This window comes from Schistocerca piceifrons, chromosome 6 (genome assembly GCF_021461385.2).
Source record: "Schistocerca piceifrons isolate TAMUIC-IGC-003096 chromosome 6, iqSchPice1.1, whole genome shotgun sequence".
Classification (NCBI taxonomy): domain Eukaryota; kingdom Metazoa; phylum Arthropoda; class Insecta; order Orthoptera; family Acrididae; genus Schistocerca; species Schistocerca piceifrons.
The window spans coordinates 589,490,064-589,778,421 of record NC_060143.1 but is presented as its reverse complement, the minus strand read 5'-3'; the positions used below and the strand labels follow the sequence as shown (position 1 = coordinate 589,778,421).

General features: G+C 41.8%; 2 protein-coding genes across 2 annotated transcripts; one reads left to right on the top strand and one right to left on the bottom strand.

Moving 5' to 3' along the window:
- The first annotated feature begins 73,631 nt into the window (after positions 1–73,631).
- Positions 73,632–184,212, top strand: LOC124802817 (TNF receptor-associated factor 6-like). Its single transcript, XM_047263822.1, has 3 exons — positions 73,632–73,768; positions 127,222–127,342; positions 182,949–184,212. Exons 2-3 carry the CDS (start codon positions 127,275–127,277, stop codon positions 183,529–183,531), a joined length of 651 nt encoding a protein of 216 aa, XP_047119778.1. The 5' UTR covers positions 73,632–73,768; positions 127,222–127,274; the 3' UTR covers positions 183,532–184,212.
- LOC124802816 (cyclin-dependent kinase 1-like) lies at positions 182,650–261,397 on the bottom strand. The gene is made up of 7 exons (XM_047263821.1): positions 261,249–261,397; positions 248,997–249,153; positions 248,777–248,915; positions 219,569–219,724; positions 210,321–210,484; positions 208,623–208,764; positions 182,650–184,095 (listed from the first exon to the last, which is right to left on the bottom strand). Exons 1-7 carry the CDS (start codon positions 261,283–261,285, stop codon positions 183,988–183,990), a joined length of 903 nt encoding a protein of 300 aa, XP_047119777.1. The 5' UTR covers positions 261,286–261,397; the 3' UTR covers positions 182,650–183,987.
- Between the last annotated feature and the right edge of the window lie 26,961 nt (positions 261,398–288,358).

Genomic DNA, 288,358 nt, shown 5'->3' with positions numbered 1-288,358 from the left:
GTTTGCTCTCTGTCCCAGTGCATCCTTTAGAGTGCACTATTAAAAATCCTCACGTTCTTATCATTAAAAAATCTTCTCTGCACGTATCTTTAGTGTCTGTACTTTTATTACTGTTCCCATTCATTATCATCATTTTGAACCCATATGATCGGAAAATACAGTATCTGTTACTTGGATATTATAGTCACAGCCTTGTTCAGTGGTTGTTTTGGACCAATCCCCACATCTGGTAATTTCCTGCACAGTTACTTGCATTAGCTAACCAAATTTAAGGGTACAGGGTACTTTTCTAGCTCAATATTATGTAAAAATCAACACCTATTTCTTTCAGACACTGTTTACAGTGTATATGTTTTACAGATTTTTGTTGATATCAGATAATGCAGTACACTTTCTAAACAAATTAGAAGTATTTTGAATATTTTTGAACTTGCTTAGGGATATTAAAAAATTACAAAGTAATTGATGCAATTTTTTTTCCAAAATGCTTCCTCAAATTCAGGTACCATATAATCTGTTATACATTTGAAGGAGGCCAAATTTTTACCAGATATGCGTGACATGGTGGCTGAGATACTAGACCTGTTTAATTCCACCTATTATGTATATTACAAGGATAAAAAATATCACATCTTACATCTTAATTTTTGTAATTTTTTCCTAATAAAAATGTTATTTTTTCTATAATTTAGTTGATTCTGCAATAAAGCTTAGGCCTACTAAATAAGTATGGACTATTGAAAGTTACAGAAACAAATTAGAGCAATGCATTATAAATTTAGGAAATATTTGTGCCTGAATTCTGAAAAATACAATTTGTGGGAAATTGCGAATGAAGATATGAGTCCAATTAAACTGTGTCTCAGAACATTCCTGAAGCATAGTCTTCATCCTGCAACATTTCTTCATCTTCAAGCTTCTTCTTGGCATTCATATTAGCACTTCTTGCTCCTTTGGTAACTTGAAGAGCGAATCTTTCAGCTTCATGCACCTGTTGTCTGTCACATGCAAGCACTTGATCTTCCATATTAGAGCCACATTTTATGCTTAAATTTCTCAGGACTTCCAACCTTCCTATCACTCCATCATTGAAACATATCACTACATCTAGTACACCAACTTTTTTAATGGGTTTAATCTTACATAAACATTCTTCGGTAATCTTTCTCATATGCAATGGTTGAAACTTTCATTTGTAATCTGAGTGCCCCCATGAAGACATTTACTATGCAAAACAGGGTCACTCAGGTCTCTAAAAATTGGTTTTATTTCATTCACAACAGGCTCAGGAAGACAATGCTTATGATGGGGTATTTGAACACTTTCCTTTGCTTTTTGGTAACCACACCAAGAATCTGCTCCTTTAGGGCAAAGTCTGTGAACAGTGTGGTCATCTGTTGACAACTTATGAAAGTAGGTGGCCCATACAGCTTTTCTCATTGCTGTAACATCATTCTAAGGTGCAGTTCGTCTAATGGCCAGTCCGTAATAACTCTGAAGAAGGTCTATTTTAGTTTCTGTCAATCTGCCTCGGCCAGACAGAGATTTTCCATCAGATAAGATCTTTCCTTTTATTTATCTGCGTAGCTTCCTCAATCTAGTACAAGTCCACAACACTCCAGTTTTGTTACCAAGGTATCACCATAAACATTGAACTCGTTAATTTTACTGAAAGCTTTAGAGTCCCCATCACCTAGGCACTTTGTATATCTGACGTTATAAATGTTCACCGATCTCTAAAATATTTTTAGAGCTCCATCACACTCCACACTTCCACTGTAACCATCATAATTCTTAGAACACTAATGTTCAATATGTCCTTCGGTGTTACCATGGCATATGTGGCAGTGCTTAGATAAGAACTCAGCATCAACTACTTTTCCATGCTCCAGAGAAGTAGCACTTACAACACCATTTAAGGAACGATATCATCAACGTTGCCATGTCCCATCAAGTTCAACAGCAATGTCCCTGGTTCCACTAATATTTACGTTTTCTTCTACTGCACATTTCATTGATGCTTTAGACACAACCGTCAAGGCACCTACAAGTATTTTTATGTACTTGCTGAACCTACTAAGAGTTCATCAAACCACAAAACTTTTGAGCACCCTTTTTTGCCTTTTCCTATTGCACACATTGCATACACTAACTTCAAATTCACATCGTATGAATTATGCACAATTTTCGAAGTTATTATCAAGGTAGATTTATTTCTGTATCTACTCGTACACAGAACAACTAACTTTGATTCTAAACCCTTCATGCTACTTTGTTGTTCAGTTATTTCCATACAGCCTACACCATCATATTGCTTACATTTCGCTGCTTCCTTTATCAAACAAGATAAGATGCCCCCATCAACAACAAAAAATCAACTACAAACAGCGTCATTGTTAATACAAAAACTTGAATCATCAGGGGGTGTGCCATGTGGGAGATTCTTCCCTGAATAACTGATACACAGGCTACTTTCAACAGTGTGGCTTGCTTTCTATGTGAACTGGTTACCACGGAATTTCCTTTTATTGAATTTCTTGATGCGTGGCATAGTTTGTACTTATTGCACACTAAAGGATATGTACTTCCACAAATATATGTAGCACTTGGACAACGAACATTCAGTAACACGTGAACAAACTGCTTCAGCGAAACAAAAGTAAAGACTATACGAAGGTAATCATTTACAGGCACTAGAAACCTGCACTGTAACCAACATGTACAATGTATCATACGTATAATCGCTAGAAGCAAAAAGTTCACAGGCCTTTTCGAAATAATACTGGTTTCTGTAACAGAAATAAAAGGGACGTGGTGACATACATGACTGTAACTTTAAAATTTGGTATATATATAAGTCATTTTTCATTTGAAACCCTACGAAGTATATATACCATTGTAATCAGGAAAGATTATAGAATTTAATAAAGTCACAAAAAATTCGATTTTTCCACCATCTATAAGTACCCTGTATCCTCAACAATTGCACCTTTTTCTATTATTTTCATTAAAACTGGTGTTAATGTCACCCAGCACTACTATGCTTTTTGATATACTTCATAATTCATTTAGAGGATCGTCTATGTAATGAAAGAATAAAGTAAAATCATCTGATGGGGACCTGCAGGTGCAATCTGTCAGTTCACATGCACGATGTTCAAAATTTGTTTCTAAACATTTTATCTTGTTAACTTTTATCTCTCTAGATTTAATGCTATTCCTAATATGGATGTATACCCCTCCACATTTATAAGTTTCCTGCAAAAGCTATTTATCAGGTCAAAGTCTAGTATTTCTGCTACACAGATCTGTGTGACTCATAGTTAGTGCTCATTAACACACAACGCAGAAACCTTCTTGATATTACGATTTAAAATATTTCCAGCTCGCACAGTTTGTTACCTAGTCCTTGCTCGTTTTGATGTAGTATTGTTTAAGGGATTGACACCTAGACTTGGTGAGCTGTGTAATGAAACCCATGTACTGGGGAGTAATCAGTTAGATTAAGGCTTTGTGATATGGAATGTAAGTGTTTGTCTGGCTGACGTAGGCCAAGGCAAGACATGATGGTTGGAGTTTTGATAGTGGGCTGGGTGCACCAACAAGGGAGCAGTCAGTGGTAGATAATATGCAGGTTTTTCCTAAGAAACAGAACCAGCCAGTATGGTCGGAGGTGTATGTCTGACACAATGGCGGCTTTTGCAACACAAAGGAAGATGATGATATTTAAATACTTTTTAATTCTGTAATAATTTGGTGTTTTATCATAGTGCAAATCCAGTCATATCAGCACACTCAAGCACTCTGAGGTGCATCTAATGGGACACTAATACAATAAATATCACAAAACCTACAGAAGTTAGGTGATGACAGTAAATCAAGATCTAATCATTAAAAATGCAATCTTAATAAACAAAATATTGTATCTTAGAATAGGACTTAGGACCCTAACTATCATTCTAGGAAACCACACATTTGTACACAATTTATTTATTGAGTTATTATGTTTTCATATCTTTTTGTTATGTAAGTGTGTTAGATCATCATATACATCACAGTTACACTGTAAATGAAAGCAGCATGGCAGCTCTCAGGTCTCACCAGATGTTGCTATATTAAATTTATCTAAATTGTTAACTGTTTCTGACTTAATTAACTAAACATTAAGTTGGCCTGTATAAAAAAATTTGTAGCTTGAAAATGGCTAATTATTCATAAGATTTAACCCTTTATTTCCTAATGTTGGTCTCAGGCAACATGTTCTTTCTTATTGTCTTATGGACAGCAGTCACAAATACAGGCAACTTCTTGTCAGTGTTCTGACTGTTAACGCTCTCTGAACACAATTCAGCACATTGTTGTTCTATTTGTTGACAGAGAGGCACACAATCGCTAGCCTGGATGTGATAAGATGCACGAGTTGAGCAGGCTAAGCTTATATTTTCGCATGTTTTAGTGTGTATTCTTTATTATTTGCTACAAGCACGCATATGCTAGATCTGTGTTTCATTATGTCCCAACTTTTATATGTGGAATATTGTGTTTGGTCTCTATAGAACAAGGAGAAAACGATCATTCATTAAGCCAGATGTCTAATGTATGACAGTACCAATATTCAAATGACGATCCATTTTCTATATTTTAAGTAGTGGAGAAACATAACTTTTCATTGGCGCAAACGGATAGGTGTTCGATCATTCTGAGAGCAAGGAGGATTTCAGACATTTTGTGTTCAGCTGGCAGAGGATTCAGAAGTTAAGTTTGGTTCAGAGAGTCTTCAGTAACATATTGTGGACTTGACAGTGCAGTAAAGTATTCGTTTCTGGGTAGCTAGTGGCCACATGAATACTTTAACATTTTTTGACACTTATAATTTTTCACAGTCATGTGATCTTTAGGTTCTGAGAACTGGTTGGAATTTTAACATTTTGTGTGCTGTGCAAGATTCAACTTTAACTTACTTCAGTTGCACTTATGGAATTCTTACTGAATAAACTACAAGACCTCCCCCCATGTACCATGGACCTTGCCGTTGGTGGGGAGGCTTGCGTGCCTCAACGATACATACCGTAGGTGCAACAACAACGGAGGGGTATCTGTTGAGAGGCCAGACAAACGTGTGGTTCCTGAAGAGGGGCAGCAGCCTTTTCAGTAGTTGCAGGGCAACAGTCTGGATGATTGACTGATCTGGCCCTGTAACAATAACCAAAACGGCCTTGCTGTGCTGGTACTGCGAACGGCTGAAAGCAAGGGGTAACTACAGCCGTAATTTTTCCTGAGGGCATGCAGCTTTACTGTATGGTTAAATGATGATAGCGTCCTCTTGGGTAAAATATTCCGGAGGTAAAATAGTTCCCCATTCGGATCTCCGGGAGGGGACTATTCAAGAGGATGTCGTTATCAGGAGAAAGAAAACCGGCATTCTACGGATCGGAGCGTGGAATGTCAGATTCCTTAATCGGGCAGGTAGGTTAGAAAATTTAAAAAGGGCAATGGATAGGTTACAGTTAGTTATAGTGGGAATTAGTGAAGTTCGGTGGCAGGAGGAACAAGACTTCTGGTCAGATGAATACAGGGTTATAAATACAAAATCAAATAGGGGTAATGCAGGAGTAGGTTTAATAATGAATAAAAAATAGGAGTGTGGGTAAGCTACTACAAACAGCATAGTGAACGTATTATAGTGGCCAAGATAGACACGAAGCCCATGCCTACGACAGTAGTACAAGTTTATATGCCAACTAGCTCTGCAGACGACGAAGAAATTGAAGAAATGTTTGATGAGATAAAATAAATTATTCAGGTAGTGAAGGGAGACGAAAATTTAATAGTCATGGGTGACTGGAATTCGACAGTAGGAAAAGGGAGAGAAGGAAACACAGTAGGTGAATATGGATTGGGGCTAAGAAATGAAAGAGGAAGTCGTCTGGTAGAATTTTGCACAGAGCATAACTTGATCATAGCTAACACTTGGTTCAAGAATCATAAAAGAAGGTTGTATACATGGAAGAATCCTGGAGATACTAAAAGGGATCAGTTAGATTATATAATGGTAAGACAGAGATTTAGGAACCAGGTTTTAAATTGTAGGACATTTCCAGGGGCAGATGTGGACCCTGACCGCAATCTATTGGTTATGAACTGTAGATTAAAACTGAAGAAATTGCAAAAAGGTGGGAATTTAAGGAGATGGGACCTGGATAAACTGACTAAACCAGAGGTTGCACAGAGTTTCAGGGACAGCATAAGGGAACAATTGACAGGAATGGGGGAAAGAAATACAGTAGAAGACGAATGGGTAGCTCTGTGGGATGATGTAGTGAAGGCAGCAGAGGATCTAGTAGGTAAAATGACGAGGGCTAGTAGAAATCCTTGGGTAACAGAAGAAATAATGAATTTAATTGATGAAAGGAGTAAATATAAAAATGCAGTAAATGAAGCAGGCAAAAAGGAATACAAACGTCTCAAAAATGAGATCGACAGGAAGTGCAAAACGGCTAAGAAGGCATGGCTAGAGGACAAATGTGAGGATGTAGAGGGTTATCTCACTAGGGATAAGATTGATACAGCCTACAGGAAAATTAAAGAGACCTTTGGAGAAAAGTGATCCACTTGTACGAATATCATGGGCTCAGATGGAAACCCAGTTCTAAGCAAAGAGGGGAAAGCAGAAAGGTGGAAGGAGTATATAGAGGGTTTATACAAGGGTGATGTACTTGAGGACAATATTATGGAAATGGAAGAGGGTGTAGATGAAGATGAAATGGGAGATAGGATACTGCGTGAAAAGTTTGACAGAGCACTGAAAGACCTGAGTCGAAACAGGGCCCCGGGAGTAGACAACATTCCATTAGAACTACTGACGGCCTTGGGAGAGCCAGTCCTGAGAAAACTCTACCATCTGGTGAGCAAGATGTACGAGACAGGCGAAATACCCTCAGACTTCAAGAAGAATATAATAATTCCAATCCCAAAGAAAGCAGGTGTTGACAGATGTGAAAATTACCGAACTATCAGCTTAATAAGCCACAGCTGCGAAATACTAACGCGAATTATTTACAGACGAATGGAAAAACTAGTAGAAGCCGACCTCGGGGAAGATCAGTTTGGATTCTGTAGAAATGTTGGAACACGTGAGGCAATACACACCTTACGACTTATCTTAGAAGAAAGATTAAGGAAAGGCAAACCTACGTTTCTAGCATTTGTAGACTTAGAGAAAGCTTTTGACAATGTTGACTGGAATACTCTCTTTCAAATTCTGAAGGTGGCAGGGGTAAAATACAGGGAGCGAAAGGCTATTTACAATTTGTACAGAAACCAGATGGCAGTTATAAGAGTCGACGGGCATGAAAGGGAAGCAGTGGTTGGGAAGGAGTGAGACAGGGTTGTAGCCTCTCCCCGATGTTATTCAATCTGTATATTGAGCAAGCAGTAAAGGAAACAAAAGGAAAATTTGGAGTAGGTATTAAAACCCAGGGAGAAGAAATAAAAGCTTTGAGGTTCACCGATGACATTGTAATTCTGTCAGAGACAGCATAGGACTTGGAATTGCAGCTGAACGGAATGGACAGTGTCTTGAAAGGATGATATAAGATGAACATCAACAAAAGTAAAACGAGGATAATGGAATGTAGTCGAATTAAGTCGGGTGATGCTGAGGGAATTATATTAGGAAATGAGACACTTAAAGTAGTAAAGGACTTTTGCTATTTGGGGAGCAAAATAACTGATGATGGTCGAAGTAGAAAGGATATAAAATGTAGACTGGCAATGGCAAGGAAAGCGTTTCTGAAGAACAGAAATATGTTAACATCGAGTATAGATTTAAGTGTCAGGAAGTCTTTTCCGAAAGTATTTGTATCGAGTGTAGCCATGTATGCAAGTGAAACATGGACAATAAATAGTTTGGACAAGAAGAGAATAGAAGCTTTCGAAATATGGTTCTACAGAAAAATGTTGAAGATTAGGTGGGTAGATCACGTAACTAATGAGGAGGTATTGAATAGGATTGGGGAGAAGAGGAGTTTGTGGCACAACTTGACTAGAAGAAGGGATCGGTTGGTAGGACATGTCCTGAGGCATCAAGGGATCACAAATTTAGAATTGGAGGGCAGCGTGGAGGGTAAAAATCGTAGAGGGAGACCAAGAGATGAATACACTGAGCAGATTCAGAAGGATGTAGGTTGCAGTAGGTACTGGGAGATGAAGGAGGTTGCACAGGATAGATTAGCATGGAGAGCTGCATCAAACCAGTCTCAGGACTGAAGACCACAACAACAGAAGACTACAAGAAACTGCTAATGAATTTGGTGAGCCACTAAGGGCTGCTCAGTACTTAGATATCTTAAATATCTTTGTGACTAATGCCCTTTTGTCATATTTATTATTTTATAAATCACATTTAAGTACTGCCAGTCTTTTACGATGACTCTGTACTTATACCCTATCATATGTTTTTAGTCATAATTCTGTGACCATGTTATAGAATATAGACCATTCTTTGATTCAAATTCTGAGGAAGACACTCCTAGCAGTGTTGAAACCAGGTTAATTTGTTAAAAATAGTGACCGAGGGCTGTTTTCCTTTGAATTGTAACTATGCAAAGAGGTAGAGTGCCGGCCATGTGAAAATTCGGTACATTTAGATTATTTCCTGGTAGATGTCTGGAAGGGGACCTTTCCGGGACTAGTTTCTAAAAATTTGCATAATGGAGACACATACTATGTTTCAAGAGTTGTTCCTTCTTTGCTATTGGTGTCAGTAACAAGCGGATACGATGGGAGTGAGTCGCAGCGAAACAATAAATATGTACAAGATCAACTCAGAGATATATCGCACGCAGAGGGGCACGCTCAAAAACTCCATAATATTGTATATTGTTTTTTGAGCAACATACAATCATGAATTTTTGAACATCATTAAATTTTAATTATTACTGTTGGACCTAAGCATCATTTACAAATTATTTTTCATTATTCTACTGTTGTAAACATATACGCCCAACTACTGTTCCAAATGTTTGGTAGTAAGATAGCGTCTTCGATGACTCTTTATAAGCAGGAAAGGACCGTTCTACATCAACTGAGGTAACTGGGCAGTACTTGAATTTGGGTGCTATGTTGGCACTTATTGTTTCTGATAAAAGTTCACCTGTTCCATTAATAAAACTATCAATTTGGCAGAAGAATTCAAAACTTGGATTATTGTTTAAAATGTTTTCAGACTTTTCTTTAAGTTTTCTTGGGAATACCTCCGGCAATTAGGAGTTCACTAGAACAATTTTATTCATTAGCAGAATAGATTCACTTAAAGCCAAACCTTGAGTTTCAAGCTTTTTAATACTTGCATGTATATGGGTAAAATGAGTGCTAATCACAGCAATGTCTTTTTTAATACCGGAATCATTAAAAGCTTTGTTGCACTGGCAAACTGCCAAAGTCTCTGCACTATCGAAGTCGTTTACTAACTCTCTAATGGCCTCGAAATGTTCAGTGTAAAACAACACAGCGTCGACCAACGGCCCCCAACGAGTTACCACTGGTTCGGGAGGTAAAGGCACATCTGGTGGTTTTCCTTGGCAGATCTTGATGTGAGCAGGAGCCTTTAGAATGGCATTCTTTGTGGATGAAATCAGTTTATTTACATTCGCAAAAGTGGAACGTACTTCTTCAGCAAAGCGATGTACTCCATGAGCATAAAATACTCGGAGAGCTTTCCCTGCTTTGATCATATAGGAAGCAGCATCTGATATAAACACAAACGCCTTTTCATCTGCAGAAGATTCTGGAAATATTTTTCTAATACCCTCATTCACAAGCATGGCGATCGTAGAGTGGTTTACTTTTTCAAGTACTTTGCAGGCCGCTAAATAAGAAGAAGGAGGCTCTTCTTTTACAGCACCAACAATTAAATTTGCAATGTAACGGCCAGAAGTGTCTATAGTTTCGTCAACTGAAATCCAGATAATGCTGTACTTGAGTTCATAGTGTATTTCTTCCAGAACATTTACGTAAATTGTCGGTATGTAGTTTTTACGCAGTGTTGATTCATCCAGCCCTTGACTCACGAGGTGTGGCCTCTCAGACCGCGCGAAAACTTCCCAACTCGCTCTCCAAGGCTAGTTGTGTTGGAATGCTTCTATACTCCCCCTGCCCTCATTAAATTGCCAAGCCCACGATGTTCTGGAGGTCGGTCGCGTTATCGCCTTCTGTGTTTCTTGTTGACGTCTGTTGTTGATAGGTAGGTGTTGAGAGTCCCCTAAACCGCGCCTCGTGAACTGCGTGCCTGTTTTCTTCAGTGTGGTACCGTAAAGCTCAAAACGTATTGGCACGAATGCGTCATTTTTAACTTTCCCGAATTTGATGAAATTGTTAGTCGGTCTATGGAAGAAGGTGTTAGTGACATAGATCAAGAAATAAACGAAAGAGACGACAGTTCTGCTATCGAACAAGAGTGTCATTCAGAGGAAGAACTTCAGGCAAGTTGTGATGGGGATCTGTCTGTCCGTTAAAATCGAATGTGTTCCGAGTGGTGATAAGAAAAATGTAGCCCCCAGCAATGAATGTCAATTTGAAAGACTTTCTTTTTGTACCTATCGGGTGGAATTTTTATACGCAAATTTAAGCCCTGTAATATAGTTTTATTTGGAAATTGATTTGCTACAGAGATTGTATAATTTTTCTGAATGTAAAATTCAGTAGTCTGTCTATTTATGTGTACTATTTAAAAGAACCACACAACATCATGTGTTTTTGTGTGATAAATAGTAAAATGCTGCAGGCTTTTTTTAGTGCAATAAAGTAAACTAGAAGCATTTAAACAACACTTAAATAATTGTAAAAGTAAATTATATATAGGATAAATGAAAAATTTCAAATGATTTTTGGCGTAAATCTCGGTTTAAACATAGGGGTCCTAATCGGATGTGCGGGCGCAGGAGCACTGACCCAGCCTGCCCGTTCGTGTTCCCCTTCTGTAATGATTTCGCTAGGCAGTGACCCCTCGCTTAGCGATTGCACGCAGTTCCAGGTCGCGGTCAATATGTGAGACATCAAAACTTGATCGAGCTGGAGACCGCCATCTAATTTTTTTTTAAATATTTTAAAAATAGAGCGAAAATATGCATGGTCACTGGTTTTTAGTTAAAATATGCAAAAACCGGTGAAAAGGAGCCAAATATGCAAAGGCATATGCAACATGCAAATGCAAATAATCCGGTCTCTATTTATGAAAATGAAACCCTTTTTATTGTCTGTTTGTAACACCGAAAATGCAGATAAAATACTTTCTACGCCATCCAAAATTTTTTGCCGTTTAATATCCGTCAATAACTTGTACTGTACTTCCGATTGTGAACATGTAAGCTTTATTACAGCAACGTCCGCCCCCGGTAGCTGAGTGGTGGCGGCACGGTAGCTGAGCATGTTCGGTCAGAGGGTTGGCTGCCCTCTGTAGCAAAAACTTTGTGAATGGATCAACGAAGAACCTAAATGGGTGTCATCGGTCGTCCGCCCAGAGCAAATTCAACGAACAATAGAGAACAATATTAGATTTAAAAAAAAAAAAAAAAAAAGTGGTCAGCGTGACAGAATGTCAATCCTAAGGGCCCGGGCTCCATTCCCGGCTGGGTTGGAGATTTTTCTCCGCTCAGGGATTGGGTGTCGTGTTGTCCTCATCATCATCATCATTTCATCCCCATCGACGTGCAAGTCACCGAAGTGCGTCAGATCGAAAGACTTGCACCGGGCGAACGGTCTACCCGACGGGAGGCCCTAGTCACACGCCATTTTATTTATTACAGAAACTATTACTGACCACTTGCCCCTCCAAATCCGTATCCAGTGACGCCTAGGGGCTGAGGTTGACACAGCGGCCGGTCAGCACCGTTGGGCCTTCTTGGCCTGTTTGGGAGGAGTTTAGTTTAGTTTTATATTTAATATGTAATAGATGGAATAGTGTATTTCTGAACGTATATAATTGATTGTAATTATGATGTAAATTGCTGGGTAATAGCCCAGGGAACTTTATTTTAATGTACCGATAGCAACGACGAAGTGGCAGTAGCTGTGCCGTCGTTTACCCTTGCGGCGTATGGAGAGTCTGTCGAACTGGGAGCAGAGAGGGAGCAGAGCAGCTCGAGTGGCGAGAATGCGGAAGTGTTCGCTGGGCGCCCCCGCAGACACAGCTGCAGTCAGGATCGCGCCAGTGTAGGCGCACCTATAGTGCTAAAGTTAGTTGCGGCTTCAGACAGCCAAGTACGGAGCGGATGGATGAAAACATAGTTGCCGCCAGTGTGTGCTGAATGCGTCAGCGGGCGACGGTAACACCGAGACTTCTCGGCGCTTACACTCTCAGCCGCGCAAGTTGGCCGATCTGCAATCTTTCTCAAACGATTTTACAGAAAGTATACGGTAAAAAACTCTGAGTCTTGCACATCTTATAGCTTCACTCGTCACCTTCATGGTGAATTGCCTATCATTTCGTTAACGGTCATAGTTATTGTGATATTTCAGTATTATCTCAACTACTGCAAGAAATTCTTAAAATCTGCAGTGAAAAATAGGGGTCACTATGAATTCATGTCAGGTGTGTATTAGGTCATATGTTGCTGCACATGAAATTTAGATAACATATTAAATCGTAAGCCTCGAAGGATATCACTGTCTGTCTCCAGTGTCGAGCATAATGTTAAGGGCTCTGTAACGAACGCACTCACCAGTGGAAAGGCCAGAATGAAATATTCATCAATTCCTCGTACCTCACGCATCTTCCACATCCACCTCGATATTCGAGCAACTACAGATTTTTTAAACTAAAATAATGCAATTTTTAAGGACCGTCAGTAGCCTGTGAAACGAGGATTCCTATGGATTTTGCAGCAATATAAGTGAAAGCTACACATTTACTTTTATATTGAGAGTGGGCCTTCTCATAACTATTGAAATGTCTCGCCCTCAGTTGCTAGTTTAATAATGCACTGGTTTAGTATTCTGCCACAGCCGGCAGGGGTGACCGAGCGGTTCTAGGCGCTACAATCTGGAACCGCGCGACCGCAACGGCCGCAGGTTCGAATCCTGCCTCGGGCATGGATGTGTGTGACGTCCTTAGGTTAGTTAGGTTTAAATAGTTCTAAGTTCTAGGGGACTGATGACCTCAGAAGTTAAGTCCCATAGTGCTCAGCGCCATTTGAACCATTCTGCCACAATTTCAACTGCATTAGAACGTAAGCTCTGCTGTGTTTAGGCAAAAGAAGCAGATGTTAACACAGCAACAAGGGACGTAAGTATTACTCGAAGCTCAACACTCTCTTCATCTACATTCTTGGTATCGCTGACAACCTGAGACCAGTCCTGTGATGTAACATTTGCGATGACTTCTTTTGTCAGCATTTCAACTGCACTCAGAGTAAATTTCTTGATGTTTTGCCACATTACTTTTCACGTACGCCCATATATTCTCAGTCGGATTTAAATGAGCATGATAAGAGGAAGCCTGACCAAACTATGCTCTTTAGCGTTAGGCCGTTCGTCGACTTGGTAGGGACGAGATTTTGGCTTGCAGAGTACTACAAGTTCCATTGACTTCGACTTACACAAGCTAGGTTCAACGTTATCCAATCTAACATTTCTTTCTACACAGAGAATAATAGCCGTTTTCCTCCGTTGCATTGATGGAGCTTTTTGTGGTATTGCATATTGTCCATTATTATTCTCGAATTCGGAGGAATATTTTGCATAAAAACGTTGACTTCAAACCGGTGAACGTGTTCTTGGACGGCTATTTTTATTGCGAATCTCGTGTTCACATGTGCTCCACTCTCATTATTAATGCAGCAGTAACACGAAACACTCGTTCTCAGTACCCAGAAAATATCACTTTATAACGTGAGCTAATGAACGTAGGTGCCTCTAATGTGGTGCTGTTTGCCCACGGCGTGGCAACAGGGGCGCTTTACCAGCCGAACTGCTGGCGGCGTGGTAGGGAAAACCGGCTCGCCATTGGTGTTACCTGGGCAACGGCGTCAAGTCTCCTCCGGTGAGCCAAAAGTGAAAAGTCGCAACTAATTTTAAACGCACTATAACTCATTAACCGATGAGTATTGAGAACACGGTAGCAATGGCGAGGGGGAGGAAGCAGCAACTCTAATTATTGCCTGCCCCATAGTTATCCGTGGTGCTGGAGACAACTCGACGTTCTCAACCAGCAGCAGCAGCAACAGCAGCAGCTCAGCATTCTTCGTCCTCCGCACACCTACAACATCGTAATACCGTAAAGTGACAAAGTATAAGTGGTCTTGTAGAGACTTTCACAAAGTATGGATAACCGACTAATAACCTGCAATAGTTAGAACTTATAGGGTATGTGTGTTGTCATTGCTCTCAGACGTTATTACCAAGCAGAGTCCCTTCCCTTTCCGTGCAAACAATATGAAAATTGATTAATTATTTACTGCCAGTTTTGTTTGTTTGCTAATGACCAGTTTCTATCTAAATTTTATGCATCACTAACTGTTCATTCTTGTATTGCATAACAGTAACAAATTTGCCGTTTTGAGTATTAACTTCACTGGCAAAACTAGTAACTAAAGATACAGCACAAATTAAGAGGGCGCATTTTCATTTATTCTGTATTTAGCTTAGCGAGTGATTTCTGCTGGCTCGGTATATATATTTTTATTGTTGTTATATTAAAAGTAAAATCAGTTGCTCATTTGCTTAAAGAGGATTCCATCTTTCAACGATCAAAAGTAAATTGCTTGCCTTTTTCTAAATTTTGTTCTATGTTACATTGCGGTTTCTGAAAGTCATTTTTCACATAACGAAGTTTTAGTTTCCTCCAGTTATTTATTTAACCTGTAACTTCTTTTAACTTTACTTCAAACTTTATTATCTCAGAATAAGTCACTGCATACTTAGTGGTTTCTGATTCATTTATTTTCACGTGAGCTACTGTGATGTGGAACAGTGTGACAACCGCCTGTTGCCATGCCAGTGACTATTTGCTTAAATTTCTTTGCCGTTGCCTTCCTTAGGGTTCTGGAGATACATTGCCCTAGAGGGCTGGCGAAATTTAATTATCCCTTTTTAGCTAATCAGTGTTGTCTTTGTGTTATCAGCATTTTTTGTACTAAATATTGCGTGGTACCCTTTTTCCCTCCTTGTGTGGTTCGTTAGCGATTGCACTATTTTCTACCAATTGCAAAATTATCATCAGTGTTTAGATTAGGTGTAGAATAGATTCTTACTTCAGAAGGGTCTGTTGTGCACTTTCCTCCTGCTAACCGATGTTATTTTCCTTCAGTAGCGATATCCTTACTCACTGTAAAATTTCATTAGGCATACGCGATCACAGTCAGTTATATCGCAGTTCAGTAGGTCGATTATGAAGGGAAAGGTTACATATTATTATCATTCAATTTTATTGCAACTTGTCTGACTTAATTATTCGCATTACACACAAATGCTTAGACAATTAGACTACAGGATCACTAATTTTGCAGTGAGTTTAGCTACTAGGCATGAAAACAGGTATGTATGGCTCGACTATATGGCTATATTGAGCCACAATAATTCTGAATAGAGCTTTGCGTTACCCAAGTACAACACATGAAGGGACGTCGTAAATACTTTTCTCCTCCAGGATTTAGAACGGAATGCAATCCCTATCGACGTTGCAATGGCTCCCCTTGGTATCCCCTTCAGGCTGCTTGACAGAAAAAATTTTTTTTAAGTGGAATGGCCATGTCACTGTTCTTCTGACTGACAATTAATTAACTGCTTGTGATGGATGCCTGTTAACGCTGGACTGGATGCTGCTTCTGCAGCTGACGATGATAGCTCTGCTGATGATGGTGATTCTGGTGCTGCGTGTTCTCTGTTTTCATGCCTAGTAGCTAAACTCACTGCAAAATTAGTGATCCTGTAGTCTAATTATCTAAGCATTTGTGTGTAATGCGAATAATTAAGTCAGACAAGTTGCAATAAAATTGAATAATAATAATAATAATAATAATAATAATACGTAACCTTTCCCTTCCTGCTGACGACAGAGTCTCTGCTGCTACTGCTGGCAGTTTTTGTTGATAATGACAAAGCCTCCATTGCTATAAGTGGTTGTTGTTCTGTTGCCAACTACGACGGTGCCTCTGCTGTTGGTGGTTATTGTTGCTCTGCTGCGTTTGCTATTAATAACGATGACTCCGATGCTGCCACTGATAATGATTCTGGTGTCGCAGACGACTCTTGTTTTGGTGGAATGGTGAATGGAATCTCTTGCACTATAAAGGACTCATCATGAATTTAAATATTTCGGCACTCATTGTCCTTTTTCCTTTTGCGTTCGTGTGGAAACCACATCTTGTAATGTGTTCCCTTTCCCACTGTTCGTTTCTGTAAATTGTTTTCTGGCAAGCTCTATAGATTTTCGCGAAGATTCTGTTTGCTGTAAAAATCTCAACACTAAAGCAGTGGCAGTTCATACTAAGGTGCGACAATAAGCCATAAGTTAACGACAGAATTAAATCACTTCCATTTAGACCATAGACTACTTCACACTACTGGTGTTATTTTGTAACACTCACTCAGAATCACATGGAAGTCATGAAAAAATGACGTATCATCCGATGCAACAGATGCTGTATTTATTTTGGCGTATTTTGCTGTTTTGTATTCTAGCTTGCAGCATGCTGTTCCAAGACAAGGAAACATTCAAGGTTTATCACTAATACATCACCCTTATAATTAAATGTCAGTTAATGGTGCATCAGTGATACAAGCCTTCAAGGCATGCTACGTATAACCAACATGGTTTAGGAACAGCATAGTGGATAAGGATGTGGATTACAGAGTCAAAGAAAGTAGGTTCACATCCTGCTACATCCTCATTTTTGACGTCTTAGCGTTTTTCACATTCAGGGACTCATGAATGTATTACAGGTATTTTCCCCAATATTCGATGTTATTTACACATTGATAAGCGTCCTCTAAGGAAAATAGTTTCTTCAATTTACGATTTCCGCCTGATTACAAAACGAATGATGAAATAAATATTTTGATGTTTATTTCCGAATATGCGAGCGTTTCCAAACGTTTGGTTAGTCTAGGACCTAAGAGGACAGCTTCAGTTGTTGCGAGTGAAACAAATAGCAATAAAATTCGCATTCTTCCTTGTCACGAATATTTGGCTGTTTATTTCCAAATATGTGGCGATTTCCGAGTGTGTGTTTAGGCTGGAACCTAAGAGGACAATTTAAATTTCTGCGAGTGGATAGAGCAGCAATACAATTCACATTCTTCCTTCTCACAAATATTTGTAAGAGAAACAACAACAAAAAAGAAATTACAGTTACACTGTCTTTGTAATGTACTTAATATCACAGATTTTCCGCATGGAGTAGGTCTATCTCTGGAGTGAGCATTGCATTTGGCGCATGTTATCAACAATAAGCTGGAGTGATCTCTGGACGACGATGTTTATTTAAGTGCAATTAACATTGGCCGTCACGTCTTTCGCGTCACATCTATTCTCGTCATGTCAAAATTTTTCACAATTCGTTTCAGATAGGCCGTCATATCACACCAGAAAGGCCACAATGTATGTGAATAAGAACGTGAGTTAATGAGCAATTTCTATTAAATGGCGTTTTAAGTGAAAATATCAGCTTTGATGAAGGAGAAAAATACAATTGTTTATGACGTTATTGGTTATGTAAGAAAGAAAACATAATGGACAAGGTAAACAGGCTCCATTTATTCATTTGTAGCTGTTGTCTGAGATGTTCGCATGTATGTAGTTTCCCGAGCAAATAAATGTCGACGTTTTGAAATGTTTTTTACACTTCTCAGCGTGTTCATAAACAAAATTAGTAGAAAACATACGTTATGAAGTTTGGTTTGGGCATAAATAAACTTTCTCGTTGTTAGTTCCTCAGTTCCGATACGTAACCCCACTTTCACCGTTTGGTACTGGGCTAAGTGAATTGACATGACGTTACGTGATGGGCAGTGTAAACGCATGCTGTCTTGATGGTGCCGTGATGTGAGGCCTATTCACATTGGTCTTCGAAGCTAAAATCCCACTTTATTCGATATATCAAATGCAAATTTTTTCAGTATCTACACGACGCTTATGCCAAATCCACAGCACCTACGAAGGGAATGTGTCTATACTAGCGCTGTAATGACATTCAAAATTTATAAGACGCCTTACAGACAAACCTGAGCTGTCCTGAGAACACACGATCATGGTAACAAGACATGTTGACAAAATCAAATCAATTCTGTGGATCTGAACGCTCATTACAGAGGCGTTTCTACTTAATGATTTTCCGTGAAAAAAAATTGTCTGTAAACATATAAGAATCACAGGAGAAAACCGTCAAACATACAGGGTGATTACAATTAAAGTTTAACTTTCAAAACGCTGTAAGAATATAACCCTGGTCAGAATGAAGTCAGTCAGAATGAAGTCAAATTGCAACGGAATGGCTCAAATGGCTCTGAGCACTATGGGACTTAACATCTGAGGTCATCAGTCCCCTAAAGTGCAGCGGAATGTTATCGGAGAAGGGGAAAACGTATGGCAGAAAAAAATAGTGTGAAAATTCATCAACAGATGGCACTGTATATGACAGACTATGTGAATAAAAACATCTGTCATGCTCACGACCTATTGAAGTTGGTATAAACACGCCGGGTACACGGCGACGCTCGCCGTGACTGTCTCAATGCAGATCGCTTCTGCGTGTAAAACAGTATCACATGAATGATGACTGTACACACGTCGCTCTGCAGAAGTTCCGGATACTGAAGGGTTTGAAGAAAGAGGTTGGTCCGATGACTGCCGTGGGTCTGGAGGAATGATTCGGAAATTCGAAAAGACGGGTTCTTTTGGTGTGCAACCTGATAGAGGGAGGAAACGAATTGATTCGACGTCAGTGGAAGCAGTGGCCACAGGATGCAGGAGGAGACGAGTGGTGGTGTGCAGACGTGTAGTGCACGGAGAATCGCCCGAACGTTGGACATACCAGACATACATTGCTTAAAATCCTACGAAACATCCTTCTTTGCTATTCATTCAGAATAATCCATGTGCACGAGTTGCTTCCTGTTGACCTGCCAGCAAGAGAGACCTTTGCTTTAGAATTGCTTGCACGCATGGAAGTGGACAATGACTGGCCGTGGAAGATTTTGTGGACAGACGAAGCCCACTTCCATCTGACAGTATATGTCAATATAAAGAATTGTCGAATATGGACAATGGAAAATCCACACGCAAATCAACCAGTACTACTACATCCTGAAAAGGTCACTTTGTGGTGTCGGTTTACGACGTTATTTATCATAGGACCATATTTTTTCGAAGAGACAGGTGCTTCCGGTCCTGTTACCTGTACTGTCGCTGGTAAGCGCTATGAGTGTCTTTTGCGCAGTCACGTCATTCCACCTATCCAACAGCGTGGATGTGTGGATGGGATCATTTTCATGCAAGATGGCGCACCTTCGCACATTGCAAATCCACTTAAGCAGCTGCTGAGGCAATTTCGGAAATGCTATAATTATCAGCCGCCATTTCCCTACAGTATGGCCGTGCCGATCACCTGACCTTAATCCGTTTGACATCTGGCTGTGGGGCTATCTGGAAGATGTGTTCAGTGTTCCAAATGCAAACTTAGCTGTGTTGAAGGTACGCATTACACATCCTATTCTGAACGTGACTCTGGAAACACTTCGATCACTTGTGGAACATACTGTTTCCCGATTTCAATTTGTTGCAGAAAACGGTGGACAGCATATTGAACATGTTTTGCGCCAGTCACACGGAAATTAATAATCCGATTTGATTTTTAATGATGCTTTTTATGCGGTTTTTGGCCTCAGGACAGTTAAAAACAGATGTGATTTGTGCTTTTTATGCGGTTTTTGGCATCAGGACAATGAAAAACAGATTTTCTCCATCCAGTGTGACATGACCTTGCCGTGATGGCTGGGCTGATGTAACTAACAGCATAACACCTATACACCCACACACACACACACACACTGAGTAGTACAGTCTGTTTAAAATCAAATGTACACCTTAGGCATTGTTGTATGATTCATTTCCCATTTGTAGTTGACCACCATTAAATTATGATGTTTACAGCGCCATCTATTGCTACATTTTGTAACTGTTTATTTTTCTTCTGCCACACGTTTTCCCCCTTCTCCGATAATATTCCGTTGCAATGTGACGTCATTCTGATCAGTGGCGTTATTTCTACAGTGGTTTGAAAGTTTAATTATAACCATCCTGTACATAAGAGCTACATAAATGCTATATAAAATCTATTATAGACGTTACCAGTGATAGATGATAAAAGAGATGCTTCGGGACGCAGTATGTAACGTCTGTCGTAACGTGTGACACATAAAACAAGTAATTACTGACATATATGTAGGGCATAAAATTCTATATTATACTACAGATATAAGCAACATTCTTTTATCGTACATTTGTACAAAAAATTGTACTGTCATTGCAGTCTGAACTGACAATGATAAAAACGCCGAAATGAACTCGTTGTGACTGAAACACAACAAATTACTAAAGTGTCAATTATGGTACAGTTTTACGAAAAATTGTACCATCATTGCGGGCTAAACTGACAATGGCAAAAATGCCAAACTGAGCTCGTCGTGAATGACCTATCACGAATTAATAAAGTGTCAATAAAAAAAGGGCCAAAAATGTGGAACAATTTTAAACTTAAAACTATCCATTCTCCTGCCTCTGTGACTAATTATTGTTTACTAAGATTTATGAACCTCATCGCTGATGTCTGCAGTCTGTTTGAAACCGGCGGTCAGCTTTTATGTTCTCAGCTCTGCCTGTGCCCAAGATCCGTGCTGCACCCTCCAAAGACAGCATTCCAGCGCTGACTACGCACAGAATAGGGCGGGAGCAGGATGTTTTTCCCATTCTGAGCATTGGAGCAACGCTCCAGCATGTGCCCGCCCAGAGCTTCCACTTACCTTCTTGCTGCTGAACCTCGCCAAAGTATGCTTTCTTTACCTCCCCAGTCCTTTCGCCAATATGAAAAATAACCAGCATGCTCTGAATCTAATTCATCTCTATGCTATTCTGTAACATTTTATCATCTGTTGTGTCATTGATCCCTGTGAGCAGTTACATTTCTGAAATTGCAGAGTTTAACAAACAAGGACAGGCAGGAGTATTCTCTTGTTTGTTACAGTCAAGTCACCAATGTTGTGACCACCTTTTAAAGTTGGTAATGAGTGAGGATGTGATATGCAGTTGCGAGTTTGAAGTAGTGAGTTCCCGTGTCTGCAGTGTCTAAAGTGTGAAGTTAATATGTGCAATAGTTCAGTGCTGTGGCTTAGGGAAAGTACTTTCTCTTCCGTGTCACTTGAAGATAAGCTCTGTAACAACAACCTAGGAAGACTCAAGGCAGATATAAGGTTTGTCGAGAAAAATAATAATAAAAGTTAAAAACTTGTAAGAATTTTCAGACCAGACATTTACAGGAAAGTAGATTGGATATGTTGTGACTTTACAAACAAATTTTGCTGTTTTCCGTGTTTGTTGTTTGCAAAAGAAAACACTGGATATGAAGTGACTTGGACGCAAGAGGTGTTACAGGTTTTGGACATTTATCACAGAGGGTAAAGAAATACGATCAGCCTAAATCACGTATGATGATTACCTGACACTGGCCACTGCATTGGAGGCGATCTCGGAACCTGAACATGGTTGTTCTTCTCTAAAAAAAATTTCTGTACAGATGATGTGAGGATGGCGATTTAATTTCGCTGAAACTAATTTTCTTTGTATATTTTTATGCGATATGGGCGAATAAACTTCTGTAATAAAAAGAACAACTGTTCAAACCACATATGGTACACAGCAAAAGTGCAGTCTTTTAAGGAGCACCCGTGTGAGACTCGCCACATCACATCAGGCATGGTCCAGAGGAATGCAGAGTAGCACAGAAGTGGGCAGAATGGAGCAGAGTGTTCATAGGCATGCAGTGTGACCCCACTATGCGCACTTAACTGTCAGTAAAAATGGAAGGTGAAACATTGAAAACTGCAAGTGTTGCTTTCACAGTTGTTTACCATCATGAGATATGGCAGTGGTATGTCCATCCGTTGTGCATATTCATTCCACTCTTTGTCAATAAATTAAAATTAATGAAGGAGAGAAGTAATCAGGTTTAATCGTAGCTAGATGTATGGCTAATTTTATTAGAATAAGTTTGGTGAAAACAGCGTTGTGATCCAAGTAAAGAGTCACGAAATACTTGGATTGTAATTCGACTTATTCACCTAAATTCACGAGCGCCAGAGGTGACCAGGTTCCACCATTATCGAGTAACAAGACTTTAGATGAAGTTAGGCAACACTTATGCACTGCACGAGACCCTCCCTACAATTCGTGTCGGTAAGTTTGATGTTTTGATTATTCCAATGTTAACTGCCTCAGTATTGCGATTTTATCGGAGCTGATGACCTCGTTTGCTACAGGGAAATTAGTAGTAATTTTGGTTTTAGGAGAATATTAGATTATTCAGTACCAGCAACTCCTAAACTGTCCTGACAGTGTGTTAGAAAGCCCCACTTGGCAGGCAGTAACAGGTGTGGCAGCAAAGTCTCACAGAGCTGAGGCAGCACGGCAGTGCAAATTCGAGCGTGAGTAACTTTTCCCTGAGAAGTAGTATCGCTGGGCTGACAGTAAGAAATTATGGTCGCTTGGGCTGCACTAATTCTGATCAAAGCATACGGCAGAGAATTAATAATCAATTAGGTAATTTGTAGAAGGTTCTTCAGGACTAATAGAGTTGAGTAGGGAAACACAACGAGTGGTCCCGGGCAGCCGAAGCAAGGCAGGGTGGCACCACAGGAGACGCAGCGCCGAACGCATCCGAAGCTAAGCTGTCATAATCAGCCCAAGGACGTGCTGGTAGCCTAGTGGACGGAAAGGCCGATAATGATACAAGGGTGAAATTGAAGGAATTATTGATATGCATGGAATTAGGAGATAGTCAAACACTGCAGAGTGTTTCAGTCCTAATATGCACTCACAAGAGTTTCGTATGAGGAGGAAACAGGCTTAGAATCTACGATCATACACACTGGAAAGTAATCTGAGCGATTCGGTACCTGAAGGCACTGATGACACTCAAGAAATGGCGGATGAAGGAGAGGAGCGGCTGGCTCCAGAGGCAAAGTCGGATGGGTAAAATGTTTTACTATTGCCACTAATTGAAACGTTCTCAAGACGGAATAAACAGCAGAAATGCCTAAAATAAATTCTAGCCTGCACGCTGCAATAAATAAAGGGAATTCCAATGTGCGAGATGTCAGTTCTCATGTGCCCATGGAAATGACTAAGTTAAAATCGAAAGTAAAGCGTGACAGGAAAAACAGTTGGCACAATACTGAGCAAAATTAGAGCAGTAGATGTAATGCTACCTACCTATTGCATTACGTTGCCAATAAGAAGGGGAAAAAAATTTAATCAAAGATTAAAAAGAAAGTGTGAATTCCTTTTCTCTCTTTTTGTTACATAAGAAGCTCTGTAAAATATCTTTTCTTTTATCGAGTTAAATGGTAAACACAGATGCAGATGTCGTCGTTCATAAGCGACAAGACTGGTGTAGCAAAACCGTGTTACTGTTAACTTTCCGCCGGCCGCGGTGGTCTAGCGGTTCTAGGCGCTTCAGTCCGGAACCGCGCGACTGCTACGGTCGCAGGTTCGAATCCTGCCTCTGGCATGGATGTGTGTGATGTCCTTAGGTTAGTTAGGTCTAAGTAGTTCTAAGTTCTAGGGGACTGATGACCACAGTAGTTAAGTCCCATAGTGCTCGGAGCCATTTGAACCATTTGTTAACTTTCCGGCGGGGTCAGAGATTTTCTCTGCATCGTGATGACTGGGTGTTGTGTGATGTCCTTAGGTTAGATAGGTTTAAGTAGCTCTAAGTTCTAGGGGACTGATGACCATACATGTTAAGTCCCATAGTGCTCAGAGCCATTTTTTGTTAACTTCCAGTTCTAAGAAATGATATGCATAACAACAACAACAATAATAATAATAATAAGGAACATAGATTGCAGGCTCGACTTACAGATGCTGAAATACGAAAACGATAACCCGCATATGATACACTATGTGATAAAAAGTTTCCAGACACCACCAAAAACAATTGTTTCATATTAGGTGTATTGTGCTGCCACCTACTGCCAGGTACTCCATATCAGCGACCTCAGTAGTCATTAGACATCGTGAGAGAGCAGAATGGGCCGCTCCGCGGAACTCACCGACTTCGAACGTGGTCAGGTGACTGGGTGTCACTTGTGTCATACGTCTGTACTCAAGGTTTCCACACTCCTAAACACCCCCAGGTCCACTGTTTCCGATGTGATAGTGAAGTGGAAACGTGAAGGGACGCGTACAGCACGAAAGCATATAGGTCAATCTCGTCTGTTGACTGACAGAGACCGCCGACAGTTGAAAAGGGTCGTAATGTGTAACAGAGAGACATCTGTCCAGACCATCACACAGGAATTCCTAACTGCATCGGGATCCACTGCAAGTACTATGACAGTTGGGCGGGAGGTGAAAAAACTTAGAGTTCATAGTCGAGCAGCTGTTCATAAGCCACACATCATGCCGGTAAATGCCAAACGACGGCTCGCTTGGTGCAAGGAGCGTAAACATTGGACGATGGAACAGTGAAAAAATGTTGTGTGGTGTGACGAATCACGGTACACAATGTGGCGATCCGATGGCAGGGTGCGGGTACGGCGAATGCCGGGTGAACGTCATCTGCCAGCGTGTGTAGTGCCAACACTAAAATTCGGAGGCAGTGGTGTTATGGTGTGGCCGTGTTTTTCATGGAGGGTACTTGCACCCCTTGTTGTTTTGTGTGGCACTATCACAGCACAGGCCTACATTGATGCTTTAAGCACTTTCTTGCTTCTCATTGTTGAAGAGCAATGCGGGGATGGTGTTTGCATCTTTCAACACGATCGAGCACCTGTTCATAGTGCGCGGCCTGTGTCGGAGTGGTTACACGACAATAACATCTCTGTAATGGACTGGCCTGCGCAGAGTCCTGAACTGAATCGTATAGAACACCTTTGGGATGTTTTGGAACGCCGAATCGTGCCAGGCATCGATACCTCTCCTCAGTGCGGCGCTCCCTGAAGGATGGGCTGTCATTCACCAAGAAACCTTCCGGCACCTGACTGAACGCATTCCTGCGAGAGTGGAAGCTGTTATCAAGGTTAATGGTGGGCCAACACCACACTGAATTCCAGCATTACCGATGGAGGGCGCCACGAACTTGTAAGTTATTTTCAGCCAGGTGTCCATATACCTTTGATCACATATTGTACGTGATTGTTGCTTCACCAAACCATCCACTTCCAAACATTTTTAAAACGCTGAAAAATATACAAAAATCTTCATTGTTAGTGGAGAAAATGTATGAACTCAGTAGTACTCTATAAAGATATAAAGCAGCACTACTCAAGAAAGACGTAAATAAATTAAATAAAAGTTATTATATTACAATATCATTTGCAGGCTAGAAAATTTACAACCTTTTGTAGCAAGGCTCGAGGAAGAAGAAGGAAAAAAGGACAGCTATACACTTTTCGTATTTTAATAGCACAATATCGGCGACAATGACAGAGATAATTAAGGTATTAATAATATTTTAGCATTCTACGACGTACAACTTCATTTACATAGCTGAACGCAAAGATTTGGTTTAAAGGATGAAGCAAATCTGAAAAAGGTGGTTTCAAACGTAAACTGAGATCTTAGTAAGATGGACAAAAAAAGCAATGCACGAGCTAGGGAATCTGTAGGGAAGATAATGAAAAGATCTAAAGTTAACGAAACTCTCTAGGGCACTTTCACTAAGGAAATTGAGCAAAAGTTTAGAACACGAGCATTTGGTAGTCCAAGAATTAGGTAATATCCATGATAAGATGTTACTTGATCTCAAGGATCATGTAGCACAGATGGAGGCACCAAGTGAACATCACGCGTTTCATTTCAGAGAAGCCATCGCGTAATAAGACTATTAACAAACAACTGATTTAAACTGAGAATGAAGTTTCAAAGTTGTCACGAACTGTGTTATAGCATTCACCTGTTACTTCAGTGGAAGCTGCCTTTAATCGTTGTCGAATATTTACTTATTTCGATCCGCAAAGAAATGTGCATTCGAAACTATTCATACAGGAATTTGTGGACGTATTATAACTTCAATGGAAGCTGCCTTTATTTGCTGTCGAAAATTTAATTATTTCGATCCGCACAGGCATGTGCATTCGAAATGATTGCTGCAGGAATTTATGGATGTATTACCGTTCTCCTGGTCTGCTCAAGGATAGGTTTCTTTTTTGCAGGATATTTGAGGGGTGACGCCGTTAGATGAGCGAATGGTGTCGCTAAAGATGTTGACATGAGTTGAAAGACAAATTTTTAAAAGAGTACTGGTCTGTAGAAATTCAACGAGAACTCCTCACAGGTTTCTTGAATGGTAATAAGTATGAAGCAGATCATGGTACAATGAAAGGATTCTGCGAATGCTGGCGGAAATGAATTAAGCATCTTGACATGGGCATAGCTATAGAATTGTTTGGTGGGGATATAGAGCGGAGATTAGCATTTTGTATTCAGCGAGAACTGGTTGCAGCACCATGTGATAATCATGAGAATTATGTTCGTTTCATCGAAAGAGTTGAACGGATACATAGTATTATGGCAGACCACGTAACGCGCAGCTGAGGCCGCAGAAAGGTGTAAGGCAAGTGCCTGTTATGCACTGATGGCAGCGCGCGCTGAATGCACGTATGTACGTAGCAGTTGACACAGCAGCAGTTTTGATGTGGATCGGCCAGAGATCCGAGGTCCGTGGCCCCTAGAAAACTGGCAGAAAAGGTCCAAGTAAGGAATACCAGCGAAGTGTGGACAGCAGTCGCCACAGGTGACCTTGGTGCTGTGAAGAAGCATTTAGTGGGTGAAGTTGCTTCGCCGACTAGCTTGACAGCGCGGCTGTTGGGGTGTTGTACTAACTTTCGTAGTAGGGTTAGTTGGTTTAAGGGGTGGGGGGGGGCGAGGGGGGGTGGACCAAACTGTTTGGCCATCGGTCGTTTGTTCCTATAAACAAGTTCACGAGGGAAAGAATAAAACAAACGAGATTTACTGCTCAAAACTGGGATAAAAGAAAAAGCGCAAGAATGACAGAACGGCAATAAACACTACAATGGGCAAAGTAGGACCAGAAAACCACAGAGAGACGCAAGGAACAGGTAGAAGGGATTAAAACACAGTAAAACCTACAGCCTAAAAGAGCTAGGTTGAGAACACAGAGTGACAAAGGACATGCGCTAAAACTTAGAATGATAAACCCCTCCTACCCCTCACGTATAAAATGTAAAACTAAATCAGCTGATGAGGTGCTGTCAGCTGAAATTAACGTTAACGAGACCAGTAACTGAAGGTTATGTCGCTGGGCAGCCAAAGTAGGACAGCGCAACAGAATGTGGTCCACCATCAACCGACCGCGCCACCGATACTGAGGTGGGTCTTCACGGCGCTGGAGATATCCACGGGTCACCCAGGCATGGCCGATACGGAGCCGGCAGAGGACCACAGAGTGCCTGCGAGAGGCCCGCATGGAGGACTTCCACACAATCGTATGAGGCTGGTTTGAAAAGTTCTCGGAACGGAATAGAAAAAAAGTACTTACATCTCTGAAACTTTTCTTTATCTTTCAATGTAGTCTCCTTGTAAATTAATGCACTTGGTTCAACGATGTTCCAGTGCCTTGATCCCATCTCGAAAATGAATTTCCTTCAGGCCTGCAAAATAATTATCAATGCCAGTTTCAATTCTTTGTTTGAAGTGAATCTTCGTCCACCAAGAAAAATTTTGAGTTTTGGGAAGAGGTGGAAGTCTGACAGAGCCATGTCAAGTGAATAAGGAGGAAGTGGCAACAATTCATACCTTAGTTTGTGTAATTTTGCCATGGCGATGGCACGTGTTTGTGGGCGCGCAATGTCTTGATGGAAGATGGCTTTCTTCCTTGCTAAACCTGGCCTTTCTCGCGCATCTTTTGTTGCAATTTGTCCAGCAGGTTGGCATAGTATTCTCCAGTAATTGTTTGCCCAGTGGGGAGATGATCTACAAACAGAATCCCCTTCGCATCCCAGAATACTGACGCCATGACGTTTCCCGCTGAAGGAATTGTCTTTGCTTTCTTTGGTGGCGGAGAATCAGCATGTTTCCACGGCTTTGACTGTTGTTTTGTCTGTGGGGTATAGCAGTGCACCCAGGTTTCATCTGTGGTCACAACCCGGCGAAAAAAATCTTGTTTGTTTCTCCTAAAACAGGCCAAACTGTCTCGTTATGTTCTTTTTTGATCCAGCATCAAGAGTTGCGGCACCCATCTTGCAGATAATTTTTTCATTTCTAATCTTCACTTAAAATGTGATATACCCTTTCAGATGACATCTGGCAAGTGTGAAAAATTTCATGCACTTCCAACGGACGATCCCTCATGATCATTTTCTGCACTTTTGCAATGATTTCTAGAGTAGTGACACGTCTTGGCCGACCACTGCACGGATCATCTAAGCTCTCCCGACCAAATTTAAATTCATTTGTCCACTTTGCGACAGTTGAATATGAAGGAACAGAGTCGCCCAGTGTATTCTGGAAATCGGCATATGTCGTTTGCTTTCATATCCTTCTTTATGAAGTACTTAATCACTTCTCGGATCTCGATTTTTTCCATCTTCGCAAATCACAATGTGGGAACAGCAACAAAGCCACGTCACAGCCACAGTGTAAGAGGTCCGAGCAGATGTAATTTTATGTAAGAGGTCCGAGCAGATGTAATGCAGATGTAATTTTGTGTAAGAGGTCCGAGCAGATGTAATGCAGATGTAATTTTATGTAAGAGGTCCGAGCAGATGTAATGCAGATGTATTGCTCATGCGCTGCCTGCGATATGCAAGGTATAAGAGAATCGCTGACCAGAGAGCATTGATGACTGCAGTAGGAACTGTGTAGCTGTAGCAGTAAGTTGTTGCTAGTCTGCGCTAGTCTGCGCTTGTGTGGGGTCTGCTATGGTCTGGTATAGTGTATCATGTTGGCTGGGCCGGTCGCGGTGCAGCGATGCCGGAGCCTGAGTATTATTGTATAAGGTAAAAAGCAGCCTCGCGCATATCTAGTAATGTTATGTGAACTCCCATATAAATCTTTTAAAAATGTCCTAATAATAATCTTTGTCATATAAAGTAATTTCTAACAAGCATTCATTTCCATTTAAAGAATTTACTAATTTCTCCAATCCATGATCATTCCGATTGTTGCAAAAGAAAAATCAGTTGCTTCCTTTTATAAATGACAAATCTATCGGCCAGCATTGCACAGAGCTGTGCCGGAAAAAGTTATTGTAAGAGCAGACAGTTGGCGACTTTATTGAGGTAAGAATTTTTGCTTTTTTATTCAGAACGATCTTACAGGGCCATGACGCAGCGCTGCTGTCGTTCAAAATCTACCAGGTTACTGAATTTATTTTTTATTACGAGGTTTAAGAATTTTTCTGTTTCGAGCTTACATTAAATGAGAAAAGAATTTCGGAGGTTACGGAATTTTATTCTGTTTTGGGGTTACGCTACATGTGAATGAATTTTGAGCTTAGATTAAATCAGAAAGAATTTTGTAGGCAGGTCACAAAAGGGAAAGAATTTTGTGGGGAGGTTACACTTGGCGACAACCGGCCAGGATCGTATTTCTTTGTGAATCTCTGAAAAGTAGTCATGTATCTGCTCTTTCTTACTTAAATGTAGTTTGCATTTGGCGCAACGCATTTACTAATTTGTCACTTTTTCTTTCACAGATCATCGGCAATTTATTGCTTTTTGTTGTAATTGTCTGTTCCATTTCGCTTTGTCTTTGTTTCATTTTGTGCTTAATTTTGATTTGTGAAAAATGCCGCGAAAAACTGTTAACAGTACATCGCGATGTGCAATCAGTGAAATAGCGGACTCGAATAATTTGACCGATAATACTAGCGACACTCAGTGCAATAGTGATAATCGTCTAATTACAGATAATCAGTGCCTGCCGATCACTAGTAATGACTTTAATCCTAATGATGAGCAAACAAATTCAATTGTTCAAAAAAAATGGTTCAAATGGCTCTGAGCACTATGGGACTTAAACATCTGAGGTCATCAGTCCCCTAGAACTTAGAACTACTTAATCTAACTAAGCTAAGGACATCACCCATGCCCGAGGCAGGATTCGAACCTGCGACCGTAGCGGTCACGCGGTTCGAGACTGAAGCGCCTAGAACCGCACGGCCACACCGGCCGGCTAATTCAATTGTGTCCACTGTTAATTTAACGACAATTGATGACGCGACACGTTCCGTTACAATGAACGCTGCCCAGCTTGACACACCCGATTTGCAAAATTTACGTAACGAACAAATAATTGTTTCTAACGAAAATGAACAGTGTAGTCAAAATATGTCAGATTTATTTGATTCCGAGGTAGTGACTAACAGTGCACATCCAATTGGCGAACCTTTTCAAGAATCAGAAAATGACCAAATGGTTACACAAAACGCGACAAATGCAGATACATCATCAAACAGCACAGAGAATAGAGTAGGTAATATTGGCATGGATCAAGTTATGACATTATTGCTACAACTTAATGAAAATTTCAAACAGTCGAAGAAAGAACAAGACAACAATCCCAAACAACTTAGTGAAAATCTCAAACAACAAATTGATGAAATTAATGAAAAACAAGATAACAATTCCAAACAGTTGAATGAAAATCTCAAACAGTTGAATGAAAAACACGACAACCCAAATGAACAGAACAAACAACTTAGTGAACAGATTACAGATGTTGCTGTGCAATGTCACGATACTAAAGAACAATTACGTGAGGAAATTAAGGCTTGTGCTAGGAGCAGTAGTGAAGAAATTAGATCTGTGGCTCAAGAATTAAGGAATACGCAAGCAGCTACAACGAAATTACTTAGAGATGAAATTAGTGCAGTCGCTAAACAATGCTCTGAAAACGCAACACAGTTACGCGACGAGTTTAAATTAATGTCAGCAGAACTTTCACGTACACTGGATGCGAAAGTAGACGCGAAATTTGACCAACAGAACAGCCAAATTGACGAACGTTTTAATCACCACCTACAAAACAGTGAAACGCGTTACCGTAAATTTATACAGGAACAGAATAAAGTAAAGCAACAAGTCATGGAAACAATTACTGCACAGAGACAGGAAGATAAGCGTAAATTGTTTACGAAAGCAAAAACGTACGTAGTCAACAATATTGCTACAGTATCAGACGAAATTAATACTATCAAACAGTTGAATACCGAATTATATGATGAAATCTTTGATCTTAAAACAAAAATAGACACACACACACACACACAGTAGACTTTCAGACAGTGACCGACAGAATTGAAATGGTTCAAATGGCTCTGAGCATTATGGGACTTAACATTTTAGGTCATCAGTCCCCTAGAACTTAGAACTACTTAAACCTAACTAACCTAAGGACATCACACACATCCATGCCCGAGGCAGGATTCGAACCTGCGACCGTAGCAGTCCCGCGGTTCCGGACTGCAGCGCCTAGAACCGCTCGGCCACCGCGGCCGGCACAGAATTGAACAATTAGAAGTAATACAGGATCCCGATGCCATCAAAGCAGACGTTAAAAAATTGAACAAAATCACACGTGAAATACAAAAACAAATTAATGCTTATGATACTAAAAACGATGATCAGGTAAAAGCACTGACTGAAAAATATGATGAATTGGCCAGTCGTGTTGACGTTATCGAAAGTAATAAGGACACCAAATCAGACGATACGTCACCAGTTTCGTTTAATCAAACACCCGAATTCCAAAATTTACAGCAGACGATCAGTGAGATAGGTTCGTCCAATAATACATTATGTAGAAAATTGTCATCTTTACAGCAAAAGGTGATGGAGATGAAAAATATTTCAGCCTTTAACACATCACAGCATACGCCACTTTGCGAACATTTGTCAGACTCACACAGCCAGTATAATTTAGGTAATTTACAGAGAGTACGTGAGTTAGATTCTGAACAGTCACAAACAAACAGATTATCATACAATCCTGAACCTGTTCAGACATACAGAGACGATAATTTTGATTACAAGCACTTTCTATCCGCGAGAAAATTTAAAGTATTTGAAAATGACAGAACACAGATTCACCCCTTGGATTGGATACAACAATTTAGCTTTGCCTTTCCACCAACTTGGCCAGTCACACGCAAACTTGAATTTATTTGCAGTTTTTTGGAAGGCGAACCGGCAACTTGTATGAGACCGATCGCGAGACAATGCTATTCGGTAGAAGAATTTCAGAATGCTTTTCTGTCAGCGTATTGGTCGAAGACGACACAGCGCGGAATCAAGGATCAACTAATTAGTTTGCCGAATTATGAGAACTCAAATTTTCCCACTGTCACGCAATTTTTTGAACACATGGTCCAACAAAACCAGTACTTAAGTGAGCCATACAGTGAATCTGCACTTATCCTGTTGTGACTTAGCAAGACAGCCAAGTCACGAGAGGAAGCCGAAAGGCACGCGTTAAGCTCACGCAGATTGGCGTGAGGTCTGGAACAGTTAACAGGAAATGAGAACTTAGAAAATGGACGCAGTTGCTGTAATACTTAACTTTAATTCACATTTGTAGAACATCGCTCTTGATGATACATGCTTCATATAATAAATATCAATTGAATACGGCGCCTTGCTAGGTCGTAGCAAATGTAGCTGAAGGCTATGCTAACTATCGTCTCGGCAAATGAGAGCGTATTTATCAGTGAACCATTGCTATGAACGTTGGCTGTAAAACTGGGGCGAGTGCGAGGACGTCTCTCTAGACCTGCCGTGTGGTGGCGCTCGGTCTGCAATTACTGACAGTGGCGACACGCGGGTCCGGCGTATACTAATGGACCGCGGCCGATTTAAAGGCTACCACCTAGCAAGTGTGGTGTCTGGCGGTGACACCACATATCCAATTGTGTATTTCTAAATTACCACGGTCATTAAGAGAATCACTTTTGACGGGTCAGCAGAAAGAAAATATTTCGGCAGTTAGAGATCTGTGACAGCTTTTGGAAGTTCAGCAATCAGATTATTCCTTCATAAAAAAAAAATTTTCACATAATAACCAAGGCCAACCAACATACAGTAATTACGATCAGCCACGCTATTTCAATAGCAAAGGTAATAGACGCTCGAGGAACGACAACCACCAGAACTTGAATAACAGACAAAATTTTAATTATCAATATGGTCAAAATTATGAGCAACAGGAACCACAGTTTTGTAACAATAGAGGTTTTTCCCAACAACAGCAACAAAACCAGCCGGTTAGCATACCTAACCAACAATGTAATGTGCAAGGTCAACCAAGCTTTAATGTTTCGCCGCCAGCACGTATAGCATCGGCTCCGCCAAATAGTAACGCACAGCAGCAAGGAAATAACTACGTACAGAAAACACATCATTTCAACTCATATCGCAATGCGCCGTATAGAAATGACTATCATGACAGACGTAAAAATAATGAGTACAGTTTTCAGCGTACGTTTAATAACAGTCGGTCTTACCAGCAGCAAAATCATCCGCAACAACAGATTATCATGAATGAACCAGACAGTCGGTATCATCCCGAACCTAATGCATCAAGACGAAATAACAGAACAGTACAAATAGTCGAAATCCACAGCATCCTCCCGCAAATAATAGCCCGTCGGATAGAATTTGACTAGATACAGTACAGGTTGCATCTTCCAGCAACGCAAGCAATACTTTTGACACGCGGAATCTTGTTCACGAAAATGTTATTACTTTTGACGACATCCGAGACACTCTTTTGCAGGAAAGACCAGTTATTCAAAAAACCATTTACCACCCTGTGATTGAAGTAAAGATCGGATCATCCAAATTTTCAGCAGTAATCGATTCTGGATCACCTATGTCAGTTATAAATGAGGAAACTTTCAACGAATGTAACAAAGAGAATACCTATCCTACGTTACCATTAGGCAAAACTAAAGTAAAAGGAGCAGTATCTGGTAAAGGAGTAGATGTAAAATTACACACACTCAAATTTTTGGATTGTTCCCTTATTGACAACAGACGCTATCTTAGGTACGAATTTTCTGGTACAACACGACGCAATTATTGACTTTCAAAATTCCTATTTAATGTTAAAGAATGAAAATGTACAACTAGCATTAGAATTTCAGCACTCTTTATCTGCAGAAGAACAAACAATTAATCGTACACAGGTCATTTCCGCATCACGTAACATAGACTGTCATTCCACATTGTTCACAGATACGTACGTACACAACTATAATACTCCAGACGAAGCCGACTATGACGTTATGCAAATGATTTCTGATAAAGTTAAACAGAGCAGTGCAAATACAGACGACGAACGCACGCAACTACGCAAAATTCTTTTACAGCAAGCTCCAGTTTTTGACAACGTCCCTGGTACTATGTCCGGTTTTATGTATGAATTTCAAATTAAACAGCACGACACGTTTAAAGCCAAACATTATCCCATTCCGTATATTCACAGAGAACAAGTTAAGAAAGAATTGCAAGCTATGCTTGACCAAGGAATTATTGAACCTGCAGTTAGTCCGTACATAAACCCACTCCATATTGTTAAGAAAAAGGATGGTTCACTTCGTCTCGTACTTGATTCGCGTCACATCAACGACATTATTATTAATGAAACAGATCGCCCACAGACATTAGAAGAACTTCTACAGAAATTTCATGGTACTGCTATTTATTCCACATTAGATTTGAAATCGGGATTTTGGCAAATTCAGCTCCATCCGGACTGCAGAAAGTACACGGCTTTTCTCTGTTTTGGTGACTGTTATCAATTTTGTAAATTACCGTTCGGTTTAACTATTTCTTCAGCAGCATTTATTCGCGGTTTGAATAGTATACTTCCGACAGAACTTAAAGACAGAATCACAACGTATGTAGACGACATTCTTATTGCAGAAGCTAACTGGTCTGAACACAATCTGATTCTTGAACAACTGTTACGAACTTTTCGTGCACAAGGACAGTAAATCGCACTTTGGCAAGACTTCTATAAAATTTCTTGGACATGTCATTTCAGCAGAAGGCATTGCGCCTGACCCGGAAAAACGTCAAGCTTTACGTGACATTACTATTCCTACGACGAAGAAACAACTACGCAGCTTTCTGGGATTAATTAACTTTTTCCGTAAATTTATTCATTACTCTGCTTTAGACACCCCTAGATTATGTCAATTGACGGGTAAAAACACTATTTGGTCCTGGGATAGCCAAGCACATTCTGAATTTGTCAATCTAAAACAAGCTTTGTTGAATGCACCACTTTTATCACATCCATATCTTACTAGAAATTTTTCCATTGCCACCGACAGTTCTAACACCGCTTTAGGCGTACACATTTTTCAGGAAATTAAAGAAGATGGTTGTACAGTAATTAAAAACATCGCCTTTGCGAGTCGCGTTCTGTCACCTGCTGAACGCAATTATTCTGTTACAGAACTTGAAACATTATGTGCTGTATGGGCATTTACGAGATTTAGGCATTTTCTTTATGGAAGACACACTACCGTTTACACAGATCATAGTGCTATACAGTTTTTACTTTCCGCAAAATTTACACACGACAGGTTAAGCAGATGGAAACTTTATTTACAGGAATTTAATTTTACGATTGTTCACATTCCCGGTACACAAAATATTGTAGCAGACGCACTATCCCGTTCTCTCAGCAACAATCAGCAAGACATCGCAACCAACTTCTGCAAAGCAAATTTCAGCGTCATGTATATTCAACAAGTTGCATTTGAAAATTTCATTTCGTCGTCAGTACGAGACATAGCACAAGAGCAGACTAAAGACAACGTATGGAAAGAAATTAAACACCTTTGGCAAGATAGGAATAATGTTACCATCAGAAACCATTACACTGTACGCAATAACATTCTGTTTCGCCGCTCTCACCCTGACAGCAACAACTGGTTACTATGCATTCCTGACGAGCTTGTTAACAAATTAATTTGGTATACTCATTTAAGTTACGCACATTACGGAGCCAGAAATGTTTCCTTATACTGAGACAGAACTGTTATTTTGCCAATATGGAGAAACGTATTCGACGAGTTTTAGCGTCATGTAAAATCTGCCAGAAAGCTAAGTCAGATACGACTTCACATATTCCTCCATTACATCCCATTGTACCCGTTAAATTGAGACACATGGCCGCTGTAGACATTTTTGGTCCGATTCCCAGAACTAATAGAGGTTTTTGCTACATCTTTGTCGCAGTTGAGCTCACTTCCAAATTTGTTACCTTCACTCCATTACGCAAAGCTACTGCTAAATCTGTTTCGAAAGCATTTGTAAAACATTTTCTATTTCATGTAGGACATGTATTGAAAGTAACTACCGACAATGGTTCACAGTTTCGATCTGCTATATGGACACGTATGTTACGAACAAGAAACATTTCTCCGATTTATACATCCAAGTATCACGCTTCTTCGAACCCTTGTGAACGACTAATGAAAGAAATTGGTAAACTGTGTAGAATATACTGCCATAAAAGACATATTGATTGGGACACACACATACTCTCATTCCAGGATGTAATTAATTCCATACCAAATGAATCTACTATGCTATCTCCGACTGTTATACTGAAAAATGTTGAACCACCTAACAAAATTAAAGAATTAGTATCCTTCCCTACATCTCGTCGACTGCAGCACCATGAAATAATTGACATTGCGCTGAACAACATCAAACGTGCCGCAGAGCGCCGGAGAAGACAGCAAAAACAGGTGTGTACGCGCGTGACTTTCACATTGGACAGAAGATATTAGTACGTACACACTATCTATTCAACAGAGGAAAGAGTAGATGTAGTAAATTTGAGCTTCTATACGCAGGTCCATATCGAATTCGCAGCATTCCTCACCCCAATGTAGTACACGTCGAAACTCTGAAAACCAGAAAAAGTAAAGGCAATCACCATGTCTCCAATATTAAACCCTTTATTGAATGAACATACTTTATGATTTATCACACTGTAATGCCATTTCCTGATTTTTATATGACCAATGATGCAATTACATTTATGTGACTACTTACTGATGATTATCATATTTTTTCTTGGCAAGTGCCCAGCAAGGTCAGGTTAGCAAGTCGCTTTTCTTGTCGTTACGCATAAGACCGTGCACATTTTTCCAGATAAACTTACATATTTTATGACCAATTATGCAATTCTATCTAGTGACATATTAATTTTATCAAATTCTTTCTCCATTAAAGTCTTCAACTCTCGCCTCTATCAACTACACAACATACAAGTTGAACACAAAGAAAGTCATTTCTTGTCGTTATATATCAGACCATGCACATTTTCCATTATTCATGTATGTATGATTGTTTTCCTGTTTTGTTTGTATGCACTACGAAATCTTTAAGATATAACAAACACCGGTTGACTTTGACATTTTTCCTTATGATATCTCAACATCGTGACTATTTTAATTTTTTTTTTTTTTTTTTTTTTTTTTTTTTTTTTTTTTTTTTTTTTTTGCTACTGCATTATGAGACTGTGTGTACATTTTTGCACCTGAAAACTGTCTATGTTTTGGACATAATACGTTTTCTGTCATGCTATGCTGTATGCTTAATTATATCACTAGAAACCAGTTTTTATTTAATGGGTATATGATTTAAATGCAAGATATTAATCCTCATTCATCATTTTCAGAAAGCAATAACTTTTAAAAGAAATAAATTAAACAAACCACAGTGGATTACTATGAAATGGGAATTTCACCTTCGGAATGAACGAAAAAAGATGCAATACCTCGTCATGAAGAGTAAATGGATCAGAATTAACCAGCATTAACAAGAATATACTATACACATCATATGATAGCAGTCTTAACTAATTTTTTCTTTCAGAATACGAGGCGATTAATGCAGGCTGTCAGACAGAACTACACATCTTAGTCTTAGTGGTGAAATATGCTAGGAATAAGAAACTCTTTACTATGAATAGTTGTATGAAGTAAATGGTAATATGAATAATGAAGTGTCTTTTTTGCAGATGATAATGAATGATGATGAATAGTTATATGAAGAATATGCTAATATGAATAATGAAGTTTTTCTTTGCAGGTGATGATAGTAATGAACTTATGGTAATATGAATAATGAAGTTTTTCTTTGCAGATGAGAATAATGATGAAGTTTATATATTTACTGTTAGTTAAGAAATGCTATGTAGTTATTTAAGTATTTGTTGCAGTTCGTTTTGACAGTATGTCATATGTCGCATGGTATAATGACTGAATGTTTTGGAAAGGACAGCTAGAGTACATACATATTGAGTACACGTTTCATTACCTGTTAATTCGAAATTCACTACTTTTCAGCATAATATGCGTTTCTTCTTTCAGCTTAATAATCCATTTTGTATTTTTTTTTTCTAGGAGAAGCTATTCATGAAATTAATGTGCTATAAGCAGTTAGTTATTAAACCTGTTCTAGTACTTGCATTTTTTTTACCCATTTGTGTGTGCCATTCACGAATGTGATCACATATACTCTACTTGTTTCATAACCTTGCTACAGCTGACTCATGACGAATGACGTTACTAATCGTTATTTACAGCAATAAGTCAAAAGCAAATATCTTCATGCCCCAGCAATTAATTATCGATCTCAACGAAATGCATTGCTAGCACAAAAAAATGTATTACCAGTCCCAAATAATGTTACCAGTTTAAGAGAGTTCTGGGTAATACTGAATGATGTTTTGTATCAATGTATAAATGCTATGCCAATAATTTCTGTAAATAATATTTTTGTTATACTCTATAAATGCTATGCCAATAATTAACTCTCATTTTGAATGATGACTTCTGAATAATACTGAATAATGCTTTATAAAACTATATGAATACTTTGTAACTGGCCAATGAGTGCCAATAATTACCGCAATCAGATGAGTGATGAAAAATGTTTTGTAATATTCAATACTTGCTATATGTTTAGTAACTGGCCAATGAATGCCACTGTTTCTTGTATTTTAAATTTGTCTTATGTCACTTACATGCTATTATATATGAATACCAGTAGCTTGATGCTACACTCCTTAGCTCCTGTTTTGAATGATGACTTCTGATGGTTTGTAACTGGCCAATGAGTTCCAATAATTACCACAATCAGATGAGTTATGAATAGTGTTTTGTAATATTCAATACTTGCTACACGTTTAGTAATTGGCCAATGAATGCCAATGATTACTATAACTAGATGAATTATGTAAATGGTATGCCATTAATTAACTCTTGCTTTGAATGATCACTTTTGAATAATGCATAAAAATGGTTTGTAACTGGCCAATGAGTGCCAATGTTCACTGTAATCAGATGACTTATGAATATTATTCTGTAATACTTCATACATAGTACAGAAATGTTTAGTAACTAGGCAATGAGTGCCAATGTTCACTGTAATCAGATGACTTATGAATATTATTCTGTAATACTTCATACATAGTACAGAAATGTTTAGTAACTAGGCAATGAGTGCCACCAATTACTCAGATCGGTTGATAGACTAGTGTAATTCTCAATTATGACTAGCATAAGACTTCATGTCCTTCACCTTCTGACCTAATTACCAGAAATTACTGCAATATCCGTTCGTCCTGTCCATCCTTATGATCATGGAGCACCATATTTGGTTTTTGCACTAATTCTACGTTGGTGAAAGAGTGTGGTGTTGACACATCATGCTGTCCACCACCTTCAACAATGGAGATGTTATTATGGTCCCACTGTTTGGTGTACCTAATGTATTACCAAAATGATAACATTAAATATTAATACGACATTTCAGTGTCTTGGCTACACTGATTAATACTTCAGGGAAGAGAACTTCAGATTGTCTCACTTGGTGTTGTGCTTCTGTAGAAAGATATGGACTTTCAGTGCAGCTACGTGCAACCTACTGTGCTACAACCATGATGCAATCCTTCCCTTTCCTATCCTAGTTCTTGTAAAATGGTAAAAAAATACTACAGTGCGTATGCACTTTATGTCATTTGTTAATATGTTTTGTACTCATAGCGTATACATTTTGTCATTGCTAGATATGTTCTGTACTACAGTACATATGCACTTTATGTCATTTATTAATATGTTTTGCACTCATTGCGTATACATTTTGTCATTGCTAGATATGTTCTGTACTACAGTGCATGTGCACTTTATGTCATTTGTTAATATGTTTTGTACCCATTGCGTATACTAGTTCTTGTAACATGGTAAAAATATATACAGTGCGTGTGCACTTTATGTCATTTGTTAATACGTTTTGTACTCATTCCATATACATTTTGTCATTTCTTGATATGTTCTGTACTCAGTGCATGTGCACTCTATTTCATTTCATGTTCTGCACTTATATATAGAAAAATTTGTTGCTCATGGCAAGTCCAATTGACTCACCATCGCTGCCAAATTTTTGCACCCCCCCCCCCCCCCCCGCCAGTGCAGATGTAATTTTATGTAAGAGGTCCGAGCAGATGTAGTAATGCAGATGTATTGCTCATGCGCTGCCTGTGATATGCAAGGTATAAGAGAATCGCTGACCAGAGAGCAGTGATGACTGCAGTAGGAATTGTGTAGCTGTTGCAGTAAGTTGTTGCTAGTCTGCGCTAGTCTGCGCTTGTGTGGGGTCTGCTCTGGTCTGGTATAGTGTATCATGTTGGCTGGGCTGGTCGCAGTGCAGCGATGCTGGAGCCTGAGTATTATTGTATAAGGTAAAAAGCAGCCTCGCGCATATCTAGTAATGTTATGTGAACTCCCATATAAATCTTTTAAAAATGTCCTAATAATAATCTTTGTCATATAAAGTAATTTCTAACAAGCATTCATTTCAATTTAAAGAATTTACTAATTTCTCCAATCCATGATCATTCCGATTGTTGCAAAAGAAAAATCAGTTGCTTCCTTTCATAAATGACAAATCTATCGGCCAGCATTGCATAGAGCTGTGCCGGAAAAAGTTATTGTAAGAGCAGACAGTTGGCGACTTTATTGAGGTAAGAATTTTTGCTTTTTTATTCAGAATGATCTTACGGGGCCATGACGCAGCACTGCTGTCGTCCAAAATCCACCAGGTTGCTGAATTTATTTTTTATTACGAGGTTTAGGATTTTTTCTTTTTCGAGCTTACATTAAATGAGAAAAGAATTTTGTGGGTACATTAAATGGGAACCAATTTTGTTCTGAGGTTACACAAAAATTAGAATCATTAACCAAATAATATTTATTTAAATTTTGTGGGGAGGTTACAACATCTCTCTTCCAAGAGCACTGACGTGGCACTTGTTTACAGCCGACAGTCCAATGAATATCACGTGAACAACGCGTTGCACTAGTGCTGACCTCTCGTGGTGATTCCGAGAACTTTTCAAATCACCCTCGTAGTTTCAGAACTGGACGATACTGCAATATAACACACTTTCGAGACTGGTGTGTTGCGGAGGGACTTTGTATTTCGGGCTGTCTGCCCGTTTGTGCGCTACAAATTTTGCAACTGGTTTTAAATTAACTTCCCGATAAGGTAAAGACTTGAAACTTTCAACTTAGGTCAGAACTGGACGACAATGTAATATACTTGGTGTAGTAGTACTTGGTGTAGCACTGCTGTTTCCCTGTTTTCTCGTTCCAGTCGCGAATGTTTCGTAGTTAAGAACGATTGCTGCTAAGTTTGCCTGTGACCTCGACTCTCTCTCATTTTTACATTCTCGGCCATTTCTCGAGATATGCTTCGGAGGAAGCAGTAAATTGGTCGACTCAGAAACTGAAATAAACCTGAAGTTTACCACATGTCTCTGTTGTAATATCATCGAAATGTTTGAAATCAACTGAAAAATTTCACACACATACTATTTAAAAAGAAAACTTTTTAATATAACAAGGTTTTAAAACAGACTAATACAAGTAAATATTAAATAATCTCTCCTAGCCCACACGAATCCTAACGTCGCACAGACACTCCTGAACATTTGTGCCTGCGAATTTTTAATAGCTGTCACATTACATGCAAAACTCAGAACTTGGGCCGTGCCTATGTAGTAGGTGATGCAATTTTCTGTACAAAACATGTACCTTCCATACAAACAAATGGCTGAATATTCATACGATTTTGCATGTGTTGACATCATCAAATATTGCTTGTAAGACAGAATGGAAACTGTCATTAAAACGAGGCAAGGTTCCTTTCATCGTCATATATCCTTAAAGGAACTATTACGCTTACCTTTGCACCCCCAACTAGGGTTGCAATACTTCCGGATTTTCCGAGTTTGGTCATAGTTGTGAGGGCGTCCAGAGCCGTACTGGAGGTACTTTTATACAACTGTCCAGGGTAAATGCGGACCTTTTTCGTACTTGTGGAAATTCGTGGAAATAAATAGATTGTAACGAACCTTAGCTAAAATTTATTAAATAAGAACTGAACCGTAGAAAGTTTCTTCACTTTAGTCTGTTAGAACTTAGCGGCAAGCACGCTTAGAGGCTCTCCTATACACTTACAGTATGTTCCAAAATGATCTTTACAACTCTGGTCACGTATATTTTAGAAACGGAATATGTAAAAAGGTGCAGTTTGAGGCATGATGTTCACACAAACACACACTAAATCTATTTTTTGCTTTTTTGTCACAGTGCATGGAATGATTGGTAACAGCCCAGATCTGCCATCCAGGCCCTGCAGAACCCCATTACTTTTTTTTTTTTTTTTTTTTTTTTTTTTTTTTTTTTTTTTTTTTTTTTTTTTTTTGCCGGACTTGCACGAAGTGTGAGCCCACATCAGAGCAGCAACAGCACACGTTAATGAGGACATACTGGGCCTGACATGGAACTGGAACATCGCTTGGACATACTGTATGCCAGGGCGCAAACATATAACGGGACCATCTGTCCCACTTTTTTCGTGACAGTCACAATTTTTCTAGCTCTGTTCCAAATTTTTTCAAAAGTAGTTCGGGACATCTATTTGTCCCGAATTTAGCACTAATGAAACGATTTACCACGAATTAGATGTTTATTTTACCTGTGTCGGTATGCTGCTACTGAAAGGATATTTTCTCAAATCAGTAATGTATGGAGCAGCGCCAAAACAGAGTTTCTTGTAGAAACTATGAAAACAATGTTAGTGACTAGAGTGAATTATGACGAAACTTGAGCTGAATGTTTTCATATACTGTTGAAGAATATAGCATGCTGAAGAAAATTTACAGCACTGATAAATACTGTATGTCTGCACGAACTCCGTTCAGAGGGTACTAGAACCTTAGGTGTGTACAAACATTGTGCCGCAGTTTTCTGTCTTTCTCCATTTCTGAGATATATGTGATCAAAGTTGTAAAGACAATTTTGGAACATGCTTTATTTTCCATACTACTTATTGAGACAATGAGAAGCTGACGAGAATAGGCGATCGCATACACCACGAGACAACTGAATATCTTACATGTCATTTGTGTTCTACTCAGTGAACCGTATAAAATTGACTTCATTTACATGAGTACTCCTTACTGCAAATTAGTACTACTTCCGAACATGAACCTCTCTATAACGCGGTTTCACAAGTCCTTGTTAGTGTCACGTGCCAGACGGGTGGAGGCGTGCCCCCACTGACATTGTTTGCACTGAAACGCAAGCGAGGAAACGTTCCCCCTCCCATGTCCCCGCTCCCCGCGGAACATCGTGGCCATTGGCCATCTTGTACAGGCTGTTTGTGTCCGGGAAAGTATTTCGATTTGACCCAGATGTGCGGAATTTTCGAAGTTTTTGTCTGGGGTTGGCAATTTAAGTGGTGGCAAGCCTACACCAGTGATACGTCAGCTTAATTAGTTACGTAGTAATGGCACCTGGAACACTTTAATCCACAACAATATATTAACGAGTTTGAAACAAGGAAAAGAAAAATTACTCCTTTCAGTACATAATTAATCAACATGTATACTGCCTAGTTTAACTGTGGCATACCCCTGAGACAAGTCTTTGCTTACCCCTGTCGTATAATGTGGCACTGTTTCAATTCAACTAAATAAAGGATTGCAGGCTGAATTCACTTAGGAGCATCAAGGGATAATTCACTCAGCTAGAACACTAAAGAATGGTTCAACTGACAAAAAAACTACTGATTGTTTTCACTTGAAAAGAAAGAAAGGATAATTCAGTCGATATGCAAAATTGGAACGGTGTTGAATTTTTTCATTCTATTGCTCCCACCGACTTCGTTCACTCGAAGAAAATCAATGAATAATAATCCAACCGACAGGTGAAACTACAACCGACTGACACAACTGATTTCATTCTGTTGCTCCCACATACTGTTTTCATTCAAAAGAATGAATGAGTAGTCCGACCAACTGAACGACTGGTTTCGATCGATTGCTCCCACAAACTCGTGTCACTCAAAACAATGAATCGATTGTTCTCATTCGGTTGTTCGACTGACTAGGGAAGTCACGTCTGCAGCGACGTATGTGCTTGTAGGGCTTGTAGGGCAACCTGTGTGTCACCCCAAGTACCGGTATCCAAGATGGTGGCATCACCCTAAGGAGAGCGTCACCCCAAGTACCGTTATCCAGAATGGCGGCCGTGACGAAAGTACGTGACGTCAGCTGATGACACGATTGACGTCATTCAAGATGGCGGGAAGTTTGAATTTTTGGAGGGAAGATAGTTCAATTGGGCTACCTCTACTAACGTAAGAAAATGGCGGGAAAGAAAGGGCACTTGGGCTACCTCCACTAACCCGACCACCACCTATTCCTAAGACCTGGCGGGAAGTTTGAATTTTGGTGGGAAAGAAAGGGCACTTGGGCTACCGCCACTAACCTAAGAAAATTGCGGGAAAGAAAGGTCAGTTGGGCTATCTCCACTGACCTTAGTCACCTCTTCCTAGGAACTGGACATAAGTCTTTATTTAAATAATTAGAACCAGCAGCACCGTCAAATGTGTTCGCCATGCTCTTGGAAAATGGGGGTGAATTTTGCTCTAAGAGTTTACTCATGCAGCTGAGGCGAATTAGTATGGTGTCGCCCCCACTGGAGGCTGCTCATTCAATTCGAATATAATTTTTGTAAATTTGTTTAAAATTGCTTAAATTTCTATAAATTTGTTTAAATTTGTTATCTACCTACAGCAATATCGACTTAGTTCGACGTTGCTACAAGAGGCTGAGATATCAGAGCTTATTGAGCTGTCGATGTTCATATAGGTAAGAAAAGGGGTTCGCTACGCTTTCAAATACTTAGTTTCAACTAGTTTTCAAGGTCATCCAACCACATTTCCTACATACGTCGAGGGGCAGATGTTATTTATTACGCTGATAAAAACACTCACACTGCCAACGGTCTGGAGGGGGGAAAATTGGTGTGAGAAAGGAATCAGCCTGTTCTGGGCTGCTGGAGAGAGGAAGGAGTGTACTTTATTTATTTTTTGAAGAATTTATTTAGCCACAGTTTTCACCTAATTTATTTATTTGTTATGCTGATGCAAAACACACACCCTGATGTGCTTGTAGTCACAATATACAGTTTACAGACCTGGAAACTACTCGTAAATAGTGCATTACGCTGGTGTGCAGAGACGCAAACAACTCGTAACTTACTTAAATAATGCAGTACACACCATGCAGACGTGCAAACTACTCGTAGATCACCGAAATAATGCATTCAAACACGCTCACAACACTTAACCCCCGAAAATAATTCAATCCACAAACACTCAGTGCAAGTAAAAAAACGCAATTTATCAGCCGCTCGAACTGTGATGCTACTGGATCGAAAGCCGAAGTCCACCTCCTAACACATGAAAACTGTCCACATGCGGTAGAGGAAGGTTAAGTTAGTGTATTTTATTTATTTTGCTTGGGAAACTGACTCAATTATACACCCTAATTACTTAATTAATCACAAAGATCGGTCCTAATTTCACAACTATATACATGGCACTGCACAAGAATGGCTTAAAATCGCAAAAACTAACTATACCATACAACAACTAGTCTTATCCTGCCGGGAAAAAAATTATACCACTCGAAAACAGCGACAGAGACGCTCAAACTCTACCCTAAGCCTACAAGCGATGGGGAAAGACGTTCAACCGACTAAACCCTGGTGTTGGACAGAGATTAATTTAAAAGAAAGTGTATTACCTGCAAGCATATAGATCCCTCTCAACTAAATAAAGAAGTCAAATGCAAAGAAGCAGTCAACTGAGCAATTTACATGATAGGGGAATAATGGCCCAGCACAAACACATGTCCATATTCCAGTTGTGTACATGATCACTGTTCTAGTGTTCAGTATTGCCAGAAGGTGCTGTTCACAGCATGCCCATGCCAACAGAAAAAAAGAGGTACTCTTATTTCATTGGTGAAAAAAAAATATGGAGGGCATCGCAGCACATGGAAACAGGAAGAGTCTGCAGCATTGAGGAATGCTTCCAAACAACTGTCTGTGGGTGAAGACCGCTACATTTTATCCCATTCTCCACAGTGACAAGTAACAGATGTCCAGCGTTCCGCCAAGGCTCTCTCTGTCTCAAAGAAGCGGTGTCAGTCAATCATTATGTGGTAATCGACAGCATACCAATGGATGGATGGGAGGGAAAAGGCACCGTTGATATGGGACGATGTACTGTAATAAGCACAGCAATTCATAGTGTGATCAATTTTGGCAATTTTACCAGTTCTTCCGTAACTTCAATGCCAGCCAATGACACAGCAGAATGCTTCCCAGTTTGTGTATCATCGCTAAACCACCCCTGCACAACTTGGCAAGTAGCATATACTAAATTGCGAATGCAGAGAGATGGATATGCAGGATGTCCATTTGGTCGTATACACCAAAGTATACTAGACAGCGTCCTATACAGATACAGTTAAGTTATCTACATATTTCTAGCATATCGATCATACTGCAGAATTTACGATTACGACTGACCATCGTTCCCCGTGTGGATGGGAGTCTCAGAGTATTCTCACATTCATAGGAATAAGTCAGAGATTGGCAGATCACTGTGCACTGTCCTTGACCAAACCTTCCTGCAACATGGTCGCCAATTTAATCTGCAACTGACCGGAAGTGGTTGAGCGCTATACCCACTACGTTCCACATCTTGTCAAGGAACAGAGTGAGCTGCATCTGTAACTGCTATCCAGCGAAGACTCTTCCACACCAATCTTTCCCATGGCACCCATCCAAGTGCACAAGATGTCTGCAGATGCATGCACGTCGAGGAGGTTGGCACCTCTTATTGGTGTATAGTAGACATGGGAGTGTTGGGGTGATATTACAGATGGTTAAGAAGAAGTGATGGAGCTCCAGATGGATGGAGTTCGGAACATATTAGCAAATCAACTGTGCTAACAATTCTGGAGTATTTTTTCAGTGTCTGGAGTCAGTACCAAGAAGGTACCAGCATGAGAGAAATTATCATAGAACACACACACACACACCTATGGTTATACAGCTCTGCACCTAAAAAGGCCGTAAAGCCATATGGTTTCCAAAGTATTAGTTGTACAGAATACAACACTCTTAATACTCTAGTGCAGGCCATTCGTGTTCATCAGCCATACAACCCCCAACTACGATGACAAAGTTTAAGATGACAAAACTACATCATTCTACACTATTCAGGTGTCCTAGAAAGTCCGCAGCTCGTGGTCGTGCGGTAGCGTTCTCGCTTCCCGCGCCCGGGTTACCGGGTTCGATTGCCGGCGGGGTCAGGGATTTTCTCTACCTCGTGATGACTGGGTGTCGTGTGATGTCCTTAGGTTAGTTAGGTTTAAATAGTTCTAAGTTCTAGGGGACTGATGACCTCAGATGTTAAGTCCCATAGTGCTCAGAGCCATTTGAACCATTTTTTGTTTTTTTTGTTTTGAGCTGCTTTTAAACCAATCAGAACGAAATCAGTAGGCTGCTGTTCTATTCCTTACGAAACTGATGGAATTTATACATCTCTTTAGGTCAGAAACATACGTACCCCCAGTCACACTTGCTGTGTCAGCCGTGCTTATTGTTAGTAGTAGCAGCTTTGACAGATGCGGCTGTGCCTCACTAGCATACAGAGCGAGGAGAAAACGACGTGAATATTTCCGACAGTTGATACATTGCGCTACCACTGACCTCCTGCTGCACGAAAATGCACACGAAGACGCAGCACTTTCTAACAAGGGAGTAAGCACCATGAGCATTAGCCAAAGGAGATGCAACAGTCTCATTGCTGTTAACAGCAGCATCACCACGAAGTTAGTTGCTTCCTCTTACACACAGATGTTGATTCTTCTACTTAATACTTAATAGCATTGCTTGTGAGAACTAGCCATAATTCGTTAATATCTATATTCGACTGCATGAGTGAGAACACAGTTCTGGATTTGGATACATCCGTTTCACCTGCTTTAATATAGCACCTCTGGTAATACTTACATCCCCTTTGTTGAAGTATGTGTTAGGAAAAGACACGTAGTTTACAGGCGAAAGGGAAGGTTAAAAAACAGAATGCAGACAGAGCGTAATTTTTAAACTCTTCTCGGTCTTGAGTCTCCGGGTCCCATCCCACCTCAATTCCCCGCATTTCATGGTGCTTTTTCTCTAATTTTGTTCATTTCCATTCAATTTATGTAATTTTTCGATTTTACATATTTCGTCGTATTTCTCTCAATTTTACGTATTTCCCATCAATTTGCCGTAATTATACCAGTTTTTCTCGATTTTTACCGATTTTATGTCATTTTTCATATTTTTGTCGGTAGTTTTCCGTACGTATATGGTTATATTGCTGGTATACCCATGTGTTGCTTGATTTTATATGAGGATATTTGCGTGCCCTATACACCAGCCTACCAAAAAATCCTAAGAATTCCCCTCTTCCCAATGATCTACATGCATGCATTTTGGATAAGAAGATCATGAAAAGTATAGTAACATTCACCTTATACCTAGATAAGGCGGATTCGAAACTCAAAATCTGGAAACAATTCTGTGTACTGTTATGACACATCAGAGAGCTAGTATGCGGACTGTCGTAGTGATGCAGTTGATGGAAACTCAAACTCTGGCGCAATTCTACATGTTCATTTGACTTCCACTTTACCATGTACAGATGTGCAGTAGGGAGTTGACATATGTACAGAGTTGATTTCTGCTGCTGCTCTGACATTTTTTACGTAAGTATATACTCTTACTGCCTACCAGATGAGTTTCCCATTTCTTTTTATAACTTCCAAGCTTGATACGTTCCCACAACCCTGTCAGAACATTGTGGATCGCTTCAATAAACCTGACCCAGTCCTGTCGCTGGTGTATCCACCTTTGGAACCTATCCCAGATGTACTGCATTGCGCATCATCCTCTAGACACCTTTGCAGATATAATGCACGGTGCATCCATCTTCAAACCCTGTCCCGGATGTAGTGCATTGTGGGTCGAAATCTAGCCACTGTTCTAAATACGATGCGGAGTGGATCCACATTCGAACTCTTAACTCAGGCCTAGTCTCCGTCACGGTTATTGTGAATTTTTTTTCCAGGAGGATATCACCAACTGGATGTCATCGTCAATTTTTGATCTGTATTGCGATTTTAGGCGCTTCTTGTGTAGCCCTATGCATATTGTTGTGTAATTAGGATGGATATTTATGATTAATCATGTAATTAGTACCGATCATTACTTCATTTGACCAATCAAAATAAATATAATACACTAAGCTAACCGCCCTCTCCTGCGTCTGAACAGTTTCCCTGGGTTTGGGGGTGAGGGGGGTGGACTTGGTCTTTCCGTCCAGGAGGGCGGGGGTTTGAGCCCCAGAAAGGGCATTCACCATTTTTAATTTACCGCCAATTTCTGTGGGAGGGGGTGGGATGGCACGTCAGCACAGCCTAGGACAAAAAATTGGCGTCAAAGTTCGAAATTCCAGTCAATATGGTAGGCGGACGAGTGGGAGAGGGAGGGGTGGGGATGGGGAGGGGGCGACGACTCGTGTGTTGATGGGGAAACCCCGTGATGTCATCAGGAGTGGAGGTGGGGGTGGGGGTAATGTTTTGAGCAATTTAATTAATTTGCATTTCAATTTGATATCAAAAGTGTCCTCGTACTGCTCTTATTTCACTATTGACAGTTTTATAGTACGTATGAACAAGATTATAGCCATCTCCATCCAGCAGACTACACAGCTAAAACAGTTCGTAGAAAGTTCCAACTAAATCTATCGCCATTTCCGATTTAGCCAAAGATATAACACGCAATAATTCAACACTATATTCTCGTGGGTTGGTAGTTTCTTTCGCCGACGCCTTTAATTCATCGCACAGAAATCAATGAGGTGCAGCACCATTCGATCTGTTTCGTAAAGTGTCTGCCCATACATTGACATTGAAGTGATCCTCATGACTGCTCGAGGGTTAACATCTACCCATACGTGCGTGTTGTGGTGATTTGCTACGCCATCTCTAGTGATTTTGCCTCATCTGTAAATAACATACAGAGTGGTACAGAAGCGACCGGCAAAACTGTAAATGGGTGTTGTGGTCTGTTGCTCGAAGAACTTGCACGTTTCACAGCCCGACGTGGTTCGCAATGCACTCGCTTAGAAGCTCACGCTGAGATCGGAGGCGACGCAGGATTTGAAATCGTCAGTCTCTCGGTATACGAGCGGCTGCGTACGGGGGGGAGGCGGCGATTGGGTCAATTTGAGATATTTCAGGTCTCTATGGTCGGAGGCAGTAAAGAATGACTTGGATGTTACGCCAAGGAGGTAGATATGGTGATGATAAGAAACTGAGACTCTGGGTTGGCTTACTGGTTTACATTTTATTGCTGCTTCAAGTGTTTGCATTCAACATGCAGAAGAACAAAAACAACCACAGAAATCAGTGTGGAACGTACAACGAACGAATCCGTTAGGACAGTGCAGGCGAAATTTGTCGTTACTAGGTTACAGCAGCAGACGACCGCCGAGCGTGCCTCTGCTAATAGCACACCGCCTTCAGCGTCTGGCCCGGGTTCGTGACCATATTGGTTGGACCCTAAGCTATTGGAAAACCGTGGCCTCATCAGATGAGTTTCGATTTCAGTTGGTAAAAGCTGACGGTAGAGTTCGAGTGTGGCATACCCCACGAAGTCATGGACCCAAGTTCTTCAAAAATGGTTCAAATGGCTCTGAACACTATGGGACTGAAGTTCTGAGGTCGTCAGTCCTCTAGAACTTAGAACTACTTAAACCTAACTAACCTAAGGACATCACACACATCCGTGCGCGAGCCAGGATTCGAACCTGCAACCGTAGCGGTCGCGCGGTTCCAGACTGTAGCGCCTAGAACCGCTCGGCCACCCCGGCCGGCACCAAAGTTGTCAACAAGGCGCTGTGCAAGCTGGTGGTGGCCCTGCAACGGTGTGAGCTGCGTTCACATGGAATTGACTGGGTTCTCTGGTCAAATTGAATCGATCATTGACGAAGTGGTTAGATTTGGCCACTTGGTGACCACTTGCAGCCATTCGTGGACGTCATATTCCTAAACAAAGATGGAATTTTTATGGATGACAATGTGCTATACCAGAACATTCTAGGCAATTCGAGCAAATAATTTGACCACCAAGATCGCCCGACATGAATCTCATCGAATATTTATGGGACATAACCGAGAGGTCAGTTTGTGCACAAAATCCTACACTGGCAACGCTTTTGCAATTGTGGACGGCTGTAGGCGCAGCGTGGCTCAGTACTTCTGTGGGGGACTTGCAGCGACTTGTTAAGTCTATGCGACGTCGAGTTACTGCACTGCGCCGGGCAAAAGGAAGTCTGAAGCGATATTAGGATGTATCCCGTGACTTTTGTCATCTCAGTTGACAACTTCAGTAAGTGTAAAACACAGATGAGACTTATTAGATTCTCCAGTGAATTAGCAAAACAAACAGCCACCCCAGGATTCGGGTATACAGAGTAACGTATGGTACTACAGACCACGAACCACGAATGCCAGATTCTATTGCTCTAATCGAACCTTCGGCTCAAATACTCGTCACAATGGAAGTGACTTACAGACATAGATACATGTAGTCAAATGTACGATGGAAGTCAATAACCCTAGCCAGGGGTACATAGGCTAACAGGCAAGGTTTTGCTAGTCCTTCCTAGTGCATAAGCTTAATTGAGTAGAATGCTCACTCACATAGTATCAGATGTAGGATAGTAGTCATCCAAGACTTCTGGCTGGAACTCTCCTCGATATGGAACTTCGCCTTGCTCAGGACCTCTGCATATGGCCTTTAGGGCTGTTGCTTACAAATGTACGTGGCTGCGTCACTTTTTGCCTGTAACTCGAAATCAGTGAGCGAGAAATCAGCGGTTTCTCAATGCATATGAGCGATTACTGTAATGATGGTAGCAGCCTGCACTGCACGTCCCTACCTAAGTAACAAGCCTTACTGTTAATAATCGTAACTAGATGATCTTCCTATATATATTTTTTTTTTAGCAAGTCTTCATGAATCGCTCTGCACACATACGACAAAGATAAACCAACTGTTTGTGTAGAACTGAAGTCACAGCTAGACGTCCTCTATCCATATCTCAACAGGTGTTGATTCTTGGACATATAAATATAGAAACTATTCTCCTAGTTTTGATCACTACTACACGGACGGAAAAAGTCGCAACACCAAGAAGGAGTTGTGCAACAACTTGGTAGGTGTGTTTTTATGTCTGAAAGATGGTTTCTACTCAGATCTGGCGTCAGTCACCTAAGAGTGGCGCCACGATGAGGATGCAAATCACATTTGTTTTAAACACATGCTGTAACGCTCGTGAGGGTTAGATACCTTTGAATCGGACGTGGGGAGTTGATGTTACTCAGGAATGCCTTTAAGGCGACAAAGCCGCCATTATCGACACCTCAGTGAGTTTGAGCGAGGTGGTGTAACAGGGCTACGAGAAACTGGATGTTCCTTCTGCGTTATGGTAGAAAGACTTGGCAGAAATGTGGCCACTGTACGTGATTGCTGGCAGCGCCGGTCACTGCAACGTACGGCCGCGAGAAGACCGGACTGGCACGTGGTACTATAGAGTGGCAAGACCGTCATGTTGAGCATGTGGCTCCGGTGCACTGTACTGCATCTGCAGCAGCAGTAGGCACCGCTGTGACACAACAGACTGTCACAAATCGTTTACTTCGAGGACAGCTACGAGCCAAACGCCCTATTGCGTGCATTCCACTGACCCCAAACCAACACCATTTGCGGCTTCATTGATGTCAAGCGAGGGTTCATTGGACGGCAGAGTGGAGGTGAGTTGTATTTTCTGACGCAAGCTGGTGCTGCCTTAACGCCAGTGATAGCCGTCTGTTGATCACAGGGAGGCCAGTTTAGGGCCTATAACTAACCTGTCTGCGTGCTAGACACGCTGGACCTATCCCCGGAGGTACGGTCTGGGGTACAATTTCTTATAACACCAGGAGCTCTCTCGTGGTTATCCCACACACGCTGACTGCAAATTTGTACGCCAGTCTGCTTGTTTGACCTGTTATTAGCACATCGTGAACAGCATTCCAGGGGCTGTTTTTCAACAGAATAACAATCGCCCACATACTGATGTAGCAACACAACGTGTTCTATAGAGTGACAACATGTTCTCTTGGCCTGCTCGATGACAGATCTATCTTTAGTCGAGCACATATGGGACAACATCGGACAGCGCCATCCACAACCAGCATTACCGCCCCTGTATTTACCGACAGCGACCAAGTGCAACAGCTGCGGAACTCCATCCCACAAACTGATACCTGGCACCTGTACAACACAATGTATGCACTTTCCATGCTTGCATTCAACAGCCCGGCGGTTACACCAGTTATAAATTTACCAACATTTCATATTTGCAGTGGCTTAGTTCGCGCTTACACTAATCAGTGATTTTGCAATGTTAATCACTTAAATACACTGAAGAGCCAAATAAACTGATACATCTGCTCAATATCGTGTAGGGCTCCCGCGAAAATGCAGACGTGCCGCAACACGACGTGGAATGGACTCGACTGATGTCTGAAGTAGTGCTGATGGGAATTGACACCATGAATCCTGTAGGGCCGTTCATAAATCCATATCAGTACGACGGGTTGGAGATCTGTTCTGAACAGCACGTTGCAAGGCAACCCAGAAATGCTCAATAATGTTCATGTCTGGGGAGTTCGGTGGACAGCGAAAGTGTTAAAACACAGAAGAGTGTTCCTGGAGTCACTCTGTAGCAATTCTGGACGTGAGTTGTAGCATTGTCCTGCTGGAATTTTCCAACTTCGTCGGATTGGACAATGAATATGAATGGATGCAGATGATCAGACAGGATGCTTACGTACGTTTCACCTGTCAGAGTCGTATCTAGAAGCTTTGTGTCGTGCAGTCATCAAGGGTACACGAGTGGGCCTTCGACTCCAACAGCCCATTTCGATGATGTTTCGTTGAATGGTTCGCATGCTGACACTTGTTGATGGCCCAGCATTGAAATCTGCAGCAATTTGTGGGAGGGTTTCACTTCTGTCACGTTGAACGATTCTCTTGAGTCGTCGTTGGTCCCGTTCTTGCAGGATCTTTTTCCGCCTCAGCGATGTCGGAGATTTTATGTTTTCCCGAATTCCTGATATTCGCGGTACACTTGTAAAATGGTCACATGGGGAAATCACCACTTCATCGCTACCTCGGGGATGCTGTGTCCCATTGTTCGTCCGCCGACTATAACAACACGTTCAGACTCACTCAAATCTTGATAATCTGCCATTGTAGCAGCAGTAACCGATTTAACAACTGCGCCAGGCATTTGTCTTATATAGGCGTTGCCAACCGCAGCATCGTATTCTGCGTGTTTACATATCTCTGTATTTGAATACGCATGCCTATACCAGTTTCTTTAGGGCTTCAGTGTATATTACCTAGATAAATGTATTCTCCAAATTTCATTATTCTACGTTAATTAATTTTTGGTGTTGTCTTTTTTTCCGTCAATGTATATTACAGTTTTTTTAAATAGTCTGTGTTTTCTCGAACAAATGAATGTAGGTGTTTTGAAACTTATGGACGACACTTTTCCAATTCTTTCAGTTGTCAGGAGTTTGGAAAACTTATCATACGACCTTCGTCAAGAAAATTTGACAATGAATTTTGCTTTGGTCATCAATAACGTATGTTATCATTGCTTACATTCTGTTACTATATAAAAAAAATGTTCAACTGTGTGTGAAATCTTATGGGACTTAACTGCTAAGGTCATCAGTCCGTAAGCTTACACACTACTTAACCTAAATTATCGTAAGGAGAAACACACACACGCATGCACGAGGGAGGACGCGAACCTCCGCCGGGACCAGCCGCACAGTCCATGACTGCAGCGCCTGAGACCGCTCGGCTAATCCCGCGCAGCTCTGTTACTATATGTCGATTTCTTATAGAAGAGTGTGGTCCTTCGTAATCTCCGTGCAGCTCTCACACTGCACAGTGGATATCTGTCACAACAAACGCAGTACGTGTAAAATGAAGTCGATCACTTGCGACTGGAACAAACGCCAAAGCCGTTGCAGTAGCCTCAGCTGCCATGAGCAGTCATTTGAGACAAGACTTTCGGCCGTGTAAAAAGGGCTTAAATGTGTAAGGCAAGTTGAAGAAGCGTGATGCCTCGAAACACGTCGCTGCATAAAGTAAAAGCTACCGGTATCATAAAGAGTGGGTGATTGCCACGGTTCTTCATGTATTCCGACGACAACTCTCGCGTGACATTTCCATCCTTGACGCAGCTCTGTTCCCTTATACAGTCACAACTACAGAAACGTCTCTTTAATAGCCGAGGTCGCTAACCTGGTTCGAATCCTGGTGGCGGGCGAAATTTTTGTTACCAGTGTGAGGCGAGAGAGGAGAGCGAGGTGGCAGCGAGCCGCTGTGTGTTTACGTATCGCTTGAGGTTCGTGATTTCGCGTGTGCCGTAGCAACGTTCGCAAAGTAACACGTATAACTTAAATAGAACAGATCGTATCCAGTGCATCTCCATCTTACTGCTCTAGACATTCGCAAATGGGTACGCGAGGAACTCAAGTTTGCTCATGAAGATATTATGGGGTTTCAGCTGGATTTCATATTCAGATCTCTCTTTGTAAGACTGAAAACTTCGGAGTTTTGTGAAAATATTATAAATTTCACTGGAGGGAACCGAAAATTTAGACATTTTGCTGGCTCTATTAGTGACGTAGAAATTGCACGCGATGTCTATGGGATCTGTAATGTCCGCATATTAAGTCTGCCGTTCGCATTTACGAGTGACGATACGTCAAGATAGCTACGTCCTTATGGAACCGTCCTTAGCGTGACTAATGAAAAGTGGTCGTCTGCTTACATCCGCCAAATTGACAGCGGTGTTGGGAATGTTCGAATTGACTTGAAGAGACATATACCCTCGCATGTGTCCGTTGGTGGCATACGGACATTCCTATCGTACAGTGGAGAGTCCCCCCACCTGCCCTTTTTCCGGGTCGACTTCCCCGCGGAGCGAACCAGCCACTGCCTCAGCCAGGCTGCGACGCCCTCGCGCAGTGCTTTGGCTGAGGCGGCGAACCCCACCGCTGTCGCTCGGCAGCCTGAGCTCCGTCCCATAAACTGACACCCGCTTACCGGGGACCGCATTCGCGAATCGGAGGAAGCTGTTGCGGCGGGGGAGGCGACTTCATACGACGTGGAAGGTGCGGTTGACGCCCCGTGACATACTGCGGGCACCCTCCATGTCGAAACATCTGCCACTCATTCGGGCGTTGATATTCCGGCGAAACAGTCAGTGTAATTCCAGTTGGAAGAAATGATGGTGCCGTCCCTCCCTCAGGCCCCACTCAGAGTTCTGACAACGAACTGCAACCCAAATAGCGACGTAACGAGAGCACGAATGGCAAAAGGAACGGAGACACTTCACATCTGTCACCCTGAAAAGAAAAAAAAAATTGCGTCGCGCATTTCGGGGCACAGGAGAAAGCTGAACAACTAAAGCCTACTCTATTGAAATCGGTCGCACCCACGGCGGAATCTACAGCTAGTGGCACTGCGGCCGCTACAGCCGTGGAAGAAGACCCACCAGCAACGTCCGACACGTCGTCCTGGTTGGCGGAAGCAGAGACGGGAACGACACCACGTCAGGCCGCAATGCAGCTACAACCTCCCGATGCAACTCCAAAGTTACACTGAAACAAAAAAGAAAATGGTATAGTCACGCGTTCTCAAATGCAGAGATACGTAAACACGCAGAATACGGCGCTACAGTCGGCAAAACCTATACAAGACAAGTGTCTGGGGCAATTCTTAGATCGGTTGCTGCTGCTACAATGGCAGGCTATCAAGATTTAAGTGAGTTTGAACGTGTTGTTGTAGTCGGCGCACGAGCGATGGGACACAGCAACTCCGAGGTAGCGATGAAGTGGTGATTTTCCCAGACGACTATTTTACAAGTGTACCGTGAATATCAGGAATTCCGAAAAACATGAAATCTCCGCTGCTGGAAAAAGATCCTGCACGAATGGGACGAACGACGACTGAAGAGGATCGTTCAACGTGAGACAAGTGCAACCGTTCTGCAAATTGCTGCAGATTTCAGTGTTGGGCCATTCAACAAAACATCATCGACATGGGTTTTCGGAGCCGAAGGCCTGCTCGTGTGCTCCTGATGACTGCACGACACGAAGCCTTACGCCTCGCCTGGGACCATGGTGTTAGCAATGACATTGGACTGTTGATGACTGGAAACATGTTGCCTGGTCAGACGAGTCTCGTTTCAGATTGTATCGAGCGGATGGACGTGTACGGGTATGGAGACTATCTCATGAATCCATTTACCCTACATGTTAGTATCTGGTGGAGGCTCTGTAATGGTGTGGGGCGTATGTTGTTGGAGTGATATGGGACCCCTGATACGTGTAGATACGACTCGGACAGTTGACAGTGTAATGGTACTTGAATTACGTAACCATTACGGCACCTCACCTCAACCTCTCGATACCAGTAATATTCTACTGTGTTTCTGTAAAATAGTTAACATATTTCTGTGACAACATTCAGATTTGATTTCATTAACGTAGAGGTACTTCGATACATCGATATGTACATATTGCAATGATATTATTCTTACGTGTATTCTTTCTTTTGTCACTATGATCATTGACGTACTTGTACCTCTGATTTTTGGGCGCGTAAGCGGTTATTAGAGAGTCAAGCTTTGGTCGTCATGTTAAAAAGACGCAAATTGTAGTCAGTTTATGAAATGTGAAATTTAACAGTGAGGAAGATATTTTCAAGTATGTTTTATATTGTGAAGTGATGTTTTGGAACGAGTTAGGTGATATTGCAACAAAAGTAATAAAAAAAAGAAGTGTGACTTAAATTCGGAGTGCTGATTACTTTTTTATATCACCATTGTCCTAACTTGCAAAAGTTTCATCTTCAAGAATGGTTTATGAAACACATCTATAAAACTTTTGAATATCGCAGAATAACACCTAGGCCTCTTAGCTTGGAATCATCACTACCTAGATTTTCGACGATTGAGCCGTGAGTTCACAACGAGACCAGCGTGGGAAACACGAAAAGATGAGTGCCTAGTTTATCCATTATTTCAAGAAATGACTTTATTAACTGTGCTCTAATGACACCTGCCACAAAATATAACTTTGTTGTTGCCCGAAAATGAAATGTTTAGCAGCGTGAGCAACATTACAATCATAATTAATTTTTGACCTTTGTTGAGGTAGGGTTGTTAGAACACGCACATAAGCATCCTGTCTGATCATCTGCATCCATTCATGTCCACAGTCCATTCCGACGGACTGGGCAAGTCCAGCAGGACAATGCGACACCCCAGACGTCCAGAATTGCTACAGAGCGGCTCCAGGAACACTCTTCTGAGTTCAAACACTTCATCTGGCCATCAAACTCCCCAGACATGAATATTATTGAGCCTACCTGGGATGCCTTCCAACGTGCAGTTCAGAACAGATCTCCACCTCCTTGCACTCTTACGGACTTGTGGACAGCCTTACAGGATTCATGGTGTCAGTTCCCTCCAGCACTAACTCAGACATTAGCCGAGTGCATGCCCCATCGTGTTGCGGCACTTGTGCGCGCTCACGGCGGACCTACGCAGTGTTAGGCAGGTGCGTCAGTTTCTTTGGCTCTTCACTGTATAATGTCACTACAGCTACTACTCGTATTAGCCGGATTACGTGTCGCCGTAAAATCCAGGCTCTTGCAGACTTCCTATAAGGCACTGCGGTCGATAATGTTCTTTTTCAGGAAGTTACCACTACCAATACAGTTGTTCTGTCATTTTTAAGAAATGGTTCGAATGGCTCTGAGCGCTATAGGACTCAACATCTGAGGTCATCAGTCCCCTAGACTTGGAACTACTTGAACCTAACTAACCTAAGGACATCACACACATCCATGCCCGAGGCAGGATTCGAACCTGCGACCGTAGCAGTCGCGCGGTTCAAGACTGAAGCGCCTAGAACCGCTCGGCCACAGCGGCCGGCTTGTCATTTTGCACGTGAGTGGTGAAGTTCTACTGGAAGTGCAATCGTGATGAGTGACGACATTCCTTTCACAAATGACAAGCGTCTTCTGAACAGTCGAGGCTTCTCATGTAACGCAAACGGAACACAGATAATAAATCTCTATGCTCCATCAGTCTCAACTAGAGGACACGAACGCCCCCTTTTCAAAGAAGAGCTACCAGGTCTTATCGGCACCAACGGTGGTCCGCTATTCATTGCTGGAGGCTGCAACTGCATCCTCCACGCCAAGGCTCAGTCGCCCACCTTCAAACACCATGTACTACACGGCCCAAGTGCTTCCGCTCCCTGCAGATTTGGCGGCGAATATTAGGTGGGCATTCAGCTGGTTTCTTCTGCTTGGCAACATTTTTAAAACACAGTTCGCGGCAATCACCCTGACTGTCTGACGGGGCGGCCTCGGGATAGTCAGCGGCCGACACAGATGTGCAACACTCCTCACCAACTGAACAGGAAAAGAAAGGCAGCGTCAGGGCGCGCGACTCCGCCACTCCCCTCGCCAGCACGACACCCACAGGCCTCGCGCCACCCACACGTCTAGCGACGATCCCTCCGCAATACCGACATATCCAGGAATACTTCCTCGAATTCATTTACGTGTGTCCCAGCGCCCCGAGCACCTCACAGCTCCTCAACAAGACAATATTCACAGCCACAACACAAAGACCGCACAACCGCGCGAGAAAGCCCCATTGAAGAAAAGGAACCGCAGGTGAATTGCATAGTACTGTGACGAAACATTCACCAGCCGTTCCTGCCTTCACGGATTTGCTCACGGCGGTATCTGACTGTCAACGAGCAAGTCCCTACGACCGACAAAATGCACCAAATACACACTGGAGCGGCAAAGAAACTGGTATAGGCGTGCGTACTCTAATACAGAGATATATACACATGCAGAATACAGCGATGCCGTTGGCAACGCATATATAAGACAAAAAGTGTCTGGCGTAGTTGCTAGAGCGGTTACTGCTGTTACAATGTTAGCTTATCAAGATGTAAGTGAGTTTGAACGTGGAGTTATAGTCGGCGCACGAGCCATGGGACACAGCATCCCCGAGGTAGCGATGAAGTGGCGATTTTCCCGCACGACCCTTTCACTAGTGTACCGTGAATATCAGGAATCTGGTAAAACGTCAAATCTCCGACATCGCTACGGTCGGAAAAACATCCTGCGAGAACGGGATCAACGACGACTGAAGAGAATCGTTCTACGTGGCACAAGTGCAACCGTTCCGCAAATTGCTGCAGATTTCACAGTTGGGCCATCAACAAATGTCAGCATGCGAACCATTCGACGAAACGTCATCGATATGGGCTTTCGGAGCCGAAGGCCCACTCATGTACCCTTGATGACTGCACGGTACAAAGCTTTACGCCTCGCCACGGTCCGTCAACACCGAAATTGCACTGTTGATGACTGGAAACACGTTGTCTGCTGGGACGAGTCTCGTTTCAAATTGTATCGAGCAGATGGACTTGCATGGAGACGACGTCATGTATCCATGAACCCTGCGTGTCAGCAAGGGGCTGTTCAAGCTGGTGGAGGCTCTGTAATGGTGTGGGGCGTGTGCAATTGGAGTGACATGGTACCCTTGATATGTCTAGATACGACTCTGATAGGTGGCACATATGTGAGCATCCTGTCTGATCACCTGCATCCATTTATGTCCATTGTGCATTCAGATGGGCTCGGGAAATTCCAGCAGGAGAGCGTGACACCTCACACGTCCAGAACTGCCACAGAGTGGCTCCAGGAACACCCTTCTGAGTTTAAACACTTCCGCTGGGCACCAGACTCCCCAGATATGAACATTATTGAGCATATCTGGGATGCTTTGCAACGTGCTGATCAGAAGAGATCTCCACTCCCTCGTACTCTTACGGATTTATGGACAGCCCTGCAGGATTCATGGTGTAAATTCCCTCCAGCAGTACTTCATACATTAGTCGAGTCAATGGTACGTCGTGTTGCGGCACTTCTGCGTGCCCGCGGGTGCCCTACACGACATTAGGCAGGTGTACCAGTTTCTGTGGCGCAAATACAAATGCTCCAGTAGGAATCCGCCGTGGTCAGAATCTGAAAAAAGTATTGTGCGTTGTCTGATGCAGGAGTTGTCAATTAAATAGACGGGAAACCACGTCTAAGACACACAAAAGCCCCAGCGGGTTGTTGCCCTTGTCGGATGTTGTGTTTAACACCATATGCTGCCAGCCAGTCTCAATATGCCTCCAATAAAGCGAAACACGTCATTGGAGGATAAATGAAATGAAAATGCAGTCTTGCAATCAAGACTGTTTGTCCCTTCATATTGTTACCACTGGTTGCTATACGAAACCGCTTAGAAAAAGTTCTACAATTCAATGGGTATGAGCAATATACAAATTCATTTGTCGCTTTTGATGGTTAGCCTTCCTTTGTGTCCAGATTTGTTTCATCCTTTCAAAATTAAGTCTCTTTCTTTCATAAGACGACGGTGTTCCAGTCCGTTTCCTAATTTCCCTCTGACCAACTTTCCATTATCACATATCTTTGGCCTGAAAGTTTTTCTATCTGTAACGTCTACCTGTGTTATACCGGCTAAATTAAGATCCATCTTAATCACAGCGGTCCATTTAACTGGCTCAGTTTTGGCCTTACTTTTGTTTTCTCAGAATTCTACTATTTGTTTTGTCAACCTAGTGGGTGCCATTCTTTTAATGTGTCCGTAAAAATTTAAATCTTTGTTTGCTCATGTCACCATGTATGTCTGCGTATTCTTCTATTTCCTTACTACTTCTCAGTCTATAAGTTTCTCCATCAGTAATTTTAGGTAGTAATATTTTCCTAATAATCTATCTTTCTTTATTTTTATTTTCTTCAATAGCCTTCTTTCTATTTAAAATTAAAGTTTCTGCTCCGTAAAATGTTCAGGTTCGATTGTAGTACTGTAATGCCTAAGTTTACTGAATTTAGAAAGTAATTTTTTATTATAAATATTTTGTGTTAACCTGAATGCAGTTGCTATTTTTACAACGAACTTCGTCTGCAGCTTTTTCCAGACTGTTTTCTTGTATGATTTCCCCCAAGTATTTAAACTGAGAAACCCTTTATTTTTCCGTATTTCGTGTTCAAAGACTTTAGTACTTATTGGTTGCATGTCATATATTCCGTTTGATCGAATATTTCTAGTCCTACTTTTTCCGCAACTTCACTACGAATTTAAATTTGTTTTTGAGCTGTGTTAATATGCATAGTTAAAACTGCCAGATCATCTTCAATCTACTCTAATATTACTTCTACCTAACTTGATTGACTGTCTCGATTTTTGCTCTCGCCGTTCTACAACTACCTTTTCCAAAACACATTTAAACAGTAATGGGAGAAAACTTCCTGGCAGATTAAAACTGTGTGCAGGACCGAGACTCGAACTCGGGACCTGGCAGAGGTACCAGTTCGAGTCACGGTCCGGCACTCAGTTTTAATCTGCCAGGAAGTTTCATATCAGCGCACACTCTGCAGCAGAGTGAAAATCTCATTTCGGAAACATCCCCCAAGCTGTGGCTAAGCCATGTCTCCGCAATATCCTTTCTTTCAGGAGTGCTAGTTCTGGAAGGTTCGCAGGAGAGCTTCTGTAGGAAGTTTGGAAGATCGGAGACGAGGTACTGGCAAAAGTAAAGCTGTGAGGACGGAGCGTTAGTCGCGTCTGGGTAGCTCAGTTGGTAGAGCACTTGCACGCGAACGGCAAAGGTCCCGAGTTCGAGTCTCGGTCCGGCACACAGTCTTAATCTGTCAGGAAGTTTCATAACAGCGCACACTCCGCTGCAGAGTGAAAATCTCATTTAGTAATGGGAGAGCCAGTGTCGGTTAGCATTTCCTTAATCAGTTTAGAGTTTTATTATGTAGCCCTCATTCCTTTAAAATGTGGAGAAGAGATTCACGATCAACTGAGTTGTAAGCCTTTTTAAAATCCACAAATGTACAAACAATAGTCTTACAAGAAATCATTTGGTACCTAAGGATTATTTTTAAACTATGAATTTGTTCCTGACAGGATCTGTTTTGTCTAAAGCCTGCTTCGTATTCATCAATTTTAAGTTGTAACTGTTCTTGGTATCGATTAAGTAAAAATTGCAAGAGAATTTTCTATGTGACCGGGAGAAGAGAGATTCCTCAGTAATTATTAACATCGGTTCTATCCCCTTTTTTGTGCAATGGATAAATTTGGGCAATTTTTCAGTCCTCAGCTATGTTCTCAGTTTGCCAGATATGTCCAATTAGTCGAGTGATCTCTTTTATAGTGTTAGGGTCAGCCGATTTTTGTAGTTCTGCAATTATACCATCTTCTCCTGATGCTTTATTGTTTTTCAGGCTCTTAATTTGTTCGGTTATTTCGAGTTTGTTAGGTTTTTTAGAGTTAGTTTTGTTGCTGTTAGCATGCTGTGGTTGGAATTTATTCACTGGTTCTGGACAGTTTAACAGTTTTCCAAAATAATTAGGAAGTACCTTACAATTTTCCTGGTTGTTAGGAGCCAAACTGCCATTTTCATTTTTGAAGCGAAGACTTTGAGGGTGGTAACCGGTTAGTTTTGTTTTGAATGTTTTACGAAAGTGTCTTGTATTGTTGATTTGGAAGTCATTTCCGAGTTCTAAAAGGTTGGCATTATCTTTGTTTCTTTTAGTCTGTCTGATTGATTTCGATGTTTCTTTTCCTATAGTTAAAAAGGTGTTGTACGTATTTTCAGATTTGGTACTATTCCAATTTTTGAATGCCTCATGCATAGACTTGACTGCTATTTCACCATCCGCACCTCCCCCCCCCCTCCCCCCGAGGGTGTTTTTGTTTCTTTTGAAGCGGAATTAAATCTTGTGCTGTTTCGACAAACTTTTCTTTTAGGCTTTGCCAATTGTTGAATTGTTTTCGTCAAGTTCGCTTGTTCGCAGGGTCAAATTTATGGATAACATTTTTTGTTTTGAAGAATTTTTGAGGATGCCATGCTGTGCCTGCGTCGGCCACCGCGCCACCTCCTCACGACGGATGCCGCCCTGGCCCCGGCAGCAGCCGGAGCAGGCGAAATCAGAGACCGACCGATTGGAGGAAACGACACTACATGAAATCGGTCGTTAGGACATTCGGCTGTCCGTTCCATCACTACAACGAATATGAAACGCTCTTCTCATGGAATTTCCAATCACCAACTTTCTCCTCAAGGTGTGGGAATATTTTTTTGGCGCCTACCTAGGCACTTACAGGTGACAATTGTTGAACATGAAAAAAAAAAAAAACGTAAATTAGTTACAAACTACAGCGTGCACAGCATGTAAACGTCACTACAGATATTCGGATTTAGGTTATGACACTTTCGATATGTCTGCCATCATCGATGATGTTATGGCGCAGACGAATACCGAAATTCCGCATGATCCGCTAAGTGTTGGATCATCGATGCTGTCGATGACCTCCTGAATGGCTGTTTTCAGATCAGCAATTGTTTTGCGGTTATTCAAAAATTGTTCAAATGGCTCTGAGCACTATGGGACTTAACTTCTGAGGTCATCAGTCCCCTAGAACTTAAAACTACTTAATCCTAACTAACCTAAGGACATCACACACATCCATGCCCGAGGCAGGATTCGAACCTACGACCGTAGCGGTCGCGCGGTTCCAGACTGTAGCGCCTATAACCGCTCGTCCACCCCGGCCGGCTTTGCGGTTATTGGTGTACACCTTGTCTTTACTATAGCACCACAAAAAGGAGTCGGATGTGTTCAGATCCACAGAAAATGGCGGCCAATCGAGACTTATGTCAGTGGCCTCTGGGCACTAGAGATGGGCAAACTCGTTCACCCTTGGAAACTAATTCACTGGTGATCGCTCCTTTTCGCGAACCGTTCGTTTTTGCAAGTTCGCCGTTCATTTGTGCTTGGTATATGGTTCTTATGAAAAATTGAAAATTGGTAGCATAGGTGACAAGATGGAAGGCGGCAAGAGGGAGCACTTGGAGTACAGAGTTTTTATTCATAACAGAATTCTCACACACTTGTAATTTTCCTGATTCTGCAAAATCTCTTGTTTAGCCAACTGTTGTGTTATGTGGCTAATCGCAGTGAAATAATAATATAAGGTGGCGCATGAAAAACCGACCCCGAGTAGAGCTGCTAGCCAGTTACGCACGATTTGTTGACCGCTACGAGCAGAATAGATAAACATGTAATAATTACGCAGTGAAGAAATTGTAAGCTACCGCTTCTGTTTTACTCTTTTCTGCTGATCGGTAAGCCTGTGAACCGAACGTATAAGTGAAAGATTTTGCACAACGGATTTTATAACGCTAATTTGTCGCCCTGACACTTACACGCTCTCCAGAAGGGTAAGCTTATCCTTTGCTCAATATGTGACATCAACTAGTCGTATGCAAATCTGGTTGGTCCCTAACCATATCCTCAGTATACGCTAGAATGTTAAGATGTGCTGACCCACAAAACACTGCCTCCACCAGGTGGTTGCAAACATGAAATACACAAATAAGTAGATAATAAAATGACCAAGGAAAGTACTTGCTACGAAATGATACACTCAGTAGTGTTAAATTCTTTACTCTTCTGCAATTTACTCTATACCAGATTACACAGTACGAGCAACATTTTAGTTCTGCCTATTCACATTTGGTAATCGCTCTGTCTGGCACTGTCCTGTGATATATACGCGGTCGTTAATTCGAGCGCGGAATACTGACATCAGCTATGGCAATTGCAATTATATTTAGAACTACACTCGCGACTAGCAACGTGAAGCCTCAGCATAGAACGAAAAAGATACGTGATCGGCAATTTACTTTACTTCCCTAACCGCCGTTGCGAATGCACGACCACTACAGTGATCTAACGCTTATCGCTGCAAAGGTTCTCTCCTCAGCGAGATAACATAAATTCTACCTCATCAAGTGCTTCCGTGGGCACCTCCACGGCTGCCGTGGAACACCAGACGAACCTCAGGCTCTCGCTACAAGCACTCTGTCCCAGTAACGAGGTCGCACACCTCGCCAGGACCAACCTCTCTCCTCGACACCCCAGGAATTAGTGTTTCTCAGTCGCTACGCTTTTTCGTAGCTCCTGTTCTTTTTTTCTTCCCCCCTTTAATGTGCGTGGCCAACCATGTTGCTGGAAGGCGTTCGTTTCCGAGCGCCGACCAATCTCAGTTTTGCAACAGACCGAAGCTTCTAGAAGCTTGCAGACTGTTCCAGAAGCTTCCGCTCCGGCCGTTGGGAAAACCCCCTACACGCCGCCACGCGTTTTGTGAGCGCGCCCCTGTGTCTTCTCCTTGTCCTCGGCCACGTGGCTGCCGCTAAGCCGCGGTCCACCCGCCTGGGGTTTCCAGGAGCTTACGGGCGCTGTTGTCTTCAGCTCTCAGGCCTGCCTGCCACGCTTGTGTATTTCCCGTTCCCCTGCCAGCCTCCCGTCTCCGTCCGCTTCATTATCGCCCAACGTGCAGATATTCTGCTACAAATTAAGATCCCAAGCCGATGTCAGTATCGTTAATGGTTCCCTGTCTCGATGTTTATACTATTAAACGGTCTTCTTTCCGGAGTGGTAGTTGTAATGTGGCTCAAAATGATGCCACCTTACAAAATAACAAATAAGCTAATGCAAACAACAGCTTCGAAACTATAGATGATTGGCGGGCGACAATGAGCAGTCTAGTACTCGGGGCCGATTTTTCGTGCGCCACCCAGTACCACTGAAATGATATTGTAGAAGTTATCATATTCTCTTTACAAAACGTGACACCAGACACTCGATTATGCAGCGTGGGCTTCATACGACTGTAAGTCGGTCTGCCTTCCATAGCAATGATAATGTTCTTTTCAAATAGCTCTGAGCACTGTGGGACTTAACTTCTGAGGTCATCAGTCCCCTAGAACTTAGAACTACTTAAACCTAACTAACCTAAGGACATCACACACATCCATGCCCGAGGCAGGATTCGAGCCTGCGTCCGTAGCGGCAGCGCGGTTCCAGGCTGTGGCGCCTAGAACCGCTCGGCCACACCGGCCGGCCATGCTCTTTTACCTTGGATCAAAAAAAGACGGAAAATGGCCTACTTCCACTGCATGTGTAATAACAAAGAAATCTTGCCTTTTTACAAGTATTTCGTCTGCTATTTATCGAAATAGTGAAGTAAGATGATATGCCTTTTTTTACATACCACGTAATTTTTATGTAATTTACGTAATTATAAAATAAATTTTAATTACTGGTCATGGACGCTGAATAGAACACGAAAAGAACCAGAAGTTCAGAGTTCAAAAAAGGTTTGAAACCGATCTAGAATGGGGGTGCGCAGTGAACGAAATGAATAACAATTCGATACTGGGCTAACTATGAGCAGTCGGCAGTGGAACTGCGACGAGTGGCCACGCGAAGAAGGACGAGTCCGGCCGAGCGAGACCGAGACAAACAGGAACGGGACCGAGGCTGGAACGAGACCGACCGTATCCCGTTCCCGGGAACTATAGGTAGAAAGCCGCGACCGAAGTGAACTGTGAAAGACCGTTCCTTAGAATTCGTTCCTCGCTCGTTCCGTTCATCTTAACGAACGGTTCCTTTGGGCCCGTTAGTTCGCGAACGACCCATCACTACTGGGTACCTCAGAGCCAGAATGCTATCCCCCAAAGTGCTTCTCCAGGATATCAAACACTCTCCTACTTCGAAGGGTCAAGCTCCATCTTGCATGAACCACATCTTGTCGAAATCAAGGTCACTTTGGATAATGGGGATGAAATCATCTTCCAAAACCTTCACGTACCGTTCGGTAGTCGCCGTGCTGCTGAGGAAATCACACCAATCGTTCCGTGACTGGACGTTGCACACCACACAGTCACCCCTAGAGGGCGAAGCGACTTCTCAATCGCGAAATGCGGATCCTCAGTCCCCTAAAGGCGCCAGTTTTGCTTACTAACGAACTCATCCAAATGAAACCAAACCATATTCAAATCATACTAATTCCCACTATGCCCCGCGGCCAACAGTACAGAACGTCGTAACGCAAACCGTTCAGAAGTTATGATGTTTTTATTTCATATAGTTCAATACTTGTCACCCCGTACATCGGGAGGCATGATCATCACAATAAAATAAGAGAAGAAGATTTAGTGTTGGTTTTTCCTGCGCACTGTTAGAGAGTGGAACAGTAGAGAAATAGCTTGAAAGTGATTCGATGAATCCTGTGCCGAGCACTTAATTGTGAATTGCAGAGTAATCGTGTGGACATCGATATAGAAAGAATGTAGTATAAGCGGAGGAAGATCATCTTTTCCGACAGGTTGTTGAACCAACCCCGCGGGATATGACTGCAAACAATGCCACACAACATTTACAGTTGCTGTTAACAAAGTGTTCGGGAATTTTCTGGGCTGCCGTTACTTTAACAGTGACGAATGATTAATTTTAACACAAATTTCACATCTAAATTACTTACAGTGGGAACCCGCCATAGATAACACACTCTCTGCTGCAGTAAAAAATTAGCATGGTGTAAGAAGGGTGAAAATAAAGTCATCTATCTTGGCTTAAGTTCCAACACTCAGTAGTTTTCCAGAAACTGACGTCGACTTTTCGACCCGACTTTATCAGTGCTCGCCAGCAACATAAAACCAGTTGAGAGAGAGAGAAGATTAGCTTTTAGCGTGCCATCGACAACGAGGTCATTACAGACGGGGCACAACCTCCGATTATGGAAGGATGGGGAAGAAAATCGTCCGTGCCCTTTCAAAGGAACCATAACGGCACTTGTCAGAAGCCATTCAGAGAAATCACAGAAAACCTAAATCAGACCGGCCGGACACGGGTTTGAACCGTGGTGCTCCCGGATGCGAGTCCAGTGCGCCAACAACTGCGCCACCTCGCTCGGCGTGAGACCAGTTAAGTTGGTAGCGCAGTGGCTAAGACTTTTTCCGATTTCGCGTCCCTTGAGCAAATCCAGTCTCATGTTTTGTCTTATTTTGTTGCAGCGGAAGTACGTCTAGTCAATAATTTTTGCGAGTCCCAAAATAAAATGTAATTATTAACAAAAGATATAAACGTTTCACATCTTCTTAAAAATAGTTTGTATCATCAGAAATGTTATGTAGCCATACATAATTAACAGTGACTGAAAATTCAAAACATGAAAATTCTAGTATTTCAATTTCTGTTGTGCATTTATCTTTTATTTTTCTGCTTCATGCGTTCGTACAAACTTCCAAAGCATAAAAATGCGTAGCACCAAGGGCAACATGCAGAGGCATATGTACCACAATCGCATTTTTGTACTTGAACATCGGTAGGGAAAAGATCCGACGATCTCGAAAGCTGGAGCTTGCAAGTGAAATAAAATGTGCTCGTGGTTAGGGCCTCTCGTCAGGCAGACCGGCCGCCTGGGGCAAGCTGTTCAGTTGACGCTTCTTGGATGACTTACGTGTCGATGAGGATGAAACGATGATGAGGACTACACGGCAGCCGGTCCCCGTGTGGACGAAGTACATCCAACCTCGCTGGGAAGCGAACCCGGGTCCCTCGCAAGGCATTCGGCTGCGCAGACCTGTGGTGGCGGACAGGAGGCAGTTGATAATGGATCGAGGTGTGTACTGCATCTCTCCTACTTGTGATTTCCCTTAGCACTATGAGACTTAACATCTGAGGTCATCAGTCCCCTAGAACTTAGAATTACTTAAACCTAACTAACCTAAGGATATCACGTACATCCATGCCCGAGGCAGGATTCGAACCTGCCACCGTAGCAGTCGCGCGGTTCCGGACTGAAGCGCCTAGAACCGCTCGGCCACAGCGGCCGGCAATGGATTTTTTACCTGTCAGTAAAAGCACACGTCGCAGTGTTTACACAATGGCGTACACTCTGGCGGAATTACTTTTAATGAACATGTCGGTGTTCCGATTTCATCGCCAAACATCCCACTGTATAAAGAGGGCTCGTTTTCCCTCCCTACGAGTCAATAATGACCAGAAACAGCTCCATTTTTGCATAATGCTGCAAAATTTTGCCCAGAAACTGATGATAGGTTTCTTTTGTGAGTTTTCCGGATTTTGTGGCTATTGCGTACGCAATCTTGTGTCGTTCCATTAATGGACTCGAGGACCAAAGTTGCCACTAACTTGTTGGAGACAAACGAAGAGGCCGGACGTTGCGGCCGAGCGGTTCTAGGCGCTTCAATCTGGAACCGCGCTACCGCTGGTTCGAATCCTGCCTCGGGTATGGACGTGTGTGATGTCCTTAGGTTAGTTAGGTTTAAGTAGTTCTAAGTTCTAGGGGACTCATGACCTCAGATGTTACATCCCATAGGCTCAGAGCCATTTTGAACAAACGAAAACTGTTGGTAGCAGTTCTCCGTGTCAACTGCGATGATAAAATCGATTTTTAATAAGATCTGAAATTTTTACTTCTTCTGCATTTAATTACATTGTATTTCACGATCTCGTACAAAATAGTTCCGTGATAACAAAAGAAAAAAACATAAGATTGGATATGAACACGAGGGGCAAAATTTTCGAACTTTGCTCTTAGCCACTGTGCTACTATCTGCATCTACGTGATTATTCTCCAATTCACAATTAAGTGCGTTGCAGAAGGTTCATCGAACCACCTTAAACTGTAAGCTACTTCTCTACCGTTCCGCTCTCGAACACCGTGTGAGAAAAACAAACACTTAAATTTTTCCGTGCGAATTCTGATTTCACTTATTTTATTATGATGATCATTTCTTCCTATGTAGGTGAGCGCAAACAAAATATTTTCGCACTCCGAGGAGGAAGCTGATGACTGAAATTTCGTGAGATGATCCCGCCGCAACGAGAAACGCGTCGTCTGTTTTGATGATTTCCACCCCAAATCCTGTATCACGTCTGTGTCGCTCTCTCCCCCATTTCTCGATAATGCAAAACGTGCTGCCCTTCTTTGAACTTTCTCGACGTACTCCGTCGTCTAATCTGGTAGGGACTTCACAGCGTGCAGCAGTACTGGAAAAGACGACGTACAAGAGTAGTGTTGGCAGTCTCTTTAGTAGATCTGTTACATCGTCTAGATGTTCTACCAACAAAACGCCGTCTTTGGTTCACCTTCCCCACAACATTTTCTAAGTGTTCTTTCCAATTTAAGTTGCTCGCAGCCGTAATTGCTAGGAATTTAGTTGAATTTACAGCCTATAGATTAAGGTGATTTGTCATGTAGCTGAAATTTAGCCGATTCTTTTTAGTGCTGATGAGGATGACGTCACACTTTTCATGATTTTAGAGTCAACTGCCACTTCTTGCATCATATAGATATCTTCTCTAAATCATTTTGCACTTGGTTTTGACCATCTGGTGACTTACATGACGGTAAATCAGAGCATCATCTCCAAACAATCTAAAAGCATCTCCTAAATCGCTTCTATAGATCAGGGACAACAGGGAGCCAATAAAACTTCGTTGGGGAATGCCAGATATTACTTGTTTTTTAGTCGATGGCTTTCCATCAGTTGCTACGAGCTGTGACGTGTTCTGACGGGACATCACGAATCCAATGACACAACTGTGACGATACTTCATAGGCACTAAATTTGATTAGAAGACGCTTGTGAGAAACGGATTCGAAAGCCGTGGGTAAATCTAAAAATATGGAATCAATTTGACATCCCCTGTCGATAGTACTCATTGCTTCGTGAGAATAAAGAGCTATTTGTGTTTCAGAAGAACGATATATTCTGAATCGGTGTTGGCTGTGTCTGAATAAATCATTTAGTTCGATATGATTCATAATATATAAGAAACTATGAGCCTATCAGGCTGATAGTTTTTTATATATTAGATTATCGCGATTGCTGACTGGACTGCAATGTTGAAGGTACTAAAATAATTCATAATGTTCGAGCTCAGTATATGTTCCAAAATCTTACTGCAAATCGACGTTAGTGATACGGGTCTTTAATTCATCGGATTACTCCTGTTTACTTTTTTGGGTACTGGTGTGACTTGTGCAACATTCCAGCCTTTGGGTACAGATCTTTGTACGAGCGGGAAGTTGTATACGATTGCTATGTACGGAGCTATTGTATGAGCGTACTCTGAAAGGAACCTGACTGGTACGCAATCTGCGATGGAAGTGTTGTCTTTCTTAAGTGTTTCAAGCTGTTTCACTACACCGAGGGTATCTACTTCTAAATTACTCGTGTCGGTAGTCGCTCTCGATTCGAGTACTGGAGTATTTGCTTCGTCTTCTACTGTGAAGGAATTTCGGAAAAGAGTGTTTAGTAATTCTGCTTTAGTGGCGCTGCCGTCAACAACAGCACCGTCGTTGTCGCGCAGTGAAGGTACGGATCGGGTTTAACGCTGCGCGAGTATCCCGATGAAGTCGCATAGAAATGTCGAAAGTTATCCGTGTTGACACCTGAGCCGACTCTTCGTTGTCACGCTTTTATCGTCGTGCCCAGTTTGGACTGTGTCAGAGAGCGGCCTCAGGCAGGTGTCCCTCTGTTAGACTTGGCGTCGGCTTGGCGGCGCCGAGACGCACTGGCGGGGGACGCTGACTGGGCTGCCTGCACGAGCCTCGGCTGGCGTGCTTGTGTGTGTGTGTGTGTGTGTGTGTGTGTGTCGGGTGAGCAGCTGGCGGCCGCGGTGCCAGAATTAGCCCCTGGAGAGGCGCGCCGCGCTGCCGGAAGTCCGCTCCGTTTATTTGGGGCCCGGCGTGGCTGGAGCAGAGCAGAGCCGGTAGTCGGCGATGGCCGCGGGCCGGCTGCTGGTGGTGGCGAGCGCGCTGGCCGCGGCGGCGGCTGTGGTGGGCGGCGCGCCCGCCCCGGGGCCGGCAGGCACGGAGACGCAGCACGCCATCTGCGTGGTGACCAGCGAGGGCGCCGTCGCCACGGCCAGGGCCACTATCACGCGCGCCATCAACACCTCCTGCAGCGCCGGTGAGTGCTGCGCGGCGCGCGAGAAACCGGCGGGGTTCCACAAGGCGACTCCGCGGAAACCGCGAGGCGTACACAGACACCGGTGAACAGACCAGTTCCGAGAGTTTCGATTCGCGAGGCAATTTCTCTGAGCCCTTTACAAACGATTACTACGCGTGCTCCACCTTCTCTAGTGACGATTCGATCCGCCCCCTTCCTTTGCGCCGGTCTCTCGGAATGTGTCGTAGCACTCGTGGCTTCTTTTCTCCATTGCAGCTTTTACCCGGTACTCGGTAGAAAATCGCCGAACTGGCTCAGTGGATTCACATTTAGTAAATTCGAAGACACGCGTTCTGTTCCGCTGTGCGCTACATTCCGGTACATTCCGGTACATCTGTCACGTAGTGCTCCGCGCGTGTGCCGCGGTGCGTTTACGAATCGAAACTTGCCGACTATCTACTGACCTGTGTCATTTTTCTTTGTCTCGTAGTTTTCGTGCAGCGGTCTTCTGAAACTCTGTAGGTGCTCCACATAACCCTGCACGTCAGTAGGAATAAAAAAGAGGTGACACTTGCAGTCTTCGAAGAGTTTGCGGCTGGAGGTACCGTGGACTCGTGACGGTATTTTCTAGGAGAGGCATTTGAGTGCTGATGGGAATGAAGAGGATGTGATGAGAGAAACGACGGGTCACAAGTACTGGGAATGGTCGAGAGGCGGGGTGTAGATCCTAGGGCCGCAGTTATAGAGGAAAAGGGTGGGCTGCAGCCTTTATTTGGAACAGAAAAAATAGGGTAGGCCATAGTTGGGAGGACAGCCGGACATCACACAGTCTGGGACAGGAAAGTGTGTCTGTGTGAAAATCTTATAGGACCTAACTGCTAAGGTCATCAATCCCTAGGCTTACACACTACTTAACCTAAATTATCCTAAGGACAAACACACCCACCCATGCCCGAGGAAGGACTCGAACCTCCGCCGGGACCAGCCGCACAGTCCATGACTGCAGCGCCTGAGACCGCTCGGCTAATCCCGCGCGGCTCAGGAAAGTGGTGAGAATTACTCCAGGAAGGACACAGGGTGTACAGAGACATAAAAGAGGGCAGGACACGGTGACGGAGGCTCGGTGCCAGTTCCCGAGTGTAGGGGACACGGTGGAGCGTTGTGAGTCTACTTTGCGCGATACGCCAGGTAGGGAAAGGTACACTGGGTGTTTCGGAACGTCTGCGAACTTTTATTGGCTGGTACAGGAGTAGGGAGGGGAAGAGCACACTGACGCAGAAAGTCAGATGGAGTGCGTGGTATTCCAGTATTAGTGGGGAGTGTTTAACTCGAGAGGGGTGGAGGTCTGTGCAACATCTGCGTATGTGCGGGCAGTGCAGGTCCCGGTCTCACAGCTGTGGATGATTGTTGAGCGAGAAACGAGTCGATATTATATCATTTCTAAGTTTACAGTGGAATTGCTCAGCACGTCATATCGTATTTGGGGCGATATGAAGTGAGAAAATCGTGTAAAATTAACATTAAGACTTCAGATTTGTTGGAAGGGCTGTGGGTAAATTCAAAAGATCTGTAAAGGAATCCACATGCAAATGGCTAATGTGATCAATCCTAGAGTATTAATCTAATGTTCACGGCCCTTATCAAATAGTCGCAACAGATATAGAACACATTCAAAGACACGCTGTTATGACTGTAACAACTTAGCAAGTTCCATAACAAACGGTAACAGAAATGCTCTAGAAACTTAAACGGGAATCCTGAGAAGAAAGACTAAGTAGTTATCTCAAAATCCTGTTTGAATAAATTCAGAGAATCTGTGTTCGGGAAAGACCGTGGGACCAAAATGCTACCTTCGATGTTTGAGGGGGTGCTGAAGGAAAGACCGTGGGACCAAAATGCTGCCTTCGGTGTTTGAGGGCGTGCTGAAAACTAATGCCTCCGAATTTTTTATTCTGTTCTCAATATCAGTGGAAGTATTATATGTCATGCGTATCTCTTGACCAACTTTGCCGCTTCGCTGACCCAGGTTGCAACCTTCTGCTGCTGGGGTCTCCGAACTGTGGTGCATAACATGGCAGTGTGTAACGGAACTGTGATGGTGCGTGAGAAAGAGCGTGCTGTGTTCGAGTTTCGAACCACAGAAACTGTGCCTCCAATTGAAAGCCATAGAAGAGCAAAAGCTGCGTACGGTGATGCGTGCATCGACATCAGCAACGTGCGAAACTGGGCTGTTCGTGTTCGTAATGATGGTAAAGCTGGTGCTGACCTCAAAGCATTTAACAGAGCTCGGAGTGGACGACCACATACACTATGTGACCAAAAGTATCCGGACACCAACAAAAACACACGTTTTTTATATTAGGTGCATTGTGCTGCCACCTACTGCCAGACACTCCATATCAGCAACCTCAGTAGTCATCAGACATCGTGAGAGAGCAGAATGGGGCACTCTGCGGAACTCACGGACTTCGAATGTGGTCGGGTGTCACTTGTGTCATATGTCCTTATGTGAGATTTCCGCACTCCTAAACATCCCTAGGTCCACTGTTTCCGCTGTGATAGTGAAGTGACACGTACAGCACAAAAGCATACAGGCCGAACTCGTCTGTTGACTGACAGAGACCACCGACAATTGAAAAGGGTCGTAATGTGTAATAGGCAGACATCTATCCAGACCATCACACAGGAATTCCAAACTGCATCAGGATCCACTGCAAGTACTAGGACAGTTAGGCGGGAGGTGAGAAAACTTTCATTTCATGGTCAAGGGGCTGCTCATAAGCCACACACCACACTAGTAAATACCAAACAACGGCTCATTTGATGTAAGGAGCGTAAACATTGGACGATAGAACAGTGGAAAAACGTTGTGTGGAGTGACGAATCACGGTACACAATCTGGTTATACGGTGGCAGGGCGTGGGAATGACGAATGACCGGTGAACGTCATCTGCCAGCGTGTGTAGTGCCAACACTAAAATTCGGAGGCGGCAGTGTTATGGAGCGGCCGTGCTTTTCATGGAGGGAGCTTGCACCCCTTGTTGTTTTGCGCCGCACTATCACAGCACATGCCTACATTGGTTTTTTAAGCACTTTCTTGCTTCCCACTGTTGAAAAGCAATTTGGGGATGGCGAGTTCATCTTTCAACGCAATCGAGCACCTGTTCATAGTGCACGGGCTGTGGTGGAGTGGTTACACGACAATAACATCCCTGTAATGGTCTGCACAGAGTCCTCACCTGAACACCTTTGGTCCTTTTTGGAACGCCGACTTCGTGCCAGGCCTCACAGACTGCCATCGATACCTCTCCTCAGTGCAGCACTCCGTGAAGAATGGGCTGCCATTCCCCAAGAAACCTTCCAGCACCTGACTGAACGTATGCCTGCGAGAGTGGAAGCTGCCATCAAGGCTAAGGGTGGGCCAACACCACGTTGAATTCCAGCATTACCGATGGAGGGCACCACGAACTTGTAAGTCATTTTCAGCCAGGTGTCCCGCTACTTTTGATCACATAGTGTATGTCAACCAACGAGGTTCATTGGAACAGAGAAAAACATTTGATGACACGGACCCAGCTCTCAGTTAAGTGTGGCATTTCATGAGAGCATGTACAGGCCACCATTTCAGAAATCTGGCACGGAAAACTGGGTGCAATGTGAGTGCCTCGAATGCTCACTCCTGATGTGAAACGGAGGAGGTTGGACATCTGTCAGCAATTTCTTTTGAATTTTGAACATGGTGGTGATGGATCCATAAACAATATTGTGAAAGGATCACCGACGCCAAAAAAGTTCAATACCATGTCATCAGCACACAAACCCATGCCCACAGTGTTATGTGATGTTCAAGATGTGGTACATCTGGAATTACTGCCTAAAGGCACAAGACTCAACCATAAACTCTACAAGGTACTGCGAGACCTTCAGAAAACTGTAAGCATGAACTGTAAGAGTTCATCCACTCATGGGGCACCTTCTCCTTCAGAATAACAGTGCCAGACCACACACAAGCACAGCGTCATCTGTAACTAACTGACGCCTCGGGTTCACTATCATCGATCATCTTCCACACAGTCCTGACCTGGCCCCATCTGATTTTTATCTGTTTCCAAAACTCAAAAGAACACTGCCGAGCACTTCACTTAGATAGCGATGAAGTTGTGGAAGAGGAGAAGAGGTTGTGGCTCTGTCAACAAAGTCAGACGTTCTACAGTGACAGTATCAACAAACTGGTCTCTCGTCGGGAGAAATGTGTTGGTCGTCAGGTTGGCTCCACTGAGAAATGGTGTGAAGAGTAATGACGCAGGTTGTTAATAAAGTTTGTTTTATTTAAAAAAGCTTTAAGAGTTTTCTCATTAAAAATATGGAGATATTACTTTTCAGCATGTCTTCATATATCTCGCATGGGGAAGTTATTTTTCCCTCGTTCGATATGCATGTAGAATAGAAAAGGAAATCGATAGTTTTGTACAAAGTACCCTGTGACACGTACTCGTGCCTTGTGGAGTATGTATGTAGATGTAATCCCCATACTTGTCTAGTTTATAGTTTCTCTTTTGCATAGTTAGTACCAGTAAAGCACAACCAATCCTGATTCTTTAATGAATTGAACTCCTATGTATAAAACAACATCGAATGTTTGAGTACTTTATAAAAGAACTGATTCGTCAAAAATTTGGCGTTAAAATGCACAACTTCCACGGTTAAAGATGAAAGACCCTAATCAAGTGTGAAACACCGAGAAGAAGTGGGTGTATGTCAGTGTCACTTTGTACACATACATATATACCGTCAGTGGTTATGTAAATGATCAGAGCTGCAATTCCCTGTAACATGTAGAACGGCGCCACATTGCATTAGTTGTGTTACCGAGCCTGGTAAGGTGTGTCATGGCCGTCGATAGTGTCAGATGTTGAGTGATCAGTGTGAAGAAAGCAGGGGTCAATTAAGGCTTTTTCAGACTCTCTAAGGAGCTGATAACGCCATCCGACACTATTACGCAGCATCTCTGTGTTCGGGATTACGAAAGCGTCCGATTCCACCCGTCTGCTTTGACCCATTCCGTCACCAATATGGCGGGAACGACCATTCTCAACGTCTCCAATTTGGCGCCTATGACGTCATTACATAAACATGACAATAAAAACGAAAATACATATAAAACCAACAAACACATCTCCCCCCAAAAATATAATCAAACTAACAGGACCAGCGCGGGAAATTGGGGTTTTTTGGGTGGAGACAAACTAAATACAAACACATACAGACACACACCACGATCCCAAACCACACAAAATGACGACATAAAAACACCACAAAATCCCAAAATTCCGCTACGCTTACAATATCAACAGGAGTCGGCCACTTCCCTTCACCTATGTAGCTCAACCGAAATTATCGGTACCACAAAATAAAAACCAACTCACCAAAAATTATAATCACACCGCAACTATCGACACCATAAAACCAACACCTAAAACAACAAAAATTGGAATCGGACACATCCCTTGACCTATATAGGTCAACAGCAACTCACGATACCAAAACACATAGCTACGACGACAAATTGGAATAGCTCACCTATATAGCACAAATACAACTGATGCTACAAAAAAAAAAATTGAAATATTAAAGACACATAAATGAACCACAAGTGCCAATAACAAAACATCAACCACCAACACAAGCAGTAAATAGCACCGACCCAACAACACATGAAAACCCCACCGAACATCACAACGCGCGAAAAACAGATCCAAAAAAACGACTACTCATCACATAAAAGTTCCAATGCTACACACTAGGTCAGCCACCCCAATCACACACACACACACACAAACACACACAAACAAAAAACAAAAAAACAAAAAACACAACCAAAACAAACCCCCAACTCACATATTCTGCTTGCATGCGCCGCATTTCACTGTCTCCGCCACAAGCCCAAAAAGTTGCAGAAACTTAATGATGGACAACATGTCATCTCCCATTTCAGCCTGCAGACACGCACTATTAAACTTAGAAGTCATATCCATACCTAACAAAAGAAGCCACGAATTGAATTAAACGACTTTCCCTGCGACAAACGGCAAACCAATAACCTCAAACGACACCACAGTAACATAAACAAAGTTGAAACTTAATTCTTAACTCACTGAAACTAATTTCCGTTCTTCTATAACAGTCACAACTGAAAAATGCACACTGCAAGCACCGACATCCAAATGAATCCAGTACACTGCATAACACGTGGACCATTCACACACCACCAGAGGACACTACCAACCGCAACAAGATGACATCTAAAAACACAACACACTCACAAACTAAGCTCCGTGCTGTCGTGACGTCGTACACCACAACACCCTTACGTCACGGGTCAAAGCTGACGGGTGGGATTGAAAGCCTCCGTTGACGCCTTCATTGTGGGCCTCCATTTGGATGGCTGCTCTAATTTCTGTGTGACATTCAACTGTGACAGTGGCTCAGTGTCGTAGCACACGGGAGCGTGATGGCATGCCTACTTGCCGTCAAGTTCCAGTTGACCACACCTGAACACCACAAAAGGGATCACCGTATCGTGCATCGAGCACATTGTAACCCCTTCACGTCAGCACTTGCTTTCCAAGAACAAATAATGGGCTCTCTGCAGCACTCTGTGACATTCCTCACCATTGGTCGGAGACTAGCAGTAACTGGATTAAGAAATTACCATTCCATACTGTTAGCACCGCAAGACAAATGTCTGCTTTTGGACTGGCACCATGACTGGGAATTGTGGACAGCACACGAATGGTCTCATGTTGTTTTCAACAATGAATCCCAGTTTTGCATTGCCCCGAATGACCCAGTTCAGCTAGTATTGCGGCAACCTGTGGAGAGATCCCATTCTCCCAATGTTTCGGAAAGGCGCAGTGGTGTGTCTCCTGACATTGTGGTGTGGGGAGCCTTCTGGTATGATTTCAGGTCACTAGTATTGACTGAGTGAGCTCTGATGTCACAACGGTACACCACAGACACCTTGCATCCTCAAGTGTTACCTTTGATGTGACAGTACCATTTTTCGACAGGACAATGCTAGTCTACACGCGGCATGTGTCTCTACGAACTGTATGACTTATGTTGAGGTAATCCTGTAGCCAGCAAGATCACCAATAGAACATGCTGTGGTGACACATATCAACCCAGTAGAGTGATGTGTAACAGCACATCTCTCTAGCTGGTGAATGATCATCACGATGGGTGAAACCTTTTTTTGGTAAAGTTGTTCCCAAACTTTCTGAGTTAGTAGCCATGGGTACAATTAGATATTATCTAGTACCCCCGGCCCCCTCCCCTCCGCCCATGGTCACCAAAATTTGCATCTAACTAAACTTTAGAATAAAAGAGATTTTTATTTGAACACTTCCATTTTTAAAATAATGAAAGATACATGACATTTAGTTCTTGTAGGTAGTTTTTTTTTTAATCAAGAGCTAATGATTCAATGGATGATTGGTACCGCTTATTTCCAGTAACATTTTTTCATAGAATGATGAGGCAGTTCTCAGTGGACCACGATGCTAGATACAACTGCTTTCCCGGGAAGAAAACTGACTGTCCACACTTGTTCCAAAACACACTCCCTCTGCACCACTTCTCTCTCTAATGACACTCACTTCACATGACACATACAGCACCCCCATTTAAAATCGATCAAATTAAAATGTGTGCACTATACTTAGGTCTGCTTTTTGTAAATTACTTGATTGTTGGACTCCATGCTTCTGAACTGGCAGAAATTGGAGGACTTCAGCTGCTTTATGTCTGACCACTGCCACTACTACTACCTCTACTACTACTACTACTACAGATACTGCTACTGCTACTAATAATAATAATAATAATAATAACACAGTGTAGGCCCTACAGCTGTGTAGCAGAGCGGGTATGAGCACAGGTAAACATCAGCTAACAAATCATTTCTGGTGAGCAAGCTTCCTAAAACACCGTGACAGGAATCAAGAGATGCTGCAGGATCTTGGTAGCCCTCATTTGTGTTATCAGTATGGGCTTGTGATATGACAATGCCATAACCATTTACTGTTTAACAATAGCATAGCTATGAGCATTCAGTTCAACCAACCTCCCATATGTGTTAGGCAAATGGACTAGATCATGACATAACTTGATTCTGATCACGTCACATAAAATTGGTGGGAGACTCAGCCAATGGGAGTGTAGTAACATGGTAGGAAACCCAATGGACCAATAAGATTCAATATCCTCCTCCTCCCTCTTATCATCCTACAGAACTAGCTAGGCTGTGTATAAGCCTCTTCCTTCAATGTCTGAGCATCATGCGGAGAGATTTGGTTTGTTGTAAACAACAGTTATCTAATGAAAGGGTTTGGAAATAAAAACAGTGATATTACAGATTAACTTTATGGTTTACTACAAATAATTTTGTTTCTGCAATGTATTTTTATAATTATTTGTTGCTGTTTGTCAACAATTTTTAACAATTATTGACAATGCTATTTGTTATACACACAGTTTTTTATACAATAATTGTATATCTTTATGACTAAAGGGTACAAGATCATAAGAACTATGTATCCCATTATCTGTCTATTTACATTTTTCATTCTTATTCCTTTCTTCACTTAATATAGACAGTATTTACATTTTCTCTCAATATCTAGAATATTTACATTTACGCAATCGTTTCTGTTCATTTCTTTTCTTATACAGAATATATACATGCAACTATGACACTCGGCCATCCACCTATTCTACACATACTCATACTCACATGTAGACATCAACTATTTACAAATAAATACACAGCCACAAACTTAATCACCTCAATGAATAGTGGGAGCACTGGACAATGCCGATCCCATCCCCATAGATGAACCATTTTTCACAAAGGGACAGCCCCGCTTTCTGCGGTAGTGCACTATGTACCTCATGGCCTCTTCATGGGAAGATTATCTAGCACAATACATGTGGAGCTGCACCAACACCCTCAAGGAGTCACACCTTGCACATTTCAAATGTGAGAGCTTGTGAACTCACACGATCCACGTCCTGCACATATGTGGCACGTGTAAATCACCACAATCTGCGAACCGTTCACCTCATCTTTCATCATGTTGATAGCCTTCCCGTTTTCAGGTGTTACGCCAAAAGGATTGTCGGCTATGTACCCAGATGTGTTGAATGTTTCCAGATTGTACCTAATTACTTTATATGGATCACAGCATTTCACCCAGAAGATGAAACTGTTTGCATCCATAAAAAGTAACTTAAGAACGGAGAAGTTTGGTTTCGCAAACTCGTAGTAAAAGCAATACATGTAGAGTTTGGGGAGGTTCACGACATGCACTGGTGTCCAAAATTAAAACAACAAACCATTATTTCCCTGTCCTGTACCTAATTCATGATATATATAAAAACAAAGATGAGGTGACTTACCGAACGAAAGTGCTGGCAGGTCGATAGACACACAAACAAACACAAACATACACACAAAATTCAAGCTTTCGCAACAAACTGTTGCCTCATCAGGAAAGAGGGAAGGGGAGGGGAAGACGAAAGGAAGTGGGTTTTAAGGGAGAGGGTAAGGAGTCATTCCAATCCCGGGAGCGGAAAGACTTACCTTAGGGGGAAAAAAGGACAGGTATACACTCGCACACACGCACATATCCATCCACACATACAGACACAAGCAGACATATATTATATGACGAAAGGAAGTGGGTTTTAAGGGAGAGGGTAAGGAGTCATTCCAATCCCGGGAGCGGAAAGACTTACCTTAGGGGGAAAAAAGGACAGGTATACACTCGCACACACGCACATATCCATCCACACATACAGACACAAGCAGACATATATTATATGACGAAAGGAAGTGGGTTTTAAGGGAGAGGGTAAGGAGTCATTCCAATCCCGGGAGCGGAAAGACTTACCTTAGGGGGAAAAAAGGACAGGTATACACTCGCACACACGCACATATCCATCCACACATACAGACACAAGCAGACATATATTATATGTCTGCTTGTGTCTGTATGTGTGGATGAATATGTGCGTGTGTGCGAGTGTATACCTGTCCTTTTTTCCCCCTAAGGTAAGTCTTTCCGCTCCCGGGATTGGAATGACTCCTTACCCTCTCCCTTAAAACCCACTTCCTTTCGTCTTCCCCTCCCCTTCCCTCTTTCCTGATGAGGCAACAGTTTGTTGCGAAAGCTTGAATTTTGTGTGTATGTTTGTGTTTGTTTGTGTGTCTATCGACCTGCCAGCGCTTTCGTTCGGTAAGTCACCTCATCTTTGTTTTTATATATAATTTTTCCCACGTGGAATGTTTCCTTCTATTATACTAATTCATGATATAATCACACAAACCACCAGAAGCCCATGCGATCTTGTTCTGCATGGAAGATGGCATTCCGGTCAACAGATAACCGTGCCAGTGATGACATCAGAGCTCCTATGAAACAAGGTAGTGTTTGCTGGGTAGTCCCACAACAATCGCCATGTACACAGTCACAGAAGGTGCAGTATGGCACAGAGAAAATGCCTACCAGACTCTCTGTGGTAGAGTGCCTTAGAAAGAACGGAAGCAGGACAGTCGCAACAAACTGATGGGGCCCGATGGCTTAGTGTGAATTGTTCTGTTGTTTCTCAGATGCGGCAACAGTTTATAGAGACCAAAACTGTATACTGAAAACTAGGCCAGGGCCTACCACATGTGACTTCAGAAGAGAGGACTGTAATTTGGCCGTAAGGGTACAACAGTACCACCTTAGTGCCATGTGCCATGTGAGCTCGCAGCATCCACTGGACATGTTATATTGATACAAATGGTGTGCAGAAGGCTTCGGCAGAGTGGCCTTTATTGTCAGAGATCTGCTGTATGTCTGCTGCCTCTGATGCATCTTCATAGAAGGGAACACCCAGAGTGGAATCATCAACATGACACGTGGGCAGTCAAACAGTGGACCAATGTTGTTTTCACAGACAAGTCCCAATTAAGTCTGGAGATTGATTCTTGACGGATTCACATCTGGAGGGAATGTGGAACATGATTTCGGGAACCAAGCATTGTGAAAAGAGACTGATATTGAGGAGGATCCGTAATAGTGTCGGCAGGGATTATATTTACCTGGAACATTGCTGGAGGTTTCTGTGGTGTAGAATATAACACGGTTTGATCCCCAGCATTATCAACAGCTTAGGAACGGAATCATTTCGTGGAACTAGATGCTACACACATAGTGTCAAATTGCTGTGCGTGTAATGCAAGTTGGTGGGATTCATGAAACTGTACAGGTAAATTAGCAGGGTTTAACTGCTGTCAGGTATCATGACGAGATCTCAGGACCTCATCTGCAGTTGTTGTGAGGTGCTGTGGGCCCAAACATCGTATTGATGGCTGATAATGTTTGACCTTATAGTGCACAGGTGGTTGATGTCTTCTTGGAAATTGAAGACATTACATGCATGACGTGGCCTGCTCACTCTTCCGATTTGAATCCCGTAGAACATGTTCGGGATGCATTAGGCGGATAGCTTGCATCTTGGCACTATCTACTGACCACTCTCCAAGACTGTGGGCAGCGCTGCAGAAAGAATGGGCGTTATTGCTTCGACATGAAACGGATGACGTCATTCACAGGACACCCCTTCATTGTGGGGCCTGTATTGCTGCCAGAGGGGGCCACATTCCGTATTCAGCATATTAACCAGTTGTTAGAATGTGTGTGCAAATCCGTTAAGTTAGAAAGAGAAGAACATTTCTGTCTACTGTTATGCATGTTGCAGTTGTTTACATTCTGAATTCTCTGCATTGTTTCTACTTTGCTATCAGCGGTTTACACTGTTTTGTGGCAAAACCAAAACAACATTGCCAAATTTCTGTTTGTTGCTTTAATTTTGGACACCAGTGTACATACCGACACAGGCAGGTTTCATGAACTGTACTGACATATTGGCCATCTTCGCAGTGACTAGACCTTCATTGAAGATTGTGGACCATTTGAAACTAGGCGTGATGATGTAATCTCTTGCAGCATAATGCCCATCCTACTGGTAAACTAAATGAGTTTCACAGCTGTCTCTAAATTATTCCATGATTTTTCCGGAAACTGAATTGTTCATTAATTTGTAAACTTTTTTTTCAAAATCACACATTGTGTGAGCCTTACTTTAGTGTTTAAATCAATGTACTCCTTCAAGCAGCAATGCTCCTTAAAGAAGATGCCACAGGTGTTACTAAGAGGTTCCATCACCAACTTGGGACATTGCTGGAGGTTTCCGTAGTGTAGAATATAATGCAGTTTGATCCCCAGCGTTATCAACAGCTTAGGAATGGAATCATTTCATGGAACTAGATGCTACACACATAGCGGCAAAGTGCCGTGCGTGTAATGCAAGTGGGTGGGGTGTTCCAGCTCTACCTCCAGGACATATCCTTCACTAGCATCTGCAACCACACCATGGATCTTGATTTTGCCTTTGGCCATCCATCAGAACCCTCTATATGGTAGACTTTGTTGCATGGCTGGTGGGTAGATGTTGTTGACATCCAAGTAAAGGATATAATTTAAATCCTCAGGTGACCTGTACTTACACTCAATCACACACAGATTTTTGCTTTAGCATACCTCTACACACACTGGCAAAGTTCATCACAAATACTGCATTTGAAGAACAGACTGTCAACATTGGTACCAGTTCCATGCTGACTAAGGTGACCATATTTTCTATACTCAAATTTGGGACTTAACATATTTCCTAGGCCCAAATCCGGGACACATTAAAAATTTTGCACAATAGGCTGTATTTATTTATTTATTTATTATATGGGAAGAAGGTTTCAATTAAATGTAATAAATACAAAATATCAATCAAATTTGTTACAAAGAAAAGCACATTTACATTTTATTAATACCTTCTAAGATGAATGAGTGTGATCAGGGCAGGGACAATTTGTCGTACCCTATTGTCAAACAACTAAAACTAATAATAAAATATACCGATACAGGTGAAATGAATGACAAATTGGGTCATGATTGTTAATTTTGGGACAAACAGGCATCCCAAATTACCTTTGAAAAAATTTGGGACAGACACACAAAAATCGGGACTGTCGCGAAAAAAACGGGACGGATCGTCACCTTAATGCTGACACACATTTTTCTTAACATTTTGTCCTACAAAATCCCTGTCATAGTGTAACATAAAGCAGATCCAGATAGCATGTGCCCATATATATTCTCCAGAACCTCTCAAAATTGTCTGCGAGGTGTACAGCTGTGTTCGTGAGTAAACTTGCATGTTACCCTAAACCAGGGATGCCAAACGCAAAGATTCCCCGCATGCCTATACTCTGCATCCGTAATGGCAGTGCCTGTTAGTGTACTGGAGAATGCAGTTATGTTCGGCAATGTGATTTTGTGATCCCTCTACTGAATTCAGGTATTCCTACAGGAAGATTCCCTTCTTTGTCACAAGCTGAAACATTGCATGGATTAGATATGTAGCTCTTGATGACATACATGTCCTTCTGACACATCATCTCAGCAAGTTTCTGAAGAAATACATGCACAGGCAGGATGCAGAGAGTTACTTTTGGCATGAATTTCTTAGAAAAAGAAGCATAATTTTCAATAGCATCAGGAATGACACTAATTTTATCATCCTTCAGACTGAAGTCACCAAGCACTGAACGACAAAGTGGTAATCAAATTGTAAAAGAAAATGGGTGTCTGCCATGCCAGTTGCTATTTTACACAAATTGCATGTGATGAGAGGTGCACTGTTGAAATTCTCTGTTAGATGACAGTGGTCTCTACACAGAGTTTAAAATTCTTTGTATAATGGCAGCCCAAAAATATAATACACAACTGCTTCTCATACAAGGCATCATTCTCCTGTGAGTTGGTCATGGGGATGTTGTTGCGATACAGCCCACTAATTTCTAATGTAGGTTTTTCAAGCTCAGTGAAAACCATCTTGCAGAGCTACCCAGATGTATGACTCAAATTTCTTGAGATATGAATCATACAAGCATACAACCTGATACAATGCTGCATATGGTATGTGCCGTTCTCTGGGGATTGTATGGAAGGCAGAGAGGTCACTTTCACTATGCACCACATGAGTTACGAAGCGCTTGCAGTCTGCATAAACAATGAAGGAACACCACTGCTGGTGATAGACATTCTTAAACTGTATGGTATTTTTATCCTCAGTGAGATTTCCGGTTCCTGGCTCAAGTAAATTATGAAATGTCTTTCTAGATACAATTCCTGATAAATGAGATGAGACATTTATGAAAAAAATACCTTGGACATTGTTTTATACTCAATTGTCCCCAAAAGAGCCAGTACCCTCAGATTAGACCAATGTTGTTATGGGACTTACTTTGTGATCTACAACAAAGTAGGCAGGGGTTGTGCTGCTGTTGCTAGGTGCAAATAGATGTAAAAGCAACATCTGATGCCATGTAGGTTCATGTCAATTGTGAGACAGTACAGGGTGCAGCTGGGTTGCCACATTGATGTTGGTACCAGAGCCAGCAGTGGCGGTGTCTGTGGTCAAAGGAAACACATCGCTGGCGAACCAGGTGGGGAGGTGCAGCTCCTGGTGCAGGCCCTGCCCACACAAAGCTTACATCTCATTTGAAGAACAAGAAAAATCACTAAGTATCACGCCAATTCTTTACAAAAAATATATGTATGCAGGCATATATAGTATTTTACTTAGTTTCTAAATTAACAGCATCCGAATAAGTCACATCATATTTGCAGCGATGTCTTATAATATTACAGGGTGGTGCAGGGAAACGGGAAATTTTGAAATAACGTCATTTCTATGAATAAATTCATAAAACTAGTAATTTATTAACGAAAGTGAATGCATTCAGTATGCCATTATTCAGTATGTCTTTATAATCAAAATGTCCAAAAGTGTCTCTTTACTTTTTAAAGATGACATTGGAAGGATGTGCTCTCATTCGGCATTCACACTCTAACAGCCTGTTATGAAAACTCTGGAATGCGCGGTGTAGCAAATCTTGGGGAATGGCAGTGATTTCATTATCAATGTTCTCCTTCAGTTCATGGATTGTTGCAGGACGTGTACGGTACACCTTGCCTTTAAGATATCCCCACAGGAAGAAGTCGCACACACTAAGATCAGGGGATCTCGCAGGCCATGCAATGTCACCATTACGTGAAATAATGCATCTTCCAAACAATTGACGAACTGCTGCCATTGATTGTCGAACAGTGTGTGACGCGGCTCCGTCCTGCTGAAACCACGTGTTTTCGACGTTAAGATTAAGCTCGTACAGTCTCGGTCTAAAGAATGTTTGAAGCATTTCAACATATTGAGCGGGTGTTACTGTCACTGCACTACCATCCTCACATTCAAAAAAATAAGGGCCGATAACACCATGACATGATACAGCACACCATATTGTGACCTTGGCGCTATGTAGTGGTCACTGGTGAAACTCACAAGGATTGTCCTGTGCCCAATAACAAAAACTCTGTTTGTTCACGAATCCATTCAGGTGGAAATGGGCTTCGTCTGATATCCATAAGTTGCCAAGGAAATTCGCGTCCTCGTTGATTTTAGCCAATATCTGGCTACTAAACTCCATACGTGATGCTGGGTCTCGTTCATGTAAGTGTTGCACAATCTGCAACTTATGGGCACGGAAGTCTAATTCGTGCAGCATTCTTTGTAAGCTTCGTCGCTTAATCCCTAGCAAAGATGCATGCTGTCGAACGGAGCAGCGAGGACTTGTCTCGATTGCAGCTCTAGCAGCTGCAATGTTCTCTGGGGTACGTACCATTGGAATGCCACCTGGAGGTTTCTTTTTCAAGGCAGATCCTGTTTCTTCAAAATTATGCACCCACATTGTAATTGCATGTGCAGATGGGACACGTCCATCACGTCCAAGCTGGTAATGCTGTCGAAATGTTCTCTGCGCATCAGTCGCACTATCACCATTTTTGTAAAACGCTCTCACAGCTACTGCACGTTCCGCACCAGTCCAATTCTCCATGATTACTAAATGGCAATGCGTTCACATCAATTGTGCAAAGTTTCGAACATCTGCCGGTGCTACAGTGCTGCCAACTGTAACGTTCAAAATTTCCCATTCCCCTGCACCACCCTGTATATCCTACGAATTCATCGCAATATTATCGTTGAGTGGGTCGAGAAACAAAGGTCCATGTTAAACCTGAGATGATCCAGGGCACAGCTGCATTGGCAAATGAGCTGGTATCATCAGCCCATACCATGCTGATGATGTTGGCAAACCAGACTGTGGTAGTATTTGTAGGTGCAGCGAATACATTGTAGACAAACTGGCCTGGGGCCATGAATGCAACATCACCTTGTCAGGTTGTGGAGTAGTTGTCGCACGCGGATCTTCAAGTGTGCTCACATCCATCATGTCTGAAACAAGAGAAGAAGAAGACAAAGAAGAAATTAATCATCAGAATGCAGCTATAGCAAATACACACCTGCAAAGAAAAAAAAATTAAATACATGCCTACTGGAGTCAAATCAAAGTCCTATTGGTGCTGTTGATGTTTCTACTAGCAAGTCTCAGGCAGGAATGACTTCTTGCACATTCCTTTGCTTATTTCAACCACTGGGAAATGAGTATTCATGTCTTTGGTCACATGGTTTTAGGCATTGCTTGCTGCTGTGTGTAGGCACCAGTATCTCACACTTCTCCTGCCAATGTTTTTAAATATAATATTATACTTCAGCACAAGTATATGTGCTAGCATATCACATGGGCTTCACTCTCACCATTCAAAGAGTAAGAAGAATTTGCTGATGCTTTGAGACACTGTGCAGACCACTACCAACACATTGGACACCACAGTCGAAGAAAAACATACACATTTTAGTTGTGCCCCTTTTTCAGGCATATGCCAGTGTGGATGCCATTGCTCAGAATCTGCCATGCACCTCTTCTACAATAATACAGAATTAATAGCAGTAATGGAAAGTAGTGAAAATAATTTTGTACTCTGCCATTCGTGGTTCATGAGAGTCTTGCAGACCATCCAGTAACACAGGGGGAGGGGGGTGTATCACACAGAGCCCACCTACAGCCTGGCAGACATTACCTTAAAATAGAGGAGCAAGGCTATATCGAGATGTTACTAGTCTCTGACATGTATTTTTTAAAATTATGATAAAAATGTGAATGTCTTCTGTAAATAGTATGGTGTGAGAAGAGTTTATAAATCATTCTGTGCTATTTTATATAAGCATGACATTACACAATCGATTTCCACATTTAATACTTAAAATTATAGATGGATGGGTAATACTGTGCATTAGAGTCTCGCACATCACTCCCCGTTTTCCTGATTGCCCATAATGGTAGTAACAATATAAGAGTAAGGACTCCAGCTGACAGTATTTTTGGTCATAACCTATAACTGTGGGTGTAATTACACTATTTGTGCGTGTGCATGTGTATGTGTGTGTGGCACTGTCTTTTCCATATTTTGATATTTTTTCATATTTACCGTATTTTTCCATATTGCATATGGAAATGTACAAATGTATATATGCTCTTATTACTTATATACATGGGTTGTTGTAGGGGGTAAATGTGTTGATGTTACTCTGTTGTAAACACACACATATAGCTCAGTTACACTATTTCATGTGCCGGCTTCCCCTACGGCTTCCCCAGTCCCTCCCCCAACTGAGCTGGATGCAGTAGTGGGGCAGGAGGTGGGCAGCACCAGTAGTGCCAGACCTACTGTGGGTGGATCCATTTCTGCACACTACCCCAGATCATATGAGAGTGGATCAATACCAAACATTGTTCAGGAATTACTGCTCAAATGGATCTATGCCAACTGTTATTCTTGAGTCTGTGCAGGTGGGTCCACCCTGGACAATAGACCTGGACTTTGACCAGATGGATTCACTTTTTGGACACTGCTCCGTATCATACAGGTATGTGGGTGGATCCACACCGAACAATATCCAACAATCATTTACGTAGATGGGTCAATTCGTACCATTGGCCCTGAGTTTGCGCAGGTGGATCCACCTCAAACATTAGCCCAGGATGTAGTGCATGGTGGATCCACACCTCATAATATTCCTGTATATAACGCACAGTGGATCCACCATTAGCAATATCTCACACCTAATACATTTGTGTCCACCTTTCGGATGTAATTCTGGACCCACTGCAGGATGTGGCTGCCACTGAAGACCTCCCACCACCATTGTGGAATGGCGGTATTGCTGCTTGATTATAAACCACATTCTCATATCGCAAACATTGTAAATCAAAAGTTATGTAAATTCAAGTGGGAGACACTTGAGCTCCCACCTTATAGTCCTGATCTATCCTCATGTGATTATTATGTCCTCAGTCCCTTAACAAAGGTCTTGAAAGGTCTACAATTCCTGTCAGACAAGGATGTCCAGGAGGCAGTTGCCGACTTTTACGTGCAGCAGGACATGGAGTTTTACCAAACAGGCATTGTCAACCTGGTGTGTCAGTGGATTAATTGACTCAATGCTCATGGTCATTTTGACTGACTAGCATAGTGTTTCTGGACTGTAGAGCCTTCAAACAGAAACTTCTTGATCACCCCTTATACGAGGGCGGTTCAGAAAGTAACCTCCGATTGGTCACAGTGCGGGTTGTGGGGGGAGTAGTGACACCATCTGTGCGTTCACGCACTCAACAGGTCAGTCGGCATCAAGCCGTGGTCGAGTGAACGTCGTACCTGCGCTAGTTTAGTTTTTGTGGCAGTTTGAAATGTGTGCTGCAATAGAAAACCCCGCCAAATGTGAAGTGCGTGCTGTCATAAGGTTTTTTACAGCCAAAGGATATTCTGCAGCAGCTATGCATCGTGAGCTTTGTGCCGTGTACGGACCAAGAGTTATGAGTGAAGGAGTTGTCCGTGAATGGGTACGTTTATTTAAAAGAGGACGAGAAAACGTTCATGATGAAGAGAGGAGTGGTAGACCATCATTGGTGACTGACGAACTCGTTCAGACAGTTGATGCAAAAGTTCGGGAAAATCGACGTTTCTCAATGTCGGAGTTGTCTACTGGTTTTCCACAGATTTCTAAGACTCTCTTGTATGAGATAGTGACAGCAAGATTGGGTTACCGTAAGTTCTGTGCACGATGGGTGCCCAAAATTCTTACCGACCACCACAAAACTCAAAGAATGGCCTCTGCATTAGACTTTCTGTCACTTTATGAGGACGAAGGAGAACCATTGTTAAACAGAATCGTGACCGGTGATGAAACCTGGATTAAGTACGTGAACCCTGAGACAAAAGAACAATCAAAGATGTGGGCACATTCAAATTCGCCTACCAAACCAAGAAAAGCCTCGCAAGATTTTTCTGCCAGAAAACTGATGGCTACGGTGTTTTGGGATGCCAAAGGGGTGTTGTTGGTTGAATTCATGGAACGTGGTACGACCATTAATCAAGACGTGTACTGTGAAACAATAAAAAAGTTACGACGGGCTATACAGAACAAACGCCGTGGTATGCTGACTTCCGGTATTGTTTTTTTGCACGATAACGCCCGTCCTCACTCTGCTCGCAGAACAACGGCCCTTCTTGAGTCCTTCAAGTGGGACGTTATGAACCATCCACCTTACAGCCCAGACCTGGCGTCAAGTGATTATCACCTCTTCATGCATTTGAAGAAATGGCTCGGGTCACAGCGGTTTGATGACCACGAAGAGCTCAAAGATGCGGTCACAGGCTGGCTCCAGGCACAAGCGGGTGACTTTTATGCAGAAGGAATTTCAAAGCTTGTGAAGAGATACGATAAGTGCCTCAATCGCTATGGAGACTATGTAGAAAAATAGTGCAAAGTTGTAGTTGTAAGATGTATATATTAAAATATTTTTATTTAACTTGGTGTATTTTTTTAAATCAACCGGAGGTTACTTTCTGAACGGCCCTCGTATTATTGTGGAAACTGAGAAGGCAGACACTGATTGATGCCTGATGCTTACATTGATAGCTCCCACACCATAAAATGGCTGCAAGAGGTCTGTTACTAAAATATGTGTCAGAGTCTATTCAATGCGTTCATCAGTGAATTCTTCTTAGTCTTTAAACAGTGGAAGTGAGGCCCATGTGGTAGGCCAGTGCATGCACATTTAATAACACTTAATAACACTGGAGAAGCAATGTGAAATATCGCTGCCTACGCAAAGACTCAAGCAGGCACTATCATGCCTAAAACCACGTGATGAGAGATATGAATACTAGTTTCCCACTGGTTAAAATAAGCAAGGGAAGTGGTTTTCAGTTATAATTGTGAGCTACTTCCAGTCTGAGAGTTTCTAGCAGAAACATCAACAGTGCTGACAGAATTAGCAGTGTTGAAAGACCATAATGGAAATGATGGTTCACCAGGGCCCAATAAGCTACCTCAATTTTACTCCAGTAATCCTATGGGTATGTATTTAAAATGATTTTTTTCCATGTTTGAATGGGCTTGTTATGGCTGCATCCTCATGATTAATTTATTTTTCTTCTTCTTCTTCAGTTGCAGTTGTGATGGATGTGTGTGCACTTGGAGATGTACCGACAACAGCAGGTACTCTACAATCTGTCAAGATGGTGAGGTATTCATCACTCTAGGCTGGCTCACCTATGAAGTATTTGCCACACCTACGAAAACCACTACAGTCCAGTTCACCATCATCATCATCAACAAAGTATGGGCTGATGACATCAGCTCATTTCCAGTGCAGCTGTACTGTTGAGCATCTCACAGTCAACAAGGACCTTCCTTTCTAGACTCACTCGATGATCAAATTGTGATGGATCAGCAGGGTATGATATTACAATACATTTCTGCAAATAATGATGTGATGAGAGGCTCATGGACTTATTCAAATGCCACTGATTTAGGAGCTGAGTAAACTACTATAAATGCTTGCATATGTCTTTTTTGTTTCAATTATGCATGATATTTAGATTTTTTTCTTTCTTTGCAGATGAGATGGAGGCCATAAGCAGGCATGGGTTTGCGGCTGTATCTACTACTCCATAACCTGAACCAACTATGATGCACTCATGGCCTCAGCTGATTCAATGACAATGTATTTGCTGCCCCCACAGATTCCACTACCATCTGGCCCAAAAATTAAAAAAAAAAAATTGTCATCAACATGGTATGTGCAGTCGACATCAGCTCATTTCCGGACTTAGCCATGCCCTGGATTGTCTCACTATCTTCATGGTATCGGACATTGCTTCAGCACTGCTCTGACCTGGCAGCAGCAGCAGCAGCAGTACCCACCCCTGCCTACTCTGTTACTGATCATCAAGTAAGTCCCAGAGCCACATTGGACTACGCTCTGGTTGCTGCCTCTTTGGGGACAGGATGTCAAAAGCTCGCATTGATAACTTGAATGCGGACTAGCGACGTCCTGCAAGTCTGCTCGATTCCTGCCAAGGCAATTTGGAAAGTATGCTATCTTAAATTGTCAGTGACCCATGGCATCCTACTATCCAGTGCAACACAGCTCTATACTGTGAGCTCATTCTCCCTCTGAAAAAGAGCAGTTGTACTGGCTATGAGGAGAGCATAATACAAATTTGGGAGAGAACTGGTGTGATATTGTGGGGCTATTCAATTGCAGAGTGGTTCAGAGCTTTTGTCAAGAGTGTCATTCTCAGTCATTTCTCCAGCATTCAGGAAAGAGGATCAGGTAAGGCACTCAGTCATGTACTCCATCTTGATATACACTCACATGACTATGATCCACTTAATGGCGCCTAATTTCTTCCTTCTTCCATAAGATATTGCCACTAAACAATCATACATTAATGTCCAGAATCTTGATGTAAGGGATGTATATTGCTTCGCATGGTTGCTTCTGCCTAACGATAGAAATTACCTGAAAGATACCCAGTGCAGAAGTAAATATGAAACATCTGATGCCCATGAGCATTATAATTTATGAAACATCTGATGACCACAAGCATTATAATTTCAAAGGCATCTCATTCGTCCTAAAACTCCAGGACCTACCAATATTGAAGAGCCAAAACCCTGATTATTCAGTTTGTGTATACACACTGAATGTTAATAAGCCAAAATATGAAGACCATAAGTATACTATAGAACCAAAGAAGTTGAACATAAAGTAGTTGGGCCCCTCTAATTTTCAAAATTAGCCAGTCAGTGCTCCAAACATGTAGACTTGTTCCTATTCTCTGAGAGTAAGATGCAACACCGTGTGTGTATTAAATGCATGTACTCATACTTTTTGCCCAATGAGCAAGTAAAAATGTGCAAGGTATTTTTGTTATAGATGTCTAAACTCAATTACCAAGAGTGAGTGGCTAGGAAGGCACCTCATTGATTACTTGAGCCAGGAGTCAGTACATTTGGAAATGCTTACTGAGGATAACATCTTAAAATTTAGGAATGCTCACCACCAGGAGTGGTGTTCCTTCATTGTGTATGCAGACATCAAGTGCTTCATAACTCCTGTGGTGCACAGAGAAGGTGACTCCTCTGACTCCCATACTACCTTCACACAGTGGCGTGTACCGTATGCATCACTGTCTCAGAATCGACATGGACTACATGGACCGACACAGCATCGGATACCGCTTCGACATCACTCTGGACCTATCACCAGCAGCAGTAACTCTGCCCACTCTGTCATAGATCACCAAGTAAGTCCCACGGCCACACTGGAATAATCTGTTGTTACTAGCTCCTTGGGGGAAAGTTTGGGACAACTGAGTATAAAACAATGTCTGAGGTATTTTTGCCATAATGTCTCATCTCATTTAGCAAACGAAACTTTGTATTGAAACATGGCAAAAAATCCAAAGAGATTCTGGTCATATGTAAAGTATGCTAGCAGAAAGACACAATCAATGCCTTCTCTGTGCGAAAGCAATGGAAAGACTATCGATGACAGTGCTGCCAAAGCAGAGTTACTAAACACACCCTTCTGAAATTACTTTAGCACAGAAGACAAAGTAAATGTTCCAGAATTCGAATCAAGAACAATTGCCAATATGAGGAACTTAGAAGTAGATACCCTTGGAGCAGTGAAGCAACTTAAATCACTTAACAAAAGCAAGTCTTCAAGTCCAGACTGTATACCAATTACATTCCTTTCAGAGTATGCTGATGCAATAGCTCCATACTTAACAGCCATGTACAACTGCTTGCTCTAGAAAGATTTGTACCAAAAGACTGGAAAGATGCACAGTTTACACCAATATTCAAAAAAGGTAGTAGGAGTAACCCACTAAATTACAGGCCCATATCATTAACTTCAATATGTGGCAGGATTTTGGGACATATATTGTGCTCAATCATTATAAATTACCTAGAAGAGGACAGTCAATTGGCACACAGTCAACATGGTTTTAGGAAACATCATTCTTGTGAAACACAGTTAGCTCTTTACTCACATAAAATGTTGAATGCTATCAACAAGGGATTTCAAATTGATTCCGCATTTCTGGATTTCCAGAAGACTTTTGACACTGTACCTCACTAGTGGCTTGTAATCAGATTACACGCTTACAAAATATAGTCTGTTATATAACTGGATTCATTATTTCCTGTCAGAAGGTCACAGTTCATAGTAATTTATGGAAAGTCATCGAGGAAAACAGAAGTGAGTTCCAGTGTTCCCCAAGGTAGTGTTACAGCCCTTCTGGTGTTCCTTACTTTTATAAACGATTTACGACACAATCTGAACAGCCATCTTAGGTTGTTGCAGATGATGCTGTCATTTATCATCTAGTAAAGTCATCCAAAGATCAAAACCAATTACAGAATGATTTAGATAGGAAATCTATATGGTGCAAAAATTGGTAATTGACCCTAAATAATGACAAGTGTAAGGCCATCCATGTGAGTTTGTAAGGGAATCTATATGGTTCGAAAATTGGTAATTGACCCTAAATAATGACTAGTGTAAGGCCATCCATGTGAGTTTTTAAGGTAATCCATTAAACTTCAGTTAGATGATAAATCAATCAAAATTAAAGTTCATAAAATCAACTAAATATCTGGGAATTGAACTTAAATTAGAAAAGCACACAGAAAATATTTTGGGGAAGCAAACCAAAGACTGCGATTTATTGGCAGAACACTTAGAAGATACAACAGGTTTACTAAAGAGACTGCCTACGCTTGTTTGCTCCCTTTTGGAGTACCATTGCATGATGTGGGAGCCTTTCCAGATAGAATTAGCAGAGTACATCGAGAAAGTTCGAAGAAGAGCAGCACATTTTGTATTATTGAGGAGTAGGAGAGAGAATTTCATGAACATGATACAGGATTTGGGGTGGACATCATTAAAGCTGTTTCTTGTTGCGGCAGGATCTTCTCACAAAATTTCAAACAGCAGCTTTCTCCTTCGAATGTGAAATTATTTTGTTGCTGCTGACCTACATAGGGAGAAACGATCATTGTAATAAAATAAGCAAAGTTAGGGCTTGCATGGGAAGATATGTGTCTTCGTTTTTTCCGTACACTGTTGGACGTGGAATAACATTATTGTCATGGTCTTTGCTGAACCCTCTGCCAGGTACTTAAGTTTTTTTGCAGAGTATCTATGTAGATGTAGATGAATGCCTATCACCAGGATCGATGTCCCTTCAATATACATGCAGACTTCAAGTGCTTCCTAACTTATGTGGTGCATGTTGAAGGTGACTCCTCTGCCTCCCACACAACCCCCATAAAATGGCACGTACCACATGCGCCATTGTATCCAGTTGTATGCTCATATACACTCACATCACAAGAAATTCGAGTCATATGTCGGGATATTTCCGTGAGATAGTTGCTCGCTGAGCTTGAAAACATTGCATTCGAAATTAGTGAGATATATCGCAACAATCGAGTCACAGGAGACTGATGTCTTGTACAAGCAAGCAGTTTAGTACTATATTTGTGGGCTGCCATTGGACAGAGAAGTGGAAACTCTATGTAGAGACCACTGTCATCTGATGGAGAAGTTCAACAGCACAGGTCTTACCATGTGCAACTTAAAGTAGCAACTGTCGTGGCACACACCCATTTTCTTTTACAATTTGAGTGAGTACAATGGCCACTTCCTCCTTCAGTACTTGGGTGTATTCGATTTGAAGGATGATAAATTAGTATCCTTCCTCATACCGTTGAAAAGTACATTTCTTTTTTGCAGAGACTCACGCCAAAAATAACTCCCTGCCTCCTGGATTTGCTTCAATTCACGCATGTTTCTCTTCAGAAAATTGCTGAGATGATACATTAAGAGGACATGCACATCACCAGAGCCGCATATCTAAACCGTGCAAAGTTTCAGCTTGTGATGAACATTTCCAGACAAATATCTGAATTCATGGAGAGGCTCCACGAAATCACACTGCCCAACAGAACCGCATTCTCCAATACACTAGCAGACGCTGCCATTACAGATGTGGTGTATAGGCATGCGATGAATGTCAGGTGGGTGTTCGGCATCCCTGGTTTAGGACAATGTGCAAGATTGTATGCGAACACAGATGTACATCTCGCATACATTTTCGAGAGCTTCTGGAGTGTATGTATGAGCAAATACTATGTGGATCTGCTTTCTATTACACCATGCCAGGGCTTTTGTGGGACACGATGTTAAGAAAAGCACATGTCACAAGCAAACTGATGAACAATGTCAATATGCTGCTCTTCTTCAAATGCAGTATTCACACTGCACTTTGCCAGTGCTGGCACAAGTACACTGAGGTGCATAATATGCAGATGAGTGAGGATGAGTACAGGCCATCTGAGGATTTAAGTTAAATCCTTTACTTGCATGTAAACAACAGCTACTGGTAAGCCATGCAACAAAGTCTACCATTTGGAGAGTTCTGATGGATGTGCAAAGATGAAATCATCAAACTAAAGGAAAATATCCTCAGTGTGGCTGCAAATGCTAATGAGGAGTACATCCTGGAGGTAGAACTGTTATATCCCATCCATTTGCATTACACTGACAGTGATTTGCTGCTATGTGTGGCGCACTTAGTCCCACAAAATGGCTCTGTCCCAAAGTTGTTGACAATGCCGTGGCGCGAACTGCATTGTATTTCCACAACAGAAACCAGCATCAGTACCTCAGTTTGGGGATGGAACTTGTTAGTATCATCTGTGGCATCTTCTTCATGTACTATTGTTGGCCGAAGGAGTACATTGATTTAAACACTGAAGCAAAGGCTCTTGTAATGTCTGGTTCTGAAAAAGATTTGTGCAAGTTAATGAACAATTAAGATTTCACTGATCCCAAGTTACTTTGTATGGATGCAGACAGTTTCATCTGCTGGGTGAAAGGCTGTTATCCACATCTGACACATTTGGACATGCGACTGATAATCCTTTTGGAGTAACTCGAGCAAGAAGGCTATCATCTTGATGAAAGATGAGGTGAATGTTTCACAGATTGTGGAATTTGTGCAGCTCACAACAAAGATGTACACACACTGTATAGGTGCAGGTACGACCCATTTTCAACCTAAGAGTGTGTATTCTGTGGCCTCACAGTTTCTCACAATTGGAGACTGCAAGAAGTGCCTCCTTGAGGGCTTTGGCACAGGTCCACAAATGGCGCACAAGGTAATCTTTCAATCAAGAGGCCATGAAGTACATAGTTCAATACAGCTGGAAGTAGGACTGTCCCATCATGTTGACAAATGGTTCATCTGTGGGGATGGGATTCGCACTCTCCTGTATTCATTGGAGTGATGGAAGTGTGTGGCTTTTTGTGTGTGTGTGTGTGTGTGTGTGTGTGTGTGTGTGCGCGCGCGCTGCGCGCGCCGCGCGCAGCGCGCGTGCGTGTGCGCGCGCGCGCGTGCGTGTGCACGTGTGTGGTGTGTGGTATGTGTGAGTGTGTTAGCTTTTTCTTCACCTGATGCTGCTAGTCCCTGTGTATACAGAAAAAGAAACATTCCGAAATGACTGATTAAATGTAAATACTCTATATACTGAAACAATATGTAGATGCTGTTTATATTAAATGATGAAAGCAATCAGAAAGAAAAATGTACATAGACAGATAATGGGAAACATAATATTTAAGTTTTTGTAGCTCTTAGCATGTCTTCAGAAAAAATTTGTTTGTAAACCACACCAATGTATATGTATATAAGAACAAATTGCTGTGTAAACACCAGATGTGTGAGAAAAGTAACAAAAGTGATTTTTTAACTACCAAAGTTTTTATTTTTTCAAACAACAATACTATTTCCTTCCTAGTAGTTCACTTCAGCTGCTATACACCAGCAGAGTCATTGTTCCCTGTCCTGGTAGCAGTGATGAAAAGCCTCAACTGAAAAGGCCTTTTTTGACTTGTCCGCCACGTTATTTTTAATGTTCTCTTGAGTCCCAAATTGACTCCGTTCAAGACAGTTTTCAATTTTGGGGAAACAAACAAGATACAAGGACTCACATCAGGCGAACAGGGGGCTGTGGAAAAACAATAATGCCTTTTGAGATCAAATATTCTGTGAGCGAAGTGGTCATGTGACATGGGGCGTTATCATAATGCAGCATCCACTTGTCTGCAATATCCAGCCTCACTCAATTCACCCTTTTCCTGAGTCTTTCAAGGATCTCTTTGCAAAAAACTTGGGTGACGGTTTGCTCTGGAGAATCAAATTCTATATGCACTATACCCCTTCTATCAAAAAAGCAAATCAGCATGGTCTTGATTTACTCATTCAAGCTTTTTTTGGCTGGAGAGATGTCTCAGTGTGTCCCTCCTCACTTTACCTTTTCATCTGAGGATTGTACTCAAAAATCCAGGATTCATAAACCGTAATCATGTGACTGAACCATCTGTGGTCATTGGCAATCCTATCAAGATCAATGCACACGTTTCTTTGATTGTCACCCTGCTCAGTTGTAGGGTTTTTTCAGTACCATTTTGGTATAAGCCTTTAGGATGACAAAACTTTGGCCAAAATTTGATGTACAGTGAAAGCATTTAAGTTTAACAGGTCAACTATCATCCTCATTGTTAAATGTAAGTCTGATCTCACAAGAGCGTGTGCACATTTGATGCTTTCACTGATTTTTGAAGTTGAGGGTCTTCCTGAGAGAGGTTCATCTTCAACGTGCCTTCCAAAAATGGTTTGTGCCATCGAAAAACTTGTACTCTTGGTAAGGAATATTTCCTATAGGCTTCTTTCAGTTTTTCAAAGGTCTCACTCGAGGATTCCCCAAATTCAATTTCATTGATGGCACTTTCGAAAATCATGTGATGGCTGTTCAGAGCTGAAACTTGGACTGAGAATATGGAAGGGATGAACACAATGGTCTACACAAGAAGAAAAACACAGCCTTGTAGATCACTGGCTGTGTTGCCAGTCTCGTTACTTTTCACACACATCTTGTACATCTGCATAAAAATTATAAATTATTGTACATAAGAAAAAAAGCTTTTTACAAAAACCACTATGTTAATAACAAATAGTGCTGTCAATAAAAAATTTTTAATAAACAATGAATGATTGTAAAAAGTTGCTGAAACAGAAATTATTCATAATAAGCTACTAGTTAATTTGTTATATTGCTGTTATTATTTCCAAACCCTGCCACTATATAGAATTATTGTTTATTACAAATGTGAGTCTCTTCCCACGGTTCTCAGATCTTGTATGAAGAGGCCTACACACAGCTGAGCTGGGGCGTGAGGGTATCTCGAATCTTATCGGTCCATTGGGTTTCCTAAATGTTATTGCCCTCACATTTGCTGAGAGAGAAAGGGAGGTGGGAGGGGTTTCCCACCAATTTTATATCAAGTGACCAGTATCAAGTTGCATCATGACCTAGTCCACTTGGCTAAGATGTTTGAAGGGGGGGGCGGGGTTCCGTGGGCGATCTTGATCAAATTTTAGTGGTTCACTGGGGGACGGGAGTGGGAGGTGGCCTCGAATGTAAGTCGTCCAAGTGGGTAACCTGACTCCAGAAGTGATAAGATCGTTATCTGAGCTTAAACATCCATAGCTATCCGTTCAAAAATGATCTTTTCAACTTTGCTTGCATACATTTCAGAAATGAGGATGGGTAGGAAGGTGCAGTTTGTGGCATAAGGTTCACACACAGAGGTCAGTGAATGTGCCACCTGTATCATGCAGTATATCTATACGATATGCCAGATCCTTGCATGTTGGGGCTGACATGTGCAATTGCACTTTGATGTGGACTCGCATTTCCTGCAGGGTCCACATCAGTGGTAGACAGCATCCTTCACGAAACTCCAAAGCGATGTGGGGGGCCAGGAAATGGGGTCCTCCTGCACAAATCCAGTGGCCTGGCCATTGTGTCATCCAAAGCAACTCTAATGACCGAGGTCCAGTGAGGATGGACATCATCCTGTCGCAGCAGGTGGTCGGTCTGCTGTTCTTTGACTGGTGGAAATGCAAACTGTTGCGAAGCACCCAGGTAAACAATCGAGGTTATTGACACTTCTGCAAAGAAAAATGGTACCAAAACACAGTTGTTCAGCAGACCACAACACATGCTTACCTTTGGACTGTTGTGTGCAATTTCCGTGCTAAAAGTGTGGTTCTCAGAGTCTCAGATCCTGACATTGTATCAGTTTACCTTTCTGGATAAATGTACACATGAAAGCAAGCTTCAATCGTGAACACCACTTTTTTCAGACAGTCTGGATCATTGACAATGTGACTCAGAATCTCAACCACAAAAGCTTTGCAGTTTTGCCTATCATCAGATTGGAACATATGCAGAACTACACCTTGTAGCAGGAAGCTTCAATCCTTGTGGTTCATAGTAACTGCAACTTTCAAGATGCTTGAGGGATTCATTTGACTGAGCCCACCTGGCACCTGTTCCACATCTGCATCACTCGCACTTGGATGCCCAGAACTCAACCTATTAATCACACTTTCCAATTCCTTGAACCTCATGTATCACTGTCTGATGGTCAGATGTAATGGTGATCTGCTTCTGTAACATGCCCAAAAGTTCTGCTGGAGGCGAGTGGCATCTACTTTCTCTCAACCCACACACTGCACCACTAGCTCCCCCCCCCCCCCTCTCTTATTTTTTTTAAAAAAAAAAAAAAAAAAAAAAAAAAAAAAAGTGTGTGAACATTACACTGGAAACCATATCTTTCTACCTATCCCCATTCCTGCAATATACATGATCACAGCTGTAAAAATCCTTTTGGAACACAATGTATAGTTACTGTTCTGTTGAATTATGTTATCAGTTAGTTCATTTATTGTTGCAAAGTGAACTTTCTACTCTGTCATGAGAACTACTAAAATTTTGGAGGAGGCATTTTCGTGAGATATTTAAGCATATGTTGTTTTATGACATCTCAGTTTTGTCATAGATTAACAGTATAAATTGTATGTGTAATGAGTGGACTATGTGAGGAAGATGATGTTCATACATTCATTTCAGAAGCTGTATCCTCCACCACAATGAATCATATGCTAATGCTAATATTTGAAACAATATACTTGTGTAACTATGTGTTCCGTATCATAGTCTTAGGAAACAGTGATAATAGTAGGCTAATGATATTTTAAAAATAATTTTGTTTCATAACTGAAACATAATTGAATTCTTTTGTTATTACCCTTTAGAAAATTACATTTTACTCCTTACATTATCCCCCAAGATTAGGAACTACTATATTAGTTGATTAGCGAAGAGCAGAAAACTATTTGGAGGTTTTTGACACTTGTTTTTGCATGTGAAGTGATACAGGTTGACATCGCATGTCTCCAAAGTGAGACAGTGACTGCAGTATTACCACAAGTTCCAGTGCCTGCACGGCAATGCGGTTGGTCAGCTCCGTCGAAATACCAATGTCAAAGATCAATTACAACAGCTCAACAGCTGAAAGCCAACTTGTCACAAGAGAGAATACAACGTCTTCATGCCGCCCTTCCCAACAAAATTAGTGCTTATATCTAGTCCAGAGGGGATGCAACATCATGTTGATAAATGGCCTCATACTTCCAAGTACTTAGTAAATATATCTAAAAACAAAGATGATGTGACTTACCAAACGAAAGTGCTGGCAGGTTGATAGACACACAAACAAACACAAACATACACAAAAAATTCAAGCTTTCGCAACAAACGGCTGTTTCATCAGGGAAGAGGGAAGGAGAGGGAAAGACGAAAGGATGTGGGTTTTAAGGGAGAGGGTAAGGAGTCATTCCAATCCCGGGAGCGGAAAGACTTACCTTAGGGGGAAAAAGGACAGACATTTGTAAAGGCAAAGAGTTTGGGCAGAGATGTCAGTCGAGGCGGAAGTACAGAGGCAAAGATGTTGTTGAAAGACAGGTGAGGTATGAGCGGCGGCAAATTGAAATTAGCGGAGATTGAGCCCTGGCGGATAACGAGAGGAGAGGATATACTGAAGGGCAAGTTCCCATCTCCGGAGTTCTGACAGGTTGGTGTTAGTGGGAAGTATCCAGATAACCCGGACGGTGTAACACTGTGCCAAGATGTGCTGGCCGTGCTCCAAGGCATGTTTAGCCACAGGGTGATCCTCATTACCAACAAACACTGTCTGCCTGTGTCCATTCATGCAAATGGACAGTTTGTTGCTGGTCATTCCCACATAGAAAGCTTCACAGTGTAGGCAGGTCAGTTGGCAAATCACTTGGGTGCTTTCACACGTGGCTCTGCCTTTGATCGTGTACACCTTCCGGGTTGCAGGACTGGTGGTGGGAGGGTGCATGGGACAGGTTTTACACCGGGGGCAGTTACAAGGGTAGGAGCCAGAGGGTAGGGAAGGTGGTTTGGGGATTTCATAGGGATGACCTAAGAGGTTACGAAGGTTAGGTGGATGGCGGAAAGATACTCTTGGTGGAGTGGGAAGGATTTCATAAAGGATGGATCTCATTTCAGGGCAGGATTTGAGGAAGTCGTATCCCTGCTGAAGAGCCACATTCAGAGTCTGATCTAGTCCCGGAAAGTATCCTGTCACAAGTGGGGGCACTTTTGAGGTTCTTCTGTGGGAGGTTCTGGGTTTGAGGAGATGGGGAAGTGGCTCTGGTTATTTGCTTCTGTACCAGGTCGGGAGGGTAGTTGCGGAATGCGAAAGCTGTTTTCAGGTTGTTGGTGTAATGGTTCAGGGATTCCGGACTGGAGCAGATTCGTTTGCCACGAAGGCCTAGGCTGTAGGAAAGGGACCGTTTGATGTGGAATGGGTGGCAGCTGTCATAATGGAGGTACTGTTGCTTGTTGGTGGGTTTGATGTGGACGGACGTGTGAAGCCGGCCATTGGACAGGTGGAGGTCAATGTCAAGGAAAGTGGCACGGGATTTGGAGTAGGACCAGGTGAATCTGATGGAACCAAAGGAGTTGAGGTTGGAGAGGAAATTCTGGAGTTCTTCTTCACTGTGAGTCCAGATCATGAAGATGTCATCAATAAATCTGTACCAAACTTTGGGTTGGCAGGCCTGGGTAACCAAGAAGGCTTTCTCTAAGCGACCCATTAATAGGTTGGCGTACGAACGGGCCATCCTGGTACCCATGGCTGTTCCCTTTAATTGTTGGTATGTCTGGCCTTCGAAAGTGAAGAAGTTGTGGGTCAGGATGAAGCTGGCTAAGGTAATGAGGAAAGAGGTTTTAGGTAGGGTGGCAGGTGATTGGCGTGAAAGGAAGTGCTCCATCGCAGCGAGGCCCTGGACATGTGGAATATTTGTGTACAAGGAAGTGGCATCAATGGTTACAAGGATGGTTTCCGGGGGTAAAAGACTGGGTAAGGATTCCAGGCGATCGAGAAAGTGGTTGGTGTCTTTGATGAAGGATGGGAGACTGCATGTAATGGGTTGAAGATGTTGATCTACGTAGGCAGAGATATGTTATGTGGGGGCTTGGTAACCAGCTACAATGGGATGGCCGGGATGACTGGGTTTGTGAATTTTAGGAAGAAGGTAGGGGTGAGGGGTGTTGGTGGTGTCAGGAGGTTGATGGAGTCAGGTGAAAGGTTTTGTAGGGGGCCTAAGGTTCTGAGGATTCCTTGAAGCTCCGCCTGGACAACAGGAATGGGATTACCTTGGCAAACTTTGTATGTAATGTTGTCTGAAAGCTGACGCAGTCCCTTAGTAACTTTGACATGATTTAGTAATCATTGGAATACTATTACATACCCTCTCAACCTGTGGAATTTCATTGTGTTTCCTCCTCCCCTTCTGGGTGCTTCACACTCTTTGTCAGGCAGTGTAGTCTGGGATTATTTGCCCTAGACTAATGAAAAACGTAAAACCAAAACAGGCAATAAATTAAAACTTCATACTTAATGGTGTACAGTGTGTTAACTTTTAATTGGCAGACCGCTCCTTAGACTTGAATTGGTGCAAGTGGTAAACATCGGAAGCTCTTGTTTCTTGGCTGCAGCCAACATTAGGAGCTGATAGTATTGTTTGAAATAGACCTTGTCACCTGATTTGTTATGGTTTCACACTTCACTGTTCTGATGGTTTTTATTGCACGATACATCATTGAAATGAGTGATGAGGCAGTTCCTCATCCATCCTGGGACCTACCTACAACTCCTTCTGATAGAAGGAGAGCAGTGTTATGTAGTGATGCTTGCAAAATTATATTGCATGTGGTTGAATACTATGAAAAAGACAATGAGCAATAGGAGTTGCTCCATCCAATACGCAAATCTTCAGTGACAGCTGTTACGTACACAGGACAAAGCATGTGTAGCATTGGGAGGTTCAAACAGTTTTGCTAGAATCATCCTGGCGGATCACCGAAAACTCCTGGTGAGGAACAGGAAGTTTCCATTCCAGACATTTTGTTTGAGATCACACTGAAGGTGCCCTCTTTTCATCTGATTTACTTTATATTGTGCATTTCATTACTGCCATATTGCTTAGTACAAAAACACAGCCAGTGATTCTATTGTTTCGAAACACATTTATATTACATTGCAGTCTGACACTGTAACAAATATATGCAGTGAAAATGCATTTTCTTACATATCCTTATCTCCCTCTTAATGTAGGGAAAGGAGAGGAGGGAGAGCAAAGTAATGCTTGATGATTTCAACCAACATGTAATGCGGGACACTGTGCACTGGTGACCTCATTTTCTGGTGCAGATAAAGAATATTAGAGAAGCTGTTAGAGACATATTTTATCTTGGTGAGCCATAGATAGATGACAGCCTAACGCGCTAGCAGAGCATGGCGAAGGGGAGTATATCGAGAAGATTGTGAATGTCAGACCCAGGTATGGGTTCATCATGGAAGTGCAGCTTATGTTCTGGGCAAAGCCGACAAAGGGTGATTATCAGAGGCAGATGAATTTGGTGAACTTTGAAAAGTGGTTCAAAGAGAAACTACTGCCAAATTTTCCACCTGATTCAAATATTGCTATGGATAAAGCACCTTACCATAACAGGCAGACTGAAAGAATGCCTATGATGTTTGATACCAAAGTGCATATGCTTGAATGGATGCAACTCAAAAATATCCCCTGTAATGAGAGAATGAGGAAAGATTACCCATACACAAAAGTATGTGCAAATAAACCAGCCAAGAAGTTGAATGCTGTGGACTTGTTGGCTGTAGCAAAGGCCACATGGCTGTCCGCTCGCCACCTTTCAATTGCGATTTGAACACAATAGAGTTAGCATGGGCAAAGATAAAAAGGCAACATATTGGGGAACTAGTCTGCAACAAATATACTGAATCTTGTGGACACTTCCTGCCAGTCAGTTTTGGCTGAGGATTAGGAAGGGCATTACAGGAAAGTTAAAGAGATACAAGATGATTACTGGACCTGTGACAGTATTATCGAAATCATCCCCAGGCCAAAGCTATATAACGGTGCTCCCAGCAATGACCCCCCCCCCCCCCTCCCGGAGAGTTTGAGTTATTTAAAAAAAGTTGATATTTCAAAAATATGTTCATTTTGCAGCACATTATTTTTGAAGAGTTTGATATATAAAACATATATGGCTGAGGAAATGTAAGACATGTTATTTGACCTTAAGTGTGCCAAAGTGTGTTCACACAGCATTAGTCTGTCACAAGTCACTGTACTTCACTCTGTGGAATTCAAATATGTATATTTTTTAATGGAAGCCATCAAACCTATATTCAGGACAGTGGAAGTTAAAATGCCCTGTAATGCCTCTCCTGCTCCCAGCCGGCCTGTTTGACATCCTACCCCCTTAAAAAACTCACAGTTAATACTGGATAGGATTATTTGTACCTGGGAGAATAAGAACTCTTCAGAAAATTTGCACTCTTTACTGCCTATCAGCTAATAATTTTCTCTTTCGTGTGAAATAAAGTTAAATACAGGAAACATAAAACCAGTAAAGACAAGAGGCAAGCAATACAGTACATACTTCTTCTATCCTTAGGTCCCAGCATTTTTTTTTCTCTCTAATTTGCTACAGCTTTACACAGCATGCTTTCTTTTCTGAGAAAAAATCTATTACCTCATCAAAGTTAGTCAAAGATTTTGATACTGAAAAATCACAATGTTGCTGTTAATGCTGAAAAAGCTGTTAACACAAATAGTACCCATGACTGGAGTAGGTTCTTGATTTGATTATGTCTATTTTGTCACTGTCTGCTAAATAAAACAAAACAGGCTTTAAAATATTGCATCAATTGTGACACATGCCCAACAGTCAAGACTGTTTTGGCACAAATGGTCATATTTCTCTACTTCATTTCCTTAAATAACATGAAAGAATATAATTCGCCAAGTACTAATATCAAATGTCTATTAGGCCTGTTACAAGCAAAAAGTTTTATGTCAGTAAATAATTTCACATTTCACTCATATGCTCCAGTTTCTCAAGCATTAGATCAAAAATTAGCAGTTGTACGAAACTTTTATATATAATTTCAAATATCATATTCTTCAATATAATTTCTGTGATTCCCCATTTCTTCTCCTTCCTCATTCTAACAAACAATCTTGTCGTTACTAATTCTATAACTTATCCTGCCATTGTCACAACTTATTCTTCAGTTAACTTCACTAATCCTGCCAGAATCACCAGTTTAGTTATCCTGCGATAATTCTCCAGTTAAGTGTTATTACATGTTCGTACAACATGTTTTCCACGCTATTTCAAGAACAGAAGTAAGCGGTTCCTAACCAGGGACTGTACCACTGGCCTTTAGTAGTGTAGCAAGCTGGCAAAAGTTACCTATCAAAATTTCATTTTCTTGGATACACTGAAGATTAATATGTAATCTTTCTTACCTGTTAGTCATTTATTTCCACTCTAGTAGTCTGAATTCAGGGCGAGTGGGGGGGGAAGGGGGGGGTGATAGAAGCTTATCATTCACACACACAATCAACCATGTAAACAAATAGTGACTGGTATTCACCTGTTCGGGTTTATTCAGCTCAGCCCGTATAGCCCCATTGCCTTTCAATTGTGGGAAAGTATTTTATTTCTACACTACTGGCCATTAAAATTGCTACACCAAGAAGAAATGCAGATGATAAATGGGTATTCACTGAACAAATATATTATACTAGAACTGACATGTGATTACATTTTCACGCAATCTGGGCGCATAGATCCTGAGAAATCAGTACAGAACAACCACCTCTGGCCATGATAATGGCCTTGATACACCTTGGCATTGAGTCAAACAGAGGTTGGATGGCTTGTACAGGTACAGCTGCCCATGCAGCTTCAACATGATACCACAGTTAATCAAGAGTAGTGACTGGTGTATTGTGACGAGCCAGTTGCTCGGCCACCACTGACCAGACCTTTTCAGTTGGTGAGAGATCTGGAGAATGTGCTGGCCAGGGCAGCAGTCGAACATTTTCTGTATCCAGAAAGGCCAGTGCAGGACCTGCAACATGTGTCCGTGCATTATCCTGCTGAAATATAGGGTTTCGCAGGGATTGAATGAAGGGTAGAGCCATGGGTTATAACACATCTGAAATGTAATGTCCACTGTTCAAAGTGCCATCAATGCGAACAAGAGGTGACCGAGACGTGTAACCAATGGCACACCATACCATCACGCTGGGTGATACACCAGTATGGCACTGACAAATACACCCCTCCAATGTGCGTTCACCACGATGTCGCCAAACATGGATGTGACCATCATGATGCTGTAAACAGAACCTGGATTCATCTGAAAAAATGACGTTTTGCCATCCGTGCACCCAAGTTTGTCATAGAGTACACCATCGCAGGCACTCCTGTCTGTGATGCAGCATCAAGGATAACCGCGGCCATGGTCTCCGAGCTGATAGTCCATGCTGCTGCAAACGTCATCGAACTGTTCGTGCAGATGGTTGTCGTCTTGCAAATGTCTCCATCTGTTGACTCAGGGACCGAGATGTGGCTGCATGATCCGTTACAGCCATGTGGATAAGATGCCTGTCATCTCGACTGCTAGTGATACGAGGCCATTGGGATCCAGCACGGCATTCCATATTACCTTTCGGAACCCAGCAATTCCATATTCTGTTAGCAGTCATTGGATCTCAACCAACGTGAGCAGCAATGTCGCGTTACGATAAACCGCAATCACGATAGGCTACAATCCGACCTTTATCAAAGTCAGATATGTGATGGTACGCATTTTTCCTCCTTACATGAGGCATCACAACAGCGTTTCACCAGGCAACGCCTGTCAACTGTTCTTTGTGTATGAGAAATCGGTTGGAAACTTTCCTCATGTCAGCACGTTGTAGGTGTCACCACCGGTGCCAACCTTGTGTGAATGCTCTGAAAAGCTAATCATTTGTATCTCACAGCATCTTCTCCCTGTCGGTTAAATTTCGCTAGGGGCAGATACCCCAGTTTACCCCCTCCCCCCCCCCCCCCCCCCCCCTCTAGATCCAGACTTGGTCGAAACTGCTATCGATGAAATCATCATTAATACAGCAACATCAGATGGAAGTGAGGAAGAATGGGACACACAAAAAAGGACAATAATGACATTGAAAGAGAATGAACACTGGTTTGAAATGCTTTTATAAAAGTAAAACAGCTTGAATAATTGCCAAAATCAGTCTGCCATTCACTGTGTCATAAAATCTGTTTCTGTTTCATAGTGTTACCTTTCCTTGTGATAAGTGTACTTAATTACTGTAGTTGGGATTAATTAACCATGTTAATGCATAAGACAATTTCAGGTTTGTATACAAATAACATTTAATGTGAATTTTACTTATGTGCATGACTTGTGCTTTGACAAAGCATGACACAGTTTGTGGTGGCAGCACTGCAGGAAGCAGGCGTGCTCTTCTCTCCTGTCCCCGCAGCATCCATTGGTGGGTGCAGGCTTGCTTCTATCACCCCCCACTCACTCTGAATTCCACTCTGTCATCTTTTACAGTTAATACACAGTGCTTTTACGAGCGATAAACTGTTTTCTGTTCATTGTTTTGATGGGCTGTAAGCAAGAACAAGTTTAAAAAAAGGTTTGAAATTATGTATAAAGTTTATTGGAAGTCGCTAAGTGCTTTCATTCTTAAATACTGGACGAATATAGTGTGGGTAATTTGTGTGCTGCCTGAATAGATAGGCACAGGTTCTAACATTAATGTTGTGTTACACCTTTAAGGAAAGATTATACCTCTTAATGAGTATATATAAATTCGAATGGCAGCAAGGTCAAATGGTATTGAAATACTGGTACCATGAATTATACACTTTATTAAATTTGTACATGTAATGTAATCAGAATACACATTACAGCATTGGGAGTAAAGGTAAGAGAAAGTCTACTGGCAGTGTGAGGCATTCTCCGTATAAAACCTCTGTGAGGGGGGACAAAGTCGTTCTTGTATGCAGTGAGGATACCCAGCAATACTCATGGCAACATGTCAGTCAGTTGTACATTGTAGCACAAAAAAGTGGCCTTGAGGATGTGGTGCCATATTTCCATTAATACTTTGCTTTGTGGGTGGTCAGCAGCTATGTGAAAGTTTTGCACGCCACAGAATTTTCCTAGCCCTTCAAAAAGTAGCAACTTGAATTGTCATTCGTGGTCATCCAAGGTGAGTTATTCACATGTCTATGAACACCTGTGCCATAGATCCTGGCATTATATCCTATAATGCAGCAGCCTTTACCCAACAAGTTGTACGGTTGATAGCCGATAGGATGTATTTATAGCTGTTGGATTCTGGCAAAGGTCCAACCAAATCCAAGTGAGCGTGATGGAAACGTCCTGGTCTCACAGTGGGAATACGTGGTGTCCTATTGTACTGTGCAGATATGGGATGCACGTGCACAACCATTTCCTGTAGTCTGCCGTAATTCCTAGCCAGGCAAAGTGTTCTGTAATCTGGTTCACAATAGGCCTCATAACTATTCATATTGTTCTTGTGCCCCAGCCAAACCACCGGAAGCAGTGTGTGCTGGGGGCATTAATTCAAGACATATAGTTTTCCCTACCATTTATGTTTGATATCAGTTGAAAATTGAGCAATAAAATCGAGATATTGGAAGCAGTGGGGGAAAATGTTCCTGTTAGGGTTGCACATGGCACAGGCCAAAAGACAGCAATCCGTGAAAATTGTGAGAGGCTGGCTCTAGATGTCTTCCCTGATGCATTTTACCACACTGTAAAGTGTTATAAACATGTTGTCGTAGACTGGTCACAACTGTTGGGATCTTTTTAACTTGCAGGGGAAAGAACAGAGTGGTTGCTGGATACCATTCACTGATTGTTGCAAAACTGCACCGATGGTGGGTTCCCTAGTGTCAGCAGTGATTGACAAGTGGGCCATGGGAGAGGGATGAGCCAACATTACTGTTTGCAGTAATGACCATTTAATTCAAAAGCTCATAACAAGTTAGCTGAATTAATTCAGTCCTTTCCTCCACTGGCCTGATCACCTATGACGAAATGCAATGACCTAGAAACTTTATTTCCTGTTGTCATAAGTGGCATTTTTTGGTGTCAACTGTTATGCCCAACTGTTTTGTGATGTTAAAAACCTGTTCACGGTGATCTTCATGCTCGTGTGGAAGAAGAAGAAATTAGTACACTGTCCGTGTCTGGAAAGCAAAGTTTGTGCAGTGTGGAATTGATAAATCTCTGCCACATTTTTCAGTTGGAACATCGTGTACTAAAATTCGAGTAACCCAAAGGGGGATAATAATAGTAGTTTTAGGAATGTTCTCTGTTGCCATTGATATTTGCAAGTATGACATCTTGTCACCCGTGACAATGAAAACAGAGGCAACCAAATAGGAAATGTGTTGGATGTTTGCTACCAGATGTCAGTCAGGAATGGTTCTGGCATTGAGGGCCCTATAGTTCCTGGACATAAGAATGTGCCATCCCTTTTGTCGGCCAACTGAATCAGTGAAGCCCGAGAGCTATTCGAGCAGCAGATTTCATACCAATTTATCTACAACTGCTTTAGCGGTCAGTAACTTGTCTGGGAGAAGGCACAGTGCCTTATATAAGACAGGAGGTCCCTCTGTGGTTTCAATTAAGTGGACCGTGCTACCTCTAACACCATGGTGGATTAAGAGTTGAGACGCATTAAATGAATATGTGGAGGTGTCACAGTCATTGGTTGGACTGTCAGAAATTGCACAGCCATGAATCTGTATATGTGATTTGTAGGTGCAGAATGGAGGTTTTTGCAGTGGGTCAGCAGAGTAGACTGCAAGGATTCTAACAGCTTTATGCATTGCTGAATGATGTTCACAGGATGTTTCAGGAAGCAGCACATCTTCACATTATTAGAAGTGTCTGTCGAATCCAAATTCAATATAGCCTGGGTTAAAAATTCATCGAGGCGAGCATACTCGTTGTCACCCCCAGGGATGTGAAAAAGTTCTGTATTCTGATCTGCAGGTCCTCTATGTTACGTTGAACGTCTGTGATGGTTTAGTCCTCTGTCCGTGTCCTCCATGTTCATGGCAGGTGGAGGTAACAATTATAGGAGCTGACATTTGGTGTCTGCTAGATGAGTTCATCGCTCAGATAGTGATGCTTATAATGATGAATTTGCTTCTTGTAATGCAAGAACCTTCTTCTCTGGGGGGACAGTGCAATTTGTTTTTTTGTCTCTAGTTGCTCTTTGAGTGACGAGTGTAACTGCTGAAGCGTCAGTGGAAGGTATTAGTGAGCCTTGGGATAGCCTGAGTAGAGGTCCCTCCATCACGACCAGGATGCAAACACCAGACATTCCACAAAAGTGTACTGTTTTTCACAAATCCGGTCACAGATAAAAATGGCGAAGAAAGTCTACTCCTAACAGTGGTTTGCTCATGTTCACCTGTATGAAGGTCCACTTAAGAGTCTGACTGTGGCTAAAATCAGTGTTACATATGGTACTACCATACTGTATGTTGTAATCTTTAATCTGTTTGCCACTTCGAGGTGAGATGAAATGTATGCAGTTGGTTGAATAGTAGAGGGGCCTGGAATAGTGCTGAGTTCAGAGCCAGAGCCTATCAGGAAATTCTGGCTCATATGCCGTCATGTAGATAGTCGGCCACTGCCAATGGCAGAGTGTGGGACCAGACTCATTTGGTTCACAATGATGGTTCTACGGCACACTTTAGCAGTGTCGCAACCTGTGAGAACTAGTGTAAGTCACAAGCGGCAGTTGAGTGTTCACAAGGAGGAATGCCCTTGTGTGTGGCGGTGCTGAAGCGTGCATAGAACTAACAGCTGTGTGCAGTTGTACTCTTAGAGTTGGGCAGTGACCAGCAGCTCATTGTCAGATGGGCGCGGTGTACCTCGACCACCAGAGAGTGATGACTCATATCGGTAATGTCAAGTGTTCCCGATACTTCTCGGGAAACACCTGGTGCAGGGAAGGATGAGATGGCTGCTGCTGCTCCATGTGTCGCGTGTCAGCACGCATCTTAAGTGAATGTGTGTTCTCTGTAGCTGTTAGCCACATCAGTGCTCAAGATGGCTGCCATGAGTAAGTACTGTTGGTGGACACTAGGTATTGAGTGCAACCATTTTGTAACATGAAAACACAGTCTGCTAATCATAGCTTAATTTCCTGTAAGAGTCCTTCACTGCATGTAAAAAATGTATCAGTTTCGTGCGACAATTTACTTGTTGTTGTTGCCCACAGTGTAAGGTCAGGCATTAAAACAGGCATCGACAATGTTCGTAAGTGGTGCCAAAGCTGTTAGGGTGTCCTACTGTTCAGCTGTTCAGAGTAGATAGGTTGTTGGATTTGCTGTTTAGGTAATTTATCAAGTCTTTGAAGCAATGCAGCTTCAAACTTGTTGCAAGGCGATGGTGAGAGAGTGACATCACTAATGGCAGCTGCATGCTCACAATAAAGTGGTGCAGGTGTAGTATGAAACATCATTCAAAACGTTGTTTGTAGCGAGCACTGATTTGACAATTATAAATTGAACACGTGGCCTACGGAAGCTTTGGAGGAGTGTGCTGTACAGAGCAATGGTTGGAAAGTGTCTGTAAGGCACCAACAATGTTGATACTGGGGTATCAGTGAACAGAGCCCCACCAATCAGCTGTAATGTGATAGCAACCCTAGAAATCAACTGGCACGACTCTGCCAGCTCACCTCCATCGACGGTTCATAACTAATTCATCAGCTGAGCATCCGGCACAGGAGCACACGTCACAATGGAATAAGTAAGGCGTTGCAGTCACAATTGTGTACTGGTATTGAGCTCAGGTTCTGTAACACCTTAGCTGTAGTTCCATCAAAGAAAATTTAATCAAGTCTGTGAAAGGTTTCACTGAATGTTGCCACATGTCATCAGCCTGTGCAAGAATAGACATGAGAAGCAGTTGATAGTCAATTACACTCGCATTTTCAGGCTTAAGTGATTCCATAGGGTTTGATGCACTATGCAGAGCTTGGAACACACCATTCAAAGGCCCCAGTAGATTCAGATGCACTTTGATATTCGTCGCCTCAGCAATAAGCCAGGTGTCATGTTCACTGAGTTTGCACAAAAGAAACTGTTGTTGCGGATCACCAATGTAGGAATTCGGTTGGCGATGAGTATGAATGATATTCAGGTGCTGAAGCCATGAACTGTTCACTTTAACACTTTATTACACTCAGTTCCACAAGAAAGTGTATGCCATTATCTGTATGAGATAAAAGAGACTATTACAAATATATTTTTACATGAAAATACATGTTATTACTAATTGCAAAATTAGCTAATAGTCAATCCAATTGCCGCCATTATCAATTATAACTTGGCACCTTTTAGCATGCTTTTCATGAGATTTTCTCCATATTCTCTTGGTATCGTTTTCCATATCATCCTGACTTTATATGACAGCTGCTTCAAAGCATATACTGGCTTTCCTTTAAGCTTCATCTTAACCAACACCTAAACATTTTTGATAAGATTTGTATCTGGAGACACTGCAGGCCAGTCCATTATGGACATGCCATTGCCTTGATTCCACACTGTACAGAGATGGCTGCAATGTTTCCAGTCATTATCCTCTTGAAGCATCCAGTTTGCCTCGTTTCAAGCAAATAGCTTCTTAACAGACCTCAGAAGATATTTTGATAAATACTGCACATTTTTCAGCATTTAAATTGGCCATAAAGAAGTGCAAATATCCAGAACTGCTACTGACAAACTGAAACATTCAACTCTCACAATGTTTATCTATACACTGTGCAAAAGCGTGTTGAGTGCAGATTCAAGACCACTACAGATGGTGCAATTGCTACACTTAACATTATGGCATACACTTTCTTGTAGAACTGACTATAACTCTTGTACACCTAATATAATCAGAGTACACTTTACACCGTAGCTCGAGACACGAGAACAATAGCGCACAGGGCAACAATGACAATCACTTCCAAAACGGCACACATTTTCATTGTTTTTTGTGTCGATACTGGCAGTTGCTGTCAATGTCAGATAGGAGATGGTGACAGCATTTTAAATCTTTAAATTTGGTGAACAATTATTTGCAGAGCTGAAAATCAAATTTTTGCAGTAAAATTCCAGATACAAAATCTGAAAAATGAAAACAGAATTGGCAGCTTGAATTTGACTCTGTATTTTTCTCTTCCACTTGCTCTTCAAACAGTACTTTGTTTTTCTCTCCTCCAAACATCACAAGTTCAAAATCATTGATCTGTACTCTTTTAATCATCATTATTTTCAAGTCCACCTTCTCCCCATCTGACTACCAAAAACTTGAAGCAATATAACTTTTCTTGCAACCTTGCATGTATGTTGTTCAATTTTTTTTTTTTTTTTTCAAGTTTAATTTTCCTTACACTATCTCTTCAATTTTCCCTCTCTTTTAAATGTTTCCAGTTCAGTTCAGTTTTTTAGTTAATATTGATGATTTTTCCCTTTTTCTTTTCCCATCCTTACTTGTGGTGCTGCCTTTGGGAATAGTCAGACATTTATATCTTCAGGTTCTTAAAATCCATCCCCCTAACCAAAAGTTCAGGGTGCTGTCTTCCACTGAAGACGAGGCTGAGCCCCTGAGCCTCACTTCACCTGTCTCTGTGCCAAGGAGAGGCAAAACAATAGGGTAGAGGTTTATTAACCATCAGCAATTCAGACATACAGCAAATGCCAGCAAGGGATGGGAAGGAACACCATATGAATTCAGTGTGTATGCCTGAGCTACTCATTCAACATGCTGAACAGACTGTTCCAGCAGCCATTGAGGGAACAAGATGGTACCAACTACAGACGGCAGTGCACAGTGGGACAAATGATGCCCGTTATCTGGGCTCTGAGGTCACACTTGGACCACCCCAACAACTGGCGGAGAAGGTTGAAAACATTGGCCTTGTTCACAGAGTTTCAACAAAACTCGAAGCCCGCAGCATTTTCCCCAGAACAAATCGTGGTACCCTGGTTCTGAGCTGAACGGAAGGTTTCAACCAGAGACTGTGATGGATTCTGTGACAACTTGTGCTGTGTCTACCTAGACTCGTGCCAATGAGTTGAGAATTGTAGGATCCCCAAAATGGCCAGATGTGCATTACATATCAGAGGCTGCTAACCAGGAAGCTAACTGTGTGTGAGGTACACACAAGGGGAATTTGGATTGGGTAACTCTCCATCCAGTCCAAACAATGACACCTGTTGGAGACCTGTAAGTATCAGACTGAGATCCAAAGAAATGTCATCCGCAGGCATGAGCTTTAAAATCCTAGTCGTTAACTGCCGAAGTCACAGGGTTTGAAGTACTCCTAAAATGCAGTGCAGCTCACATAGTGCTAGGTATGGAATGCAGATTAAAACCTGAAGTTGACAGCAGTGAGAGTTTTGGGCAAAATTGAAACATATATTCAAAGGACAGGTTAATGGGAAATGGAGGTGGTGTATTTGTTGCAATAGATAAGAAACGCAAATCTGCTTAGATAGAAATTGAAGTTTCATGCGAGATTGTTAGAGTAAGACTCACTATCAGAGATGGCCATAAAACTGTAACTGGCTCCTTCTATCAACCACAAAACTGACTTCCTATTGTAACTGAAAAATTTGAGGAAAAACTCAGTTCACTTGTACATAAGTTCCATAATCACACTGTAATCATCAGAGGCTAGTTTAATCATCCAAAAATCGGATGGGATAATTGCAGTTTTCTGAATAGTGGGCTTGACAAGACATCCTGTGAAACATTAAAACTTGGCTTCTCTGAAAACTACCACGAGCAGATAGTTTGGAATCCTCTGATTATAAAAATATCATCAGTTCTAACAACAAACAGATGTGACCTTTATGAGACTGTCCACAAAAAACTATCTGTGACTGAAATAATTATAGCAACAATGGTTACCAATGTACAAAGGGTTTCTAAAATAGGTTCAGTAAACTAGACAAAAAAGCAGTCTCAGTGGAGGACATGGACTTTAGGCACAGTACAAGAGCATGCAGAGGAACTATGGTTCAAGGTTAAAAAAAAATTGACCTTGCACTGGACAGATATATAAACAGTACAACAGTTCATGATGGGAGGTACTCTCCATGATATATAGTCACTGTATGAAATCTTCTAAAGAAACAGTGACAACTGCTTGAGAGGTTTAAAACGAAGCACAGGCCTTTATATAGACAGATGCTGAGTGAAATGTATTTGACTGTCAAGAGAGCAATGTGTGACATCTTCAGTGACAACTGTAACAGAATATTGTTGAATGATCTTTCACAAAACACAAAGAAATTCTGGTCATATGTAAAGGCAGTTAGTGACACCAAAGTTAATGTCCAGTCACCAACGGATGAGGTAGGAACTGAAATCTATGGCAACAAAGCAAAATGAATTGCTTAACTTGATTTTTAAATATTCCTTTGCAAATGAAACCCCAGGAGAATTTCACTAATTTAATCCTTGTACCACAGAAAAGATAAGTGAAATAAGTACTACTGTCAGTGGCATTGAGAAGCAGCTGAAATAATTAAAACTGAATAAAGCTCCAGAGCATGATTCTACACAATCTGATTCTACACTAATCTCATGGCTCGGTTAGGTCTTGTTTCAACTATAATCTGTCGGACCCACAAACAAAAAAGTGCATCCAGTAGTTGGAAGAAAGCACAGGTCACACCCATCTACAAAAAGAATAATAGAAGAGAGAAACAAAACTATTATCCAGTATCACTGATATAAATTCATTCTATACTCTTAGAATATATTCTGAGCGCAAACATAATGAGGTACCTCAAACAGAATGACTCCCTCCTTGTCAACCAAAATTGATTTTGAAAACATTGATCATGCGAATTCCAACTTGCATTTTTCTCACAACACACTGAAAGGTTTGGAACAAAGCAGCCAAGTGGATGCAGTATTTTTTTTTTATTTCCAAAAAACATTTGACACAGTACCACATCTACGCTTATTATCAGAAGCATGATTTGATGGGGTATCAAATGAAATTTGTGACTGGATTGAAGATTTTTGGTAGGGGCGCTGCAACAAGTTGACTTGGATGGAGAGTCACTAGCAGATGAAGAAATAACTTTGGGTATGCTCCAAGGAAGTATGTTGGGACCCTTTCTGTTTATGCTGTATATTCATGACACTGCGAATGACATTAATAGTAACCTCAGACTTTTTGGAAATGCTGCACTTATCTAAATGAAGTATTATCCAAAAAACCTGCACAGATACTCAATCAGATCTTGACAAGATTTCAAAGTGGTGCAAAGATTGGCAACTTGTTTTAACTGTTCAAAAATATAAAATTGTTCGTTTCACAAAACCGAACAAGTAGTATCCTATCACCGTAATATCAATGTCACTGCCGGAATCAATCAACTCATTCAAGTATGTTGATGTAACACTTTGTAGGGATATAAAACAGAATGGTCACATGAGTAAAGCAGGTGGCAGACTTCAGTTTATTCCTAGAACACAAGAAAATGCAATTAATCTACAAAGAAGATTGCTTGCAAGTGGCAGGCTTCAGTTTATTCCTAGAACACAAGGGAAATGCAACCAGTCCACATAGGAGATAGCTTACAATTAGCTCATGCAATTCATCCTAGAATATTGCTCAAGTGTGTGGGACCTGTACTAAATAGGGCTAACAGTAGTATTGAATTACAGGTTTGTTTGAGCTATGGGAGAGTGTCACAGAGCTGCTGGAGAAACTGACCTGGTAGTCTCTTGAAGATAGATGTAAACTACCCTGGAAAAGCCTATGTACAAAGGTTCAAGAAGCGTCTATAAAAGAGCACTCTTGCAATATGCTACAACACCCAATGCATCACTCTCTTAGGCACTCTGAGGCCCAGATTAGATTAATTACAGTACTTATGGGGGCATTTGAACAATTGTTCTTTTCGCACGCCATACGCGAATGGAAGAGGAAAAACTGGTGTAATGAGACATAGCCTCTACCATGCCATTCAGAGTGGTTTGCAAGGTATAAATGAAAATGTAGATGCAGGTGTCCTTTACTTGTGCTTGCTTACAGTTCTTTGATTTTCCTGCAGTAGGCTTAGGACTACACCTCAAAACAGGAGGATTTTATTCGATTTTTCTAGGTTCATATTCAATTGTAGAATTCACCTTACCATGCAAAGAACCAACTGCAATATCTTCAGTACAATTTTCATGTTTACTTAGGGCGAGCTGTTGATACAATTTGATGAAATCCTTGATCCGACAAATAACAGCTACTTTGTTTACTTCCTAATTACTTTGTATGCTTCAACACAGCTATTTTGCATATTCATAAGTAAGAAGTCATGTTTGTTTTCAATTCAGTCCACAGTTCACTTTTAATAATGTAATCATAAAGTTTGCATTCTTCATCTCATTTCACTTGTACACTTTGAGTGTTAACAGTTTGGTGATGTTGGTGTCAGAGTAAAATCACTTAACTTAATATCCATAGCATTACTCCCTCTTAGTTTGTCAAATAAAGTAAAATAGTATATCTCATATAGAATTGCAGTGGTTCTAAGAGACATGCTGTCTATTATTGCTTTTATGGCTATATACTAATAATACATAATTGTTGTTGTTGTTGTTGTTGTTGTTGTTGTGGTCTTCAGTCCAGAGACTGGTTTGATGCAGCTCTCAATGCTACTCTATCCCGTGCAAGCTTCTTCATCTCCCAGTACCTACTGCAACCTACATCCTTCTGAATCCGCTTAGTGTATTCATCTCTTGGTCTACCTCTACGATTTTTACCCTCCACGCTGCCCTCCAATACTAAACTGGTGATCCCTCGATGCCTCAGAACATGTCCTACCAACCGATCCCTTCTTCTAGTCAGGCTGTGCCGCAAACTTCTCTTCTCCCCAATCCTATTCAATACTTCCTCATTAGTTATGTGATCTACCCATCTAATCTTCAGCATCCTTCTGTAGCACCACATTTCAAAAGCTTCTATTCTCTTCTTGTCCAAACTAGTTATCGTCCATGTTTCACTTTCATACATGGCTACACTCCATACAAATACTTTCAGAAACGACTTCCTGACACTTAAATCTATACTCGATGTTAACAAATTTCCCTTCTTCAGAAACGCTTTCCTTGCCATTGCCAGTCTACATTTTATATCCTCTCTACTTCGAAAATCATCAGCTATTTTGCTTCCCAAATAGCAAAACTCCTTTACTACTTTAAGTGTCTCATTTCCTAATCTAATTCCCTCAGCATCACCCGACTTAATTCGACTACATTCCACTATGCTCGTTTTGCTTTTGTTGATGTTCATCTTATATCCTCCTTTCAAGACATTGTCCATTCCGTTCAACTGCTCTTCCAAGTCCTTTGCTGTCTCTGACAGAATTACAATGTCACTGGCGAACCTCAAAGTTTTTATTTCTTCTCCATGGATTTTAATACCTACTCCGAATTTTTCTTTTGTTTCCGTTATTGCTTGCTCAATATACAGATTGAATAACATCGGGGAGAGGCTTCAACCGTGTCTCACTCCCTTCCCAACCACTGCTTCCCTTTCATGCCCTTTGACTCTTATAACTGCCATCTGGTTTCTGTACAAATTGTAAATAACTTTTCGCTCCCTGTATTTTACCCCTGCCACCTTCAGAATTTGAAAGAGAGTATTCCAGTCAACATTGTCAAAAGCTTTCTCTAAGTCTACAAATGCTAGAAACGTAGGTTTGCCTTTCCTTAATCTAGCTTCTAAGATAAGTCTTAGGGTCAGTATTGCCTCATATGTTCCGATATTTCTACGGAATCCAAACTGATCTTCCCCGAGGTCGGCTTCTACTAGTTTTTCCATTCATCTGTAAAGAATTTGTGTTAGTATTCTGCAGCTATGACTTATTAAACTGATAGTTCGGTAATTTTCACATCTGTCAACACCTGCTTTCTTTGGGATTGGAATTATTATATTCTTCTTGAAGTCTGAGGGTATTTCGCCTGTCTCATACATTTTGCTCACCAGATGGTAGAATTTTGTCAGGACTGGCTCTCCCAAGGCTGTCAGTAGTTCTAATGGAATGTTGTCTACTCCCAGGGCTTTGTTTCGACTCAGGTCTTTCAGTGCTTTGTCAAACTCTTCACGCAGTATCATATCTCCCATTTCATCTTCATCTACATCCTCTTCCATTTCCAAAATATTGTCCTCAAGTACATCGCCCTTGTAAAGACCCTCTATATACTCCTTTCACCTTTCTGCTTTCCCTTCTTTGCTTAGAACTGGGTTTCCATCTGAGCTCTTAATATTCATACAAGTGGTTCTCTTTTCTCCAATGTTGTTGTTGTGGTCTTCAGTCCTGAGACCGGTTTGATGCAACTCTCCATGCTACCCTATCCTGTGCAAGTTACTTCATCTCCCAGTACCTACTGCAACCTACGTCCTTCTGAATCTGCTTCGTGTATTCATCTCTTCCTGTCAATCTCGTTTTTGAGACGTTTGTATTCCTTTTTGCCTGCTTCATTTACTGCGTTTTTATGTTTCCTCCTTTCATCAATTAAATTCAATATTTCTTCCGTTACCCAAGGATTTCTACTAGCCCTCATCTTTTTACCTACTTGATCCTCTGCTGCCTTCACTACTTCATCCCTCAGAGCTACCCATTCTTCTTCTACTGTACTTCTTTCCCCCACTGCTGTCAATTGTTCCCTTATGCTCTCCCTAAAACTATGTACAACCTCTGGCTTAGTCAGTTTATCCAGGTCCCATCTCCTTAAATTCCCACCTTTTTGCAGTTTCTTCAATTTTAATCTGCAGTTCATAACCAATAGATTGTGGTCAGAGTCCACATCTGCCCCTGGAAATGCCTTACAATTTAAAACCTGGTTCCTAAACCTCTTTTTTACCATTATATAATCTATCTGAAACCTTTTAATATCTCCAGGGTTCTTCCATGTCTACAACCTTCTTTCATGATTCTTGAACCAAGTGTTAGCTATGATTAAGTCATGCTCTGTGCAAAATTTTAACAGACAGCTTCCTCTTTCATTTCTTACCCCCAATCAATATTCACCTACTATGTTTCCTTCTCTCTCTTTTCCTACACTCAAATTCCAGTCACCCATGACTATTAAATTTTCATCTCCCTTCACTATCTGAATAATTTCTTTTATCTCATCACGCATTTCATCAATTTCTTCATCATCTGCAGAGCTAGTTGGCATATAAACTTGTACTACTGTAGTAGGTGTGGGCTTCGTGTCTATCTTGGCCACAATAATGCGTTCACTATGCTGTTTGTAGTAGCTTACCCGCACTCCTATTTTTTTTTATTCATTATTAATCCTACTCCTGCATTACCCCTATTTGATTTTGTATTTATAACCCTGCATTCACCTGACCAAAAGTCTTGTTCCTCCTGCCACCGAACTTCACTAATTCCCACTATATCTAACTTTAACCTATCCATTTCCCTTTTTAATCTTTCTAACCTACCTGTTTGATTGAGGGATCTGACATTCCACGCTCCGATCCGTAAAACGCCAGTTTTCTTTCTCCTGATAACAACGTCCTCTTGAGTAGTCCCCGCCCGGAGATCCGATTGGGGGACTATCTTACCTCCGGAATATTTTACCCAAGAGGTTGCCATCATCATTTAACCATACAGTAAAGCTGCATGCCCTCGTGAAAAATTACGGCTGTAGTTTCCCCTTGCTTTCAGCCGTTCGCAGTACCAGCACAGCAAGGCCGTTTTGGTTATTGTTACAAGGCCAGATCATTCAATCATCCAGACTGTTTCCCCTGCAACTACTGAAAAGGCTGCTGCCCCTCTTCAGGAACCACACATTTGTCTGGCCTCTCAACAGATACCCCTCCGTTGAGGTTGCACCTACGGTACGGCCATCTGTATCACTGAGGCACGTAAGCCTCCCCACCAGTGGCAATGCCCATGGTTCATGGGGAGGCTTTTCTCCAAAGGTCTCTTTAATTTTCCTTTAGGCAGTATCTATCTTACCCCTAGTGAGATAAGCCTCTACATTCTTACATTTGTCCTCTAGCCATCCCTGCTTAGCCATTTTGCACTTCCTGTCGATCTCATTTTTGAGACGTTTGTATTCCTTTTTGCCTGCTTCATTTACTGCATTTTTATATTTTCTCCTTTCATCAATTAAATTCAGTATTTCTTCTGTTACCCTAGGATTTCTTCTAGCCCTCGTCTTTTTACCTTGTTCATCCTGTGCTGCCTTCACTACATCATCCCTCAATGCTACCCATTCTTCTTTCCCCCATTCTTGTCAATTGTTCCCTTATGCTCTCCCTGAAACTCTCTACAACCTCTGGTTCTTTCAGCTTATCCAGGTCCCATCTCCCTAAATTCCCACCTTTTTGCAATTTCTTCAGTTTTAATCTACTGTTCATAACCAATAGATTGTGGTCAGAGTGCACATCTGCCCCTGGAAATGTCTTACAATTTAAAACTTGATTTTCAAATCTCTGTCTTACCATTATATAATCTATCTGAAACATGTCAGTATCTCCAGGATTTTTCCATGTATACAACCTTCTTTTATGATTCTTGAACCAAGTGTTAGCTATGATTAAGTTGTGCTCTGTGCAAAATTCTACCAGGCGGCTTCCTCTTTTGTTTCTTACCTCCAATCCATATTCACCTACTATGTTTCCTTCTCTCCCTTTTCCTGCTGACGAATTCCAGTCACCCATGACTATTAAATTTTCGTCTCCCTTTACTATCTGAATAATTTCTTTTATTTCATCATACATTTCTTCAATTTCTTCATCATCTGCAGAGCTAGTTGGGATATAAACTTGTACTACTGTGGTAGGCGTGGGCTTCGTATCTATCTTGGCCACAATAATGCGTTCACTATGCTGTTTGTAGTAGCTTACCCGCATTCCTATTTTCCTATTCATTATTAAACCTACTCCTGCATTACCCCTATTTGATTTTGTGTTTATAACCCTGTACGTTATTGTAGTAGTAACATATTATTGCTGAAACAAATTACATAGGATAGGCTAGAGGTACATGTGACCAGTGTGGCAATCAACCACAAAGAATTTGTGGAAATCTGTCCCATGTGGAGCCAATAAGGTTAAAGAACTTTTAATTATAGAAAATATGTTTGAAGTGGTTTATAGTATATTTGAGTACACTGGATGAATAAATTTCATTTGGCTCAATTAATATTCAGTAACAAAAATGTTCTACTAGGAACAAAACTGAAGCTGTATTGTACATACCAAGGAACATCATTACTGAATAGCAATCTTTTTACAGATAGTAATTTAGAGGAATCCATTGCCAGTTACTGTCCTGTTGTGAAACTTTATTTATTTTTTTTTTTTGCCTGTTGACCATGGTGAGAAATGAAATTTTTGAGTGGTGGCCTTAGTTGAAATGTGCCCCTTCACTCCTAGTCACTGAAATTTGTGGCCAACTATTCCAGTATGTTATCATTTCTGTCATAACTATTATCTGCTAACTAAATTCATTCACCTCACAGTTATCCAACTGTGTCTTGTTAAACAATGCTCCAAACGCTTTTTTCCCTTTGTTTTTGTATAGCTGAATGTAAAAAATATTACTATCTTTCCTTACAGGGAACATAGAACACTTCAGTAAATTGGAAAAGGATATTGCAGACCAAAATCACATGATTAGATATTTGATTCATTTAATGGAGATGCATTATAGTCAAAACCATGATAAGATGTACTTAAGGTAAGTCACAGATAAATTTATTAAATATACTACCTCTTTTTTGCCTGCATTTCTTCATCATGTTCCAAAAGTATTAAACAGCTTCACATGAAGATATATACTATCTGACTGCATAATGGTTATTCTAACAAACCCCAACACCTAGTCAGTGAGTGCATTTTTTATTGATACAACATATAGTCAGTTTTGTGGTAATGAATTTTGTTTCATCTTTTATCTACAGTACTATTGTATTTACTATGCTTTGGCCTTCTAAAGTCTCCATTGCCATATTTTCTGTGGCTACAATGCTATGATAGAAAAATTTCATACTGCATAATAACATTCATAGGGAACTGGTAAACAATTTGAAAAAGATACTTAGTAAGGAAGTGAACAAGTAATAAAGGAGTGAGAAACTGACAGATTTCTTCTGAGCACTAACATAACACTTGGAAAGGAAAACTTAACTCACTTGACACACTGATGTATAACAAGAATGACACCATATCAACACTGGTACTTCATTTGCTTGATAATATTTTAATCATTTTTTCTCTGAATAGCTAGAAATTGAAATTTTCTATTCAATACAAGTTATGAAATCTATAAACTATATTTTATATTTACAATACCTTTTTTTTATTTGTAGAATAAGTAATTTCCTCTCAGGAAGGTAAGTACTGGTCAGTGTGGTGCACGGATCATACCATAACAGAGACAACACATTGATATGACAGTATTGCTTTATCACTCACAACCAAACATACAAAACACCACACGGTACAAGGTTCTAAAGTGAACTGACTTCCTTGGAGTCCACCCAACCCTGCACTCAGATGCACGAGTTCACTGCTGAGAAGCATTGTTCATGCTAGTGTCTTCACAATATTCTATATTGATGGAGAAGGGTAAATGAGAAATATGTACAGCAAATAATTATTTTACACTAGGTGGGTAGGGGTGGGGTGGGAGGGAGTAGTTGTCAGCGTGCATTGTTGAACAGGTGGGCCGAGTCCAAATGTACTCGACCAGCTGTATCTCGGTCAGCTGCCAAGCAGGACATGGCTGGACCATTTTTCGGTATCAGTCCAACTTGATGAAAGTTTCCAACCAAGCTGTGGCCAGATATAAAGAAAGAGACAAGATTCACTCAAAGCAGGTAGCAACGGAGGCTGGAACAGCTAGGATAGTGCGTTGGTAAGAAGGATATGAAGCTGTCTGTGACATGGAGCGTGGTAGCTGTTGTGATTCCCTCAGGACTGCAATAGTGAGTACGCCATCTGCTGATAAATGTGAAGATATAGCGATATAATTGATGTTCATAGGTAACTGATATGTATGTGTGCGTGTGAGTTGTTCAGCTCACATGACTGTCACGTGACTGTCATCCACTATCAAATCACTGTCTACAAGTTTTGCCCAGATATTCTCTGGATTAAAGTATCACATGTCAAGTTCAACGACAAATGTCTCCTCAAAGTATGAATTAGCCATCTCCATTGTACCAGGTGTGTGTGTGGAGTGAGGGTTATGTAGATGAGGTGCAGAGTAACACTTTGATATGTTTATTAAAACCAAGCTATTTGAAATGTACATTCCATTACCAATCTCAGCTAACATTACATACTCTCTTTCTTGATCAAAGGTTGTTAATTTACCAAAACAACTTTTGAAAAATGATTAAACCTTTTACCATTAAATCTAACTCAATTGCTCCACAAAAGAACTCATTTAAATATGTATCCACAATCAACATGGATGCATATGATGGAAACACAGTGGGTGAATAACAGCTGGTGCAGTTTAACACCCTCAGTTCTTTAGCACTAAAGAATGTACCGTAAAACTCAGTTGTAGATTCAGATGTAATACCACTCCTGTTCTCGGAGTTTCAGCTGAAGAATTCAGCTAGTAGCTGTTTCCCATTTTGTCCATATTAACAGGAACAAGCCAATGCCCATCCAACAAAGTTCTGCCCCCAAACACCAATACTGTAGCCCGCACCAAACGTACTGCCTTCCATTACCCAGCCAGCACCAGACACATCTTGTGCCAAGCAAACCTTGCAGTCTACGCTTCCTGCTCAGTTAAATACTTCTGCATTGCAACCATGTTTAAAATGAACTCTGCACTTTGGTCCATTGATAGTAACCAGGCCAAATATCTCACAAAATAAGCATCAAACGAAAAAACTACAAAATACGAAACTCGTCTAGCTTGAAAGGGGAAACCAGATGGCACTATGGCTGGCCCGCTATATGGCGCTGTCACAGGTCAAACGGACATCAACTGCATTTTTTTAAATAGGAACCCCCATTTTTTACTACATATTCGCGTAGTACATAAAGAAATATTAATGTTTTACTTTATACAGCATATTTCATGACATGTGGATTGGTCATCAAAGCCTGCACATTCACCGGATCTGACGTCCCCGGATTTCTTCCTGTGGGGAAAGTTGAAGGATATTTGCTATCGTGATCCACCGACAACATGGGTCAGCACATTGTCAATGCATGTGCGAACATTATGGAAGGCGAACTACTCGCTGTTGAGAGGAATGTCATTACACGTATTGCCAAATGCATTGAGGTTGACGGACATCATTTTGAGCATTTATTGAGTTAATGTGGTATTTACAGATAATCACCCTGTAACAGCACGCATTCTCAGAAATGATAAGTTCACAAAGGTACATGTATCACATTGGAACAACCGAAATAAAATGTTCAAACGTACCTATGTTCTGTATTTTAATTTAAAAAAGCCTACCTGTTACCAACTGTTCGTCTAAAATTGTGAGCCATATGTTTGTGACTATTACAACGCCATCTATCACAAAGCAAAAAATATGGTCCAACTAAAACAGTCATATTTCTTTACGTGCTAAACAAATTTGTAATAAAAAAATGGGGGTTCCTATTTTTAAAAAACGCAGTTTATATCCGTTTGACCTATGGCAGCGACATCTAGCGGGCCAACCACAGTGCCATCTGGTTTCACCCTTCAAACTAGACAAGTTTCGTTCTTTGTAGTTTTTTTGTTTGACGCTTATTTCATGAGATATTTGGCCTGGTCACAAACAATGGACCACCCTGTATAACAGAGCTGCGAACACAGTTTGAAACGATGAGATGTCCATCCATCACTTCCAGCAGTTCATCCATGCAACATTACAGGCACCACTGCTTATGCCCACCCAACCACAAATGTGGTTCATGGTATTGAAGAATATATTTCACCAGCAACAAGTCATCAACAACCATGAACAACTCACCTTGGTGATAAGCAATTTGGACCAACAAACCAAAACATTGGTCTGCACACGCCACCAGACAGAGCTTACAACAAACTGAAAAATGACCTAATGTCCTGCCATACAAACCATCAATCTCAGTGACAAGCAAGAACTATATAAGGAGAAACATGATGACAAAAACTCATCATAGTTCTGCTACACCTATGTAATTTAATGAACAGTTTCTCAGTGTCCAGTGATTTGTTACTACACATTTGACATCAATAGCTACTGACCTAAGTATGTATGGCATTGGCAGTACATGACAATAAGTCACCCAAAAAATTACTGCAGATCACTGATAGAGTTTACAAAATGTTTGAGTCACCCACAACAGGGCCAGCGCAAGCTCAAGTGCTGCCTTGGGTGAGCTGCTAAATTGCGCCCCCCCCCCCCCCCCCATCTTTTTTTTTTTTTTTTAACCCAACATTTGTGGAATTTTATTTAAACAAATCTGTAGGAAATGTCAGCAATCAATTGCAATTTTTGTTTTTACTTTTCAGATCTACGTAGGTTTCAGCCACTGAGTGGCCGGTCTCAAAGTTTTTAATATGTGCTTACATTTAAACCGTCATGTTGACAGTTATGTTCAGCATGACGGTATAGATGAAAACATAACTCAAAGCATTGAGAATAGCCACACTGTCCCGAAATCTATGTAGATCTGGAAATAAAAACAAAAATTGCGACTGATTGGTGACATTCTCTACAGATTGGTACAAAACAGTCGCTGAGCACCAGCCCAAAAATGGAGTCAAACCTGATTGAAGAAATCTAGCTAATTTTAATAAGCCTTGTGAATTTGCAAAAATGTTCAAATGTGTGTGAAATCTTATGGGACTTAACTGCTAAGGTCATCAGCCCCTAAGCTTACACACTACTTAACCGAAATTATCCTAAGGACAAAGACACACACCCATGTCCAAGGGAGGACTCGAACCTCCGCCAGGATCAGCCACACAGTCGGCTTGGCTAATCCCGCACAGCATGAACTTACAGTTAACGTAAATAAACATTTTTCAATGGTTGTGAACAGATAATGTATTCAACGGAAAACAAAATATATTTACAATTTAATGATAATTTGGTTTGAACAATAATATTTACAGTAACTATTTAATGTTGAACAAAATAAGAAACAACACAGTAAATAACCAAGACATTGATTATTATACAAAAATTTAAAGAAATACTAGACAAACCGAACCTTTCTGGCTTTTGCTTGTGCAAACTCTTTCACACAATCTGTGTAATTTAAGTTCTCTGCAAGCTCGTGCTCAATCGATATTGTTGCAAGATCATTCAAACGAGTTTGGCTCATCGTTGATTGGAAGTATGTCTTTATCAATTTCCAGTTTGAAGAAACTCCTCTCTCGACTCGCAACTGTCACTGGGAGTGTTTAAGGAGAATTCTCAGAGCAATGATAACATTAGGGCAAAAACTATGTCTTCCTATAAACTTCAGAGTCTCTTTTGGACCTATTCCTGGTTTCAACAATGTTGAAAGCACTTTTAGTTCTTCCCTCAATTCCAGAGCATCAATGTCGCTTGACTCATGATCTTGCAAAATCGCTGCGAGGTTTCTACACTTTGTGTCCAGGCTGTCAGGAGGTGCATTCTTCAGGTCACCAATGTTGTAGAGAATATCAAAATAATCACAATGGGATTTCAGTTGATTGAATTTCTCATCCAAATATGCGGTTACTATATCTAGAAGATAATAGTAGAATTCAATCTTGTAACGTTTTGTTGGGTCATCTATTGTCTCATCCCTTCCTTCATAGGTAAGTGTATTGGCTTCTTACTTCGTCGCTGGGAAACGCTTATCCGTGGTAACGTTAGATCTTCTAGGTCTAATTCTGTAGCCAGTTCTTTGGAATCCATCAAGAAAGACACAAACTTTTCTTCTGTTCTGCAGGTCTCAAAATATGCTTTCGTTTTTTCAAGCATTTCCACTGCCTCAGAAACATTTATGTCAATGGTCTGGAGGGTCTTACTGACTACACTGATGTGAAGCAGAACGTCGTACCAGATTACCAGAGAAGTGAAAAATATGTAATTTTTTTATTTGATTCACAAGTGACGTTGCTTCATGAGCGGTCATGCCATCGAATTCTTCTGATATCTGAACCAGTGCATCATAAACGCCTCCAATTTGAAACCTCGGGGGAGTAAGTGCATCGATGTGACTTTCCCATCTTGTATCGTTTAATGGCTTCAGCAACAGGTTAGGCAGATACTTCTTCAAGACATCCCAACATCGTACGGAGGACGAGAAGAAGTCATACAAGCTTGTCGAAAACATGGAAACAGCATATTTAGAAGACATAGCAGCATCGTTTACAACAAGATTCAATGAGTGACTGCTACATGGTATATAAAATGCTCTCTTGTTCATATCTGAAATTCTTTTCTGGGGACCAGACTTCTTTCCTTTCATGTTAGCTCCATTGTCGTATCCTTGCACTCTCATATTACAGAATAGGATTTTTTTATCTTCCAAGAACTTGAGTACGACCTGCGTCAAAGTGGAGCTTGAAGAATCGGGCACTGGAAGAAATCCCAGGAAATGCTTCCAAATTCGGACATCGTACACCCCGTCGAGTCTTGTCTCCTGGACGAAATGTACCACAACTGTCATCTGCTTCACTTTTGAAATATCTGGTGTGCAGTCCAGAATTATACTGTAATATTTTGCAGATTTCGTCATTAATAGAATGTTGTTGGTTATAGATGATCCAATAACATGAATTATTTCATTCTGTGTTTCTTTTCCAAGATAATGATGACCCTTGTTCTCACCTTGCTTTGTTCTGTGCAGGTGCTCCATCATCACAGTGTTGAACTTTCTGAATAATTCAATGAGTTTCAAGAAGTTTTCATTGTCAGGCTGAAAGAGTGTATTTGTACTTCCTCTCAAAGGCAGACATTGCAGACCCAGGAAATGAATTATTGCTATTAAGTGCTCAAGAACATTTTACCAATGTTCGCTTTCAGTATTCAGAAGCCTTTGATGATCGGCGTTGACAGTTTGTGACTTTTTCAGTCCCTCGGAAAACACGATCCTCTTTTTATGTGAATTCAAATGCTTGGTAGAGTTCCCGTGACTTTCGGGATACAAAGCAATCTGCTTCCAGTTGCTTATACTGTTCTTTACAATTTTTACTGTAGGTGATGAAAAAAGTTTGCAAAAAAAGCAGAACACAACATCCTTGATCTTTGATTACACCAACCAATGTCTTTCTGCTCCTTCTAAATTCTTCAGAGAATAGCTGTAGTGCACAGGGCTGAAACGCCGGTTGTCCGCGTTTTTAGGACATTCTTCAGCTTCCTTAACGCACTCGGGAGGACCTCGCATGACCAAAGTCGTTCGAATGCAGTCGGTAATAATTTCCGGCCATCTTCCGGAATCTGAGTCAATTGTGTCTTCCAGTTTAGGCTCGCCTTCAATCACTTCTCCGGTGGTGAGTACTTCGGCTGATGCTCCTCCGGTATTTTCAGAATCGGGTTGCCTAATTTCAGTTCTGCCTGATGTTTCAATCTCGAAGCTGTCATCACAAAGCAGGTCTTGAGTCCAGACGAGGTCTGTTGAACATGTTGTAGATGGGCCACCGTCAGCATTGCTGCTATATGCGGTTTAACATGTAACCACAGTATTGAACATTGCATTCAAATTTCCAAATTAGATTTCGTCTTCCGCAAAATCAGTTGTGAGTAAACTCACAGCGCGTAACAGGCTGGCAGCGCTCCACTCATAGGAATACTGGCGTGTACACCAGACTGCTTACCCCTCTCTGTTCCTCCAGCATAAACACGACGGTGCTGCCAAAGTGGAAAGGAAGAAATTAGCCCTCCTCCCTCCCCTTGTTCAACAGGGGCGGCCGGCAGTTACTAGAGGCGCCATGCCACAGTTCCCGAAGCCGCTCCCTCCGAGGTTTGGTTCTGAATCCCCTCTTGGGCATGAATGTTAAGAAAAAAAGGGGGGCGGCAGATTTGCCGCCCCTCGGAAAGTGTCGCCCCATGCGGCTGCACATTTCGCACGTGCCTTGCGCCGGCCCTGATCCACAACAATTGCCATGACATTGGTGGACCACTTCTGACTGAGCTCACCAGAGACGACAACTCTGGACTGTGCAGCCGTCATGTTATGATACCCGTTGAACATTCCAATTACATTTGAAGCTCAGAACCACAGTGGGAGCACTGGCAATATAGATGCACACACATTAGCAATTATAAGGTGCTAATAGTCGAACTCAGGAAGAGCTCCCATGGGGTATGATGGTGTGACAAACATTTTCGCCAACACACTGTGAAATGTAGCTCACTCTGATGGCAAGACAGTCCACAGTAGCAGTGCAGTGTCTACACACCATAAGCAGCAGCCACGTCCTTACATACACTCAACTGCATCAAAGGGACTGTCTGTGTCAGACAGTCTTGTAGACTCTGGTTCCAACATCACCACGCTGCCTGTCGGCCACACACTGGACGACAAAAAGGATGTTCTAGTGTCGTTGATGGCAATCATCAACTCTATGATCAATACTTACAGAGATAAAGTTCAATGTTGGTTCCTCCAGACAATTCACAGGGTCATTTGTAGTCACTGATGTCTCTGAATCTGTTGACAATGTATACGCCTCTAATAAACACAGCACAACTACAACACAGAAACCTTCGGAGGACCATGGAATTCAACCATCAAGTGAACCGCACATCACAACAGCATCAAACACAATACAGCACACCACATCCAAACTACTTGTCCCAATATGTGCATGCAAAATTGCACCCAACCGTTTAACAGAGACGAACACAATTTTTGAAAAATTGTTGTAGACTGGAATCATTAGCCAATCTGACAGCCCACAGTCTTTGCCTCTACATCTTGTCCACAAGAAAGACAGCTCGTATAGGATGTGTGGCTATTACTGGGCCTTAAATGTACGGTTGATACCAGAAGGGTAACCGGTCCCCAACATACAGGACTTCATGTGCGCACTAGCTGGTGTACAGGTTTTTAGCATCCTCAGTTGTAAAAAAGCATACAACCAAACACCAGTATCGACTAGTGACATTCTGAAGACTGCAGTGATCATGCCATTTGGTTTATTCGAATTTTTATTCATGTCTTTTGGACTCAAAAAGACCGCTCAGTCACAGCAACATTCCGCAGATGAGGTACTCAAAGGACTTTTATTTTGTTTCACTTACTTAGGTAACATCTCGGTGTTCTCCCTCGAGCTAAAGGTCATGAATAATATTTTTACAAAGTACATCAACAGCTGTTTAACTATGGAACAGTGGTAAATGCAAACAAATGCATTATTGGGAAGACTCGATCCATCTTCCTGGACCACACAGTTTTGGCCAAAAGCAATTGCCCATTGGCAGAGAGATTACAGTGCTACAATCTCTACCAAAGACAGCTGATTACCATCAACTGATACGGTTCCTGGGTACCATAAATTTTTATTGTCATCACCTCCCAGCAACAGCAGCTATACTGACAACACGCACAGACGTACTCGTGGACTGTGACATCACTGGATGCACATATCTCTTGAGTGGACACTCAAAATTGAAGCATTTCGCAACTTCCAGCTTAAGTTGAGCAGTGTTACTCACTCATCCAGTATCTCACACATACACCAGGCTGCAGAAGTCAAGGCAAGTCTGTCGGCAATTAGAATTGCAGTTGATCAATGAGCAGATCCACACTGGCAGCCACTCAAGTTTTTCTCTAAAAAGTTGCAGCCAGTCCAGCAGAAGTGGAGTGCATATGACAGAGAACTGTTAAGAAACTATGAGGCAGTCAGATACATCTGGCCTCAAACAGAAGCTCAACCACAGACTATTTTTACAAATCACAAACCCATTACTTCTGTGTTCAAGAACTTCACTAGAGACACTTGCTCACATACGCAGTTTCGGCATCTTGAGTTCATAAACCAGTTTACGAGAGACATTTGACAATTAAGCGGTGCTGAAAATTTAGCAGTTGGCTACTTTTCTGGTGGTAATTACAGACAAGAGAACTCGCTGTAGAGCAGGCCAAGGATCCACAGTCGCTACCGCTGTCAAGTGACTGGTCTGCAGGACTACATATTTATCAGATTCTGGCGTCCAACTCTTATGTTGAAACTGTGGAATGAAATCTCTCGGAACAAACTACGCCCATGCATTTCGCAGAGGTTCCACCAGATAACCTTCGGTAGCGTCCAAGGCTTACCTCTTCTTGGGACCAATGCTACGGTCAGACTACTTACAGACCACTTCGTGTGACCTTTCTCAAAGAAAGACGCACACACGTCGGCATGTTCTTGCATCCTGTGCTGACAGAGTAAAGTGGCTCATCACATGCTTGCAATTTTGGTAACTTCCGAGGCACACTCGATAGATAGGCACACATTCACATCGACCTCCTCTCACCACTCTATAGCCACACATTCACAGCTGTAGACAGATGTACACAGTGGGTGAAGACTATCCCAATTGCTGCCATCTGAGCCGAAACTATGGGAAAAACATTTATGCGGATTGCACAGTTTGGGTGCCTTCTCTACATTACGACCGATCGAGGCCACCAGTTTCAATCCACGCTGTTCGAGGAACTAGCCACACTGTGCAGCTTTCAGCAATGCCACACAACCAGCTACCACCCGACTAATAATGGTATGATAGAACGGTGGCACAGAATCTTAAATCCATCACTTCTGTGACACTGAGAAGAAAGGACAAAGGCAAACCTGATAACAGTGCATCTCTGGCCGAAATGATTTATAGTGAGCCTCTACACATTCCAGTGCCAGCACCTCTACCTGACACAGCAGAACTTCCACGGTTAGTGCACTGCACCAATCTCTGCTGCCCGCCTGCTCCTCGCCATCTGGTATTTGTGCACAGACACTTATACAGCTGTTTGCATGTGATACTGTGCACACACTTATTCTGATTGCCATTACAGCCATCGTACACTGATCCTTTCCCTCTGTCGAGTAGAGGGGATCACACCGTGGACATTCTATACGACAGCGCAGCCTTGGAAGTATCCCTTGAATGTGTCAAACTGGCGTGGATTTTACCTCCGACGGTTGTGGATACCTCACCAACATGTCACACCACGACCACTTGAGGGACATCAGATAACCTGAGCTCCCACTGCAGCTGACAGTATTTCTGCCACAGCTACAATCGAACTACATGAGAGCCAGTCTGTGAGTCAAGTATAAGTACCAGGACATTCTGGGTGCTTCACATTACAGGGCTCTGTGGCAATGATACATTTTTGTACACATGTGTCGTGAGAATATCGAGACCTAACCATGAACACTCTGACATGCTTAGTTTTGAGAGCTTTTCTTTAGTAATTTAATGTTCAGTGAGTTAAATTTCAGTTTCTTTTATCAAATGTTCTTGTGTGCGTCCCTGAGAACAAAAATAAAGCTATGTGAAATTATTTATATGGGTAACCTAAGAGGCTACAGCTCTTCAAGTTTTCACCTTTTTCATATTTATGAAAATGCTTTTGTTGGTTGATATGTTCAACATAATACAAATAAACGTAATTAACACAATGTTTACACAGTCCTCAATGTGTTAAATTCGTACTAATACTATTAAATAGGAAAGAAACACTATCTGTTATTTTTTCACGACTAAACTGGTTAGCTGATTTCGATGAAATTCGGTATGGGGATAGTTTGAACGCTGAGGAAGAACTTAGCCTACTTTAGAAAGTATTATTATTATTATTATTATTATTATTATTATTATTATTATTATTATTATTAGTAATAGTATAAGTAATAATAATTATAAAAATAATAATAATAATAAGAAGAAGAAGAAGAAGAAGAAGAAGAACAACAACAACAGACCCATAGGAAGTGAAGTAGGAAATTGAATATTTTTTTGTGTCAGTGAACATAAACCCTATTAAAAAGTTGTTAAATTTGTTGCATAATGTATAGCTACTTCAACAGCCCCTCCCCCCCCCCCCCCCCCCCCCCATGAACCATGGACCTTGCCGTTGGTGGGGAGGCTTGCATGCCTCAGCGATACAGATAGCCGTACCGTAGGTGCAACCACAATGGAGGGCTATCTGTTGAGAGGCCAGACAACCGCGTGGTTCCTGAAGAGGTGCAGCAGCCATTTCAGTAGTTGCAGGGACAACAGTCTGGATGATTGACTGATCTGGCCTTGTAACATTAACCAAAACAGCCTTGCTGTGCTGGTACTGCGAACGGTTGAAAGCAAGGGGAAACTACAGCCGTAATTTTTCCCGAGGGCATGCAGCTTTACTGTATGGTTAATGATTATGGCGTGCTCTTGGGTAAAATATTCCGGAGGTAAAATAGTCCCCCATTCGGATCTCCGGGCGGGGACTACTCAGGAGGACGTCGTTATCAGTAGAAAGAAAACACGTTCTACGGATCGGAGCGTGGAATGTCAGATCCCTTAATCGGGCAGGTAGGTTAGAAAATTTAAAAAGGGAAATGGATAGGTTAAAGTTAGATATAGTGGGAATTAGTGAAGTTCGGTGGCAGGAGGAACAAGACTTTTGGTCAGGCGAATACAGGGTTATAAATATAAAGTCAAATATGGGTGTTGCAGGAGTAGGTTTAATAATGAATAAAAAAATAGGAATGCAGGTAAGCTACAACAAACAGCATAGTGAACGCATTATTGTGGCCAAGATAGATACGAAGCCCACGCCTACTACAGACGAACAAGTTTATATGCCAACTAGCTCTGCAGATGACGAAGAAATTGAACAAATGTATGACAAAATAAAAGAAATTATTCAGATAGTGAAGGGAGGGGAAAATTTAATAGTCATGGGTGACTGGAATTCGAGAGTAGGAAAAGGGAGAGAAGGAAACGTAGTACGTGAATATGGATTGGGGATAAGAAATGAAAGAGGAAGCCGCCTGGTAGAATTTTGCACAGAGCATGACTTAATCATAGCTAACACTTGGTTCAAGAATCATGAAAGAAGGTTGTAGACATGGAAGAACCCTGGAGATATTAAAAGGTTTCAGATAGATTATATAATGGTAAAAAAGAGGTTTAGGAACCAGGTTTTAAATTGTAAGACATTTCTAGGGGCAGATGTGGACTCTGACCACAATCAATTGGTTATGAACTGTACATTAAAACTGAAGAAACTGCAAAAAGGTGGGAATTTAAGGAGATGGGACCTGGATAAACTGAAAGAACCAGAGGTTGAACAGAGTTTCAGGGAGAGCGTAAGGGAACAAATGGCAGGCATGGGGGAAAGAAATACAGTAGAAGAAGAATGGGTAGCTTTGAGGGATGAAGTAGTGAAGGCAGCAGAGGATAAAGTAGGTAAAAATACGAGGGCTAGTAGAAATCCTTGGGTAACAGAAGAAATATTGAATTTAATTGATGAAAGGAGAAAATATAAAAATGCAGTAAATGAAGCAGGCAAAAAGGAATACAAACGTCTCAAAAATGAGATCGACAGGAAGTGCAAAATGGCTAAGCAGGGATGGCTAGAGGATAAATGTAAGGATGTAGAGGCTTATCTCACTAGGGGTAGGATAGACACTGCCTACAGGAAAATTAAAGAGACCTTTGGAGAAAAGAGAACCACTTGTATGAATATTAAGAGCTCAGATGGAAACCCAGTTCTAAGCAAAGAGGGGAAAGCAGAAAGGTGGAAGGAGTATATACAGGGTCTATACAAGGGCGATGTACTTGAGGACAATATTATGGAAATGGAAGAGGATGTAGATGAAGATGAAATGGGAGATCTGATACTGCGTGAAGAGTTTGACAAAGCACTGAAAGACCTGAGTCAAAACAAGGCCCCTGGAGTAGACAACATTCCATTGGAACTACTGACGACCTTGGGAGAGCCAGTCCTGACAAAACTCTACCATCTGGTGAGCAAGATCTATGAAACAGGCGAAATACCCTCAGACTTCAAGAAGAATATAATAATTCCAATCCCAAAGAAAGCAGGTGTTGACAGACGTGAAAATTACTGAACTATCAGTTTAATAAGTCACGGTTGCAAAATACTAACTCGAATTCCTTACAGACAAATGGAAAAACTAGTAGAAGCCGACCTAGGGGAAGATCAGTTTGGAATCCGTGGAAATATGGGAACACGTGAGGCAGTACTGACCCTACGACTTATCTTAGAAGCTAGATTAAGGAAAGGCAAACCTACGTTTCTAGCATTTGTAGACTTGGAGAAAGCTTTTGACAATGTTGACTGGAATACTCTCTTTCAAATTCTGAAGGTGGCAGGGGTAAAATACAGGGAGCGAAAGGCTATTCACAATTTGTATAGAAACCAAATGGCAGTTATAAGAGTTCAGGGGCATGAAAGGGAAGCAGTGGTTGGGAAGGGAGTGAGACAGGGTTGTAGCCTCTCCCCAATGTTATTCAATCTGTTTATTGAGGAAGCAGTGAAGGAAACAAAAGAAAAATTCGGAGTAGGTATTAAAATCCATGGAGAAGTAATAAAAACTTTGAGGTTCGCCGATGACATTGTAATTCTGTCAGAGGCAGCAAAGGACTTGGAAGAGCAGTTGAACAGAATGGATAGTGTCTTGAAAGGAGGGTATAAGATGAACATCAACAAAAGCAAAATGAGGATAATGGAATGTAGTCGAATTAAGTCGGGTGATGCTGAGGGAATCAGATTAGGAAATGAGACACTTAAAGTAGTAAAGGAGTTTTGCTATTTGGGGAGCAAAATAACTGATAATGGTCGAAGTAGGGAGGATATAAAATGTAGACTGGCAATGGGAAGGAAAGCGTTTCTGAAGAAGAGAAATTTGTTAACATCGAGTATAGATTTAAGTGTCAGGAAGTCGTTTCTGAAAGTATTTGTATAGAGTGTAGCCATGTATGGAAGTGAAACATGGACAATAAATAGTTTGGACAAGAAGGGAATAGAAGCTTTCGAAATGTGGTGCTACAGAAGAATGCTGAAGATTAGATGGGTAGATCATATAACTAATGAGGAGGTGTTGAATAGGATTGGGGAGAAGAGAAGTTTGTGGCACAACTTGACCAGAAGAAGGGATCAGTTGGTAGGACATGTTCTGAGGCATCAAGGGATCACCAATTTAGTATTGGAGGGCAGTGTGGAGGGTAAAAATCGTAGAGGGAGACCAAGAGATGAATACACCAAGCAGATTCAGAAGGATGTAGGTTGCAGTAGGTACTGGGAGATGAAGAAGCTTGCACAGGTTAGAGTAGCATGGAGAGCTGCATCAAACCAGTCTCAGGACTGAAGACCACAACAACAACAAACTTCAACAGCACAAAGTAAAGATGAGCACTCCAGCCCACGCCCCTTCACATACTAAGTGATGCTTGGCGTCATTGTGCCCTGCATTGGAGCAGTTAGGTGGGGCAGGGAAGGGTTAGGCCGGGGGAGGGAGGGGGGGGGGGGGTTGCATGTTTTCAGCTACGTTTACCCAAGCAGGCAGAAACGTGAGGGCAGCTGACATTATTGCTCATACATTTGCTTACTTACCAACAAAACTACTGATACACAAGCACAGCCACGGGTAACAGGTAGTAATAAGAATATAACAAATCTTTGCCTTTGTGGTGGTTGCAGCACCCCACACATCCACACCAGAAAAGTTGTGATATTGGTGCAGTGGCTTACCAGGTACTGGGAGTGATCACCAGCAATACAAACACTCGGCTACATTAAGCAGATGACCTGGCCGGACGGAAATTGGAGTGCTACCCTGTACATGTTGTTGTGGTCATTAGTCTGAAGATTGATCTGACGCAGTTCCCCTGTAGTCTATCTCGAGCAAGCCTGTTCATCTGAAAATCTTCTTGCGTTATTCATGCCTTGGTCTAGCTTAACAATATTTTTATGCTGCTTCCTTGATGCCTCATGCTCTATCCTATCCACCTATCACTTCTTTTAGTCAAATAGTGTCACAAATTTCTTTTTTTCCCAATTAGCTTTGGTATGGTGTACATGGTTGGGAAGGGAGTAAGACAGGGTTGTAGCCTCTCCCCGATGTTGTTCAATCTGTATATTGAGCAAGCAGTAAAGGAAACAAAAGAAAAATTCGGAGTAGGTATTAAAATTCATGGAGAAGAAATAAAAACTTTGAGGTTCGCCAATGACATTGTAATTCTGTCAGAGACAGCAAAGGACTTGGAAGAGCAGTTGAATGGAATGGACAGTGTCTTGAAAGGAGGATATAAGATGAACATCAACAAAAGCAAAACAAGGATAATGGAATGTAGTCTAATTAATTCGGGTGATGCTGAGGGAATTAGATTAGGAAATGAGGCACTTAAAGTAGTAAAGGAGTTTTGCTATTTGGGGAGCAAAATAACTGATGATGGTCGAAGTAGAGAGGATATAAAATGTAGGCTGGCAATGGCAAGGAAAGCGTTTCTGAAGAAGAGAAATTTGTTAACATCCAGTATAGATTTAAGTGTCAGGAAGTCATTTCTGAAAGTATTCGTATGGAGTGTAGCCATGTATGGAAGTGAAACATGGACGATAAATAGTTTGGGCAAGAAGAGAATAGAAGCTTTCGAAATGTGGTGCTACAGAAGAATGCTGAAGATTAGATGGGTAGATCACATAACTAATGAGGAAGTATTGAATAGGATTGGGGAGAAGAGGAGTTTGTGGCACAACTTGACCAGAAGAAGGGATCGGTTAGTAGGACATGTTCTGAGACATCAAGGGATCACCAATTTAGTATTGGAGGGCAGCGTGGAGGGTAAAAATCGTAGAGGGAGACCAAGAGATGAATACACCAAGCAGATTCAGAAGGATGTAGGTTGCAGTAGGTACTGGAAGATGAAAAAGCTTGCACAGGATAGAGTAGCATGGAGAGCTTCATCAAACCAGTCTCAGGACTGAAGACCACAACAACAACAACATGGTGTCAATAGCCATTTGATCTGCACATCCGCTTACAGCATTAATCTACAGCAGCATATTTCAAAAGCCTCTATTCTCTCACTGTCTTAACTGCTTATTGTCCATGTTTCACTTCCATGGAAGATTACAAACCAGAAAATTACACTCCTGATGAATATGTTCACAAAAGAATTCCTAATATTTAAATTAATATTAGAGGTTAACAAATTCCTCTTTTTGAAAATGATTTCTTTGCTATTGGGTCTGCATTTTATGTCCTCACTACTTTGGCCATTATCGGTTATTTTGCTTCGCAAAAAGCAAAACTGATCTATTACTTTCATTTTCTCATTTCCTAATCTAATTCCTTCAACATCACCTGATTTAATTTGACTACATTCTATTACCCTGGTTTCACTTTTGATATCCATCTAATAATCTCTTTTTGAGATGCTATTGATTCACTTAAACTGCACTTCCAAGTCCTTTGTTGTCTCTGACAGAACTACAGTGTCACTGATAAACCTCAAAATTTTTATTGCTTTTCCCCGAATTTTAATTCACTTCTTAAAATTCACTTTGGTTTCATTTACTGCTTGCTCAGTGTATAGGCTGTCATGCTGGTAACAGGGTGCAATCTTGCCTCACAGCCTTCCCTTTCGTGTCCTGTTTTTACCTGCAGGCTAGTTTCCGTATAAGCCGTAAGTAACCTTCATTTCATGTATTTTATCCCTGCTGCCTTCAGAACTTCAAAGATTGTAGTCCTGTCAACAATGTCAAATACTTTCTCCAAATCTACAAATGCTATAAACGTAGGTTTCCTTTCCTTCAACCTAACTTTCAAGACAAGATGAAGGCTCAATATAGCCTTGCATGTTCCTAAATTTCTCCAGAACCCAAACTGATCTTTCTTGAGGTTTCGCATTCTTCTGCAATTTGTGTCAGTATTTTGCAACTATGATATATTCAACTGATGGTTCAGTAGTATTCATACTTGTCAACATTTGCATTCTTTGAAATCGGAATTATTATATTCTATTATTTATGTAATGATATGAATTAATAGAGGGAAACATTCCACATGGGAAAAATATATCTACAAACAAAGATGATGTGACTTACCAAATGAAAGCGCTGGCACGTCGATAGACACACAAACAAACACAAACATACACACAAAATTCAAGCTTCCGCAACAAACTGTTGCCTCATCAGGAAAGAGGGAAGGAGAGGGAAAGACGAAAGGAAGTGGGTTTTAAGGGAGAGGGTAAGGAGTCATTCCAATCCCAGGAGCGGAAAGACTTATCTTGGGGGAAAAAAGGACGGGTATACACTCGCGCACACACACACACACACACACACACACACACACACACACACACACACACACACACACATATCCATCCACACATATACAGACACAAGCAGAGCAGCAGTAGTGTTGAAAGCGGAAAAAAATTTTTTGGTTATAGTTTGGAAGTGGGTGACGTATTATTGAGTATATATAGGTGGGATAAAATTGTCCCGCCTATATATACTCAATAATACGTCACCCACTTCCAAACCATAACCAAAAAATTTTTTTCCGCTTTCAACACTACCGCTGCTCTGCTTGTGTCTGTATATGTGTGGATGGATGTGTGTGTGTGTGTGTGTGTGTGTGTGTGTGTGTGTGAGTGTATACCCGTCCTTTTTTCCCCCTAAGGTAAGTCTTTCTGCTCCCGGGATTGGAATGACTCCTTACCCTCTCCCTTAAAACCCACTTCCTTTCGTCTTTCCCTCTCCTTCCCTCTTTCCTGATGAGGCAACAGTTTGTTGCGAAAGCTTGAATTTTGTGTGTATGTTTATGTTTGTTTGTGTGTCTATCAACGTGCCAGCGCTTTCGTTTGGTAAGTCACATCATCTTTTATTTATTTATTTACATGTCAAGTTCTGTGGGACCAAATTGAGGAGCAAAACTCCACGGTCATGGAATGTGTCACTACATGAAATTACAACATAAAAGTAACAACAGATAAAAATAAATGTTCATGAATCCGAAAAAAGTCAGTCCATAAGTTTAAGTAAACACAATCAACACCGCAACAAGAATCAGCTTAATTTTTCAAGGAACTCCTCGACAGAATAGAAGGAGTGATCCATGAGGAAACTTTTCAGTTTAGATTTAAAAGCTCGTGGATTACTGCTAAGGTTTTTACATATTGAGTGGCCAATGTCAAAATACCCAGACTCGTGAACAGGGGTTCACAAGAGGTTTGTGAACTTACACAACTTATTGCCTGACCCGCCCGTTTCTGAGCCAAAAATATCCTTTTAGAATGGGAAGAGTTACCCCAAAATATAATACCATATGACATAAGCAAATGAAAATAAGCAAAGTAGACTAATTTTTGTGTTGAATGATCACTCACTTCAGATACTGTTTGAATAGTAGAAATGGCATTATTAAGTCTTTGAACAAGATCCTGAATACGGGCTTTCCACGACAGCTTACTATCTATCTGAACACCTAGAAGTTTGAATTGTTCCGTTTCACTAATTATATGCCCATTCAGTGAAATTAAAACGTCAGGTTTTGTTGAATTGTGTGTTAGAAACTGCAAAAATTTAGTCTTACTGTGATTTAGTGTTAGTTTATTTTCTACAAGCCATGAGCTTAGGTCACGAACTGCACTATTTGAAACTGAGCCAATGTTGCACGCAACATCCTTTACTACCAAGCTAGTGTTATCTGCAAACAGAAATATTTTGGACTTACCCATAATACTAGAGGGCATATCATTTATATAAAGAGGAACAGGAGTGGCCCCAACACTGATCCCTGGGGTACCCCTCCACTTGACCATACTCCACTCAGACCCCACATCACAGCCATTCTCAACGTTGTGAATAATGACCCTTTGCTGTCTGTTGCTAAAGTAAGAGGTGAACCAATTGTGAGCTACTCCCCATATTCCGTAATGGTCCAACTTCTGGAGAAATATTTTGTGATCAACAAAATCAAATGCCTTAGTTAAATCAAAAAATATGCCAAGCGTTTGAAACCTTTTGTTTAACCCATCCAGTACCTCACAGAGAAAAGAGAATATAGCACTTTCAGTTGTTAAACTGACTTCTAAAGCCGAACTGTACATTTCATAGCAAATCGTGTGATATAAAATGATCAATTATCCGTACATACATAACCTTGCAGTTGAGGGTACTTTAACCTCACTCATACATCTTGCACAGCAGGCTCAATTCATGGAAAGTAACCCAATGATCTCAGTAATTGTGAGGGACTCTGTCTCCTCAAGGGACATTGTTTTGACTTGGGTCTTTCAGTGCTCTGTCAAATTATTGTTGCACTGTCAAATCCCTCATCTCACGTCCTCCTTTCCTTTCTTTTAAAGATGTTATTTTCTTCTGCATAGTTATGAAAATAAACCTGAGTGCTACCAAATTGTCTAATAATAACTATAATTGCATCCACAAGCAGTGACTCTGACAGGAGTATACAGTGCAAGTACCAAAAATCCACAAGGTGCAAGTGGTGGCAACCACAAGGCATGAACGTTGACAGCCAACGTTCTCTCTCTCTCTCTCTCTCTCTCTCTCTCTCTCTCTCTCTCTCTCTCTCTCTCACACACACACACACACACACACACACACACACACACACTTTTAGAGCAGCTGATGGCACAGCTACAGCAGCTATGTCAGTGCCAGTCGCAGATTTACCAGCTACGATAACTTGGTCACAATATGATACAAGGCATGTCCAGAAAGTAAGTACAAAAGCAATTTTTCAAACCAAAATTTATTTTTACAAGAAAGATCATTTCTTAAACTATTTTCTACATAGTTGCTGCCACTGCTCAGACATTTATCATAGTGGGAAACCAACTTTACTGTGTCCTCTTCATAAAAATATGCCACCAGTGAAGACAGCCACTGCCAAACACGGTTTATTGTATCATCAACACCATCAAAGTGCCTTCCCCCAAAATAACATTTCAAGTCAGAACAAGTGATACAAGGTGTGAGATCGTGGCTGTACAGTGGGTGATCTAATTGCTCTCGACTGAACTGCTAAATAAGGTTTTGAGTGACGCTGGCAGACTGTGGATGCACATGCCTCGAATGAGCATTACATGCCTTTTGTTTTGAACTGTGCACTGAAGTTTTCTCAATATTTCACAGCATCGTACCTTTTTGATGGTTTCACCTCTGGTAAAGAACTTGACAAGCACAAAACAATGCAAAAAACACCTTATTCAGCAGTGGCTGTCTGCACCGGTGGCATTTTTTCAATGAAGAGGGTATAGATATGTTTAATGTAATTTAATAAATGCTCTTTTTCATAAAAATAAATTTTGGTTTGAAAAGAATGTTTTTTCGAGCTTTCTTCCAAAACTGTGCTTGTATGTGCAGCTGACGGACTTTGAGCGAGGGCGTATAGTGGGCATGCGGAAGGCCGGGTGGACGTACCGCCGAATTGCTCAACACGTGGGGCGTGAGGTCTCCACAGTACATCGATGTTGTCGCCAGTGGTCGGCCTGGGACCGGACCGCAGCGACGCACGGATGCACGCCAAGACCGTAGGATCCTACGCAGTGCCGTAGGGGACCGCACCGCCACTTCCCAGCAAATTAGGGACACTGTTGCTCCTGGGGTATCGGCGAGGACCATTCGCAACCGTCTCCATAAAACTGGGCTACGGTCCCGCACACCGTTAGGCCGTCTTCCGCTCACGCCCCAACATCGTGCAGCCCGCCTCCAGTGGTGTCGCGACAGGCGTGAATGGAGGGACGAATGGAGACGTGTCGTCTTCAGCGATGAGAGTCGCTTCTGCCTTGGTGCCAATGATGGTCGTATGCGTGTTTGGCGCCGTGCAGGTGAGCGCCACAATCAGGACTGCATACGACCGAGGCACACAGGGCCAACACCCGGCATCATGGTGTGGGGAGCGATCTCCTACACTGGCCGTACACCACTGGTGATCATCGAGGGGACACTGAATAGTGCACGGTACATCCAAACCGTCATCGAATCCATCGTTCTACCATTCCTAGACCGGCAAGGGAACTTGCTGTTCCAACAGTACAATGCTCGTCCGCATGTATCCTGTGCCACCCAACGTGCTCTAGAAGGTGTAAGTCAACTACCCTGGCCAGCAAGATCTCCGGATCTGTCCCCCATTGAGCATGTTTGGGACTGGATGAAGCGTCGTCTCACGCGGTCTGCACGTCCAGCACGAACGCTGGTCCAACTGAGGCGCCAGGTGGAAATGGCATGGCAAGCCGTTCCACAGGACTACATCCAGCATCTCTACGATCGTCTCCATGGGAGAATAGCAGCCTGCATTGCTGCGAAAGGTGGATATACACTGTACTAGTGCCGACATTGTGCATGCTCTGTTGCCTGTGTCTATGTGCCTGTGGTTCTGTCAGTGTGATCATGTGATATATCTGACCCCAGGAATGTGTCAATAAAGTTTCCCCTTCCTGGGACAATGAATTCACGGTGTTCTTATTTCAATTTCCAGGAGTGTATTTGTGTAGGGTCCTTTCCCTCCCAACTTAACTTTATTTCAAATACTCAGTTGCCAACATCCTCTGTCTGGTTTGAACATGAAAATGGTGTCTCTCAAAATAGAGCAACATTCTTTTCCTTCACAGCTATTAATACCACAACACTCATAATGAGAAATTGTGTCCAGTGTCAATTGTTTGTGGATGAGTTCTCTGTCTTTTGTTCCTTTTCCAGCTTTGCAACAGCAATCCTCCTGTTGCTGTTGGCAACTGGGTGACAGAGGAATGGCATAGAAGAAAAACTTTAGTTTTCCTTTGTCATGTCTGTGCGTGTCCTTTTTAACTGTGATCAATTATTTTTTAACTTTTGTGGGCTGAATTTGAAGGATAGTGTTGTTAATTTTTGAAAAAAGTCATATTTCTGGGCTGCACATGTGATACTGAGTTTACTTTAGGTGCCTCGCCTTAGAGACCTGCAAGTGAGGATTCTGAAAGAACACTATGTAGAATTCGTGGAAAGCAAACCAAACCCAGTTTTACAGAGCTTCATATTTAAAAATGTTGGCTGTGGTTGACCATGAGATGTTTACTCCTATTTCAAAACTCTGTGCTGAATCATTACGTAAAATCTGCCACCAGTGCTTCACAGTGCAGGAATCCTTGCACACACCAGACACCTGTCCACCAACAGAACAACTTTTCAGCCACCAACTACGACGATGAATCATTTTGAGAACTGTGTGAAGGATTGCCTTTCATAGATAGGCATAACTGATTTTAATGTCTTATTTCAAGATTGAAACAGATCTCCACAGTGGCTCCTGAAGAGACCAAGAATTATTGTAGATTCAATACACTTTAAGCAGTGCTGTAGTGCCTCAAGAATTTCGGTGTAAATTCTAGAAACATTCAGCCTTCCACCATCTCGAACACCCGACATGTTAGGTACGAGCGCGGGAGAGTGAGAACATTTCTACCGATCCACCTGTTTCTATGTGCAGGTCAGAAGTTTGTTATTCGAAGATTGTAAGAAGGGCAAGTCATTGACGACAACAGGTGTTAGCCACCACTTATGTGAAAAAGACTAAATGTTGCTTTGAGTTGAGAGATGAAAATATACCAAGAATGAACTGAAAGTGTTCCACGAGTACACAAATTATTTCAAGATCGACGTAGCTGATTACCTAGAGAAGAGAATCGGCTACACACAATACGTAAGACAACTGCGAGAGATGTGTGAGTCTTGCACGCCAGTACCACAGTCTCGTGTCGTCAGAAAAAACGTTAGAGTGCACCATTAAAGCCCTTATTTTATAACCTTTAAAATAAGTGTCATTATTTTAATTTAGTACCAAAAACATGTCTCCAGGATTTGCCTTCCCAATCAGAAAGTGCATTTGGCAAATAACTGCACGTGTTCTTGAATGTACTGCACCTGATTATGCTCCATTAAAGCAAAAAGTTTCTCATCTACTTCCATTCCCTAGGTACTCTCCAAGCATTGAAGCAAATGTATCCAACAGAGTAAATGATAGAAATAATAGAGAAGAAACTACTCATTCAACACAAGGGAAGCATATATCCTGCTGGGTACCAAGGCACATGGGAATCTGGTGAAAGGGGGAGACCAATTAGACAGCCAAGGAGCACGATGAGTCGTTCCATTGTGGGCTGCAATCCTGCTGAGCCACAGACCTGTGGGAGCAGAAGTGGCTGGCACTGAGGGACAATTAGCAGCAGCTGCTGGAGCCAACTATCCAACCGCGGTGCACCTCATACTGATCATTCACTCTCGATGGGATGAAGTCATCCTGCCTGCATCCAGATAAGAGACAAACTAACAATCCATGACTTCATCCTCTTGTCAGAGGGAACCCCACACACTCACAATCAGTGACACTTACAGCATACAAATCATTATTTTAATTTAGTATACACTGCTGGTAAGAAGCAAGGTGACTCATTTGGCTGTTCAATCATTTTGTGCAAACATATGCTACTTTTAACTGAGTGCTTTTTATATCTTTAAGGAATGGTAGCTTTTCAGTTGCTCTGTAGTCTAAATGCCGAATTACAAATCTGAAGGTCAGGTGTTCAATCCTAGTTAAGTCCTAGGTTTTTGATCTGTCACTTATCACTTCTGGCAATACTCGTCAATGTGAAATATGACGACTTGCGCCGTGGTTCAGACACCACGTTAAACAGCCGCCCTGCAATGGCTGGTTGAATCAGGTCAAAGGCAAGCAATGACTTACAACCTCCTATCTGATTGTGTCTAGTAAAGCAATGTAGTACTATATGTGATCTTATAGTTGATGACATCCTTACTCATCAGAGGGTAAAAATAAATTTATTCTATTTTAGCTGACAACTAGATGGTGTGCCAACACTTAAAATTTGGTGTAGTGTCTGGACTGTGGTTTAGCTTGTAGGGTGGAGGTCAGTTCTTATTGAATTTATGCTGGCCTTTTTATCTTCAACATCACTTGTGTTATCAGTCTCAGAAACTGACATATGGCCGGGAGAGCGGTGTGCTGACCACATGCCCCTCCATATCCCCATCCAGTGATGCCTATGAGCTGAGGATGACACGGTGGCTGGTCAGTACCATTGGGCCTTCATGGCCTGCTCAGGAGGAGTTTAGTTTTATCACTTGTGTTAACATCAATAAATTGAGAGACAGGAGTGATGGGCAGTTCTTACCTTCATGAGCATTATGTGTAGTACTGCCGACGCACACCTATAAAAGTAAGTGTGACACACTATCTAGTTTCTTCCTTAGGGAGGAAAGAGGGAATTTGGGGAAAGTTAAAAAGAAAGGGCAGGTCATTCACACTGACCTGTGATAAAAATGAGGGTAGACACAAAGGTCTACGTATTCCAGTAACAATGAAACACCAAACAACAAAACAGGGAAAATTGGTCATTTCATTTTAGCTGTCACTTGTCTGCTGTGAGTAGGAAAGAGCTGTATGAAATGCTATACTTTTAGTGTGCACTGATGACAATACAAAGGAAATCCTGGATAATAATGGATGTTCCAGAAAATAAAGTGCAATGTCAAATGTGCTCTCTGTGTATTAATTTTGAAAGCTGAAATACAATGGTCATGATTTGTCATTTGAAGAACCATACATATTTCAAGGTAATCGGGCATGTAGTAGCCCTTCTTTATACATTCCTAGCACAGGCATGACTAATAATGACAGTATCATAGACACCCGCTAGGTAAAAATTTTTGCAGATGCTCATGGACACTACGTTAGTCATTTTGTGAGGCAAATGTTTTTTTTACATCCGTTACAGGTACATCTGTTTGTACCCATGGTCTAGGGATAGCGCCTTTGATTCATAATCAAAACATCTTCGGTCCCACATTCGAATCCCGCCGCTACTTAAATTTTGATTAATAATCAGCACTGGTGGCCGGAGACTTCCTGCATAAGAAGTCACCCTTATTCTGCCAACGACCTTGTCAAAGAGGGCAGAGGAGCAGACACAGGTTCAGGGCACTCTCTTGTCCTAGGAGTGGGAAACTGCCCCTAAAGACAGAAGAATCAGCAATGATCAATGACATGAGGATGCAGAAGGCAATGGAAACCACTGCATTAAACACACGGAACAAGTGTCCACAGGACATGTGGCCTGTAATTGAAGAAACGTCATGATGATCTCTCCATTGGCAAAAGATTCCAGAATAGTCCCCAATTTGGATATCCGGGAGGGGACTGATCAACAAAAGGATAACGTTCTATGAGGCAGGGTGTGGAATGTCAGAACCCTGAACGTGGTAGTGAAACAAGAAAATCTGAAAAGGGAAATTCAAAGGCTCAATCAAGATATAGTAGGGGTCAGTGAAGTGAAGTGGAAAGAAGACAAGGATTTCTGGTCAGATGAGTATAGGGTAATAACAACACCGCAGAAAATGGTATAACGGGAGTAGGATTCATTATGAACAGGAAGGTAGGGCAGAGTGTGTGTTACTGTGAACAATTCAGTGACAGGGCTGTTCTTATCAGAATCAACAGCAAACCAACACAGACAATGATAGTTCAGGCATACATGTCGACGTCGCAAGCCAAAGATGAAGAGACAGAGCAAGCATACGAGGGTATTGAAAGGGTAATACAGTACGTAAAGGAGAATGAAAATCTAATAGTCATGGAGGACTGGAATGCGGTTGTAGGGGAAGAAGTAGAAGAAAAGGTTACAGGAGAATATGGGCTTGGCACAAGGAATGAGAGAGGAGAAAGACTAATTGAGTTCTGTAACAAGTTTCAGCTAGTAATAGCATACTCTGTTCAATAATCACAAGAGGAGGAGGAATAATTGGAAAAGGCCAGGTGATATGGGAAGCTTTAAAGATTACATCATGGTCAGAGAGAGATTCCGAAATCAGATATTGGATTGTAAGGTGTACCCAGGTACCCAGGAGCAGATATAGACTCAGATCACAATATAGTAGTGATGAAGAGTAAGTTGAAGTTTAAGACATTAGTCAGAAAGAATCAATACGCAAAGAAGTGGGATACGGAAGTACTAATGAATGATGAGATATCCTTGAAATTCTCTAAGGCTACAGATACAGCAATAAGGAGTAGCTCAATGGGCAGTACAGTTGAAAAGGAATGGACATCTCTAAAAAGGGTCATCACAGAAGTTGAGAAGGAAAACATAGGTACAAAGAAGGTAACTGCGAAGAAATCATGGGTAACAGAAGAAATACTTCAATTGATCGATGAAAGGAGGAAGTAGAAAAATGTTCCGGGAAACTCAGGAATAGAGAAATACACATCGCTGAGGAATGAAATAAATAGGGAGTGCAGGGAAGCTAAGATGAAATGTCTGCAGGAAAAATGTGAAGGCATCGAAAAAGAATTGATTGTCGGAAGGACAGAGTCAGCATACAGGAAAGTCAAAACAACCTTCGGTGACATTAAAAGCAGGGATGATAACATTAAGAGTGCAATGGGAATTCCAGTGTTAAATGCAAAGGAAAGAGTGGATAGGTGGAAAGAATACATTGAAAGCCTCTATGTGGGAGAGGATTTGTCATATGTGATAGAAGAAGAAACAGGGGTCAATTTAGAAGAGATAGGGTCCCCCCCCCCCATGAACCATGGACCTTGCCGTTGGTGGGGAGGCTTGCGTGCCTCAGCGATACAGATAGCCGTACCGTAGGTGCAACCACAACAGAGGGGTATCTGTTGAGAGGCCAGACAAACGTGTGGTTCCTGAAGAGGGGCAGCAGCCTTTTCAGTAGTTGCAAGGGCAACAGTCTGGATGATTGACTGATCTGGCCTTGTAACAATAACCAAAACGGCCTTGCTGTGCTGGCACTGCGAACGGCTGAAAGCAAGGGGAAACTACAGCCGTAATTTTTCCCGAGGGCATGCAGCTTTACTGTATGATTACATGATGATGGCGTCCTCTTGGTTAAAATATTCCGGAGGTAAAATAGTCCCCCATTCGGATCTCCGGGCGGGGACTACTCAAGAGGATGTCGTTATCAGGAGAAAGAAAACTGGCGTTCTACGGATCGGAGCGTGGAATGTCAGATCCCTTAATCGGGCAGGTAGGTTAGAAAATTTAAAAAGGGAAATGGATAGGTTGAAGTTAGATATAGTGGGAATTAGTGAAGTTCGGTGGCAGGAGGAACAAGACTTCTGGTCAGGCGACTACAGGGTTATAAACACAAAATCAAATAGGGGTAATGCAGGAGTAGGTTTAATAATGAATAGGAAAATAGGAATGCGGGTAAGCTACTACAAACAGCATAGTGAACGCATTATTGTGGCCAAGATAGATACGAAGCCCACGCCTACTACAGTAGTACAAGTTTATATGCCAACTAGCTCTGCAGATGACAAAGAAATTGAAGAAATGTATGATGAAATAAAAGAAATTATTCAGATTGTGAAGGGAGACGAAAATTTAATAGTCATGGGTGACTGGAATTCGAGTGTAGGAAAAGGGAGAGAAGGAAACATAGTAGGTGAATATGGATTGGGGGACAGAAATGAAAGAGGAAGCCGCCTGGCAGAATTTTGCACAGAGCACAACATAATCATAACTAACACTTGGTTTAAGAATCATGAAAGAAGGTTGTATACATGGAAGAACCCTGGAGATACTAAAAGGTATCAGATAGATTATATAATGGTAAGACAGAGATTTAGGAACCAGGTTTTAAATTGTAAGACATTTCCAGGGGCAGATGTGGACTCTGACCACAATCTATTGGTTATGACCTGTAGATTAAAACTGAAGAAACTGCAAAAAGGTGGGAATTTAAGGAGATGGGACCTGGATAACTAAAAGAACCAGAGGTTGTACAGAGATTCAGGGAGAGCATAAGGGAGCAATTGACAGGAATGGGGAAAATAAATACAGTAGAAGAAGAATGGGTAGCTTTGAGGGATGAAGTAGTGAAGGCAGCAGAGGATCAAGTAGGTAAAAAGACGAGGGCTAGTAGAAATCCTTGGGTAACAGAAGAAATATTGAATTTAATTGATGAAAGGAGAAAATATAAAAATGCAGTAAGTGAAACAGGCAAAAAGGAATACAAACGTCTCAAAAATGAGATCGACAGGAAGTGACGGAAAAGGATGTGATTCAGTTTGATGGAAGTGCCAATTAGACATGCACTGCAGGTTAGAGAAATGTGGGTGGATTAGAAATTAATTGTATTTCAGTTTCTAACATACAATTACAGGAGAGAAACAGATACAAGTTGTTTTAACAGATGTAACGAGGGGAGAGGGTACCAGGTCTTTTAATAATGAATTGAGTGATTTTAGCGATGCTGATTTATTTGACATGAGCCGTGGTGACCTAAATGAACAGGAGACAAGAGGGGTAGATGCCAGACTTGATATGCTGCAAGTAAAGCAAACTGAACAGGAAAGTGTAGAGCAGATGTTAGTAGTATTAATGCTTAAGATCAAATAAAAATATTAACAGGAAAACTGATTTATTATTAGTAGATAAACAGTGATATTATTAATGATTTAGCTAGTGATCTAGTTCTAAGTTGAAATTGATACTGAGTTAAAAAACCAGGCTTCTGATCTACAGGAAATGTGGCGAAAGAAATTGAAAGCTTTTGATGAAAAGGTCGAAGTTAAAGTTTCTCAAGTTGAGGAAATTTGTAAGAAATCCTCAGATGGTGTAAGAAAGGAATTCACAGAGACTGTACAAAGGGTATCGAATGAAAGCAAGCAAAGGGTGGGTCAGATCCAAGGAAATGTTCAGAAAGTAGAGTATAAAATAGCTACAGTGTTAGGGGCACGTGAAAGTGAGCATACAGTTTCGAATAGTAAAATCAATGAAGAAATTGAGAGTTGTTTAAAAGCTCTAAAAGCTGTGTCTGACCATGTGGAAGAAGTAGAAACTGACATGGATCATTTGCCTAGTCAGTTGAGGGTGGCAACAAATGAACAACAACAGACTAACTATGTTGTTGTGATCTTCAGTCCAGAGACTGGTTTGATGCAGCTCTCCATGCCACACTATCCTGTGCAAGGTTCTTCATCTCCCAGTACCTACTGCACCTACATCCTTCTGAATATGTTTAGTGTATTCATCTCTTGGTCTCCCTCTATGATTTTTACCCTCCAATACTCAATTGCTGATCCCTTGATGCCTCAGAATATGCCCTACCAACCGATCCCTTCTTCTAGTCAAGTTGTGCCAAAAATTTCTCTTCTCTCCAATACTGTTCGATACCTCCTCATTAGTTACATGATCTACCCATCTAATCTTCAGCATTCTTCTGTAGCACCACATTTCGAAAGCTGCTATCCTCTTCTTGTCTAAACTATTTATCGTCCATGTTTCACTTCCATACATGGCTACACTTCATACAAATACTTTCAGAAACGACTTCCTGACACTTAAATCTAAAACTAACTAAAGTAGAACATAATATACAAGTTAGTACTAACACTGTGGGTGGTCGTCTGATAATCGAGTTCGCTGAAGCAGCTTACAGTACTAACAGACAGTTCTTAGGTTTTGATCTGGCTGGACATGTACATCCAAAGGAATTTTCGAATGATTTTGAAAATGTGTTGCCAAGACTGTGGACCGATAGGCAAAAGATCAGTTTTATTTTGTCAAAATTTATGGGGGGAGCTAGGACATGGAGTGTGAATGCTACTGAACGATACTTTGGAAAAGTTTAGAGATGCAGTTTCACACAATATTGGGGTAAGCAACAGCAGATGGAATTGCAAAACAATTTCTGGGCTCAGAAAAAGTTTAATTCCACAAATGAGAGTGTGAAAAGGTATGCTTTAAAGTGGATTGCTAATTTATTGTATATCACTAACAAATTAGAGCCAGAACAGATTATAATGGATTCAGATGGAAGCACTTATGAACTGGTGCAACAAAGTAATAGCTGCTCCCAGGGCCAATGTTAATAAATTTATTAATTATCTGAAACAAGTAGAGAAACTAAGGTAGGAGGAGAATTTGGTTTTGTTTTGCTTTAGAGCACAAAAGAAACTGGGGTGATAGACACCCAAGTCAAAACTATGGAACACAAAGAAAGAGAGGAGTTAAAAAACGACTATACATAAGTCCGAATTGACATAACAGAAGACAGCTAAAAACAGGCACGTGGAATAAAGGCTAAAAAAGACACCATACAGAACGGAGGTCAGAAATTAAAAATTAAATAGCCTTCACCATTTTGCTTTGGCGGATAAAAAGTAAGACACGGTCGACAGCCCACGCTTCATTTGCTAAAACGGCCGAAAACTCAGACGGCAAACCCAAATGGGAATCTACAAGGTTAAAAATGGACATTCCGTCAGGAATGTGGCAGACAGTTAAAACTTGAATGCAACGCGTACAAAGTGGTGGGGTAGCGACACTTAGCAAATGACGATGGCTAAAAAGGCAGCCGAGTTAAAACAACCTCCTCTCAGCGGGAAGGCCGAGAGGAGGTCGTTCAAGCCGCTGGGAGAGACTTAATAAGCCAGAGCTTATTCCCGTGAAGGAAGGACCATTGGCGATGTCAAAGGAACACCATCTCCTGACAGACGGCAACACAGAGATCATCGGATGGAATATAGGTACTTGCAGGCTGAGGTACGAGAACTGCAGCTTTCGTAGCACCGTTGGCAGCCTCGTTTTCTGGCAGACCGACATGAACAGGAACCCACAGAAACATCACACTGGCTCCACCAAGAGTGAGCAGTTGCCAGTTTTCCTGGACCCGCTGCACTGAGGGATGGGCAGTGTACAGTGCACGTAGACTTTGAAGGGCACCGAGTGAGTCTGAGCAGAGGACACAATTGAAAAGGCTGTGTTGCCAGATGTACTTTGTGGCCTGATACAAGACAAAGAGCTTGGCTGTAAATACTGAGGAGTGAACCAGAAGCAGATAATGAAAGACATGAGTGCTAATGACGAAGGCACACTTGACCCCACGGTCAGTCCAAAAGCCATTATAGTGCATATACAAAGGAACTAGCACCAAGTTCCATGCGAAGGTCGTGAAACTGAAGGTGATAGACCAAGGCTGGAGTAGTGTTTACGGAAAGCAAATGATGGCCAAGGTTAACATGGCCCACTTCACAAAGCCAAGGTCGAGAAGGGTTCACATCCACCAGGAAGGTGCAGGTGGTGTGAAGTTAAGCCACTGTAGCAAGTGCCAAAAGCGGACTCCAGAATGTAACAGAAAAGGAGGACATGCCCTATACTGACAGTCAGAGGAATCATCAAAGAAGAAGGCATAGGATGGGTGGCCACGCATGGCAGACAAACGGCATGCATACCTGCTGAGAATAAAGTCACAGAAGTAAGACAGGGGTAGTTCGGCAGCTTCAGCATACAGACTCTCAACCGGGCTGGTGTAAACAGCACCTGTGGCCAAACGGATGCCACAGTGGTGGTTAGTGTTGAGACAGCATAAGAGGGATGGGTGTGCAGCCACATAAACAAAGCACCCATAGTCGAGTTTCGAACAGACAAGAGACCGGTACAAACAGAGGCGGGTGGTTTGTTCGGCACCCCATGAAGTACCATTGAGAACACAGAGGTCATTGAGGAACTGAGTACAGCAGGCTGCCAGGTATGACACATGGCAGGACCAAGAAAGTTTCCTGTCAAGCATGAGCCCCAGAAATTTCGTAGTTTCAATGAACGGAAGGGCAACAGGCCCAATATGTAAAGATGGTGGAAGAAACCAATTGTGTCGACAGAAATTCATACAGATGGTTTTGTCAGTGGAAAACCGAAAGCCATTGTCGATGCTCCAGGAGTAAAGATGATCAAGATGTCGCTGAACATGCTGCTCAGTGAGACAGGTCCGTGGAGAACTGCAATAGATGGCAAAATTGTCAACAAAAAGGGAGCCAGAGATGCCCGGCGAGAGAGAGGCCATTATAGGTTTAATGGCATTAGCAAAGAGGACAACGCTCAGGACGGAACCCTGAGGCAAGCCATTTTCCTAGATGAAGGTGTCTGACAAGGCAGAACCCACACGCACCTTGAAAATTCTGTCTTTTAAAAATGCCTGAAGGAAACACGGCAGGCGGCCACAGAAGCCCCACGTGTAAAGGGTACAGAGGATACCAGTTCTCGAGCAGGTGTCATAGGCCTTCTCCAAATCGAAAAACGTGGCCACAGTCTGGGATTACAGCAGAAAACCATTCATGACATGTGTGGACAAAGCAACGAGATGGTCAACAGAACACCGCACTTGAAATCCACACTGAGCATTCATCAGTAAAATGTTCCATCATCATGTAAATGCAGCTGGTAAGAAAGATGGGGCGGCAGCTAGAAGGAAGGTTTTTGTCCTTAGCAGGCTTAGGTAAGGGTATGATGGCGACTTCACACCAGCGTCCGGAAACTGTGCCCTCTGCCCAGATGCGATTGCACACGTTAAGCAGAAAGTGCTTGTCTGTTAAGCAGAAAGTGCTTGTCTGTTAAGCAGAAAGTGCTTACCACAAGAGAAAGGTGCTGCAACATCTGAATGTGGATGGCATCCAGCCCTGGAGCAGACGATCGGGATGAACTGAGAGTATGATCGAGCTCCCACATAGTAAAGGCAGCACTGCAGCACTCACGATTCGGAGAAGAGAAGCGTATCGCCCAAGCCCCTTCCACTTGTTTCCGACGGAAGAAGGCAGGGTGATTGTGGGAAGAACTCGAAACTTCCCAAGGTGTTGGAGATAGCACTAGAGTCCACGATAGCATCATCTGCTACTGTGAGGCCAGAAATGGGAAATGGATCTTGGTCTTAAGAGAGCCGTCAGAGGTTGGCCCACGACAGAGAAGGGGTGGAACTGTTAAAAGAACTAATGAATGAAATCCAGCTAGCTCTTTTGCTGGATGACACTTTGGACACATCTGTTTATAAGGAATGCAGTTTGTCATTGTAGGATGACTTAAAAACATGGAGAGCACGTCTCCGTGCGCAAGTTGCATCACAGCATAACTCAGTCCACCAAGGGACTGGGACACGACGTGGTAAACACGAAGTGTGAGGAATGTAAAGTTCTGCAGCAGTAACGATAGCGTTGATGAGACAGTTCACCTGGTCGCTGCAACTGGGGATATCTTGTTCTTCGAATGTCACCAGGGAGGAGTAAGGCTGACAGTCAGCCTTAATAAGCTGTCATTTGGGTGTGCACAGGGATGGGATAGGAGTCAGCAAACTGAGAGCACACGGGAAATGATTGCTTGAGTAGGTGTCAAAAAAGAACGGACCACTCAAGACGATGGGCAAGCTGGGCAGTGCAAAAGGATAGGTGCAAATGGGAATAGGTGTGGGAGGAGTCAGAAAGGAAAGTTGGTGCTCCAGTGTTCAGGCAGAACAGGTTAAGTTGGTCAGCCAAGAGGGCATCTCTGAGACAGGTCCTGGGAGAACCTCAAAGGGAATGATATGCATTAAAGTCACTGAGTAGCAAAAATGGTGGAGGTAGCTGCCCAACAAGCTGAAGGAAGTGTGCTCTGGTGACACTGAATGACGGAGGTAAATAAAAGGCACATAGGGAAAGAGTCAGGCGGGGGAAGGGAAAGGCGAACTTCAACATCTTGAACATGGGTAGTCGGGGAATGTGTTGACCATGAATGTCATCCTGTATGAGCAGCATGGCGCCCACATGAGATGGAATGCCGACATCAGGGGGAAGGTCAAAACGAATCATTAAGTAATGTGAAAGCTCGAAGCGGCCATGAGGGTGCAATTTCGTTTCTTGAAGGCAGAGTACAAGGGGATGCTGCAATGCTAAAAGCAGCCGTAAATCCTCTTTGTGGGACTGAAGGCCATGAACGTTCCTTTGGAGTATAGTCATGAGGAGGAAGAGACGTAGGGGTGTCAACTCGGCAGCCACTGAGTGAGAGGCGGTGTAGAGTCACTACTACAGAGCAGCAGGATCCTGCTCCGTGGGGTCCACAGAAGCATTAGCTTGCTCCTGCAGTCGGTCCGTGGAGTCCAACGCTGAAAAACCATTGGTAGTGTGCACTGGCGAGACAGAGGCCGGTCGGGCTGAGGTAACACCATCGATCAGGAACTTCGAGTTGGCAAAGGAGAAGACCTTTGGTGGACTTTTTTGAGCCTTTACGGTTAGAACACGACTCAGATGTTGTCTGGCTGGAGGAAGTCTTCACAGGAGTACTCCTCCTATCCTTTCCTGCCTACTGGCCGTGTAGCTGGCGGCTTCGCCACTTAAGGCGAGAGTTTAGAGTTTGACAGTTTGTTGCACAGCTGGATGGTGAGCGGGGTTGGGAGGGGGGGGGGGGGGGTAGCGATGCTACCTTGACCCTTGACAATGGGCAATTTCACAACCTGAGAGCTGAATTTGATGTTGCATGTCTGCGTGGCCATGTTCTTCATGGAGAGGGGTAACAAGAACAGGTGCCAGACGGGAACACAGGGTTTGCGACTAGCCAGTAACTTGCGAGCTACTGGGTAAGGCACTTTTGTATTTATCTGAATCTCTTGGACAGCCCACTCATCACGATACATGGAAAAATCCCGAGAGGGGGGAGCATGGCCGCCATTGCAGTTGATACAGCGGGGAGGTTACACATTTGGCTGGGTGTTGACAAGACATTCTAGTGTGGTTGAAATGACGACACTGGTAGCAGGGAATCTGGTTCAAAATGTATGGCCGAAGTGTGATAATTTTATAGAATGCTTTGATCTTGGACGGCAGCACCACTCTATCAAAGGTGAGGAAAAGAGTGCGGGTGGGCACTAAGGAGGAATCTACCTTTTTCATTACACAATGGATGGCAATGACACCCTGATCAGAGAAGTAAGATTGAATTCCAGCCCCAGTTTTACCGTCAAGCAGGATGGTGTAAATTCCACCACGGGACGAATTGAAAGTTCTATGGGCCTCGACACGAACGGGGTAGCCATGGAGAAGTGAGGCAGTAACAGTTTTTGTGCTTGAGAATCAGAATCAGTCTCCAAAAGCAAAGTGCCACGCCGTGAACGAGAGCAGGATTTCACAGGGCTAGCAAGTGCATCAACACCTTTCTGAATAATAAATGGATTTACCGTGGCAAAGGACTGACAGTCTTCAGTACGTGAGACCACGAGCAACTGTGGTGCAGCTGGAAGGGCCTTCGAATCATTAGCCTCATTACATTTATGTTTCGTATATGTCGATTGGGAACACAATTGACTCGTAGCGAGAAAATCCCCCATGATTGCCAGCGTCTCTGATGGCAAACTCCTTCCAACTGGGGGCGCTCTTCACAAGGGAGTGCATCCGCCTTCAGTGATTGTTCATGGCTCAGGTCACACCTCCGTAACATCTGACAGAGGGACCAATTGGCAATTTGGGAAGGTTGCAGCTCAGGCAATGACCCCTCCCTGGGTTTGGCCTGTACCAAGGAGTAAGTGCGAACCCCACCTGTCGACCCGGGGCTGGGAATTACACGTTATTCAGTCACCTGTTACATGTCGGACGAGTGGGCCAACCTTCAGGAGCGCACATTGAGGAAGAAGAAAAAAGAGGTACCTCAAACCCCGAAGCGAAGGAACGAGAGGAGAAGGGAAACAAAGAAAGGAAAAGGGAGGGAAAAATAAGGGTGAGACTGTTCTTACATTAGCGATGGACAATGCAGAACATTCCCAATAACAACGTAGACATGTTCCCCAAGGGAGGGGAAAAAGAATAGCAAGAGGATAGACATGCAGCACGGAAGGGAAAAAAACGCTGCGAAGGCTGGGGCCCCACGGCAGCCAAGCACAAACCCACCAAAGAGTGGTGAGCACCCTTGGAGGGAGGGCGGCAGAGAAGGAATGAGCTAAAATGAACTTTCAGTGTCTGAATAATGCAGAACCTAGACAGAATGTAAATGTAACTGAGTGCATATGTCTAGTGTAATGGTAAAGAGTCACAAGAGGCTGGCACCATGCTACGATAGATAGACAAACTAACTTCTACCAAGGACGTGCTAAGAGCTCGCTATCTCCGGTATATGACGACAGTGATGTCCGAAACAGACAACAGAGGGGAGTGCGAGCACGTAATCACAGAGTATGGGAAACTAGATCCCGTCCATTTAGATGCTAGCATTTGCATGACAAGAAATGGTAGTTTAAAACCGCTACCAACTCCTTTTGTGATGTGTAATGAAAAAGTGATTGAATTAGGAGGTAATGATGTGAGCAGTAGAAATGAGGCAAATAACATCAAAATATGTGTACTTAATGGTGGCTTAGGTGACTTTGAATTGGAACAGGCGAAATAAACACTACAGTAATGAGGATTTGATGTGTGTGTGTACAGATGACACAGATTCAAACCAACGGAGAAATGTGTGCAATGTAACAGATGAGGAATCTTTTCACAAAGAAGGCCTGAGCAGAGATAGTAAAGAACTGTAGGATTTAGATGAGAGAAATATTGTGGAGATGATTAACGAAAATTTGTTTGTAGTAACAGCAGGAGGTACTGATGATGACCATAGTGAGGGTCAGTCAAGTAATGGATTGGAGGAGGTTCAGGAAGAAAAATGTGATGTGTAAAGGCGTTTTGATTTGTCGTTAGTGGACAGATTGAGTGCTACTGAGAGGATAAATAGTGAAAATAATCATTTAAATATCTGTGTAACCTCTGGGCATGAGGAAGGTTTTGAGAGAAGGGAAGTTGTGCACGATTTGCTAGATGTATCTGAAGTCAGTAATAGTGGGGAGAAGACAGGACAACCTGTAGTTAAGTTAGTGGTACACAGGGAAGTACAGTATTAGCTGACAGTGGCAGTCATCTTTGTGCTATTAGTCAGAAGTGGTTAGATGCTTTGTGATACAAGGAGGAATTAGTAATAATGCCCATTATGGGTATTCAAATAATTGTAGGCACAAGAAAGGTTAAAAAAACCTGTTAAACACAAAGCATTGCTGCCTCTTAAAATAAATGATCTACAGTTGTATCATAACTTCCTGATAATTCACAGATTAAGTGTGGACAAGGGAAGCTAGATTTCAACGGGGATTCTATGATGTCGGAAATACAGGTAAGAGATATTATTATGTCATTTTCTAGGGGGTGGGGCAAAGAGTCTAACTACTGAAGAGAGAGAGAGAGAGAGAGAGAGAGAGAGAGAGAGAGTTTTCCCATTAGGTGCTGCAGAAAAAAAGGACTAAATGGAAGAGTATAATGAATATGGTATTGAGGAAATGGGTTGATCCAGGAAACTTGCTGGTTGTAAGAGACACTTGCAGTAACAAGAGACAGAGGGTCTTCAGACTTTGGTAGGCTCGCCACTTGGCGAGTGGTGCCTTCCATAGCTGGGTGTGTCCTTTCTTATTTTCTGGTGCACTCTATCCTAACTCTTTCCTGTCCAGTTTGTGTTTTACTGTATTTTATTTGGGGTCTGTCCTATTTGATGTGGCAACAACTTCGGTGGATTAGGGGGTTTGAAAAAGAAATATATGCCACAGTTGTACATTTGAAGCATCTGCCATTTTGTGCATTAAAAATTCTTGGATACTAGAGCAAGAAATAATTTTTCTTGTAGCATAATTTTATATTCTGAGGGTTTAATGTCCTGTATGGAACAATGGGTAACAGCATTGAAAGAAGTAAAGCTGAGAATGTTTAAGGGAAAGTCAGTGGTTACTGAGTACAGGCAGTAGTGCCTGAAGCTGATGTTTCTGTAGGTAGTAATGCACAAAAAAGGGGTGCTTACTCCAATGAAGAGGTGAAAGTTTAGACTGAAGAGGCAGTGGTTCCTGTGTAATGTGTTATAGTTGAAATGTTAATGCACTAAAGGAGAAATTGGCCCTTGAATGTTGTGAGTTTAGTAATGTCGAAGGTGTGAGGCACATAAAAGGAGTTGGGGTAAATACCTTATAGGACATTGCATTCTTCGCTTCGCTTGGTAACTGACGACTACCAGGCACTCGAGTTACTGACAATACTACTTCAATGTTGTCAATCTCCCTCTTCTATCATTCTGAACTTAGGTCTATTGCAGTGGTTCTTGTCTTCTTCGTTTCTTCTTCTGTTGTCCTCAGTGCCGACGTACTGTGTTGCTACACTGGCTGAAAGAGGGGGGTTTGTAATTCCAACATTGACTACTGTAAATAACACACACATATCCATCCACACATATACAGTTTGTATATGTGTGGATGGATATGTGTGTGTGTGCGCGCGAGTGTATACCTGTCCTTTTTTCCCCCTAAGGTAAGTCTTTCCGCTCCCGGGATTGGAATGACTCCTTACCCTCTCCCTTAAAACCCACATCCTTTCGTCTTTCCCTCTCCTTCCCTCTTTCCTGATGAGGCAACAGTTTGTTGCGAAAGCTTGAATTTTGTGTGTATGTCGACCTGCCAGCACTTTCATTTGCTAAGTCACATCATCTTTGTTTTTATATATATATATATATATATATATATATAAAAACAAAGATGATGTGACTTACCAAACGAAAGCGCTGGCAGGTTGATAGACACACACAAACATACACACAAAATTCAAGCTTTCGCAACCAACGGTTGCTTCATCAGGAAAGAGGAAGACGAAAGGATGTGGGTTTTAAGTGAGAGGGTAAGGAGTCATAGCGCGCGCGCGCGCGCGCGCGCGCGCGCGCGCGCGCGCGCGCGCGCGCGCACGCACACACACACACACACACACACACACACACACACACACACACACACACACCCGCACCCGCACCCGCACGCGCGCACGCGCACGCGCACGCGCACGCGCACGCGCACGCGCACACGCACACGCACACGCACACACACACACACTTCTAAAGGCAAAGAGTTTGGGCGCATACATATATATATATATATATATATATATATATATGCAAACCTCCACATACTGCTACAATAGTTTACTATTTAACATATACGAGCAGTAAAAACCTAACCACCAAGTTCACAGTTCTTGAAGAATAGAAAGGTGCATATGGAGCAGACACTGTCACTGTTTTCACATACAGCCTAATTGTTTAACACTTATTCCAAAGTGAAGCGGAAGCATTGTTGTTGATCTAACCAACACGGGTTTCTTGTCTGAAACTCAGCTGTTGACTGACTGTCTTCTAACCAAAAGTTGGGCACTTATACATCCTCACAATAATAGGTGCCAAAACTACACATTGTTCAAAGTTAAATTTACAGAAATTACAATTAAAACTTAACTTATTAAATTAACTGAATACATTGGAAAATTCAGTCTTTTTAACAGTTTCTTCTACTGCAAGGATTAAGCCGAATTATTTTTTTAAATCATGAAATTAACAAATATAGTTAAGCAAACAATACTTTTGACAAAACTGTTAATTACTCTGCAATTAATGAAGGACTGGCTTTGCTAACATGTTTCCATATAGAGCCAAACAGATACTTTAAGATTACTATTATTTCGTCTTTCAAATGTTTATAATTTATATTTGTTTATACATCAACAATAGAATTTAAGTTAAAAACAATTACTGATTTCACCTTATAAGAAAAGATACTACCTAGGAATAGTCAAACTAAATCAGAAAATCAGTTACATACATAAAACTAAGCACAAAATTAGATTTGATGTTATATTCTTTGTAAATGAGGGCCAACCTGTCTCTTTTATGAAAATGTAGATTATATTCATGTACGTTAATGGTGTATAGTTAAAAGTAACAAAATTAATTTAAGGAGGCAGATGGCAAAACAAGGGGGAATTAAAATTATCCCAGCTTGTTTTGTCACACTATCATCTTTAATTTTTTTCATTTCTGTAGTTAAGTAAAAGTAGCAGACAGTATTATCTTGTTGAAGGTTATAAACAGAGAGAAATGTTTAACTGAGGAAGGAAGAATTAATGTAATTTGAAATTATTACAGGACATGGTTAATGAGAAAAGATAATTTAACTTTATGTACAGAAGATGTGTTATTGTGTTGAAAAATAGACAATGGAAATCGACCGAGAGGTGTAAAGACTGATAAAAGTAAATGATACCTGATGTGGTTTATCAGGGAACTAACGAGTATGTAAACTAAGAAGTTATGGAATGAAATGCTCACTGTAGAAGAGATTATTATTATGATGAAAGGCAATTAATAGGATTTGGAATATTGACGAAAATCTTTCCGGATATAACTAACTGAAATTAACTGAGTAGTATAAAGTAGGTTTTCACTGGGAATAGTGAGTAGTTATTCTAATATGACTAAAGCCGAGAGAGAGAGAGAGAGAAAGACTGAAGGTAAGTAATATGGACTATTTTGTAAATAATTTCATGATTTCTGACTGATTGATTGATTGAGGGGGATTATGGGACTAAACGGCAAGGTCATCATTCCCTATGATTCTGGATGTAACTTCTTTCTGTATTAGGTCAAATAATTTTTTTTTTTTTGAGGATTTTGAGAGGTATTCTGGCCTACCTAAAATACATGTAACTATATATAAACTGCAGCCAGGAATTGGTATAAGCAATGGTAACTTTTATTTTATATTGTAAATATTGTCAAAGAATAATTTGTAGTAGATGTAAGACAATTTTGAAAGATCTTGAATCTACTTAACGTAATTATTTCATGTAGCTACGTAAATAAACAAAGCACTACTGTAGTTTACTGAAGTTTTGAAATTATTTAGATTTATTACAAATGTGAGAAACGAGTGTAAAAAATGGTGATGATATCGAAGCGCCAAGATTAAGGTAGGAGAGAATTAATTGATTTAAGGTAAAGAAACGCCATCCATAGTGAGAAAGGAAAATTTTATAAAAAGTGTAAAATTCGCAAGGAATAAAAGTTTCATTTTTGGGTGAAGAAACTAATTTTATATGAAAAACTAACTTTAAGTATTTGAAAGCAATAAAATTTTCTCAAATCATAGGCTAAATTAAGTTTAGAACTACCACATCTGAAGTAGGAGAAATGTAATTTACTGTATTTGGGTTTAAGAATTGGACCAATGTTTCAGTCTTTTTTTCCCAAATAAAAAACACTTTTCATAGTTATACATATTTGGATGCGACATTACAGCAATGATCAGATGTGCAGTACAAGTCACACACAGGACAGGTGGCGTCAGATTGCTCAAGCATGTGTAGGTTCTATGTGATCTGGTAGAGGTCACTAACTGGCAGACACTGAGCTGCAGTCAAAATAGTGTAAATTTTATTTACAGTTCTGCTTATTTAATTTTCTAATTGTTTATTAATTACTAGTATAAGTGTGCTTAGTTGTCAGACTGAATGAAGGTGCGAATGTGAAATACAGCTTTACATAAAGTTTTTATGCTATACATTGAAGTAATTGATCACGTAAGGAGTGTTCAAGAATGATGTGCATGATGTCATTCGTACCAGATTATTTATTACAAACTATTTCATCAATTTATGTTACTGGGGAAATGAGATTATGATCTCTGTAAGGTAGTTTTGTTAAGAGGGAATTAATTTTATCTTTGTGGGTCTTCAAAAATTATTTGTGTTAAATTACTTTCTGACTGACAAATTTTGATTGGTTCTTTATACATGCATAGGACAGCAGATTTGATGCTGCTTTCTGATTGGCTGTGATGTTTCTCTTCCAATCAGAAATTAGCATGTTCACGTATACTGTGGAAACTAGAAACTACTACCATGTAGAGAGTAGAGTAGAGTTGGGGCTCTGATCACATTGGCATCAGACTTATTATACATGTTCTGTTGAAAATTATTAATATTGTGATATTTCGGAACCACAATGTTTTAGAAGTGCCATAAAGTGTAGAAGGGAGTTCGATTTAAAGTACAGTGTGAAATTCAGAACTTTTCGTGACATTTAAAATAACTAAATTTCGCACGGCATGTCGCTTACTCACGAACGTGAACAGTGTTACGCGAGACTGATTATAGAAACATTTAAGCGACCTGTTCTAAAAGAAACAATCCATTTGTAAACTTTCGGCGACAGAAAATTTATAATTACCATAGCTTACCATAATAGAGTGAAATTTTATGGACAAATACTTTCTTTTAGCTATTCTTTCCACTGACAAAACAATTTTAGTGCAACTTGTGGTTAGGAAGTTTACAGCTGTCTTTCTATAGCATTTCCAGCTGAGAATTGCTATTTGGTAACTTAAGGAGGTGCGCATGTAAGAAGAAATTCACCACCAGGTGAATGGATCTTTGTAACACACTGTGCCGTTGCACCCTAGCTGTTACATCAGAAGAAATTGCTGTTTGAATTTATTCTTCCTTGTAATATTTAGCTTGTTTTTTGTGATAGATATGCGCTCTGATATTAGAAACTGTTTCTCAGTTGACACAGACTTTTCACAAGCATTACAAAACAGAAATGATTGTTGCTTATCCTTCAGCATTTTTATGTACATATAAAAAACTACATGCACACAGACTGCATATGTAACTCTTATACTTGAAAGTACAAACATGCATAATTAACAAAACAACGCATAGCGGCAAACCTCATCGTTATTGACAGACATGGACGTGAAATCATACATACAGCTAGCGTGCTACTTGTGGAGGTTGTGATGACGTTCCCTGCTTTACTTCTTTATTGATCGTACTCGGTGTTGACATACTGCGTTGCTACATTGGCTGAAAAATGGGTTGTGGAAGTAACACTGACACTTACTCACTCTCTCTCTCATATATAATGGCCAGTGCACTATTGTTTTAACTTTTGATAAGCCTCATTAATAGTTTTCAGATGAACATTCACATGCTGCTACAATAGTTTATTATTGAACATCTATGAGCAGTAAAAACCTAACCATAAAGTTCACAGTTCTTGAAGAATAGAAATTTATGTATGGATCAAACACAGCCTAATTGTGTAACACTTATTTCACAGTTAAGTTGAAGCATTGTTGTTCTAACCAGCACAGGTTTCTCATCTGAAACTCAGCCGTGGACTGACTATCTCAGGACCAAAAATCAGGCCCTTATATATCTTCACAATAATAGGGGCCGAAACTACACATTGTTCAATGTTTTATTTACAGAAATTACAATTAAAACTTAACTCGTTAAATTAACTGACTACATCGAAAAATTGGTTCTTCTGAACAGTTTCTTCTACTGCAAGGGTTAAGCCAAATTATTTGTTTAAATCATGAAATTAACATATACAGTAAGGCAAACCATTCTTTTGATGAAACTGTTAATTACTTTGAAATTAATTAAGGACTGGCTTTGTTAACATTTTTTCGAATAGAGCCAAATAAATCTTTTACAAGACGAGAAGTGAAATTATCCCAGCTTGCTTGATCACAAGGTGTGCGTCAGACATTGCGCATTGACAAAAACACTAGAGTATAACAATGAGGAAATGTTTAATGCTGCAGTCTTATTGTTCACGTCACTGGGATGAACTAGCCTGCTCGACTGTAAGGCCCAGTTGTTTTACATTCCATGCAAATGACAATCAAATGACGAAATAGACAACAGAGTAACAGAAATCGTGTAACATTCGTTTTTTGGGACTGCAACTCTTGTATTTTTTCCATGTCTGCAGTTACAATTATTGAGTGCTCATTCCATTTTGCAAAGTGGAAAGGCATTTGTAAAACCAAAATAACACAAAGGATGTGTGTGTGTGTGTGTGTGTGTGTGTGTGTGTGTGTGTGTGTGTGTGCGCCACAACAAAACATGACAAGCTATCAGTGCTGGACATCACAAGGATGGTGCTGAAAAAACCGTATAATGTAAAAACATGTTTTCAATAAACAAAATCCACTGATGATGGCAATGAGGTACCAAAGCATGTTTGGGAAACAAGAGAAAAACTGTTTTAGCATAAAAGGCAGAATAATCATGTAACATATCTACGACAAGGACGGTATACAAAGTATTCTCTAAACTTCTTAGTGAGCCTTTGCACACTAGTTTCCACTGGTAGATTTCATGGACATCTAGGTTGACCTTTGCCATTGAAAGAAATTGCGTTTCCCCAGCCTCAATTTAATACCGTGTTCACTACTACAAACAAGTGCCACATCTGATAATAGTGTGTTTATAAATGTGCTTCCCGAAAGCTTGTAACTTTGGTGAGACATTCTCACTACAGAATGTAACTGGTATGGAAGGGTATGTTAACAGTAGTGCACAACATTTCAAAACCTGCTCTCCCTCTCAACCACTCCGAAAACATCGTTTCGATGCTTCACCCCCTGGAAGAGATTTTGCTTCTTTCCCTCTCCCCATAATCCCTGGGAAGCAACACTCAAGACTTGCAGGCTATCTGAAAGACTACGCTGCTTCAGATGGTGCAATCTATGTTTTCTGCTCATCCATTCTGAGGCTTTCAAATTTTTTAATGCTGTTACACTTTAAAAAGATCAGTTTTACATAACGTAGCATTCAAAATATGGATTCATGCAGCTTTTATATATAAATATGGACTAAACTTTGAAATACAGAAAAAATAAAATTATATTTTCAGACTCCAAATGTCACGATTTATGTAGAAAACTACAAAAAGAATGAAAATTACTCAAAATGAAAATATGTATTTACATATTAATCCAAGCCCTACTAAATGACCCACTGGAAGCATTAAACAGTGCAGCTGCATCAGATTCCTGTTAAAAGCCTATTTCGTTCCTAGATAACTGTCTCAGTATGTGATTGTGTTGCTACTTTGGAATCTGCATTTTTTTTTTCACAGATTGTAAATTTTTTTCTCACTTAGCTCACTTTTTATTCTATGTTAATGCTACTCAGTTGGACATATGACAATGCAACTTATCACTGTGTTAACTGAAGTGACAATGAAGGAATAGACGTCTGCTTGAAATTGTGGTACAAAGCATACTGTGCACTTTATACAAAAGCACGCTCGATCAGGGGTTAAGCACCATTACTCTGTGCAGTCCCAGAGTTCCTGCTCAAAATATTTTTACAATATACTGGCTGATCCCCATATTAATCTGTTACACTGTTACAGGGATATCTTTCAGTTTCATGATTTTTGTCCTCCAATTTTACCATTTTTAACATTTGAAATTTGTAGTACAGGGTGTATACATGGACAAGAAAAAAAAAATTCCCGGGTTTCCCGGTTAAAAACACAATTTCTCCCGGATGAAATTACGTATAATGCAGGTGAAAATACATCCGTGTTAAGCAACAGTGTACTTTCCCTCGGAGCTGTAAAACCTATCAGTCCTTTGAATCTTAAAGGTCTTATGCCGGCGGAGGACGTCCCAGCACTTTAGGAAACGAAACACAGGAAAAACAATGAGTTTGGAAAGATGTTTGATGTGTGAGAATATGCACACAGTTTATTTTCATATTGCGGAAGTGTATACACAAATTCCACAAATTACAGCACGGTAGCTTCCGAAGCTCTAAAATACAGATTGCGTTGAGTGATGCGCTTTTGTCAGCCTTAGCTCAAGTCACGTGGTCTCGCTAGCGAATGATGGCTGTTACTCAGAGCACGAGGCCTACGAGAAAGACAGGCCGCGGCGCATAAGTTACGAAGGTAGGCCAAGCTCGCTCAACTCAGCAAAGTGCGTTGCTGCACCCGTTAATCCGTAACTAGATGTGTCTGTACAAACGAGAATTGCATCATCTATTGGAAAGCACTATTATGGAATTTTACCGCTGTTAGTCCTACAATGATAGGAAGTCCATAGGCCAACTAACAGGCTCTAATTTGACAATTGAAATCATGCCAAAATGATTATCAGTTGCGTAAGGCACCACATCATCTATGAAAGGAGAACCGTTACGAAGAGGAGACTAAATGCTGTAAACGAGTGGTTATACCATTGCTATTGAGAATTGATTTTAAATTTTGTTGAACGAATAGTAATCAGTAAGACTTCATAATAATGGATTCCAGTACAAGATTCAATTCTCGTTAATATGCACGCACCCAGTTGCGAGTTAACAGATTTAGAAACGCATTTTGACCGCCGAGTTAAGGGAACAAGCGAACCCAGGCCGTTCTTCATGACGCATGTGCCGCGGCCTGTCTTTCTCGTGGGCCTCGTTCAGAGCATAAGACATGTTATGTAATCAACCACTAACAGCATCATTGTTAAGTAGCGCGACCAACTCGGTTACGAAGGTTAGGTGGACGGCGGAAAGACACTCTTGGTGGAGTGGGGAGGATTTCATGAAGGATGGATCTCATTTCAGGGCAGGATTTGAGGAAGTCGTATCCCTGCTGTAGAGCCACATTCAGAATCTGATCCAGTCCCGGAAAGTAACCTGTTACAAGTGGGGCACTTTTGTGGTTCTTCTGTGGGAGGTTCTGGGTTTGAGAGGATGAGGAAGTGGCTCTGGTTATTTGCTTCTGTACCAGGTCAGGAGGGTAGTTGCGGGATGCGAAAGCTGTTGTCAGGTTGTTGGTGTAATGCTTGAGGGATTCCGGACTGGAGCAGATTCGTTTGCCACGAAGACCTAGGCTGTAGGGAAGGGACCGTTTGATGTGGAATGGGTGGCAGCTGTCGTAATGGAGGTACTGTTGCTTGTTGGTGGGTTTGATGTGGACGGACTTGTGAAGCTGGCCATTGGACAGGTGGAGGTCAACATCAAGGAAAGTGGCATGGGATTTGGAGTAGGACCAGGTGAATCTGATGGAACCAAAGGAGTTGAGGTTGGAGAGGAAATTCTGGAGTTGTTCTTCACTGTGAGTCCAGATCATGAAGATGTCATCAATAAATCTGTACCAAACTTTGGGTTGGCAGGCCTGGGTAACCAAGAAGGCTTCCTCTGAGCGACCCATGAATAGGTTGGCGTACGAAGGGGCCATCCTGGTACCCATGGCTGTTCCCTTTAATTGTTGGTATGTCTGGCCTTCAAAAGTGAAGTTGTGGGTCAGGATGAAGCTGGCTACTTATCTCTCCCCATATATTTTTATCTTTTATTTTTATCTTTCATTTCCATTTCAACCTCATGTTACACTTTCCACCTTCTAATACCATGTCACCCTCACAACACCCCCACAACGACCCCATTAAGTTTTATTTACATTCCCTCCGCAAACATGCCTTCACCCTAGCCAGATTACACTCCCATATTTTATTTTCTCAGGCTTGTCTGACATTTGGCATTACCCCCAAAGGCCTCACACTTAAAGTTCCCATCTCTGGCTGCAACCCTTCTTTCCATCAGTCCCTATACCAGTTCCAAACTGAACAATCCATTGCCCTCACCCACCTAATCCTTCACCTACACATTAACTCAGCCAATGAACACACCCGTCAACTCCTATCCTTAATAAAAGTCCTCAATCTTTCCTCTCCCACATCCACACCGGCTATTCAGAGCATCCTCCTACAGGTCAACCGCAAATTAGAACAGCATGCCACCCTTCACCTCAAAAAACTATCCAATCTCCTGGTTTCCCACCTCCGGAAAGGCAACTCACTCACCCTTCACAACCTTTCCAGCAAACCTCAACCACCTCTCATTGCACACAAACCCAGTCTCTCCCATCTACTCAGTCTCCCACTTCCAGCTCCACTCCCTCCAAAACCTCAAAATTACAATCAACACAATCTGGCACCACAACACCCTAATTCAGTAGTTAACCTTTCCTCCAAACCTCTCTCCCAATCCGAAACCTCTGTCCTATCCAAAGGCCAATTACAGTCAACACAATCTGGCACCACAACACCCTAATTCAGTAGTTAACCTGTCCTCCAAACCTCTCTCCCAATCCGAAACCTCTGTCCTATCCAAAGGCCTCACCTTCAGCCCCACTCCCAGATTCAACCAAACAGCCCTCGTCAAAGATTTACTGTCCTACACTCGTACTCTCTGCTGGAAGTATCACTTTGCCACGAAGAAAAATGATCCTAATCCTACCCCTAATGATCCAACTCCCCAAGACACTATCCAAATTGAACCCTGCCTGGAACAGTTCCATCCTCCGTCACAGCGGGACCCACCTCCTCTTCCTCAAAATCACCCTCTCCAAACCTTCCAGGAATTTCTGACTTTCAGCCTTGCCTCTCAATCCTTCTTAAAAAACCTTAATCCTACTCCCAACATCACCACTGCTGAAGCCCAGGCTATACGTGATCTGAAGGCTGACCGGTCCATCATCATTCTTCCGGCGGACAAGGGTTCCACGACCGTGGTACTTGATCATCAGGAGTATGTGGCTGAGGGACTGCGTCAGCTTTCAGATAACACCACATACAAAGTTTGCCAAGGTAATCCCATTCCTGATGTCCAGGCGGAGCTTCAAGGAATCCTCAGAACCTTAGGCCCCCTACAAAACCTTTCACCTGACTCCATCAACCTCCTGATCCCACCGACACCCCGCACCCCTACCTTCTACCTTCTTCCTAAAATTCACAAACCCAATCATCCCGGCCGCCCCATTGTAGCTGGTTACCAAGCCCCCACAGAACGTATCTCTGCCTACGTAGATCAACACCTTCAACCTATTACGTGCAGTCTCCCATCCTTCATCAAAGACACCAACCACTTTCTCAAATGCCTGGAATCCTTACCCAATCCGTTACCCCCAGAAACCATCCTTGTAACCATTGATGCCACTTCCTTATACACAAATATCCCGCACGTCCAGGGCCTCGCTGCGATGGAGCACTTCCTTTCACGCCGATCACCTGCCACCCTACCTAAAACCTCTTTCCTCATTACCTTAGCCAGCTTCATCCTGACCCACAACTTCTTCACTTTTGAAGGCCAGACATACCAACAATTAAAGGGAACAGCCATGGGTACCAGGATGGCCTCTTCGTACGCCAACCTATTCATGGGTCGCTTAGAGGAAGCCTTCTTGGTTACCCAGGCCTGCCAACCCAAAGTTTGGTACAGATTTATTGATGACATCTTCATGATCTGGACTCACAGTGAAGAACAACTCCAGAATTTCCTCTCCAACCTCAACTCCTTTGGTTCCATCAGATTCACCTGGTCCTACTCCAAATCCCATGCCACTTTCCTTGATGTTGACCTCCACCTGTCCAATGGCCAGCTTCACACGTCCGTCCACATCAAACCCACCAACAAGCAACAGTACCTCCATTACGACAGCTGCCACCCATTCCACATCAAACGGTCCCTTCCCTACAGCCTAGGTCTTCGTGGCAAACGAATCTGCTCCAGTCCGGAATCCCTCAAGCATTACACCAACAACCTGACAACAGCTTTCGCATCCCGCAACTACCCTCCCGACCTAGTACAGAAGCAAATAACCAGAGCCACTTCCTCATCCTCTCAAACCCAGAACCTCCCACAGAAGAACCACAAAAGTGCCCCACTTGTAACAGGTTACTTTCCGGGACTGGATCAGATTCTGAATGTGGCTCTACAGCAGGGATACGACTTCCTCAAATCCTGCCCTGAAATGAGATCCATCCTTCATGAAATCCTCCCCACTCCACCAAGAGTGTCTTTCCACCGTCCACCTAACCTTCGTAACCTCTTAGTTCATCCCTATGAAATCCCCAAACCACCTTCCCTACCCTCTGGCTCCTACCCTTGTAACCGACCCCAGTGTAAAACCTGTCCCATGCACCCTCCCACCACCACCTACCCCAGTCCTGTAACCTGGAAGGTGTACACGATCAAAGGCAGAGCCACGTGTGAAAGCACCCACGTGATTTACCAACTGACCTGCCTACACTGTGATGCATTCTATGTGGGAATGACCAGCAACAAACTGTCCATTCGCATGAATGAACACAGGCAGACAGTGTTTGTTGGTAATGAGGATCACCCTGTGGCTAAACATGCCTTGGTGCACGGCCAGCACATCTTGGCACAGTGTTACACCGTCCGGGTTATCTGGGTACTCCCCACTAACACCAACCTTTCCGAACTCCGGAGATGGGAACTTGCTCTTCAATATATCCTGTCTTCCCGTTATCCGCCAGGGCTCAATCTCCGCTAATTTCAATTTGCCGCCGCTCATACCTCACCTGTCTTTCAACAACATCTTTGCCTCTGTACTTCCGCCTCGACTGACATCTCTGCCCAAACTCTTTGCCTTTACAAATGTCTGTCCTTTTTCCCCCTAAGGTAAGTCTTTCCCCACCTGGGATTGGAATGACTCCTTACCCTCTCCCTTAAAACCCACATCCTTTCGTCTTTCCCTCTCCCTCCCTCTTTCCTGATGAGGCAACAGTTTGTTGTGAAAGCTTGAATTTTGTGTGTATGTTTGTGTGTGTCTGTCGACCTGCCAGCACTTTCATTTGGTAAGTCACATCATCTTTGTTTTTAGATATATTTTTCCTATATATATATATATATATATATATATATATATATATATATATATATATATATATATATATATATATATATATATAATCTCTCTTTCGTCTTTATAATTGAGGTGCAGGTGCTGTACTGTACATGTAAAATTAGAAACTTGCAACAGATTACTGGAGTAAGACTGGCTGATAAGTCTTGTCATTCATAGTTTCTTAAAGGGTCAACAAACGCAGCGCTACTAATAATATCATAATTAACGGTGATTGTTGCTTGGCAGAGACAGTGTTTTCAAACGTGCCTCACTAGCTTTTCATCTCACACAGTCTGACAATTGTCAGTGTGCTCGGCTCACCTGTTGAATGCAATTCAGTGCACATGCGGGGCAAAGTTTTATAAACTGACAAGGTAGGTAACACTCATTGTATCGTATTTCATTATGCATAATAACGAGGCGCAGCCTTATTTACATCCATTGTTCCTCTTTCTCTAATAAATGTTGCCCACCAACAATCACTACAACTGTGCCATGTCTATTGGTTTTCAAGATAGCTGGCTTTCAGATCCAGCATTCGAGGACTGGTTGGGGAAAGTACCCACAGACCTTTATACTGCTAAATGTGGATTATGTCCAGGGACCCTCATTAACATCCGTACTATGGGAAGATCGGCTGTTACAAGTCACATGACAAAATTCAAGAAGCACGTCGCGAAAGCAGCTGCCATGAGAAGCACAGCAAGTTTGTACGTCTACACCGGACCGGCGGCGACTACTTCAACCCAGCAGACAGATTCTACTTCCACTACCACATCTGCGGATTCAGCTGGGTCAACAACAGTGGCATTGGCCACTGGAATTGTTGCGCCCCCGCAGAAGGATGTCACTGCAGTGTCAAACACGGGGATAAACTGAGAGGAATTGATCGGATGACAATAATGGATGAAGTAACAAAGGCAGAAATATTGCCGTGTTTGGAGTGCATTGTTTCACACAAGTCACTGCGTAGTTCTGCGAACGACGTGTTACTTTTCCCCGCAATGTTCCCCGGCAGTGAAGTGGCCAAGAGCATGCGTTTACAAAAGAACAAAATCGGTTATATCATGCAATATGGACTAGCTTCCTTCTTTGAGTCTGAAATTAAAGCTGACCTCATAAACGCATCACGGATTCTTATTTGTTTTGACAAAACCTTGAACAAGGTGTGCAAAAGAATCCAAATGGACATTTTAGTGTGTTATTGGGACATTAAAAAAATCTAGTGTGCACGCATTGGCTTTTCTAGGAAGTTCGACAGCAGCTAAGCTACTCGAGTCCTTCAAGAAAATAATTCCAGGCGTAGCAATGAAAAAACTTTTAAAGTATCGATGGACAGCCCTAACGTCAACCTCGCGTTCTTAAGGGAACTTAAAAAAATTTTTGAAAGAAATTGAAGGGGTAGACACCGTTTTATTGGAAATTGGAACGTTTGGACTTCACTTTGTTCACGGCGCCTTCAAGTCCACAATTCAGGAAACACAGTGGATGATAATTCAGTTTTTACGTGCCTTGTACAATCTTTTTAAGGATATCCCTGCCAGAAGAGCTCTGTATATTTCGACAACGTAATCGGAACTGTTTCCCTTGAAGTATTGCGCAATCCGATGGCTGGAGAATGTGGACGTTGCTGGGCAAACTCTAGTAATCCTTCCGTTTCTGCGAATATTTGTTGCAAAGCTGGAAGAAAAAAACAAACCAAAATGTGTTAGCTACAGAGTAGTGGAGGATCACCTCAAGGACAAGCTACGCGGTCCGAAAATTGCCTTTTCAAGACTCATGCTGGAGACTTCACACCTTTCCTAAAGGATTTCCAATCCGATTGGCCGCTAGAACCGTTCCTCCATTCTGCTTTGACAGAGATAATGGAGACAACAACGACACGATTTGTCCAGCCGACGAAGATCTCGGCGTCAGTTAATTTGGACAAAGAATCCAATCTTTTGGGTGTGAACCATGTCAAGATTGGGTTCACCATCAAGAATGAGTTCAGGAAGTGCAGGTCTCTCACAGCCCTGGAAATTGCTAAGTTCCGGAACAAATGCAGAAGAGGAATGATCAAGCTCATGTCAAAGTTGATGGAGAAATCTCCCCTACACTTTAGGTTGACAAAAGCTGTAAGCTGCTTTGATCCCGCAACAGCATGCAGGAAGGCTGGTCCCAAAAAATTTCATTCCTTTCTACAGGTTTTGGTGGAGAGCAATTGCATGGACGATTGATGTGCCGATACAGCAGAAGCGCAATACGCTTCTGTTGTAAAGAAGAACTGCAAAACAAAATTCAAAACGAACAAAAAGGAGCATCAGCTGGATGAGTTCTGGATGAAATGTCTCAAGAACCAGAATGCAACGTGCCACGAGCTGCAGAAGGCGATGGAAATTGCGCTCACTTTGTCACACGGTCAAGCAGCTGCAGAGCAAAGATTCTCAGTGAACAAAGACTGCCTCTTTGACAATATGAGGGATCAATCTGTAGTAAGCAGAAGACTGGTGTACGGCATAGTCAAGACACACGGCGGAGTCCAAGGGGTGCCTATAACAAAGCCCTTATACACACTGTAAGAAACTCACGAGATCGATATGCTAAAGACCTCAAAAATCGAAATGACGAGTCATCCAGGAAAAAAGGATCATCTGACTAAAAGGAAGATTGTTGATACAGAAATAAGACAGCTTAAAAAGAAGAAGGCAATACTTGAGGGGGCCATTCAAAACACTCAGACAGAGTGAGAATCTATACCAGCTCCTAGTCAATTCCTAAATTATAGTATTTGTTGTTAAACATGGTACTTCCTTCTAAATTATTTATTGTATTGTCTAATAATAATTAAAATGTTTCTTTAATAAAATGTTTTTAAAACAAATGAGTATGATAGCGTTATTTATTTTAAACTGCTAACTCCCACAGATGTTTAAATATACATTGCAAATAATAACTTTCATGATTCAAAAATGTTTGAAAAATAAACGTAATTTAAGAAATTAAATATTAAAATATAGACCAGAGGTAAAATTTAGCAACACGAAAATCTGAAAAGGAAAGACTGTAAAAACGCACAAAATATTTAATGGAAAAAATCACTTATTAATCTAAAACTAAAGAAAGTAATTAAAGGTCTTTAGCAACGATTAAACCACAAGCTTTTGCATTTAAATAAAAACAATAATAAAATGAGAAAAATTGAGGAATGGAAGAGGTAAAAGACATACTTGTCCTTACTAAAAGCAAATTTTAGAGCGGGGAGTATAGTAGCTGCGCTTGACACAGGTTTTCGCTCTAAAACTGGACTAATTTCGTACGAAAGCAAGGTATGGATGTCCCACTACCAGTCACTTGACTGGGGCTGCCTTCTGTTGTCCATTTATAGGATTAGTTAGAAAGAAGCAGTAGCGAATGTTAGAGCTGTTTGGAGACGAAGAGACAATTCACTGGCAAAAAAATGTAGAAAGGAAGGAAACTGGTATTGCTCTGCATGCCAGAACACTTCGTCTTTTCTATACTATAGAAAAGTCAAAGTGTTCTGGCATGAAGAGACTTGTGACATTGCTCAGTAACACATTATGCATTTTTTTTGAAGGTCAATTATACTTTTTGACAGCAATTGCATAATTTTTTATCTACTAAAGAACAACATCAAATATGAAAACTAACTTGAAGCTCGGTCTTTTTTAGCGTGTGTTACACATTAAGTCATATCAAACACAAATGTGCCAGTAAAATTTGTAAATAGTGGCATAAATGACTTATCTACTGGGCCTGAAATTTTTCAAATGGCTGATCCTCAAAGTGCTATGTTTCGAATGAGAGTTATAACGCCCCGTGATTTAAGAAATTCACTGCACATTCTCACACGTAACATAATTCATCTCGAGTGGTAATTTACTTTGAAAGTAACATCTCTCGAGCCACTATTCATAATATTTTCCAGTGATCTGCTAGAAATGTAAACAACTGCGATGTCACACACATCGAATGCACGTTAGTTGTTACGGACATACTGCATAATCTTCGACCTGAAGCCTTTGACACTTTTTGGTGTCAGCAAACTGGTCTGTGCATTGTGTAAATTACCCATTTTCTATGCAACTAAACTTTTATTTTGGTGTTATTCTCTGATTTATGTTTTATTGATGCAATATTATTCAGCAGTAGTGGACTAAAGTTCTTTGTCAGCGTATCAGATCTTAAACGTCAAACCTACAAAAATTTAACTGAAAACTAAAAAAATTAAAAATCCCTGAATTCTAAAAAATTCCCAGGTTTTTCCCGGATGAAAAAATTCCCAGGTTTTTCCCAGATCTCCTGGGCCGTATACACCCTGTAGTAATAATGAAGTACTGCTCTTATCATATTTTAAACGGTTTTCCAAGCACATAGCGGTAGCAAGAAAAGAGGATAGAGAGGGAGATGGAGAGGGATATTAATTTCTTAATTTACCGGCTGAGCATAATGCCTTTTCCTGATATCCATCAAATATTTACGAGTTAAGCAACCTTTTAATACGGGAGTGGCTACAATGGAAAGTGTAGTATGTAGTAACAAACAGGAAGGAATAGATAGCTACTCACCAGAGCAGTGTAGAACCCCCTCTACTACTACCTCTGGGCACACTCAGGCAGTCGAGGTTTTAAACAATGCTGGGGCTGCAGCTCGGCAGGTGGACTGGGATGAGGATTTGTGCTGGACGGGTAGGAGGAGAAAGGAAGAAAGCAGTCACTGTTGGGAGACTGGAGGCTGGCAACTCTGAGAAAGGCAACAGGTGCACAAGGTAGAACTGAGCAAGAGCCTGCCCCCCTCTATTGGTTCTCTTAGTTAAGACAGAAAATCAGCGTAGCATAAAATAACATATATTATGAATATTCGTGTTTTTAAAAGTTGCTCTGTAACAATAAACAGCAATAGGCATCACTTTAACAGTACATTGTACAAACAGTGAATAAGTCACACATTTATTCAACAAATGGAAAAGTCTATTACACAATTTTTCATCTGAATGACAGTTACATTTAATTAAAATAATTTAACTTAATTGGAAATGACAAAGCACAAGACTTTTCAAACAATAAAGACGAAAAAAGTCAATATTTATGCATAATTTTCTTCCACAAAAGGCTACAAAATAGAATTTCCTTCACAGTTTTTGACAAATTATTATTTTAAATATTGTTCAATCAAGAGATATATTCCAACTGTGTAATGTACTAAGAATATATATTCTGTATTTGATTGCAGATCGTCGGTGGATAGTTCGGCATACAAAATACAGGAGGAGTCACTTGACAACCATGCTCATTTGCAGAGCGCAGAACCCAGCAGCCGAGAAGCAGAAATTGATCGCTACAACAGCAGTCTCCTCACGGATCCTCGAGGACGGCTCACCTTCAACTATTACTGGCGGGTACATCACGTTTTCGAGATGCCCGAAAACACGACAGTTAGAAGCCAAAGCTTTTACGTGTCCTCTGGCAGCTATCGCATGTACCTGACCTACTGGGCAGGTACTTTCTTGCACATGGCAGGTATCGGGCTTACCCGCGGGGAACACGACACCTTACTTCCGTGGCCATTTAACCTAACCATCCGATTATCCATTCTCGCACAGAATCACAGGAAGGACGACATGCGAGACTTTAGTTCACCTAGCATTGAACCAGCTCATTCTATCAGGTGTCACAGTATTCACTGGCAGAAGCCACACATCAGTGACAACCCTAGTTGCTTCATTCTGATCTACAGTAGAGACTTGCTGCACACAGTTAGCTATCTCTATAAAGACACCGTTCTTTTGCATCTTTCTGTTCTCTTAGTCAAGTAGTCTACTTTCTATACAGACTTCACAAAAAAACATGCACAGTCAACAAGTTTTAAGACCTATTATTCCCACAATACACTCTTACTGTACATTACTGACAATACTCCACTTTCATCTTTTACAGCACATTTTAAATATTTTTCCAAAAACTATAAACTTAAATATTTTATATCCCTGTTATTTATAATTCAGGTGGAACTAGTATTGAATATTACGCTACTGACATTTTAAAACAAATGCTAAGATTCTATAAATAAAAACCCAAGTATAAATTGTACATATGGGATAAAAGAATAAAATATGTTTTGAATTTGAAGAACAGTTCACTCCTGACATGCTTTTATGTGGTTGCTATAGTACACAGCTAAGTACAGAATGGTTAAGAAATATTCACAAAGTAAAATGATTTGACATTCTTCTCTATACAATTTCCTGGACTCCTCGAATAAATATAAATTCTCACGCAGTAGTCGTCGGTACTTTGGACATGTCCATTTTATCAAAATATGTATGCCTTATGGCCTGTTTTGCAGACAGTCTATCAGGCGGACTGTAGACCAGTAACTTCTGTGGGAGGAAGGAAAAAGTGAAAGTTATGCAATGTAATTTTGATGCTACATTACACTAATATGTAAAATAATAGTGTCATTTCTATTTCACAACAGCAATTTAACAAAAATACGGAAATATTTGAAATTAGTTATAAATATTTTTGTGATAAAATACTTGGAAGCCTGGCACAAATTAAACACTCAATTTATACAATACATTCACTATCTTTCTCCAGCTACACCTTTATACCAAAGGAAAATCCAATTGAGGGAGCTAATAAATTGTGAGACAATTGCTGGCCATCATATACTTCCAGTAGGCACAATGTGTAATACTGCTGACACAGACACAAAAGTAAAAGCGACTTTACCTAACCTTCGCAACTCATACCTTCATTACGAGAAGAGAGGAACTAGTTGGGGAAGATTACAGTGAAAAGGCACCAGGAGGAAAGCAACACAGCTGTTGGTTGGTTTGTGATAAAAGGGACAAGACTGCTACGGTCATCAGTCCCAAAACACAGCTGTAGTGAGGGCAAAAGCAGACAAAGATGAAGGGGGGGGGGAGAGGGGTGTTGTCTGAATAGTGCATTTGTCAAGCCCCGAGATGACATAGTGAGGAGTAAAGGTAGTTTAGGGAAAAGAGAAATGAATACCACAGAAAAGCACAAGGAGTTGATGGGGGAGGGGGGGGGGGGGCCTAATTGAGATTGCCTCCAGGAGGGAAGTGAGGATGCCAGGAGGGATGTCAGAATGTGTTGGAGAGGAAGTTGTTACCTCTGGAGTTCACCAGGGAAACCAGTGTTGAGTGGGAAGATCCAAACAGTCCACGTGGTGTAGCAAGCAATCAGATCCCTCGAGTAATGCTATACAACATACTTGGCAGCTGGGTACCAAGTGTCCCTGAGGTGGACATTTCTATGGCCATTCACATGCTCAGCCAATTTAGTGGTGATTAATGTCATATAAAATGCTGTGCAGTGCCTACAAGTTGGTTGAGAAACAACGCAAGTTCGTGAGTTGCTGTGCCTTTGATATTGTAGGCTTTACTAGTTATATGGCTGGATAAGGAAGTATAGGAGACCCTCGCTATTTCAAGATCTGATACATCAGAAACTCTATTAAACCCTATTACATTTTTGGCCCTGCCAAATTACATTTAAAAAGCTACTGCTTAAATTGAATTTTGAATAATTCATATAACAAACTAAAATTTGGTCCCCACATTGCACATTTCATATGACACTCTTCACCTAAACCGAGTAAGTTTGTACATATGTAATGCTGTGCACTACAGTATTTTCCATTATGTATTTCACAACAATGGCCCAAATGCTTGATTACTGCTCACATGTCACTTCCACAGCACAAGAGACAAGGGTGGGGGAAGAGAGACTTGGCCAGATCTCACACAACGCACAACACGCAACAATACAGAGAGCTCTCTGTCTCTGTTTGTAAAAAATGAATGTGGTTTTTTTTTCCTTTGACTTCTTCATTTGCAATATGCCACTGAAACAGAAATGGGCGCATAATGCTCTAATGTTACAGCAAAAGCAGCAACTTCTACAAATGGTCAATAGTAGACAGAAGACAAAAACAAAAGTTGCAGAACACGTCAGATCCATAAGTCTACTCTCATTCGTAATAAGTTCAAGATGATGATGATGATGATGATTATTATTATTATTATTTTAGGCGGGCAGGTGCTCAACTTCATTATCCTCAGCACCCTAACAAAAAGCCAGCATGCTAATCTCATGGGTGGGGATGAAGGCTGTCCCCCACATGCGGAGCGGTCTATCATGCATTAAACTCCACCTCCATTCCCCACAAATTTAGAGATGAGGTCCAACAGTTCACAAAATTTCACCACTCTTGTAACAGTGGTATCAGTATGGGCTAGGATAGTGTGCAGGACTCCATTGCAACTGAGGGCTGCCATGATATCAGTATATAAGACACACACTGCCAAAATATGATGAACTGAAAGTGGCACACCACAAAACTCTCAGAGTTGTGGTTCCATCTGTTGGAGGAGGAAGCCACGTTACAGGGCTATATCCAGTGCGCAGCTTGGAAAGCAGCGCCTCCTTCCAGCGGTGAGGCTGACACGAAGTCTGCCAAGCATGTGTGTGATCACACCAGAAAGTGACATGTCAATTTGTTTTGTCACTTGCTACCATTCAGTCTCCCACAAACATGATGTGTGTCAGAAATGAGATGAACACTTGCAATGGGATGGGACACTGATGGACAACACCATAACGACATGTTTCCTTGGCTGCTTTGGCGGCTATGTAATTTCCAGTATCCTGATGTGGCCAGGAACCTAGCAAAAGATCACCACCTTGCCACAGTGTTGGAGCCGCTGTGTGGAGTCATGGATGGGGTGAATCAACCGGTCTTGGATACATTTGTTAAGTGCTTGTAGTGCACTAAGCAAGTCGGAACAAATGGAAACTTTGTACAGTTATGTGTGTGAACCCGCTCCTGTAACATCATAATGCCATATACACTACTGGCCATTAAAATTGCTACATCACGAAGATGACATGCTACAGACGCGAAATTTAACCAACAGGAAGAAGATGCTGTGATATGCAAATGATTAGCTTTTCAGAGCATTCACACAAGGTTGGCACCGGTGGCGACACCTACAATGTGCTGACATGAGGAAAGTTTCCAACCGATTTCTCATACACAAACAGCAATTGACCGGCGTTGCCTGGCGAAACGTCGTTGTGATGCCTCGTGTAAGGAGGAGAAATGCGTACCATCACGTTACTGACTTTGATAAAGGTCAGATTGTAGCCTAAAGCGATTGCGGTTTATCGTACCACGACATTGCTGCTCGCGTTGGTCAATATCCAATGACTGTTAGCAGAATATGGAATCGGTGGGTTCAGGAGGGTAATACGGAACGCCATGCAGGAGTGTCAGTGTCGTCGTAACTGCTTCACGTCTGCTGTGCAGCGAGCTACCTTAATTTAAGTATTAACTGTATTTTTTTTACTTGTCACTTCTTCTTCCGTGTGTTTTTGCTTTTAGGAAGCTTTAATTGCCGAGTGCTAGTAATAGTGTTCCATAGATTTCGTGTTTGTTTTGAATACAGTCAGAGAGCGTCCCTTTAGTCAACCAGTGCCAGTAGTGCTAGTGTTTGTTTTCAATACAGTCCAGAGACAGGTAGTGCTATTTTCATTGCTTTCTACAATGAAGGGGCTAGCAATCACAGGTTAGTCAACAATCAGGCACCTTTAGTGAATTAGCAGTCTAGTTAAAAGTTGATTAACTCTCTACAGTAAATTGATTTCTTAGGATGGATAGGATGTGTGACTGCTGCGTACAGGAGGAGCTGGCCACTGTTCGCGAACAGCTGAGCGTGTTGATGGCCACGGTCAGCAATCTTCAGGCTGCTGCCTCTGAGTGTAGCGGCAGTGGGGAGCCTGGTGCGTCGCATGGTACACCCCAGGTGTTACATGCTTCACCCACTGTCCCTGCTGTCGAGACATCTTCGCGGGTACCGGGCGCGGTTGGGCCACCCTCTCCCCAAGGGGAGTGGCGGGTTCAGCGGCGTTCGCGGCGCACGAGGCGGAGGGTCAATGTGGAGGCTGGCCGTGTGGCATCGCCCGCTCTGCCTGTAAGTGGACATGTGGCTGCTCCTTCAGCAAGGTCCGAGCAGGCACATGGGGAGAGGGGTTTATTAGTTATTGGGAGCTCCAACGTTAGGCGGGTGATGGAGCCCCTTAGGGAAATAGCGGAAAGGTCGGCGAAGAAGGCCAGTGTTCACTCTGTCTGCTTGCCGGGGGGCCTCATCCGAGATGTGAAGGAGGCCCTGCCGGCGGCAATAAAGAGCACTGGGTGCACCCGACTGCAAATTGTTGCTCATGTCGGCACCAATGACTCCTGCCGTCTGGGTTCAGAGGTCATCCTCAGTTCGTACAGGCGGTTGGCGGAATTGGTGAAGGCGGAAAGCCTCGCTCGCGGGGTGGAATCAGAGCTAACTATTTGTAGTATCGTTCCCAGAACCAATCGCGGTCCTCTGGTTTGGAGCCAAGTGGAAGGCTTAAACCAGAGGCTCAGACGATTCTGCGGAGATCTGGGGTACAAATTTCTCGACCTCCGCTATCGGGTGGAGAAATGTAGGGTCCCCCAGAATAGGTCAGGCGTGCACTACACGCTGGAAGCGGCTACAGGGGTAGCCGAGTACGTGTGGAGTGCACATGGGGTTTTTTTTAGGTTAGAGAATTCCCTCCCTAGGCCTGACAAGACGCCTCCTGAGACGCGGAAGGTAGGAGTAGGCAAAATGAAACAGGGAATAACAATATTAATGTGCTAATAGTAAACTGCAGGAGCATCTATAGAAAGGTCCCAGAACTGCTCTCATCAATAAAATAGGGACAGAAAGTTAGCTGAAACCAGACATAAACAGTAATGAAATCCTAAACTCAGATTGGAATGTATACCGCAGAGACAGGCTGGACAGTGAAGGGGGAGGCGTGTTTATAGCGATAAGAAGTGCAATAGCATCTAAGGAAATTGACGGAGATCCGAAATGTGAAATAATTTGGGTGAAGGTCACGGTTAAAGCAGGCTCAGACAGGGTAATTGGATGTCTCTATAGGCCCCCTGGCTCAGCAGCTGTTGTGGCTGAGCACCTGAAGGATAATTTGGAAAATATTTCGAGTAGATTTCCCCATCATGTTATAGTTCTGGGTGGAGATTTTAATTTGCCGGATATAGACTGAGAGACTCAAACGTTCATAACGGGTGGCAGGGACAAAGAATCCAGTGAAATTTTTTAAGTGCTCTATCTGAAAACTACCTTGAGCAGTTAAACAGAGAACCGACTCGTGGTGATAACATATTAGACCTTCTGGTGACAAACAGACCCGAACTATTTGAAACAGTTAATACAGAACAGGGAATCAGCGATCATAAAGCGGTTACGGCATCGATGATTTCAGCTGTAAATAGAAATATTAAAAAAGGTAGGAAGATTTTTCTGTTTAGCAAAAGTGACAAAAAGCAGATTTCAGAGTACCTGACAGCTCAACACAAAAGTTTTGTCTCAAGTACAGATAGTGTTGAGAATCAGTGGACAAAGTTCAAAACCATCGTACAATATGCGTTAGATGAGTATGTGCCAAACAAGATCATAAGAAATGGAAAAGAGCCACCATGGTACAACAACCGAGTTAGAAAACTGCTGCGGAAGCAAAGGGAACTTCACAGCAGACATAAACATAGCCAAAGCCTTGCAGACAAACAAAAATTACGCGAAGCGAAATGTAGTGTGAGGAGGGCTATGTGAGAGGCGTTCAATGAATTCGAAAGTAAAGTTCTATGTACTGACTTGGCAGAAAATCCTAAGAAATTTTGGTCTATGTCAAAGCGGTAGGTGGATCAAAACAAAATGTCCAGACACTCTGTGACCAAAATGGTACTGAAACAGAGGATGACAGACTAAAGGCCGAAATACTAAATGTCTTTTTCCAAAGCTGTTTCACAGAGGCAGACTGCACTGTAGTTCCTTCTCTAGATTGTCTTACAGATGACAAAATGGTAGACATCGAAATAGATGACAGAGGGATAGAGAAACAATTAAAATCGCTCAAAAGAGGAAAGGCTGTTGGACCTGATGCAATACCAGTTCGATTTTACACAGAGTACACGAAGGAACTTGCCCCCCCTTCTTGCAGCGGTGTACCATAGGTCTCTAGAAGAGCGTAGCGTTCCAAAGGATTGGAAAAGGGCACAGGTCATACCCGTTTTCAAGAAGGGACGTCGAACAGATGTGCAGAACTATAGACCTATATCTCTAACGTCTATCAGTTGTAGAATTTTGGAACACGTATTATGTTCGAGTTTAATGACTTTCCTAGAGACTAAAAATCTACTCTGTAGGAATTAGCATGGGTTTCGAAAAAGACGGTCGTGTGAAACCCAGCTCGTGCTGTTCGTCCACGAGACTCAGAGGGCCATAGACATGGGTTCAAAGGTAGATGCCGTGTTTCTTGACTTCCGCAAGGCATTCGATACAGTTCCCCACAGTCGTTTAACGAACAAAGTAAGAGCATATGGACTATCAGACCAATTGTGTGATTGGATTGAAGAGTTCCTAGATAACAGAACGCAGCATGTCATTCTCAATGGAGAGAAGTCATCCAAAGTAAGAGTGATTTCAGGTGTGCCGCTGGGGAGTGTCATAGGACCGTTGCTATTCACAATATACATAAATAACCTTGTGGATGACATCGGAAGTTCACTGAGGCTTTTTGTAGATGATGCTGTGGTGTATCGAGAGGTAACAATGGAAAATTGTACTGAAATGCAGGAGGATCTGCAGCGAATTGACACATGGTGCAGGGAATGGCAATTCAGTCTCAATGTAGACACGTGTAATGTGCTGTGAATACATTTAGCTACAAAATAGCAGGTCAGCAACTGGAAGCAGTTAATTCCATAAATTATCTGGGAGTACGCATTAGGAGTGATTTAAAATGGAATGATCATATAAAGTTGATTGTCGGTAAAGCAGATGCCAGACTGAGATTCATTGGAAGAATCCTAAGGAAATGCAGTCCGAAAACAAAGGAAGTAGGTTACAGTACACTTGTTCACCCACTGCTTGAATACTGCTCAGCAGTGTGGGACCCGTACCAGAGAGGGTTGATAGAAGAGATAGAGAAGATCCAACGGAGAGCAGCGCGCTTCGTTACAGGATCATTTAGTAATCGCGAAAGCGTTACGGAGATGATAGATAAACTCCAGTGGAAGACTCTGAATGAGAGACGCTCAGTAGCTCGGTACGGGCTTTTGTTGAAGTTTCGAGAACATACCTTCACTGAGGAGTCAAGCAGTATATTACTCCCTCCTACGCATATCTCGCGAAGAGACCATGAGGATAAAATCAGAGTGATTGGAGCCCACACGGAAGCATACCGACAATCCTCCTTTCCACGAACAATACGAGACTGGAATAGAAGGGAGAACCGATAGAGGTACTCAGGGTACCCTCCGCCACACACCGTCAGGTGGCTTGCAGAGTATGGATGTAAATGTAGATGTAGATCCCAACGGCCTCTAACTAGCAGTTGAGATGACAGGCATCTTATCCACATGGCTGTAACAGATCGTGCAGCCACGTCTCGATCCCTGAGTCAACAGATCGGGATGTTTGCAAGACAACAACCAACTGCACGAACATCTGCTGAACGACGTTTGCAGCAGCATGGACTATCAGCTCGGAGACCATGGCTGCGGTTACCATTGACGCTGCATCAAAGACAGGAGCGCTTGCGATGGTGTACTCAACAACGAACCTGGGTGCACGAATGGCAAAACGTCTTTTTTTTTGGGTGAATCCAGGTTCTGTTTACAGCATCAAGATGGTCGCATCCGTGTTTGGCGACATCGCGGTGAAAGCACACAGAGCGTGTATTCGTCATCGCCATACTGGCATATCACCCGGCGTGATGGTATGGGGTGCCATTGGTTACACGTCTCGGTCACCTCTTGTTTGCATTGACAGCACTTTCAACAGTGGACGTTACATTTCAGATGTGTTACGACCCGTGGCCCTACCCTTCATTCGATCCCTGCGAAACCCTACATTTCAGCAGGATAATGCACGGCCACATGTTGCAGGTCCGGAACGGGCCTTTCTGGATACAGAAAATGTTCGACTGCTGCCCTGGCCAGCACATTCTCCAGATCCCTCACCAACTGAAAACGTCTGGTCAATGGTGGTCGAGCAAGTGGCTCGTCACAATACACCAGTCACTACTCTTGATGAACTATGGTATCGTGTTGAAGCTGCATGGGCAGCTGTACCTGTACACGCCATCCAAGCTCTGTTTGACTCAATGCCCAGGCGTATCAAGGCCGTTATTATGGCCAGAGGTGGTTGTTCTGGATCTATGCACCCAAATTGTGTGAAAATGTAATCACATGTCAGTTCTAGTATAATATATTTGTCCAATGAATACCCGTTTATCATCTGCATTTCTTCTTGCTGTAGCAATTTTATTGGCCAGTAGTGTAACTCCGCATCATAATCTTTAAATTGTTCTAAAAGACGCACTTAGAAAATCGTATAAGAGAAAACAGAGGAACAGAGGACATTCTCTTGCTGGGATCCACCTGTATAAACAATGAAAAATCTGTAGTACATACTTAAAATGGAAAAAAACTAAGTTGTAAAAAGGTAATCTGGAGCACAAATTTTCTTGTACCACGTCAAGCTTAAAATCAATATGGCCCCTGAAGTCACCAAGGCAGCAACACGGTCCATCCCTGGTTGTGTGTCCGGTGGTCAGATAGATACAGATCCTCTATACAGTCAGTATCACTTATCCTGAATGGCTTGGTCGCATGGGACCAATTCCTGAACAGACATTCAACATTGGGTTGGATCACTGCGCTAAATGCCAATGACAGAGGTGACACAGATTTTAACTGCCTGTCGAGCCAAAAGGATACATCGCCGAATCCACAGTTGTGGATCGCCAGCATCTGCACACAGACTCTGGACTGGGGTGGTCTGAAAGGCTTCTGAGGTAGGAAATATGGACTGATCCATACACCATGCTGTCATAACTAAATGTAATCTAACAAATACCCTATAAAACTGCAGAAGGCAGGACCTATCAGCTCCACATACTTTTCTGCTAACGCATTTCAAAATATTCAATGACGAAGCCCTTTGTTCGTAGGTTTTTCAGGTGTGGGAACTAAATTAATTTTGAATCAAATAATAAACCCAAAAAGCACACAGTGTCTTGAAAATGTAAAATATTGTCCCCCATTGTAAGCACTGATTGGTTAAAACTTTGATGAGCATGGTTCAAATTGACATATGTAGTCTTATCTGGTGAGAGCTGAAAAGCAGTGTTTTGGCCCAGGTTTCCAGCCGCCTGATGGTCAGCCGTAGCTGCCTCGCTATCATTGTAAGATCTGAGGAAGAACGGAAGATTGTATAATCATAAACAAAGAGCATTTGACAGAGCTTCTGACTGGAGAGGAAATGCCATTGATACGAATGGCGAACAAAGTAACAATGAGTACACTGCTCTGAGGGGACCCTTTTCTTTTGAAATATAGCAGTCAGGCAAGGCATCACCAATGCTATATCTAAAGCACCGGTCCTCGAGAAAGGATTGGATAAGAAGTGGCAGATGTCCACGCAGTCCCCATTCATGAAGTTGCGAAGGATGTTACAACACCAAGTAGTGTCGTACGCTTTTTGAGGTTTTTGACCTCAAACCAAATGGTTTCAGTGTAAGAACTCCTGTATCACTATTTCCAGTAGAACTAAGTTGTCAAGGGTGGAACGGTAGTGCCTGAAACCGCACTGTGAGTGGCTCCTGCGATCTCGCTATTAGAGCAGCCGGATAAGGTGGCAGTTGACAATAAATTCAAGAGTCTTACCCATACAACTGGTAAGGGCTACACTCCGATAACTGTTAGGGGCACTACGGTCCTTGCCTGGTTTCCATAATGGAATTAATATTGCCTCCTTCAAGTCTTGGGGTACTGTCCATCAGACTAGGTCCGACAAACGAGATGAGCTGTCTGTCTGCTTCAGGGCACAGATGACTTGAACCTGGCATACTAAATCTCTCCAGGTCCTTGAGCAGTGTCTCTGGCCATGGACAGATCTGATTTCAGTTCCCACATGGAGAATGGAAGGTTGTAGACTTTCTTACTATGCGAGAAGAAATGGAGTTTCCTTATCTCCACAGCCCTACAGAACATATGAAAGCATGAGCCTGTCTGGATGAGGCAGGGACTGTAAAAAAGTGTTCAACTAAAACCTGAGCCACATCTTCAGGCACATCCATGAAGTTCCCATTTCTTGACAAGGCTGTAGGACGTGTACTTCCCTTGCTGGAAATCCACCTTATTCATTCCTAAACTTGCACAGTGGAAGTGGACCGATTAATGGCAGTCCATTCTTGTATCACTTGCCTTGCATGTGCTCTTGCTGATTTGAAGGCATGAATGTTTTCTGTAGTTGGATGCTGTTTGAAGTTCCACAGAGCTGACCACCTGGGCCTGATTGCCAAGTGACAGTCATCATTCCGCCAAGACACAGGCTACTGTTTGAGGTTGTTACTAGACCGGTGGATGGACTCTGTGGCAGCCCATTGGACCTCATAAGGGATATGGGCCACCGTCTCCTGTGAACAATCCTTTTAATAAAAAATAGCCTATCAACTGTACTGCAACCAATTCGCCCTTTGAATCACCCATATTTGCGGTCTCCTATCAACCACCGTCCAAGTTTGCAGACGAAGCCACACTGGAAGTGGTCACAAGAATATAAATCTGTAGACTGAACCGAGTCCAAAAACAATGGTCAATGGCTGAAAAAGACCCTGTAGCTGTAGAAAAGTGTGTTGTCTGACTCACATTCAAAAGGCAGATATTCTCAGAATGGATGAGTCGCTTGATAATTCAACCCCTGGAGCAAGCAAGGACAGGAGAAGAGAGGAGTGGAGTGGAGTGACATCCATCATAAATGGAAACGGCCACTCCACCTTAGCCCTGTCTCCAGTAATATCATTCTTCTTGTTGGGATGGTAACCCCATAATGCAGGTGTGTCTGTGACTTTAAAAAGAGTTTCTTGCAAGCAAATGCAGACTTTTTCTTCATGAACCAGGATCTGTTATTCTTTCAAATGGGATTAGTATCCATTTAAATTCCACTGCAACACAGAAGTCCCTGTGGGAGCCATTGATTAGTGATGGCTGGTCTTTTCTTTCTCCCTCGGAGGCGGTGATTTACCTGGGGGTCAAGAGGGAATGTTAGACAGTGCCCGGCTCTCTGGTTCCTCCAAGTGGAATTCCTTATCCTCAAGAGCAGAGTCTGCCCAGAGAGGGAGAGAGCTCGCCAATCCGAAGGTTTAACTGCCACTTTTTTCGACTCTGAACTACAGTTTGAAGGACTTTTTCCTAACTCATGGGAAGAGTCTGCTGCTTGGGTAGTATGGACAGCTTAGAAGGGTTCTGATGGTGGGCAGCAGTATGTGGCTTAGGTGGTAAGCCCACCACCGATGGCTTCTGAACGAGTTCTGGTTTAAGTGTAGCCCCCTCCCCCCCTGGTACACTGACAATTGCATGTGCTCATACTTGAACCCGTGATCTGAATGTGTGTGGAGACATCACACTTGACGATTGGCTTCTTAAGGGCTGGTCCAGAAGAACTAGCAAAAAAATGGAGGTTGCATATCTTCGAATGCTTTTTTAGCTTCGTGTCTCATGACTTTCAACTCCTAATTTTCCTTTCTTCATTGTAAACCTCACACTTTCTGCTCCATACTGGGTAATACCTGGGGCAGGTTATACATTTCGGAGGAAATGTACAAGAATTGCCTGATTCTTGAGTGGAGCCTGCACAATTTCCACACGTAGCCCTCCCATTACACCCAATAGTGGTATGGCCACATCTCTGACATCTGAAGCATCACACTGGGTTACAGACACACAAACCGTAAGACGGTTATAGACTGCAAGGATGTGTGTCAGGTGATTCTGGAGTGCTATATGTGAGAGTAAACGTCACAGATTATTCTAATATGCAATTGACTCTCATCATATAGTTCTGTACCTCCGTGATGCCCTATTTTTCCATTCTTCAAGTAACTCCACCTTATTCACTTCCATTATATCGGAGCAGGGAACCATGCCTTTACAGAAGTGTGTTATGCAACTTGGCCCTGACTCGTTAGCCATCGACTGCCTCACATCCCAGAAGCTTAGCTATTTGATTTGAATTAGCAGCTTCAACTGCAAGTGTTTCATTACGAAATCATTTGACACTTTTTAAGGGAGCCAGCAATACCCTCTAATGCCTTGTGAATATACGAGGGCCGTTCAGAAAATAACCTCCGGTTGATTTAAAAAAATACACCAAGTTAAATAAAAATATTTTAATATATACATCTTACAACTACATCTTTGCACTATTTTTCTACATAGTCTCCATAGCGATTGAGGCACTTATCGTATCTCTTCACAAGCTTTGAAATTCCTTCTGCATAAAAATCACCCGCTTGTGCCTGGAGCCAGCCCGTGACCGCATCTTTGAGCTCTTCGTCGTCATCAAACTGCTGTGACCCAAGCCATTTCTTCAAATGCATGAAGAGGTGATAATCACTTGGCGCCAGGTCTGGGCTGTAAGGTGGATTGTTGATAACGTCCCACTTGAAGGACTCAAGAAGGGCCGTTGTTCTGCGAGCAGAGTGAGGACGGGCGTTATCGTGCAAAAAAACGATACCGGAAGTCAGCATACCACGGCGTTTGTTCTGTATAGCCCGTCGTAACTTTTTTATTGTTTCACAGTACACGTCTTGATTAATGGTCGTACCACGTTCCATGAATTCAACCAACAACACCCCTTTGGCATCCCAAAACACCGTTGCCATCAGTTTTCTGGCAGAAAAATCTTGCGAGGCTTTTCTTGGTTTGGTAGGCGAATTTGAATGTGCCCACATCTTTGATTGTTCTTTTGTCTCAGGGTTCACGTACTTAATCCAGGTTTCGTCACCGGTCACGATTCTGTTTAACAATGGTTCTCCTTCGTCCTCATAATGTGACAGAACGTCTAATGCAGAGGCCATTCTTTGAGTTTTGTGGTGGTCGGTAAGAATTTTGGGCACCCATCGTGCACAGAACTTACGGTAACCCAATCTTGCTGTCACTATCTCGTACAAGAGAGTCTTAGAGATCTGTGGAAAACCAGTAGACAACTCCGACATTGAGAAACGTCGATTTTCACGAACTTTTGCATCAACTGTCTGAACGAGTTCGCCAGTCACCAATGATGGTCTACCACTCCTCTCATCATCATGAACGTTTTCTCGTCCACTTTTAAATAAACGTACCCATTCACGGACAACTCCTTCACTCATAACTCTTGGTCCGTACACGGCACAAAGCTCACGATGAATAGCTGCTGCAGAATATCCTTTGGCTGTAAAAAACCTTATGACAGCATGCACTTCACATTTGGCGGGGTTTTCTATTGCAGCACACATTTCAAACTGCCACAAAAACTAAACTAGCGCAGGTACGACGTTCACTCGACCACAGCTTGATGCCGACTGACCTGTTGAGTGCGTGAACGCACAGATGGCGTCGCTACTCCCCCCACAACCCGCACTGTGACCAATCAGAGGTTACTTTCTGAACCGCCCTCGTAGAAATGGTAGACCTTCTCAAAGGTTTCCCTGTTCTTTTGGCCACAATGAAAGTGTTATGACATTTTAGTTCCCTGTTACTATGACTCTGCGACCATCTCAGGAGAACTGATAAGCTGAGCTCTCTCTGATGAGTGGGTGAAGGTACTACCTGATGATACACCCATCCCACCAGGAGTAGTAGTTTGACGAGGCCATTCCATAGGGATTCCACAAGATGCCAGGGAAACAAATTAGGGGGCATCAGGAGGTCCAAAGGTTGTCTGCTAGAGACTGTTGTACATCAACAGCCGTTCACCTCATAGCACTGTGAGGTTGTGGGATTTTTTTACAGTTGTGTGTACCTCCCTCACGGTCCAGTTAGTGAAGCTAAGGCCCCATCCTCTGAAACATGCAACATTCTACTGCCGTGCCACAAGGCGACCGCTGAAGTACGCCCGGAGCTTACAGTAACAGAGGACTGGCGGCATAGTCCCCAGCTCAGAAACCTGGGATCGACAATAAGATCAACACAGGAAATAGAGGCAACTCCCAAAAGCTGTTTATTTATTGGTAACATCAAGAGCACAAGGCCATCCAAACAAACATGAATTAGTGATGGATTCACCGTTTGATTGGCCCCAACACATGCGAGGAATGACCCAGATAAAGGATTTTCTAGGTTTGTTGTTGGAAGAGGCATAAAACTCATCAATTCAAACTTTGTTAAACTGAATTGCATACTTTTCAGTCCCTTAAAATCCAGCTGAATGAGGATCTACAGTAGTGGGTGAGTGCACAGAGCATGTTACAGATGACTTCCATAGGTAGGAACTTTGGGATAAGGATAATGCTTTGGGAATGCTATATGGTTTTGGCCAGGATGTCACAGAGGTTAGTAGGATATGGAAGGTGACAGTGGCTGGTGTGTGGAGGATATCCGGGAGAGAGAATTTGATTTCAGGGCTTGGTCATATTCAGGCATTCAAGGCCCAGGGGTGGTGGTGGTGGTGGTGGTGGTGGTGGGTAACAAAGAGGCTGGAGGTGCTTCTGAATTTCTTGGAAATGGGAATAGTATTAGTTAAAAGATGAGAGGAGGAGACTCCGTGTGAGATTTGTCTGTGAATAAGGTTTATGGATAGTTACAGGAGAGGAAAGCCTTAGGTCGTCGTGACAAATTTTGTTGTGGAACAGATACATGTGTAGGGAAGAAAGAACATGACGTGGAAGAGGTGGCAGCTGTTGAAGTGTAGATATTAATCTTATTTGTTGTTTAATGTTTGTTTGTTTAATAAATACAGACAAATTCGGATATGGGCTTCAGCGAGGTGAAAGTCAATTTTCAAGGAAGGTGGCTTCTGAGAAGGACCATGTAAATGCGAGCCATAGAAAGGAATTTAGCTGTTGCAGAAAGCAGAGAATTTCTTCTTCACAAATCCAGATCACAAAGACATTAATAAATCTGTACCAAACCAGCGGACTCAGAAACTGAGTGTTAGAAGCTCATGAAAAGTCTGGCATAGGGTGGGGCCATCCTGGTACCCGTAGCAGTCTCCCTGAATTATTTGTAGGTCTGGCCACAGAAAGTAATGTAGTTAAGGGTAGAGAAAAAGTTGACTAGGGTGTCAATAAATGAGGTCTTAGAAAAACTTCAGAGCATCATAGGCCGAGAGTACGTGCGACATTTGTGCGAAGCGAGGTCTGATTCGATGGTGGCAAGGAGGATTTCAACTGGAAATGGAGTGGGAATAGGTGTATGACATTACAGGGAGTGAATTAGGTAGGTTGTGTGATGTTTTGGAGTTGCTAGTCAACCAGTGGTTAGAGGGGACTTTAAGGCCAGCTACTAAGGGATGGACGTGATGATTGTATTTGTGTATTTAGTTAAGTAGGTAGAAAGTGGGAATTCTGTGGAAGCATTTGAGAACCCATGGGAGGGACAAAGGTTTTCAAGATTTTCAAGTTCCTACATTTGTAGTTGTATCCATTGTAAAACCTGCCCCGTGTATCTTGATGATGACATTTGGTTTGTGGGGCACTCAACTGTACGGTCATCAGCTCCCGTACAAAGTCCCAATTCTTTCACAATCCAGTTTTTTCCTTCGCAGCCCAATCTAGCTACTGTCACAGATGATGATGATGATGAAGTGATGAGGACAACACAAGCACCCAGTCCCCGGGCGGAGAAAACCCCCAACCCAGCCGGGAATCGAACCCGGGATGCCACGATCCAGAGGTACCAATGCTAGCCACCAGACCACGAGATGTGGACTCCCCGTGTACCTTCCCACTACCACCCAATGTACTATAACTCATCCAACGTGAAAGGCATAGCAGCTTGCAAAATACACATTTTTCTTAACTTACTTGTATTTACTCAGTGTTATATGTAAACATGACCACCATTAAACTAGCTGATCACACAGAACAGTGTATATAAACTGTCTGATTTAAGGACATCCAGAACTCAATTGCCAAACATGCTTTACAGTGCGAATCAAGGGACCTGAATGCCTGCTGCACCTCCTCGGCTCCTTGCATTTTCGCATAGAACATTTTCCCTTAATTCCAAGGATGGGAACTTGGCTCCAAACATCCTCATAGCCCAAATACCTTCCAGACTTAACCTCCATCAACGCAGATGCCGCTTTTCTTTGATTATATTTTTATTACATACATAATTTTTATCAATTATTAACTGTTTCTTTTTCCTCTGCCCTAATTCTTAACTGCACTATTCATTTCACTTCCCTTTAATCTATTTTTGGCTTCTCTCTCTGTTCTTATCTCCAGACTGAGGTCTGGCACAGCACTTAGCATTGTATCATCTCTCATTTCAATTTACTTTGTTTGATATTCTCCCCTTCAGTTTGTCCCTCCTTGTCCTCACTGAAAGAGGGTCTGCTTTCATCCTGAGGCCTGTGTGACTTGCCCTTCCTTCCTAACCTTTCTTCACCCTATCCTCCCTCTTCTTCCCATGAAAGAACTATTCGTTCTGAAAACTATAATAGTATGTTACTTTTACTTTTATGTGGGTCCATTGGCAGCACTACACATTTCTCCTCCTGAAGGCAACTAGGTACTGACCAGCACTTTATTAGATGTCACATTTTATCAGTTAATTTTTCGACATTCTTATTGTTTGCTTTTGCAGGATACTCACTCTGATTACCTTATCCATAGAGAACTCTAAACAACAGGCAGTTAAAAGTCCTCACTGGAAATCCAGATAGGTACAAATAATGGAAGGAGCAAATGTAACTACTTATCATACGGGGTGATGCAGCAGGAATGTCACAATTTGTGAGGTGAAAAGAAACTGAGGAAGTCCTATGAAGATGTGTCCGATTTTAGATCATTATAGAACTGGAGCAGTTCGAAGACTACACACACCCATAAATGATTACGAAGACACGTGTGAATATTACTTACCAAAATGCTGAGTAGGTGTTGTGATGGACAGAATAATGATGAGACAGATGAGGTGTTCAAGAAGTCCCCAACACAACTCAATGTACTTGTCAAGACAGTGGAGGATGTGTTGTGCTGCTGTTTTGTTTTTTTTGTTTTCAAGACTCAAAAAACTGTGGTCATACATGCCCAAGTCAAAACTATAAAACACAAAGACAGAGTTAAAAAATGACTATATGCCAGTCCCAAGTGACATTAGAGAAGACAGATAAAAGCAGGGATGTGGAGAAATGGCTAAAACAGACAGCATACAGAAACGGAGGTCCAAAACTAAAAATTAAACAGCCTCCGCCACATTGCTTTAGCAGACAAAAAGTAAATCTCAGTCGACAGCCCATTTGTCATTTGCTAAAAAGGCCGACAAGTCAGACGGCAAACCCAAGTGGGAATGTAAACAATTAAAAATAGACTTTGCATCACGAAGTGGAAGACAGTTAAAACTTGTGCACAATGTGCACAAAGGGGTAGGATAGCACCACTTATAAAATGACGATGGCTAAAAAGGCAGTGCCCAATACACAGCCTAATTAAAATAACCACCTCAAGGCGAGAGGGTCGAGACGAGATCATCCGAGCCGTTGGGAGAGGCTTAATATGGCAGGACCATTGGCAATGCCAAAGGGACTCCACCTCTTGACAGACGGCAACAGAGACATGATCAGAGGGAATAGAGGAACTAGTGGGCTGAGGTACGAGGACTGCATCAGCAGCAGCCTCGTTTCCTGACAGACTACGATGACAAGAAACCCACAGAAACACCACACTGGCTCCACCAAGAGTGAGCAAGTGACAGTTTTTCTGGACCTGCTGCACTAAGGGATGGGCGGTGTACAACACAGACTTTGAAGGGCGCTGACTGAGTTTGAGCAGAGGACACAATTGAAAAGTGTGTCGCCAGATGTACTATGTGGCCTGATGCAGGGCAAAGAGCTTGGCTGTATATACTGAGCAGTGTGCCGGAAGCCGATATCGAAATACACAGGAGCCAATAACAAAGGCACACCCAACTCCACGGTCAGTCCAAGAGCCATTAGCATTCACAAAGGTACTATCCCAAACTTCCATGCAAAGGTCGTGAAACTGTAGGCAATAGAGCGAGGCTGGAGTAGTGTCCTTAGGAAATGAATGAAGGCCAAGGTTAACATGAGCTGCTTCATGAAGCCAAGGTGGTGAAGGGTTCACACCCACTGGGAAAGTTGCCACCGTAGCAAGTGCCGAAAACGGACTCCAATAGGTAACAGAGAAGAGGGACACGTCCCATATTGGCAATCAAGGGAATCATCAAAGGAGGCAACATAGCATGGGTGGCCACACATAGCAAACTAATGGCATGCATACCTGCTGAGGAGAAAGTCACGGCAGTAGCACAATGGTAGTTCAGCAGCTTCAGCAAAAAGATTCTCAACCAGGCTAGTGTAAAAGTCACCAGTGGCCACATGGAAGCCATGATGATGGATAGTGTTGAGATGGCGTAAGATGGATGGACATGCAGACGCATAAACAAAGCACCCATAGTCGAGTTTCTAATGTACAAGGGATCGGTACAAACAGAGGGCGGTGGTTCGTTCGGCACCCCACGAAGTACCATTGTGAACACACAGGACATTGAGGAACCGCGTACAGCAGATTGCCAGGTCAGACACATGGGAGGACCAAGAGATTTTCCTAATGAGCATGAGCTCCAGGAATTTCATAGTTTAAACAAACGGGATTCCAACAGGCCCAAGATGTAAAGATGGTGGAAGAAACCATTTGTGTCGCCAGAAATTCATACAGACGGTTTTGTCAGCGGAAAACCAAAAGCCACTGTCGGTGCTCCAGGAGTAGAGACGATCAAGATGTCGCTGAACATGCTGCTCAGTCAGACAGGTCCGTGGACAACTGCAATAGAGGGCAAAATCGTCAACAAAAAAGGAGCCAGAGATGCCCGGTGGGAGACAGGCCATGATAGGGTTAATGGTGATAGCAAAGACGACGACGCTCACGACAAAAACCTGCGGCATACCGTTTCCCTGGATAAAGGTGTCCGACAAGGCAGAACCAACAAGCACCTTGGAAACACTGTCTTTTAAAAATTCCTGAAGGAAGCAGGGCAGGTGGCCACAGAAGCCCCACGTTTAATGTGTATGAAGGATACTAGTTCTCCAGGAGGTGTCATACAACTTCTCCAAATCGAAGAACACGGCCACAGTTTGGGATTTCCGCAGAAAACCACACATGACATGGGTGAACAAAGTAAGGAAACAGTCAACTGCAGAACGCCGTGCTCGAAATCCACAATGTGCATTAGTTAGTGAACTGCGCGACTCAAGCCACCATACCGGCTAGGCATGCACCATACATTCCATCATCTTGCAAATGCAGCTGGTGAGAGAGATGGGGCAGTAGATAGAAGGTAGTTTTTGTGTTCTTACCAGTCTTAGGTATGGATACAACTGTGGCTTTACACCAGAGACCGGGAAATGTGCCCTCTTCCCAGATGTGGTTGTACATGTTAAGCAGAAAGTGCTTGCCCGCAAGAGAAAGGTGCTGCAATATCTGAATGTGGACAGAGTCTGGCCCTGTGGCGGCGGGTCAGCTTGAACTGAGAGCATGATCTAGCTCCCTTGTAGTAAAGGCAACATTGTAGCACTCACAATTCGGAGAAGAGAACGACATCGCCTGAGCCTCCTACGATTGCTTCCGATGGAGGAGGGTAAGGTGATAGTGGGAAACAGCTCGGAACTTCCACAAAATGGCGGCCCAAGGTGATGGAGATAGCAATAGGGCCCATGATGACAACCGTCTGCTACTGTCAGGCTGGAAATTAGCAAATGGGTGTTGGCCCCAGAGAGCAATCAGAGGTTGGCCCACACGACAGAGGAAGGGGTGGAATGTGAATGAAATCCAGCTAGCTTTTTTGTTATACCAAAGAACGCAACGACATTTTGCAAGCATCTGTTTATAATGAATGCAAGTTTTCATTCCAGTATGATGGTTAAAAACGCGGAGAGCATGTCTCCGTGCACACAGGTAGGACATGGGAAATGGTCACTCGAGCAGGCGTCAGAGAATGGGCCACTCACAATAATGGGCAAGCTGTGCAGTACAGAAGGAGATGTCCAAATGGGAATACTGTATTTACTCGAATCTTCGTCGCACTTTTTTTCCTGTTTTTGTTATCCAAAAAAACCGCCTGCGGCTTAGAATAGAGTGCAAAGTAAGCGGAAGTTCGGGGGGTGGGGGGTGCGGGTGGAAGACGAGCTTTATTTTTCTTCACCCCGAGTTTCGACCACTGCATTTTCATACATTATCCAACGAAGTAAACAGATTCAGTATTGTTCATCTTCGAATTTAGCAGCACTTCAATGTACTACTAAAATCGGACTGGCAAGACTGTTCGCGATTTTTGTCAGTATGGCCAACTCTACGTTCTGAATTGTTTCCCACCCGTGAGAAGAGATGATTGCTAGTAGGAACTTTTATGAATTGTGAATCACATGCAGTATTCTCTTCACCATAAGGATAATACGGATATAAACATTTTGCCATGTATTCTTTCGTGTTTGCTGCTATCTCATTTAAATCCAGTCTGTCTAATAAACTACGAAACTAGACTGAGACAACAGCGAACGCGGAAGAATATACATATCATGTCTATATTCGTATTATGCTTATCCCTAATAGTGATACAGTCAGAAATGAAGCACAGCAATTGACTAGGTTTTTAAATCTAAGATGACTGATTTCTGTGCAGAATGTAATGTACTAAAGAGGTATCTGCAAAGATTTTCAAACAGAGAAAAATTTTCGCTAAACTCTCGTTCAGAACATCTTCTATCATACACAGTCTATTATTTTGTTCTTGTTGGTCATTATCAAAGAAAGCAGCAGTGTAAGTAACCACAAATAGCAGTCTCTTGCCATTGTTTCCCTTATGAGACAATTCCTCTCTTTTTTTTTAAATTGTAAGCCACGATAGCGCGCACAAAAGCCAGCCATGCCGCGAGCGGCGACGGGTTGTAAACACTCATTATCAGTATGCGACATACAATGCATGACACAGTACAATAATGCATTTTCAGCTTAGAGTGACGTAAACACCTATAACAAAGAGAACGGCGCTTATCAGAGCAATGAAAAATAAGCAATCAATTCAAACCAGACGAAGCACGTGAAAAAGGAAGGGTACCCGTATAAATATGGACGGAGCGCCTGACACATAACAATGGCTACCTGGTAAAGCTTAACTGTTAAGCTTACGACTCTAACCAAACTACTGTAGCTGCATCGTCATTCATTCGACCTAAATTGTGTCTCATATTACAATGGCCCAACTTTGTTTCGATTTGGAGGCGTGGCCTAAAACTTTTCTCTCCCCTTGAATTTCAAGTCTAAAATTATTTCAGGTGTGGCTTAGATTCGGGAATTTTTTTTCCTTGATTTCGAGACTCATTTTTCAGGTGCGGCTTACATTCGAGTAAATACGGTATGTGTGTGAGGAGTCTGAAAGGAAAGTGGGTGATCCAGTGTTAAGGCAGAAGAGGCTGAGTTGGTAAAGAAAGTCAGCTAAGAGAGCGCCTCTATGACGGATCCTGGGAGAACCCCAAAGGGGATGATGCACATTAAAGTCACCAAGTAGCAAAAATGGGGGAGGTAGCTGCCCAATAAGCTAAAGGAAGTCTGCCCTGGTGAGATCAAATTACTGAGGGACATAAATGGTAAAGAAGGGGAAAAAGTCAGGTGGGGAAGGAATAGGCGAACTGCAACAGCTTGAAGACGGGTAGTCAGGGAGATGGGTTGACTATGAATTCATCTCGTATGAGCATCATGACACCCCCATGAGATGGGATGCCGACCTCAGAGGGAAAGTCAGAATGAACTGGGACGAAATGTGAAAGCTCAAAGCGTTCGTGAGTGCACAATTTTGTTCCTGGAGGCAGCATACAAGGGGACACTGCGATGCTAAAAGCAGTCATTAATCCTCTTTGTGGGACCGAAGAACACAGACATTTCATTCGAGGAGAGTCATGAGGAGGAATAGATGTAAGGGTATCACCTCAGCGGCAGCTGAGTGACAACCTCTGAAGAGGCGCTACTATAGAGCACAAAAGCAGGAGGATCATGCTCCATGGGGTCCACAGAAGCATCAGCTTGCTTGTGAGATCCATCTGTGGAGTCCACCGCTGAGAAACGGTTAGTGGTGCGTAGCGGTGATACGGAGGCCGGCTAGGCTAAGGTATCACTTGCTGACACCGTCGAAGAGGATCTTCGAGTCGGTGAAGGAGAAGACTGTTTGCCTTTGGTGGATTTCTCGAAGCCTTTCCAGTTAAAGGAAGACTCAGGTGTTGGTTGGCTGGAGGGTGTAATAAGTATTCACAAGGGTACTACTCCTGGCCTTTCCAGCCTACTGGTTGTGTAGCTAGTTGCTTTGCCCCTTGAGGCGAGAGTTTGATGGCTTGTTGGACAGCTGGACAGGGGGATGGCGATGCTACCTTGACACTGGCCGACTTCACAACATGAGAGTTGAATTTGATGCCACATGTCTGCTTGACCATATACTTCATGAAGTGAGAGGTAACAAGAACAGAACTATAAGTGCCAGACGGGAGCACGCAGGGTTTGCAACTAGCCAATAACTTGCGAGGGACTAGGTAAGACACTTTTTCCTTTACCCGGATCTCTTTGACAGCCCGCCCCTCAAGATATATGGGACACAGCCGAGAGGAGACGGCGGCATGGCCGCCACTGCAGTTGAAACAGCGGGCAGAAGGATGCGGACAATCGTCCTCATGAGCATCCCTACCACTGATTACACATTTGGCTGGGTGTCGACAAGACATTCTGGTGTGGTTGAAACGATGACACTGGTAGCAGCCCACCGAGTTCGAAATGTACGGCCGGGGTGTGATAATTTCATAGTCTGCTTTGATTTTGGATGGAAGCACCACTCTATCAAAGGTGAGAAAAAGAGTGTGGTTGTGCACTGAGGAGGAATCTACCTTTGTCATTACCCAGTGGATGGCAATGACACCCTGATCAGAGAGGTACGATTGGATTTCAGCCTCAGTTAGACCGTCAAGCAGCCTACTGTAAATAACAATATGGGAAGAATTCGAGGTTCTACAGGCCTCGACACGAACAGGGCAGCCACGGAGAAGCAAGGCGGCAAGCAGTTGTTCTTAAGAATCAGAAGTAGTCTCCAAAAGCAAAGTGCCATTCCGTAAACGAGAGCAGGATTTCACAGGGCCAGCAATTGCATCAACACCTTTCCGAATAATAAACGGATTTACCGTGGCGAAGGACTGACAGTCTTCAGTACATGAGACCATGAGGAACCGTGGTGCAGCTGGAAGGGTCTTTGAATCATTAGCCTCACAACGTTTACGTTTCGTAGACGTTGATTGGGAAGATGATTAACTCATTGCGAGAAAATCCCCACGATTGCCAGCATCTCCGAGGGCGCGATCCTTTCAACCGGGGGTATCTTACACCTCACCAGTGTTTATGGAATACTGAGGTGATGGTTTGGTTGGGTTGATTTGGGGGAAGGAGACCCAAACTGCGAGGTCATTGGTCTCATCGGATTAGGGAAGGATGGGGAAGGAAGTCAGCCGTGCCCTTTCAAAGGAACCATGCTGACACTTGCCTGAGGCAATTTAGGGCAGTCGACCTCCCGAATGCGAGTGCAGTGTGCTAACCACAGCGCCACCTTGCTCGGTGGTGACGGCTATGTGTCATGAACTGGTGGTGGGACTCTGTTGTACCATTGCAATAATGTCGGCCCTTTTCTCAGCTGACAGATAAAAATTCTGATGTTACGTGTACACTGGGTAGTGTTCTTGATTCACTTGTTTGAAAAAGACTGGGAAATACCCTGGCACTGTGGGCTCACTGATCAGAGAAAAGTATATGGTATTCAGTCACCCACACAGGCAGTTCCATTACAGTACCCAATTTCAGTAAATACACACTTGTCTTCATACTTATTCATTGATGTATGTAGTATTCACCCAGCTCCTGTTCCTTAACAACCTAAAATCAGACCCATGTTCATAGGACTTTTTCAGTTTATTTTCACTTTAGAATCACCTCACAAAATATGATATTCCTCCTGAACCAACCTGTACAGTAAAGGCGTTGAGTAGTCAGAAGAAACAGACAAGATTGAAATCACTGAGAAATTATCTACCAACGTTCTTCCTCACAGGTAACTTGCTATCAAACCAGTACACATACATGCCGCAATGCTATGTCATATTTTTGCTTGGTATCAATCTGGACAAAAGAAACAGACTAATTTGTTTGCCATGGGCAAATATTTCTGAACTGGCCTTTAATGAACAAGAATAGAGCTAACACAAAATTTCTGATGACGCCATATACTGTAGCATTCTGAATGTAGTATATCATAATGCTGATTGTCAGTGTCACCAAAAGGGACAAAGACCTAAATCAAAAGACAGCAACAATCTCCAAAACAAATTAGGCTCTGAGCACTATGGGACTTAACATCTGAGGTTATCAGTCCCCTAGAACTTAGGACTACTTAAACCTAACTAACCTAAGGACATCACACACATCCATGCACGAGGCAGGATTGGAACCTGCGACCGCAGTGGTCGCGCGGTTCCAGACTGAAGCGTCTAGAACCGCTCAGCCACACCGGCTGGCCCAAAACAGATCAGGCCTCTTAATTTGTTACTGAACATTGAAGGGAAGAGATGCTTCTGGTTGATAAATAACAGATTAAGAACAATCTCTATAAGATAGTAATCTTGAGGTAGCTAATGTACCTTAAATTTTCAAAAGATTTACTGAAAAATAAAATAGGAAAATATTTTGATAATTTTTAAAGCTTTTGTTCCTCGATTCTATTACAGTTCTATTATCTTACAAACAATTTTACCTTAAGCAAATCCAATCCATCGTCATCAATATTCTTCACATGGCTATTCAGGTTATATTGCACCCAGTTCGGAAAAGTTGGTTTATAGTCCGGTAACTGTGTAACACCTGGCCATATTTCTTCTGTTGGCGTTTTTAACACCCTGAAACATGTTTATGAAAGCTAATAGTGTGGTGGATAATTACTTTTAAAGATTAACTATGGCTAGATGCTTCATCTGTCTTGACTAAAAAAGTTCTCAATATCAACTACTTTGTAGGATAGGCTTCCTTATACACTACAATGTATAATTCAAGTCATTTACAAATCCATGGTATTTATTCGGGGGATTTATTTTCTCACACGCAGTTGTCAGATACTGGATTCAACTTTTCATACACCAGTGCAATGAATTACCAATGCAGATAAACTGATTCACAGTGAGTGTGTAACTTTGTAGGAAAGGCAGTAACTCACATGACAGATGTGACTCATTCTACCATCATGCTGAACTGTCGATGACTATCGTGAGGTCAATATGATTGAAATTCAAAGATGAGATGCACAATCTGCGACATAGTGAAGTATTTCTAACTATAAAATCAACAAGTCACAGTTATTCATAATGGAAAAATACTCAAAGGAAGAAGACATAATTTCAGAATTACATTAACAATTGTAAAGCAAATACTCAACAAGCAAGGTCACTGAATCTGGGATATCTACTGGATTCTATACTGACTACATGACTCAACTAGCCTATTTCTGGTACCTGTTTATGTTCACTGGAAAAGGAGCGATACAGGAATAAAAGTTTAAGAAGGATAAATACGTATGTGTTCTATTGTTTGTTGCTGAGTTAAGAGAACCTAATTCCTGTGTATTGTGACGCCTTTCGAGGTTTAACAACAGTGTTCGGAGCATAAATAACTCACCTAATTGTTAACCTAAATGCTGGGAGTACAGTCAGTTTATAAAATGACATGCAAGCGGGACCTGTAGGTGGGAAATGGCCTTTCCCACAAGGGAAAACTGCTGTACAGGAACACCAAGAATCAGTTTCCCATTTAACAGTGCAGAGCAGCCTGTGATGGTTTATGTAGATTCTGTTAGTGTGGAATGTAACATTAGTTATTAATTTCTGCATCCGCTATAGTGTTAACCCATTTAATGAAACACACACACCAAGAATGTACATCCCTGGCATCGCAACTAGATAAGAAGGTGCACTGAGGAAGGTTCGGTATAACTAGTCAAACAGACTGTAGAAGAGAGAAACTATACCTAGCAATGCTCGCATTGATGCAAAGCTAAAATTCTGGAAAAGGCATTTCACTTTATTCCATAATGTCACTTAGTAAGCAAAATACAAGATTACCAATGTTGAATTCATTATGGGACTACTAAGAACTCGGAAAAGGCAATGTCATTGGAAACATGATCATGACAGACAGTGATGTATCACCCCCACATTTTTCAATAAAGTAGGACAGCAACCACAAGTTATTAGTAGAAAATGATGATAGCTCTGTGTGATTATTCTGTTACACGAAATTAAGTAGTATCTGTAGAAAACTTGCAAAATCCCAGAGACTTGCTATCATCAGTGTTTTATGCAAAAAGTGAAAACTCAACGTTTTATGCTTGCATATAGGCAAAATGATTCTGGGCACCATATAACAAGTCATATACTATTGTGACTATTAATACGATACAAACCTGAATATTCTAAACAGTTGGTCAATTTCAGAGTCGCCTTGAAACAAAGGTTTCTTTGACGCCATTTCAGCAAATATGCAACCAATAGACCACATGTCTATCGGGCAAGAATACTTGTTTGCCCCGAGCAACACCTCAGGAGCTCTGTACCACAATGTTACTATCTGTAAACAATTTAAAACTATTACAAAAAAACACTTCATACGTGCGGTACAGAAGCAGCAAAATATTAAATTAGAACTGACAAGACTACATTCGTCACTCGTAAGCTGATGATTAATAAAGAAATATTTGCAGGGTTATTACAAGTGCATGAACACACATGTGAATATTATCTTGAGGATTTAAAAAAATCATGGAAAGATGGAAATGTCCAAATTAACAGAAAAACATGGAAAGAAGTGCATGTCCACGTGTAACACTTTACAGTCATGTAAACATTTTGTTATTCAAACCAAGTACGTTAATGACAAATTACAGTAAGTACGTGCACATTTTTACTGAAAATGGCTGTATCTACAGGTGTAGCTGAATAAATATTTCCAAAGTTGCAATACGATTTATCAAGTAAAGCAGTATTATGATATAATTAAGGTAGAACCACTTTGTAATTTGAGGGAGAAGAAATTTCCCAAAAACATTTTCAATTTTCTGTGGTGTTACATATCACTTTGCTTACCCAACAATTAGCTGACAAATGATGATTGCCACAGTAAAAGTATTTACTAGTTACAAATTGAAAAGAAACTGTTTGAAGGTAGTTGTCATGGTTTGTGCAAGCAAACTGATACAGATGGATGCCACGCATTTTCAAGGTGGGATGATGATGGCAGTATTACTACACATTGTGGTGCCTGCTGCGTAAACACTTATTCTGTGTTGCGGTGTTCTGGCTTGGGGAAACATTGGATGCAAGGGCGCATTGTGATAATGGTGCTAACATCCCAGAAAAAATATGAAGCTTAGTTATCCGTCAATTCATATAGAACTGCCTGTTACTATCAAATATCATGCAATGTCATATCAAAAGTATGAACCCTAATTGTACATGCAGTGTTACCTTGCCTTGCGCACACACGCACACCCCAATTGTAACAGAAGGCTTAATACAAATGTTCAGAAAAAGTGCTTTCTATTATTAAGTTGTTGTTGTTGTTGTTGTCATCGTCTTCAGTCCTGAGACTGGTTTGATGCAGCTCTCCTTGCTACTCTATCCTGAGCAAGCTTCTTCATCTCCCAGTACCTACTGCACCCTACATCCTTCTGAATCTGCTCAGTGTATTCATCTCTTGGTCTACCTCTACGATTTTTACCCTCCACCCTGCCCTCCAGTACGAAATTAGTTATCCCCCGATGTCTCAGAACATGTCCTACCAACCGATCTCTTCTTCTAGTCAAGTTGTGCCACAAACTCCTCTTCTCCCCAATTCTATTCAATACCTCCTCATTAGTTATGTGATCTACCCATCTAATCTTCAGCATTCTTCTGTAGCACCACATTTCGAAAGCTTCTATTCTCTTCTTGTCCAAACTATTTATCGTCCATGTTTCACTTCCATACATGGCTACACTCCATACAAATACTTTCAGAAACGACTTCCTGACACTTAAATCATTACTCGATGATAACAAATTTCTCTTCTGCAGAAACGCTTTCCTGGCCATTGCCAGTCTACATTTTATATCCTCTCTGCTTTGACCATCATCAGTTAGTTTGCACCCCAAATAGCAAAACTCCTTTACTACTTTAAGTGTCTCATTTCCTAATCAATTCCCTCAGCATCACCCGATTTAATTTGACTACATTCCACTATCCTCGTTTTGCTTTTGTTGATGTTCATCTTATACCCTCCTTTCAAGACACTGTCCATTCCGTTGAACTGCTCTTCCAAGTCCTTTGCTGTCTTTGACAGAATTACAATGTCATCGGCGAACCTCAAAGTTTTTATTTCTTCTCCATGGATTTTAATACCTACTCCGAACTTTTCCTTTGTTTCCTTTACTGCTTGCTCAACATACAGATTGAATAGCATCAGGGAGAGGCTACAACCCTGTCTCACTCCCTTCCCAACCACTGCTTCCCTTTCATGTCCCTCGACTCTCATAACTGCCATCTGGTTTCTGTACAAGTTGTAAATAGCCTTTCGCTCCCTGTATTTTACCCCTGCCACCTTCGGAATTTGAAAGAGAGTATTCCAATCAACATTGTCAAAAGCTTTCTCTAAGTCTACAAATGCTAGAAACATAGGTTTGCCTTTCCTTATCTTTCTTCTAAGATAAGTCGTAGGGTCAGTATTGCCTCACGTGTTCCAACATTTCTATGGAATCCAAACTGATCTTTCCCGAGGTCGGCTTCTACCAGTTTTTCCATTCGTCTGTAAAGAATTCGCGTTAGTATTTTGCAGCTGTGACTTACCAAACTGATAGTTCGGTAATTTTCACACATGTCAATCTGTTATTAAGTAGAAAGTCGAAAATTTATGAAAGCTTCCAGATTCCAGCATCATACTGCCAGATGCCCACCATGATGTCACCTGAAAGTATCTCCTCATGACACGAGGGAGTCATGCGAGCCATTGGGAGGGGTTTAATTTCCTGGTGTTTGTTCCCATACTGAGAAGACTAGTGGTTCACACCATAGGGGCAGAATGTTCCTACGTGTGGCAACACAGAGATCATCTAGAGGGACATAATAGCTAAAAGGCCTATGTAGTTTGACTATAGCCTTGGTGGTAGCAGCAGCAGCAGCAGCAGCATTGGCAGCTTCATTTCAACGAAACTCCAACTTTATGTGGGACCCACATGAGCATCCCACTGGCTCCATCACCAGGAAGCAAGTGGGAGCATTTGGGGATTATTTATACTAAGGGGTAGTAGTGCACAGTACACAGAGATTCTAGAGGGCACTAAGTGAATCTGAACATAATACACAGTTGAAAAGCCTGTGTCACTGGATGTAATGAGTGGCCTGATAAGGGGGCAGAAAGCTCGGCAGCAAAAATCTAGCAATGTTCTAGCAGCCAGAATATAAGCCGTTTGTTGCCAATGACAAAGCCACATCCGACATCACAGCTGGGCTTAGAGCCATCAGTGTAGACGGAGTTGCTGTCTCTAAGTTGTGCCCTAAGTTCATGAAACTTAGAGGAACAGGTTGAATCTAGATTCATGTCCTTGGGAAGTGAACTAAGTCCAAGATGAACCTGGACCTCTGCATGAAGCCAATGCGGTGAACGGCCCTCAGTCATGGCAGGTAACTTAGGATTATGTTTTTGAAGCAGTAAATGAAGGCTAACTCCAGGAGGCAACAAAGTAGTTGCACTTACCCTATATAGGCAGTCGAGGGATCATCAAAAAAGGACACACAGGATGCACGGTTGGGCATAAAGGACAGACAGCACGCATAGCCCATTTTTGACTGAACAAGCGACTGGTTTAAAAGAGGGGGGAAAGGACTGAACTATGAGGTCATCAGTCCCTTGTTCCTAATAAAACAATGCCCCAAGTGTGAGAATAAGACAGACGAGACATATAACACGAAACAGAAAGAAAGGAAAAACCACAAGAACGAAGGAAAGGCAACAAGCATAAAAGGAACAAAAGAGGACAAGAAAAGAACAGAGAGACTCTAGAAACAGAAGGAGTAAAACAAGAAAGCAGATTACAGTGGTGAGAATAAAAAGGAAAAGCCAGCCACTCTGCAAACACATTAAAACCTCCAGCCTAAAAACACTACGGTGGAGGACACAGAGGGACAAGGGACATGCGCTAAAACTTACATCAAATGATAGAACCCACCCTCACAAATAAACTGTAAAACTAAATCGGCCAATAAGTCACTGTCAGATAAAATGAGTGGCAACGAGTCGGGTAACCCAAGATTTCGTTGCTGGGCAGTCAAAGTGGGACAGTGCACCAGAATATGGGCCACTGTCAACCGAGCGCCTCACACACTGACGCCGGTCTTCATGCCGCAAGAGGTAACCGTGGGTCGCCCAAGCGTGGCCAATGCAGAGCCAGCGGAGTGCAACTGATTCCCTGCGAGAGGCCCCCATGGAAGACTTCCACTCATTCGTAGTCTCCTGAATGACAAGCAGTTTGTTGTGTGTATTGTTATGCCAATCCATCTCCCAAAGCCGAAAAACCCTGCGGCGTAAGTCAGAACGCAGGTCAGGTTCAGAGATGCTCATCTCCAGAAGTGGTTTCTGCATAGCCCGTTTGGCCAGCCTGTCGGCAAGTTCGTTGCCCCGATAGCTTTTAGGCTGCTCAAGGAGTCAGTACACAGAATTCCTCAGGGCATAAACTGATATACTGAAGTGCACGAGATATGGCCACCAGCTCTGCAGTGAATATACTGCAGCCATCCGGCAAGGAATGGTGTTCAATAAGGCCTCTGTGGACAAAGGCGAAGCCAACATTACCGTCAGCCATTGTGCTGTCGGTGTAAACCATTTCAGAGCCCCGGAACACTTCAAGAATCGCAAGGAAGTGACAGCGGAGAGCCGCGGAAAGTCCAAGTGAAGCTTCGGCCTACAGCTACACCATGGAGGTGTATGTGAATGGACCTCAAGGAGAGGTGGTGAAGGGAAGGACTCCAGTTCAGACGGAAGTGATCGCACGCGAATCGCAATCGTTAGCCCTGACCTGGGCCGCCTATGCGGGAGGTGAACTGCCGTGGTTGGGAAAAGAAGACAGTAATTAGGATGTTCAGCACTATCCATGAAGTACCATTTAAAACACGTAGAATATTTAGAGATGGTACACAGTGTGCTGCCAGATTAGGTATGTGGGGTGGACCAACAGTTTCCTATCAATTGAGAGCTCCAAGAATTTTTTGGTTTCTACAAATGGAAGAGCAACAGGGCTTAGATGTTGGAGGAAACTCCTTAAGCTGCCGGAAGTTTAGACAGTTCTTTTTTCATGGTAAGGTGGAAGCTGTTGTCGCTGCTCCACGAGTCAAGACAGTCGAGAAATCACTGAAGTCGTCACTTGTGTGAAAGTTCCACTGAAAGCTGCAGTAGATCACAAAGTCACTGACAAAAAGAGCCCGAGATGCCTGACAGCACACAGTCCATGATAGGGTTAATTACTATGGCAGCACAGAGCCCTGAGGTACCCTCTTCTCCTGAATAAAAATGTCTGACAGAGCTGAATCCACACGTACCTTGACAATCTGGTCTTTTAAAAACTCCTGAGTAAAATGGGGCAGGTGACCTCAAAATCCTCGCATGTGCATTGTATGGACAAAGTCTGTCCTCCAGCAGGTATCTTAAGCCTTCTCCAAATCAAACACCACAGGTACAGTCTGGTATCTCGGCAGAAAATTGTTTATAATATGTGCATTGACAGCGTGATGAGATGATCAATTGCAGAGCAGTGCTTACAAAATTCACACTGCACATTTGTTATCAATTCCGAGACTCAAGTCACCATACCAGCCGATGACTGAACAAGCGTTCCATCACCTTGCAGATATTGCTGGTGAGGGAAATTGAGTGATAGCTGGATAGAAGATGTTTGTCCTTACCAGGCATGGGAGTGGAGATCACAGTGGCTTCACGCCAATGTCTGGGAAATGCACCATCCATCCAGATGCTATTATACACACAAAGGAGAAAGTGCTTGCCATCTAGAGATAGGTGCTGGAACATCTGAATGTGAATACCGTCCAGTCCTGGAGCAGAGGATCGTGACGCGGTGAGAGCATGTTCGAGCTCTCTCTTAGTAGAAACAGTATTATAGTATCTGCTATTCTGAGGGGAAAGGTATCTCCCAAGCCACTTCCACTTGTTCCCGAGGTAGAAAGGCACGATGGTCATGGGCGGAGCTTGAGATCTCTGCAAAGTAAGGTGTTGGAAATATCTTTCACAACAGTCAGGTCAGGGATCAGAAGATGTACCTCGTTTTCAGAAATCCGATGCTGAAGGTTGCCAGTGAAGAAGAGAGCCTCCAGTCAGCAGTTAGCTTTAGAAAGGTGCAGTTGGTCTTGTGTACAGATGGGACATGAATTAGTAGACAAATTATGCACAAGAAATGGTCAATCAATTGTTTGTCTGAGTACAGACCACTCTAGATAGTGGGCAAGCTATGCATAACAGAACTAGAGATCCAGGTGCGAGAAGTGTGTCAGTGTGTGTGTGTGTGGGGGGAGGAGGGGGGGGGGTGTATCTGAAACAAATGTGGGTTCACCAGTGTTGAGAGAAATGAATAATATGGTTGAGAATATCTGCCAGGAGACAGCTTCTTGGGCAAGTTCTCAGAGAGCCCCAAATGGGATGGTGGGCACTGAAGCCACTGAGTAGCAAAAAGTGGCAATTACTTCGGTAACCACCAAGTACCAGATTTCAGCTGCATGCTACTACAGCATTATAAGGTTGGAGGATCCTGTTCTGTTATTTCTTCAGAGGTACCAGTAACCTCCCTGGGACAGTCAGTTGATTCCAAGGTGGAGAATCAGTTGGTGATTTGCACCGGTGAAACAGAAGTCAGCCAGACAGAGGTGTCACGCAGTTTCACTGTTTTAGAGGATCTCGGATTTGGAGAAGTCAAAGAAAGTTTGTCTTTGTTCAACTACTTAGCACTTTTGTATTTGTCAGACGTGGACCCAGACGTTTGTTGACTTGAAGCACGCAAAAAGTCATCTCGGTAGTATTCCTTTTTAAACTTCTGTTCTTCTGGTTGCTACAGAAGTGACTTCACTGGTGTGGTCAAAGGTTTTTTGGTGTGTTGAGCAACTGTAGAAGGCGAAGGTTGACAATGTCACCTTAGCATTAGGCGATTTCACAACCGCAGTACTGAACTGGAAGTCTCAGGTCTCTGTGGCCGTATCTTTCACGAGTCATGACTTAGCAACAACAGTACTGTAGCTGCCGCATAGTGGCATGCAAGGTTTTCGGCAAGCTAAAGTTTTGCAAGCAACACTGAGGGGTACCTGTTCCTTCATCCGTATCTCCTAAATGGCTCGCCCAACAAGGCACACAGGGCACTCGCAGGATGAAGCAGCACGGTTGCTGGTGCAGTTGATGCGGCAGGGAGGACAAGGTCAGCAATCTCCCCCATGAAAATCCTTGCCTCAAGTTACACATTTGACTGCATTTTTATGGGACATAAGAGCATGCTTATAATGCGTACACTGGCAGCAACACATTGTGTTCTGTATGTAGTGTCCATCAATGACTTCACAGCACATCTTAATCTTCAATAGAAGCTTTCCTCAATCAAATATTCAGAAATGCCTGCAGGTAGGCATTAATTACGCATCAGCCCGGTTGACTGCAGTTACACCCTGATCAGAGAGATAATGTTGTTTATCGTCCTCAGTCATACCGTCAAGCAGCGAAGTGTATATTACACCACTTCAATTCAATATTTAATTAGCCTCTACACGAACAGGATATCCATGGAGAAGTGAAGCTTTAAGCAGGTTCTGGGCTTGAAAGGCACAATCAGTCTCTCGAAGCAAGTTCCATTCCATAAGCGAGTACAGGATCTTAGTGGGTCTGCAACTGAATCCACACCTTTCTGAGTAACAAATGGGTTCTCTATAGAAAAATTTTGACACCCTCCTGTGCATGATAGCAAGAGGTAATGGGGTGCAACTGGAAGATTTGTTTTTCTTTTAGCCCCATTTCATTTTCATTTATTAGATGGAGGTCGCATTGATGGAACTGATGTATTTATCGCTGGTGAATCCCCACGATTGTTAGCGTCTCCGATGGGGTGCTCCTTCCTTCTGGGGGGGCCCCTACAGAGAGTAGAACAGATGCCGTACTCGATTGTTCACACATCAGTTTACATCTCAAACTTCAGACAGAGGGACCATCAGCAATTGGGAAGGCAACAGCTCAGTCAATCACCCCTCCCTGGGCCCGGTCTGTACCAGGGGGTATGCGCGAGCCCCATCTGTCGACCCAGTTTCCGGGAGTTACACATTACCCTTTGTGTGTCAAACACACGAGATGGCCTTCAGGGAGGAAGAAAAACAAATAGGAAGACCTCAAACACTGAAACAGAGGAAGGACAGAAGAATCAGAAAAAGAAAGAGGCAAAAATGAAATCCACCAAAGTCTTCCAATACTTTCACAAGACTCAGTTTCCCCAATTGTACACAAGACATGGTCCCCAGCGGAACGAATATGAGAATAGACTTCCAGCACAGAAAAGGAAGGAGTACTGCAAGGGCAGGGCCCCCAGCGTGCCAAGTGTATACTCAAGAAAGAATTGAGAGTCCCCTGGAGGGATGGCTGCTAGGACTTGTGTTCCCCAACAACTGCCTTATCAGCTGCTCCACAGTTTAATAACAAAAGCATGAATTAAACTTACAATATATGTACTTTTAAAATAAGGAATTTATGTCAGAAAAAAAAGAATATTAAACAATGAAAAATCCAGGATTGAATAGTGACAATATTGTGAAAAGGGTAGATCGCTACTCAACATACAAAGGTGATGTTGAGTCACAGGGGGGGGGGGGGGGGGGGGGGAATAAAAAAATAAAAATAAAAAAAAATGCTAAACATGACCTTTCAGCCAAAAGACCTCCTTCTAAAGTAGACAACACGAACACATACACATTCATACACAAGCACAACTCTTACACACATGACCACAGTCCATGGCCATTGAGGCCAGAGACAGTGGTCATTTGTGTACGAGTTGTGCTAATGTGAATGAATGTGTGTACTTTAGAAGGAGGCCTTTTTGCCAAAAGCTTACATGTTTAGGAGTCATGTGCCTGTCTGCAATTCAACATCTCCTCTATATGGTGAATAGCATTCTATCATTTTCCAGAGTGGCTACTCGAACTTAGAAAAAAGAAAAAGAATAAAAAAAAAATCCCAGAATTCCAGGTGCGAGGAGGAAGATGGTGTCAAGAAGCTCCTGGTAACTTTCCTCTCAGCTGAGCTATATACCGGCCATAAGCAGTAATTTAACCTGTTTTTAAACACTGATAATTTATATGGAATAATACAAAATTCCTATAATAAACACATTTTGAAACATTAAGTATTTTAAAATTTGTGATTTACAACTCAATAAAATTTCATTCCAGAACTACATTAAAATTGCAGAAATCTGAGATTTTATGAAATTTCGTGAGATTTCCCTGAAGTTTTCCTAAAATTTAATTCCCTGAAAATTCCAGGTTTTCCAGAAGAATTGCCACCCTGTTTTCATTATATTGAAAAATAATATTAGTCCAAAGTATGTCATAACCAAAAACAAAAAAATGACTTTCAAAAGATACTTACTTCGTGAGTAAATACTCTCAGAGGTATACCAATTGCCCTGCCCAAACCGAAGTCTGCAATTTTCAAAATGCCATTTCCATCTACCAATATATTTTGTGGCTTCAGGTCTCTATGCAAGACACGGCGTTTATGACAGAATAATATTGCCAAAATCATCTGTAAATGATAAAATGCCATGGTGTAATAGCAGCTGAAACTAGGATACAATGTACAATCATGACAACATAGCACTTACAATTAACCTTGACACAGTAGCAGGAATTATTTCACTGTTGTCTAGGTTGGGCACACATGGTGAAATCTTTATACTTACATTCTATGCTTTGGCTCTCTGTATCTAATTTTCCAAGTGACTCAATCAATAAACAGTCTTTTCTTCCGTTTCGTTGTTCAATGCTTCGTCTATTTCAATGCCTACTGTTTGCATCACATTTGCTGATCTTTACCAAATGCTACACTGTACTTGGAAATTATATTCTTTCAAAGGAAAAGGATCTATAGCTTTTCAAAAAAGGCATAATTTGTGCACTAAAATCACAAAAAATAAGTTCTCTAACATTATTTGCTGTGATTTAACATTCCAGTCTTACTAGGCACATAGATAGTTGGTTAAGCAGTGATGTGAGTAGGGCAATGAAAATTCCAAATATAGTCAGCAAGACAGATTACAACAATGGCTCATCAAGTTGCAAATTAAGCGTTTTATCATAGTTTCATCTTCAAGTTAAGTAACTTCAAAATATGTAAACATATGATGTGTAACAGAACAGTTTCGACACTGTACCACATCCAAAACATTATCTGTACAGGATACTAACCAATGTAATTACTATTGAGATGAAATGCAATGACTTTAGTAACAAGCAGTGGTTTTAGCCCTGTAACATGTTGCCACGAAAGCAACAATTATCTGATGATGCAAAACTGATAGTAGTGAATCAAAATGTATGCAACCCGGGGCTGCGTTACTTGGATGTTAGTTACATACCTTACCGACAGCTAATTTCTACTCAATGGCAGAAATGTTAGAAATGCAGAATTAAAATCTACGGCAAAGTAATTTGACAGAGTCAAGTCCAGTTTCCATATTGCGACTGTGATAACCCAACTCTTTCAAAGATTTGGTAAACTGAATTTTCAAATATATCTCAACATTTTATCTAACTTAGGAGCTTAAATATTTATGGAAATATTGCTCAAAATTCTTAGAAACCTTAATATATATTTACCAAGTGTCTGAGTTAGGAAAGGCAGACACAAAGTCACTAGTAAATTATAAGCAGTCCCAAAACTCAATGATATGGTGTTGACTAAATATAGAGAAACACAAACAAAGGTAATGCACAACAACACTAGTAACATTTTTTCTTTACAACATCCGACACAGGAAGTCTGCACAAAAGTAGACAAGAAACAAACAAAATATGCAGGCATTTTATCAGAAGTTTCGGAGTGTCACAGTTTGAAAATTTACAAAATCCGAGTATAAAACACTGAATGAAGATGACAATCCAGGAAACAAATGAAAAAATTGTGAGGTTTGAGAAAATGTTGTACCTGGCATAATATATCTAGGGTCCTCCAACTTGCCATCTTGTTGCAACTTTTTGTGCAGAATACCGATACAATACATGAAGGTCACAACGCAATGTTGACAGCATAATCTCCTGAAACTTACTGAAAAAATTTACCACAAGAAATCTCTCCCTATTTTAACAATGAGTAGTTAGTGAGCAAAGTGCATTTGAAGCATGGTCCTCTGTCAATTGATTGTCTATGTGTCTGTCAGCAATAGTGAATTATGAACTTTCGTACACTTGCATTCATTACATTATCAGCTTCAAAAGTTACAAAAATAAAAATTTTGCCTATATTTGATTGGTTGGTTGGATGCTGGTAAAGCAGGGTGTATATGCGCACACACGCACACACACACGCACACACACACACACACACACACACACACACACACACACACACACACACACACAGACAGATTTTTCCTGTTTACGAATGCTTTTAACACACATTCCATGAAATACACCATGGTAGCTCTTGAAGCACCGAAATCAAGATGGCAATGTGCTTTTGTCAGCCAATCACAGCTCATGCCACTTGATCATACCAACCAATGACAGCAGATACTCAGAACACAGGACACATGATGTCAGCCAATAGCAACCTCATTCTTAAGTGGTACACACACACACACAAATGGTAAAAGTTAACAGTTTAAATTAATATACATACATTATAGCTACAAGAAAAGCTAAGCTTTCACGTGACATAGAATATGAAAAACTTTTTGCTGTTTTTCCAAGAACATGTTTTTTTTAGAGCACAAAAACAACTGAGGTCATAAGCGCCCATATCATAACATTAGCACACCAATAAGTAAAAGTTAAAAGCAATTATACGTACAGCCCAATCCACACAAGGAAAGAGAGCTGAAAACAAGGACTTCACCTTTGAGGAACATCCACAAAATACACTATAGAGACAACAGAGGTCCCTAACCAAAGATCAAATATCCTTCACCATATTGTTGTGATGGATAAAAAGTAAAACAGTCAACCGCCCGCACGGCGTTCACTTAAATGGTCAATAACTCTGACGACAAACATACACTGGAATTTAAGCAGTTAAAAAAAAGGGCAGTGAGTCAGGAAATGGTGAACTGTCAAAGGTTCGTGACAATGAGCACAAAGTGGTGGAGAATTACCAGATTAAAAACAGTGATCGCTAAAATGACAGTGCCGAATACATAACCTAGCTAAACTGATCTCCTCTCAAAAGACGAAAGAGGGGCCACTGGGAGAGGTTTAATTCCCTGGCGCTTGTTTCCATGAAGAGATCAGTGGTGATGCCAAAGTGACACCATCTGCTGACAGATGGCAACACGGAGACCATCCAAAGTAATGGAAGAGCTAGCAGGCTGAGGTGGGTGGACTACAGCCTTGGCATACTGACGTCATACTCACCAGTATCAAGTGGAATATTTCTTGGACAAACTGCATATAGCATACATAGGCTCTGAAAGGCACTGAGAGAATCTGAACATGTGGCACAATTAAAAAGATCTTGTTGCCGGATGTATTGGGTGACTTGATAGAGGGCGAAGAGCTCTACTGCAAGAATCTAGTAGTGATCTTGAAGTTGATATCTAAAACTGTCGGTGCCAATAGGAAAGGCACACTTGATGCCATGGTCGGTCTTAGAGCCATCAGTGTACACAAAGGTACTACCGATAAGTTGCGTGGAAAGGTCCAGATGCTTACAGTGATAGATCAAATCTGGAGTAGTGTCCTTAGGAAGCGAATGAAGTCCCAAGTTGAAAATGGCCTGCCGCACAAAGCCAAGGTGGTGAAGGGTTCACACCCATTGGGAACATGGCCAAGTAGGCCTACCTTGAAGTTAAGCTGGTGGAACAGTAACCAAAAGCAAACTCCATGAGGTAACAAAGAAGGAGGGCACTGGCAGTCAAGGGAGTCACCGAAAGATGATGATGATGATGATGATGATGATTTGGATTGAGGGCTGCTTGACATCATGGTCATCAGTGCCCTGACGAAAAGTCAGCATGCTAATCTCATGGGTGGAGACGAAGACCATCCCCACATGCAGAGCAATTTATAATGTACTGAAGTCTACTGCCATTCGCCGCTAATTAAGGGATGAGGCCTGACAGTACACAAAATTTCACCACCCCTGCAACACTGGAATCAGTACCTGCGAAAATGGTAGGTAGATCTCCATCAAGACTGAGGACTGCCCTAATATCAGTATAAAGGACACACACATCCACAATATGCTGAACTGAAAGTGACATGCCATCAACTTGACAGAGTGGTGGATTCTCCCACCAAAGGAGGAAGCCATGTATTACAGGGCTATGCCTGATGTGCAGTCTGGTACGCAAAACCTCCTTCAGGGTATGTAAGAGGACACGGGAAAAATTCCCAGATTTTTACTGGATTTTCCAGTTAAAGATATACTTTCTCCCTGGTGAACACACACTTATCCGTGTTAAGTGACAATATTTTCCCTCGGAACTGCAAAACTTATCAATTCTTTGAATGGTTATGGTTTTCTACACGGGTGAAGAATTTCCCGGAACTTTAGAAAACGAAACTCAGGGAAAAAAAAGACATGTTTTGGAAATATCTTTGCTGTGCAGCAACACGTACGCATCGTATTTTCGTATTACGAAAGTATACATTGGAATTTCACCAAACACCCCATGTTACTTTCCGAATCATGGAAATCGAGATTGCGATGCGCTTTTGTCACATGATCTCACCAGCCAATGACGGAAGATATTTAGTGCAAAGGACACGTGATGTCACCCAACAGCAAAATCACTGTTAAGTAGCACGAACACACAAACAGAGAAAGTTAATAGTATATACATAGTGTTGCTACAAGAAAAGCAAATCTTTCACATATAATATTGGTCTCTAAGGTTAATAAGCTGCAAGAGAAGCTAAGCTTTCCCATATAATGTTGATCTTTTCTGCACGTGTTACACTTTAAGACAAATCACACAAATGTGCCAGTAAAGTTTTTATTAAGGACAAATTTCTGACCTTCAGGGTTCAAAATGCTTCTAAATGGCTCGTCATCTAACAGTTGATTTTTAAATGAGAGTCAAACGTTCTGTGATTTACGAAATTCATGGTACATTCTCGCACATACTTCAACTTACGTAAAAGAATATTTACTTTGAAAGCAATGCTTTTCAAACCACCATTTGCAATATTTTCCAGCAACTTGTTAGAAACAGGTTCGTTTCAGCAATTGCCAGAGAGCGCAGATAACAGGCGACACCTTGCTTGCGCAGCTGCCGTGACGTAGGAAGCCCGTATGTATGTACATGTAAAACATTGAAAGATCATACATTATGTCATAAAAGAAACAAGATATCAGAGCATAGTCCAAGAGCATAGGAATTTCATGAACCATGCTAAAATGTGCAAATTTAAAGTGCATACTTAAAGTGAGGACAAATGTAAGGATGTAGAGGCTTATCTCACTAGGGTTAAGATAGAGACTGCCTACAGGAAAATTAAAGAGACCTTTGGAGAAAGGAGAACCACTTGCATGAATATCAAGAGCTTTGATGGAAACCCAGTTCTAAGCAAAGAAGGGAAAGCAGAAAGGTGGAAGGAGTAAATAGAGGGTCTATACGAGGGTGATGTACTTGAGGACAATATTATGGAAATGGAAGGGGCTGTAGATGAAGATGAAATGGGAGATATGATACTGCGTGAAGAGTTTGACAGAGCACTGAAAGACCTGAGTCGAAACAACGTCCCGGGAGTAGACAACATTCCATTAGAGCTACTGACAGCCTTGGGAGAGGTGGTTTTGTGGTTTTGTGGTTTTAGGGCGCAAAACTTCTATGGTCATTAGCGCCCAGCCCGTGACATAGAAAACAGGAAAAAAACGAAATTTAAAAGCAGCAGCAATGGGAACAAAGTCATAAAATTTGAGAAACTAAAGGCAGAAGGAATGCTTAAAATTCCACTATAGAAAGGGGTTGGTTGTCCCCCAAAAAAAAAGGCTTCAAATGACTGATGTCATTTCACTGTCACTAATAAACTGTAGAACGCGGTCAGCTGAGCGCGTGTCATCTGCTAAAATCGACGATAGATCAGGCGATAGCTGTAGACGAGAGCGTAACGGATTAAAATAGGGGCATTCAATTAAAAGGTGTCTGACCGTCCACGGCTGAGAGCAGTGGGAACAGAGTGGGGGAGGATCACCGCTTAAAAGATGTCGATGACTAAAAAGACAGTGCCCTATCCGGAGTCTAGCTAAAATTACCTCCTCCCGACGACGCGATCGGGAGGAAGAGGTCCATGCGCAAGGAAGGGCTTTCACTTCCCGCAATTTATTATGGGGAAGTGTTGACCAATGCGCATGCCATAAATGAGCAACTTGGCGACATAAACCGCTCCGTAGATCGGTAAACGGAAGAGACTGAATAGCTGGCCGAGGAAGAGAGACTGCAGCCTTGGCCGCTACATCGGCCGCCTCATTTCCACAGATACCAGCGTGTCCTGGGAGCCAGAGGAACGCCACTGAGACACCCCCCAGGTGGAGCAAGCGCAAACAGTCCTGAATCCGGTGGACCAGAGGGTGCACAGGGTAAAGAGCTTGGAGACTTAGGAGAGAGCTGAGAGAATCTGAGCAGATTACATACTGTATCCGCTGATGGCGGCGGATATAGTGGACAGCCTGGAGAATAGCGTAAAGCTCCGCAGTATAAACCGAACACTGGTCGGGAAGCCGAAAGTGATTTGGGGTGTCGCCAACAATATAGGCACTCCCTACACCTAACGATGTTTTCGAGCCGTCGGTGTAAATAAATGTGGCTTCCGTCATTTGTGCACATAGAGCAGCAAATGCCCGACGGTAAACAAGTGTAGGGGTACCATCCTTGGGAAATTGACATAGGTCTCTGAGCAAGTCGATCCGGGGACGGAGCCAAGGCGGTGCTGTACCCCAAGTTGTCAAGAAGGTTTTAGGAAAACGGAAGGAAAGAGAATGGAGCAGTTGACGGAAGCGGACTCCCGGGGGTAGTAGGGAGGAGGAGCGGCCTGCATACCCGACATCAAGGGAGGCGTCGAAAAAAAGGTCATGGGCTGGATTAGCAGGCATGGAAGACAAATGGCTAGCATAACGACTCAGAAGGACTGCCCGCCGATTGGATAGCGGAGGTTCAGCAGTCTCAGCATAAAGGCTTTCCACAGGGCTGGTGTAAAAAGCTCCAGACACTAAACGTAATCCACGGTGGTGGATAGAGTTGAGACGCCGAAGAATAGACGGCCGAGCAGAGGAGTAGACTATGCTTCCATAATCCAATTTCGAGCGCACTAAGGCGCGATAGAGGCGGAGAAGGACCACTCGGTCCGCTCCCCAAGAGGTGCCATTCAGGACACGGAGGGTGTTAAGGGAACGCAGACAGCGAGCCGAAAGATAGGAAACGTGGGAGGACCAGCACAGTTTTCTGTCAAACATAAGACCCAAGAATTTAGTGACGTCGGAGAACGGAAGGTTGACAGGACCTAGATGTAAGGAGGGCGGAAGAAACTCCTTACGTCGCCAAAAATTAACACAAACAGTCTTACTGGGTGAGAAACGGAAGCCGGTTTCGATGCTCCACGAGTGGAGGCGATCGAGACATCCTTGAAGACGTCTTTCAAGAAGGCTGGTCCGTTGAGAGCTGTAGTAGATCGCAAAATCGTCCACAAAGAGGGAGCCCGAGACATCAGGAAGGAGACAATCCATAATTGGATTAATGGCGATGGCAAACAGTACAACACTCAGCACGGAGCCCTGGGGTACCCCGTTTTCTTGGGAGAAAGTACGGGATAGAGTAGTGTTCACCCGCACCCTAAATGTGCGCTCTGCCATAAATTCGCGAAGAAAAAGGGGTAGCCGGCCTCGAAAGCCCCAAGAGAACAGTGTGCGGAGGATGCCTGTCCTCCAACAGGTATCGTATGCTCTCTCCAGATCAAAAAATATTGCTACCGTTTGGCGTTTCCGGAGGAAATTGTTCATGATATAAGTGGAGAGAGCAACAAGATGGTCAACGGCCGAACGATGTTGTCGGAATCCGCATTGGGCTGGTGTTAAAAGACTGCGGGATTCCAGCCACCAAGCTAAACGGTAATTCACCATACGCTCCAAAACCTTACAGACACTAATCGTGAGAGAAATGGGGCGATAGCTAGAGGGGAGATGTTTGTCCTTTCCAGGTTTCGGAACGGGAACGACAATAGCTTCCCGCCATCGCCTGGGAAAGGTACTGTCGGTCCAAATTCGATTATAAAGGCGAAGGAGGTAGCGCAGGCTATGGGTTGATAAATGCAGCAACATTTGGACATGGATACCATCCGGTCCTGGGGCGGAGGAGCGAGAAGAAGAGAGTGCATGTTGGAGTTCGCGCATGGAGAAAACAGTATTGTAGCTTTCGCGATTTTGAGAGGAGAAAGCAAGTTGTCGCACTTCCGCTGCACGTTTCTTCGGGAGAAACGCTGGCGGGTAATTTGAAGAGCTCGAAATCTCAGCAAAGTGCTGACCCAATGAGTTAGAAATTGCGACGGGGTCCACTAAGGTATGCGCGACAGTGAGCCCAGAGACCGGGGAGAAACTAGGCGCGCCTGAGAACCGTCGAAGCCGACTCCAAACTTCCGAGGAGGGAGTGAAGGTGTTAAATGAGCTAATAAAGAATTTCCAGCTTGCCTTCTTGCTATCGCGGATGACGCGACGGCATCGCGCACGGAGCTGCTTATATCGGATACAGTTGGCCAAAGTTGGATGGTGACGGAAAATGCGAAGAGCACGTCGCCGCTCACGTATTGCGTCACGGCATGCCTCGTTCCACCAAGGAACTGGGGGGCGCCGGGGCAATTCGGAGGTGCGTGGTATTGAACGTTCCGCAGCTGTGAGAATAACGTCGGTAAAATGTGTGACCTCATCGTCGACGCTGGTAAAGCGACGGTCATCGAATGTCGCTAGAGACGAAAAAAGTGTCCAATCGGCTTGGGCAAACTTCCAGCGTCGCGAGCGCAGATATGGCAGTTGAGGCTGCAGTCGAAGGACACATGGAAAGTGGTCACTCGAGTGTGTATCATCAAGGGCGAACCATTCGAAGCGCCGGGCTAGCGGAACAGTACCGACCGCAAGGTCCAAATGAGATAAATTTGCCGTGGAGGCAGACAAAAACGTGGGGACCCCAGTGTTGAGGCAGACTAGATCCGCTTGGTGGAAGACGTCTAGCAATAGTGAGCCACGTGGACAAGGATGTGGAGATCCCCAAAGCGGGTGGTGGGCATTGAAGTCCCCAACCAGCAAATAGGGGGGTGGAAGCTGATCAAGAAGATGAAGGAGATCAGCTCGTGCCAGTGGTGTAGACGATGGAATGTATACCGTACATAGAGAGAACGTGTATCCAGAAAGGGAAAGACGGACGGCGACAGCTTGGAAGGAACTGTTTAAGGGGATTGGGTGATAATGGAGAGTATCATGGAGCAGAATCATGAGTCCTCCATGGGCTGGAGTGCCTTCAACAGAGGGGAGGTCATATCGGACGGACTGAAAATGAGGGAGAACAAAGCGGTCATGGGGACGCAGCTTTGTTTCCTGAAGACAGAAGATGACCGGCGAGTAGGATCGTAAGAGAATCGACAATTCATCCCAATTGGCGCGAATGCCGCGGATATTCCAGTGGATAATGGACATAGGGTGAACAGAAAATGGAGAAACGTGACCAAGGGTGCTGTCAACTCAACGACTGCTCAGAGCTTGCGACCGACAGCATGGAATGGCATTCAGTCGAAGGCAAAAGATCCTGATCCATAGGTTGGTCAGGAGCAGCTCCTGCCACCAACGATCGGCCAGTTGACCGGCCACCAGCAGTGCGCCTCGGCGACACGGAAGATGGCCGAGGGCGATTTCCGCCAGGTGGTGCTGTAGTTGGGACACGCCTTGGCGGAGAAGGAGAGGAACTGTGTTTCTTCGTAGCCTTCTTGGAGGTATGATGTTTAGATGAAGGAGGAACCGATGGTTGTGAAGTTGCAGTACGTAAAAACTCTTCACGAGAATGCTCTTTTTTCGAAGACTTGGCGTCTGACTTTTGGGCTCGAGATTTAGCAGAACCCGACGAAGGGTGAGCCATAGAGTGGGCAGGCGAAAGTGGTGAGGTTGAACGGGCGATCTTTGCGCTGGCCGATCTGACGACCGTGGTACTAAATGTGAGGTCGCAAGTCTGCGTGGCCGCCTCCTTTGTTGGCCGAGGAGAAGCAAGGACAGTGCTGTATTTTCCTTTCTGAGGCACGGTGGGCTGTCGACTGGCGAGTAACTTTCGAGCAGCAAAGGTCGACACCTTTTCCTTCACTCTTATTTCCTGGATGAGCTTTTCATCCTTAAAAACGGGGCAATCTCGAGAGGAAGCAGCGTGGTCACCCATACAGTTGATGCAGTGTGGGGATGGAGGTGGACAAGCACCCTCATGGGCATCCTTGCCACACGTAACACATTTGGCCGGATTGGAACAGGACTGGCTGGTGTGATTGAACCGCTGACATCGATAGCAACGCGTAGGTTTTGGGACATAAGGGCGAATGGAAATTATCTCATAGCCTGCTTTGATTTTTGATGGGAGTTGAACTTTGTCAAATGTCAAGAAGACAGTGCGGGTTGGAATGATGTTCGAGTCAACCCTTTTCATAACCCGACGAACAGCGGTGACGCCCTGGTCAGACAGGTAGTGCTGAATTTCTTCGTCAGACAATCCATCGAGGGAGCGTGTATAAACGACTCCACGCGAGGAATTTAAAGTACGGTGCGGTTCCACCCGGACAGGGAAGGTGTGGAGCAGAGAAGTACGCAGCAATTTTTGAGCCTGGAGGGCACTGTGTGTTTCTAACAACAGGGTACCATTCCGTAATCTGGAACAAGACTTTACAGGACCCGCAATTGCGTCGACACCTTTCTGAATAATGAAAGGGTTGACCGTGGAAAAGTCGTGACCTTCGTCAGACCGAGAAACAACAAGGAACTGTGGCAACGATGGAAGAACCGTCTGTGGCTGAGACTCAGTGAACTTACGTTTGTGAGCAGACATAGTGGAAGGTGAGGAAACCATTGCGGAAGAATCCCCCATGATTACCGGCGTCTCCGATGGCGCGCTCCTCCCTTGTGGGGGCCCTCACCGAGGGCACACCCGCCTTAGGTGATTGTTCACACCTCAGGTCACACCTCCCGACAAACGGACGGAGGGACCAATCGGCACTTTCGGAAGGTATCAGCTCGGGTAATCACCCCTCCCTGGGCCTGGCCTTTACCAGGGGGTATGTACGTGTCCTACCTGTCTACCCGGGGCGGGGAATTACGCGTTACCCCGTCACCGGCTACGCATGGAAGTGCGTGGGTCGGCCTTCAGACACGCACAGGGAGGAAGAAAGAGAAAGGGAAAGGAAAAAAGAGGGGGTCTCAAACGCCGCAGCGGAGAAAAGGGTAAAGAGAAGAGGTAAGGAAAGGAGAAGGACAAAGGAAGGAAGAAGACATACAAGCAAGGAAGAAGAAGAATGCGGTACATTTACAAGCGTCCGTCTCCGGACGTAGGCGCAAACCATACTCCCAGAGGGGGAGAAAGTGAAGGAAAGAGCCAGAGGTGAGGGGGGGGGGGGGGGGGTGAAGACAGGGGATGGGGAAGGATGCGGAAAGGAAAGGTATGCAGCCCGGAAAGGAAGGAGGGCCACATTAGCTCGGGGCCCCGTGCTCGCTACGCACGTATCCACAAAAGAGTTGTGGATCCCCTGGGGGGAGCCTTGGGAGAGCCAGTCCTGATAAAACTCTACCATCTGGTGACCAAGATATATGAGACAGGCGAAATACACTCAGACTTCAAGAAGAATATAATAATTCCAATCCCAAAGAAGGCAGGTGTTGACAGATGTGAAAATTACCGAACTCTCAGTTTAATAAGTCACAGCTGCAAAATACTAATGCGAATTCTTTACAGACGAATGGAAAAACTGATAGAAGCCGACCTCGGGGAAGATCAGTTTGGATTCTGTAGAAATGTTGGAACACGTGAGGCAATACTGACCTTACGACTTATCTTAGAAAATAGATTAAGGAAAGGCAAACCTACGTTTCTAGCATTTGTAGACTTAGAGAAAGCTTTTGACAATGTTGACTGGAATACTCTCTTTCAAATTCTGAAGGTGGCAGGGGTAAAATACAGGGACCGAAAGGCTATTTACAACTTGTACAGAAACCAGATAGCAGTTATAAGAGTCGAGGGGCATGAAAGGGAAGCAGTGGTTGGGAAGGGAGTGAGACAGGGTTGTAGCTTCTCCTCAATATTATTCAATCTGTATATTGAGCAAACAGTAAAGGAAACAAAAGAAAAATACGGAGTAGGTATTAAAGTCCATGGAGAAGAAATAAAAACGTTGAGGTTCGCCGATGACATTGTAATTCTGTCAAAGACAGCAAAGGACTTGGAAAAGCAGTTCAACGGAATGGACAGTGTCTTGAAAGGAGGATATAAGATGAACATCAACAAAAGCAAAACGAGGATAATGTAATGTAGTCGAATTAAGTGGGTTATGCTGGGGGAATTAGATTAGGAAATGAGACACTTAAAGTAGTAAAGGAGTTTTGCTATTTGGGGAGCAAAATAACTGATGATGGTCGAAGTAGAGAGGATATAAAATGTAGACTGGCAATGGCCAGGAAAGCGCTTCTGAAGAAGAGAAATTTGTTAACATCGAGTATAGATTTAAGTGTCAGGAAGTCATTTTTGAAAGTATTTGTATGGAGTGTAGCCATGTATGGAAGAGAAACGTGGACGATAAATGGTTTAGACAAGAAGAGAATAGAAGCTTTTGAAATATGGTGCTACAGAAGAATGCTGAAGATTAGATGGGTAGATCACATAACTAATGAGGGGGTATTGAATAGAATTGGGGAGAAGTGGAGCTTGTGGCACAACTTGACTAGAAGAAGGGATCTGTTGGTAGGACATGTTCTGAGACATCGAGGGATCATCAATTTAGTACTGGAGGGCAGCGTGGAGGGTAAAAATCGTAGAGGGAGACCAAGAGATGAATACACTAAGCAGATTCAGAAGGATGTAGGGTGCAGTAGGTACTGGGAGATGAAGAAGCTTGCACAGGGTAGAGTAGCATGGAGAGTCTTAGGACTGAAGACCACAACAACTTAAAGTGAACATTAGTATGTCCACATTCCCAATGAAGTAGACCTCGACCTCATATTAAGCTTTTCAGTGTGGTTTTTGGGATGTAAATTTTTTTTGGAGCATCAGTACTGTATTATATCATGTTTGGTTCTTTATTATGGCATAATTTCATACGTGCTAGAAGATGAAAACATGCATTTGAAATGCAGCAAACAGTTGAAACTGGCCAGTACTGTGGAATTAAACATTTCGTTTCAAATACATTGACTGCCTCTTCGGAAAAGGTTAATGAAAGTCAAAAAAGTCAAATTTCTCTAGCAAACAGACAAAAATAACTTCATTGTTCTGCAATGCTATTAATGCTTGACTGTCTGGAAGGTGGAAATAAAACAAAATCTGAAATTAACAACATACTTTAGTCTTCTGTAATTATGTGAATGTATTTTAATTCACTTGATAGTTACTTCCAGAATAGAACTTGAGCGGCTGCTAGCCGGGGACTGTATAACTGGTCCTTACTAATGTGGCGATCAGGCCAAAAATTTAATTTTATTTAATTTAAGCCAATAGCAAGAGAGCTTCAGTAGCGCGAACACACAAATGAGAAAAGTTAGTGGTTTAAATTAATATACATAGTATTCACGTATAATATTAGTCTCGAAGATTAATAAGCTGGAAGAGAAGCTTAATTTCCACATATAATGTTGATCTTTTCTGCATGTGTTAAACTTTAAGATACATCACACAAATGTGCCAGTAAAATTTTTAATAACGACGTAAATGTCTGATGAGCTGGGCTCGAAATTCCTCTAAATGGTTTCCCACAAAGAGTTGATTTTTAAATGAGAGTCAAACGCTTTGCGATTTAAAAAATTTATTGCACATTCTCGCACATAGTTCATCTTGTGTAAAAGGAAATCTGCTTTGAATGTAACGCTTTTCAAACCACCATTCGCAATATTTTCCAGCGACCAGTTAGAAATAGGTTCGTTTCAGCACTTGCAAGAAAGTGCCAGATAACAAGCGCCACCGCGCTTGCGCAGCTACGATGACTCAGGAAGCCCATATGTTTGTACGTGTAAAACATTAAAAGATCTAACATGTGTTATAAAAGAAACAAGACGTCAGATGATACTTCAAGATCGTCGGAATTTTGTGAACCATACTAAAACGCATAATTCGGCTTAAAATGCACATTCGTATGTAAATTTTCTTTGAGTACCAGTACTGTATTATCTTACGTTTGGTTCTTTATTATGACAGAATGCCATACGTGCACTTGAAATGTAGCGAAAGTTGAAACTTGCCAATAGTGTGAAATTAAACACTTCGTTTCAAATAAATTGACTGACTCAGCAGACAAAATTAATTTTAAGCCAAATCTCTTTACTTCATTGTTCTGTAAGGCGATTAATGCTTGACTATCAGAAAGGTGAAAATAAAATCTGAAACTAATAACATGTTTTAGCCTTCCGTAATTATGCAAACGTATTTTAATTCATCTGATAGCTTCCGGCCACAAAAATCCCTTTTGTTATCATTTAACATGAGAGCAGTAAGCAAAGGGGAAACAACAAAATCACTGAACGTAAACACAGATCACGTGGAGACTCCCCACCTCAACTCAGACTGCTCTGTGCATCAACCCCAGATTTACTATATTTCCGAACGGGGCAATATTAAGTAGTGGCGCCCAGCCACATTTCTGTAACCAGAAGCGGGAGAAGGTATTACTCATATTCGACTCAACTGCGCATGCTGAAGAGCCCTCCCGCAACAGCTCAAACGAAACTAATTTAAACAGTTGTCACGTCACACTCATTTGTTGTTATAAAGCATTGCACAGTCTTCCTAAAGCCTTTGACACACTTTGCTGTTGGCTGACGCTTGTATGAGCACTGTTTTATTGTTGTATACGGCACATTTCCTTTGCAACTTTAGTTTTATTTTCATTTTTCTTTTCTCTCGTTCATATTTTGTTGCTGCAGTATTATTCTGCAGTAGCGGGATACAGTAATATCCTTTGTTAGAGTATTGGTTCTTACCAGTCAAAATCACAAAAATTTAAATGAAAACTAAAACAATGAAAAATTCCCGGAATTCTAAACAATTCCCGGGTTTTTCCCAGTTTTCTCTCGGATGAAAAAATTCCCAGATTTTTCCCGGATCTCCCGGTTGTCCCGGGTCGTATACACCCTGTTGTTGTGCATTAAGAGAGTTGGAACAGACAAGAAACCTTGTACGCTGATGTCTGTAAACCTTCTCCAGTGCCATCAGAATGCCATATAACTCCGCATCATAATTTGGAAATTGTTCTGGAAGATGCACTTTAAAAATCCTATCAGGGAAAACAGCAGAACTACTGAGAGCATTCTCCTGCTCGGATCCATCTGTATACATAATAATAAAACTGTGGTATGTACTTAAAACAGACGAAAACAAAGTTGTAAAAACAAAATCTGGAGTACAAATTTTCTTGTACTGTGTCAAACTTAAAATCACTTTGGGCCTCTGAAGACATCAAGGTGGCAATGCGTACCATCCCTGGCTGTGTATTTTGATGAATGAGAGCTCCAGAGCCTTTAGACACACTACAGCATGTATCCCAAATGGTTTGGTCGCATGGGGCCGATTCCTGAACAATCATTCAAAGGTGGAAAAAAGGACCACTGAACTAAATGTCAATGAGTGAGGTGACAGATTTTCAACACCTGTCATGCCAAAAAGGATATGTCACCGAATCCAGAGTGGCAATTCACCAACCTCTGCACACAGGCTCGGAACTGGGCTGGTCCGAAAGGCTCCAGTCAATATCTGAATGCCCTCATGAAGGAGAGCATTTAACATCTTGAGGTAGGAAGGACAGACCGACCAGTAGACCATGCTGCCATAATCTAAACGTGATAGAACATATGCTCTACAAAACTGCACGAGACAGGACGTGTCAGCTCCCCATGTTTTTCCACTACGGCATTTCAAAATATTCAATGGCTGGAAGCCCTTTGTTTGTAGGTCTTTCAGATGTGAGAGCCAAGTTAATTTCGAGTCAAATCATAAACCCAAAAAGAGCACTGTCTTGAAAAAGTAAAATATTGTCCCCCATTGTGAGCACTGGTTGGTTGAAACTTCGACAAGCACGGTTAAAATTGACATGTGCAGTCTTTTCGGGTAAGAATCGTAATCTATTTGTCCTGGCCCAGGTTTCCAGCCTCCTAGTGGTCAGCTGTAGCTGCCTCGTTGTTGTCATAAGATCAGAGAAAGAGAAGAAGATTGCAAAGTCATCCACAAACAAAGAGCATTTGACAGGCCTCCTGACTGCGGAGGAAATGCCATAGATAGCAATGGCAAACAATGTGACATTGAGAACACTGCCCTGGGGAACCCCATTCTCCTGAACATAGCAGTCAGACATGGCATCGCCAACGCGATATCAAAAACGCCGGTCCTCGAAAAAGGATTGGATAAGAAGCAGGTGTCCGAATAGTCCCCAGTCATGAAGTTGGTGAAGGATGATGTGCCTCCAAGTAGTGTCATGTGCTTTTTTGAGGGCAAAAAACACGTAAACCAAATGGTTTCAGCAGAAGAAGGACTCCTGTATCATCGTCTTCAGTAGAATTATGTTTTTGAGAGTGGAACAGTAGTGCCTGAAACCGCACTGGGAGTAGCTCAGATGACTTTTGGATCCGAGCAGCCAGATGACGTGGCAGATCATACAGTCAAGAGTCTTACCCACACAACTGGTAAGGGCTACACTCTGATGACTGTTAGCGGCACTACAGTCTCTGCCCGGTTTCCAAGACAGAATCAACATTGCCTCCTTCCAAGTTGTAGAGTACTGTCCACCAAACCAGATCTGATTGAAACAAGAGAGGAGCTGTCCTTTTGCTTCAGGGCACAGATGACGAAGCGTGGCACAATGGTTCTCATCAGGTCCTGGAGCAGTGTCTCTGGATGCAGACAAAGCTGATTCCAGTTTCCACAAGGAGAACAGAAGGTTTTAGACTTCCTCATTATGCAGAAAGAAACTGAGCTTCCTGATCTCTGCAGTCCTAAAGAACACCAGAAAAGCAGGGGCTTGTCTGGATGATGTAGTAACAATGAAGTGTTCAGCTAAAAGCTGGGCCACGTCTTCTGGTATGTCCACAAAGACCCCACTACTTGACAAGGCAATAAGAGGCCGTGTACTACCCTTGCCCGAAATCCGTCTTATTGATCCCCAAACTTGCGCAGTGAAAGTGGACCGATTAATGGAAGCTGCGAATTCCCTCCAGCAAGCCCTCTTCCATTCTTTTATCACTCACCTCGCATGTGCTCTCACAGACCTGAAGGCATAAAGATGTTCTGTAGTTGAACAGTGAAGTTCCACAGAGCTGTTCGTCTGCCCCTGATTGCCAATTGACAGTGATCATTCCACCAATGTAAAGGCCAATATCTGTGGTGGTTACTAGATCAGGTATGGACTCTGCGATAGCCCGCTGGATCTCACAAAGTGATAGGGGCCACCGTCTCCCGGGCACAATAAGTCTTATGACAGCGAACTGAGTGTTCTGTACGGACAAGTTACTCTGTAACTACAATATATGATCTGAAGATGGGCAGCTAGCCCGAAACCGGTAATTGAAAATAAAGAATAGCAATCGAAGACTGAAACGCCATATTTTATTTAATGAACAATCGCGAAATTCCCATTGAGACAATCATGTCTAGTTTTGATGCACAAGGAACATTCGCATGCAACAGTTGTCCACAATCCTACAGACTAGTCTGTCTAGGGTTTCATGTCACATCAGTATACCATCGCTTTGACATTTTCAGGCAACAAATCGCTCTCTAAGACAAAGATGAAGGTCTCAGTAGCAACCCTATTGTCCTTTGGCACACTATGGACACAATGGAGACTGCAAGGGGTCACAATGGAAACTTATGCCTTGAACGCTTTTTAGAGTATCGTGGGGAGTATAGTCACCAAAATGTCACCCAGCTTGTCACAAGCAAGCAATGCCCACGACTGGGCATGGGATGTTGTTTTAACCAAAACTGTCATTTAGCCCTACGTTCCTGCCACGACACTGCCAGTGAAGGAAACATTCTCTGATCATCTCTGACATAAGTGAGTTCTTTGCTTCTGAAGAGACTCATGGGGTCCTAACAACCACCAACAGGAGGAAACTTCACCTGCATCACATGTTATTCATCTGCCAAGGTGTCAACTACACCAAAGAGGGGCTCTCCCCACAGGTGTCACCCAGACTCACCCTTGGCTATCTAGCCAGTTATCCACCATTTGGACTCCCTGTGCCCCAATCACGATGGGCACATACTGCTTGGCATATATGGAGAGGTTTTAGCTCAGGCATCGACAAGGCAATCTCTGCTTGGTCAGGGGCCTACTATCTTGCAGGTACTTAAGCCCCTGTCACACTCCCCACCCGTGAGTTCTGGGCGTACTACCTTACTGGAAGGGAACATTGCTAAGATGGAAAGCCACAAAGGTGGAACATACACCACACTGGGCAATGGTGCCTGCACAATTTGCACTTTGAAAGATTTGGAAAAGTGGTGGCAGGTCAAACACAACAATGAGGGCCATGTATTTATTAATGAAAAGGTGTAGAGAAGGCTGGAAGTGAAATGAAAACTAGGGTCCTAAACCACGTACCAGGTCCAAGCGTGGCGTGTACCAGAAACAAAATCCAATGGAAAGACGGAGGGGGAAAGGGATAGTGGAAGTACAGGCTTGGAGCACAAGCACAGGAAGGAAAGTAGTGCTGCAAAGGCTGGCTGCCCGTGGTAGTCAAGCATGCACTCACAAATGAGCTACGGGCCCCGATGAGTTGCCTATATTTGACACCTGATGTTTCGTTCAACCACTGAAAGCAGTGCATTTTAATGTAATGAATGCCTACAATCATATTCATATTGTTAAATTAAGGTGTAAAAGTTGTAGGAAAGTTCCTGTAGAATGCAAATACTTCAGGATTAAAGGAGACCACTCACCAAAAAGTGGAAGCATTAAGGTGTTGATAGGTAACAAAAAATGCTAGCTTTTGGAGTTTATGCTTTGACGAGCTAGAGTAAGAACAAAACACACACACACACACACACACACACACACAAAATATATGCCACTACATGGGCACGAGTCTAGCAGACACCGAACAGGGGCACAGGTAGGTGTGTGTGTGTGTGTGTGTGTGTGTGTGTGTGTGTGTGTGTGTGTGTGTGTAGCTCATCAAAGGACAACTCCCAAACCTTGAAAGTTTTTCTTTCTTCTTCTTTTCTGTGTGCGCCTATCGACAACCCAACGCTTCTGCTTTTTGTAAGTGATCTCCTTTGATCCTGATGTATGTAATTCTGAAGTATTGAATTTAAGGTGTAAAACACTGGTTTTTATTTTGCTATTTTATTGGTAGGTTTAAACACTGCTTTAACTTAGTGACCAAAAATTTATGTTCTTTGTTTTCTTTACGAATTGTCTCTGAAGCCTAGCTGACTTATAGGTTGTAGTGAATTGCACTAAACAATGAGCACAGAATTTCAAACAATACACTACCCCACACTGTTGAGTGAAAAAAGATCAATTAAATCCATGCAACTTTGAAAATGTTGATGATTCTGTCCACCACTTAATTGTACACAAAAGGCCATAAAGTCTCAAAAAGATTTTTCTTTACAATAACAGCTGTTTGGTCCTAGTAGTCTTTGCTTGCAATGCTTTCATCATGAAGCACTGTCCTCAATCAAGTATGCATTTTTACATAGAACGTTTTGCAATTATTTTAAAAAATGAAACAAACTGCCATTAATTAAATTGGAAATGACAAATCAGCTAAAATACACGACAAAATCTGATACAGAACCAGATTAAAACAGGCCATCATGCAAAAAAGATTTTTCCTTACAGAAAAATCCACATGTTCAGCCCATCTCTACCTGATGGCGCAGATTACATCAGTTTTGATGAAGATTTCAAGACAAGCTTAAGAGCTCTTGGAAGCTGACATCAAAATTCCAAAATAATGATTCAAGAGATAAAAGCTATGCAAGGAAAAAACGATGTGCCAGGGCAAAGACAAAGGATACTGCAACAGCCAGTGAACTACCTACATCCATATCCTGCAAACAAACAACGAAGTACATGGCAGAGGCTACCTCCCACTACCAGTTATTATGGCTTCTTCTTCTTTAAACTGCATACAGTCCTCGCACACTTAATTTCACATACTTGCAAGTGACTACTGTATTTACTCGAATCCAAGCCCACTTTTTTCCCGGTTTTTGTAATCAAAAAAAATCACCTGCAGCTTAGAATCGAGTGCAAAGTAAGCGAAAGTCCTGAAAAAGTTGGTAGGTGCCACCACAGCTAACTTCTGCTGTCGAATATATGTAGCGCTACACAGGCATGCTTTGCAGGCACTGGCACCAAAACCTCTGCGTCAGTAAATAAATTAAAAGAAAAGGTAGAAGAATGTAAACATTATGCCTTGTATTCTTCCGTGTTTGCTGCTATCTCATTTAAATCCTGTTTGTCTAATAAACTACAAAACTAATGATATGGTTATAATAGAGGGAAACATTCCACGTAGGAAATATATATCTAAAAACAAAGATGATGTGACTTACCAAATGAAAGTGCTGGCAGGTCGTGCTTGTGTCTGTATATGTGTGGATGGATATGTGTGTGTGTGCGAGTGTATACCCGTCCTTGTTTCACCCTAAGGTAAGTCTTTCCGCTCCCGGGATTGGAATGACTCCTTACCCTCTCCCTTAAAACCCACATCCTTTCATCTTTCCCTCTCCTTCCCTCTTTCCTGATGAGGCAACAGTTTGTTGCGAAAGCTTGAATTTTGTTTGTATGTTTGTGTTTGTTTGTGTGTCTGTCGACCTGCCAGCACTTTCATTTGGTAAGTCACATCATCTTTGTTTTTAGATATATATAAACTACAAAACTAGAGTGAGACAACAGCAAACACAGAATAATATACATATCATATCATGTCATGTTTATATTCATATTATTCTTACGCTGAATAGTGATAGTCAGAAATGAAGCATGGCAACTGACTAGATTTTTAAATATAAGGTGACTTAATTTCTGTGCACAATGTAATGTACTAAAGATGTCTGCAAAGATTTCCAAATGGAGAAAATTTTTCGCTAAACTCTCGTTCAGAACATCATCTATCATACGAAGTCTATTATTTGGTTCTTGTTGATCATTATCAAAGAAAGCAGCAGTGTAAGTAACAACAAATAGCAGTCTCTTGCCATTGTTTCGCTAATGAGACAATTCCTCTTTTTTTTATATTGTAAGCCACGGTAGTGCGCACAAAAGGAAGCCATGCCGCGAGCAGCGACAGATCGTAAACACTTATCAGAATGCGGCAAACAATGCATGACACATTAAAATAATGCAGTTTCAGCTTAGAGTGACGTAAACACCTATAACAAAGAGAACGGCACTTACCAGATCAAAGCAAAATAAGCAATTGATTCAAACCAGACAAAGCACATGAAAAAGGAAGGGCACCCGTACAAATACGGACGGAGCGCCTGACACACAGCAATGGCTACTTGGTAAAGCTTAACTGTTAAGCTTACGACTCGAACCAAACTACTGTAGCTGTATCTTCATCCATTCGACCTAAATTGTGTCTCATGTTACAATGGACCAACTTTGTTTCGATTTGGAGGTGTGGTCTAAAACTTTTCTCTCCCCTTGAATTTCGAGTCTCAAATTTCAGGTGCGGCTTAGATTTAGGAAATTTTTTTTCCCTTGATTTCGAGTCTCATGCTTCAAGTGCAGCTTACATTCAAGTGCAGCTTAGATTCGAGTAAATACGGTAGACCCAGATGTTTGTATGAGTAGACTGACTGCAATTGTGACAAACTGTAGTCTTACGACACTTTTTAGTTTTGCGAAGTGCAAGATTTTACATTTATGAACTATTAAAACAAGTTACAGTCTTCGCACCACTTTGAAATCTCATGATGATCCAAGTTAATAGTTGTGCAGCTTTTCCAAGACTGTGCTTCACTAAAGATAACTACATAATCTGAGAGAAGTCTGAGGTTCCTGTTAACACAGTGAAGGAAAAGGACTGGCGAGGTTTAGGCAAAGGAGTAGAGTTTGGAAAAGTCACCAAGAACCTCTTGTCAGGGGAGAACTACCACATGTGTTGAGAAAGAGAAATTGATTGTTGTGTACTGCACTGGATGATATTTGAAAACCTTATAGCTTAAAGGTGGAAGATAGGGTAATATGCAAAACAGATTACTGACTAAACACTGTGCACGAGTTAATAAGAGCAAAAAGCTAAATGGTATTAAGTGGGTGGGTGGGTGAAATTGACAGGCCAGAAAATAAAATCTATAGAAAACTAAAAGGGAAAGAAGAAATGAATAGTTACTGTGAAAAAATGCTGAGATGGAAGAAATTAATTTAAATTAAGACCAGGCGGATGTCGAGAACCAAGGGTTGTAATGGCAGTTCTGAGAAACTGGTGTCTGGGCGAAGAATCCCGATGGTATGTGTGGTGAAACAAGCACCGAAATCACGACTGTCGTGCTGTAGAACGTGCTCTGCAAGAGGATATTGTGTGTTGCCAGTATACTCCTGTATATGTCCACTCATCCTAACTGATTACTTCACAGTAGTCATGCCAACATAAAAGGGCAAACAATGTTCATATAACTGCTGGTATATGACACGTTACAAGTGGCTCTGCCTTTTGGTAGTATTCATTTGCCAGTTACAGAGCTGGCATAGGTTGTGGGCATGAGGGTGCATAGGACATGTCTTCCTGAAAGGATGGTCACAGGGGTAGGAGCCATAGGGTAGTAAAATGTACACAGAAACAGCATAGGGTCTGACAAGAATATTGTGGAGAATGACAAAACGTTATTCTAGGTTGTTGTTGTTGTGGTCTTCAGTCCTGAGACTGGTTTGATGCAGCTCTCCATGCTACTCTATCCTGTGCAAGCTTTTTCATCTCCTAGTACCTACTGCAACCTACATCCTTCTGAATCTGCTTAGTGTATTCATCTCTTGGTCTCCCTCAATGATTTTTACCCTCCACGCTGCCCTCCAATTCTAGGTGTGGTGGGGAAAATGTCTGTCAGAATGGACCTCTTTTTGGGGCATGATTTTAGGAAGTCACAGCCTTGTTGAAGTAGGTGATTAATGCATTCAGGATGAGGATAATACTGAGTGACAAGAGGTGTACTCCTAAGTTGCTTTTTAGAGAGGTCAGCAGTACCAGGACTGAATGTGATGGCCCGCACAATCTGTTTTTGAACCATGCTGGTGGGGTAACTACGTCCAGTGAAGGCTGAGGTGAGAATGGTGGTGTATTGCTGTAAAGTGTCTGCATCTGAACTAATATTATTTGTCTCAAGTCTGTACTAGAGGGAACTTTTGACATGGAAAGGATGGCAACTGTCAAAATGGTAGTACTGTTGCTTGTTAGCAGGTCCAATGCGAAGAGAATTGTGTGAGCTGACCCTCGGTGAGGATGAGATCAACATCAAGGAAATTGCCATGGGATTCGAAACAGGACCATGTGAAATTTATCTGGGAGAATAAATTTAGGGACTCCAAGAATTCTAACAGGTCAGCCTCACCATGAGCCCATATGACAAAGATTTCATCAATGTATCTAAACCAAATCAGAGGTTGAAGACATGGATTCCAGAAAAGCCCTCTCACAGTGATCCATGGAAAGGTTGGCACAGGAAGGAACCATTTTGGTTTCTATGGCCATGCCCTTGATCTGCTTTTATATCTGCCCCTCAAAGGCAAAGTAATTGTTGGTAAGTATACAGCTGATTAAGGTGAGAATGACCTCACAGGTTTGGAATAAGGTAGGTACTTGTTAAGGTAATGTTCAGCAGCAGAGAGACCACATACATGGGGACGTTGATATAGAGGGAGATGGCATCAACAGTGACAAGCAAGGTATGTGGTGGGAATGGAATGGGCACAGATTTCACACAATGTAGGCAACAGTTGGTGTATCTAATAAATGAGGGGCGTCTTTGTACTATAGGTTTCACCTGTTGATCAACTAGGGCAGATATACTTCCAGTATGTGCTTTGAAGACAGCAACTATGGGATGGCCAGGGTTTGGAGATCTTGGAAAGAAGGTAAAAAGTGGGGATGTATGATTTGGGTGGGGTAAGAATTTCTATGGATTGATGCACTTGTCCTTGTGAGGGGCCAGAGGTTTTGAGGAGGAACTGTAGGTCAGTTTGTATCATGAGGATGGGATCTTAATGGCAGATGCTGTACTTAGAGGTGTCAGATAGCTATCATAGACCCTTGCTTACGAACTCATGTCAATCAAGTACCACCATGGTAGATTCCTTGTCTGCTGGGAGGATAATGACGGAGTCATCAGTTTTTAAGGAATGAAGAGCCTCAAGTTCTACAGAAGAGAAGTTAGGGTCATGTTGTAGGGACCTGAGGAAGTGCTGCGAAGCAATGCAGGATTTAGGAAATCTTGGAAGGCTTGTACACTTTCCACTGCTATTAACTTATGCAGCATGTTTAGTCAGTAATCTCCATCTTGCATATAACCATATCTTCTGCCTTAAGCTCTCAGTCCAGTAACTCCCCCCAGACCATTTCCTAAACATCACCAGCCCTTTTCATTCCACATTTTTCCTTCCCTTTCAACCCTTCTGCCACAAGGAGCCACTGGCTCCAAAAGCTTGCAAATTTCGACCTTTTTTAAACGTGCATTCTCCTGCCACCCCTTGGCCAGTAGCTCTTTTGTATCCGGTCACATTACGTAATTCCTTAATGGATTATTCCATATCACACTGTCTGATTTCGGAACATTTTCTTGCTCCATCATTGCGGATTTCGACAATTTTATCTCAACATTCCCAAATGTCCCTAATGACTGCCAATATTTTGCGTCTTTATATTTCAGGGACTAAAGATATGACAACTGTAAAACCTGGTATGTTGCAACCTAACAACACAAAGTTCTCAAACACACAGCTTCATTCATCTACCACTTTCCAATACTGAATAAATTAGAGAAAATTTGAAGAGTTTGTAAAAAGGTTAAATGTGTGCTATTTTGAGATGGTTTTGCAAAATGCTATTCTATGAAACTTTCCAAACTGGGCTCGTTAGAAAGCCCATGGTTTTATCTGGAAGAAAGTATCCCACACAAGATACTAATGCAGATAATTTGAATCCAAATTTGGCATGAAAATTGAGACAAAAATGCATGCTGAATATGAAATATAATACACAATAGCTTGGCAGCACGAGGATGTGGAATGCAAAATTTCCTTCAACTATTTTCCAGTAACCTACAAATTTGTCAATAAGATGATGATTTTTGATTAAAAATGAAAATAGGGCATATTCGACACTTCTTTTTCAAATATCATTTTCTGTTGAAGCTCCCTGTACTATTTGGACAAGCGTGTTTTAAGCCCCCCATGAACAGTGGGTTATTTCCAACAGGGGCTAACAACGTTACATGAACTAGGGCAAAGTAGCTGGAAAAATTACACTGTGGATACAGTTTCAACACCAGCTTCTTATATTTTGTTGATTAAAGACGTGATAAACAAATAAGCAGATAAAACTATGTTCATAAAAATAACAAAAATAGATCACATTCCAATTGCTTTTAGAAAATTTGTTTTCAGTAATTGTTTGCAAACTAATCACAGTTAGAAAGAGCATGTTTTCAAGCATCCAAAACATCATGTTCAATTTATCAATGTGCGGTCACAATTACTGAAAATGACTGACAGATTTTTAAGGGACGTACCATGTCAATGTGCTACATTTCAACGAATTCTGTTGCAGGTATTTTTTATTGTATATTCACAAGTAATATATCACAATATTGCAACAAATATATTGACAACAGAAGATCTATTCAACTTTTATGACCAAAATATATGAGGGTTGACTGAAAAGTCACCTTCATAGCTCTTCAGCAGTTGGCAGCATTGGTATGCGGCAGGTACTGGCTTGTTCCGTAGCCTCTTTCCTACAGCTCCAATTAGCAGGAAGCCTTAGCATTGAACAATTGTGTTGTTACAGTGTAAAGTGTGGAACCCTGCACAGATGGTCAGTCAATGCAAATTAAGCAATGTGCAGTCACTGAATTCTTGACAGCAGAAGGTGTCACCCCAAAGGAGATTCATCAGAGAATGAAAGCACTTTATGGTGATTGTGTTGATATGAGTGCCGTGCGTCGTTGGGCAAATAAGTTTAAAGATGTTGACATGGGAATATCTGACCTGTGAAACAAACAAAGAGTTGGATGTCCTGTGACAGCAGCCATCGAGTTTCCCTAGCAAAATGTTAACAGATTGATTCAGGATGCTCTGCGTATCACTCACAGAGAAACTGCAAGCACAATTGGCATTTCACAACAATGTGTGGGTCATATTATTGCTTTGCTTGACTATCGGAAGATCTGTGCACAATGGATACCCCCAGATGCTGACTCCTGAAATGAAAGCCCACAGACTTGAAATTTGCCACAAACTCCTCTTGCATTACGAGAATTTTTTTTCTGTGACAGGAGACAAAATTTGGGTACACCATTACGACCCAGAGACGTCAGTCTATGGAATATCGACACAAAGACTCGTCCCAGAAAAAGAAATTCCAGACGCCACCCTCAGCTGGAAAAATCATGACCACCAGGTGGTGTTATCCATGTTGATTTCCTTGATCAAGGAACAACAATAAATTCAGAGTGTTACATCACAACAATGCTAACTCTAAAACGACAGGTAACAAGAGTCCAAAAGGAAAAGGGAAATGTTTTTCTGCAGCATGACAATGCCAAACCACACACATGTGCCACCACAGCAGAACTTCAGAGACTGAATCTGACCACTGTACGGTATCCTCCATACGGTCTAGATTTACCACCGTCTGACTTCCATCTGTTCCCGATAAGGAAAGACAATCTGCGGGGACATCATTATGTACTGATGAAGACGTTGAGAGAACTGTGAGACTGTGGTTGCAGAAACAGAGTGTTGACTTCAGAAAACTTTTTCATTGTTGGCAGATATGTATCCAGGTGGCTGGTGATTGTGTGGAAAAAAGAATGTGATCCAAACCCAATTAACGAATATGGAGGCATTACTTTTCATTCAACCCTCGTAGTTTTATCTGGGGTTCGATAAAAGGATGCAATTGTAAGTTTGTATTCGTCTCCCCTTGAAACTAAGTCTAACTCAAAGTATCTCGCAAACACTCAAATTCTGTATCACTGGATGTGATTATCACACACAGGCTGTAAATACACAATATATCAGAGTGTAAAACTAATGTAGGCACACAGCCTGTTGTTAAAAGGTTGGCAAGTGTTGCTTACAAAAACTGCCCATACTTTGGAATCTAAAGACTGTATTCTTCCTCAATGTGAAGAATGTTAAAGAACAGAGGCTCTAGAGAAAAATAAATCTGGTGGATGAATTTGAATTTTAAACCGAATTCTATCCAAAGCATCAATATTTTCAGAGATGGATTCACACTGGCTTGGACATACTAAACCACACAACTGACAGTGGAAGACTTCATTATAGAACTAATGAAAATTTTGGCTTCCTAGCTAGCACTACTTTGCCAAACATCAAAGTAAGCACTAGTAAGTGACTAACAAAGTTCTCAAACCAGATCTGTTGATCATATCGATGGACTTCACCAGAAACCTCCCGTTCATTGTCCAACATGCAGTTCATGGATTTCACTGGGAAAAATAGTCAACCAACATTGCTTTAATTTATCATTTACGAGGCGTGTCTTAAATAAGTACCATTTTGAAATAAAATAATTAAACAAGCACAAGTTAGTCAGGAAAAGCAGTCAGAAAAATGGATGCACAGTGTCTGGTACAAGGGATCATCATTTTGTGCAAACGGATGAAAGAAGTTTTCATATTAGCAGGATGTCAAATGATTAACTATTCCTTGTGCCCAATGTTGGTAAGTGTGATAAAGCAACGTACAAATATGTCAACACTGTTGAACCCTTACTGGACCAGTACATTTCCTGTGTGTATGGTAGGAATTGGTGGATTGGAAATCAGTTTGAGTTTCAATTGAAGGCACTAATCAATTTCATGCACCTCCATGGAGGTGCTCGACCCTCATCCTGGCCTGCAACGAGATGTTTGCTGGCTTTCAGAACAGCAAGATATTATAGTAATTCTAATTCCAAGAGCAACACTGACTGGGGCAACAGTACAACATGCCAGTAACAAACACTGATAAATGCAACAAATTTCGAGCACTGGACTGAGTTAGAGGCTTATGACTTCAGAAGCCATTAGGAACCTAATACTCAAGCTTTAGAACTTGTAGTAAAGATATATACCTGTGGCTGACCTAGCTTCACTTTTAGGCATGGCCCACTGGCAATGAGATCCCAGTAATTTTGATATACAGCCAACCAACAGATTAACTTCTTTTCCTTCCCATTTCCTTTCAACTGCAAGCAAAATGTTTGCACATTCACTGAAAATGCATTAGAATGAAAGCAGGTGTTTCTGCTGCACTTAGAAGCAGTCTTTTCTGTAGTGTGAAAGATCATAAAACACAGGTGTCAATTTCAGTGGCATCAAATATAAGCAAAATTTGGTAGATTTAGTATTTTTGGAACTTCAGAGGCTGACAACAAAGTGAATATGGGGACACAAAAGTTTATAATTCACTAAATACACACACACACACACACACACACACACACACACACACACACACACAGACAAATGGTCATCTTTTTAATGCCCTTGTTAAAATCGGTACAAGATTCTCGTCATACTTCAAGTCATAAGCAAGATTGTGTCATGGGTATTAATTTCCAATTTTCATTCATGTTATTACTGTGTTGCACAATAAAGGTTACCTCACAATGGGAAGTTGGAGAATCCTAGTTCTATTATTGCCAAACTTGAACTAGCACAGACAAGTTATGGACAAAGCTGCACACTGGAAGAAGTTCATACAGGTTCCTAAGGTGTAAAATTCAAGTTGGTTGTGCTGGGAGCACTTCAGATTGCATGACTGACGGAATAACCCCCTAACAACATGATGCAGAAAGATGTGCAAAGTGCCATACACTGTAAGTTGTATGCTTAAATAAATAGGAACACTAAAACAAATCCAAATGTAGTGACTGATGCACAATTTGATGTTTTAATGTTGCAAGTAGTACCACAGTTATCTGACATTTTGGTGAGTAACTTTTTTGTTGCAGCAATCTTCCTTGTGCACTTGTATGTATTCCGAAATACATGATTTTCCTTTTATGCTCGCAGCAGGATTGGTTCAGAAAATGTAGTAATAAAACTATTCCTCTTCTGTCACAGGTATATTCTACTTGTGTGAGAGAATGTGTGTCTCCTTTTGTGAAGAAGGCTTTGGCCAAAAGCTAAAATTGCACTTAAAATTTTCTTGTATCAAAACTTATTGTTAACATCAGCAGTCAACTCACCTGATATAAGAAAGCCTTCATCATGTCTGGCTTCAAATAATTGCCTTGACCTAAACTATCCAGATATTTCTTCAGGTCCATTGACATGTACTCAAAAATTAAGTAGACTCTTGATTCATCCATTATTACATCCTCCAGCCTGGACAAAAATTTCAATTTTGAGGAAAAATTGTCCAAATTTGGGGTATCTGAAAAAATGTTAATAAAGAGCTCAGCTTACTTCACAATATTTGGGTGTACCAGTTCTCGAAGAAGGGATATTTCTCTGATGGTTGTTGATGGAACACCTTCGTCTTCATTTTCAAGGCGCACTTTCTTCATTGCAACTAACTGTCCAGTTGTCTTATGTTTCCCTTTGTATACAACACCATATGTGCCTAAAAAAGATCAATTTCATGTTTATCATGTATTACATGTAAACTGGGAGCAACAATAAAAGTTTTAATAGCAGCTTGCAGTGGTATGTTATGATTTTTGGTAAATATTTGCAAGTTGTGATGTGCGAATTACTGAAAATATTTAAAATGGTGTAACTTTTTAAAACAGAATCTCCACATCAAATGGATCAATCTCAGTAATCATCCCACACCTAATTATCTACAATTTGAACGAAATTTCATACAGAAGAGCTCCAGATACAAAAAAATAGTTTGTCATATTTAAGATTATTTAAAATTGAAAATTGCAGTAATGTGAGCAAGTTCTTCAAATTAAATGCAAAACTATTTGTGTTCTTCCCACTTAAAATTTCACTGCTGCGTCATTCACCATTTTCATGTTGCACAAGATCAAAATTGGGGAAACTCAGTCTGAACAATTTCGTGACTGGAACTATGTTTTAACAAACTATAATAAGTTGCCTTTAATAGTTCCACAGGAAAGATACGTGTTATCAATTCTAACAAATTACAGTGCTTAGCTGTGAACATTACAGATGTCCTGGGTACTTTTCAGGAAGGTAAATATGGAGTGTTTAAAAGACAGCCCATCAGCCCCACAGTTAACCAACATTTTGGTAAGTAAATTTTTTTTGTTACAGCAATCTTCCTCATGCACTTGTATTCCAAAATAAATGATTTTCCTTTTATACTCACAGCAGGATTGGTTCAGAAAATGTAATAAAACTATTACTCTTCTGTCACAGATATATCCTACCCCATCAGGGATTGAGCCACCTTGGAAAGCAACCGTATCATATACCAGCTCTGTTGCAATCATTGCACGGCTTTTAATACTGGCATGACTACGAATCAACTGTTCACCAGGATGAACAGCCACAGCCAAACTGTGGCCAAGAGCAAAGTAGACCACCTTGCACAACATGCAGCTGAACATAACATGCTCGATTTCAATGGCTGCTTCACAACAAACCCCATCTAGTCCTTCCCTTCAACATCAGCTTTGCCCTACAAAGAGGACACTGCACATACCATTTTGAAGATGCAAATTTTGGAAAAAAATTTAAAATGCTGTATCTGTGGAACAGTTCTAGGTATTTTGTTGTTTTTTTATTTGAAAGATAATTGCTTTATGATCACAAAGAAATCCTCCATTTGGACTGTCAAAGTTCTTTTACTATAGTATTCTGAACTTTTTATAATTTTTTTTTCCAAAAAGCCCATCCATAAAAATCTGGAATTTTTTTCTGTTGACTAGTACCACATAGTTCTACATTCCCTGGAAAGAGGCTCATTTTTCCAAGCGTTTTAAATGGTTCCAAAATGTATGTGAAAGGTCCCAAGATTTACAGGTTTAAATTTATACAACTTCTGTTCACTCTGTTTTGTACTGAAATTAGCCAGTCAATGAACTAAAAATGTGTCCCGCTGCTTCAGTATCTTCCTTTGATATAGAGTGAAGCCTTCCTGTTCAACCAATAGGAACTGGAGCACTTACAATCTCTCAAAACATTGTGAACAGGAAATGAGCACTGATGGCGTTGTTGCCATCCTTCATCTGGAAACCTATATCCAGCAGCTGGTCCATGTGGTAGCATAAAGTTCATTGCAATGTCGTTTAACTCATAACTGGTGTCTATAATCTCTGCAATCCACCAGTCACAGCCATACACGCAGACCACAAACATCTCCCTTCTCAGGTTGTGAAACTGAATATTATTCTGTTGTTTCTGAGTTGTTGGCCGAACAAACGAAATTTCTTCTTTCTTGCTCTTTAAAGTGCGTGCAATATGAGTTCACCCATCACTGAGTCCAAAAATGTATCTTCTGAATTCCTTTCACAGGAGTAGTTTGTTTGGACCATTCTTTTTTCTGCTCACGGAATTCTTCGATTTCCTCTTTGGACAAAAGAATGAGGCAGTGAACATGTAAGATTTCACAACTCTCTTAAAATCCTCACCATTCTGAATTGCAGCTGTATTTGGTCTGGAAAGCTCATGTTTTGTAGCATGGTGCTTCAGCGGGCCTCCTACACCATCACACGGCTTCTCCCCACAACCAGTAGCAGTGTATGCCCAGCCACGACACAATTGACTTAGGCCCACTTAATTCAAATAGCTGGTAAATATTTTTAAAATGACTAGGAGCACTATCAGAAATAATGATGATCTTCTCTGCCCCTGTTTGCAGTTGAATTTTGAGCATTGGTAGCAAAGCATGTGCTGAGGCATGTCCTGTGTCATCACTTATAAATGCAACACCTATGGCCTTGTCTTGAAAATATGTCACTCCTGCAAAAATTGAAACCTGGTCATTACTCCAATGATACCCTTGTACTTCTTGTGGGAGAACTGCACACCAGTTCTCAGCAAAATCACAGCGAAGCACTAAACATAGTTCTTCAGCCTGTACACACCCTTTCCACTTCTGCAATGTGGTGTTGGTGCAATTTCTTCAGATGCTGGTGTGTTACTGCTTTCACTGACCATTTACCAAGTTCATCAATGAAGCTTTCAAAGGCAACTATTTTCTTAATTAGCTTATTTTTCTCCCATGTTGCATATGTACTTTCTGCAGAGTTATCTGCTACACCTTCCAGGCCAAGTGTCTGTTAAGACAGTCCTCCCTGTACAGCGCAGTCATCAAATTCTTGAAACAAACAAGTATCTCGCTTTACGTCACAGAATACTAATGACTTTACACATCCAACCAAGGTGTCATGTCACGTGCTCCATTAAGTTCTTCAATGACAAAGTTACCACACAAGGGTAATAATTCATGCAGTATGCACATAAACAGACATCTCTAGGTGGGTGTGGAACTACCCACTAAGGTCGTAGTGAATGAAGTTTTCATCTTCCAATATGTAAAGTTGTATAGTTGCTCTAAACTGCAAGTTTCTTTAATACTGTAAGACATGTACCTTCAGTCATAGTGTCTTTTTTGTTGACACTCTGGCAAGAGCTGTCCCATTTATCTTCCAGATAAAATGACTGCACTATTTGAACTTGAGCTGCTTCTACAGGTTAACCATAACAGGGATCTGGTCTTCTGAAGACTCCTTTCACAGACCTCACATTTCTTGATTTGTCTACCCTGTACTTTTGATGATGGAACGTGATTCAAAAGTGTTTTCTTTGAAAATGTCTCTGGAATAATAGTTACAACTTGCACCTTTTCACTGTAGGATGCACAATATGCAACAGCTGAATTGATATTTATGAAAAATTACTTGAAAGAGGTGCAAGAGTGCTTTGGTTCATTTTCTTCTGAAGATGGAATTCCTACTTTGAAGTGTGTGGTCAGTTTTGCTGCAGTTTATACATCCATAGCTTTAGAAATTTCTCTGCACTTTCTTGATGCACAGAGCTTATGACTCGACTTCACTGACCACGGTTTCTTAACAGGACTAACACCTAACTCTGTAGTTGACTGATTCAGAGTATTTAATTCTTCCTATATTGATGCAAAATCTGCATCATCTGCACCATGGGAGGCTTCACCTTGTTCAGATACTATCATTGTTGTTATTCTGTCAAAACATTTGGAACACAAATAGTCGTCATTGGAAACACCTTCACTTTGAAACAGAGTCTTCAAATTAGAACACTTGTTCCCAACCTGAACAAAGTTTGTTAATTGTCTTATATATCACTCTTATGGATATGCAAATATTTAGCACACTTCACTCTTTTATGGCCCCAGTCAGAAGATATTTCAAACAGTCCTTTTCACAAAACATACTGCAACTGTGTAGTTTGGCAAATTCCTCACAAAAACACAGAACTAACTAGATGGTCTCAGATTTCTTAGAAGCCTCTTCAGTAAACAAAATTGCACTGAACAACTACAATACATAAACCTGCGAAGAACAATAACAACAACAAAACTGACGACAAAATGCAAGAAATAAGAGCAACAATGAAAGTGAAAAGAAATGATTGCAAAAAAAGAAAATAATAAGAAATAACTGCAACAAAGACAATAGAAATGAACACTGTAACTGTAAGAAACAACTTCAGTGAAGACACGCACTACCCTTGAAAGTAACAAAAAATGATTTTTTAAGATAAAACTAGTCCAACTTAAAAGTGGAAGCTCTCCTTTACAGTGAATATAGTACCACAGGGTACTAATCAGCAGAAAAATCTAATTTTTCTGGATTGGCATTTTTGAAATATATATATATATAATAGAAGGAAACATTCCACGTGGGAAAAATTATATGTAAAAACAAAGATGAGGTGACTTACCGAACGAAAGCGCTGGCAGGTCGATAGACACACAAACAAACACAAACATACACACAAAATTCAAGCTTTCGCAACAAACTGCTTGTGTCTGTATGTGTGGATGGATATGTGCGTGTGTGCGAGTGTATACCTGTCCTTTTTTCCCCCTAAGGTAAGTCTTTCCGCTCCCGGGATTGGAATGACTCCTTACCCTCTCCCTTAAAACCCACTTCCTTTCGTCTTCCCCTCTCCTTCCCTCTTTCCTGATGAGGCAACAGTTTGTTGCGAAAGCTTGAATTTTGTGTGTATGTTTGTGTGTCTATCGACCTGCCAGCGCTTTCGTTCGATATATATATATATATATATATATATATATATATATATATATATATATATATATATATATCTGAAAACTATGAAAAAATTCAAAAGGTGGCAGTAAAGAACTTTGACAAATATGTCCAAACAGAGGATACCACTGTGATCACAAAGCAATTACCTTTCAAATAAAAAAAAAAACTATATATCTAGAACTGTTAAAGACATGCAGCATTTTAAATTTTTTTCCCAAAATTCGCATCTTCAAAATAGTATTTGCAGTGTCATCTTTGGAGGCCTGTATCTTGGGGGAGGAATTTTTTTGGAGAAAACAAAAATATGTGTGTGTATTACTTCTGAATTTTAACATATGCTAAATTCAATAACATCAGAGACTATGAAGGTAACCCACCTGCCTGAAGTGATACAAATTATGCCACTCTGTTTAATCACTGAATTGGTTCGCATGTTGTTTGTATTTTTGGGGGTATTATGGGTATTATACCTGATGTTTTGGTGGCACATTGGGTAAGCTCGCAATACAGGTTTCCAGCATGGTGATTACATCCTTGGTCAAAGGAGAAGGGTGATCTTCCAATCTCCAGTAGTCCCCAATTACTTACAGAGGGTAGTACAATTCAACTACAAGGCATGTAGATACACACTTGCTAGTGCACACTGTGTTTTAATTGTTGGTGGCTGTCACCGAGAAGGGCACAGCAAGTCTTAGCCAGTGTGCTACTGGAAATGACTATGTGTTAAGAGGTAAGTTAGTGCATGTGCATCAGCTTTTTCTCAGTAATGATTAATGGCAAAAAAAAGGGTCAATTGGGTCCAAGGTCACTCTCAGCAACTGTGTCAGCACAGCTGTTAAGCCTACAATAAACATAAGTTTTTTGTCTGCGCTCATCCTTACACGGATGGGTCAATTCAATTCTAGGGTCTGAGTGACCTGCCCTTCCTTTAACCTTCCACAACTTACCCCTATCCTTCCTAAGGAATGAACTAACAATTCTGAAAGCTAGGACAGTACACATGTGTATCACCAGTACTGAACATTTCACCTTCTGCAGGTAAGTGCTTGTTCACATATCAGTTACTTTCATAAAGCAAGTAACTGCTGTATTTTGGTAGAAATGATAACACATAACTTCTATGTAGAGTTTCTAAAGATCACTCAGGGCACATTTATCATTAAAACATTATTGCAATAACAGAAGGTCGAAAGCTCACCTACTTTTTAACAAATATGACTTCATGCAGCATAAAAATGGTGAATGACTCAGCTTTGAAATTTCAATAGTGTATTCATCAAAAATTGTCTTACATGTTATCCAAACACCTCCTTTGAATTACTACTAGTTTCAGTTTTCATCTCTCTTAAATTTCGTGGAAACTGTCACAGTTTACAGGGTATTAGGGAATTTTTCCATTCCACCCTTCTGCTTTGGCCCATGATGTCATCAACATGACGGAAACACCTACTTCTAGCTGATACGAAATGGTGGTGATGTCACTACATACTTATGCCAACAAATGCAAACAAAAATAGAAATGACACAAGAATGTCTCACTCTAACAATCAAATGAAACTGATGAGACAACTGCAGGTAATAGGGGGTTTAATGTGGGGACCAGCGAATTATATAACAATACAAAACACTGCACCATCCCGAAACACATATAATAAAAAATCCCTTAACTTGCAACATTATGCTACAGCCACAGAACCAACAGGAATCTTACACTTCACCCCAGCTACATAGCTCAAATGATGCCCACGATACCAAAAAACCAAAACCTGCAATTTCAAGGAGTGGAATCGGACATTTCCCTTGACCTATATAGTTCAAACGGAGCCCGCAATACCAGAAAACCGACACCTACAATTCCGGAAAGTGGAATCTGACATTTCTCTTGGCCTATATAGCTCAAATGCAGCTTTCAATACCTACTGGCAAACCACAAACTTCACACACCTAACCTACATAACTCTCAAAACACCACAGAAACAAAACACCAACAACTCAAAAATCCAAAAACCCCCATACTTATTAGATAAATTAAAACACAACCAAAATACCATAAATATAAAACAGACAAAACATCACAATTACTACAGAATAAAATCAAAAGGGACACCGCCATAACTTAGCACTGTCCGTGTGGGCGAGGAGGTTTGCATGCTCTAGATCCAGAGGGCCATGCCACTGGTAGCGTAGCTACCAGCAGGATCACCCATGCCGGACAGGCCAAAGGGGAGGAGCCAGACGAAGTAGGTCCCACAATGTCCTATCGATAACATGTCTCCTGCCCTATCCCAAGCCCATCCTTTTTCCTTATCAATTTGAATTTCCTATAACACAGGGCAGGGAGGGCTCTAGAGGTGTGGTGAAGCCGGTCTCCCTAAGGGAGTAAACCCGACAAATCCAGGCCCTCCAGGTTGGGCGTTGATCATGGTGCTAACAACCCCATACCGGAAAAACATATTGTTACGAAACTAAAAAATAGGAACAGCGGGACTGATGAATGACCCATGCAAGGAAAAAAATGCCATAAACAGAAAATTGATAAATACTTTGCTACTTGGAATGTAAGAACGCTGAACAAACCAGGAGCTCTACATGGACTCCAACAAGAGATGGAGAAATACCGTAGAGGAGTAGCAGCAATTCACGAGGTCAGACGGAAAGGAGATGGTATCAGGAAGCGGTACTTACACAATTATGTACAGTGGAAGAGACAGTGGTATAGTAGGCGGCACTGGCTTTCTTGTAGACAATAAGTATAAAGCAGCAGTCATGACTTTTAACCCTTTAAATGAAAGGATGTGTACTTTGAGAATGACAGCCCACTTCTTCAACATCACACTAGTATGTGTGAATGCACCCACAGATGATGATGAGGATGAAGTGAAAGATGAGTTTTATGGTCAAATGGAACATGAATTAGAAGGCATACCAAGGAAAGATGTAAAGATACTGATGGGTGACTTCAATGCAAAGGTGGGAAAAGAAGAAGCCTTTAGAGAAATAGTAGGAAATGAAAGCCTGCATGAGATGTTGAATACAAAATGGACAAAGACTTTAAGACTTTGCCATGGGCAATGCAATGATAGTGAAAAGTACATGGCTCCAGAGAAAGAACATAAGGGAAACCACATGTCTCTCGTCAGATGACACTACTTTTAATCAAACTGACCATGTGGGAATCAACAGGGGACATGCGTCTGACATCCTTGAAGTTGATAGCTGTCTATAGATCCAGAGGGAAGAGAAAAGCTCCACAAAGATAAAATGTTTCCAAATTGAAAGAGAAGGGAGTATCCAAAAAGTATGAAACAGAACTGCAGAAGAAGTGTGAGGCTAAACAAAGCCAAGCTCTGAAAAGCATTGAAGGGAAGTGGAGTATGATGAAAGAGGCTCTGCAAGAAACTGCAAAAGTAGTTTTTGGTTTAGAAGAAAGGATGAAAAGGGCAGGGTGGAACAATGAAGATTGTAAAAATGCAGTGGAAGAGAGAAATGAGGCAAGGAAGAAAATGATAAACAGAACAACAAGATCTAATACAGAAGAATTCATGAAGAAAAGAAGAAAGAAACACAAATTAGAGAGGAAATGGATTATAGAGCTAGAAGAGTAGTGTAATGACCAAGAAGTAAGAAAATTCTACAAGACAGTTCAGGAACTGAAGAAAGGCTTCCAACCATGTACGGTATTCTGCAGAGATAATGAAGGAAATTTTATAGGAGGAGAACAGATTCTAGATCAATGGGCTCAATATTTCAGTGAAGTGCTGAATGTCACTATATAAAGAGAAGTTCTAGAAGAAATTGAAACAGAAGGTGACCAACCGTGGCCGAATGTTAGTCAGGATGAAAGACCTGTACCTATACCAATAATAGAGGTAGTTAGGAAGACAATTAAAAGCTTAAGGAATAATAAGGCTCCAGGTAACGACAACATTTCAGCAGAGATGATCAAGGGTGGAGGTGAACATCTAACAAGATTGGTACATCAGCTGATAGTGGAAATATGGGAAAAGGAAGAGATGCCAGTCCAGTGGAACATGGCCATTAGATGCCCAATTCACAAGAAGAACGACAAAGCAAACTGTGAAAATTATTGTGGTATTGCTTTAGTCAGCATGGTGTACAAAGTATTAGCCAAAGTCATTGCTATGAGACTTGCACCAATTACAGAAGGAATACTCAGAGACTACCAGTATGGTTTTTGACAGGACGGACCAACAACTGACCAGATCTTCATTATTAGACAAATAATAGAAAAGTTATGAATATAATGTGGATGCACACCAGCTTTTTGTATACTTTAAACAGGCCTATGATAAAAAGGAAAAAGCTATATGACACCTTAATGGAGATTGAATTCCCAAGTAAACTTATCAGGCTGGTACAAATGACCCTCACCAGCACAAAATGCCAGGAAAAGCAGAAGGAAAACTTTCTAAAGAATTTGAGGTCAACCGAGGGTTAAGACAGGGTGATGTATTATCCACACTACTCTCTAACATAGTGTTGGAAACAGTGATGCGAAGGGTGGATACTGATAGCCAAGGTGGCACTCTGTGTAACCGTAAGCACCAAAATCTAGCTTTTGCTGATGATGTGTGTATGCTGTCTAGAAGTTTGAAAGAAATGGAAGAAGGATTTGGCAGAGTGGAAAAGGAGGCAGAATAGTTAGGACTTACAGTAAACAACACAAAAACACAGTACCTCTTTGCTTCCAGGAAAAACGCTATTGTTAAAGAGAAATATATTACATTGAACAGAGGCAATTATGAGAGATGTGAGAAGTTCCAATACCTGGGTGTGCTAGTTACGGAGGATAGCAGAATAAGAGAAGAAATAAAATCTAGGATTGCTGCCGGAAATAGAGTTTACTGGTTCCTGATTAAGATCCTTCAGTCACATAGCCTGAGCAGAAAATCGAAGGTGACTGTCTATTGAACAGTCATAAGACAGGTGGTAATATATTGCTCAGAAACATGGACAATGAGTGTAGCAGAAGGGCAGCTCTTGAGAAGATGGGAGAGGAAAATACTGAGAAAAATTTTTTGAACCATGTACGAGGTGGGGCAACGGAGGATAAGGAGAAACAAGGACCTGGAAGAACTGTATAGAAATCCTGACTTGGTGACTGAAAATAAGTGTAACAGATTGAGATGGCTGGGCCATGTAGAGCGAATGTCTGAGGATCGAGCTGTCAAAAAGGTTTATCCAGATGGCAAAAGGAGCAGAAACGATAGGTGCAGGATGTGAAAAATGATTCGAGAAAAGTTGGGAGTCAGGGGGTGGAGGAAATGAGCAGAAAATCATCATGCTTGGGCTGTGATCATCAGAGAGGCCAAGGCCCTACATAGGCTGTAGCACAAGGAGTAAGTAAGTAACCAACACTCAAATGAACCCCCCCCCCCCCCCACCCCAAGAGTACACATTAGACTCAGCACATCAACATCCACCACCAGGGAGTGCCATCAAATAAAACACATCTACAAACACTAAAATACCGTACCACAGTGGCATCACACCATTACATCATGGGTCAAAGCAGACAGGTGGAATCGCACGCTTCCAACCACTCGCTTAAAGAATATTTTGCAGCCCTGTTCCATTGCTTTTTTTCTGTCTTTTGCCAGGTTGATTTTATTCGGTAAAGGACATTGTGCAAAATTTCATCGTGGCTGGAGATTGTCAGTTGGGAACCAAAGGTCCACTTTGTGTGGGATGCCTCTGTCAAGTTGTGTGGGTGTGTGCAACAAGGAGGAGAAGATAGATTAAAGGGAGGGAGGGAGCTTCTGGGTGAAAGAAGAAATAAGGAAATGACGCATGGAAGAATAGGCAAGCCCACACTAGCATTCATAGGTGAGTTTCAGGTAGCACATTAAATGGAGTAGTTGCAAGGAGAAAACAGCAGTGAGAATAAGCCCTATTTATGTAACTCGGATAAGCTGGTGTAGAGGTTGGGGAGGATCTAGATGAAACATCCACTGAGGCATATCAGGTGGGCCTCAATCTCTGCTAGCATTGTCACACACCCACATCCAAGCTTACCCCATTGCATCCCAATTCACTATATTGATCTACACCCACGCTGTTCCCCCCACAATCTCCCTTGCCTTCTATCCCCCCCCGCCATTTCCACATCCCAACACCACAACCCTAGATTGTGGCTAGGTGAGCTGGCTGATACTACATTTATATCACATTCCTTTGGTGCCACGGGCTCCTGTCACCCACCCCACCAAACTTCACATGTTTAATTGCACTGTCACTTTCATTGCTCAAGACCACTATACAGTGTATGGTGACTGTTACTCTATTTATTGAAACTGAGCACACAAGGATCTTAAGAGCAAGAGTATAAAAATCCACTAACATCATAAAAATGTACATCAATTAGTTTTGCTTCTGATAAACGGACTTCTGTTAGTCGACTTTGAAATTTTGTGTTCCCAAATAATGAATACCCATTTAGCAAACAACTGAATTTCTTCCTCACTGGGTTCACTTCTATGCAAGTGAGTGACATATTGTTATGTAACAAAGCCTGGATGAGGAAAGTATCTCAAAACTAATTAATTAATTAGCCAGTACCATACTACCTATGCCTCTTAAGCCACACCTTCGTAAATTTATTTTTTTGTGTAGTGGAGTCCACCACCTCTACCTCAGGCTGCGGCTATTTATAAAATGAAATGGAAAGGTGAGCAAACAGTAATCTCAGCCTTTGACAACTCTGCCTCACAATGAGGATATGAGCAATTTAACAAGCACTGGCTGCAATGAATTACCACCGCTAGGAAGAAAACAAGAATACCTCGTCTGGTCCTGTAACACCATGGTTCAAAAAAATGGTTCAAATGGCTCTGAGCACTCTGGGACTTAACATCTTAGGTCATCAGACCCCTATAACATAGGTAGATGGCCCACGGTTCCGGACTGCAGCGCCTAGAACCGCACGGGCACCATGGTACAGTCTCAAATAGTTTTAATACACTACAACACTGTACTAAGTAGTTGCAATCGTGAAGGACTGGTATGACCATATTATACCAACACCATTTTCAGAAGTTTGCTGGGAGATAATAAAGAGAAGCGCTCCAGACTTATCTACTGTGATAGTTTTAGTCATTCTCTATATAATTACATGAGAGCCACAGACTCTTCTGTTTAGATCGGTGGACAGAAGTCTGATTAACGCAATTTTCACAGCTCTGTGAGAAGGCTGATTTACGTACCCTCTAAAATCAATTCATAAAGCACCTATATAATTCTGCAAACTTCCTGTGTTAGGCAGTTTTGCTAGTTACACGTCAAAAACATACGAAAAATGAGTGTGTAACAAAACCTGCAGCTACGTTCTTGCTATATATTACTTAGATCTACAGCAAATATTGATAGACAAAAATCGTAACGTGTACAATGACATAATACAGTGTTTCTCTCTTGCTTAATTATTTCTATAAAATTCAACCCATAAATTACGGCACAGCTATTATTTTACCTTCGCCAAGTTTTTCCAATTTATGGTAAACGTCCATCACAATAATAATCCTTAAGTCACCACCCACACTTCCCAACACCCGCCACCGGTGACAAATTCAAACTCAAAATGTTCAACAGCCAATCACAACACTGCACCGGCCTAAGATTCTCCTTGCGATAACTGACGCTTCTTGACATGGATATAAAGCCAACAAAACACGTGTGCATTAACTGGACACTTTATACGTTGCAAAGAGACAGACCTAAGCGTTGTTGCAAAGTGCAATTTATATCGCAAATGACAACTTGCATTCATATTTTTAAAATGTCAGTTTCATCATTAATTGTTTACAAAAGGTTTTTAGGTATCTTGATAATTCAGATTTCCAAATTTCGCTTTAGCAGACGAATAACATCGCTCAAGACAATAAATACTGTATATTATAGGTTCTGTAGGCCCTTCAGCTAATTTTCTATGTGAAGCACGAACTTTTTTGAATAAAACATAATGGCTCCACTTTTGACGTACAGCAAGTATTCTGACACACTATTTAACTGCGGTTTTTTCGTCTTGGCGTTCAATTAAGTCAGAGTATCATAAAACTAGTATGTAAACAGAAATGATATATCAATTTTCTGTGGATCCCAGTGAAAGAAGTCATTGAATATTAAAAATGACATTACATCTTTAATTCATAGTAAGTTATTATTATCAACTTCTCTCATATCCTATCGGTGAATTTTCTCTTTTAATGTTGTCATCTACGTGAATCATAAACTGTTGAGCAAATGCTCTTCAATGTAATATGTACCATTTAAACCACATATGTACAATAGTGTTGGATTATTTATTTTAGCACAGCGAAATGACGTGGAAAAATTGTTCAGGAACAAAATAAAACTTATATTTTATTAATACATTTTACATTTAGGCTATGCACATGATCCCATTGCCAATCAATAACCATAGAATATCATTTCACAGATGTCTAATGCACTCGGCACAATTCCTACGAACAACTATACAAAGTGGAAAAATACTTTGTTCACATATCTCCTACACACCCCCTTGAACAAATATTTTTCAAACACTGAGCGCTACACATCGCAGGTTGGACCATAACGTTTCACCAACTTCTGAAACGCGTTGTTATTGAGAGGATTGGTTAGCAGATGTTATAACATTTTTCTGTGCATAGATATTTAATGGTTACATTGCCCTGCTCTAAGTGATCTCTTCTAAAGTGATGCTTTATGACAATATTTTGGGATCTCATACTAGTGACATTATTGTTGGCGAGTGTAACAGCTCCCATATTGCCACAAAATATTATAACTTGTTTTATTTTTATAAGAGATTCTATTTCACCCAGCAGTGTTCTGAGAGCTGCTTGGATAGTGGAGGATAAGGCCACATATTCAGCTTCTATGGCGCTCAAAGCAACTGTCCTATGTCTCTTACACGACCAGGATATCAATCCTCCCATTAGTCTAAAATAATTTCCAGTGATGGAGTGTTTGCATTCCAGCTCACTTCCCCAGTCTGCAACGCCGTATCCTTCTAAATTTATATTTCCCTTTTTAGAATACTTCATCTTACAATCAGCAGTTTCCTTTAAATATTTGAATATTCTCTTGTTCGCCATCCAATGTTTTTCTCTTGGATCATTGCAAAACTTGCTTACAGTATTTGTCGCAAATGCCACATCTGACCTGGAAGTCTGTGGTGAGTACACTAATGAGAAAAAACATTGTGACAACTGCCCATAACGAGGTTGAATGCCTCCTCTAGATGTTGCAGGCACGTGATACAGTAAGGAAAGAATGTAACTGCAAGAGAGACAAATGGGCAGTCATTATAGCGAAGATACGTGCCCCAAATGTGGAAATCCACTGATATAAGCGGTTTTGACAAAGGGTGCTGCAACTGGGAACGAGAATCTCTGAGCCTTATGTTACTGGATGTCCACATCCCATCACAAAATGTAGAGGTTGGAGTATCCACCGCTATATAATCTAGGGTAGGCAGCGAACTGTGGCAGATCTGATGACAGACTAAAATGGTGGTACAGGCACCAATTTTTCAGAGCACGTCATTCAGAGGTCACTGTTGAACATGGACCTCCGCATTACATGACTCCCATGTGTTCCTGTGTTGATCAAACGACATTATCATCTCGTCCGTGATGGGCACAGCATCATAGAGTTTTCACCATGGATCTATAGAAATGTGATGCCTGTCAAATGAATTGCATTTCTTGTAACACCATGGCGATGGCTGGGTATTCCAGGTGAATGGCTGCTTGAAACGTGTACTGCACGGCAGATTCAGGCCAGCGAGAGCAGAATTATGCTATGGGGTACACTGGGTGAGCTGGTGGGGCCCATAGAAATCAAAGATGCCATGACAGCAGTAAACTACGTGAACATTATTGCAGACCAGTTGCATCCCTTCAAGGTTGAAGTCTTCTCTGATGGTGATGACGTCTTCCAGCAGAATAACTCTCTATGGCGAAAGGCCAGGATCTAGCTACAGTTGTTTGAGGAGCTTGACAGTGAACTCCGATCGATGTCTTTGCCAGCAAATGCCCCTGATTTATACCCTATGGAGCACATATCGGGCGCCAGCTCCATTCCCACAAAGTACTGTCCCATAATTTTGGGAATTTACCGACCTGAGTGTAGATTTCTGGTGCACATACATCTGGAAACCAGCCAAGGACTTGTAGAATCCATACCAAGCAGAATCGTTGCTGTACTGTGTTTAAAAAGTGAACCAACACGCTATTAAACAGGTGGTCATAATGTTTGGCTCATCGGTGTACAGTAGATTTCCTGCAGCGTCCAAATAGGTTACACATCACAACAGTTATTAACAGTCTTGCATTATTTTCGATTGAGGTTGAAAAAGGCTTATAATCTTTTGCACCAAAGTTACTACAGAGACTGATCAATCCAAAATTCTATTCTGTTGGTACTTCTTAAATCTTCATGCCCAAGTATCGATTAACTTCCCCTAAGTCATGCATATTACATTCTGACCGTAACTGTTTTAAAAAGGTCCATTTTATATCCAATGTTGGTCAAAATAAAAAATATCATTTACCCAGATGGCCATGATTGTAATTTCTTCCATGCTTCTTTTATAATGTATACGTGGATCTGCTTTGGTCTGTGACAAGCCCAGTTTTATCAAATTTTGCATGGCCCCTCCCGCCAGAGGTTTGAGATCTGCTTTGGGCATGCATGTGTGTGTTGTACTTAGCATAAGTTAGTCTAAATAGTGTGTAAGTCTAGGGACCGATGACCTCAAAAGTTTTGTCACATAGAATTCACACACATTTGAACATTTATCAAAGTATATTTATCAAAGTGTTATGTAGACATTCATTCCAGCAATGGCCACTCTGCTTTAATATGTATACGACTTTCTCTAAACGTCAAATTTTCGTTTTTCCTCGATAAGGTCTTTTAACATCATCAGGGGGGATCACATATATTTCCTCTTCTAGCTTTCCATTCAGAGGTCTATTTTCATATTCATTTGATGAATTAATAGGTCTCCCCTTTCTGCAAGAGCTAAAAGTTATCTTAATGATGATGATATTTGTTTCATGGGGTGCTCAATTGTACAGTCATCAGCAACCATACAATGTCCCGATTTTTACACAGACTAATTTTTACACAATACAATTTAGCCACTGTCACAAATAATGATGATGGTGATGATGATGAAGTGATGAAGACAACACAAACATCCTGTCCCTGGGCAGAGAAAATTCCCAATCCAGCCGAGAATCGAACCCGGGAACCCATTTATCCACAGGCAGCAACCCTAGCCACTAGATCATGAGCTGTGGATGCATCTTAATGATGAAAGTTTCACCACAAGTGAGAGTCTCATTATAATTTATTCCTTCTTTCTGGCAATATCCTTTAACTACTAATCTGGCACTGTATTTCGGTACGGCAGTCTCAGAATTTTTTTATTGAGTACCTATGTTACTCTTAGTGCCTTTTTATTTTCAAGCATACCAACCCACTCATTTATATCATTATCGAAAGATGATTGTATTTTTTTTTCAATAGCCTCCTTCCAAATTTGAGCACTGATACTTGCCAAGGCTTCATCAACTGTGTAATCTGCCTCCTTCTTCCCTCTTCCATTTATTTCCTACATCAAACAATGCCCAGTCCAGGTAATTAATAAGCAAAGTCTTTTATGACGATTTGGGAGGAGCGAAGCTTACGATAAACTTTCAAGTTTATGTAGCTTGTCATGTAGAGATGGCTCCAGTTCTTCTTGCCTAGGGGTCTGATTCTTGAAAATCTAACATCAGGTCTCATGGTTGGTTTGGACTAAATAAATTGCAAGATTGTGGTTACAGAATTTTGTACGCAAATATATTTTCCTCTAATTTTATCACTTTTTAGTATATCACACAGTATTTTGATTTTTCACATTAACAAAGTCGAAATTACATTGTTTGCACCTATTATACAAAAATACATCTGATCACTTTAAAGGCAAGCTTATGACCCACACTCTGCGGAAATAACAATATTCCAATGGGTTTACAATTTTTCTTAACAACATAATTCCTACTAGTTTTTGTCACATTATTAATTTCGATTATTGTTTCATAAATGAATCCAGAAACAAACATAGTAAACATTACGGGATTGCACGATTAATAATGGAAATTTTGAAGTGTGCAAATAATTCGTAATTTCAAATGTTCCAAAAAAATTTTAACAGTACATTGAGAAATTTTACTTATCGATTATAACATCGAAAGTAAAATATTTTATAAAGTAATCACTTTTCATCAATTTTAGCTTGAAATATAACATACTGTGTATAAAATTAAATGAAAAATTTCAGAAAAGAAACTGAAGTTACACTGAGCTATCCAAAATCCGAAAAATAATGCTGGTATCGACAACTATTGTTCAGGAAAAGTGATGGGTTCATTGTTGAACGTTTAAGCAATATACACTCCATACTCTGGATATCGTTTTCGTTTTGTTTTAGTTGTAGAAAGTATTAAATTGGTTTTGTCTATTGAATCTTCTTCCTCAATTTCATGCTCAGTTAGAAAATCGGTCTGTTCTTTATACTTGTTGTTGTTGTTGTTGTTGTGGTCTTCAGTCCTGAGACTGGTTTGATGCAGCTCTCCATGCTACTCTATCCTGTGCAAGTTTCTTCATCTCCCAGTACCTACTGCAGCCTACATCCTTCTGAATCTGCTTGGTGTATTCGTCTCTTGGTCTCCCTCTACGATTTTTACCCTCCACGCTGCCCTCCAATACTAAATTGGTGATCCTTTGATGCCTCAGAACATGTCCTACCAACCGATCCCTTCTTCTAGTCAAGTTGTGCCACAGACTTCTCTTCTCCCCAATTCTCTTCAACACCACCTCATTAGTTATGTGATCTACCCATCTAATCTTCAGCATTCTTCTGTAGCACCACATTTCGAAAGCTTCTATTCTCTTCTTGTCCAAACTATTTATCGTCCATGTTTCACTTCCATACATGGCTACACTCCATACAAATACTTTCAGAAACGACTTACTGACACTTAAATCTATAATCGCTACGTTGCTGCCCGCGTTGGTCGAGATCCAATGACTGTTGGCAGAATATGGAATCGGTGGGTTCAGGAGGGTAATACGGAACGCCCTGCTGAATCCCAACGGCCTCGTAGCACTAGCAGTCGAGATGACAGGCATCTTATCCGTATGGCTGCAACGGATCGTGCAGCCACGTCTCGATCGCTGAGTCAACAGATGGGGACGTTTGCAAGACATCAACCATCTGCAAGAACAGTTCGACGACGTTTGCAGCACCATGGACTTTCATCTCGGAGACCATGGCTGCGGTTACCCTTGAATCTGCATCACAGACAGGAGCGCCTGCGATAGTGTACTCATCAACGAACCTGGGTGTACGAATGGCAAAACGTCATGAATCCAGGTTCTGTTTACAGCATCATGATGGTCGCATCCGTGTTTAGCGGCATCGCGGTAAACGCACATTGGAAGTGTGTATTCGTCTTCGACATACTGGCGTATCACCCGGCGTGATGATATGGGGTGCCATTGGTTACACATCTCGGTCACCTCTTGTTCTCATTGACGGCACTTTGGATAGTGGACGTTAACACGATAACAGCCTTGATAAGCATGGGCATTGAGTCAAACGGAGCTTGGATGGCGTGTACAGGTACAGCTGCCCATGCAGCTTCAACATGATACTACAGTTCTTCAAGAGTAATGACTGGCATATTGTGAGGAGCCAGTTGCTGGGCCACCATTGACCAGACGTTTTCAATTGGTGAGAGATCTGGAGAATGCGCTGACCAGGGCAGCAGTCGAACATTTTCTATATCCAGAAAGACCCGTACAGGACCTGCAACATGCGGTCGTGCATTATCCTGCTGAAATGTAGGGTTTTGCAGGGATCGAATGAAGGGTAGAGCCACGGGTCGTAACACATCTGAAATGTAACGTCCACTGTTCAAAGTGCCGTCAGTGCGAACAAGACGTGATCAAGACATGTAACCAATGGCACCCCATACCATCACGCCGGGTGATACGCCAGTATGTTGATGACGAATACACACTTCCAATGTGCGTTCACTGCGATGTCGCCAAACACGGATGCGACCATCATGATGCTGTAAACAGAAGCTGGATTTACGACGTTTTGCCATTCGTGCACCCAGGTTCGTTGTTGAATACACCACTGCAGGCGCTCCTGTCTGTGATGCAGAAACGCTTTCCTTGCCATTGCCAGTCTACATTTTATATCCTCTCTACTTCGACCATCATCAGTTATTTTGCTCCCCAAATAGCAAAACTCATTTACTGCTTCAAGTGTCTCATTTCCTAATCTAATACCCTCAGCATCACCCGACTTAATTCGACTACATTACATTATCCTCGTTTTGCTTTTGTTGATGTTCATCTTATATCCTTCTTTCAAGACACTATCCATTCCATTCAACTGCTCTTCCAAGTCCTTTGCTGTCTCTGACAGAATTACGATGTCATCGGTGAACCTCAAAGTTTTTATTTCTTCCCCATGGATTTTAATACCTACTCCGAATTTTTCTTTTGTTTCCTTCACTGCTTGCTCAATATACAGATTGAATAACATTGTGGAGAGGCTACAACCCTGTCTCACTCCCTTCCCAACCACTGCTTCCCTTTCATGCCTCTCAACTCTTATAACTGCCATTTGGTTTCTGTACAAATTGTAAATAGCCTTTCGCTCTCTATATTTTACCCCTGCCACCTTCAGAATTTGAAAGAGAGTATTCCAGTCAACATTGTCAAAAGCTTTCTCTAAGCCTACAAATGCTAGAAACGTAGGTTTGCCTTTCCTTAATCTAGCTTCTAAAATAAGTCGTAGGATCAGTATTGCCTCATGTGTTCCAATATTTCTACGGAATCCAAACTGACCTTCCCCTAGGTCAGCTTCTACCAGTTTTTTCCACTCATCTGTACAGAATTCGCTTTAGTGGACTTAGAGAAAGCTTTTGACAATGTTGCTTTATACTTATCTCCTTCTATTTCAGTTTCCATCTTTTTTCCACCACTGACACCCTTTATATTTGGTTGAATTACAGTATTAATTTGCCTGTCTTCCTTTATTTTATGTATAGAATATCTAAAAATACTACATATCTACTGCTTATTATCTTCTTATTTACAGGATTAAAAATATCTATCCTTTCGAATCCTTACAGTAACCAGCAAAAATATATTTATGATATTTTGCATCCCATTTACCTAATAATGATTTTGCAATTTGAACCATTGCTTCAGATCTAAAGAGTTTTAAGTGCTGTAGGTTCAGTTTCTTCCCAGTCCACACTTCAGGAGGTCTTGTTTCTCACAACTTTGATAGGTGCTCTGTTAATGAAATACAACATAGTTGACAAGGCCCCTGCCTAAAAACTCTTAGATAGCTCAGTATTGCTTAACATACTCCTGGCCATGTCTACAATGGTTCTGCAACTCCATTCTGAGAGGGACTACAGCGAATGGTAGTCTGATGCCTGATGCCCATTTCACTCAACTGTTCCTGTCTGTCTGTTAACATGTTGTGATCCATTGTCTGACCTAATAATTTTAATTTTCTTCTCCATTTGTCTTTTAACTATTTTGCAATAACATCAAATACATCAATCACTTGATCCTAGGAACTTATAAAGTAAACATGAATATATCTAGAAAAATCATCTATGAATTTTGAGTTAATAGTACCTACCTCCTAACGTTTTATTCTCCATGGGTCCACAGATATCTGTATGAATGAGTTGCAAGACTTCTGTAGATCTGCTTTGATTCTATTTAAATGGCAGTCTGGCACTGGTTCCCCAACAAACACACCTCATCCACGATTTCCCATCCCAGTTACCATAACCTTCAGTAAGGCCATACTTTGTCGATTCAAATGTCCAAGTCTCTCATGCCACAAGGAACCTTTTGCAGCCTAAACAGGGTGATTTCCATATTCAGAAATACCTTGAACTGTATTTAACTTGTAAATATCTCTTATGTTAGTTTCAGTAGTAACAATATCGCCCCAGGAGTCAATTATTCTGGCTTTTTCTACATCAAAGATAATTTTGTTCCCTTTTTACTATTTCGCTTACCAAGATCGAATTAGTTGCAATAGTCTTCACATAATGTACGTGATGAACAATGACAATTTTGTTTTTCCCCATTCACTAGCAAATTAAGATCAAATTTTCCTGTGAGTTTATACTTTAACTTAGACCCATCAACTGTGGAAAACCTAGTGTCAATCCTCGAGTGACCATCATACAGACCTGATGGAGCTTTAATAGCAAGCACAGATGCTCCTGAATCTGACTTCACTAGAAGAATAAAAAACAGAAAGTGCTTTACCTTTATGTGTAGTTTTCCTCTCAGGACTAGTAGAATTAACACTTTTCTTTAATACTAGACCTTTCATTAAACAGTGATGGAAAATGTCCAATCTTCTGACATCTGAAACATTTTATTGGATTCTTCTCCTCGTATTTAGAGTATAAAGCCAATGTTGTTTTCATCTTTATATAACAATCTGGCATATGTTTCACATTCTGTAGAAATTTTACCATCACTCTATCCACTGTAATGGGTATTCTCGTACTTTCCAAACCCATAGTCATAAGTGAATATTTCCCTGACAGTCCAGCTAACAATAAAGTGCCAATCCATTCTTCAGCAATTTCAAAATCAATATTCTTCAGAAGAATTGAGATTGAAATTACTTCATTCACATATTCGTCCATCCATTTGCACTTGTTCAATCTTGTAGTTATCAATCAACGAAGAATCCTACTTATCTGGTTAAACCTCCACCTTCAAATGCCTTTTTCACTCTGCCCCATACCTCATATGGTAACATAGCCTTTTCTGTGCGAACGTAATTACTGAATCAATCAATAGAATAAGTTATGATTTATCTTTCATATCCTTAGCATAGAAATCTGATTCCATAGGTTTCAATGTACCTTGTATGACTTCCAAATGCAAATGCACCTCAGTGACAAATTTCAAGTTGCATAATTATTGCAAACTATAAGCTGCTGTATTTGCAGTAGCTGTGTTGTAGTCATATAAACAGTCAGCGTTTCTCAGCGTATACATAACGCAACATTGTACGAACTTCTGCACGCCTCTTTACAAAACACTTCACTGTGAAATTTATTATTTCACCCTAATTCAGTTTTTGGGCACGTAACCCGTTGGATTCTTTATTTTAGCGCAGCGAAATTACGCGGAAAAAATTGTTTAGGGGCAAAATAAAACTTATATTTTATCAACACACAACACATTCTACATATAAGGTACACACAAGATCATTTTGCAAATCAACAACCATAGAATACCATTTCCCAGAGGTCTAATGCACTTGGCACACTGTATCCTATGCACAACTATACACAATGAAAAAAAATACTGTGTTCAAATATCTCCAACAAACAGATAGATACCTTGGGTCTTAATTTCTAGTGTTAGAAGTTATTAAATAGACAATAACACATATTTTCATGTATAAAAGACCATAGTGAATATTCTGCTAAGGCTAGTGTAGTTTGTGTTGAAGGTGGACACAGTGGTTTGTCCAAAAATCTTAATACATTGGCTAGTTTCGCCTCACATGAAGAAGATCTCAACATGGATGCTCCAAGAATTGTACACTACTGGCCATTAAAATTGCTACACCACGAAGATGACATGCTACAGACGTGAAATTTAACCGACAGGAAGAAGATGCTGTGATATGCAAATGATTAGATGATTAGCTTTTCAGAGCATTCACACAAAGTTGGCGCTGGTGGCGACACCTACAACATGCTGACATGAGGAAAGCTTCCAACCGATTTCTCATACACACAGCAGTTGACCGGCGTTGCCTGCTAAAACGTTGTTGTGATGCCTCGTGTAAGGAGGAGAAATGCGTACCATCACGTTCCCGACTTTGATAAAGGTCGAATTGTAGCCTATCGCTATTGCGGTTTATCGTATCGGGACATTGCTGCTCGTGTTGGTCGAGATCCAATGACTGTTGGCAGAATATGGAATCGGTGGGTTCAGGAGGGTAATATGGAACGCCCTGCTGGATCCCAACAGCCTCATATCACTAGCAATCGAGATGACAGGCATCTTATCCGCATGGCTGTAACGGATCGTGCAGCCACGTCTCGATCCCTGAGTCAACAGATGGGGACGTTTGCAAGACATCAACCATCTGCACGAACAGTTCAACGACGTTTGCAGCAGCGTGGACTATCAGCTCGGAGTCATGGCTGCAGTTACCCTTGACGCTACATCACAGACAGGAGCGCCTGCAGTGGTGTACTCTACGACGAACCTGGGTGCACGAATGGCAAAACGTCGTAAATCCAGCTTCTGTTTACAGCATCATGATGGTCGCATCCGTGTTTAGCGGCATCGCGGTGAACGCACATTGGAAGTGTGTATTCGTCATCGACATACTGGCGTATCACCCGGCGTGATGGTATGGGGTGCCATTGGTTACACGTCTCGGTCACGTCTTGTTCGCACTGACGGCACTTTGAACAGTGGACGTTACATTTCAGATGTGTTACGACCCGTGGCTCTACCCTTTATTCGATCCCTGCGAAACCCTACATTTCAGCAGGATAATGCACGACCGCTTGTTGCAGGTCCTGTACGGGTCTTTCTGGATATAGACTGCTGCCCTGGTCAGCACGTTCTCCAGATCTCTCACCAATTGAAAACGTCTGGTCAATGGTGGCCGAGCAACTGGTTCGTCACAATATGCCAGTCACTGCTCTTGAAGAACTGTAGTATCATGTTGAAACTGCATGGGCAGCTATACCTGTACACGCCATCCAAGCTCCGTTTGACTCAATGCCCATGCGTATCAAGGCTGTTATCGTGTTAACGTCCACTGTCCAAAGTGCCGTCAATGAGAACAAGAGGTGACCGAGGTGTGTAATCCGTTACAGCCATGCGGATAAGATGCCTGTCATCTCGACTGCTAGTGATATGAGGCCGTTGGGATCCAGCAGGGCGTTCCGTATTACCCTCCTGAACCCACCGATTCCATATTCTGCCAACAGTCATTTGATCTCGACCAACGCGAGCAGCAACGTAGCGATACGATAAACCGCAATAGCGATAGGCTACAATCCGACCTTTATCAAAGTGGGAAACGTAATGGTACTCATTTCTCCTCCTTACACGAGGCATCACAGCAACGTTTTAGCAGGCAACGCCGCTCTACTGCTATTTGTGTATGAGAAATCGGTTGGAAAGTCTCCTCATGTCAGCACGTCGTAGGTGTCGCCACCAGCGCCAACTTTGTGTGAATGCTCTGAAAAGCTAATCATTTGCATATCACAGCATCTTCTTCCTGTCGGTTAAATTTCGCGTCTGTAGTACGTCATCTTCGTGGTGTAGCAGTTTTAATGGCCAGTAGTGTACATACATTTCTAAAATACTTCACAATAAAAGGATGACAGCCAAAACAGTTGCAGGATAAAATTTTTTTATTAAAATTCTTGACCAAGGTTTCGGTATATATAAATATACCTTCATCAGAAGTAAAACTTCTAAAATTACTTCATAGGCGAAGTAATGGTGCTAAACTGTTCGCTTTGACCCTGCGCCCATTACACATGTTGTACAAATGGAGTGATGACTTAATTACTGACGACGCCTTTGGCATAATTGTTTTATTATTCTCCATTGCATGATGTAATTTTAGAAGTTTTACTTCTGATGAAGGTATATTTATATATACCGAAACCTTGGTCAAGAATTTTAATAAAAAAATTTTATCCTGCAACTGTTTTGGCTGTCATCCTTTTATTGTGAAGAATTTTAACAGTTGCTGCTGCAGCCATGTTTAAAATCTTGGGATTTCTAAAATACTTCAGTTTTAGAAATATATATTTTATTGACATCTGCTTGAAATGAGATACTTTACTTGTCTATAAAAAAAGTTGTCATTTCTAGTCATGGTTCTTGTGTAAATAAAAAGACTGAAAAGTAAGTAAAGAGAACCACTCAAACGCAGAGACTGAATGGTAACAGTCAATAACGGATGAAACCAATGGAGACTTTATATGGATGCATGGTGTCTATTCTTCCGTACATGTCTGAAAGAAGAGACACAATGCACAGTCCGCATCTGTGATACATAATATGTAAATTGAAGATGGAAAGAGGAAGAAAGGAAAGGAAAGGAGGGGATTACTGATGTTAGCTATCAGCTGTCACTCAGACCCAGTCAGTGAGTGAAAGTATTCATATAATGGTTGCAACAGACAGAGAACTTTTCAGACAGTTGTCGCTCATTGAGTGAAACCACTTAAAAACTGGCGAGTGACTGAAAACATTCATGCAGCTGACATAGCCGCAGAGACTAGTTTTATTCGGTTCTTCATTCGACTCAAAAGACCGACTGAACGGAAAAAACCGACTGACCAATTGGTGGTTAAAAACAGTCGGTTGTCCCATCACTAAGTCAGCCACGATATTGACAATACGCAAAATGTGCCCATGTCAGTACTGAACTGCACTAAAAATTCGAGGTAGTTATATTGGCGAGGAGAGCAATTGACGCTGTTCCGCTTAAATGCATAGGTCAACTGTTAATGGTCCGTGAAGACTGTATATACTCGCACTTCTGTCTGCAGTCAAGAGTATTTAATGGCCTCATATAATGGCAGGAGCTCATGGACATAGGGGATTCACTTTGCCTGAGATAGTGGACAGCTTGTGACAGAAATACGCCAGTGGCTGCTACGCACTCTCTGACCACTGTTGTACCGCTGCGCCGATAGGCAACTGGCTTGTGTCCAGGGCACGTCGAGCTCGGGACGTAGAAGGAGCGCTGCGTTAGCCATGCTCTGTTTCGCTGCCTCAAATGCGGAACACACAGCCTCAGTCTACTGCACTGGTGAACTGCTTTCCACTCTAGGTCCTGCCAGCGCCGCAGCCAACGGTTCCCAAAATTCTGCTGCGCGAGGTAGGTGACGACGATAAAAGTTTAGCATACCAAGAAACTGCTCAAGTTCCTTGCTCGTCGTAGGCCTAGGTACCTGCAGAATTGCTTCGACCTTCTCTGTTAAATGTAGAAAGCTCGCTGACGATATTCTGTGTTCCAAGAAGGTAAATTCAGATTGCCTGGAAAAGCACTTAGCTCCGTAAGGCACCAAAAGCTTAAACACTTGCTGAAGGTGTTGTCGATGTATTGGGGTGGCCAGAAACACGAACACATCGTCCAAATATACAAAACAGAACGGAAGGCCTCGAAGGAGAGAGTCAATTAACGCTGTCGTGTCTGCACTGCATTCCACAACCTGAAGGTCGTTTATGTGCTTTCAAATAAGGTGGAAGGCGCTATAATTATGGTCCTAAGAATGTCGTCTTTCGCCACTACTATCTGCTTTTAGGCTTTCATACAGACCAACACAATGTATATTGGTGTAATGCATAACTGTAGTCTCGTAACAATGGCATAGCGTAATGGTCGGGCACTGATCTCACATTGAGCGCACGATAGACGGAGCAGGAGCACCAGCCTCCACCCTCCTTAGGCACCAGGTGTAAGGCAAAGGACCACAGACTGCTCGACAGTCTAATAATGCCCTCTTGCACCATAATGTCAGACCCTGCATTAGCAGTAGCGAGGTGGTTCAGTGCCAAACGATTAGGTCTGCATGATACTGGTGGTCCATTTGTCGTTTCTATATGGTGCACTGTATTGTGTGTTACTTGCTTAGACGCTCGTGGTGGTCTGGTTAAATTCAGAAACTGATTTAGCAGAGGTGATCACTCACCCACTTGTGCCTGTATCAGTTTAGCACTGTGCATGGTGGAGCTGCGAAGAAACCCAGTGGCAGTCAATCCAGTAACGCTGTCAATCAATCTTGCACTCACCTTGTCCGGCAAGAAGTTGTAATATGCCAAGAGATCTGTGCTGATCAAAGCTTCCGCAGCATCTGCAACAGTAAAATCCCAGGTGGACGGACTTCGTCATCCTAAGTTCGAGTACTCCCTTTGAGTGTCATAGGTCGCAATGAGAGAAGTGATGGCAGCCGATATGCAGAAGGCAGTTGTCACTAATGAACAGGCAGTGGGATGGTGATGGACAGTCAGCTGCACCAACCACCACTTGCATTTGGGTGACACTGTGCATTTTCGTGTCTGGCTCGCCGAATCTCCGGAGATACCAACCCAGGCTGTTCATCCTGAGAAGATATTCTTGCTAGCAGACCGCCTCCTCCAGCGTCTGCAGTAGTACCCTCTGTTGTTTCCAGTGCCTCCTTGTGTCAACAGCGCGCCGATCTGCATGCATAACATTTCCATCTTTGCTGTGAGCAAGTCATAATCGACGTACGTAACAGTTACTGAGATCGTTGTCCTGCTGCACTGTACCGCATCTGTACTAATTTGGGTCTGGCATATGGCTTCCTGTATCTGGTCTTCAAGTTCCGCCATGGCGTCCAATGACATATTTGTCTGAGGTGTCACTATTGCCTTTACCTGCCGTGGTAGCCTACCGCTCCACAGAGTGTGCAATAAATTATCTGGAACAGTGACTGTACCACCTTTTGGGAAGATGCCTTAGGTATTGTGATGGCCTATAATGTCGAATATTATCTTGCATAAGAGCTTGATGTATTCTATCCTCTTGTGAGGAAGTGACTCCCATTTCAATTCTGCCTTGAGCTTCACACAGCAATTCGCCTCTGGGGGCACAGTGTGTACTACAAAAATAATGAAAAAAACATTATATATAATTAAAATGGATAAAAAAACTAAAGGGTGGTACAATTGCATTATTAGAAAATTTCTGCATGTACGAAATTGAGCTAATTAATTTTACCTTGTGTCGCTTCTTGTTTTTTTTTTGTGTGTGTCCATCACTATATATATTTTAATCATATCTCTCGTCTCCTGAAGGCTCTTATACTTCTGTTTATCTTACGAAATAAGACATGGACTTCTTCTCCTACATTTCAATTGTAGATGCAGGCAGACGACACCAACGACACCAGTGCCTCTCAGGATGAAAGATATAATGATTATGATGATGATGATTGGTTTGTGGGGCGCTCAACTGAGCGGTTTGAAGGAAATCCTCCCAACATTGTTCCACTTCACTTAAATAAAAAAACTTAATACTGTTGTTAAGTTTTCTCCATTTTTGAATCACATATAATACAAAACACTCACAGCACGTCATACTTTGAGCAATCTTAACCATCCTTCTACAAACGAGAGAGTGAAACAAAACCATGTACAAAAAAAAGTGGATGATGTTTTTTTGTTCATCTGTCTGCGCCTTACCGCGCATTCATAATTAATGTATTTGACGATGCTTACGGTTGGTCTTTGCTTCTGTCATTATCGCTGTTTCATTTTTTTTTTAATTATAACTTTATGATATCCGGGGGTTTTCACCATGTACTTACAGAATTACCTCCACACTGTACAATGACATGGTATGGAGATGTACAGTGTTTTTGCACGTACATATTTGTGTTTACATTTGCTGATAGGGGGCTATGCCCCTTATTTGTTGGCTTCTCTTTTATTTAATGGAATGGATATGTCAGCTTATCACATATATGTTAAAGTTCTATAAGAAATTGAAAGATTATACACATTATGTGATAGTTCATTATGTATTTGAAATTAGCATGCTAACAATGATGTTTAGTTTGCTTCAGCTTCACTGCTGGGTTTTACGTTTGTGCGCTAGTAGGTTTGGAGGCTTAGCACGAACCGATAACGGTCAACATGCTAGTTGCTACCGTCGCACGTGTGTGCACTCGTTTTCTTATTGTTAATTTCACACTGAATGTCACACTTTCACCTAAATGTTATATATTAAAGAATTGCCATGGCGTTTGTCTTCATTTTGGATGCAGTGTGTGTGTGCTTATTGTTCAAAATCCGACACTGTGGCAGAAGATCTTCATTCTTATGGCCCAGGCATCATTATTACCCAACATACTCGCATTTTCAGCGGTGAGAACCCTGGCCAACAGCATCTGTTGACAAGGTAAGTACTGGCTCGAACAACTGTAGTTCACTTATTAATGTATCAGGTGTTGTGAGACACAATACTCAGAGATTACTTCATTGCACATATATGTTAATGTCACCACACTTCACCGTCCACTTCCTTAAAACACACATATAGCAGTCCAAAACACTGTAGCTTGTCTCTAAACTTCACTCCTTTACATGGAGTTTGGTTTCCAATGAAAATTCATAGAAGTATTGAGCTACAAGAATATATAACATGATAGCTTATACCTATGGCTGACATTCTATCCATAGCTTATACTACAAACATAAATTTCTTAAGTTTTAAAATGTCATAAATTTTTCATTAACTGGGTTCTGTTACAACACTTTGTTTGTTAGTTTTAACTTATCTTTCTTCACATCACATATACAAATTAATTACGTAAAACATTATTATGATACAAACAAGTATATGATACATTTGTACTCCTTTTTATAGATAGGCTTGCATCACTTACGGAAGCTCATTTCTTCCTTAGATAGAGGAGTGAGAAAAACATTCAAAATAGTACTAAAACATTACGCATTGCTGGCCGAACTACACTTGGCACCACCTCTTTTGTTTGGGAAGGAAGAAAGGAAATACTCATTTCCTGCTTCAAGGATTTATGAGGAAATGTTACTTGATCAATCATGGACTAGTTATTTCATAGAAATGACGTGTACTGATTAATCATTCATGTGCTATTATTTTGTTTCTTCATGTGATAGAGGTGATTATGTCAATTCATGTGTAGCTTAGTGTTAATTATAAAGGAGTTCCCACCATCATAGACTTATCTTTCTCGAATACCGGGAAATTTCATTATTTATGCTTTTATGTGCCATGGTAAAAATTAATTGGTTTTTGTAAAACCACATGTTTAAAGGTTTGTGTGTACTCTGCAGTGAATAGGTACTGGTAAATGCCAGGGAGATATAATACACTGATTTATTTTTTTTATTTTTCATTTCCTTATGACCTTTCTCAAAATATCCTGATAACTAAATTGTTTACTGAGTTTCCGCCCACTTCTTCATTTGGTTTCTGCTAGTCTCTATGTAATTCTGCGATGTGACGATGCACTGGTCGCTGAAAGGAAAAATATGAAACAAAGAAAAAATTAAAACTAATTGCTTTGCGTAGCTTGGTGGCCACTGATACATTTGGTTATTACATCCATTTGCAGATATTTCCATGTTGTTGTTGTTGTGGTCTTCAGTCCTGAGACTGGTTTGATGCAGCTCTCCATCCTAATCTATCCTGTGCAAGCTCCTAGATCCCCCAGTACCTACTGCAGCCTACATCCTTCTGAATCTGCTTGGTATATTCGTCTCTTGGTCTCCCTCTACGATTTTTATCCTCCACGCTGCCCTCCAATGCTAAATTTGTGATCCCTTGATGCCTCAGGACATGTCCTACCAACCGATCCCTTCTTCTAGTCAAGTTGGGCCACAAACTTCTCTTCTCCCCAATCCTATTCAATACCTCCTCATTAGTTACGTGATCTACCCTCCTAATCTTCAACATTCTTCTGTAGCACCACATTTCAAAAGCTACTATTCTCTTCTTGTCCAAACTGTTTATTGTCCATGTTTCACTTCCATTATGTGATCTATCCATCTAATCTTCAGCATTCTTCTGTAGCACCACATTTCAAAAGCTTCTATTCTCTTCTTGTCTAAACTATTTATCGTCCATGTTTCACTTCCATACATGGCTACACTCCATACAAGTACTTTCAGAAACGACTTCCTGACAAATCTATACTCGATGTTAACAAATTTCTCTTCTTCAGAAACGCTTTCCTTGCCACTACCAGTCTACATTTTATATCCTCTCTACTTCGACCATCATCAGTTATTTTGCTCCCCAAATAGCAAAACTCCTTTACTACTTTAAGTGTCTCATTTCCTAATCTAATTCCCTCAGCATCACCCGACTTAATTCGACTACATTCCATTATCGATATTTCCATACCTTGTTTAAATTCATAGACATCCGAATATTCTGTTACCCTTCCTGATCATTTACCCTGCAAAGAGAATTATTTGACATTCCCTATGGTATTTTATCGTTTCTTCTCAGCTTACACATCTCCTATATTTCTTCATAATGATTCCTTTTGCCTGTAAATATGTTGTATATAGCTTAGTATTTAATTAAGTCTCTGATTACATGTATCAACAGCTTCGTTAGTTCTTAGACAGTAGATGTAATTGCTTAGTATTTGCGTTAACTTTGTATTTAAGTTAGGTACTTGTACATATCGCTTCCTGTTTGGTTGTGCCTTTTGCGAGCCTGTCGCACTTGTGCACAGGTCAATGCCTCCTCTCCTACTACTGATGTCAGCATGTACTTTTGAGAGTGCATGGCTGATCCATAAGCTAATTTTGTATATACTTTCGCTTTGCATGAATTGGTGTATTACTTCTCATTCCTGTTGATTTTATGCTTATGTGTACAATCAAAAGAATTACTTAGACCTATACACAATACTTTAACCTAAAATACACACCAAAGAAGAAAAAAATTACACTTAGAGTTATGTTCATCACGTACAATTATCTTGTGATAGAAAGACAAATGCTGTCTAGCTTCATCATTCTATAAAAGCTTTATGAGGGTGGTAACCCTTGTCTCTCCCTGTTTCCTCATACCCTAATCTTTAAATTGTAGGATAAGGTATTTTTTAAATTATATATGATCCTGAATAGAGTAATTACCACTTCCTACTCAGTTTCCCAAATTTTGTTGACTTAGGGTGTGTCGGTAAGAGGAGGCATTGCCCACAAAAAAATTGTGCTATACGTTTCAGTTTCTTATTATAAATTTTCTTTCTACGCTCAACCCTGTTTTCTAGTATAATCATGGCTTGTGTGATTTTGTCTTGCAATGTCATTTCTGTAGTGGGTACTTTTGCTATGGGCGACTCCTACTTATTCGTTTCTTTTGGCTGGAACATCAATTCATTAGGTGTAAAACCTGTTTAAGAATGTGGAAGGTTATTGAGAACTTACGTGAAAGGAGTTACGTATTCTACCCATCAGGTGTGTTTGTGAGGGGTGTATGTCATAATAAACTAGTTAAATTATTTATGGATTCGTTCTACTGGGCTTGCTTCTGAGTGAAAACAGCTTACTAATATATGTTTTATACCTTGTGAGGTCATAAGTTATTTCCACTTTTTCCCAACGAAATATGAAGCATTATCAGTTAACAGTACCTTTGGTTTACCTATTCTTCTCAAATTTTCTTCCTCAATTTCTTTCTGATATTTGTGGCTATTGCATTTTTAATGGCATACATTTTGATATGTTTCGAGAAAATATTGTATAGTGCTACTATGTATCTTACTCCTCCTTTACTTCTGGGATATGGACCAGCTATGTCCAGTGATGCTACATCTAGAGGGTTTTTTGTGAGTATTTGATGTAGCTCTACATATTTTGACACATTGGTCGGTTTTGAGTTTTGACACATTGCACACTTTCTTAATGCCTGTAGGACTCACCCTCTCAAATTTGGAAATTGAACAAAGTGTTGCAATTTTTTTCAGTAGATTTGCCTACTCCATAATGTCCCCATGCTTCATGTTTGTATCTTATAAATTCGTCGATATAATATACAGGAACACACACACACACACACACACACACACACACACACACACACACACACACACCATTGACCAGATTTTTCATGTTACCTATGAAACTAAACTACCTTGTACTCCTGATACCATTTACATACCTTTCCACCTTCATCATGCTTAAGGTTTTGCATGACTTTACTCCATCTGCGATCTTGTTGTGTATAACTTTCATTTCCTTACAAAACTTATGGCAATCAGACTGTTGTGTTGTACCTTGCATTAATAACGTTTTGATTTCTGCATCTTGCTCTGTTAATTCACTAAATTCCTCTAAACCTTGTGGTAACCTAGACAGGGTATCTGCAATAGCATTCTAACTTCCTCTAATATAAATGATCTCGAAATTGAATTCTTGTAAATATGGACACCACCTAGCTTATCTACAGTGGAATAATTTACATGTTAAAAGAAATGACAGTGACTGATGGTCACAGTAAACTTTGGTATTCTTTCCCCACGAAAAATATTAAAACCTTTTAAATGCCCATATTACAGTTAAATTTTCCAATTCTGACATAGAATACGATCTTTCTGCTTCTGTTAATGTTCGACTTGCAAAACTGATGACCTTGGGTACTTCTTTGCCTTCTTCTCGCAACTGGAACAAGATGCTACCAGCCCCTGAGATAAGGCATCTGTGTATAGACAAAAATCCTTGGACATGTCGGGGTGGCTAAGAGTGTTTGCATTCACTAATGCAGCTTAATGTGTCCTCCTGACACTTATCATCCAGCAAGTAAGGCCTATTTTTTCGTATCAAGTCAAGTAATGCATCACCGTGCATCAGTTGCTGTGGTACAAACTTACACAAAAAGGATGTTAGTTCTAAATAAGCTTTCATTTGATGCTTATTCCTTGGAGCCGCACAATTTTGTATGGCATCGAGTTTTTTTGGATCAGTAATACACCTTGTTCTGACTCAACATGTCCTAAAAACGTGACATGTTCATTACCAAAACTAGACTTTTTGAAATTGGCTGTTACTCTGTAGTCTGCAAATCATTGAAGTACCTGTTCAATCAGACTAATATGTTCTAACCAAGTGGGTGTGGCTATTAGCATGCCATCTACATAAACAGTGACTTTGCTAAGCAGTTCTGATCCTAAGACCTTCTTCAGTGCAGGTATAAACACGCCTGCACTAATGTGCAGTCCAAAAGGTAAAAGACGTAACTCATGACCTCTGCCACCACATATTTTCGACTTTCTTTGTGGAGCTTTATGTGGCAGTGGGACGCCTTGAGATCAAGAATACTGAATTACTATGTATTGTAAAACTTTAAAAGCTATTCGTCCAAGCTGTCTGGTCATATGCGTACTTGGACTAAAATCTTATTGATACCTCTATCATCGAGAACTGATCTTACAGATGTGTTGGTTCACTTACTGGTAATATAAGACTACAATAGGGTGAAAATGAAGGTTGTATAATTCCACATTTGATCATATCGTTTATCTCTTCCCTTACTGCCTCTCGTTTTGCCCATGGAGTAGCACATGACATTACACAAAATATTTCAAGTGGGTAAACTTCAAATTTATATTCACTGTGTCTGATTACTCCTGGCTTCTTACTGAAAACACTTGCATACTTCAATAACAAATTGTCATTGCCTATCATTTAGTATCTGTGATTCACTTAGATTCTGCTCTACTATTTCATAATTAACATTAGTGTTTGCTTCTTGTTCAGATTTGTTTGTGAAATGTACAGTTGGAAAGGAATATTGTATTATTATATTTGATTCTGGGTTGTTTTTCTTATTTTATCAGGTATTTTGACTGAATGAATAGAAAAAATTTACATAAAAATGGCATTTACCATTACCTATGTCAATCTTTGATTTATATGTTCTAAAGGTCTCCATGCCAATGAGACAATTTACTATAAGTTTGTCAGTTATAAGAAAATTACTCTTCACTGTAAAATGTTCAGTTTGTCATGGATTAATGCCTGATGTATCACCAATTTTGTCTTACTGCCTGCAGCAATTTGCACCTTGCAGTTTTGTATCGGAAATGTTGGAAATTTGCCTCTCTTCTTCAATTCACAGAAAAATGGATTTGACATTAGGTTGAACCTGTATCTAAAATTAACTGTGTGTCAATATTAAATATTTTCACCTTAATGACTGCTTGCACTTGTTCTTCCTGGATATTATTGGCTATATTTCACTCATGCTAATACAGATCAACCTTGATGCCACCTTGTTTGTCAAACCATATGAAACATGTTTTAAGTTTTCCTTTGTACCCACTCCCAGAGAGGTCTATAGTCTGGGGCTTCACTACGACCGGTGGGGTTTTTCCGACGGCATAGTGCGACTTAATTCATTACCTGGAGTAATTTCAGTTAGTTGCACAGTGTTGGCACTTCGCCAATTTGTGTTGGTGGCTGCTCGCGACATTCCTTCGCGAGTGCTCGTGCTGTTACTAGTAAATACTGCTGTGTCGTCACTTTGCTGCCGAAAACTTGGCTCTGTACAGCACATGGCCGGTTGCACACACAGCGGATTTTTCCGCCGCGGTCAGTTGACAGTCGCCGCTCGCAGAACTCTAGCGTTTACACGCATGACGGTAAAAATCGTCGTCAGCAGCTTACTCTGTTGCAGGCTATTCGTTTTGCGGTGCGCTTGGGCATCTTAGCGAGTCAGGCTGTTTTTTACTGACAGTGCTCGTTCATAATCAAACCATTTCACACAAGTTTACTACTTTATTTGAATAATTTGTTACTTTTAAGCACACGGTGTCGTCTGAAATGAACAGAGTGCGAATTATAAGTTTATTGTTATTATGTCGACGAAAGAAAAGGAGATTAAATAATCGATTAAGTTTATCCAATTAATGAAAGAAGAAGGGAGGCTGGAGCTCTCTACACATTGTTCGAAGAGTTGAGGCAGGATGACACGAAATTCTTCAATTATTTCAGAATATCGGTGTCTGCCTTTGACAGGCTCCATGGGCGGTTGAAAGATACTATTCAGCCGAAAAATACGAAAATGAGAAATTGTATTCAGCCTGTAGAAATGCTGGCTATAACACTGAGGTAAGTTTGGGATAATCATTTTCAAACTAGTTTTAAAGTAACAGTATTTATTGATAAAATTCCGAAGAAAGATACAAAATACCTACATTACCAATACACTCTGAAAGTATTCGTATGGAGTGTAGCCATGTATGGAAGTGAAACATGGATGATAAATAGTTTGGACAAGAAGAGAATAGAAGCTTTCGAAATGTGGTGCTACAGAAGAATGCTGAAGATTAGATGGGTAGATCACATAACTAATGAGGAAGTATTGAATAGGGTTGGGCAAAAGAGAAGTTTGTGGCACAACATGACCAGAAGAAGGGATCGGTTGGTAGGACATGTTCTGAGGCATCAAGGGATCACCAATTTAGTATTGGAGGGCAGCGTGGAGGGTAAAAATCGTAGAGGGAGACGAAGAGATGAATACACTAAGCAGATTCAGAAGGACGTAGGTTGCAGTAGTTACTGGGAGATGAAAAAGCTTGCACAGGATAGAGTAGCATGGAGAGCTGCATCAAACCAGTCTCAGGACTGAAGACCACAACAACAACAACAACATTAGTACACAATATAGTATTAGAAATTGATGTCCATTGTAGTGGACGAATTCGAATTTACTGAAGAACTACTTTCAAAATCTCCTTCAACACTCACAGGAAAATTTTCGTAATGTTAAGCTCCAGTTTCCTTTGTGAGTTGGGAAGGTGGAGTAGGCAGTTCATTTACGGTAGACACCGACGGAATCGATGGTGGGTCGTAATTTGGGAGATGTAGAACTAGTGAGGGATGCAAAGGCAAAGTTCTGAATGCAGAATGCGTTCGCCCTGGCTGGGATACTGGAGTACATAGTGCATTTTGAGTTGAAACTGAGGGAATCGTTGGTGGGGCTTAATGTGAGACATGTGGTGGTTGTGAGTACTGTGAAGTGATACCAGTGAAATGCTGTTGAGGTGGCAGTGGATTGGTCTGTTGTTGGAGCTGGTATGGCGTTGACTGGCTCTATTGCTGCATGTGGAAAATGGATTGTGTAGTGTCACTTTGATAGTGATGAGGCGCAATCTTCTGATTCTTAATATTGGAAAGCACTCTAAGAACTTCCATTTGAAACTATAGCCATTCACTATTATCAAACTTCTCAGTATGTGGTAGCAGACTGTGGTAGAAGAACATTTGGGAGTTTGGTTTCTCAGGCTCTATTTTTTCCACTGCTTTTAAAAGCCTCAGATCTATTTTGTTCATTTTCTTGTACGTCTTTCGAGGTTGAGTGGCGGACAGAGGTTTTTACTTTGTTCCAATTGCTACGTTTACTTCATGTTCTGTGTTCTGACGAGGTTGCGAACGGGCATCAGTTTCATCCTCGTTCTTTTCTTCTACACTGAAACCTTCTGTAGTCTCCGTTGTTTCGTATACTTTTTTAAAACACTGGAGTTCGTCATGAAATATGTACTTTCTTTTTTTTGCAGCTTGTGAGCCACTAGTTTTGCTTTCTTTTGCCCTTTTTCCAGCCTTGGCGAAGGCGTCACGTAAATGTTTCCATCGTTTTATCACTTCCTTACCTAAAAGTGAAAATAATTAACGCCTACATTAGCTACAATAAAATACACAATAGTTATTTTACATTACAAAAAAAATTGTGAATAATAATTCGTTAACTCTTCATATTTTAAATACTTTTTTTCAGATATGTAGCAAGTGGATGTACTTTCACCGACCTTCATTATTCCTTCAGAGTAGGAATCTCAACTGCAAGAGTGATAGATACGTTTGTCGAGCACTGTGGAATGTTATGCGTAGCGAGTGCTTACCTCCCCTTACAAATGAAATGTGGCAGTCAGTAGCAAATGGACTTGAGCATGCTGCAAACTTTCCTCATTGCATTGGGGCAGTAAATACAAAACATGTCCGAATTGTGAGTCCAATAGAAAGTAGATCAATGTATTTTAATTATAAAGACTACTACTCAGTTGTGTTAATGGGCATTGCAGATACGAAGTACCGATTTGTTTATCTGCATATTGGTAGCTATGAAAAATATTGTGACTCATAGTTTTTTAACCAGACTCAGCTGTGGAAATCTGTTGAAATCAGTTCAAAAAATCTCCCTGATGAGAAGTGCCTACCAGGCACAGAAAGTCCGACAGTGCCACATTTTGTGTTGGTTATGCAGCATTTGGGCTACATAAACATCTGCTAAGGCCTTATTCTGGAACACATTTCACAATCGACAAACGAATCTTCAACTATCGATTGCGCCGAGCAAGGAGGTACATTGAATGTGCTTTCGGCATTCTTACTAACAAATGGAGAATACTCCATCGACCATTAAATGTCCAACCACATTTTGCCAATGACATTGTTGAAGCCTGCATTATTCTTTACAGTTATGTTAGGGATAGAGATGGATACTTGTTGAGGATACAATGTCAGTTATAGGGATGGAAATATTCAGGCAGAAAATACTGTAAGAGGAGGCCTGAAAGCAAACAGTGTGAGAGACATTCTGTGTAAATATTTTGTTTCAAGTGTAGGAAGCGTTTCCTGGCAGAAGTCCATGATACAAGGGCATTCCGAACGGCATGATGTTGAGAACACATAACTGTGGAATAGACCACCTTCACATTGAACACAAGTATTCCAGTACACAAGTTATTTTTCGTTACTGTATTACTAGAAGTAAGTTGCAAAAATAATAATACTTTTTAAAAATGTTACATTGTTACTGTTTTTGAATAATGTTCGTTTTTATAAAATAAAACATTCGTTAATAATAGTCCACCATGTTTGTCACGATAATAAAAATAAATAAATAATTAATTAAGTCAGGAAACGCCTGAAATGTGACGTGAAGATCCCGTGAGTGAGCGCCATCCCTTCTAGAATGTATAAATCGAATTTCTTATAGTACATATATGTGAAAAAGCATGTACTTACCAAAATCATTCCTCTCCCTTTCGTCCAACACATCAAAGTCGCTACGAATCCCGTTGCAAACTTCATTCCAAGCGTTTCTGGTAGCATTTCGGTCTTTGTATATGTCAAGTGTTTTGTCTCACAGAACACGCCTTTCTTGGATTAATGAAATTAAAATTTCATTATCTGTGTCTAGATTACTCATGTCTGAAAGATGAAACCAGTTAACAACTGTGAACACCACAACTCGACTCTATTCACACTGAACAAAACAGCTGTTGACGGTAGAAAAACCGTTACGTGTGTAAGCGTGCATTTGGTCAAGTGCGCCAGTACTTTGACCGTGGCAGTAGAACTGCCGTCGGCGCCAGTGGCAGCCGGCGGTCACACAGCTACCACCGACGGCAGATTTACCGCTCGTTTTTTCTTCCGCTTAATGGGCAAGCTCTGACTTATCTCCAGTGCACCACTGCTGGAACGCCGGCGACGGTCAATTGACCGCTGCGGAAAAATCCGCAGTGTGTTTGCAACCGGCCTAAGACATGGCATTGTTGCTGCACGTCGGCCACTGCTGCGGCTATCTGTCTCTGTTTATATTCAGCATATGGCCTTGTGATGGTGGATTTTAATTCGATCGTGCATTGAAATTACTCCCGTTGTTTTGAATATTTCTTTTAAATCCTTTGTCTTTTCCATTTTCATTACCGCACTCGTTACCTCTGGGTATGTAACTTTGCTGTTGTGTGTACCATTCTTGCTGTGTGTTTAGATCACGTTTGATGCACTGATTTACATAAATATGTTATTGTTGTGCCGGGTTTTGTGTTGCTCTATTCGCTACAGGTCCTGCCTCATAGAGTAAATCAAGCACAGACAGAAAATATTCGATGTCGTGCTCTGGTGTTGTGACTAATTTTTCTCTCATGTGCG

Bases quoted from the DNA above. Each gene is read 5' to 3' on its own strand.
- LOC124802817 (XM_047263822.1), top strand. From the start codon at position 127,275: ATGATTAGATATTTGATTCATTTAATGGAGATGCATTATAGTCAAAAC. The intron at 127,343-182,948 runs GTAAGTCACAGA...ATTTGATTGCAG, and splicing joins CATGATAAGATGTACTTAAG to ATCGTCGGTGGATAGTTCGG.
- LOC124802816 (XM_047263821.1), bottom strand. From the start codon at position 261,285: ATGGACGTTTACCATAAATTGGAAAAACTTGGCGAAG. The intron at 249,154-261,248 runs GTAAAATAATAG...GATCTTTTTTAG, and splicing joins ATTGGAAAAACTTGGCGAAG to GCACATATGGTGTTGTATAC. The intron at 248,916-248,996 runs GTAAGCTGAGCT...ATTTTTGTCCAG, and splicing joins GTACACCCAAATATTGTGAA to GCTGGAGGATGTAATAATGG.